Genomic DNA, 264,284 nt, shown 5'->3' on the forward strand with positions numbered 1-264,284 from the left:
CGCTATGAAACGGAGACGAAGACTCTATGCGGCGGAGCATCCGCCATGTAACAACTGAGAGGGAGGAAAAGCAACAAACACGATGCCGTATCGTCAACTTTGGCCCAAAAAGATTTTAAAATTGAACATTTACCCTTATATTTTGCTTAGCCTCCGCCATGTGAGGGAAAAAATGATGCCGTTTCTCAACTTTAGGCTTTAGCCCATAATATATTCCTTTCCTTTCCTTTCCTTTCCTTTCCTTTCCATATAACATCCCCCGAACTAAACATTTTTGATTGAAGCCCAAAGAAGCCCAAATATGTTAGTTAAATGAAGGCCCATAACGATTTAGCTACCTTCCTTGTTAAATTAAAAGCGTCTCGCTTTCAAGCTTTAGTCGGTTCTAGGGTTTTAGTTGTTTCTCTTCTCGGCAACAAAAAAAAAAAAAAGTTCCAGAGCGCGTGAAGAAGAAGAAGACATGTCGGCAGTTTCTAGGGTTTTCGGAGGATGCAGGACACTGATGGCAAAGGCGACGACTAATGCGGCGGCTGCAGCAAGCGGTGGAGCTGCTAAAGAAGGAAAAGGGATTCTCAAGACAGTTCCGGTCTCACAGACGCTGGCTAACTTCGCCGGAGAAAGCGAGCTCTCTCGTGCCACCGCCGTGAAGAAAGTGTGGGAGCATATCAAGGGTAACAACCTCCAGGTACCGTTTTCAGGGGTTTCTTGGTCTTTTTTTTTTTACCTTTCACTTGTTTATGTGCTTAGAAAGATCTCTCTCTCTCTCTCAGACTCTAGAATGGTTAGAGAACACAACTTATTGCCGCGTTGACAAGTCAATTGATTATTTTTTGTTTGTGGAATGTGTTTATCACAGTCTTTTGAGTTCCTCTGTGTAATAGAACAATCTATTTGGGTTGAAATGTCTAATTCTAAGCAGATTATGTTGTGTAGTAACTGAAAACATCATGTTTTGTTTGTGTAACTTGGTTTGTTCTGTCTGAAAATTATACAGAATTAGTATCTTTTTCAGTTGGCATCTGTTATTAGCTCTCTGTTTCTTTGTTTAGAGATGATGGTATGTTAAGAAAGCATATGTCTTAAGTACAGAGATTTTTTTTTCCCAGAGACTGTAGAATAGTTAGAAAACAAATTGTTGCGTGTAAGCAAAGTCGTTTGAGCAGTTTTTTGAAATTTCTTGTGGAAATGATTTGATTCTTGTGTTGATCAGTATCTTGAGACTCTGTCTTTTGAGTTCTGTTCTGTTGTGTAATAGAACAATGTATTTAAGTGTCTGATTCTAAGCAGCTACAGTATGTAGTAACTGTTTTGTTTGTCAAATTTGGTTTGTTCTGCTTGAAATGTTTTCATACCTAGTATCTTTCTTAGGTGGCTTTGGACTTGGATGTTGTTGTTTAGAGATGATGGTATCTTAAGAATGCATTGTTTTATTATTGTAGAATCCGGAGAATAGGAAGCAGATCATATGCGATGATAAATTGAAGACTATCTTCGGTGACAAAGACACAGTTGGATTCACAGAGATCGCAAAGCTCTTGTCCCCGCATTTTCCTAAGTCTGTCTGATTTGGTGATCTCATTATCATATTAGTTTGCTGTCTTTTGGTTCGTTTTTGATGTATATGAAAAAGAAGCAAAACTCTGCTTGATCTGTCGGTTATTGGAATATTTATGTATTCTGACAAACAAACAAAAAATTATCATGATCTTGTTTGGTTTTGGATCTTTTTGATATTTGGTCGTCTTTCAGTCTTCATTTGGTCAATGATTCTCTGGTAGTTCTAGCAAATGTATATGTGGATGGATGTATATCGTGAAGGAACGTAACACTCACTAACACATATGTGAACGCGTCTCGTTATTAACGCAAGAGTATGAAATGCGTTGTTAAAACTAGCATATAGGCTTAGTAGCATACACCTACGCGGCCCTTTAGCTTCAAAACAGTAGCCAAGAGCCCTTTAGCGAATGTAATATGATATTCCAGGTGATAATCCGCGAACGGCGCGGAATGTAATTATTAGTTTTATTATTTTTAATAAAAAGACATTAAATTTGCTTAATCTGGATATTTGTTCGGTTTTAAGATTTTTTTTTTTGGTTTTTAATCTTCTAAAATATAATTATTATTTTAAATTAATATTCATTTTAGTCTATTCAGTTAAAATGTTTGATTTTTTTTGTTTTTCCGGTAAAAACCAAAAGTTAATATTATTATTTTTTCAGTAGTTTCATATTATAGTTTCTAAACAGATAATAGTTTAAAAAAAATTATTAAAATAAATCATTTCACTACAATTTGGTCGGTAGTGAAAGAAGCATTAAGAAAAAATATTTCAACTTTAAAAAAAAATTAGATATTTTAGTTGTGGTGAATACTTAGTTACAAAGTGCTCACATGAAGGTGCACATGTATGTGTATGTAAAAAGTATATAAAAATAGTTGACAAATATATAAAGATATTGTTCATTAATATTAAATGACATTTTTTTGTTCAAAATAATACATGAAAGATAAAATTAAAATTAATTTAAAATAAAAAGGCATTGACAGTAGTAATTTTTTTCATATAAAGAAAACAAAATTGTATCCATAAATAGAGGTGGACACAGATCAAATATCTGAGTATTTGGAAGCATTCGTGTCAATTCGATCATTAGTCACCTAGATATTCAGTGACTTGGATATCCGAAATGTTTTAGAATTTTATTGAATATCCGATTTGATCTGTAAATACATAAAATTTTTAAAATAATTGAAAATTTAATAATAACATTTTTATTACAAAAATAAAACATTATTTAACTTTTTAAATTCTAGTAACTAATATAATAAATTTAATTCATAAAAATATTGTAAAACTGATATAAAGTATAATATATAACGTATATATATATAGTTTTTTACATATATGTATTTGTGATTTGCTTCTTTTTGGATATTGTATTTTAGTATTTGATTTGTTTCGTAGAGTTACGGATATCCAGATTTTTTTGAATAACGAATCGAATCAAAATTTATGAATACTTTCCTCAACTTTATCCGTAAACAATAAACATAATATATATATAGTTTGACTTTTGATTTGTTATCTATTTATTAGAACCGAAAAATCCAGAGTTTTATTGGAACCATGTGGATGAGTTTTATATTAAATAATTGCAAAGTACATAGTGTGAACACATTTATGAATATAATGTAAACGCATTAACATACTTATTATCAACTTATTGTGAGGCTGCCATATATCTATTATAGTGTGAATGCATTTATTACAATGCTTCTCTTTTAATATATATTGGATGATATTGTTTACCAAATCGTCTATTATCGTTATATCAATCTTCTAAATCTCTTTCATTATAAGCTCTTACTATATCTCTCTTCCTCAATATCTTTAGTCACATCTCTTGAATTATATTATCAAGTTTATGAATTCTGATTTGCTTTTGAAATTATAGGTGATCACTGAAAAGTAAGTATAGTCTTTACTTTTTAGAGTCACAAATGCATTGCCAAATTTAATTTTTAATTTTAAAAAATATTAAGATTGAATTACCACTAAATATTTGGGTGAACAAGTTACCTAATATGGATTAATATGAAGATATTTTGCTTGAAACAATCGTATAATTGAAATTATTATAATAATAATTGTTTATCCAAAATTATACCCAAGTACTTTCTGCAAACTATACTAATGTTTCAATCTGAATAAAATTGTAAGAATTAGTATATATTTGAGAAACCGAATACATTCCAAAAAATTTATATCTCAATACCACATCGGCTTTAAAATTAACAATTGAAGACCAGTAAATGTCATGATTGATTTCAAAAAGGTAAATCAATATTTATCGACATTCTTATTTTTTATTTAATTATAATGTTAAATTAATAATAATTGTTGATGTTTTATATTAAATTTCTAGAAAATTCAAGACAATATTCTCAAGAACCAGAAGTAAATAAATATATAAAATAAATGATATTGTTTTGGCCAACATAAAATATTAATTGTCTAAAAGGACAACAGTAGTAATTCTAATATTGCTTTTTAATGGGAAAAACATTAACTGTAATTAAAAATGATAATTGAAATTTGTTGAAGAAGTGGTTGGCACTACATATTATATAATCAAAACATTAAGTTCTAATAATACTAGAGAATTTTTCCGCGGGATTGTGTCATATAAATTTATTTTATTTATAATATTATTTGTCGGTTTTTTTCTTTTACATTAACTTCTTGTTTTTCCAATATTAGTTTTTCTTAATTTAAATTTATATGTTTATAATTTTTCATTTTTCTTGTTGTAGATGAGAATTATATTTTTTATTGATGGTTTTTTGTATGTGATAAACTTCTTAAAATTTTAAAATAATGTTATATATAGTACGATTAACACATTAAAGAAGAGAAACATATTCAGGCACATTTTACACAGGTTTTATATGCATAATTTTAAACATTATATATGTATATATTATAAGTTTGAAACATGTAAATGCTTTCTAAAGCTAAATACTTGTTTTGAGTTTACATAACTTATCAAAAGTTGTATCTCTTTTTAAATTCAAATCACAGAAAAAATATCAAAAAGTTAGTATAGATGAGTTTTTTTGGCTTTTAAATCAACACTGAAAAATTACATGAATCAGATGACAACAATTTTATAAACAACTGGATAAAATTTGACCGAGCTAAAGATTTTCACACAATATGTTATTTCTTCTTCAAATTGCGAAGAGCCTATAGGCACAAGAAAAAAAAATCATAATTTTTGTTTTCACTTATATAACATTTTTTCTCCTTTGCACACGGAGTTTATTACACTGCTATAAGCAATGGAGAACTCTATTCATATAAGATTCACATCTCTGCATTTTGACAAAGAAGAATTTTAGCCATCTTTAGTTTCGGAATGGACCAACTTCAGTCATATACACTATATTTTCTCTATGATTCAAATCTTACAATTTTAATATATGTACAGATTTCCATGTGAAAAAGCACGCACGCCATCTATCATTCAACCTATTACTTTTTCCAAAGTAAACACTATAATCTTCGTTTGGTTAGCTCCACAAATTAATCTCTTTGGATCAGTTTACTAAAAAATATGGATACTAATGTCAGAAAAGAATATAAACACTATCAACAACAAATATTGGCACAAGACTATTTGGTTCAAGGAACATATTCCACGTAATGTGTTTATATCATGGCTGGCTTTGCAGAGAATACTGCCAACCAAGGATCGCTTGAGGCATTGGGGGTTAAATGTCTCAGGAACGTGCGTCATTTGTAATCTGGAAATAGAGACTCACCATCATCTCTTCTTTGAGTGCTCTTTCTCTCGCTTGATATGGAAGCTTTTTGCTGCTGAAGTTTGGATTTTTCCTCCGCCTGATCTACACTCTGTTGCAGCCTGGATCAATCAACCTCGCGTCAACGCAGATGCGCATGCTACTCCAGTCATCAAGATCTACTTTCAGTCAGCCATCTACCTGCTGTGGAAAGAGCGTAATGCTCGTGTGTTCACAGCTGTCTCCTCACCTTCATCAGTCTTCCTTGCCTCTTTCGACTGTATGATGCGTGACCGTCTCCTCTCTTCCTCGGCAAGTTCTTCTTTCTCCTCTTCTCTACTTCTTTTTATCTTTCTTGTATAAAACCTTTTTAAGGCTTTTTTTTTTACCTTGAGTTGTTGTTGGTTGTTTTTGTTTCCTTACTGTGATAAGTTGTTTAAAAACAACAGTGTAACCTTTCAGAAAATGATAATCTTAACATCTTACAAAAAAAACAACAAATATTGACTTATTTATGTGAATATATATTTTATTTTAAATCATTATAGTGGACGAAGAAAGCACCATAATTTGTACAACAAATTTTTTTAGATTCACCTCATCATACTCACAATTTTACCATTTTAATTACATAATTTTACATGAGATTCTTCACCCTCCACGGTTATTTTCTCTTTATTTATAACTGCAATATAAAGTTATAAACTATATATATTATAAATTAATAATTTATTTTCCCTTGAAGTCTAATGATTAAAAATAGAACATAATTCAATATAGATATATGATTCTATTAATAAATTAGCAGTTACAAATTTGAAATTTCTAGAAATATCAAAAGTCGTATGTTAGTTAATTATCTTTTAAATGATGTCTATTTCTAATTTTTTTGGATGAGAATATTTTGGCTGAGATGGATAGTCCCAAAAGCCTTGAATTTAGTCTCTTTTATATAGTAGGATATATATAATTTAATTATTAATATAATTTCTTTATTTATTAGGTATCGAGTACAGTTGATTGTTGATAATGGTTCATATACAGTGTCCTTTTATTATTTAAAAAAATATATTTCAAAGAGTCTAAATAAATCACCAACCGAATTAGTTGAGCATATTTTAAGTTATTCTAAAGAAAATATTTCAGACAATTTTGAGTGAAAATCTTGTTGGTCAAGAATTTATTTTTACAGTAAGAATAAATTCATACAACTTTAGGTCTAGTTCAGCTGATATAACAATAACTGAAACAAATAAAAGATTTGTTACTAATAAAGTATTTAACATGAAGCGTTTGTTGGATACGAGTCTTGATCTTTTGTAGAGAATCACCTTTGTGCAATAAAAAGAGAAATAGATCGCCAAAATCTTTCAGAACCTACACAAGAATACAAATTGTTACTTATCTATACATGTTCATAATTATATTTAGATATTTACCACTTCACCACTAATGTTTTTAAACATATAGATACTTACCGCGTCACCACCATTATTGGTAGATGATTCAAAGTGACAATGATGAAACTATGATATCATTTGAATTGATATTCCACTCTTTTTCATGGTACTATGATTTTCAAAGAAACTTGTCAACAATTTTAATTTATGGATAAAGCAAGAAAATATTCAATATAATTAACAAAACATTACCTCCTCATCTCATAAATTAGTCGTAGTCACATCATACATGGCTTTTGAGTTTGGGATAATCTGCAAATATTGAGATAGTTAACAACTTCACAAGTGTAACAAGAAAATTTTAAACTTAATTTTTTGATTATATAATGTTGGATAAGCTTCAGGTTTACTTGTTCGACAAGCTATTGAAGATAAGGATGAATAGTTTAATGTGTTTAGGATAAAGATAAGAATTCCTAGATATACTTGTAATAGGAGAAGTCAAGAAAGTCCTATATATATAGAGGTCTAATGTAAGATGATCTCTACAACAATTGAAAGAAAGTTAAGAAAGAAATAAAACAGAAGAACTTGTTTTATAATTCCTGTGTCTTTGATCACTTTATTTGGTATCAGAGCCTGAGGTTCAAATCAATCGAAGAACTTAGATACAGAGAATTATGGAGGATTCAAAAGCTTTGGTGAAAGTAAAAGATGGTGTGCCTACCACCGTGGTTTGTCCGATGTTAACAACATCAAACTATACGGTATGGGCGATGAAGATGAGGGTTTTAATGCGCGTTCATAAGGCATGGGAAGCGATCGAACCTGGAGTTGAGGATGAAGAAAAGAACGACATAGCTACGTCGCTCTTGTTTCAATCAATATCTGAAGGATTAGTCTTGCAAGTTGGTGACCTAGGTTACCCTAAACTTATTTGGGAAGCTATACGATCAAGGAACTTAGGTGCAGAACGAGTTAAATCAGCTCGACTATTAACTCTAATGAATGAGTTTGATCGATTGAAGATGGATGACACAGACTCTATTGACACATTCTCAGGGAAGATATCTGAACTCGCCTCTAAAGCAAGTTCGTTAGGTCAGAGCATTGAGGGACCAAAGATTGTGAAGAAGTTTCTTAATAGCTTGCCACCTAAGTTTATTCATATGACGGCCTCGTTGGAACAGCTATTGGATTTGGAAACTACAAGCTTTGAAGACATAATTGGAAGACTTAAAGCTTATGAAGAGCGAATCAAAGGCTTTGAATCGTATGAACAACAAGGAGCTCTTCTGTATTCGAATTCAGAGAAGTCATATGACAATGGAGGAAGAGGCAGAGGACAGAACAGAGGACGTGGTCGCGGTACCAGAGGAAGAGGACGTGGTAGAGTTAACGATGGCGAGAGGAGTAAAGAGAAAAGAGACTACTCTCAGATCATATGCTACAATTGTAAGAAGAAGGGTCACTTTGCTTCGGTCTGTACCGAGAAGAAAGATAACGAGGAGCTAAACAAAACCGAAACAGAGGTAGCAGAAGCAGTCTTATATATGCACGAAGTAGTATTCCTCAACGAAGAGAAAGTTATACCCAAGAAGCTGGAATTTCACGAGAAAGAAGAAGGTGTGTGGTATCTTGACAATAGCGCCTCAAATCACATGACAGGAGAGAGGACCTACTTCTCCGAACTAAACGAAAACGTCAAAGGAAAGGTAAAGTTTGGGGATGGATCATTCGTCGAGATAAATGGTAAAGGGTCTATCTTGTTTGAAGCTAAGACAGGGGAGCAGAAGCTGTTACAAGACATCTACTATATCCCGGAGCTAAAGAGTAACATCTTGAGTCTGGGACAAGCAACTGAGCAAGGTTGTGATGTTCGAATGAAAAACAACTTCTTGACGTTAAGAGACCCTGAAGGGAGGTTACTAGTAAAGGTATTAAGAACTGCAAATAGACTGTACAAGTTGAAATTGAAAGTAGGAAAAGCGACTTGTTTGCACGCAAGACTCGAGGAAGATTCATGGAGATGGCACGCCAGACTTGGTCATGTAAGCTTCAAGACTGTAAAAGCCATGGTAACTCACAATATGGTGATTGGATTGCCAGAGATAAGAGAAGAAAAACAACTCTGCGATTCATGCTTGGTGGGCAAGCAAGCGAGACAGTCTTTTCCCAAAGCAACGGCGTTTAGATCATCTCAACCACTTGAGCTATTGCACGCAGATCTTTGCGGTCCTATCTCACCAGCGACACTGTCTCTAAACCGCTACATCTTTGTCATAATTGACGACAGCACAAGATTCATGTGGTCGATCTTATTGAAAGAAAAGAGTGATGCGTTCGACAGGTTTAAAGCATTTAAGAAACTTGTCGAGAAAGATTTAAAGAAGGAGATCATGACGCTACGCACAGACAGAGGAGGTGAGTTTACCTCTCATGAGTTCAATACGTTCTGCAATGACAACGGCATAAGGAGGCATCTAACTGCACCTTACACCCCGCAACAGAATGGCGTGGTGGAGCGTAGAAACCGGACCCTCATGGAGATGACTCGCAGCATACTCAAGGCAATGGGTGTGCCTAATTACTTATGGGGAGAGGCAGTGCGTCACGCAACGTACCTGATTAACAGAGTGCCTACAAGAGCACTGTCTAATCAAACTCCCTATGAGTGCTTAAAGGGAAGAAAGCCGAGTGTATCACACATTCGGGTATTTGGCTGCACAGCGTATGCTAAAAAGGATGGAGGACAGTTAAAGAAACTCGACGATAGATCAGAAGCTGCAGTTCATCTTGGCATTGAGCCAGGATCGAAAGCATACAGACTCTACAATCCCACTTCAAAGAAAATTATAGTAAGTAGGGATGTAGTTTTTGATGAGAAGGCTCGTTGGAATTGGAAGGGAGATGCTAAGCAAGTCCAAAGCGAGCCTGGTATGTTCCATATGGCATGGGGAGCTATAGAAGACAATGGAAGTGGTCCGTTTGTAGTTGGAGTTACAACAGAAGCAACTGCTACGAATGATGCAGAAGAAGTAGTCGACTCTGAAGCAGAAACAGAGATGATACACTCACCTGAGACTGCAGAGGATCAAAGCCCCGTTCAAGAGTTAAGGCGTTCAACAAGACAAGTAAGCAAACCTGAGTATCTTAAAGATTATGTTCTGTTAGCTGACGTCGAGTGCGAAGTACTACTATTGGCACTGAATGACGAGCCAATGACGATACAAGAAGCACTTAAGGACAAGAGATGGAGAGTTGCATGTAAAGATGAGATTAACTCTATTGATAAGAATGAGACGTGGGTGCTTGTAGAGAAACCACAAGGAGTGAAGCTGATAGGACTCAAGTGGGTCTTCAAGATCAAGCGTAATGCAGACGGTAGCATTAATAAGTTTAAATCAAGGTTGGTCGCAAAAGGATACGTGCAAGAACAAGGTATAGACTTCGATGAAATCTTTGCTCCCGTGGCTCGTCTTGAAACAATAAGACTCCTGATAGCTCTTGCCGCAGCAGAAAAGTGGGAAATACATCACATGGATGTAAAGACAGCTTTCTTGCATGGCGAGTTGATTGAAGAAGTTTATGTAACGCAGCCGGAGGGATTTGTGAAGAAAAACGAGGAACACAAAGTCTATAAACTAAAGAAAGCCTTGTACGGTCTGCGACAAGCTCCTAGAGCGTGGAACACGAAGCTGAATCAGATACTGAAGGAGTTAAAATTCGTGAAATGCACTAAGGAGAGCTCAGTCTATCGCAAAGAAGAAAGAAGCGATCTTCTCATCGTGGCTATCTATGTAGATTATCTATTAATCACGGGAAACTCAATGAAAGCAATTAAGAAGTTCAAAGCATCGATGTCTGAGAAATTCGAGATGTCAGATTTAGGTTTGTTAACTTATTATCTCGGCATAGAGGTGAAACAGAGCAAGGAAGGCATTGTGATCAAGCAAGAAGCATATGCTCGACGCATATTAGAGGAAGCAAATATGAGTGACTGCAACTCGGTATGCATACCAATGGAGTTTGGTGTGCAGCTCTCAAAAGCATTGAATGAACCTGAGATTGACGCAAGCGACTATAGAAGAAAGATAGGTTGCTTGAGATACTTGATGCATACAAGACCTGACATGGCGTTTAGTGTTGGGATATTAAGCAGGTTTATTCATTCACCGAGAGAGTCACATGGAAAGGCGTTGAAGCAAGTTCTGAGATACTTAAAGGGTTCTTGCGGTTACGGTTTAAGGTACAAGCATGGAGGATCACAAGATCTTGTGGGATACAGCGACAGCAGTCACAACACCAATCCAGATGACGGACGAAGCACGACTGGGTATCTATTTTGTCTCAACGATACACCAATATCATGGTGCTCGCAGAAACAAGATGTGGTCGTGTTATCTTCTTGTGAGGCCGAATACATGGCCGCAACTGAAGCTACTAAGCAAGCAATATGGCTTCAAGAGTTATTAAGCGAGATCGTAGGAGGAGAAGTCAAAAGAACCTTGATTCGTGTTGATAACAAGTCAGCCATTGCACTTGCCAAGAACCCAGTATTTCATCGACGCAGCAAACACATCCACAAGCGTTTTCACTTCATCAGAGAATGCGTGGAGAAGGAGTTAGTCGACGTGGATCACATTGCAGGAACAGAGCAACGCGCAGACGTATTAACGAAAGCACTAGCAAGAATCAAGTTCAAAGAGATGGTGGAACTGATCAAAGTACAAGACCTAAGTGAGAGTGGACTGAAGCTTAGAAGGGAGAATGTTGGATAAGCTTCAGGTTTACTTGTTCGACAAGCTATTGAAGATAAGGATGAATAGCTTAATGTGTTTAGGATAAAGATAAGAATTCCTAGATATATTTGTAATAGGAGAAGTCAAGAAAGTCCTATATATATAGAGGTCTAATGTAAGATGATCTCTACAACAATTGAAAGAGAGTTAAGAAAGAAATAAAACAGAAGAACTTGTTTTATAATTCCTGTGTCTTTGATCACTTTATATAATATGTTTTAATAATATATATATAATTAAAAAAAAAGCACTGAACACAACCTAAAATCAACATTCTTGCGTGTGAGGATCGCCTAAAATACAAGTACATATCCTTCACAATTATAAACATTTCACTTATATATATATATAAACCTTGGTAAATTCTTCATTTCCAACGTGAAGCTCTTGTTGGATACATATCTTGATCTCTTGAAGAGTATCACCTTTGTGCAACACAAAGAGGAAGAGATCACCAAAAGCCTTCCAACCCTGCGAAAGAAGACAATTCAAAACATTTAGCTAATTGTTACCTCATCACCAAAGTTCCAGACGTATAATACTTACCAATGCATCACCAAGTTCAGCGGTAGATGATTCAATGTGACAAACTGGAACAACGATATCAGTTGAACTCTCAACTTCATGGACCTCTTCAGCTTGTAAGTTTGTCATACTCACATCTTTTATATACTCTGAGTTTGGGATAATCTAACAAAAAAGGAGATGAGATAGTAAACAAGTGCAATGATGGTATTTTGCAGGAAACAATAATTACACTTTCTACCGAGCAACATCATAGGTTAAAATTTTACCTCGACAATCTTATGGTCAAGAATATTGCACAGCCTCAAATGAGAATCATAAAAAATGGTATTTCTTAGCATAGAAAAAAACTATTATATATCATTGTTAGCGTTATTGAAATTGATATGTCTACCTCAGCTATAATAAGTCCCCTCTCTATTATAGCAGTTTTATAAATGATATCGTCTTTAAACAATACTAGACCCTGATATGCGCGCCAGCACATGTATAAATTTTCGGTTTTTGGTTATTTATTTAATTAAATGATAAATTTGTAATATTTGATGTATTATATTCACCAACTAAATTTATTGTTTCCTCTTCTGCAACCAAATCAATTACCAAAGTAATAGATCAATTGGTTGGAATCAAATCTATTCTTATAGTTAGTGTAATTATGGTTACAGTTTCTGTATTTAATAGGTACATTAAAGATACGACATTGAAGATATTATGTTTTGATTAATAAAAGATATTGGTATTTTTTGAAGATAGTGTAATTATAGGTACATTGAAGATACGGCATTTACTCTCGAAAGACAGCTAGGATTTTTGGTATTTTTTGACATTAGATTTTTTGCAAGGTTTTGAAAACCGGACCGGACCGGCCGGTCGAACCGGTCTGACCGTGACTCGTTAAAGAAGCCGAGTCCGGTTTGGTTTAAAATCCGGATTTGAGAAAAACCGGTGAAACCGGCTAAAAACCAGTAAAACCGGTGACCCGGTTCAACTTTGAAACTCGGTTCAATAGAAATCAACATATAATTAATGTAATTTCAGTTGTTATTAAAATATAATATTTCATAATTAATGTTTAGTTTTTACTATTTAATTAGTTTTCTAATTGATTCTTTTTTTTAAGATATGTTTTTAAAAAATCTATTTTGACTCTCATATTTTATTCTCATTTTTCTATATTCATTAAAATTTAAGATTTTTAGTTGTAAAAAATAAATAAATATGTAATTTAAATGGTCATTCATTTTTTTAATCAATTTTAGTTGATATAGTATTCACTTGTATATATAACTAAACTTATGATTATTATTTATTATCTAATTAATAAAAGAGAACATAGAACATATTATATGTAAAACTACATTTTAGGTCTATATAGTGTAAATATATGATTATTTAGATTTATTTATTTTTAAATAGAAAATCCGGTTGAACCGGTCCGACCACTTGCCAGTAGCTTTACCGAGTCGGTATCCGGTCCGGTTTTAAAAACATTGATTTTTTGTGAGTTGGCTATTTTCGTATTTTCTTCGGTTTCTAGCCCATTTGAGAAAGATATTGAACTTTATTTTTCTTTATTATGTCATTTATTTATTTTCTGCATCTTTGTTGTAGTAATAACTAAAAAAATGAACTAAGTAAGAAAACCTTTTAAGAAAAATTTGGCTAAAGATTTTCAATTTAAAAGCACGAAAATGAAAAGAAAAAATACAAGTCTTGTCAGATCTTAGTGTTTGTCTAATCGGAGCACATAATTTCAGAAATCCACATAATAGAGTCTAACCCATTAAAATAAACCAAAAACTGTAAAATAGAGATTCGGGCCAATAGAATAAGCCCAGTTGATAAAACTGGGAGACCAAAGTGTAGCTTGAATCAGAGAACCAGTCAGAAGACATGTAAGAGGAGTGATCTACGGAAGAAGGCGAGAGATCTAGTCGGTGATGAAGATGATTACGGAGCCGCTAGAGACGGTAATGAAAATAGCTAGAATTTCATCTTGCGGGAGGAACGGGTGGGGTTTGAGTCTCGAGTAGCTTGAATCTGGTTACGGATAGTTCTGTCGATGGAGGAAACAATCGTTGCTGCAGATTTGAATGATTGCATGTGTCAACACAGTGTTTATGTTCAATAGCATCATAGGCAAAAGATAGATCCTGGAAATATTGTACGCTCTCAATAAAATTCCAAGGATTTGAATATCTTGTAACTGTTAACTGTGTTGTAGCATGTACATTATCATTAGTATGTTTACATTGATTTTGATTCTAATATTTTTTGAACCTTAATTATCACAATAGTAACTGATTTACTACATATACAACCTTTAACTTGACATTCTCGTTTCTTTTAGCAAAAAAAAAAAAACATTTTCGTTTCCAGTGCTCCTAACAAATTTGTCTTTGTACCGTGAAACAGATTTAAAAGATATATGCAGTTTGCCGAATATTTATGTTTCATTTGTGGTTTGGAAATTCTAATAGAAAATTCCCAATCAATAACAACATGTCAATGCAAAGAACTATGATCAAACCGTGAAATTAATTATATTTAAATTAGCAGGCTAACAGGGATGTCCATATACATTTTCCAAACTAAAATATAATAGTTTCTGTAATTATTATTGTTTTTTTCTGTAACCTTCTTTTGGAATTATTATTATGGTTTGGCTATAGACAAATGGGACCGACCCACTTATTTGTTGGATAGTCTTTCTTTTACTCCACTCAGCGCATACCTCTTATCACACACAGCTCAATCATCCCACGTCTTCTAATTAATTTTCCTATATACCCTTGAAGATTGAGTTTGACCACTGCATACACGAGGGCTTATGAGGAATATATACATAATGAGATGCTTATCTTAGAATTAAATTAATAAACAAGGGTGGTGGGAAGGGTTTTTCAACAAGGGTTTAGGTGTGGGATAATCAAAATCAAAGAGCAAATAATAAGATTGGATGCAATGCCAATAAAGATGTTATGTCTTTTCTATAATCACTTTATTTATATTTTAATTTATGGATTGATTCCTTGCCAAGTCCAAAAGCACGTTTTGAAACATAAAATTATTCGTGTGGAAATGCTTTTTATTTTCATAACTGCTTATATGATTCTTGTTGAACAATGTTGTAATTCTGTTTTTTTTTTTTGGTATGTTTGTAAAAAGTTAAAGTTTATCATCAATTCATATATTTAAGAAGACAATTTTTAGTAAATATATACGAATAGTGATGTGTTTGTATAAAACAAAGATTTGTGAATAAACAAAATATAACAGGTGTACTTTGACTACTTGCACCAAAATACTATAGATGTTTGTAGCCAAACTCAAAAATGGAGGTTGGAAATAATAGTTTGCTTTCTTGTCCCTTTGTGCTATCGTAATGATTGTCTGGTTATTTCAAAGCTGTTCACATATATAAGAAGAAGGTTGCATAATTGCTGAAAATACTTGCCCCACACTCCCTGAAAGTTATTCTGAACTAAATTACGATTAGAAACCAAATCGTTGTAGCTTAGTGATTTTGTTACGCGGAATGTTGGTGTACTTATAAATTATGAATCAGTATTTACAGATACACATTTTTACTTCTCAAAATGTAAATGGATTTATGTTGTCTACTGACTCTAGGTTCATCTTAAAAACTCTGTTTACGAAAAAAGTAACTGGAGTAATATGTTAAATTAACTGATATCAATTTATGGATGTATATTTATCATAAAAATATTTTAGAAGTAATATAATTTTGTTTGAATTTATGTATATTAATAATATGATATTTTCTTTATAAAAACATTCTTTTGTAAATAAATGATAAAAACATAAATACACAATATATAAATACTATAATATAATTTATTAGCTTCTGTGTGTTTTATAGTGTGTGGCTTATAAATTGATTCCATATTAGTCATTTCACAACAAATTCAATATTCTGTATTGTTGGAGTTTGGTAATGAAAATAGTTCAACAATCATCCAAAGATGCAAACCATCAACACGAATATTTGTGTTTTATTTACCAACCAACATTACTTAAGATAAATAAAAACACTTTCCTTTTCCTTCAAATTATTTGTGAGGTAGTCTATTAAAATTAATATCTAGTAAACCCCAAGCTTTTTTATGTTTAAAAAACAAATGTTAATAGTGGAGCACTAAAAGACGGTGTCAAGTAACGGCGTTAGCACCGACGGGAAAGGAAGTGGTATAAAATGCACACCAACAACATAAATTGCATAGTATTCATCATTCTCAGAAGTCACAAACAAACACACACAAGAGAGATAAAAGAGCAGTTACAAGATTCTCTCGCCTGTCACGAGAACAATGGGTGAGCAATACAATCTTTTACTTCGATTTCATCTATGTCTTCCTTATTTGTTGATTGAGATTGATGATCATAGTTTCATAGAGGTCACTTCCTCATCTGAGATATATTTTTTTGATTCTTGACATTTTCAAGATTTTTTTTTGGAAAAATCGCTCTGAAATGAAGGCAACTTGAGGTTCTTAGCTGCATGTTCATTTTTATTTAAATGCAGGAATCATCGGCTTGTTTAACAACTAATATTTGACTTTCTTATTGTTATATTTGGTTTTCATGTTTAATGTTTTGCTTAATTAAAACTTAGTTTGAAAATATTGACAATGAAAGTCCCAAAGTTTATGTTTGGTCCAAGCCATGATGAACAAAGCATCTTCTCTTCGTTGATCTTTTCTTGACTATGAAAAGGAGTTTGGCCGTGCCCGTGTGTACAGTTCAATTTATCTTTTAGAGAAATTGAAAGTTGATTGATTATTATTATTATATTTGTATGCTTGATTATGCTTTAGAATACTATATTGTTTTCCTTCAAAACAAAAGCTGTATTCGTCTTTGAGGTCCCACGTTTGGTTAGCCTAATGCTTTTTAAGAGAATAATTTAGATGGTTAGTTGAATTCTTGGTCATCATTTGTAGCTAAGCATACTTTAGTTATTATACTATATAACCAAAATTGAGTTGTATTTTGTCTGTGATTTTAAGGAGCTATATTTGAACCATATTATATACTTTTATCTTTTTGGTCTTGTGACAGATATCTGTATGGACAAGGAGCCAGATGGTGTGGTGGTCTATGCTAATGGTGATTCTTGTAACCCAATCCAAGAAAATGTTTCTGTACTGCCTCCCTTAGATTCAGTACCAAGCGATGAAGCCAATGGAAATACAGAGCTTCTATCTACAGAAGAGAGCATAGAAGTAAAAGAATACGATGTTAAGGAGTGTACTAATGAGATTCCAGTTGCTAAGCCTTTGGAAGATGGCAATATGGAGATAGCTACCTTGAGAAAAGACGCTAAGTCGGTAAACAAGTCTGTTTTGCATGCAAAACATGTTTCTAAACCAGGTCGTGGGAGTAATAAAATAAGGAACACTGTTCCACAGCCATTTGCTTTAGCTACTGCAAAGCGTGCTTCATCTGCTACCCGTGAGTCTCATGAAGTAGCAGATATGTACAGTAAAATACAAAAGCAGGTTATAAAGGTCAGGATTTTATGTTATTATAAGCCTATATATACTCTCTTGAATTCACAGTTTCTTTTCTAGCTTAGCCATAATGACTATGGACTTATTGCGACTGTAGGTACCAAGGAAACCATTGCAGCCAAAGAACAAGAAGCTCTCTGATGAGGAAGAAGATTCTTGCTCTGTTGCTTCTTAGTATGTTTCTTTTTCTCATCAAGATTAGTTTCTTTTTAACTTACTATTGCCTAAAACGTTTCTATACTGAAACATGTGATTATTGTTGAAAGTGCCACGTCAGCTGCAAAGTCTGCTAAATCAAGAACCATTGCCACTGCAGCTCCTTCGTTTCGATCCACCGAGCGTGCAGAGAAGAGGAAGGAGGTAGACATAATATTCCATTTTTCTGTTTTCTTATAATACATTTTGCATTGGCTTTAAAAGTTGATTGGTGTTCTTTAGTTCTATACAAAACTAGAAGAGAAACACCAAGCCATGGAGGCAGAGAAAACGCAGAGCGAAGCAAGGAACAAGGAAGAGAACGATGCAGCATTGAGGCAATTAAGAAAGAGTTTGATGTTCAAAGCAAACCCAATGCCTAACTTCTACCATGAAGGGCCTCCTCCAAAGGTTGAACTTAAGAAGGTAACACACAAGGTTGTCTACAACATTCAGAAAAAAATAGACGTTACCATTAAACTTTTAAAACCCTTTTCGAGTTGTTAACTAATAATACTCATTATGATTGTTACAGCCTCCTCCAACTCGAGCAAAGTCGCCAAAACTAGGGCGTAGAAACACAAAAGAAGGGAACAGATCCAAAGGAGTTTCGAGGCGCCATGAAACTCGAAAGACTTTAATAGTGATCGCTAAAGAAGACAATGATGATGCAACCACACAGAAATCTGACCAGATAAACCAGTTTGCTGCAGAGGAAGTGAACCGAAATTTGAAACCGGAACCGGAGACTGCTTTTGCTTGCTAAACAGTCTTTTGGTAACACGGAACTGTGAGTGGTGTTGTTTCTGTTGTGAGAATGTGTGGGATGGTTTGTGCTTTTTAAATTATTTTAACTTATGATTTGAAATGTACATGTGTGTAACTTATTGTTATTTATGTTGTGTTTAATTATGAATGTGTGTACACATAAAAGCATGAATCTTTCCTGTTGAGCTTGTAGACGCTTCCTGTTAAGTTAACTTATCGAAAACCCATAGTATTTCAATAATTTTATTATATATAAGGTAAGTTGTTTGATCAAAGCTCTCATTATTGGTGGGAAGTTGGTGGATGAAATGAACTGGTTATTCCTTATTAATCATTGTTTTGTTGTTTAAGTATCTTATCAACATGTTGCAACTTGCAACTTTATATATCAGGTTATTTAAAATTCATTCAAAAAAACAGCTTGTGAAATAATCCCTTATATATTAAAGGAGAAGTATTATAATAAATGCATTCACACTATAATAGACACGTGGCAGCCTCATAATGATTTGATAATAAATATGCTAACGTGTTCACACTATATTTATAAATGTGTTCACACTATATACTTTGTATTTTTTAATAAAAAATTCATATGCATGGTTCCAATAAAACTTTAGAACCAAAAGCTAAATTATATATATATTATTTTTATTGTTTACGGATAAAGTTGGGCAAAATATTTATAATTTTTGATTCAATTCGTTATCCGTTTTGAATTGAAACAAAAAATATGGATATTTGTAACTCTACAAAACAAATCAATTACTAAAATACAATTAAAAAAAATAAATCACAAATACCAATATTTTTAGGAGCAATTATCAAATTTGATATATTATATGAATATATATACATATATGTACAGAATTATATATATATGTTATATATATTATAGTTTATATAAGTTTTACAATATTTTTATGAATTAAATTTATTATATTAGGTATTAAAATTTTAAAAGTAAATAATATTTTATTTTTGTAATAAACGTTATTATTAAATTTTCAGTTATTTTTTAAATTTTATTTACGGATCAAATCAGATATTCTTTAAAATTCTAAATCATTTCGGATATCATAGTCACCGATTATCCAAGTGGCTAAAGATTTAATCGACATGAATGCCTCCAAATACTCGGATATTCGATTTGTGCCCACCTCTATTTACGGATACAGTTGATTTTTTATATGAAAAAAATTCACTAATGTCAAGGCCTTTTTAATTTTTAATTAATTTTAATTTTATCTGTTATGTATTATTTAAAACAAAAATATCATTAATATTAATTAACAATATCTTTATATATTTGTCATTTATTTTTATATACTTTTACATACACATATATGTGCACCTTGATGTGAGCACTTTATAAGTATTTACCACTACTGTAGTATCTTTTTTTTTTTTAGAATTTGAAATATTTTTTTTCTTAATGCTTCTTTCACTACCGACCAAATTGTAGTGAAATGATTAGTCTTAATAATTTTTTTTTCTTTTTCTTGAACTATTATCCGTTTACAAACTATAATATGAAACCATTGATTCGACATGACAATTATCTAAAATTTATAACATAAAAATAAACAAATAATAATACTTTTTTGTTTTACCGAAAAAACTAAAAAATCAAACATTCTAACAGAATCAACCAAAAAATAATTTAAAACTGAACCAATATCTAGATTAAACAGATTTAATGTGTTTTTATTAAAAATAATGAAACTAATAATCACATCCCGCGCAAGGCGCGGATTATTACCTAGTTTAGAATGTAAAAGAATAGTTTGTGTTATTGATTCCTTTAGCAATCGCCTATATTTATACAAAGCAAAAGGTCCTAACGAGATAAGAATGAGGACAAGTTACATCATTATCTTAGTCTAAATAGGAATTAGTAGGAGTTATCCTAATCCATATCTCATTAGCTTGCAACTCTGGAAAATAAGATTAAAAGACATTGAAATTTGAAAGTGCAAAAACAGATTTGAGTGCATGGCCAAATAAAGAGAAGTGCTCTTTTGTCTTTCAGAGGATTGACCCGAGTTGTAATGAGGGGTAGTTGGGTCGTAACTTTTTCTTGCACAATCGAGGTTTCATAATGGACTAGGTCTGATTAATGGGCCTAAGTAAAAGAGATTCGTGAATGATATGTGGCGCAGCAGATGGTGGCAGGCTGAGTGAGGCACTGACGAATCTATAAGATCTAACACTGACAAAAACATGTTGCAGCAAATCGGTAACAGTCATTGTCCAAATTATATCTCCACGTGTTGCGATTCTGAATAACCTCATGTTCACGTGATCCTCACTTTCTCATCTTCTAATTTCTCACCCTCTCATTTACTGTTGTTTCAACTTCAAAATATTCCCGTCAAACTTTTTGCGAGGTAAAACTGTTTTTGTTTTTTGAAAAAGAAACATTTGTTTACTCATTTTTCTTCTTCGCTACGGGAAACTTATCCACTATTTAAGGTATCATATACTAGAAAACAAATCTTATATATATATATATGTACCACATATTAATAGATGTGATAAATAATACTTTTGCTCAAACATACTTGAAATGGCAACCTGTTTGTTACTTTAAAAAAAAAAAGTGTGAACCACACAACCTTTTTAAGAGTTAGTTATCCACTGTGGATTAAACCAAAAGTTATCCTTATCCAAAGGGGAGAACACGCGCCTATATTGACGCGTGAGAGACATTGTTGTATATTTCAGAAACGAAACGAGAAAGCCACGTCAACGCCAGTGTGCTGTTCCTATCACTACTACTTACATACAAATCTCTATCACCCGCCAACGTCTTCTCGACACATTTATTAATTTCTCTTTCTGTAATCAGCCTAAAATTAAATTAATTTAAAAATAAAAAGGCGGAACAATTAAAATTATCTTGGTAGAATCTCTTTGCTCATTGCTTTCCCGTCAATTGGTTCTTCGATGGACGACGAATCATCTAGCTCTGTTACAGAGACATTGGTGGACATCTTGCTATGCTCAGTTCCTCCTATCATGGTCGGGCTTTTGATTGGCTGGTCTTGGCGTCCGAGGTGGACCGGTTTGGTTTATCTAGGTCTCCGTTCTAAGCTCCGTTTTCTATGCACTGTTCCGCCCGGTTTCGGAGCTCGCCGTGTTTGGCTTGCTTTCACCGCTCTCTCACTGTGTCGCACTTTATGGTCAAGGCTCGGTTCGAGTGACAAGAAACCAGAAGATAGTGGTGAAACACAAGCTATCTCAAGGTTACTCTCTATCAAGAAATGAATATGTTCTTTTGAGTTTTTTTTTTTTTGTTCACTATATATGTTCTTTGAGTTTATGTAAGCTTTTGATATTTTTCTTGAGATTTGAATATAGAATTAATTGTAGATGGTCATGGCTTTTCAGATAATTGATTTGTTTTTTTTGTTGTGGTTATGGATTTGCAGGGTTAGTGATAAAGAAGATAGAGAGAAAGAGCAGGAGATTGTGAGAGAGAAGGATCTAGAGCATTTGCTGCATCTGCTTGAAGCTGAAAATGCTAATATGGAGTGGCAATCTATGATGGACAAGTCTACTCCCAATATGAACTACCAGGCGTGGCGCCATGAGCCTAAGGTTATCTCTGTTTCTTGGGGTTGCAACTGAAGGAACGAGTCAATTTATTATTCTTCAGTTGGTTCCATAGAGTTAAGATCTTTTCTGCTTTAAGATTTACCGGTTCCCTAGAAAGGCTTGTGTAGTTTGATAGGAAGGATATGGATTAGGTTCCTGTTGGGTATGCTTTGGGGAAAGCTTCTGTATCTACTTCTCTGATGCATTAAGCTTATAAGTATTACATTGTACCTGAAACTTGTTTTTGAAGCAGTTCATGGGAAAAGGGTTCTGTGACAAAATATGTTTTTAGTTCCCTGAAAGGCTATATTATTATTTTTCAGACAGGGCCTGTTGTTTATCGTAGTCGGACTGTTTTTGAGGACGCAACTCCAGACATTGTTAGGGATTTCTTCTGGGACGACGAGTTTCGACCTAAATGGGATCCTATGCTTGCTTACTTCAAAACATTGGAGGAAGATCCTCAGACAGGAACAACTATTGTTCACTGGATTAAAAAGGTATTTCTGTGCTTTGCTATTGTTAATATATCTGCCCAGTTGCTAATGTCTTTCCTCTGCCAGTTTCCGTTTTTCTGTAGTGACCGGGAATACATCATTGGCCGGAGAATATGGGAATCTGGAAACAAGTATTATGCTGTGACTAAGGTAATTTAATCATGGATCAAAATATATATATATATCTCCCTTAGTTTGGAACATCAGAACGCTCATCTGATACTGATGCATTTGTAGGGAGTACCGTATCCAGCTCTACCAAAGCGTGATAAACCGAGGCGAGTTGAGATTTATTTCTCGAGTTGGATCATCAAAGCGGGTAAGCTGGTTTTACAAACTTCAAGTTTCCCTTTCGTCGCGTTTGAGTCTAAGCGGAATGCTTTTAAAATGCAGTTGAATCTCGAAAAGGGGATGGACAAATGTCAGCCTGTGAAGTCTCTCTTGTCCACTGCGAAGACATGGGAATCCCAAAAGACGTAGCAAAGTTGGGAGTCCGTCATGGCATGTGGGGAGCCGTCAAAAAGCTAAACTCCGGGTTAAGGTCTTACCAAACCGCTAGAAAAGCAGGGGCGGCTCTGTCAAGGAGCGCGCAAATTGCGAGAATCACTACGAAACTGAACATGGATGTGGCTGAAACATCGAGGGTAGATGAAGAAGAGAGAGGGAGAGACATGGAGAACGCAAGGAGACCAAAGGATCAGTTCAGTGTAGATTGGAAGTTGATCGTTGTAGGAGGAGTTGCACTGGCGTGTGGGCTTCATTCAAGTGCTATTGGCAAGGCCTTAATGTTTGGAGCTGGGCAGAGACTTGCTCGTAGGTGAAATCATTGTCGTCATTCATATTATGATGTGTTTCCATGGAGAATTCTTTAGCACAGCACAGAAAAAAAAAACAAAACAATTTAGTTATATGCATTCATGCATGGGTTGCAAAGAAAAATAATTTAGTTATATGCATTCATTTATGGCTAATGTTTTTTTCTTGCAACTACTTGAGAAGAGCATATCTATCGTTGCAGGCATAGTAAAGAGTAATCTGAACAAACCGGCTGAAACTTGGTCAAAAGCATATCATGGAACTTATTGGACATAGCCCCCAACCTTGTAATCAAACCCGAGACAACCTTTTACACATCTGTGGACAACTATTTAGCAGTTAGCTCTCAATTTTATTTCCCTTATGTTTTTCAGCGCTGATATTCAATGTTTTGACGCTGCAGACGAACTTTCTTGCCTCTGTACATCTTCTGATTTGGTTTGAAGATCCTCTGCGTATGGTACAAAATCATCACCAAATCTTGTTTCCGATTCATCTGAATCCCAATCCTCATCGTCTATTTCAGAAACTTCTCCTTCTGCCAGAATATCAGCTTCTTCCCCTTCTCCATATGTCTCTGAATATGAATCCTCTTCTTCTTCTTCCTACAAGCCAGAATAGCACCAAGCCGTGTGAGACCTTAATATACACAATCTTATGATGAAGAAAACCAGAATACGTACGTCTGTTTCTTCTGTCTCCTCATCGCTAGAAGCATAAGCCACATCAAGCTTATTATATAACTCTTCATCTCCGTTGTCTGCTATCTTCTCCATTTGTTCCTGATAAATTGGTTGCAAAGACTTGTGTTAGTCTACCATTACATAACAAATTGCATTCTTTTGTTTAATCAATGAATGATAAAAGGGTAGAGCCATTACAAGTTCCGCTCTCAGCTGTTCTGCTCTTGCATGCATTGCCGAAATGTGTTTTATAAGTCCCTGTTGACATGCAAACAGAACAAAGATTAGCTGAAGTTCCAAATAAGAAGGCAAATAATGTATCTTCTGTCAAGGAACCTCGCGCCTTTGGAGTTCAATGGAACGTGCTAAAGCCTTCCTCTTTGTCAAAAGGTTCTTCGGCCTCAACATGGGCGGACGCTTATAGTCTTTTCCTCTATACACGATGATGGCATATCCTTTAGAGACCTTGTCTACTGAAACCAAGATACCGCCACTCTCGGCTTCAAGTGCTAATGCCACTTTCTTTACACCCTCAAAAGTTTTAGCCTTCACGATTATTTTGACCAGCTCTCGGTATTTCCAGTGCAGGTGCATGTTCTCCACGGTGCCATCAAACACTCCTCGCCTACCTGAAGCAGCAGTTTCAAGTAAGTGTCCTCGAATGTATGCAACATCTGTTATTGATAGTTTTACCTAGAAGTAAGAAAGCTTTCATCTTCAAACCGAGCTTGCGGAACATAAACCTCTCTTCATCAGTTATGCTTTCTAGGTCTGCTCTCTGCTCTGCTGGATGTAGACACTCTTCCACCTTAGCCAAACCACGTTCAGCTTTCAAGAGCTTTCTCTCCGCCTAAAACCGAAAGAAAACAATCTAATTAGTTCAAGGAACCACTCTTCAACACATGCTAAGTTTAGAGAACTCACAAAAGCAAGTTTCTTTTCCAGCTTCCTGACAAGACTCTCATGCCTCAGTTTCTCAACCTCGTGTTTCACTTCTTCTGCATGATGACCATCATCCAGATTCTTTCCCCACTTGCCAGTCGCGTCAAGAGTTTCACCAAGGGTACCAGCAGAAACAAGTTTATTACTAGGTTCTGTACTTGGCACAATCAGCGCCGACGATGATCCTCTTAAACGTGCCTCTTCTTCTTCGTCTTGTAAACTCCTTACAAACTTCTCTTGCTCCACCAATGCCTCAGCTACTTCTCGTGACAAAAAGTTCTTCCCTCTGTAGAAAACCAAGTAGTCTTTGTTCCTAGAGAGCAGTATCCCTCCTGTCAATTTCTGCAGTTACTTACCAACAACATGATATCAAATATTCAGCTTCAACTGTATATACAAGACAAGAAGAAATATCATAGAATAGACATTCTATATCATGACCGAATCAATTCAAACTTTTTCTTAATTCTCTTCTCAGTTTCCAGAAAACTCTTCTCGAAAAGGATTACATGCCATAACATTACTTGTACAAGTCTAAATACACAAAGTATTTTTCCATAATAACGAGTTAATCAGCAGAGATGGTTGTCATTACCTTGAGCTCTTCAGCCATTCTCTCACTAGTGGTCAGTTGTACACCACGTTTGATGGCAATCTTTGCAAGCATACTCTTTTCCCATAACGTAACCATTGCTGTCGCCAAGCCTTGGAGCTGCCTACTTCGACCTAGAAATCAAAAGGAAACTCCTACTCTTGAAAAGATTCTATCAGACTCCTCAAAATATAGAAACTTACCTAAAGCAAAGTGTGGAGGGAGAAATCTAGCAAGTCTTCTCAAAGCTGTTGCCTCCTTAGGTCCAAGAGATGATCTAACTCCATAAGGAAGTATCCTAAAAGGAGGTTCGTAACCAGGAACGGCGCCTGGAAGCAAATCAGCATCTATAGGTAATGGATGATCTCCAGTCCAGTCCTTGAACCTAGGACCAAGACCATCTAACAGTTCTTCAATTTCATCTTCGTATTCTACTTCTGGTTCCTGGTCTTTCTTTTCCACACTAGTTGTTTCCTCGTCTCGCTGAGGAAGAAGCACTTCTTCATCTCTACTTTCCACCACACTAGTAGTTGCAGGTAAGGAAGAAGGTGTCTTCTCCTCTCTTTTCTGCTTATTCCATTTTCCTGCTGGAAGCTCATAACTAACACCTCTGTACAACGAGATGGAAGTCCCTGACCTCCAAATCACCAAACCACCAGTCTTTCTCTACAACAGAGAGAGAGAACAAAAGAACATTTAAACAAAGATTCACAGCCTACTTTTCTTAAGTAGCATATAAGAGCCAAACCTCTAATGTCTCATGCATCTTCCTCATGTTAAGCGCGCTTGCTCCTTCAATCTTCAACCTCACAATCTCTGCGCTCTTCCACTTCTCCTTAACCGCATCCACCACCACCTGAGTCACACCCGCTCCCCGGATCTTCATCTTGCTCGCCGTCCTAAACGTCAGATTCCTCAACCTCCTCAGCTCCGGTTCCGGAAGAGTCATTTCCGCAAGAGAGTATCTACTCTCCTTCTTGGCAGTCCACTCAGACTCCAACTCTTTCCTCTTCTCAGCACTTATCTTCTCCCAAGGAAACCCAACTTCTCCAAGCACTGACTCCTCACTGAACCCACCTCTCGTGTCCGGTAACATCCCTTCCTCAACGTAGAATATATCCTCCACTGACCCTTTCTCAATCCTTCTCTCTTGCTCAATCTCCTTACTATCATCACCTTCCATGTATCCGTACTTTCTCAACTTCTCCACAATCTTCTCCATTGTAACGCCATCACCATCTCTACTAACGGAATCACCACTCGTGAGTCTACCTTCTTTTCTGTAATTCACAACTATCTTCGGAGGCTTAGGTTGATTCCGTTTCTGACTTCTGTTCCAATTCTCTAACCACTCAGCGTTACTAGTCTTTACCTTGCTTACAGGAGAAAGGCTAAACCTTTTCGATTGAGTTTGATCACTAGAGGCTATACTCGCGTTACGGGTCGGTGTTAGTATCGAAAAACCGTTGTACCTTAAGAAACGGAAGCAGAAGGAGCTTTGAAACGAGTGTACAAGCTTCGTCTTCGCGAGAATGGTTGGGCAAAACTGGCGACTGGGTTTCATCGCCATCGCTGAGCTTAAATGTACGCGAGAGTGATGGTTTCAATCACAGAGAAAGGTTTAAGCTTTAGCGGATTCATTGCCGCCGCTAAGCTATGGCTATGTGATTATCCATGGCGGGCAAAAGGATGGGAGATGGGAGATACTCTAATCTTAAAGGGTTGTTTGGATACAAGTCTTTCGTTAAACCTAACCCAGTCAGAGGAGATGGGCTTATCTTAAAAGAAAGTCTGGCTAAAATGAGCCTCAGTTCGGAAACGGCGCCGGTTCGGTCATCACGACCAAAGCAGAAAATTTCCTAAATTTATTGGGAAAATGGCTTTTTGTTTCATTTTCTTAACAACAAGAAGAAATATAAATAGAAATAGAAAGCATATAGTATGGCATATGAAATGGCGTTCTTTGTATCTAGAAAATAAACAAAGCTAAACTACGCCTTACATAATATGGGCCCATGTGTTTTGGTTAGGCTTTTGGGTCTGTTAATGTATCAGGCTTTCAAATTCTATGGCTCATTCTGTCATTTCGAAAGTTTGAATTTAGTTTAAAGAAAAACAGAATTCTTGACCAAAAAAAAAAAAAAAAAAAACAGAATTCAGACGGGGATAATTTTTTTTTTTTAAACATCCCTTTAACTATGCTATTACAACTACGAAAAATATCAAATACACGATTTTACAGCTGACAATTCTATTACTTTATTTTACAGCTGACAATTCGATCTATTACTTTATGAGAATTCATGTTTGACTACACTATTTCAAACCGTCATATGCGATTCATGTTTGATACACCTTGTACTATGTTGAAGATCTCATGTAACATTTTGTTTCACAATCAGCATAATTTGCATTTTTGTGGGTTTGAATCTCAGATTTCATAGCGTAGAAGCATTAATAGAGGTCAAAAGAGTTCATTTCTAGCCATTAAAAAATCATTGGACTAAGGAGACTTCCAAACGTAACACGTGACGTGGATAAATTCATGGAGGTTAAAAGAGTTTGTTTCTAGCCATTTAAAATCAGAATTTGAAAATTCACTTCTTTGACTATCTTTAAAATGAAACAATATTTTTGTTAAATTCAAATGAACACTTCAGATTTTTTCCGAATGATTTTTTTAATACTACTAAACACGGAATACCTATAAGCATTTTCATATTTATTGTTTGTGTAGTTTGGTTCTTTTATTATGTTTATACATTTTACGGTTAGTATTGTATCAGAAATTAATCAGTAAAACATATGGCATTGTATTAGTTTTTTTTCTCTTCTTTTTCACAAAAAATGAAAGGGTGAATTTGCGAACTAACCAAATTCTCATAAAATTAAGAATATAACATTGATTTTGACATAATTAAATCCATAACAATGTTGACAATTTTTATCCGGTATTACCCATTTTATTTTCAAGTTTCCGGTGAGAGAGAGAAAGAAAATAATATCTTCGACGATTAAGAAGATCTATGGATCGAACAAGATAAAAATTACAATATTGAAAGTTAAATGATGCATATAAAATAACGATATTTAACTAATTACCACATACAGAAGTTCTATTTCTTAAACAGAAGATGGAAGAACAACGATGCAGACGACAAACAATGATGAAGACAAAATAAAAAGTTTACTTTTCATGTAGAATACATAGTATAGATTCTCTACAAATAGATGTTCTATTCCATTTATATACGTAAGTAATAAAGTTAAACATCATATAAAATAGTATGTAAAGTTAATTAATAGAAACTCCATAAATATTATAATCATAAACTTTACTTCAAATTCTAATCAAATCCAACCTTCTAAATACTAAATCCTATTAACATAAAAATAAAAGAACAAAAAAGAAAAGAAAGAAGAAATATAACTAATAGAGAAGAAAGAGAAAAAAATATAATATACAAAAATATTATTTTGACTTTTTGGTTAGTTTGTGAATTTTTTTTTTTTAGCAACAAACTAGTCTGTGAATTATAACAAAGTTTTTGGTGGCTACCGGATCTAATTTACCAAAATGAGAAATGTACTTTCAGAATAGAAAAGAAAAACCAATAAGATATAGACTTCAAATGCTAACCAGTTTCCCGTCTCGCCCCTCAACTACAGTAACAAAATTTTTTATATATACCTTATATCTATACATTTTTATAACTGTTAGAACCGCACCGCAATTAAACCGCTTGTCCCGCACCACTCAACCCGCGATCACCATTCGGACCATAGTTCTTAGATTCATGAGAGTTGACCTAGAATGCAAATGCGTCTATTAACTTTTAGTATTTTTTATCGATTGGCTTATATATTTAAAATGAAAGTTGCATCGTTGCGTCGGATCCGATAAAGTGTCGGGTTCGTTTTCCATGACACTCTTTTTTTTTTTGCTTAAAGGTTTAACACTCAGTTTCTTTCTTTTCTGTAACTTAGGCTATCACTCATTTTCTTTATAAACAAAAATATAATAAATAGATTTTGAGGTCCATTTCACTTCACCTATGAAGTATAGTATATAATATTGTGAAACAATCACTACAAGAAAACACAAGTTTAGCGAGGAAATTTAGCGAAAAAAGTAATCCTCGTAAATTTACGTCCACTTTACGAAAAACTTACGAGGAAATATAAAATCAGCGTTATTTCGTCGTAAAATAACGACGAAATCATTTCATCGTAAAGTCGATGTAACTTCACGTGGCTTTTACAAGGAAATACGCTTTCTTCGTAAACTCAACGTAAATGTAGCGTGTACTTTACGAGGAAATATTTTACGTCTACTTAGCGAGGAAATTTTGAATCCACCAACTTTGTAGTTCTAACACGTTTTTTCGGCCACTTAACTAAATTTTGTCGTAAATTCCTAGAAAAATTACAACTACCAGACTCAAAAATTTCTTATAAATATGGACGTTTGAACATCATTTTGAACACACCAACAAGAAAAAAAACGTGAAAGAAAAAAAAATGTCGGACTCCGGGAATATTTTCGAGTTGCGGAGATGGATGTATATGCATAGAGATGGTAACAGGAGAGTGACGAAAGAATACCTTACGGGACTGGAGACATACATCAAGCAGATTCCACACCGCTCACCTAAAAAAGTTGTAAAATGTTCTGTCCTTGTCGGAAATGCAACAATTGGAAATTGGCAAATCGTGAAAATGTTTGGAAGCATTTAATAAATAGAGGTTTCACGCCAAATTACTATCTGGTTCAACATGGAGAAGGTTATAATTATGATCAGAATGAAGCTAGTAGTAGTAATAGCAATTTTCAGGAAGAACCGGTTGATCATCATTTGCATAATGAACATAGTTACCATCAGGAGGAGCAGATGGTAGATTATGATAGGGTTCATGATATGATGGCTGATGCATTCGTAGTTCATGATGAAGATAAAGAACCTAATATAGATGCTAAAACATTTTATGAAATGTTAAATGCGGCGAATCAGCTACTTTACAGTGATTGTAGAGAAGGTCTCTCTAAATTGTCGTTAGCTGCTACAATGATGAATATTAAAACTAATCACAATCTACCTGAAAGTTGCATGAATGAATGGGCAGACTTGTTTAAAGAGTATTTGCCGGAAGATAATGTGTCTGCAGATTCTTATTATGAGATTCAGAAACTGGTTTATAGTCTTTGGTTGCCTTCTGTGATGATAGATGTTTGCATCGAAAACTGCATGATCTACTGGGGAGATGATGAGAAGTTAGAAGAACGTCGATTCTGAAAGAAGTCACGATTCAAGCCGCAAGGACGGGAACGTAATAGGGTACCGTACCAAAGGATGTGGTACCTACCAATTACAGACATATTGAAAAGATTGTACTAATTAGAGCAGACTGCTGGAAAGATGAGATCGAATGCCGAGCATAGTCAGACGGATGGTGAGATGACTCATCCATCAGATGCAAGAGTCTGGAAATATTTTAACAAAGTACATCCGGATTTCGCTAGCAATAGCCGGAATGTGTATCTCGGATTATGCACAGATGGATTTAATCCACTCGAAATGTTGGGGAGACAATATTCATTGTGGCCAGTCTTTCTTACGCCATACAACCTGCCACCGGAGATGTGCATGCAACGGAAGTTGCTATTCTTGACCATATTAATACGTGGTTTGAACCATCCAAAAAGGTCTTTGGATGTTTTCCTACAACCACTGATAAAAGAGTTGAAGGATTTGTGGTCAAAAGGGGTGATGACGTATGACTGCTCAACGAAGATGAATTTTACAATGCGAGCGATGCTTTTGTGGACCATAAGTGACTTTCCTTCCTATAGGATGTTGTTTGGATGGACTACACATGGGAGATTAGCTTGTCCATATTGTAATGGAACGACATATGCGTTTCAACTAAAGAATGGTAGGAAGACAAGTTGGTTCGATTGTCACCGTCAATTTCTTCCCATTGGCCATCCGTACCAAAGAAACAAGAATTTTTGTAGGCATAAAAGGGTTGTGAGAGACACTCCTCCTCCATATCTAATTGGAGAACAAATTGAAGCGCAAATCGACTACTACGGAGCTAACGAAACAGTTCGTTGTGGTGGTAATTAGCATGTCCCTCGTAATATGCATGATTCTTATGGTGATCATCACAACTGGCACAAGAAAAGTATATTTTGGGAGTTGTCATATTGGAAGGATCTTCTTCTGCGCCACAACCTTGATGTGATGCATATAGAGAAGAATTTCTTTGAGAATATCATGAATACAATATTGAATGTTCCAGGAAAGACAAAAGACAACATAAAATCGAGGTTGGACTTGCCGGATATTTGCTCAAGAAGTGAGTTATATATAAAAAGCAATGGACAAGTTCCCGTTCTGATATTCAGATTGTCTTCAGAAAAAAAAGTCTGGTGTTGTTCAACTGGGTGGCATCAGAAGTGAAGTTCCCGATGGGTATGTTTCAAATTTTTCTAGATGTGTTGAAAAGGGTCAAAAGTTCTCCGGGATGAAGAGTCATGATTGTCATGTCTTTATGCAACGACTACTTCTCTTTGGATTTGCGGAGCTACTTCCAACAAACGTACATGAAGCACTTGCATGTAGTATATTATAACGCAGTAATTTTATAATGGTTTAGTTTGCAATAATATATAACTAATAATGTGTTTAATTATTTTTGGAATATACAAGACATTGGAGCATTTTTCAGAGATCTGAGCACACACACTCTTAAAGAAGAGGTCGTGGAAAAGCTTCAGGAGAATATTCGCATCTTATTGTGCAACTTGGAGAAGATATTTCCTCTGAGATTTTTTGACGTCATGGAGCATCTTTCTGTCCACCTCCCATATGAGGTATTGCTTCGTGGACCTGTACATTTCGGATGGATGTATCAGTATGAGCGAGCCATAAAATATTTGAAGGAAAAAGCAAAGAACCTTGCAAAAGTTGAAGGTTCTATAATTTCTGGAAGTTTGAAGGAAGAAACTACTCACTTCACATCGTACTACTTTGCGTCAAAAGTACGTACCTAGAAAAGAGCTCCAAGAAGATATGATGACGGTGGTGTCGCGCCAACACATGCAGTGGCTGGTAGGGGTGGGCGTTCGGATACCCGTTCGGGTTCGGATCGGATATTTCGGATTTTCAGGTATTTTGGTATAGGGATACAGAACCCATTCGGGTATTTCTGTACTTCGAATCGGGATCGGGTATTTTTAGTTCGGGTTCAGTTATTTTGGATCGGGTTTCGGATATTTAGATTTAAAAAAAAAAATTCATTTTTAAGTTTCTTGTATTTAAAAATATAAATTTCACTTAACTGATTTGTTTTTATTTTTATAGATTAAATGATTAATAGATTTGGAGATAATATCTCAAAAACAAATAGATATTAATTTGGCTATTGTTTTTAAACTTTGGATGTACCTTTTGTTAATATATAAAACAAAAATTTTGATATACATTTTAAATGAATATCAAATTATTTTCTCCATAATTATAGATATACTATATGATCTTAAAGTATGTGTAACATTAATATAAATAGTTTAAATAAAATGAGAGATGTAAACTAGAAATATAAGGGTTAGTATACATATGTTTGGTTATCTTCGAATATCCATTCGGGTTCGGATATTAGCCGTTCGGATTCGGATATTCAATCTCTCCTACCTTAATACTCGTTTGGGTATTTTGCTACCTCGGTTCAGGTTTTTTAGATCGGGTTCGGATGCGGCTTTGGGTATCGGGTAAAGTGCCCACCCCTAGTTATGGTGTTTCAGACATCTTTAGCCATATTGGGCGACTCGGTGGGAAATCAAAAGAGGTTTGGTGGTCGAGTGAAGAAGACGCTCATAGTGCATACACTTATATTCTACTCAATTGCGAGGATCTATTTATGCGTTATTTTGAAGGTAACATATATTGACACTTCTAAAAACATATAAGTATAAATTATACAATTACCAAAGATTAATTAATATAAAATATGATTTTATAACCTATTTGTTTCTCAAGTCGAAGAAACATTTCCAGGTATATCCACAAGTGACGTAGATAAAAGGAAAGATCAACACTTTATTAAGTGGTTGAAGAATCAGGTATTAACTCAAACTGTTAATTTTTTCAGGTCGATCACTCTTTTTTCATACATGATATGTATTTCAACGTTCTCTTTATTTTTGCAGGTTGATTATGACGACGATGCAGATTATCCTAAGTGGTTACACGAAATAATTCAATCTCCACTTGTAAAGGTCACCACATCACATATGTATTTCACACGAAACTTTACTTTCACACATATGAGTATGGTAGACAGATGGCGACCAGTAACTATGGAATAAGTGTGAAAGGGGAAACAGATTTCTACGGGATCTTGACGGAGATTTTTGAAGTCGAATTCCCAGGGATATTGATGCTGAAATGCATCCTCTTCAAATGTGAATGGTTCGACCCTGTCGTCAACAGAGGTGTTCGGTTTAACAAATTTGGTGTAGTTGTTGTCAATGGTGGACGAAGGTACAATATATTCTTTTTTTGCCATACATGAGCAAAATAAATTAATTTCTACGTTTTCATTTTTGCAGGTACAACAAATTCGAACCTTTCATCTTAGCTTCACAAACAGACCAAGTTAGCTTCCTTTCATACCCTCGAATGAGAGAATCGGAAATAAATTGGTTAGCCGTGATCAAAGTTACACCTCGATGACGAATCATCAGTGGAGAAGAACCACCATTGCAAGAAGAACAGATAAATGAAGTCGAGGAACCTAAACAAGAAATTGATGACATCCTTCTCATTGATCCGCATAATCATGACTACGAACATCTTACCGACAATGCCACAGACGAAGCTGTTGAAAACGAGTTTAATGAAAATGATGATGTTTCTAGTGATGACGAGAATGTCGATGTATCTGATTGATGTATTTGTTTTTGTGTAAGGTAATGGGAGTTTGTATTAGAAATAAGAGATTAAGATTATAATTAAGTTAAGGAATTGTGGTTTTAGAATTTGGAGTTTGGAATGGAAAGAATAGATTGAGGTTAAAGGGAAGATGGGTTTGGGGTTTGGAATATATGAAGTAGAAGATAAGGAAGATGGGGTTTGGGGATTGAGGTTTCGGATTTTAGGGATTTAAACATAATCCTCGTAAGATAACGAGGAACTAACGACGAAATTAAAAAATAAAGAACGCGGGACTCGTTAATTCCACGTAAGCAAAAATTATCGTAAAAATTTGTAACATAACGAGGAAATAACGACGAAATTAAAAAAAAAAAAGAACGCGGGACTCGTTAATTCCACGTAAGCAGAAATCATCGTAAACACCTCGTAACCGAAAAACGCGGACCTTGCTATTTCCTCGTAAAATAAAAACATGGGCTTTGCAATTTCCTCTCTAATTTGATTAGTTTAAAAAAAAAAAAGAGAAGAAAGATACTGGAATAACATGTGGGAAGAAACAAGGCGAGACCTATATAAGTCTAGCAAGACCTACGTAAGTCTAGCCTTGTCTCCGCCCACATGTGTTCCAGTAATTTCTTCTCCTTCTTTTTTTTCAAATCTTTCTAGTTTGAGAAGCAAACTGGTGAGTAATTATCTCTGATTTGAGAAGCAAATTGGTGAGTTTATCTTTGATTTGAGAAGCAAACTGGTGAGTATTTATAGGAAATTTTGAAAGGTTTTACGACCAATTAGCTTCGTCTCATTCCTCGTAAGTAGAAAATCGGGCCTCACTAATTCCTCGTAAATGAAGAACGCAAGACTCGTTAATTTCACGTAAGCAGAAATCATCGTAAAGACCTCGTAACCGGAAAATGCGGGCCTCGCTATTTCCTCGTAAAATAAAACGTGGGCTTTTGTAATTCTTCGTAAATTTACGAGGAAATTACGCGGATATGTAATCTCTTATATATACTCCCGAGCGCTCACACTTTATTTCGTCTGAAATTCCTCTCTACTTCCTCTCTATTTCGTAGCAATGGTAAGTCTCTCTAGTTCCTCTCTAATTTGATTAGTTTAGGATAGATTAAGTGGTTAGTGTAGGGAATTTAGATAAGTTAAGGGATTTTATGGTAATTAGTGTTGATTAGGTGGTTAATGTACGGAATTTAGCTAGATTTATAGAATTTGTTATTTATTGAATTTGTTATTTATTGTTGATGTTAATTTTAAAAATTAATTTTTTTTCCAGACGGTTCAAAAGAACAGACTTACTCCCCATTACATAGAGATGTTCGGTGAGCCTGGTAGTCGTTTAGACCCGTCTTCTTCAGCTCCCGGTTCTTCGGGTCCGGAGATTGTCCCCGAGACTCAGTCTTCTCAGAGAGTCTCTCGGTCGCCTTCTTCTAGTGCACCATCGGTTCCTCATGTGCCTCCTCCGATGGCTCCTCCGACGATGCCTCCTCCTGTGCCTCCTCCAATGCCCGCCGAGATGCATCCTGATTTGATGGTGCCTCCGAGTGCTCCTTACTCCAGTATACTGTCGAGGACCTTCTCGGTCAGCCAGGCAAAGAAGGTTTATCAGTCATAGACCCCGACTGACCGGACGAAACTTTGTGATATGTTACATTAACTTTTTTAAAATTCTTTTATAACATTAATAAATAATTTATACTTTAAATATGTCTTTTTCAGGTTTGGGGTTGACGGATGTCTTGCATCGGACGTAACCGACACGATCAAAGGTTACTTCTCCAGGCCACATCCGAACTGGAAAAAGACGCCTATCTACGTCAAAGAGACGTAGTTCAAAATTTACGCTGTAAGTTACTATTAATTAATTATATATACATTATTTTTTTCATGATTTATATATATTTTAAACACTAATTATTAATTTAATTTTTGTTTACAGCAATAATATCATTGGTCCAAGGGGGTCAATGAGAGGGTGAGGAAAGCGTTTTATGGTAAGGCGAAAGTTCGCTTGTTGGACGCGGTCTCCAACTGGAAGGGCAACTGGATCGTGAAAGGGTATGAGAGTGGCAAACCCGCTGAGCTCACCACAGATGTGTGGGATGGCCTCATCCGTTATTGGCGGGATCCTGAGTCCATTAGAATCACCCAGTCTTGCTCTACCTCCCGTAACACGGTAAATGAGCACGGCCACAGTACGATGCTTCACTCTACGGGCCAAAAACTCCACACCGGTGTCTGTTTAGAAATGGTAATTAAATATTTTATTTAATTAATTTTTAATATATATATATATATATATATATATATATATATTTATTTATTTATTTATATATATTTTAACTTTCTTAAATATTTTTTAGGCCAAAGAGATGGGACAACTCCCGTCTCTTTTGCAACTTTATGAGAGGATCCACAAGAACAACGCGGGCCAATTTCTAGATGGCAAGTCCGAGCAAATCTTCAACGACTTGGTTGCTCAGGTTGACGAGCGCTAGACCCAGCTAACCCAGCAGTCCACCGACGGATTACCTGTCACCTTATCCACACTTGAAGTAGATAAGATTTACGAGGAGGTAATTTTTTAAAAATTTTAATTTTTTTATTATTCATTAATTTAACTTTAAATTTTTACTAACAATATTTATTTTTTGTTTTTAAGGTTGTCTCTAAGAAAAAGGGACGTACGTTGGGGATTGGTTCCGTCAACGATGTTCTGCGAGCGACATCGTCTTATGGTCAGACACGGGAAGATGAAGTCACTCAGCTGCGTAGAGAGTCCACTTAGCTGTGTAACGAGTTGGACTCGACACGATCTGTGTTCACAGCTCGTGTGGGTGGAGTCGAGGGCTTCTTGGACGTTATAGCGGCCACAAATCCGGAATGGGAAACCTTGTTGAGGAACATGCGACGACAAAATCCCATTCCAGGCGAGTCATCATCCGACACATATGCCGAGGCGGATGTAAAGAGGAGTGGTGAATTTTACCGGACGATGAACGATTCTTAGTTCTTTTTTTTCGGTTGTTGTATTATAAATTCAGAACTTATTTATATATAAAATATTTTCGTATTGATTTTTTTAAAAAAATTAATTTTATTAATAAATTAAATAATTTTAATTATTTTTAATTATATTTTTAAATTCTGTAAAATAATAAAACGAAGTAAATTCGTAGCTAATTTACGACCTACCGTGGGAAATTTACGAGGAAATGACGAGGAAGGTTAAACGAGTATTTTACAAGGAAATACTTTCGAGGTATTTACGTGTACTTTACGAGGAACTCCTTTCGAAGTATTTACGAGAAAATATAGCGATGTTTTTACATGGAATAATTACGTGGTCTTTACTACAAAATATTGTACTTCGTCTTTATGACGACATATTTTCCTCGCTAAGTTACGACGAATTGGTGAGAATATATGCGTTACGACGAACGAGTAACGACAAAACGTAGTTTCTCGCTAATTCTTTGTAAAGCCTCTTTTACGATGAATTTACGAGGAATACCGCTGTCGTTAAGCTTATTTTTTCTTGTAGTGAATGTTCTTTCCTACCGGCATTTGTCAAATTTTTAATGGGAGCTGGCCTAGTTTGTAAAGTTTATGGGATTTTGTTGATTAGGTATTTAATATTTTCTTGTCAATTCTATTGCACCCAAGTTTGTCTTCCAGTTCCCCCTGCCAGTTCCGCTTTAAGCTTAGAATTCAAAATGATACTGGTAAGAAATATATAGTATAGTTACCATACACAGAAAGAACAAAATTGTCAAATATTGCTGGTGTATAATTACTTCATTAGGACCTTGCTTTAGTTAATTTTTTCTGTTCGCATTAATATAGTTCTCTGTTCAAGTCATTTTCATATTGCACGCTTAACCTAGTATAAAATATTCATATGAGTTAGAATATGACACAAACACTGAGACAAATTATAAAATATGATAAATTTCTCATCTCGTGATCGGCAAAATAGGGTACAAGTTACAATATCATAATGGCCATGTGAATTAAAAGACCCATGAACATGCACATGCTCTTGTTCCCTGCCCCTCTCGTGGACCCCAAATTTAATAAACTTCTCATTAGATAGAAAAGATCAAACTACATGATTAATTGATCCTATAATAGGAACTTCCGCTGAAGTGCCCGCCATCACGAGTTCGAGTCCTGACCATAACGAATTTAACATAGTTTCCGTTTGGCCTCCAGGATCTTTCTCGCCAGTTCCGGTTGGACGCGGTGGGATAGTCGGACTAAGTGAAAGGTCTGGATACCTGGTTTATCAAAAAAAAAAAAATTGATCTTATAAAAGTAGTAATTCATAATCTGAATAATAATAATTATAATGCTCAATCAAAAGGGTTTTAAAAACCATGGCATGTGGTTTTTGTTTTACTAAACATACATGGGGTTTTTGTCACTTGGGATTATTACATTTTTTCTTTGTAACTTGGAATTATTACATGTTAATAAATCAATTTTACTAGCTTTGATTCTTTTGTTTCATGATGATCAATAATTTTTTTTTCGAAAAAAGCACATGGCATCAGTGATAATATATAATAATAAGAACCATCAACAAGTGTATAAGAGTACGTATTATGTGTACACAATACTAAAATGTTGTCTTAAATGTATATCCACTCTTGCGAATGTATAATAACTAACTTATAAACTTTTTTCTTCTTGAAAATATGAAAATTATAGATTTAAAATTAGGAAAAACATATATTTTGAGAGAGATGACTTAAACTAAAGCCGCCACAAATATAATCATCAGTTAGTTTAAACATGACAGATTACGGACCACATGTCCAAGAAAATTCGGATACCAATTTATGATGAAATGACAGCAGACCACAGGTAACGTTTGCAACGGATTGTTCTCAATTGGTGAAGATGGTTTCGGAACCAGAAGAATGGCCAGCATTCGAAAGCTATTTGGAAGACATACAGTTTCTCAAAGGAAGTTTCCTCAACTCAGATATCGTTCATGTACCTCGGACAGCGAATCTTCGGGCGGATAGTCTAGCACGCAGTGCTAGGAAACAATCGTCCTTTGTCGTTCACATGGATGCGGAGTTACCGATTTGGTTTACAGAGTCAACATGAGTCTGTAAATTCTTTGCTGTCAAAAAAAAAAAAAAAAAAAAAAAAAAAAAAAAAAAAAGACAGCAGACCAACTTTAATTTCTTGTTTTTGATTGCGTAAGATACTAGGTTCAGAATAAATATTATATATAAAAATTATTTCATATATTATATGTTTCTAACATACTACTCCCTCCGTTTTTTAATATAAATCGTTTTTAAGCTATGCACATAGATTAAGAAAATCATTAGTTTCTTATATTTTCAAAACAAAAACATCATTAATTATTTACCTAACCACAATTCAACCAATAGAAAAATAGAAGATATATTATCATTGGTCAGACAACATTAATTATTAATAAATGTTACATAGAAAACCGAAAACGACATATAATTTGGAACAAAAAAGTTTCTCTAAAGCGACTTATATTGAAAAACGGAGGGAGTATAAAATAATAAATATATATTGAATAATTAAAAAATTAATAACTATTACTTATATAACTAAATTAGTCCGAACATATAAATAAATTTTATTAATCCAAAAAATATTTTTTCTATTTGATATGATATATAATTAAATTTAAATGACAGTAACATATATATAGTATATTTTATTATTAATATTTATGAAATGATGTTTTTTGCTCATATGTTTTCCATATCATTTGTATATGTTATAGCAAAAAATTAAAATTACTGATAACAAAATTTTCACTGTATGATTAATAAGTTAAGTAATTTATAATATTTTTAAAAATTAAGTCATCAATATATTTTCAAATTTTTTATCAAAAAAAAATATCAAAGTAAATTTCAAAATTAAGATATTTATGTTTTTTTATATGTCATATAATTTAATTTAAAATGATATATATATATAAATATATATATATATATATATATATATATTTATATTTATATCTTTTATTTTTAATACTTATTAAATGAGACTTCAACTTATATGATTTTTTAATTATTTGTATCATGTCATAACAAAATTTTTAAACCATGGATCACAAATATAACATATAAAGAATTTTTTAATGTTTAGTATATGGTTTTTTTTTTTTGACGTCAAAAGACTATTCTATTAATCAAACTTGAGGTGGTCTGGGTAACCAGACCGGAATAGAACAACCAACAAAGTGTAACTCTCTACGGAAAGATCTAGCAGTCTTAGCTAAAAAATCTGCAGTCTGATTATGCGCCCGTGGAACGTAAGTGATGTTGAAGTCCGGGAAGCAGATTTGTAGCGTCTCTATTCTCTCCAATTCCGTCGCAAAGCTTGGCCACGCCTGGGGATCCTTAACCATAGCAATCAGTTCCTTACAGTCTGTCCCAAAGCTCTGGCAGGTCGAGTGCTGCAGCATATTCTCCATCGCCGACCGCAGTGCTTCTACCTCCGAATGCAAGGCCGATTCCCGTCGAGGGAAGTTTTTTGTCCCCATAAGCTGAATATTCTCAGAGCTATCTATCCATGTCCATCCACATCCACTGAAGTTAGCTGAAAGAGTCCAAGATCCATCTAATAGACAAATATTTCCCAAACATACGGCTTGGGGTTCCTCATTCATAGTGTCCTGTGTCACAGCTTGTACCACTTCATTAGCCTCAAACCGTGCATGGCATTCACTCTCAGCATGTTTAGTATATGGTTACTATGGTTGTTTAATTTATTTTTATAGTTTAAAATTAAACAAATATAATATAAGATACACTTATTTTTATCAAATCTTTATTATTCAAAATCATTAATTATCATATATACTTTAGCCATATTAGGAAATTCCGTAATTTTATTTAAGGAAATAATGAAGCACATTAATAGTGTATTTATGGTTAGTTTAATAAAAAACTTATTATATATTTAGATGGACCAACCTATTTCTCTAAGAATTCTAAGAATCATTCTAGTGATGACATGTGGCTACAAAAAATGTTAGAATGCTTCTCAAATAATATATAAAGGATGTTCAACCAAATTTTAGCTAACAAAAAAAATGTTCATTGCTAAAATTTCGAGTAAAAGTTAATACATAATCAGAACACCATTAACCCTACCATCCCTAATGAAGTGCTTAATCACTTTTTTTAATAATAAATAGATGTTAGCACTTAATTTAAGAAATCTATAAATTATTGTCTTCCAATGCAAGTTGCTTATTTTGAGGTTCTTAAAAAACAATTTATGAAACATTATGATGAGAAGGAAGCTAACTTATGAAACTCAATCAATCATATGAATGTTATCGAATAACCTCAGGACTTTCTATTCACATGCATGTTTCAAAACACAATCATCAAACGACTAAATAATCTAACTTCTTGGACCTTTTTTTTTGTCAACATCCTCTTGGACCTTATTCTATTAGAATGGAAGGATTATCCAAACTCAAAACAAACTAAAGAAAGAATCCAAACTCAAAACAAACCAAAGGAAGAAACTGACCTAACCTTGGTCGAATAATGTCAGTCCCAAAGATGATGCCCTTCCATGGTATGCAATGGGAAGACGAAACCTGAAAATAACATGGTAATTCCCAAGATCCAAATGAACAAGTTTAATCTTTTTTTGCTGACCCTACAACAATCCAAAACAAAACAAAACACCCAAAATCTTACTGAGCTTTCAGGTTAATTTGTCTGATCAACTTGAGCTGCATTGATTGTAGTAGTGATGTACTGAGCTTTACCAAGAAAGAGTTCGAATTCGTGAAAGCCATTTGCCTGGGAGTGAGTTTGGAGAGGAACCTCCTCATCGTTGTTAGCACTGCAGAGAAACGATTGAGTGAGAATCCTGAACATAATGTCTCCACTATGATCATAAACCGCCATTTGATGTCTTCCCAGAAACAACACAATCTACATAAAAAGCAAGACTTTTTATCAGAACACGATTTCAATCGTGTACCAGTAAGAGAAAAACACTATAATCACCAACTAAAGCTACACACAGAGTATCAAGAAACCCTAAAGCTACAAAACAGAGTATGAAGAACCCTAGAATCACCAATTAACCACAAAGACTAGCCTTTTACGACATCAAATTAGGGGAAATCAATGAAATCGATCAAATATTTGGTGAGTATCCAGAAATCAACTTACCTATTGGGGATGAGAACTCAAAATCAAATCTGTTCTTTTGCGGAGATGAATCGAATCGATTTTTTGATCCGTTCAGTGTGTTTGTGCGAATATTTGTCTTCTTTTCGCGTCTTATGTGATATCTATTTGTCTCTCGTTTTGGTTCAGAACAGAAATCAAAAATATCTAACGACGAGAAGGATCAATGCGTATTTATTGCTTTGTTGCTTTGATCTTCGTCTTGATGAAGGTTTCATCAGAAGAGAAGAAGAGAGAGAGACCGAATGATTTTGTCAAGAAAGAGAGAGATGTATCTCCAAAACACAACACGTGTCTCACAAGTAGCGGTGCTTCTAAAGTCTTATTAAGCATCGTTTCCTCTCATTAATCCTATTTTTCTTTTCTTTTTTAATCTTTATTAGGCTTAGCACCAGTATTAAGCGCTCCCGTTAAAGATGGTCTCAGATTTTTAAAACCAACGAAAACTTCTAGTCTTAACAAGAAAATTCGATCCGCATTTTTTACCAAAAAAATAAAACGATCAGCACTAGTAATACGTACGAGTGTGTGACATGCCATGTTAATGCAAATGTTATTAGGCTTCAAATATCCATTTGGATATCCAAAATATCTCCCATTTCTTTGATAAAAAATAACTCCCATTACATTAACGATGCAAATTTAACTTATTAGACGAGTGATTTATATCACCCACGAAACCATTTCCTTAAACTGGTGTAGCCATGCATCAAATTTGTGATAATTGAAGTAAATTAGAGTAAACATCAATAATGTCAAGACTCGAGAGGAGATGGTATCTGGAATTTATTGCGATGATGATTGGAATACTTGGAACTAAGTGGCAAGTAAAGACTCGGATAATGGAGACCTCCCATACCTCCCATATTATAAAACGAGCTTGTGTCAGTAAGTATCCATAGTAACTAAATATTGCTAACCAAAACAATATTTCTATTTTTCTTCACATTTAATTTTTGACTGATATTTTTATTCACAGTTTTTTTACTAAACTTTCTCCTTCACAGTTTTTATTTTGAATTAAAAAAAACTATCTTTTTTTTTTTTTTGACTGATAAAGAAAACAATGTTGGTTTAGGAAAACATATCTTATACTGTAAATCATTTTTCTTATATGACAACAAACTATAGTTACTAGACGTTGTGTCGCTCCTGTACGTATGTTTTATGTATATTGTTTTCTAGAATACTACATAAAGGTAACTAAATACTAAAATAACTTATCAGCATATTAAAAAGTAAATTTATTTGTCGATGTTTATTTTATTTTGCAATTTTGTTATTTTATAATAATAAAAATATGTTTTATAATAGGGAAAACTGTTTTTTTAGAGCAAAAAAATGGTAACTATGTCCCTTTAGACTAATCTATATTTTGTGTCATATTTTCCTATAACACCCTTTAATATTTTTGAAAATAAATTTAATAAATAATTTTACAAACAAAAAAATTTTGGAAAAATAGTAACTTTTGATAAACTACCTATATGAACTTAGTGATATTTTTTCCAGTTATAAAAAAGTTAAAATTATAAATTTCATATTATGTTCTAAATAAAGTAGAAATGACATTCTACGAAGTAGAAAACGAAATCCACTTTTTCCATTGAATCTACAATGTTTAGAATACGTGATCTACGTAAATAGGAGTATTCTAAAAATATTTAGAATACACATTCCGCGCTTAACCTATCATTCTAAAATCTTTAGAAATCAAAATCTACACATTAATATAAATCTAAAACACGTAGAAACTGACTTCTACAGATTTACTATAAATCTAAAACATGTAGAAATCAAAATCTAAACATTACTATAATTCTAAAAAACTGTAGAAACCGATTTCTACATATTAGTTGTATTCTACGGATAAAAAATCAGTTCCTAAAAATATGGAAACAAAATATTTGGGAATATTCACTTTTATATTTTGAAAAAAAAAATCGATTTTTAAAAAAAAAATAAAAAAACAAAAAAGGAACAAAAAAATAAAAAAATAAACGAAAAAAAATAAAAAAATTACAATTTTAAGGGCATTACTGCCATTTTGAAAAAATTTAGTCTAATAGGACATAAATTAGTATAGATTAGTATAAAAGGACATAGTTACCATTTTTTTGCTCTAAAAAAACAATTTTCCCTTTATAATAATGCACTGCTGCTACATGATGCTTGCCGCAACCGACTCCTTTCACACTATCACCGGAAACTACCATTAACGATCCTTTTTAATCCACTAGTTATCATTGCATCATGACTATAAACGATTGATTTTGTCAAAATTTAGTCAGTATAATTTAAATAGTGGCTATCCAATTATAAAATACATGCAATGCATTGGCATATAAAATCCATACGTTTTGTCACAATATTTTGATTTTTTTTGTCACAATATTATGATGAATCACAAAATATATAGTTTCAAGAAAACTATACCTTTAAATTGATATCATCCTTCAAGTGCTAAATAGATTCAGTAATTAGATTTTCTTGGTAATCTGGTTCTTGTAGTGAGTGAATGAAATTACGGTGAGTATCGAGTAAGAAATGGAGTAAAAGTGAATATAGAGTAAAAAATGCTCCAACTCAACTCTATATATCACTTTATAATGAAATTTACTACATAAATAGAGTAATTTATTTTTTGTTTGTTCATGGAGTGAAAAATGGACTAGGGTTAGAACAATTTTATACTATTTTTACTTTTACTTTATTTTGGAAGAAAAAATAGAGTTTTACATTAGAGATACTCTTAACTACCCAATTAAAATATATGCAATGTATTGGCATGTAAAATCCATGCGATTTGTCGATTTTTTTTGTCACAATATTACGATGAATCACAAAATATATAGTTTCAATGAAAACTGTACCTTTAACTTGATTTCATCCTTCGAGTGCTAAATAGATTCAGTAATTAGATTTTATTGGTAATCTGGTTCTTATAGTGAGTGAATGGAATTACGGTGATCTAACTACCCAATTAAAATATATGCAATGCATTGGCATGTAAAATCCATGCGATTTGTCACAATATTTTGATTTTTTTGTCACAATATTATGATGAATCACAAAATATATAGTTTCATGAAAACTGGAAAAACGTATTTTCCTGCCAAAACTGGAAAATGTCAAAACTGAAAAAAACTTATTTTTTTCCGCCAAAACTGGAAAATACACATTTTCCCGCCAAAACTGGAAAAACGTATTTTTCCGTCAAAACTGCAAAAAACATTTTCCGCCAAAAACGCAAAAATTCACTTTTCCCGTCAAAAACACAAAAATACACATTTTCCGCCAAAACCGCAAAATGCATTTTCCACCAAAATTTGGAAAAAATTTCCCGCCAAGCCCGCAAAACACACTTTTTCGTCAAAAACACATTGTCTGCCAAAACTACAAAACATACTTTTTCCGCCAAAACCGTAAAAAAAACGTATTTTTCCGCCAATCCCATAAAAACGAATTTTCCGCCAAAACCACAAAAATACATTTTTTCGTCAAAACACAGTTTTCCTCAAAAATCACAAAAATATTTTTCGCCAAAACTGTAAAAATGCTATTTTCAGCCGAAACATAAAAAATATATTTTTTAATTATTTTATTAACAAGTCCACCTGGATGCAAATGCAAGTTAAAAAATGAAAACCAAATGAACATAGATGCATGAACGGAATGAAAAAACGAACAACACCCAGATGAAACATCTGGATAAAACATCTAGATAGACCATTTGGATGCATTTTCCAGATGTACAAACTAACAGGGTTTAAATAGATTCAGTAATTAGATTTTCTTGGTAATCTAGTTCTTGTAGTGAGTGAATGGAATTACGGTGATCTAAAATCAAGCGTTTAGTCATTTTAGAAGCAATTTTCCAAGCACTTTTTAATCAAAAAAAGAAGCACTTTATTTTCATCATTTCTACAAGTGCATTACAAAACTAGGGATTTCTTCACACATAAAACAACAACAAATTATTGAATTTGGAGAAACAAATTCTTACACATAAGAAACGACAAGAAGCATAGTATAGATCAAACCCTTTAACAAAAAAAAAAGAAGCATAGTAGGGATCAAAACAACATAACATTGGGAAATTGCACCCTATAGATATAAAAACCACAAACCTACTATCTAACCAAAAACATTATCTTTCTCTCTTTATCTCTCTTCCTATCTCTCTTTAACTTCTTACTAAAATCTAATTGCTCTTTTTTTTTGGTTATTTGGCAAATAAGCTCCAAAACATTCGTGACAAAAAAAGTAGGGATCAAAACACATGTACATACATATATTTTATATATATATATATATATATATATATATATATATATATATATATCTTATATGCATATATCTAGTGGTGACTGATCATCGACCCGACAGACACATGTTGGGTAATAAATATGACACAAACACAGAGATTTTTAAGTTTCCTCTCTTTTGGTCACATTACAAATTTGTCCACATCTTACTGGTAAAACAATACTATTGCCCTATATACCGATCAAATATTTTATATTACAACACGTATATATAGGAGACAGCCACATAAAATCATAAAATTACATATAAAATCAAGAACCTTTTTCCTTATTATGAAGTTCAGGATCTGTTCTTGCAGTACTTCTCCATTGCTCTCGGAGCTATAACAGAAACAAGAAAAACAAATTAATTTTTATTCGAAAAATAGAAAAGTGGAAAGACACACAAAATGAGTTAGATATACCAAGTCCAATTGCTTCAGATCCCTTCATAATGCGCAAACGTTTGCATGAGTCGACAAACATTCTGAAATGGATATTCAAGTTTACGGTTAGAACATTGGTATGTGAGTCCTTAACATTTATTGTTTATTCTAAGGTTTTAGGCAATAATGTGGTGAGAAGAAGTTGATTGTGCCAGCTACGAATGAGCTTATTAGACTTATTGATGTATATATATAGTATATACAATTGCATAATTGGAAGATCCTCTTGTCTCTTGCCAACCAATGCATGGTTGTACGTATTTATAACACATAGAGTTTGAATACTTTGGCTTATTCTCTACCAATTTCGGAAACGTGTAATGAGTCGAGTTATTAGTTAAAAATCTGACACATTAGAGATTAAACTTGACTTACTCCCATGGGACATCCCCGACGAGCATCCAATCGCCATCTTTGTCCTCGTAGCTTGGAACGTATTCAGAACTATTAAGCAGATCCATTAGCTTGCTCTCGTTCATGAAATCTATCATTCCTTGTGCTCCATAGTTTCCTTGAAATTATTCAAAACATTAACAAATCATATAAATTTATGCGTTTATATGTATACGATATAGTAACTCGCATAGTTATTATAATCTAATCCTTAATATATGTATGTAGAAGCAAATTTACGATTTTTGATTATTGTACACACATACATACGGCTTTGAGTGTTAAAATAGATACGTGAGTTTCCAAAATTCTTTAAATACTAATTTATATGTGTCCCACTTTTTCGATATTACATTCTAACACGTACCCATAGTAAAGGAGCTGAACATTTTAGCCAAAGCATCAGAGAGATCCTTGTAGCTTTTGTACATCTTAAGGTCCACTTTCCTTAGGTAAGGAGCTCCGTCCATGGATACCTTAACCAATGCAGCTCTGGAAGCTCCTCCGCCGCTATTTCCAGCCTTCTCGCTGCTGGCCTCCTCCTTGCCACTTGTCTTCTGCTGTGTGATGATGTTTTTCCTGTAGTTCCTCACAGGTGGCCATCCCACCACTTGGGCTCTACGTACAACGACATTTATTATTTATGTAAGCATATCAATGTTATTACTTGATCTTTAATTTACTGTTATGGCTTGACTATAGATAAATGCTTTAATGTTTGCTTTTGCGATGAATAAATTGCTGTTTAAGCATCAACCACGCTAAGTTGTTTCTTTTTTCTGTAGTGGTTTATATATAATATTGCTAACATAAGTAACTTCAAAGTTATGGATTAATATATATATATATATTAAAAAGTTTATGTATATATTAAAAGGTTATATTTTTTTTTGTAACACATTAAAATGTTATGTATATGGTAATATATATATGTATGTAATTTTCAACGTAACCAGTTTCAAAAAGAAAAATTGGTTGGTGGTATGTTTACTCAAATCAGTCACAAAATAGTAAGCTTGGAGGATAACTATTATATTTATTATAATATATTAGTGCTGAAGAGTGCGAATACGTCGTCCAAGAACTTACATAGAGATGGAGATTTGTTATTTTTTAACCATGTATTTATATATGTATGTATGTATAGCTTACTTAGCAGGAGGCTTAGCAGGGTCTTTGAGGAGAGTTTTGTCTTTGGAAGCTGAGGCGACGTTGTTAAGATCGACGGCTCCTTCTTTGTTGGATTGAAGATTGAGCATGAGATCAACGGTCTCTGAGAAGCCTCTCTTGTTTCCCACCGCCGGTTTTGCCAGATTCTCGTTGGCCTCAGCGTCGCCGGGGAGGCCGAGACAGAGCTCCGTAGCCTTGAGAATAATAAGCTGTCCGATCATGTTACCTGTAATAGATTATAGATGTTATTTCTCTCTCTCTCTGATTTGGTAAGAGGGGAAGAAGGGAGAGGAAGGGCGCAATAATAATATAAGGAGATAGGATGGTGGTGGGGTGTATGAAGTGCATGTGCATGTCCTTTGCACTTTTTTTTCTTCATGTGTGGGGTTTTTGCCACTTGGGATTATTAGATGTTTTTTTTTCTTCTTTGTTTATCAAAAAAAACTTATGATTATTAGATGTTAATAAATCACTTTTACTAGCTTTGGTTCTTTGTTTCATGATGATCAATAATTTTCTAGTTAAAACTTTTGATTGGTGATTGACAATGAATGATTTTGTCTAGCTATAAAGTAAAGGGACGGAATTGTAAATTAGTATGATTTAGGGTTTAATGATTATTATTTAGAGGTTAGTATTTAAGGGGTGAGGTTAGGTTTATAATCTTTTATAAATAAATCTTAAACATTTATCAATGATTTAGGATGGTTAATTATGTTTTTATACTAAACATAAAAGTATTTATAAAAGTATATCGTTTAAAGGTAAAATTTGGAAAGTAGTATCAAATTTTACGTAGAGTAGAAATTTCGCCAGTAATTAGGAGAATATATTTTTAGGCAGTTCTGTCTATTGATATGATAATGAACAATCTAATATGGAAATATTTGCATGAATCTGTTTTTGAATTTATTTCTAACAAAATAACATATTAGTTACAACTCATATTTATTTATATATTAGATAAAATTAATCTTAATTTTTGAAATGAAATTTATATTGGTTTAAAAAATATTTCTTTCAAACCAAAGAATATAAAAATCTTTGACCTTCTACCGTCTGTAAAACCCAAAAACATCTTGTAGACTTGTACCATTGCATTCAAATACAAACTAGCTAATCTTATTGGAACTCCTACAAATACTTTTGACGCAAGTCAATTGTATATACTTTGTAAAGTCACCATGAGGGCAATCCTCCCACAAGAGAGCATATATGATCGTTGATTTGAATATGCCATATACTACCCTTCATATCAAGTCGAGAACCATCGAGCCTAAAATGATTTTGGCAATCTTACAAATTATCATCTTTGCTCTAATATCGTTTTTAGTTTTTTTAAAGAACTAAGCTCATGTCCAACTATATCTATTAGTGTAAAATAATTATCATATTTTATAGAATATTGAAAAGTTTTGTGCGTAACTTTAGTTTAAAAAAAATGATTGTTTACATGGTGGATCGTAACAGATGATCGGTTCACTCTCTAACATTAATCGGACGGTATTCCAAACTTGGGGCAGGTAATATGATAGCCAATCCACTCTTTAGCACTAAGTGCATTCCTCCCGAGGTCGACCGGATCAGCCGACAGAGTTTATGAAAAAATGATTTGTTAGGATATTAATACAAATTTACATTAAAATTTAGACTATTTTTTTTAAATAAAATACAATTCATTATCTTCCAAAAGAAATCAATTCCGATAAGAGCTACAAATTCTGGGTAACCGGATAAACAATGACTTTAGGTTACATAAATCAACAACAAGAATCCATTTTTTGCTGTAAAGTATATAAGCAGATTAAGCTATGGATAGAATGGAAGCAATAGAAGCCCATGATTTTGGCCTCCAAAATAATAACTTTATTTTTGGCCAATTTCTTAAAAAACATCTGTTAGCTTTACATTAACAACGTAAAATTTGGTAGCTAACCAAAAAATATAATTTCATATATTAATTGATAAACCTAGATATAGGCTTTGAAACATCTACATTTTGACAAAAAAAAAGAAACACCTACCATTATTCAATAGGGTCAATTGGTGAAGTAACTATATTGGAAACAAAATTAACAAAATAGATATACATTGGAAGTGTGAAATTTTAACACACACTTGGATCTTTCTCTTCCGCATGCGCGTGGGCATATGCTATTCTATTTTCGTGTATAACATAGAACAAACCAAACACAGTAAGAGAGAAAAAGATAGAAGGAGAGGGAGAGATAGAGAGTAAGAGAAATATTGTAACTTATATTAGAATGTTAAGGACATAATAAAAAAGAGTGAAGAGTTAGGAGTGAGATGGAGAAGAAGTAGAAAGAAAAAGAACAATGAGATGGAAGAAAAAAGCTAAAGAAAAATAAGGAAGAAAAAAATGAGTAATCAGTGAAAAAAATTTAAAGGAAGAGCAGAGGAGAGAAGGGTAACAAAAAAGATGAAGAGGAAGAAGATGAAAAAAATGTGAAGAAGAACAAAAAAGAAGAGGAGGATGATATAATTGTAACATACTATATTGTGCCACTAAAATAGAATAGTATAATATTTAAAATATAATATTACCAATTAATCTATCGATTGTATGAAAAAAATATGGGAGAAGATCAAGAATTTAGTAGAGTTATAATAGTGAACAATTCAATTTAGATCAATTTTTTTAAAATATACATGTTTAAGTATGATGTCTCATTTGAATTAGATATTAAATTATTCTATGTTTTTCAAATAGAATAGAGTGTGTGTGAGCGAGTGAGAGAGGGAGATAGAAATATAATTTTTAAATATGATGTTATTTTTTACAAATAATATGGAATAGAACAGGATATTCGTGTTACTAACAATTTATATATTTTGAAAGAAATTTATATCTCTTTGAGAAAATTTAAAATACAATATGTATAAAAAGATATGAATGATTTATTCTGATATTCATAAATACAATATAACACAAATAAAATGAAAGGGGAAAAAAAAGAAAAAAATCAAAGGTTGAGATTGCTTAGGGGTAAATATAGTAATATTTATCAAAAGTGTATGACATATTCTAACTTTATTGTTCATATGGTTATTTTTGAATTTGTTTTCCATGGTTACTCATGCTAATTTCTCTATTTAATACACTCCTTCAATGGTCAACTGTTCATTGCAGGTACATCATGTAGAATTTTTTTTTTTTTTTGAAAAATCATCATCGAATAGAATTGGGCAGTGAATTTCTGTTAATCGAATTGGTCAACACTCTAATTAGTTTGTGTCCAGCGTTATCATTTACCACTATTATTACGTTAACTAAGTGTTTAGTATAGACCGCACTTAATCGTTAGGTCTTACAAAACAGTGGCGATTAACGTCTAACCAATTATAAAATTATAATAACAAGTAATATATAATTTAGTATTCATAAACTATAATATTTAATATATTATAATATATTTTGATAAAGTATAAATTTGTAATATTAAATAATAATATATAAATCATGAGAGACACTCTAATGTAGATTTCTCTACATGAATATCTAAATATACATATATATATATATATATATATGTACTTTTGGATACTCATGTAGAGAAATCCTCATTAGGATTACTCTTAGATATATTTAATATATTATTATAATATATAAACGTTTCATCTAATTAATAATTTAAACGTCTGCTTGATCGTTCTAAAAGTTAGGCGTCGGATTACCGCACCCGTTTAACAGCTAATATTAAAATTCTTTCTATTTTATTTTATTTTGACATAAAAAACTATTACATGGATATGGTTTCGTTCCTTTATTTTAGTGATCTTATTAAAATAACGTGTTTTAAATGTTAAGGGTAATCTATACTATACTAAAAGGGGGATATAAGACATGGAGAGGATGTCCACATAGGATAGAAAAATCAACCAATCAGAAAACCCGAAATTGCCATGTCATCTCATTTATTTTTCGTAAAAAATAGAAAAACAATGCGAAGGTGAGAATCGAACCCAGGTTAGTATGATATATATATAGGACAGTTACCACTAAGCCATTGAAACTTTCTTGGACACATATACAAGAACCACTAAGTATATAATCACAAACTCTTATGTACATTTACAATAATATGAATTCAACTTTCAAGATTCCGATACTTTGTTTTGTAAAAAAAAAATAAGTAAGTGACTAAGCTAATATATTCTTAGAAAATGTGAGAACGTTGACAAATATGAAAAAGCATAGATTTTTGTTTTCGTGACAAAGTTAAGAATTTTGTAAAAGTAAGTTTAACATATAAATTTTCGTGACAAATATGAAAAAGCATAGATTTTTGTAAAATTTTGTCAAAACAACTCATAACATACTTCTCTAATGTCTTAATAAAATATTATTTAAGGGTGCAATAATTAAATATATTAATTCAATAAATTTTGTAATTTATATAATTTATAGACAAAACAATAACACAACAAATTTTGAAACATTTGTTAAACCTATCGATTTTTTTTCATGAGAATCCAACTAAACAAGATAAAAAAAAAATTAGATTTACAAATATTTAATTACCATTTTATTCAATTTTGATTAATTTCAAATTGTCATAATGTATCTTTTTGAAGTTACAAATATGAAAAAGCATAGATTTTTGTACAATTTGACAAAACAACTCAAAACATATTTTTCTAATGTCTTAATAAAATATTATTTAAGGATGCAATAATTAAATATATTAATTCAATAAATTTTATAATTTATAGACAAAACAATACCACAACAAATTTTGAAACATTTGTTTAACCAATCGATTTTGTTTTTCATGAGAATCCAACTAAACAATTAGATTTACAAATATTTAGTTACCATTTTATTCCATTTTGATTCATTTTAAATTGTAATAATGTATCTTTTTGAAGTTACAAAAAATAATGTTCTTTCTTTATTACACTAGCATTATATATAGATTCTATATACACAAAATAAATATAATATAACAGCATAAACTTGCTTTCCCCGATTCATATGAAAACTTTTTAAGTTATCCACCAAAGCAAATTAATTAAATCAATGAAATTGTTAAAATACAACAAATTAATATATAATTTTATATTAAATTAAATTATTTAAAAAGTGTATTTTCGTTAAAACAAAATAATAAATAAGTAAAACTGATTTGATGGTAATATATATATATATCAATTCTGTGAAAGAAATAAAGCTTAATATGGAAAAAAATCTTAAATACAAAAACCTCTAAAAATTAACAAAAAAATTAATAAATTAAACTATGATATCACTTAAAAGCTTCTTAGACCATATTAATAAAATATTTAAGCGATAATTAGACAAATTTGATTTTTTTCCAACAAAAAGTTTATTATTAATTAGCATCAGTTATTTCAAGATGTTTAGGAAATGGTGGACAAATAAATATGATGGACATTAATGATATATGAACTATGAATAGTACTTTGTGAAGCAGATTTAGATAACATATCTGCACATCCATTTTCAGTCTTTTTTGATGCCTAAAATCAATTTCTTCAGAGTAGTTATTCCACAAATAGATCGTATGAGATATTGTATTGATATGTAGATTTGTTTTTTCAATGTTAGGAAGATAGATAACTGTAAAAATGTCTCCTTCGTATATGATATGTCTATAACCGAGTCTCCAACATGAGACAAGTTTGTTTAAAAAGTAAATAATTTTATTTTTCTTATATTATATAATCAATATATATTATTTCCTGATAATAAAAATATAGTTATTCATCTATCACAAATATATATGCAAATATGTGAATCAAGTACAACAATCAAACAACATAATGATTTCCACAAAGAAAATTTAAAAAATATATTTATGTTATGTAGTCATATTTTATAATTTTTAAATAATGTAATATAATATTATACATTATTTTTTTAGAATTGAGAAATACATATATCAGTTAGACAAATTAAGCGATAATTAGACAAATTTGATTTTTATTTTGTGAGCAAAAAGTTTATTATTAATTAGCATTACTTATTTCAAGATGTTTAAGAAATGATGGACAAAAAAATAGGATGGACATAAATGATATATGAACTATAAATAGTTTTTTGTAAAACTGACTTAGATAACACATATGCACATCCATTTCCAGTCCTTTTTGATGCATAAATTCAATTTCTTCAGAGCAGTTATTTCACAAAGAGATCATATGAGATATTGTTTTGATATTCAGATTTGTTTCTTGATTGTTAAGAAGATTGATAGATGTAAAAATGTTTCATTTGAATATGATATGTCTATAACCGAGTCCCCAACATGAGACAAGTTTGTTAAAAAGTAAATAATTCCATTTTTTTTATATTATATAATAAATATATATTATTCACTGATAATAATAATATAGTTATTCATCTATCACAAATATCTATGCGAAGATGTGAATTAAGTACAACAATCAAACAACATAATGATTTTCACAAAGAAAATATAAAAAATATATGTATGTTATGTAGTCTTATTTTTTATTCTTTAAATAATATAATACAATATTATACATTATTTTTTAGAATTGAGAAATACATATAATATCTTATCCGCGCGTAGCGCGGTTAAAAAATCTAGTACATAATAGAACTACTAATCATTTAAATAGAACCGTAGACATTGTGGTATTAAAAGGAGAAACTAATTAGTGGTCTAGGTTCATGCCCTTTAGTGGTGGTACACTTAGTAAACACTGACGTCAATACTCAACTTCCTTAACAATTCACACATGAATATATTGATTTTTAATGTGAAGATCCAACTTGTAGTGGTTTTGAATTGTTTATGTAATTTCACTTGTTAAAATTACCTATAGACTAGGTTAAGATCCGCGTTTTGTGCGGAATAAATATTACATATATAAATTATTTTATCGATTATATATTTTTACATATTATAAAATTATAAAAATATATTGAATAATTACAAAACAGTAACTATTACATATATAATTGAATTGATGCGAATATATAAATAAATTTTATTAATCCAAATAATATTTTTTTTTCTATTTGATAGTATATATATAAATTTAAATTATATTAGCATATATAGTATATTTTTAATATTAATTTCTATTAAATGATGATTTCTACTCATATGATGTTTTTGATCATTTATATCTTTTAAAGTAAGAACTTTAAATTACTGATAATAAAATTTTAATTGTGAGATGAATAGTTTTAGTAATTTATAATTTTATTAAAAATTAAGTTGTCAATGTTTGTTATATGCTTTTATCAAAAAACACTGTTCAACGTAAATTTCATAATTAAAATATAAATGTATTTTATATATTATATGGTTTAATTAAAGGGAGATTTACCAAATATGACTCAAAACTTGATTTTGATTGCAAAAGTATACACAAACTTGAATCATATGCAAAAGTAACCCAAAACCCTTGTGAAATTACAGCCAGCTTTGTGACCAAACAAAAAAAACTGAACTCATTTTTACAAATATATCCCCGCTAAGTCTTCTAAGTCTTCTGAGTCTTCTGAGTCTTCTGTTAAGTCTTCTGGACGACGTCCACAGAAGTCGTCTGGTATAGTTGATCTTAAAAATAATTTATAAATTTTTAAAAAAAATATTTTGATAAGCGAGAAATTAAAATCATGTAACTATAAATAGTTTTAAGTGATATAAATTAAGATATAATAAAATTGAATTGTTTTCAACATAGATGAGTGAAAGTAGTGAATCATTATATTCTTTCGTCTAGGGTTTGACAACATATGTTGTAGCATTTTATGTATTCTTAGGGATAGATTTTGAAAAGTTTAAATGTTTTTTTGAAAAATTAAATTTTTATCTACATGTGATTATTTCTGCGTATAGTAAACAATTTGATTTTATTTTATGAAGTGTTTAGTTAGTTAATTTAGTTTAGGAGTTATGTTTAGGGTCTAGACGACTAACATGTAAGTCGTCTGGGAAGTTTTCTTATTCCCGCTAAAAATAGCTTAGTTTCTCGCTAAAAATATTTTAGTTTCCCGCTAAAAATATTGAAGTCTTCTGGGCGACTTACAAGTAAGTCGTCTAGTACGTCTTCTGATCGAAAATATTTAACCTTAGTGGAATTTTTGTCTCCATATATCTAGAAAACTTACACATTCTCTCTCCACCTCTCAAATAGCTGCAACAAAAATAATATGTTCCTCATTCTAAAACTCTCCAACCTCTCTCTAACCTCATTGAACTTATTAACACCAAACTTTATATCAATTTATTGTTTTTGTCTCATGTCTTTCTCACTAGTTTGTCTTGTTTTGGAGGTTTTTCATCACATAGTTTTCATTTTCCACTCATTTAAAGGTAAATTTATTAATTTTAGATATGTATTTTTGTATGTTTTATAAAGGTAGATCTATCTATCATTCCACTCATTTTCTCTGTTTAAGTCATTTGAACGTTTTTAGAGATGCAGGTTTTTCAGATCTGGATTTGGATATGCATGTTCAGATCTGGAAGACTTCAGGGCTAGAAGACTTCCAGACGACTTCCAGACGACTTCCAGACGACTTCCATAATAGATCTGAGCGTTCTGGTAAGTTCTTATGTCTGATGGAGTCTTCTCCCAGGTCTCCCTTTCATAATAGATCTGAGCGTTCTGATAAGTTCTTACGTCTGATTTTTCTTCATTTGGCAACCTCCTGTTGCATAAAATTCATACATTTTTTCCTAACTAAAAATCTCCAAACCCACTCTAATCTCTTTGACTTGAAAACACTAAACTTTATATAAATTTTTCATTTTTGTCTCATGTCTTTCTCACTAATCTATTTTTTTGTTGCAGGTTTTAATCAGATGGTTCTCATCTTCCACTTGGATATGTACTTTGTGTGTTTTATAAATGTATGTCTATTTAATTTTCCACTAATTTCCCTGTTTATAAGCCACTTGAATGTTTTTTAATATGATATGCAAGATTTTCAGATTTGCGTTTGATATACATGTTTCTCAGATCTGGATCAGACTTTGGAAGACCTATGGGAAGTTTTCTCGGAAGTCTTCTAAAATATAATGCACTAGAAGACTTCTTCTAGACGACTTCCAGAAAGTCTTCTGACGGGTCTTCTTCCATATCAAGTGGAGTCTAAGCTTGTCTTTGTAGAGCCATCTTGTTAAATCAACAGATCCACCATAACTTTTTTTCACGGTTAAAATTGATACTTCATCTTTTTTTTGAATGAATGTAAATAATATTCAAACAAAAAAGTTTATCTTTTTCAAACATCATTCAGGCTAATCTCAACCGTGATCCGCAAAACCCTATTACGGCGTCAAAATGGTGAATATTCACCAAATTCTCATCAACAAACTATCTGACTTGGAGTGTGCAAATCACATCTCTTCTCAGAGGTTATGATCTTGTCAAGTTCATGGACAAAACTATCATTCCTCCTCCTGGGACAATCAATGTCAACGATGTTCTCACTCCAAATCGTGCTCTCATGGCCTGATAGCGACAGAACAATCTTCTATTCAACGGTCTCATGGGTGCTATTGAGACTCCGATTCAAACACTTATCGCTACATCCAGGTCAACTCTTGAGGCTTAGAACACTCTATCTGCTACGTATGGCAAACCAACACGGGGGCGAAGAAGTATGGAGGTTTTTGTGAGGAGAGACTGTTTCATGAAACTGAACATGGAGAGAGATGAAGATTTTGGTGGAGGAAGGATCAAGACAGAGGTAGGCACTCTGAGTTTGGGAGTAAACTAAGAAGATGCAGGGAGTGGAGCGAGGTTCAAGTTTTTGTTGATGTCATTGTCGTCACAGGAAACAACTCTGCAGCGGTCGAGAAATTCACACAACGCCTAAGCATCCGATTCTCTCTTAAGGACTTAGGCTCTCTCAGTTATTTTCTGAGAATTGAAGCACATCGCACTGCTGAGGGGATCCTTCTCACGCAACAAAAAATACATCACAGACTTGTTAACTCATACTTAAATCCAGCCTTAACTCCGATGGCCTCCAATTGTCACTTGCAACTTACTTCTGGTACACCTCTCACTGAAGCTTGCATTATCTTCATTTTACAAGATCAGATGTGGCTTTTTCTGTGAACAAGTTGTCACAATTTGTGCATCGTCTGTCGGATAAACAGTGGCAGGCAGCAAAACGTGTTCTCCGCTATCTCTCTGAAACTCGCGATCAAGGCATCTTTCTTCGCAGCAACAACACTCTCAACCTTCATGCCTTCGCGGACTCCGACTGGTCGGGAAATTGGGATGATTATACTTCAACAAGAGCGTACATTGTTTATCTTGGCTCTCATCATGTGGTCTGGTCCTCAAAGTAACAAAAGACTGTTGCTCGTTCTTTAGCTGAAGCTGAGTACAGGTCTATAGCTGACACTGCCGCTGAAGTGTTCTGGATGTCGTATCTTCTGTCTGAACTGGGAGTCTCTACTGCATCTCAACCTGTCAATTTTTTTTTGACAATGTGGGTGCTATATATCTTGTCGCAGACCATGTTTTTCACTCTCGCATGAAGCACGTGGCGCTTGAGTATCATTTTGTTCCTCAAATGGTTCAGTCACAGTTTCTCAGAGTCACTAATGTATCTTCTAAAGATCAGCTAGCCGATGCACTTACTAAACCGCTACCTCGTCTGCGTTTACGACAACTCAATTCCAAGATTGGGCTCTCATCCGGTCGCTCATCTTGCGGAGGCGTATAGGGGATAAATACGGGAGTATTCTAGTTCCTTTTATATAGAAGTATCTTGTATATTGATAGAGTATATGCTCTGTATATAAGCTCTAGAGATCCTACGTGAGCTCTCTCGTATATATATATTGTATTCCTCTCTATTATCAATACAACACATTACCCATATCTCTCTACGTCTTTTTGAGAACAGATCAGTAACACCTGCGCCGGAAAGAGTCCTTAAGGCAGTTCTTGGAGCCCTCGTATGGCAGTCTCCTCAAGCTGAGGTACGACAGAACAGGCCTCCTCTTCACATCTCAGCTCCACTTCTCCTTGCAATACCACCCGAAACAGTATGGTATTTTTTATATTATTAGTGATAGAGTTATTACTCGTGAATTAGATATATAAGCAGGGCCGACCCTGGGGTAAAGCCCCTAAAGCTTGGACTTTAGGTGCCAAAAGGTGTACATAGTTTAGGGGCGCCAAAAAAAGACAATATATGCTTGTATGTATAGTGGTTTGAGTTATGTTTTCGTTCGCTGGATGAATGCAAGTTCGAGTCTTGTGCCTGCTTTTTCATTTTAATTGGTAATAAGTATAATAATCCGACATATTTAGACTCCTTTATTGGATATCTTAGTTTCCGTTTTTATATATTTTATCAAATGCTGTAACCCCTATAAGACAAAAACAAATCAACTAAAAAACTAATTTATTTTTCTAAATAGCAGCCATTTACTAAATGCAATTCATCTTTCCTCATCTTTCATTTTTTTACTTTTTGTTAATTAGAGTTTCAACAATTTCTGGATTTCCTTCTTTCATGGTTGAGTCGATCTTCACCGTTTTGTTATCTTACTCATGTATGTGTTTCTTCTCCTTCTACTAACTATCTTCTGTTTCACCCAAATATCTTAAAAACAAAGAACAAATATGAAATATTTCTTGTTGGATTTAAATACTCTTTTGGACTCTCTCATGCTTTGACAATTGAAAAATTCAGTAAAATTTACAAACTAAACATATTTCACTTAGATCGTTTTCTTGTGTTGTTGTATTTACCAATTATTTATTGTTTTTTTTCACTTTAAGTAAATGTGAACTTATTTTAATTTTCATGCACTTGTAGAAAATGTTGCTGGAAACATAGTAAGAACTCAGCTAAGTAGACAAATTCATGTAACCCGAAACTCACAGTATTCTCAAGTAACAAGAATGTTTTTTTTTTGTTTTAGAATGGTTTCATTTAATTTTTTTTTGTTACAGGGCATCAATTAATTGATGCGCTTTAGGCGCCATAGGAACCCGGACCGGCACTGTATATAAGAACTATTGATTTCATTTTCGATGATAGACTAATGTTGCATTGTATACTTTTGGTTTAGACAATCGAATTTTGGTCGGTTTTTGTATTTTGGTATAGATACTTTTTCATTGATTGACAATTTTTTTAATAAAGTGGTAAACTTATCTCTTTCAGTGTAAAAGTTATTTAAACTTTTGAGTATTTTACTCAAATATTGGTAAATTTATGGTTTACTATGGTATAACTGATTTATAATAGTAGATTTGTACTATTTATCAAAATGATAGTAAATTTGTATGCATACAATTATGTGAATTTCTATAGTAGACATATATTTGCATTCAGGCACTGGCACTGCATACTTGTATGATTGTATTCAATTGTAAAAAAAATATTTACGATTTATTTAGAAATATTGTTTGAAATACCATAATTTGTTAAGCACTTTTCAAAATGATGACAAAAAAAAGTTGACCACCTTTCAAAAGAAATTCAGTCAGAAATATTTTAACATTTGGGTTTAAGGCTTAGTGATTATTGTTTATAGTTTAATATTTAGAAGGTGATATTAAATTTATACACTTCTATAAATATTTTATAAATTATTTTAAAATATTTATAAATAATTTACAGAGTTAGTTTAATATTTTTCACCAGAAACTTAAGATATTTATGAAAATCGTTATTCTTTAAAGATATATTGAAAAAGCCGTAAAATTGAAATTTACCCTTTATTTATCGATACAAATGCAAACTTCCTTCATAAACACCAAGATACAAGTTTATCACCATCTAGAAAATAAATCTACATAAAATTTTACCATTATTAAAAATATATACTTTGTCAAAAAAATGTTTGTTAAATACCTAAAACAAATTTAGCACTAATTTGTAAAATAAATGTCCACAGTTGACAAAGTGTATATTTGAAAAGTGTTTTCTTTGCAGGAAAAATGTAGAATCATTTCATGATAAACTTTGACTAAATGTATAAAACAAATTATCAAAAAAAAAACTTGACTAAACATATCTTTGCTATTACCTGAACTATACGTACATCTAGTTGAAATATTCGGAACTCACGACTGGATAAGTATATACACACTTGGACTTGGAGAGTCCTTTACTATCTAAGGAAATGCCAGAGAATGGTGCAGAATGAGAGACAAATCACATCCAAAGAAACACACCAAACCCCATCAAATCAGGCTCTTTTATTTTGCCTTGTCAACATCATCATCACCCATCAACCATTTATTTCCTTTATCCCACCCCATATTAATATCCCCCATTTTTCCACAATTTTATTTTTAATTCAAGTAGAAATGTTAGTTGATCTTTCCTAACACTTCTTAAGTTTAATTTTTCGTCATCTAAAATATGCTGAGTATGATTGCTTGGATATATTTCTCCAACATGAGCTAATTAGAATTAGATATAAACAAGAAATTTGTTAGATTTTTAAGAGCATGCATATATTTGTTTCTGTGTACTCTTTAAAAAGATAACACATTGTACGATGCAAAATTGCAAATCGTCTCTATCGTCCTGTTATACTTACAATGAACAGTTTGATATTATGTGTACGATTGTTAAACATATCAGCGTAAAACTATTTACGCTAGGCCCACCGTATATAGAGTAAAAAATATATTTTGTTATCATGTGATTTAGTTTTATTCTAGCGCAACTCTTTTCTCGAATAATAAGAGGTAAAAAATAAATCGCGCCCATTAAATGGATAAAAAATTACAACTAAAAACACATTTCAACATATTAATTACACTTAAAGACACAATGAATACTAGATACACTTTTTAGTTGCAAAAAGACTTCACTATCCTTATACTACACCATTTATTATCTTTGCACTACACCATCTCTAGTTTCTTCTACACCAAAGTAAAAAAAAAAAAAAAAGTAAATAGAAAAGTATAACAATTTATCTTCTTTTTTGTTTCTCGATTTCAGATTCCAGATTGAGTAAATGTTTTAAAAAATCAAATTAGATAAGAAATCCACCCATCTTTTGTCTTTCACCAAGACTCAGGCTCCTCCTCCATCATAGGACACGTCTCTCACCGAAAATAATTATCGTGGTTTCGTGTCTGTAGAATTACGCAGAGTACATGAGAAGCAACGACAGCATGTGTGACAGCCATGGAGGATGAGCTTAACCAGATCGGAAGGGAAAATAGAAAAAAGAGTGTAATCCATGTACTTGTAGAGGTCAGGGTAGTTATGTCAAGCATAAGCTATGAGGATAACTTAGAGTAGATGAGGAGATCTTTCGACGCGGAGGAGAAGACGATGGAAGGCTGGAAGCAGTTGAAGTGGATTTTTTTTGCTGGTGGTTTGTGAGGTGGCTGATGGCTGTGTGGATTGTGTGGAGCTGACAGAGGAGGTGGTCATGGACAGAAGGGACAAAGGTCGGTGAGGATTTAGAATGGAAGAAATTGGTGGCGGAAGAGATGATGTTTGTAGCTACCATGACTATTACTAGAAGCAGATTCAAGCTTTATGGGCTTGAGCGGAGGAGATTTGGAAAGTTTAGTGAAGTCACAGAGGAGAGCGAATTCCAAAATCCAGCTCCGGTGAACAAGGCAATTAATCCATCAAGAAGGTTCGAATTGAGACTGAAGTTGAGAGCAGTGAGATTTTGAAGCTTGAGCGGAGATATGGGATTGTGGTGGAGTCGCTGAGGAGATCTGAGTTCCGACGAGACTAATTATGGCGACTTAGGAAGGTGGTTATAGATATGAAGATGGTGGATACTAAGGTGGTTGCTCGAGACGAGGATATGGTGGTGGATACGGTGGAGGCGGAAGACAGGAGAGTGGAGATGGTGGTTGATACCGGAGTGGAAGTTATGATGGTTATGGATACAAAGGCTGTGGATACGAAAGTGGAGACAGAGGTGGAGACTATGGTGACGATATATACCGTAAATGAGGTTGTATGGTTATGGATATGAAGTTCATGGTTACGGACTTGGAAACATCACACCTGTCCATACATCCTCTTCCCAAACATTAGTATTAGCTATTCATGTAGACATCCAAGACCTTGTCCACAAAAACATTTTCACAAACAATCACAGTTACACAATCATAACCACATGAACTCGTCCATAAGAAGACATCCACCAAAAAATTGTATATGAGAGCATATTCACGAGTCTTGTCCATTAACTATATAACCACGAGAAAATTTGTCCAGAGCGTAGTTAATTTTTTTTTAAAAAAATATAAAACATATATATATATATATATATATATACAAATGGATATCAAAATGAAAAAGAAAATATTTTATTTTTATATATATAAACTTTATACATTCATATATTGAAATAGTAAATAATGATAAATGAAAGATGATGGGGGTACAAAATGTTAGATTTAATTAAAATCAAATACATTTTTGTTATTAGAAAATGTAAAGGAGAATAATTCGTCCGGGAGCTACAGCAGAAAAAAAACAAAACATGGGTATTTTAGTCTCAAAAAAGCTAGCCGTGCACATAAAATTTTCCAAATGCATAATGTGTCTTTAGGTGAAAAGGAAACACATAATGTGTCCTTTAGTGTAACGTTCTCATAAGTGGAGTCCATATAACTTTATATTTAATTTTTGCTTTCACCATTTTATTTCACTTTAATATTTTACTAATTAGAATCTATGTCATAATTCTAATAGTTAATTGCCTTTTACCTTTTCACTTAAAAGGCATCAGGTTTACTTCAGGAGTTTTGTCACCAAGTACAAAAATATAATTTACTTACTTCAGATCCATGTTCTAAAACGCACCGCCTAGGACTGTGAAATCGCCGGAAACTCGTGATTCGGCCACCAAGCGTGGCGAATTGGAGTGATTCGGTGAAAAAAAATCGAAATCTCAAAAAAGCTTAAGTTTTTATCCGTTTTTAGCTTATAAATCTGTTGATATACATAAGTTTATTGCAAACAGCAGAAAAAATGACGAAAAATGATGTGAAACCCGTCATATTCGCAAAGCCGTCGTGATTAACTGCAGAAAATCCTAAAAGTGAAAAGAGGAAGACGACTGTGTAATGACAAAATTACCCTTCATTAAACTTAAAACGCTAAAATAATACGAAAACGCGTTCGCTTGAGTTCAAACTCAGGTTGTTCTCAACTTAAAGGAAGGGTGAACCGCTGGAGATCTTACTTGTAGTAGATAACAAATGTATTGTATATAATCAAAATAAATCGGCGATTAATCCCCGCAAAGTCTCCAATTTTTTCATTCAGCGCTAGGTGCAAGCCAAGCGTACGAGGAACGACTAGCGAGTTTCCGAACAGGGAAGGGCTTCAGATTATGATCTTTATGTACATACATTATCTATGTGAAATGCCAACTTGTACGTAGAGATGTTGTGAATTTTCAACAAATTTTAAAATACTGCAATGTCCTACGTTAATTTAACCGCTATTATGTTTATAGACGGATAAAAGATATATATAATTACTTAAGTAATGTTGAAAAGATAATTAATTACTTTTGACCGAAAAAGGATAAATAATTACTTAAACAATGTTTGTAAACAAATTATTAGACAAAAGAATTTAAAAAGTTTTTATTTAAATAAATATTAAAATTATATAATAGAAATAATACTAACCAGTAAATATATTTGTTAAACCTGTTAGTGCAAGATGATACGACAATAGTACTGAATAAAGTAAACTGAAAGACAAAACAATACAAGCAAACACTATGTTTTATTAGAATCTCATTTAAATAATCTATTACCAAATTTGCTTAGTTCAGCTTTTACACGTCTAGTGTTAACCCTAACACACGCTACTGAAAAATTCTTAAGCTACCCGCTTATGTCTCTCTTTCGTCAAGTATTTCAGCCACAGCTTCAGCACGAGCCAAGAACACTTCCAAGAGTTTATCTCTCTCAATAAGATCAGTTTATGTGTCTATATCTCTCTACACCTATAGCTATCTTATATTATTTACGACGTTCTCGAAACTTAGTCTCCAAGGCAACATGAATATGGACATCTTCCATAACATTAAATGCAATTTCTTTATCATGAAATGCATTTATTCTTCTTCCCTTAAGTCATAAACTAGCTCTTTAAGTCAACAAACTCCAGCTCAGCATCTTGACTCCACATGGTCTTCACCACTTAACATAACGTCTGCTTCAGCAACTAAGTCAGCGATTACGTCATGGACTACTTCAGGGCATACATCTTACATCTTCAATCTCCCCCTTTTAGCTTTGTGTGTCGATCAAGCACATAAATCTTCTGGTTCAACAACCACGTTCCTCACTTGGAACCTTCCATACCAATTGTGATTTTCTCCCTCACGAGATGTGCACCACACCATGCTTTTCTCCCTTATTAGATATGCATTCTTGATATTACGTGTATACGCACACCAAATAACCAAATGTGCACACTACCACAATCGAATGGTATGTCGATGTAGCACTTTAGGATCGAATCCACAGAGACCAACAGTTACACTTTATCTTTATGGGATCAATACTTAGCTAAAACAATATGGAGGTTTTAAGATTTGAGGGTTTCGTGAGAAATAAGTAACAAGATTAATTAAAGTATTCAGATAACTAAAATGCTAGCCTAGGGTGGTTTGATCGGGTGTTAAACAAGTGTGAGCCAAACAATTATTCAAGTTCGATTAAAGACCAGTCTAGAACTCGGATCACTCAAGTAGAACAGCCCACTGTCGTGGAACTGCCCCCTATGCTGATCGATCTTGATACCTAAACTCTCGTTTGGATCAAGATGTGACAGCAAGCAATAGAGATCAAGTCCGATATGTTCACAAAACACCCTAATATCTACTTTCGCTGATTAGGGATGCAATGCTCATTCAAGTTATGTCTAGCAACCTATAACACTTTTGATGAATAGATTAAACCTAGAATCAGGCACTAAGTGGTTAACTTGATGCAAGCCTTAAGAACAACAGTGAATGAAGACAATCGATTTATAACTTATTTATGTCAAGCTCACGGATCTAACACCCTAACACTCTAGACTAAGCAAGCTGACTACTCAGCCATGGAGCAAGAAAACACAGAGACAGAGACTGAATAAAACATGTGTAGATAAAATAGAATAAGGGTTCAGGGGGTTCTTCTCTATGGTGAGAGAGATGGATCCTTCTCCCTTTACAAAGTATCAAATCACAAGTCTCCAACTCTAAGGTCTGGTTTCTTCTCCCAAAAACAGCGTCGAATAAATAGGAAAAACAGAAAAAGAAGATATATCAAACCACAGGCGGCTGGGAGAGAAAATAGAGAGATTAGGGCAAATCCCGAAATAGGTTGTTGTTTCCTTAAAAATCTCTGCCGCTGGAACACTCCTTCGGAACAGTCACTCGGGTTGCTCCGCTATCCGGAACAGTCATCAAGACTGTTCTGCGTGAAAATCACCAAATTGCACTGTTTTCTGCCTCTTTTGTTCCAGCTGGTTCATCTCCCATCCAATGCAACTCCAGACCTGTAATGACTCGAAAAGGACTAGGAAGACTCGATAAAGACTTGAAAACCAATTTAAAAGCATATATACAAGATGTATAAAACACCATATATCAATTCCCCCAGACTTAGATCCTTGTTTGTCCTCAAACAATATCAACTATCAAGAACAGGGAGAAAGGTTTGAAAGTGTGGGAACTCTCCTATTCTCAGCAACCATACTTTAACCACGAATCTCTGAACCATACAAGCAGTAAAACTAGGACAACACACCCTTACCGGAACCCCACTGACTGCTGTTCAAAAATCGGCTCCATACTCTTCATCTCAAACCTGAAAAAGCAACACTATCGAGACAGAACTCCCTACATTCATTTAAGAGTAGCGTGAGCTTCTCATCACAGGCATCATTCAGGGTAGACGGTCTAGGTGTGGAACAGGCTATTTAATGGTGGAGTTAAGAGTGTTTAGGGGCTACCATTTCATTGAAGAGGATGCAGGATATCACACAAAATGGCAAGAGAGGATAGATCCATTGATGTCCACAGCCTCTACTCGTTTTTGCTCTATCTGGTGCGACTGTTCTGATGACGGAACAGGCAACTGATTGTTCTGCTTTCTACTTTCCTCTACACACTCTTCAATACTTGGTACCAACTTCTTGCTCGACCTTTCCAGTGGCTCCATGTTTCTTTTCTTTCTTCCCCTTCTCCATCACATTAATCTCGTTTTTTTTTTTTTTTTTTTTTTTTTTTTGAAGACTGATATGGTGATGTGACGAAGAAGGAGGTAATACATGATCGTTCTGAGTGCCACTGGTGGTTCTGATTTTGCAACCATTCTGGTTCTCCACCCCTGCTCTTGCGCAGTTCATTGGTTATGGAGCAGTTGCTCCCTTAATCTGCTTGTTCTCCTTTCTTACTGAATTTCTGTAGCAGTAACGAGTAGCAGGCTGCGTTGATCCTTTCCTCTCCGACCTTTTTGCACATATCTGCACATATGACACTGAAAAACAAATGCATGAAGGTGGAATAAAGGCTAAGGTGCAGGGTGGGAACTAGCTAAAGATGAGCTAGCCACTCAGGATCAGCAAGATGGATAAAAAGGTAAGAAGTCCTGAGTGTGTTCTCGTTTCCCTGATCTAATGCCCATAACAAGAAGAATTTCAGTCAAGATTAGGTTCAAGTAAGGTGGAGTTAAGTCTACCCAGTGTAACCTGATCGGCTGAGAACTTCTGGAGAATCAAGTGAGATATGTCAGGGTGTTCCAGGTCCACATGTGTGTCTTTCGCCACTGCTAAGGTCACTGAATAAGATAACTAAAGCACGAGGTGGTCAGTGATCAACACAGAATAAGGTCCTAATTCCCACAAAGTTTTGACTGACTCAATAAAAACTGACTCAAATTGACCCAAAAGAAAAACAAAAGAAAGAAACGAGTTAGTAAACGACGAAAACCCTCCCCCAGACTTACTTCACAACGTCCCTGGTGTGAAAATAAATCAGAGAGAAGGAGAAAACAAGAATTTTTTTTTTTTTTTTTGGTCGAGATACTTACCTGAGTGGAGCAGGCGCTCCATGAAAATTCTGGGTGTTCTATCGTCAGATGATCGCCTGGAACAACCGCTCTTTTAGGGGGTAGGTTGTTCCGTTTCTGCAACCCAGAATTTTTGAAGTATCTCGAATTTTTTTTTTTTTGCTTTTTGACCTGAAACTCAATAAACTAAAACGAAAAATGAGTAAACAAAAACAAAACCAAGTTATATTTACACTTACCAGTGGGTTGCCTCCCACCAAGCGCTTGGTTTAAGTCTCTAGCTTGACTTGGTGACTGGGATCAGTCGGGTTGAGCAGGAGGGCCTGTTCCAAAACAAGCTCCACAATCAGACATGTTCAGCTTCAAAACCCTGCTCAACAACCCTTTCACAGCAGCTTCCCCTTTCTCTTTCAGCTCATGTGTGAGAATAGCTCTGACTTTAGAGAACGGTTTAGAGGTACCCTTGCACTTTACCTCATACTCAATGGAGTTCTCATCACACTTGAGAGGTATCAAAGTCACTGTAGGATCTCCCTTGACCCTTTTCTTCTGGACTTTCTGTTTCACCCTTGAATTCCCTCTGAATTTAGTAGGATCAGTGCTAGGATCTTCATCAAAGAACAGTCTGCTCTCACCCTTATCACCATGCTCCTTCTCTGGAACAACCTTCAGCTTTTCTACATCAAACACTGAGATGCGAGAGGCGTGTGATGAGGAAGATCTGGTGGGTACAGCCTTGTAGAAAACTTTCTTGTTGATGTTGGAGAAGCAGACTCTCTTGTTGGGCATATCGATGGTTGCTCCAACAGTAGCCATGAATGTCCTTCCAAATATCAAAGGCATCTCATGATCTTTGTTCATCTCAACAACCTGAAACTCAGCAGGAACAATGCATTCCCCTACTTGAACATGAAGGCTGCGGATGGTTCCATATGGGACTGCTCTGGAAGAGTTTGCAAAGGTCAGGGTCAACTGAGAACGCTCAACATCAGCAATACCCAAATCGTCTACAATAGCCTTTGAGATGAGATTCACACAAGAACCAGAGTCACAAAGAGCGTCCTTGAAGGTTGTTCCTGCGATGGAACATGGGAAAACAAACTTTCCAGGATCATCAACCTTAGGCAATACCTTCAGTGCTGGCGTAGACAGTGCTCTGGTATAGAGGACCTTGATCTCCTCTTGAGTCTCTCTACAGTGTTTAAAGAACTGGAGCAATGGACGAATCTGCAGAGCATCTTCGAATGCAAGTTCTTTAGGAAGCCTTCTCACCATCTTGTTAAAACCTATCAGCTGCTCTTCACTAATGGGATCCATCAGATGTCTAGGTGGAATTGGATAGGGAACCTTGGGAACATAGACTCGAGATGGTGGAGTCTCAGCAGGTTCGCTAGGAGCAGTCACTCCAGAGCTAGCAGACTGCTCTGCTCTCTCTTCTGCGCCTGGAGCAGTCTCAGCGAACGGCTGCTCTATTGCATTACAGTGCTCAGTCCTAGGATTTTTATCAGTTCTTCCAGGGAGCGTCTCTTGTTGCCTCTTGACACTCTCAGCTGTTTGAGCAAGCTGAACATCGATCTTTCTCATATGGATCGCAAGATTGTCATACTTGTTATTCAGCTCAGTGAACATGTTGCCCATCCTGGTGTCAATTTCTGTGGTTACCTGATTCAACACCTTGGCCTGAACCTGCTGACCCTGCAACAGCTGTTGCATCATCATACCCAGACCTTGCAGCTCATCTGGTTGACTGTTCCCGGTAGCTGGAACAGCATGCGGATTGCTCTGCGGTTGTCGCTGGTTCTGGTTCTGAATATGCCCGGCCGTAGGTTGTTCCATGCTGAAAACGTGCCCTTGGTTGTTTTTCAGTAGCTGGTCAACCTTGGCAGTCAGCTCATCTATTTTCTGGGCGTCAGAACTGTTTCCTTTCTTGGAGCAATCACTCTCCTCTTTCTTATTAGCTGAGCTAGCAGCCATATTCTCAATCAGCTTAAACGCTCCAGCAGTGGTTTGAGTCATGAAGTCTCCATTGCTCGCAGAGTTTAGAGCACCTTGGTATTTCCAGTCCACTCCATCATAGAAAATGTCCAGGATATAATCATCATCAAATCCATGGTGAGGACATTCTCTGCGATAGTCATTGAAGCGCTCCCATGCGTCGCAGAAAAGCTCATCAGTGAGCTGTCTGAAGGAGGTGATCTTGTTCCTCAATGCAGCTGTTCTCGCCTTAGAGTAGAAATGGCTGAGGAACGCTGATCGGACCTGTTCCCATGAAGTGAGAGAGCCGGTAGGGAGAGAGTTCAACCACCGTGCAGCTTTTCCATCAAGAGAGAATGGGAATAACATGCACGTGATGTAGTCTGGTGGAACACCATTCACGCGAGTGAAACTGCAGACTTTTTCGAAGCTCTCAATATGCTCCATTGGAATTTCTGTAGAGAGACCAGAGAACACCTTTCTCTGTACTAGACCGATCAAAGCAGGCTTGATCTCGAAGTCCTGCCTGGTGCAGAGTGGAGGAACAATGGCAGAGCGCGTAGTAGGGATGTTACGCGGAAGGTTTCTCTGCCCGATTGGAACAGTCTGCGCCTGTTGTTCCTGCTGCGCGAGAGCTGCCTGTTCAGCAGCATCCTGCTGAGCTTGGATGGTCTGCTGCATTTGTTGCATCTGCTGCTGCATGAGTGCCATAGCCGCAGCGAGATCATCCTGATTGGCATGATCACCCATAGTGGTGTCAGTTTGCCTTGGCTGTTGACGATTTGTTCTTTCTAACCTTGCTAGCTCCTGGTTCGTAAATGTAACTAACTCTCCTTGTGCGTTTCTCCGAGTATGTCTACTGGTCATGCACCTGGAACATTAGCTGCAACAAAAAGGATAAAGCAAGTTAGAGGTCTTAGACTAAATAAATAACCGAAAAATAAAGGTAAAAAGATGGTCCCCGGCAACGGCGCCAATTTGATATTACGTGTATACGCACACCAAATAACCTAATGTGCATACTACCACAATCGAATGGTATGTCGATGTAGCACTTTAGGATCGAATCCACAGAGACCAACAGTTACACTTTATCTTTATGGGATCAATACTTAGCTAAAACAATATGGAGGTTTTAAGATTTGAGGGTTTCGTGAGAAATAAGTAACAAGATTAATTAAAGTATTCAGATAACTAAAATGCTAGCCTAGGGTGGTTTGATCGGGTGTTAAACAAGTGTGAGCCAAACAATTATTCAAGTTCGATTAAAGACCAGTCTAGAACTCGGATCACTCAAGTAGAACAGCCCACTGTCGTGGAACTGCCCCCTATGCTGATCGATCTTGATACCTAAACTCTCGTTTGGATCAAGATGCGACAGCAAGCAATAGAGATCAAGTCCGATATGTTCACAAAACACCCTAATATCTACTTTCGCTGATTAGGGATGCAATGCTCATTCAAGTTATGTCTAGCAACCTATAACACTTTTGATGAATAGATTAAACCTAGAATCAGGCACTAAGTGGTTAACTTGATGCAAGCCTTAAGAACAACAGTGAATGAAGACAATCGATTTATAACTTATTTATGTCAAGCTCACGGATCTAACACCCTAACACCCTAGACTAAGCAAGCTGACTACTCAGCCATGGAGCAAGAAAACACAGAGACAGAGACTGAATAAAACATGTGTAGATAAAATAGAATAAGGGTTCAGGGGGTTCTTCTCTATGGTGAGAGAGATGGATCCTTCTCCCTTTACAAAGTATCAAATCACAAGTCTCCAACTCTAAGGTCTGGTTTCTTCTCCCAAAAACAGCGTCGAATAAATAGGAAAAACAGAAAAAGAAGATATATCAAAACCACAGGCGGCTGGGAGAGAAAATAGAGAGATTAGGGCAAATCCCGAAATAGGTTGTTGTTTCCTTAAAAATCTCTGCCGCTGGAACACTCCCTCGGAACAGTCACTCGGGTTGCTCCGCTATCCGGAACAGTCATCAAGACTGTTCTGCGTGAAAATCACCAAATTGCACTGTTTTCTGCCTCTTTTGTTTCAGCTGGTTCATCTCCCATCCAATGCAACTCCAGACCTGTAATGACTCGAAAAAGACTAGGAAGACTCGATAAAGACTTGAAAACCAATTTAAAAGCATATATACAAGATGTATAAAACACCATATATCAATTCTCTAGACTAGAAAGTCATTATTCTCCCCCTCTTTGATTGCACAATAAGCTAAAACACTAATGCTTAGATTTCAAGCCTTACAGACATACCAGTTTGTTTCTCCATGCGTAACCATGATACAGCCCCTGCTGTAGCGTAATAGATTACTGCATCACGATCTGACACACATGTCGAACTACCTTTTGACCAGTTTCTTCTGAGGAACTGGCTTCTTTCATGTGTTGTCTTCTTGACCATGAGCCCTTCTCCATCCACACTAAGTTCATTTTGCACTCGTTCCTATTGTCTTGGAGTGATTTCACTATCACCCTCCTGAAAATCATCTCGCATCACTTCCTGACGCACTTCAATCTCCTTCCCCTTTGTGCCACAAACAGCTATGTGTCCTGTTTCCAAATTTAATGATTCTTGATCTTCCTCAAGATCCCTCCTAACAGAGCTGCATCCATCTTCTGATGTCTCATTTTTGATCTCATCAAGTAAGCCACTCTTGGTTAAGGACACCTCTTCAACCCTCTTGGGTTTAATGAAAGTCATGTTCACCGTTTTGGCCATGTTTCTGTTTTTCTCACGAGCAAAACACTCCACTTTCTTGTGTCCAACCTTTCCACAGAACGAACAACACATCTGATGTTGCTTCTTGTTTAACCTGACACAGTTGCTGATGCACCGATCAGTCTCCTTCCTTGTATCAGATGCACAACCATGCTTCAGAACCTCATGTATGTATGACCTTCATGTTGTAGCACTGATGTACTACCTTCGACTTGTTGCTCAGAGGTACGCGATGTAGAACTTTCTGTTGTACTTCTTGTCGTACGTCCCGACGCACTCCTTGACAAGATTCTTTGGCTCCACTTTTTGACGTGCTCCCCTGCATGAAATGTGACAGCCCTTTCTCTTGTACCCCCTCAATACTCTCAGCTCCTCGATATCCCAGTCCCCAGTTTACCTTGGCTGGTTGTCCCATCAAGAATATCTTATCCAAATTCTTGGATCCACTGTTGAGAATCCTGATCCGCTTGTGATTCTCAACCAAATCACGTTCTAGCATCCTTGCTCTCTCTCGTTCACCAATAGCAACTTCTCTCAGCTTGCTAACTTCCGGTTCAAGAGACTCATTCTTCTCTTTTACAGCCGCAAGTTCTTCAAGCACTTCTTCAAGCAAGTCGGTTTGCTTCTGAGACACATTCTCCCATCTCAGATTCTGATCCTTGAGCTGCAACCATTTGTTGAGCATCACGTGATAATCCTTAGAGTATGTATCAACATCTGAATCCGAAGATTCACTGGATTCCTCCGTGTGTGCACCAAATGCAACAATATCTTCTTCACACTTTGAATCATCAGATGACTGCAATGGAACAATTTTTTCGTTCTTTGAGTTTGGACATTGACGTCGTGTGTGTCCAACACCTCTGCACTCAGAACACTTAAGTTCTCTTCGTTGTGTTATAGGACAGTCATGCCTTATATGAGCTACTCCTTCACACTCGTAGAACTTGAGACCTTCTCTTCTTCTGCCATTACCACAATCGCCTCCCTGGGGAACATACTGATTCATCCCACTAGAGGGATTCATCATTTTACCAATATTCCTAGTAAACAGACCCATGACATCTTCAAGATTCAGAGATCTATCATCATTATTGTCAGTCACAAGTGCTATACTCCTTGATGCACAACCTGACGTAGAGACCGAGCTACTGTCTACCTTCATCTCTTCTACCTTCAGCTTACCCACAAGTTTGTCAAACTTGAGCTCATCCATGTTTTTGGTCATATTCAAGACCGCTTTGTAAGCTCCAAATTTTGTTGGAAGACAGCGTACTAACTTCTTTACCAGCTTATTCTCCTTGTATTTTTTTCCCAAGTACACATGCTTCATGCGTCATAACATTGAGTTTGGCACTAAAACTTGTCACATAATCATTATCAGACCACCTGAGATTCTCAAACTGCGACCCAAGATGATCCAGACGTGTCCTCTTGACACACTCAACTCCTTCAAACGAAATCGGCAGAATCTCTCACGCCTCTTTAGCTGAAGTACTCCCACGGATCAGCTGGAACTGTTATGCTTCAACGGCTCCAAAGGATTGAGTAATGGAGATGGCAAGAGAAACTATTCGATGATGACTCGGGTATCAATTTTCTGAAAACCAAATTTGCATGGCTCTCCTGGAGAAATCTGTGTTTGTCTCTCTGAAAGATGAGATTATGTTCTTGACTAATTGATAAATCTCTGCAAGGATCGAAGCTGAGCTCCTAAATGTGCTGCAGTGGAGACGGGTGATTACGCTCTCTCCAAATAAAATAGATCGGCGACTGCCACACTAGTAAACAGAGAAACTTCAGGTGCTTGTCTGTTGACAAACAAAGCAAGGTTTGCAGAGAGTCTGTCCAAGAAGATGATGGCAAAGATAAGCGAAGCTTCAAGGCGATAGTATTCGAAAGGGAGTATTGAGAGATGAAGCTTAAAGGAGTACCAACCACTGGTACGTGAGAGAATTTCAGATCCGGCGACGGGGAAGATCAAGCAAAGGAAAAAGATGGATTTCCTGTATGTCAGTATGTAGAGAACACGTTAACCCTATTCAATGAACCTCAACTTCGCCAAAGAATACATCACATACTCACCACGAAGCCTCTGAAACTCTTCCCCACCGTATATTCCATAATCCACCATGTTTATTTGATCTCAGACACGGCCAAAAAACATGCCAACAAAGGTATATCAAATCTCTAGATCTCCTAAAATATATAATTTTTTCTAGTATAAAGAATCTTACAATTTGCCTTTAAATCCATTTTCTTATGGTTTATACTGATCGTTGTTCTGATATTCAATGGTGATTTGTTTGTAAGGGTAATTATGATGAATTGGGTGAAGCAGTGAACTTTGACTACATCTCTATCACTTATTTATAGTCTCAAAAACTAGGGAGTTTAAGAGCTGCAGAGAAGGAGTCACTAAATTGAACATAGAAAGCAAATGAAAACTCTTAATGAGAGGTTTGAATGAGGATTACAAACGTTCAGAAGCGTGTTGCAAAATCTGCCATGCAAAAGACGTACGGTCTTGAAGAAGACGAAGTCATTCAAATAAATGGTGGGCTGTAAATGGACTTTGTTTATGTTATGGAAGGTCATCAATATTAGATTCAACTTGTTATAGAGCCCTTTTAGGCCTATTCGTTGGAACTATTTTTCATCAAAAGTTGAGAACTCTGTAGACAGGCTGACGTGTAGAAATTTGCCCTACTCTTTGCGGTGACATGGCATAAGGAAAATAGAGAAAAGTCTCATTTATTGTTATAGATAGATAAGACCATAATTTAGAAAGAAAATTAAATATATAGTGAGTAAATGATGTTGATGGGATACACAATATATACATGTCTACGTGTAGACAGCGCCAGTCTAACTGTAGTGGACGCCCTACGATGTAGAGTATAAATGTGGTGGAGCTTTTCGTTTATTCATGTGTAATGTTTAGCATGTACGACAAGTTAGGTTATATTATGCAGTGCCGGCCTTGGGGTAGTGCCCCCAAAGTACAAAAGCACAGGGTCCCCACCCTTTCACCAAAATTTCTTATTACTTTAAGGTCCAAAATTTTGAAGTTTTCTAAAATTAAGGACCCAATTTTTAAAATCAACCATTAACTTTGGAGAATTTTTTTTATGGCACAAGGTACACTAATGTTTTGAGCGGGCCTGCTATTATGAGTGACTAACATACCATTGATGAAATTTTAAATATCTAAATAAAATCAGTGGCATAATACGTAATATATCACATAAGATCAAAATTAACTTCTTTTTTTTTGCGTCAATATGTTTTTAATATTAAAAGAGACGGACCAAGCCCGGAACAAATTACATGAAAGGCCCAAAAACCAACCGGGCTAAAACTCGTTTTCCAATTGGGCCAAAAACCTACGGCCCAACTTGAGAAAACCCTAATCTCATCACGGACTTGAGAGAAGCCGCCTCGCATATTGGAATTTTTGATGCAAGGACACGTGTTGCCATCCTCGACGACGAGGGGACACATGTCGCGAGGGCGTCTCATCACCACCGCTTCTCATCATCGCCGGAGATCCAGACTTCGGATCTCCCGACCAAACCGGAACTCCAAAGCTCCGCCAATCTTCACCGCAAACATCTTTGGGCCTCTAATACCGGAGAGAATCGATCGCCTTGGCGAGACCACCGTTCACCGCAAACACCCAAAGAAAACATCGCATGCAACATCACCCTTTTCACCGGAAAGCTTCACTTTCCTCCGACGAGAACACAAACAACCGAACCAAGACTAAAGCGCAGAAATAAAATGAAACTAAAAAAGACTAAACCCTAAAAGACTAGGGGACAAAACCCAGCGACGCAAAGCTGTGGTAGCCTTCACCCCCCGGAGACTAGAGCCGACGACGGCGGAACTAAGGAAGCTTCCCCGCCATGGAGACAAAAGACCGGCGGCGACGGATCTGTGAGAGCCTCCGTCTCCCGGAAATAGAACTCGAACTACTTAACCGCCCATCCTTCCCGCGACCGCGTCGTGGCTCCAGTACCAGAACCACGCCGGTTGATGGTTGACCAGAGCTCCGACAGGCGGAAGCCAGATAAGAGGAGGAGGAGACAAGGCCTGTTGATTTTATCTGAAGGAAAAAGGGTTCCGGTGACGGCACGGATGCTCACGCGCCAACCGACCGCCGGATTCCCAAAGTTTCTCTCTAACTTTCTGTCTCTTTTCTATTGTTGCGAGTAAATCAAATCAAAATTAACTTGAAAACAGGTTTTATTTTATTTTAATAGTATAGTTGTAGAGACATCATTTATGTTGTATTTATCTGTTACAAAATTAGGTTATTTATATAGATATATGGAATGATGTGATCTTGTTCCTGGAGAGCTTTATCTATCAGAAGAATAAAACGCTCATGTGCGATAATGGACCGTTGCCTATTATGGTCCGTCCAAACCGTCCAAATAATGTAAACTGTCATTTACAAAGATAACCAAATTACAGTGTAAGGTCATGATTAACCCCAGTCTCTTAATTGGGGGTTTTAGCTTCGACTAAGAGACGGTTTTTAACTTTTAACTAAGAAAAGTTATGAACGGTCTTTTAAATAAAAGATATAAGAGACGTATGTTAGCCTAAAAGTGTAAAAAAAATGGTATCAAATCATGAGTTAAGAACTCCAAATAAAAGACCGGGGTTAATCATGCTCTAAGTATCTGTCACGGACCCACGGTGGCTAGAGCTAGAAACCAGTATCTCATACCAATACTTGTAACTGCAGCTCCTAGCTAGATTTCCAAACACAATGCATGTAAGAACATGTAAAGGAAATGGGGGAGATTCTCTCAAAGAACACAACGTTAGCGTCTATCTAATGAAGCGATATGATTCAAGTATATCTACGACAGAGGCGGGTGCGGATTCTAAAGCAAGGTGATGAGCTGCGGTTGTGAACTTCAAGCAATGTGATGAACTCCAAGAGGTTGGTAAAATGTTATAGATATTAGAATATGTCTTCCATTCTATTTTAGTTTGGTATCTTGTGTTCTAGCTTTTTTTCATATTGCATATATATACAATCCTATCGACGACTATTGACATCTCAGGACCGCCTAATGCATATGTAAGCCCAAGTTCACTAATACATACCGAAGAATAAAGACAACTAACTTAGGCCCAATTTCAAATATGCACAAAGGTCCACCTAAATAGTTGAGGGTAAGTGTAATTGCTTCTGATTTTTTTTTATTGTGGCAGTGCTGGTATTACTGTGGTTTCCTATTATTAATACTAGGGTTTGGCCCGGGCTACGCCCGGGGTTCTTGTTTAATTTTTAATCTTGATTATATATATTTTGTATGTATATTTTAGCACATAAATATTTGAAACTATTATTAAACTATAAATTGCTAGAAAACTTTAAAATTACTGATAAGCTATTATTAGAATATAAGTTGCTAGACAATTTTAAAATTATTATTCATTTCTTTTTGTTAACTTTAAATATTTTTGGTATTGAAAATTATGTATAAGATGATGAGCCAAATGAACAGCAAATTAGTTAAATTGGTTCGATTGTAGAAATGTTTCAGTTCACTTATAATTTTTTGAAACTTTTTTTCGAATAAGTTTTTAAGTAATTTAACAAACTCCTCTCTCCATTAAATCAACAGTCCTATTTTTTATGTTTATGTTTTATTAATTTCGTTAAACTAATGGTTTAAAAGTTATAATATGTTTTTACAGCTAAAAAGTTATAACTTTATCAATAAAAGCTATAAACTAAATTCTTGCAATAATATTTATGCTGTATAACCCAACTAATCGGACCCATGATCTAAATTTTCTTTTATTATTTATAGAAGTTTTATGTAAAATATTGTTAAATCTACAACCAATGAATTCATAATTTTCACGGGTGTTAGAAAATTTGTCTTTTGATTTTTTTTTTATTCCACTTTGTCCTACATCTGTCTTGATGTATTTGCACCATATATATAAAATCAATTTTAAACAATGATCATAATCGTATAATTTTCTCAAAGTTGGTTTGTTGATCAAAACAGTTATCTGTGATCCTTTAGCATGATAGTTTACTCGGGAAATTCTTTACAGATTCCAAACTGAAAACTGAAAGTGTTTAGACTCCAGCTTCTTTACAGATTCCAAATTTTGCGCCACAACAGATTTCATATAATTATTTCTATATATAGATGATAGTTTACTCGGGAAATTCTGAAAGGAATACATTTCCTAATTATAAGCATCTTTTAATGTTTTTATAACTTTATTTAGCATTATATCTTTATTAAATATTTTATACCATTTAGATGTAATTGTAGATTATCTTAAGCTATGTTAAAGTTGAATGTGTGAAATTTAGATATTTATTTATATGTTGTATTTCAACTTCAATCTTTGGTCAGACAAAACTCGAGATAGTCGTATATGTAACTCAGGTTACATATATTATGGATGACATCTCAGTTATTATCGTTAAAGATCTAGTTTTTTGTAATGCTGACATGAAAGAATGAGACACAAACATAATATTTCACTAACATGTGGCCAAAGATGATAATGAATTCCAAAAATGGTTTGTCTTTATAGTTCGTTGAAGATAGTTAACACCATACGAAGTAAATAAAAGCATAATAGAAAATATTTTAGCAAAAAAAAAAAAAGTAAATAAAAGCAACAACTATACATAAGCATTATTTTAGGAGCCGACGCCTTGGTTTCAGACTGTATCATCTTCAACTTATTCAAGGCGTACTTTCTTAGTTGCTTTTGAACATGTTGGATCTGTGGCCGAAGTAAGGATTTTCTTATGCTATTATTTTATTAGTTGATTGTATCTGAGTATTTAACTTTTGCTTGTAGCACATACAATAAGAGCACTTGCATATGTTACCGAAATTAATTTTAAACTTGGAGAATAATAACAAAAATCAGAGAAAGAGGCAACATGTCACGTGCGTGCACAGCTGTGTCCACTCTTCGCTTCGCCAATGAGTGAACAGCTGAGAGCTCTTATCCCTTCACCATTCACAACTTCTTCAAGGCTTCTGTTTCTGTCTTATGACTCTCTTTCTCTCTCACTTTTTTTACATCTCTCTAATAACTTCCACTTCTTCTCTAATGGTACAATGATAACTCTAGATTCATCCATTCATGTTTTCTGATCCAACACCTCTCGGTCAAACCGTGAAACTGAAAAGCTTTCTGTGGTTATCTCTCTTTGTAACAACTCTTTCCTTCTTATCCGTCTTTTCTCATTCTCTTCAAGCGTCACCATCTCAATCGTTGCACAGAAAAATACATTAGCTTATTTGTCTCCCAGCAAGAACCTGTATACCTTCGATGGCAAGTTTTCTTTGATTGATCTCTGCTCCTGTCCTAGCCTCTCAACATCAAATTAGTGACGTGGTTTCGTCTCTCATCGGATTGGTGTCTCTGTTTCTCTGAAACTCCTACATCGATGGCTCCATTTCTGGTTCTAAGCGCTATTTCTCTCACCACCGTGGATCTATCGATGAACTTTGTTTCGGGTCGGATATCCACTTTATCGATCCTTGGTTCTTGCATCAGACTGAAATTTCAGGTGGGTTGGATCTAAATGTTTTGGTAGTTTAGGATCTGGCGCATAACAACATCATGACTGAACAACAGCAAAATGACAACAACTACCACACTCGGATCAGATTTCAAATCAGAAAAGGAAAGCTCAGAGTTACCATTGTTCTTTGCTGAATGAGCGTGGTGCAGATTATGTTAGCTACACACTTGATGTCCATGGGATCCTAGTTTAACCCGCTAAAGCACCGTTGTGGAGAGAGCAATTAATAAGACTATAAGAGCAAGAGTATGATTCGTGAGAGATTGTGATTCTTCGTGAGGGCCTTTAGACCATATATATGCAGACGCTTTGGTTGATGGAGAGGTGAAAATTCTGAATTGGTGAGGAGAAAGTGGGGTGAATTGATTGCACGAAATTAATACTAAATCGAGGGAAGATGATCTGATGGTTGCGACGTTACGGTTACGACGAAAACGAAGACGTTTTGGAAATAGTGAAGATGTTTATTACTCCATGTTCTTTTTTGCAAAAGAAAATTACTTTTCTTTTAATAAGAGGGTAAATAATTAACGTGAGTTGTACGGAAGAGTGATGATTTCGGTCAGAGAACCTCATGATGGACGGACACAGGCCTCCTTCCATAATATTCAACGGCCAGATCTTTTGCTTCCCTTCCATTCCCATTTTCACCGCCTGTTATTATTATTTTTTTATCTGGCCCAACAGCAAAGTGACGGAGACAGCAATTTTGTAAGCGAAAACGGTTAATGGGCTAGGTTGCAATTACGATTTGTTGGTTTGGATTGCCAGTGACGTGGCAGAATGAATGGCTGAGAATATTTTGCCTATGTGGCATCCTTTATAACATCTAAAATTAGTCTCTTTTATATAGTGGGACTACTACCTAAAACGCATGTTATTATCGTTAACTCTATTACTACTATTATTAACTCTCTTATCACCTTTACTTTGATGTGTTACCATTCATTGTATTTGCTATACAAGCCGAGCTTTTTGTGGTCGCTTTCCTTGCTAAGGCCAAGCAGGTAATAATAATAACAATGCCAGACCTGTGATTACAAACCATGTGTGTGGTCGTCCTACCATTTAACAGTCTATGCTGTACAGTTTAGACTTTATATACGTGTACTATTTCTGCCTAAATAAACGCGTTTTCAAACTTTTAAAATAAGAAAATAAAGATGGCAACAACAAATTGAGAACAAATACAATTTGAAAAACCTAAATAACTCGTCATTCTGATGGTCTAAAAACTTATAACCAAATAAATAAATAAAAATTGATATTTTACTATTTTGAGAAAACTACCAAGTTTCTTTTCACCAATGATGTTCTAATTTTTTATATAAAATTTCTAAAATACATTCTTTGAGAAAATACATATTTCCTTACATAGAAATTTAAGCAGAGCCATAAGCTCAAACGACCAAACTGGATTTCAGCCAGCGATCTATTAAAAGACAATACGCAAAAGGCCTCTTTTCTTTTTAGCTTTTGATCTTCTAAAACTTAGAATCGACAATGCAGTATGCATATAGGTGATTCATAAACAAACCGATAGCGTATATGGATTTTCACAAGGTTTACCGTCGCGAGGATACGTGTGTTTTTTAAATGTCATTAAATATTTTTGGATGTTTATTTCAAAAAGGTTAAAGTGTCACACGTGCATGTATTTAAGGTACGGTATGGGTTACATGAATTAGTCATTTCGTTTTCTCATCTGCGTTGGCTTTCGGCCTTACTGGCTACGTCGATTAGATGTTTGGGCCCTATGCATTCGCAACATTCCAAGATTTGTCGGGACTCACACGAGTGTGTACTTGATACATATAATATGCATTCACCTATAGCACAGCTGTAAACTAGGTTAGCTCACATCCATTAGCACATATCTATTTATCTATTAGAAACCATGTCCATTAAAGATCAGACCCACTAAAATTCATGTTTACATGGACTGCTATAGAGTCCATAATAAACCTTATAAGAATTTTTTTTAATTTTAATCTATAAGCCTACAAATTTTACAGTTTTGGCAGGAAATTCGATTTTGCGTTTTCGGTAGAAAAATCGATTTTACGGATTTGGCAGGAAAACTCGATTTTCTAATCTTGCAAGGAAACCTGATTTTGCGGTTTTTGCGGGAAAAACTCAAATTTACGGTTTTGGCGAGAAAACTCGATTTTGCGGTTTTGGCGGGAAAACTCGATTTCACGTTTTTGTCGGAAAAACTGGATTTAGGTTTATTTTGCGGTTTTGGCGAAAAAACTGGATTTTACAGTTTTGGCGGGAAAACTCGATTTTACGGTTTTGGCGGAAAAACTCAATATTGTGATTTGGCAAGAAAACTTGATTTTGCGGTTTTGTCGGAAAAACTTGATTTTCCGGTTTTGGCGGGAAAACCCGATTTTGCGGTTTTGGCAAGAAAACTTGGAAACTCGATTTTGCGGTTTTGACGGAAAAACTTAATTTTTCAGTTTTGGCGGAAAAAGTCGATTTTCCGAATTTGGCGGAGATTGACCGGAGAGACGAACAAAGAGACTTTCTCCGATGGAACTCAGTTTCAATCGCCAAAGGAATCGCATAAACTCTCTTTCACGAAAAAATGAAATTTCCCAATTTTCTCCTAAATTTTGGAAATCTTATAATTTTTTTTTAAATTGGACCGCCCATGTCCATATTAACCAAATCCACAAACACCCATAAATTAATTAGTTTCACAATTTTGACCATTTAAAGTCTATCTAGAAATATGAATATAACTAATGAAAGCCTAAATATATTTGGACATGGACGCCCATTAGACAGTCCATCCATTTTACAACTCTAACCTATAAAGTGTAGGTGTATGGACATGTAAAAAAAACAAATAGTCTCTAGTTTCCTCTCTTTTCCACATAAAAGGCAGCCTTGCACTAGCCTCCACACTCGCATTTTACTCTGTAGAAAGCATGTTCTTTACAGCCAACCAAGTGATAAAAGCATATCTAGGCACACCTTGTGCAAACCAGATGAGCTTATGCCAAAGAACTGTTTCACGCCTAATTCATAACTCTTTGTTTTGACTATGATTTTATCAATTTACAGTTTAATTACATTTTTTCATACTCATAAATATTTTGCAGATAATTATTGCCAAAACATACAAATATAAATATTACGAGTTATGGTTTGATTATTTTCTTGTTTTAAAAAATATGTTCATATATATAACCTGTGTAAAAAAGTTTAAAAATAATTCAAGCAATCACAAATAAAAATAAAAATTAATTTCAAAATAAGAACTGAAAACAATATTTGAATTATAAAAATATTTCCCCTAAAATATCACTTAATATGATATAAACAGGGTAATTATTACTGGATTTATTTTTTTGAAAAAGTTATTACTGAATTTAGATCATATCTAATCACAGTATTAAGGACTTTCACTTTTATATTTTTTTCCCCAGTCTAAACATTTTAAATAGCAAGAACACCATGCTTTCTACACGTGCCAAAGACTAGCTAGTATATAACTTCTATTTGAAATCGTGGATTAGTAAGAGAACATTTTTAAACTGAGAAAATGATTTTATTATAAAAAATTGATTGATGCACCGAGATATTTGGTTTATTTATTTTTGTTATCTCTAATCTAAATTATATGATTTTATGGATGTTAGGATGTTGAACATTATTACCAATAGTCTTTCCATGTTTAGAATTATATTCAGCTTATAAGATCTTGATAAACGAAGAAATTAAGAATATTCTCAAATTTTTGTTTTGACTAAGCCAAGTTTTGACATTCAAAACGTAACTCAACGGAAGTGAGAAGAATTCTTCATTTGTCTATTCCGAAGTACCAAGGGACAGTAATCAGTTTCCTTCCGCTTCGAGCCCATCAAAAATTCACAACAATATGAGCCATAAAGCAACGAAGAGAGATAAACATTACAGTAAGGAGAAGCGAGCGTGTGCGTTTTCAAGATCATTAATGATACAGACACTTACATGTTTCTTGTTTGCCCAACTACTTCCAAGTACATTCAATTTCAATGCTCTTCGGTTTCATACTACACAAAAATTCATATCAAAATTCGTTGAATAGTATTTTTAGATCTATTGGAATATCACCGTTTAATTAACAAGTTAAGACTTTGCAGGTTAGCCAAAAAACTATACATTTTATAGATATCATGACAGTTGAATCCAAGAAGATCTGCTAGGGAACCATTAGATTTTATCTTCTTTAAGAATTGTCCTCTTCAGCAGCAACATCATTTATATGTTCTGTGTACAGAGATATTAACAAGATCCCCATAATCTTAAATCATATTAAAAAGAGTAAAAAAGACAAAACGACCTATACTATTGATGCCACCATATTATAATTGTTTACAGAACCAAACCAGTCAGAAACATAGTGTCTCTGTCATGATATATTAAATAATGCACATTCGTTAAGAAACTAAAAACCAAATAAATATATATCAAAATTTCTCACTTTCCTACGTGTCGCAATAGTTAATTAAAAAAAACCCTTAATGAATTACAATGTTATATGTAATTTCCATTATTTAAAATATTTAATAATTTATGCCAATTAAATTTTTTGTTTTAGTTTTCTTTTTAAATTTTTCTAAATAAGATATATAATAAAAGGAAATATTCATATAATACAAAACGAAAATTATATTTACAAAAGGAAAGAAAACATAGTTTATCAAAAAAAAAATTATATATAATGTTATTTCATAAAAGGAAAAGTTCAAAAAACCATTTTAATCTTAAAAATAATCATCTCTTTAAAAAATAATATTGAAAACATAACATATATTTTAAAATTAATAAAATGATTTTTTTAAAATCATTCTAATTTCTCAGATTATTAAAAAATTAATTTAAGGTCTTACTATATTTATTTTAAAAAATTTATATACTTATACAACATAATATACACTTAATAAAAATACATAAACCAATACAAAATTTTATGGTTAATATTATTTAGAATACTTTTAATTTATCTTGTGACATCTAAATTATAAAGTAATTTACACCAAAAATAGTTTATTTTGTAAATATTTATAAATCTTCATTTATAAAACCTAGTACTAATCATCATTTTAGTTTTCTACTATTTTTTACAAATCCATAAATATCAAATTATAAAAAAGAATTTACGAAAGTATATATGCATATTTAAGATGAAGAATTGAGCTAATGCAATAAATAAAATCACCCAAATTTAGTTTAACTAAAATCAAAAGTGATTGTGCTTCAGTTTGAAAATATATGTGTAACTTAATATAATCCACAAAATGAGTTACTTGAACAATCTAAATTTTTATGCCCAAACTAAAAATTCTAAATGCAAGAAAATAAAAATGAAATTTTAATCTACTTCAGCAGAAAACATAATTGTGGTTAAATATGGGAAAAAAATATATCCAAGTAAAAACCAAATAGACTAGATATTATATATCCAAATTACATGTCTAATTAAAATAATATGATATTAATTAAAATAAATCATACATAGAAATAACAAAATAATTAAACTAAAATTAGAATATTAATAATTTTATAATATATTTATTTTGTAAATATTTTTATCTGTGCATAAGCATGGAAAAATCACCTAGTATTTAATTGACTGAGAAGATAACTAACACAAAATCATGATCGGCTATATTTCGTGCCACGGTCACTGGTACGCTGTCCACAAGTTTCCTGTTTGTTGAAAACTGAATTATTTATCGACAATACTTCGAAGTTGGTTCAATGTTGCTGTCCGAATGTATTGCCCCGTCCCTACTTTGCCTTTTGAACAGCTTATGTTATTAATGCTTCAACGAAAAGACAGTAAGACATATCCAGCTAATTAAGGTTGCTCTTGTTTGAATCATTTAATCCCCACGAATATGTAATTAAGGCACAAAAAATAAAGCCAGATCCTCGTGTGGAGATCCCGAGTAATTGTGAATCCAAAACGAGTCATGTCAAGATTTCAAATCATAGCGTTTTTTTTTTTGAAACACTAAATCATAGGAGTAGCGTTTATGTTCGAATTTTGGACCATAAAAGGGATTATTGGATTCACTAGATATTTTATGGGTTATCAGTTCTGTTTGCGATAATTGAGAGTTGTTTTGAAAACCTGATGATTGAAACAAGGCAAAAGAAACTAGAAAGTAAGATGTACATTAATAGTTAACAGGAATTACATAAAAATAGAAGAGATATGGTGGAGATAAGACTGGGATAGTGATGAGTCTAAAAGGGAACAAAAACTTTAATAATTTAAAGACTCAGCTTTTTTGAGATGGACACGAATGCGATTTGCAAAGGACACGCCTCTTTGGAGTCTAGCTTGCGTTTGCATCACAAGACAAGTTGTTTGTTTCAGCTTTCACGCTATCCATTTAACTTACTGTTTTTCTACCAAATGTAGCAATTTTAGTGTAATACAATATGTATATTTTTACAAAACATTCTTTAAACATGCTTTCCGTTTCCTATATATTTCGACCTTTAGCAAATATTTTGATGTTTCGTACCGAACTACAGCAATATTAAACATACGAAAATTAAATTGAAAATGGCTCTCTTTTTTTTTGAACTTTAATGGCTCATATTTTTCTGTTATCGAATTAAGCAAAATCAGGTAACTGATATATAAGTACTTCCTTCAACATATATATGTTAAAAAAACATATGTATGTTACACTTTTGTTGATACATACGATGAGTTATTCTAATCTTAACATAAAGGAAAAGAAAATCTCTTACCACTATTGTTGATACATACGATGAGTTATTATTCTAAATAAAAAACTGTAGTCTAATCTTAGTCCTTACATAAAGGAGAAGAAAATCTCTTACCACTATTTGATTAAGAAAGTAAAACAAAAACATAAACATAACATTAACCAAAACAATCAAATGACATAATTTTTGCCTTTGTGATACTGATGACCAATATATACATCTTCTAATGTAATTCAATCACTACTTTACAGTTTCTACTCTCGTGGTTTCTCAAGTCCGTTTAGTAAAAAATGGTGGGTTTAAGCAACAACTAGCTTTAGAAATCATCTACATAAGTGTCAAAGATATCTAGTAGATATATTCAACGGGTACTCTCAGTAACCTAATGGAGCTCATCCTATTTTTAGACGCTCTTTCAAAGTTTTGATCAAGACTATAAAAACGCATGAACAATACAAACATATAAAATAACTATTCTCAAGAATTCAGTTTCCCACAATGTGAAGAGATTTTAGAAATATTTGGTTAACTAAAATATTCATTAGTGCAATTAACCAAAATTGGTATACGCTGGTGCATGCTTCTCTTAATTAGTTAGCAGATACATTTCAGGAGTTAGTTATGACTGAAATAAATACATGAAACTCTAACAACATAAACTTCTAAAATATATTTCCTCCATTTCTTAAATAAGATGTTCTGGATTCTTGTTCCATAAAGATAAATTTTCTATATATTTTTAAGGTATTTTTATTTACTTTTGAAACACATTAATTATGAATATTTGAAATGATTAAATTTCACTGATAGATAGTTATTGAAAAGTGAATAGAAAAATAAATAGTAAATTAACATGGTAAACATTTATTATATTTTTAATATGCGTGAATATTGTAGAAAATTTTATTTTCGGGAAAGTACAAAAGAAGAGAAGCTATATATCTTGCATCTCTTTACTTATATTGGAGAAGGCAAGAACATAGAAGGGATCTATATCTCAAAAGTAGGAAAAGATATATATCTAAAACTGCTAAATCCATTGAATAAATCCCAACCTAAACATCAAAACGCATGCGGATTAGAAGCTAAATGTACATAGTTAAGCGCAATCTATGGGGAGAATTAAAATTACAGTGGTTCATACTTTTAGATTTTATGATTCAAAGTAGATATAGCACGTGGAGACTCTCCCCCACAATCCATTTTAGGAAAATAATTTTATGATTAAAAGACAAATATATAAGAAAGCACATGGCGTTACCATTCATCTATCAGTTACCAACACATTTGACCTTATCCACATGGGTATCCCTCTCTTATTCTCCATTAATCTACCCAAAAAAAGAATTATTAACATTTTCCAACTCATAATATACAAATGCGGTGTAAATTATGATGGAGGATTCCCCAAGATACATAAACTTAAAATAAACTACAGTTGCTACCATTTATATATCTAAAGAAAAACGTATTTATACGCACAAATGATAAATGTGAATTACTTGGTCGTTAACATTTGAATGTAACTTCCATAAATTCCTGAGCTAGAAGAGCGCTTGGAAACTCTCTGAATATTTCCATCATGGAATTATATGATGTTTTCAACGGAATTTGATTTTTTTCCTTTGAATGTCGTTTTAGTATAATTGTATATAATACATTTTCACATATACCAAAATGAAAAAAAAAATATCTATATATATTACTGTTACGAAACAACTCATACAATTAAATTCTTAGGCACACTTTTATATATGACATTGTGAAAATTAATTCCAAACAAAACTAGTAATAACATTCTAAACGGGCACTATTTCAGAAACATTTATATCTTAAAACAATAGTTTTTTTGGTTAAAAAAATATGTTTCTGTGTTTTCTTTAAAAATATTCAAGTTACTATTAAACAAGGAGAGTCATAATTATCAACATATATATATTTTATACCAAGATATAAAGAAAAATGCTATATACACTTTCAAAAGATGCAAAACAAAGAAACTTTAAGAAAACGTACATAAAATCCCTTTCTTATTAAAAGAGAAACACTCTTAAAAATAAACCTTTAACCCATGTGTGATTTACAAGAGTGCCATTTCCTATGTGGCATTCTCTCATGCACTCTCACAAACTTTATAAAAAAACCCATTCTTTACTAGATTAATTACCAACATATGCCATTCCTAATATGCATTATAATATATGTTTACAACCCGAATTGATACATATGAAACTGGAAATTAAAGCACGCAGTAAATTGATTGTTTTGTAAAAGGCAACAAACTTATGAGGCGACTAATATTAAGGTAACGTAATTATGACCAATTTTGTTCACGTATGTTATCATTATATGAAATTAAACCTATTGTCTGCATGCACTTATATTGCAACGTTTGAAGAACAATTCCTATCACCCAAGTCAACATTTCTTGATCATTTATATGCAATATTTTATGAACAGCCTTTTACGCATTCAAATCGTATGAAGCTTAGGGAAGAATTTTATGAACATTTTTTGATCATTCCTTATGAAAAGCCTTTTAAAAATAAAAGAATTTTATGAACATTTTCTTTATAAAGTAACGCATTCAAAAAAAAGGAAACAACATTCATAAGAAAGGAAACAAACTGATCACACGATTCCAAATTATTATACACGATAATTTGGTCAAATATTAAGTAAACACAATAATATTGTGTACATATAAAAGGAAACAACAATCAAATATATTAACTTAATTACCATAACCGATCGACGAATATTGTTGATTGATTTTGGCGTGACCTTCACGGAACTATTAGTGAACATAACATATAAACGCATCACGAAATAACCATATAAGGTAAGTCGTATATACGGGCTTAAAGAGTAGCATTAATGTTCGTATCGTGTATGCAACATTGCGTGATGAGTAAAAACCTATGCTCTGTTTTGATATAAATATTAGAGCAATTCGTATCCATCTCCTCACCATTACCTCTTTCTCTAAAGTCCTTAAGCACCCGATACAAGCAAACACAAAATACACAAATGGCAGGTTTTAACTCTGTTGCCGACTTGAAACCCTTTAAGACCATGTGGAGAGTGAAAGTGAGCATTGTGAGGCTGTGGAAGCAATACTCTGCTGCTGGAGGACTGACCATTGAAATGGTTATCATTGATTCCAATGTAAGTTTGAAACGATCTTATTAAGATCAAATAATTATATTTAGTTATTCTTTCACTAATATGAAATTATGTCTCACATGCATCGTTTATTTATTTGTATAGGGAGATAAGATCCATGCGACTGTGAAGAAAGAATTGGTTAACCAGTTCGATCACCAGCTTGAGCAGGGGAAAACTCTGACCCTCACTAATTTCTCTCTGAATCATTCGGTTGGCTCATACCGGACGACAAACCATCTATACAAGATCAGTTTGTTGGCCACAACGCGTGTGAGAAGTTGCGAGGCTTTGCCTGTAGGTTTAAATGGTTTTACACCCGTGAACTTCCAGGAAGTTCTCGATGGTAGTCTTAACCCCGACTTTCTAATTGGTGAGTCCAGTTCAATTATAATACGAGTTTGTCAACATATATTATGCTGAAACCTTGGAATGGTGAGGAGAATCATTAATATACGTGTTCATAATTTGATTTCAAAATCATATATGATGACAGATGTAATCGGACATGTTGTGGAAGTTAGCCATGTTGAGATGATTCACGTGAACGGAAAGGAAACCCAGAAGATTTCACTTGAGCTACGTGATCTTGCGTAAGGCACCCTTACTTTTATAAAGTGATGTTCATTTTTACATATATTTACATGTTATGTAAGTCAATAAATATTATATAACATCAAAGATTCAACTGTCTTGAATCGTAGGGATGTCCGTCTTCCTATGGTCTTGTGGGGAAACTTTGCTGATCAAGTCACGAACGCTATACAGTTGCGTGGTGAGGGTCGTCTGATCTTGGTGTTGAGATTCGGCAAGATTAAGGTTTGGAAAGGTAAAAATGAAGACGTGTCTACGGTTTCGTTAATATTATAATTTTAATATGCAAAATGATTTTTTGTTTGTTATCGATTATTTATTAAGCTTATTTGAATCGTCCCTTTGTAGAGGATCGTTCCGTTTCAAACGCTTACAATGTCTCTGACGTTCAGCTCAATCCAAACATGGCGGAGGTCGAAGCTTTTAGGGCAATGTAAGTTTCGTCGATCGTGGTTGTAATAGGGATGATACAATATTAGAAACAGAGCAGATTAAGGTTACGAATTGCACATATTTGATGTAACTTATAATTCTAGGTTACCAGCTGATGAACTTCAATTGGCTATTGTTGAACCAAAGCCATTAACTCTGGCTTCTGGTGTCTCTGTGAAAGATGATTTTTTCATTCACACTCCAAGAAAAACCATCGCTGAGATGATTGAATGTCGTCAGGTACTATTAATGTTAAATACGATTTTGATTTTAGTAGCACATGTTATAATTTTTCAAGAATTAAAAATTATACGATCCAATTTCTGTAGGTGGAGAAGTGTATTGTTATGTGCACCATTTCGGCCATTGAAACGGACATGGGGTGGTACTACTTAAGTTGTAAACCCTGTGACAAAAAAGTTATGTACATGCCCCCTCTTGTGGCTGGTGATCACGAAGATGATGACCTCCAAAAGTTTAAACTCTACTGCCCTAAGTGCAAGAGTTACGAACCTAAGCTCCTTCCAAGGTAATAAAAATAAGTCCCTTTATAACAGGCGATTAACGGTTTGGTTATTAGTTTTAAACTAATCGAACAATGTATTCTGTTCTTTTACAACAGGTACAAGTTGCATTTGGTTGTTCTTGACCATACTGGTAATTCCAAGTTCCTCCTATTTGACCATCTTGCTCTGCAATTGGTTAATCAACCTTGCATTGAGCTAACCGGTCCGATTACTGATGAGGTTATAGTTCTGTCCTCACTAAAAAATTTAATATAGTATTATTGTAAAAAGAAAACAATATGACATGTTCGCTTACATATTGTAAATTGCTTTATATGATGGTTTAGGTACAGGACCCGGATGTTCTACCTCTGGCTTTGCAAAACCTGATTGGTAAGACCTATTTGTTCAAGGTGGAAATTATGCGAGAAAACTTTGTGTACAAGCATGACACCTTCAAAGTGAACAAGATAATCACCAATCTCGCTATTATCAATGAGTTTGACACACCCAAGGCCCCAAAGGTGATTCAAAAACGATGGAATCTTGACAAGGCTGCACTCGATACTGAGAAGGGATGGTACTATTTGAGTTGCAACGTCTGCGGAGTTGAAGTGCATAATGTGTCTAACGACTGGTCTTCTAGGGGAGCTGCACATTGTAATAGACTGAAAAATTACTACTGTGAAAAGTGTAAAACTCATATTCAAAAGCCCGATGCAAGGTTTGTTACAAACAATTCTTTAAATGCTTCTAAATTCTAATATGTATATAGTCGATCCAAAAATATCTAATATTTATGTATTAATGTGTAACAGGTACGCCCTAAATTTGGTTGTCCTTGACAGTACTGGCGACACAAATTTCCTTCTATTCGAAAATGTGGCAGAACAACTAATTGGACAACCTTGCAGTGCGTTAATCGGTGGAAACATTGATGAGGTCTATGAATTGATTTACTATTACGTTTTCTATAACCTATAAATATGTGTTTTATTATAATTATTTCTTACATAAATAACATACATCTCCAATCTTGCAGATCCAGGGACGTGCTCTCCCTGCAGTTCTGACAGAGAGAGTTGGTAAGACAACCATCTTCAAGATTACTACCCAGTATAAAAGGTCTAGGTGCAACCATGCAACTTTCAAAGTTCTGAAGCTTATAACAAGTACGGACTGCATCAATGAGCTTGCTATTAACCATTATCCGATGGTATGTGAATTACACTGTCTGTCTACTATGATTACTTATTGTTAACAACTTTGAAAAATATTAGTTGTTAATGTTTTTATTAACCACAGCGTATTCGAAGCTCAAGTTGCCAAGCAATTCCAGGGAAGTGGTCGACTGAACAGGTTATAGGACTGTTTCAACAAGAAGCTTACAACACATTTATAAAAGTAATCGTTAAAAAAATAATCTTTTTTTTTCTCGCTTTAAGGGATCTACATCTAAGCTATGTGGTTCATACAATCATCTAATGTCAAGCTATCTTTCACAAGCTAAAAGGCGTGTATCCCATCTTTGTTTTGACGAAACCGAGAGTCTGGAGATGAATGTTTGGACAAAGGGATCATGTTCGGTGCGGAAAAAGAAGGAGAAGACCGATAGAAGTGGCTAAAGAAGGAGTGTGCCGACGAATGAAGGGGCCTATTGTTTTACACATTTGTTCCTTACGAAATTTTCTGGTTGTTTTTTTAATCTAGCTTTTCGTTTGTTTCGCTGCATTTCTTAAACACTCTTTTACACTTTTACATCAATAGAACCCCCTCTCCTACTTTCTATCTATACTCTGTGTTTTATATTGGTTATACCTCGCCAGTACTATATTTTAACTCTGTGTTTGTGATCTCTAACTTTCTAAAGACCCCAAGTTTTCAAAGTTGTCGCTACCTAATCTGAATGAGAAGCATTCTATATTAGATTAAATATAAGGTAATCAGCGAAGATTTAGTTTGTCAACAGTTTGTCTTTTCTTATTGCAATTAACAGTCAAACTGGTATTCATTATATCATTTCATCGCCAGGAATGAGATTTTGTAAAATTAATATCTAGGACGCAATTCTATAGGGACGCCGATGTTTGGGCAGGGCCTTAACATCAGTCTAAACCTCATTCCGCGTTTATCTCAAAACTATATATTTATAGAATTGCTTAACAGAGATCACACGAAGTCAAAATATATTACGGCGTTTTCTTAAAATAAGTCAGCAACTAATTCATAAGTTTAATATTCTATTATTGAACTTATATTAGTAAAATGAGTATATTACTAAAGACTTGCCATTTAATCACCAGCACTGATTATTCCCTTATGGTACAAAGTAAGGTAAGGAAATATATGATTACGGTAAATCATAGATGGTGATGACCCGCGATCCACAATCCAATTTATCACTACGGTAAGACAAAGTCGTCTTCGTGAAATCTCTGCTGGGAACTCTGAGTTCAATCATGAACCGCGATAAACATAACTCGAGAAAAGAAAATCCAGACGACCACCGCCCACCAAAAAGACTTAAACAAGGTATTGGTATTTCAATAGATGTTCAGTTATGAGTTCAAATATATATTTAATAATCTCAAACATTTTCTCATATGGCTGTTGTCAGATTCACAAATAGATTTGCCAAATAAGCGACTCACACCAGCTTCAGTGGTTACTGTCCAGACACAGCAACCAGTCCACAACACCAATCTTCTGGCTGACGTTACTAATACCAATGACCTACTTCAAAGAAATGCTAGAACGCAAAGGCTTAGCGTTTTACGGCAGAAAAGAAAAGTTTCTGCTATAGACAATATTCGAACCACTCCTACCAAACGTACAACACAGAAATCTTCAAATACAGTTCTTACAGATGGACAACTGATCAGCGCGAATAATGAGACTCAGAGTATGTACCCTAATAATGTGTAGTTGCATGTTTTCCTTTTGCTAACATTCACTCAAAAAATAATCCATCTCTCTTTTGATATTCAAAGATAGCGACATTTCCACAGTACAACTAACTGGAAATCACACGGAGATCAGGATAAATGCCACTCAAGAAACAACTCAGACGACAATGAAATGCTCACGGTCTCAACGGGGTTCTGTGAAAAATCCAGTGGGTAGGCCGCGTCTCCCTTTGATCAAACCGTATCTAGCCGGCTCTGGCGGCAACTCAGTTCTTCAAGAGGGTAGTGGTTCTAAATCATTACCCACATTGAAACGGAGTTCTAAAGATCCTCCCATTGTTCATATCAGTCAGAAAGTTGCCGTTGGAAAACTTGATGCATCAGGTTAGCTATATGTCCTATATAAAATTAATGAGGTTGATCAACACTATCCACTTTCAGATATGTGAATAACCTCAAAATTCTAAAGTGTTTGGACACTATTATTACTTTTTTCTAGGTTCCAAACATGGACTACCTTCGGATGTACAAAATAAGGAATTTATGACTCCTTATAGCTCATTCCAAAACTCAACTATTTGCTCCTCGGGTGTTACTCAGTGTAGTCTTGCTAAGACAGTACACAGATATAACCATTCTCCGGTAGACACCACTAACATATTTTGTACTCAAAACCGTTCTACCGGCAAATCTATAATTTCGTCACTTGACTCTGATTCATCAGGTTTGAAGAATCTCCTTTTAACATCAGTTTTCTCCTATAAAAAAAAATTGTCTACGATTGTAATGATTAGATTTATTTCAAAGGTTTAAAAGGCTTTCTACGTTATTTGATCGTGCAAGTATTTATGTGGAATGTTACTATGTATTTTCAGATTACGAAGATTGTTGGGATTGCTCAAGCAACGAAGATAATGCTGATTGGGGAATCTCAGATACCGACTCCGAAGATGAATATGTGCTTGAAATTAAACGTCATGCATACACCAAAAAAGTTGCGAGTTGTTTTGCACAATTATTTGGTGATCTACCTGAGGTTTTACATTCCTCTTTTACATCTCCTGTTGAATCGGCACCAATAGAAGAGGGTACATAATTAATCACAGTTATTTATTTTTATTTTTTTTAGTTTCTTATAACTTTAGTGGAATGAAAGACTAACTATCATTTTTTCTGGATCAGAATACAATGATGATGGAGAACTTGAAAATGAATGTCCTAGATGTGGTGCATTGTTCTGGTATAACGAGCGTATTGGTCGAAGCAGGAAAACAAAAACACCAATTTTCACTATGTGCTGTCTTAGAGGGAAAATAAAACTTCCTGTTCTAAAAGAACCTCCGGCTTATCTACATGGTCTTCTAACGAATGACGATGGCCTTAGTAGGCATTTTCGGGATAATATTCGCGCTATCAACATGATGTTCTCTTTTACATCACTTGGGGGAAAGATTGATAATTCAATTAACACAGGTCAAGGTCCTAAAATATTTAAACTACATGGTGAGAATTATCATCTTATAGGAAGTGTGAAGCCCAATCCTAATGAAGCGGCTAAGTTTTCACAGTTGTATATTCATGATACCCAAAACGAAGTTCAAAACAGGATATCAGCATTGAGGTATAATTCCTTTATCTTCATTACATAAAATTAAGAAATAAATTGTCTATAACCTTTTTAATTATCTGAATTCGAGCTTAACGTTTATTTTTTCCGGTTTGATAGTGGGAGTGCGGATAAAAGTAAACTCCGAGCTGATTTGGTGGAGTCAATAATGCAGATGTTGAGGGATTCAAATGTTCATGTGCAGACTTTCCGAAATGCAATGGATAGATTTAACGATGAATCCGAGTGCGAAGACGTCAAGCTGGTTTTGATTCACAACCGACAAAAAGATGGACGAGTTTACAATCTCCCTACTTCATCTGAGGTTGCAGCTTTGGTGCCCGGTGATTTCCAACTACATATGGACAAAAGGGATATTATTTTGGAGAAGTATTCTGGTAAGCTAAAACGGATCAACGAGTTGCATCCGTGTTATCTACCACTACAATATCCACTTATCTTCCCTTACGGAGAGGATGGGTTTCGTCTTGGCATCCAGAACGGTTTCACAGGATTCAACAAAAACAAGAAGCCAAATATTAGCATGAGAGAGTTCTTTGCTTACCGCATTCAAGTCCGTAGTGTGGGTTCTCAAGTTCTTCTCTTTTCAAGGAGGTTACTACAACAGTTTTTGGTGGATGCTTATACGATGATTGAGTCGCACCGACTTCGGTATATACGGAAGAACCAGGGTAATCTGAGATCTTTGAATTATAGTAAGTTTGTGGCTGCTGCAAGTGATGGGTTTTCTTCCTTGCCCATTGAAGGAAACCGTATTATTATACCATCTTCTTTCACTGGTGGACCAAGGTACATGCATCAAATGTATTTGGATGCAATGACTATTTGCAAATACTATAGATTTCCCGATCTGTTTATTACATTTACATGTAATCCTAAGTGGCCTGAGTTGACAAGATATTTTCAGAAATATAATCTCAGAGCAGAGGATAGACCAGATTTGTGTTGTAGACTATTTAAAGTTAAACTTGATACTTTGATGGATGATTTAACCAAGAAACATTTGCTTGGGAGAACCGTGTCTGGTAAGGAAATATTTTGACGTTTTACAATACCTTTTTAACGATTACATATATATTTATATATTGGTAGATCTAAACGAATTCTTTATTGGTTTATTGTAGCAGTTTATACTATAGAGTTTCAGAAAAGAGGACTTCCACATGCCCATATTCTGTTGTTCATGGACTCTAGAGACAAATTTCCAACAGCAGAAGATATTGATCGCATTATTTCAGCTGAGATTCCTGATAAGGAAATGGAGCCTCGATTGCATGATATTGTCAAAGACACAATGATTCATGGTCCATGTGGAGTGGTTAATAAAAGTTCTCCTTGCATGAATGATGGGAAGTGTACTAAATTTTTCCCCAGAAAGAATGTGGAGAAAACAACGGTTGACTCTCAAGGTTATCCCATTTACCGGAGAAGGGAAGATGGTCGTTTTGTAGAGAAGAAAGGAATTCAGCTGGATAACGGATATGTGGTTCCTTATAACAAGAATCTCATGCTTCGTTACAATGCTCATATCAATGTTGAGTGGTGTAATCAGTCTCGATCGATTAAATACTTATTTAAGTATATCAACAAAGGATCTGATTGTGTGACAGCAGCAGTTACTCAGAAGGCTAGCAAGAATTCAACTGGAGCTGAAGCTTATGATAATACTGTCAATCGCGAGGAAGGTACAAACGGTGCTGGACTAGGAGTGGGAATGGACAATGCTGGAGAAGGAGTTCGTATGGACACTGCTGGAGAAGAAACAGAACCACTGGTAGATGAAATTAAAAAGTATTTCGATGCTAGGTATGTCTGATAATATTTTATTTTAAAACATGTGTTCTATTGGACATATTAACTAATATATTATCATAAATTTATCTACTTTTTTAGATACATTTCTGCTTGTGAGTCAACTTGGAGAATTTTAGCTTTTCCGACGCATTATCGAGCTACACCTGTTGAGAAGCTAACATTCCATTTAGAAGGTGATCAACCCGTAGTCTACAAGGAAGGTGATACTGTGGAATCAGTTATGGCTCGTGTGAATGTACAGAAGACAATGTTCCTAGCTTGGTTCGACTGTTGTGAAAAATACCCTGAAGCTAGGTTACTGACTTATGCAGAAATGCCCACTAGGTTCATATATGATTCCAAGGCAAAAGTCTGGAATAGACGGAAAAAAGGTTTTGCAATTGGGAGGTTGCAACATGTATCTCCAAGTTCTGGACAACTTTATTATTTGAGAGTATTGCTAAATAAGATAAAAGGTCCACGATCCTATGAAGAGATAAAGACAGTAGATGGAGTTGTTCAAGCGAGTTTTGAGGATGCATGTTATAAGCTAGGTTTGTTAGATGACGACAAGGAGTACATTGAAGGTCTTAAAGAATGTGCTTTTTGGGCCTCAGGTCAGTATGTACGCAATCTGTTTGCACAAATGTTGGTAAACGAAAGCTTATCCTCTCCAAAATTGGTATGGGAAGCAACCAAAGACTTACTTTCCGAAGACATTCTCTACCTTGAGCGACGAAGGCGTCGAAATCCAAGTGAGTTTTTTACTATGATTCTATTAAAATGATGATCTCTATCTTCCTAACTTTATTGCGCAATCAGAAAACTTACTATATAAATACACGAAATCTTTGTAGGTTTGGTGCTGACTGAAGAACAAATCCTCAATTGTACACTACTTTTGATTGATAAGGTTTTGCGCAGTAAGAATAGTCGTTTGGCTAACTGGGAGACGATGCCAAAGCCTATAGATAACGAGGTATCAAATACAGAGAATCAGCTATTGCAGGATGAGCTTAACTATCCTCTTGATGAATTGCGTGTACAACACCAAAACTGGTTCGCACAATTGACAGATGAGCAGAGGGGTGTCTACAACGAGATTATGGAGTCTGTCAATTCATCATCAGGCGGTGTGTTTTTCGTCTATGGCTTTGGTGGCACAGGGAAAACTTTTTTGTGGAATATTCTATCTGCTGCTGTACGCTCGAGAGGTGATGTGGTTCTTAATGTTGCTTCAAGTGGAATAGCTGCATTGTTGCTGCCTGGTGGAAGAACTGCACATTCAAGGTTCAGCATCCCTATTAATCCGGACCAATTTTCAACTTGCAAGATACAACCGGGTAGTCACCAGGCAGAATTGATATCTAAGGCATCTCTTATTATATGGGACGAAGCACCGATGATGAGCAAGCATTGCTTTGAGTCTCTTGATCGTAGTCTTAACGACATTATGAAGACTACAGACGACAGGCCTTTTGGTGGGAAAGTTGTCGTTTTCGGAGGTGATTTTAGACAGATCCTACCCGTAATTCCCAAGGGAAATCGTGCTGATATAGTTATGGCTTCTCTTAATTCATCTTATTTGTGGAAGCATTGCAAAGTCTTGCAGCTAACCAAAAATATGCGGCTTTTTTCTGAGCCTGATTGCCGTGAAGCTGAGGAAATTAAGGAGTTTTCAAAATGGATATTGGATTTAGGAGATGGAAAGATTAATGAGCCGAACAGTGGAGAAACTATGATCGACATTCCTAAGGATCTGCTGATTGATCAGTGCACTGATCCTATCCAGTCTATAGTTTCAGAGGTTTATGAATCTACTTTCAAAGATTCGAATGACCCCATTTTTTTCCAGGAGAGAGCTATTTTATGTCCAACCAATGAAGACGTTGATGTCGTAAACAACTACATGCTTGACCATTTAAAAGGTATTACTCATGTCTTTTATTTAGCTGCTGGTATTAGTGAAATAAAAGTTACCGATTGTGTCAAGACTTTGTCATAAATCAGATATCTGTTTATAAAGTTATCGTTACTTATGAATGATTTAAAATTTTTTAAATCATGTGCAGGGGAGGAAAGAATATATTTGAGCTCTGATAGTATTGACCCAGCTGATTCAAACTCAAGAGATGACTCTGTTTTCACTCCTGAATTTCTGAATAGTATAAAAACGTCAGGCTTGCCTAATCATGCTCTCAGGCTAAGGATTGGTACACCCGTGATGTTGCTTAGGAATATGGATACTACAGAAGGTTTGTGCAATGGGACCAGGTTGCAGATAATGCAATTGGGTAATCACATTATTCAAGCTAAGGTAATCACCGGGACTAGAGTTGGTGAGAAGGTCTGGTTACATCGTCTCCTGATATCACCGTCTGATTCTAAGCTGCCTTTCAAGATGAGGCGTAGGCAATTTCCATTGAAAGTTGCATTTGCAATGACAATAAATAAAAGCCAAGGTCAAACATTAGCGAAGGTTGGTTTGTTTCTACCTAGACCAGTATTTTCTCATGGACAATTGTATGTTGCTGTGTCTCGGGTGAAGTCAAGAAAGGGATTAAAGATTCTTATCACTGATAAGGATGGGAAACCTCAATATTCGACTATGAATGTCGTGTACAAGGAGGTTTTTCAGAATATAAATCAAGTCTCTGAATTTTAGGTATCTAATTCTTCAACCTCATATGCGTCGTCTCAGATTTTTTTCCACTGTATAATTGATATTATAGATTTAATATTAAAGGTTTATATTTACAGTTGAGCTGCTGCGATATATCATGAAGCATATGGTAGTCAAAGGTAAGTATAATCTCATATCATGAAGAGTTTAACGAATTATATTATAATATTCGAATTCAGAAATGTTTCGAAAAAGGGATAAAGCTAATCTCTTAAAGAATTCAGAAAGATTGGATCGACTGGAAGGGCATTAACAATCTTCAATCATTTTCTTCGCAGGGTATAGCATGAAGATCTCGATCCATACAATCTCCAAGCAGCAGATAAGAGAGCTGATGAGAACGAATTTACTAAATTTAAACATCTTTACCTATTCTGTAAAGAACATTTTTCTACAAATGAAACAATGTCTACAGAAAGAGTGCTAGAGATGCAAAACATTAATTTTAAATTTCTGAAAGCAAAGACACGATTATCTGGAAATTCCTATTTATTTTTTCAACAGTTCTACCATTTTATTTGTAATCGACTTTGAACATTTTTTAAAACCAGTCACAATTATATCTACCTTTAAAACCGGTATATCTTAATTATATTGATTGTCAACCAGAGAAAATGTATTAAAGTACTACTTGATTTAGTTATAAGATTTATTAAAAACCTTTTCTATCGAGTGTAAAACTATAGCCAGTCTATTAGGAAGAAAATGAATGCCCATGATATGTCACCCAAGACGATAAATGGTTAATTTGATTTCGTTTCATATCATATCGTTGATTCGTATAATGTATTTTAATGCTATTTCCTATTACCACTTTTGGTGCGAAGTTTTGAATATATCGATTGATTGCCCTTATCTGTTAAGGAAAATTTCTTTCATATGTGTATAAATAAGTTTTCTATATTTACAAAATATATTAACCATATATTATCGATCATTTACTTTATGATTTAAACAATCACGATATACAATTTAAGGAAATAAATTGTATCAATCCCGCGTGATGCACGTCCCAATTAATACCTACACCTATTCATTGTATTTCCTTATTGTATAGTAATTCTTAACAATATATATACTAAACTTTCTTCGTCATGATATCGTTCGTGTTAAACATTTTCTAATTTTCTTATATTTCTATTGCCATGGGTACTCATCGATTAGTTTCAGAGCTGAGTCTAGACAAACCTTTGCATCCAGTTCGTGTTAAGGTCATCTGCAAGGGGCCGACGGTTGTCGGGTCAGGGTTCCAAAAAACCGTTCTGATTTTTGGAGATGAGAAGGTAAGCTCTGTTCATTTTCAAGTCATTACATTATATTATACGTTTCGGTTAGAAAGATACTAATACATTCGATTACATGTTTGACATAGGGAAATACAATTCAAGCCACTTTGGTTAGAGATTTGGAGGCTTCAGCTGATATGCCATTGGAGGAAGGTCACTCTTATGAAATTAAAGATTTCGAGCTATCCCATGTCATACCAGAGCGTGTTCGATTGACAAGGAACCGATACAATATTAACATCACTAAATCCTCTGTGGTTTTGAAGATCGATCCTATAAAACATTTCAGCTTTTATTGTTTTCCAAACTGGGATGATCTCTACCGCGGCTTACATCATCCTAAGTTTCCTATTGGTATGTTTTATCTTCTATATAATTAAATGTAATTGGAAGCAGCAAAATAATCATTAGGCAATATCTAAATATCGAATCTGTTCATATTGATGATAGGCAATATCTAAATATGTGTAAATTTTTTTGCCTATCCATTAGATATTTATGGTCAAGTGATAGGAGTTGGATTTCTTGAAGAATATATCATGGAGCCTGTAAACGGAAATAATGGTATCATCGACCACAAAATCCGTTTTTTTGTACTACACATCCCGTAAGTATTCATTGTATTCTGTAAAAAGATAGATACACATCTGTTTAGTATACATGGTTTTAACCCTTCTTTTCTTGATTTACAGTAACGTTGTCATTAAGTGTGTCGCTTATGGTGCACTTGCTCATGTTTTCAATGATTTATGGAATTCTATAGATGCAGACATAGTATTATGTGTTTTACAGTGTTGGCAAATTAATTGGGGACAAGGTAATCTATTGTAGTTATTGTATATACAATAGGTTAATAGGAGCTGATATTATATGTCATATGAATCCTAATAATTTTTTGGATTTCATATAAAGGCCGACTTAAGAGGGTTACTAACATTGATGGGATTTCCAAAATTGTTTTCGACCCCATTGGTGTCCCAGAAATTGATGATTTACGATTGAGGTAATATATGCATTCACAGATGTTGTTAAATAATATTTTTGAATTCTCTACATGATCTTTTTTTTATTGTTCATAATAGGATTGCAAACGAAGACTTCTGAAGGTTGCAGTTTGGCAGCAGTTACTTTGTCTGAATTTTCAATTTTCTTTTGTTTTTTTATACTTTGAAGGTTTTAATATTTTATTAGCCTCTTGCTTATGTTTCATTTAATATTATATTTATAATTTATCCGCATGCAAACAAATATACAATTAAATTCTCATGCCCATCACATGTAAATTTATATTCACATACTCAAATTCTTAGCTATAATCCGTTCTTTCCTATATATGAATTTCTTACTATGCCTATAACTTTAATTATGTCAACATTTTATAATATCTAATACATTAATAATCTCCTCGCCCCGCGCAGGGCGCGGGTTATCACCTAGTGTTTTAGTATTATGTACAAATATATTTTAGTATTACACTATATTTTTCTATATACACATATATTTTAGTATTACACTATATTTTTCTAATGTTTGCTTTATTTCCGTGTCGGCAGAATTCCAAGTTTTAACTCATCATTTCTTCTTTCATTTTTTCTCTATTTCCTTTGGTCCTTCATAATAATTATAGAGATCTCATAATTATATCCTTTGAAAAGGGAAAAAGGAAAGACATATCAACGGCTAAGATGTAGCGTAAGCAAAGTTAACGGAGGCAAATAAGGAGCGTGGAATAAAGAAAGAGACGAGTCCACATGGGCGGCCATAGCGTTTGTGTCCTACCTTTGTCCCCTTGCCTCATTCTTGCCTTTGATGCTCCCGACAACTTCTATCTCTCTTCTTTTAAACCTAACTTCTATGCATCTTCTCCCACCTTTATATATCTCTCTCCTATTTCCTCTAAGTCCATCATCAACCAAACTCACCAACAAGAACAATACCAAGAACAATACCAAGAACAAGAGAAGGATTCTGCGTTGGATATTACACAAAAGCATATAGAGAGAAAGAAATCTTGATTGTGAAAAAAAAATGGCGTACGAGAAAGTCAACGAGCTTAACCTTAAGGACACAGAGCTTCGTCTTGGATTACCTGGAACAGGGCAAGTAAAGGAAGAAAAAGAAGTTTCTTGTGTTAGAAGCAACAAGCGTCAACACCAAAGCGATAACGAGGAAGAATCTACGCCTCCTACGAAGTAAGTAAATATCTGAGTTCCGATCTATGCTTTCAAATTATCTGATGAATTATTGTACTAATGATGATGATTCTTTGATAATTTACAGAACTCAAATCGTTGGTTGGCCTCCGGTGAGATCTTACCGCAAGAACAACAACAGTGTTGTGAGCTATGTGAAAGTGAGTATGGACGGAGCTCCTTACCTACGTAAAATCGATCTCAAAACATACAAAAACTATTCAGAGCTTCTCAAGGAGTTAGAGAACATGTTCAAGTTCACAATAGGTGAATACAGCGAACGAGAAGGATACAGAGGATCTGGAGTTGTACCAACGTACGAGGATAAAGATGGAGACTGGATGTTGGTTGGTGATGTTCCATGGGATATGTTCTCTTCTTCTTGTAAGAGACTCAGAATCATGAAAGGATCCGATGCTCTTGCTTTAGACTCTGCCTTATGATGATGAAGAAGAACACTTTTTGATTTGATTCGGCGTTTGAGTAGTTGACCACACCAAAAAACAAAACATTTAAGGGTTTTGTTCAATGAGATAAACCCATCTCCAAGTGATTTTCTTTTTCCTTTTTGTTTGATTTGTTGTTAGATTTGAAGGAGTTTGATGTAAAGATACATGAAATTTTATGTATAATACGGACATATACACAATATAGATGCATATGTAGCAATATTCGTGACGAACACTCCTTTTTTTTTTTTGAACTATTTCTAACAGTCTTTAAATTTCATAATCGTACAAAATCATTTACAAAAATATATGAAAGTAGATGATTGCTTCCATATTCTTACACACCATCCTCACATTACAATTTTTCTAGATATGTTAGGAAGTAAGACAATATATACATTCTGGTCATATATAAACAAAATCGCTCGAAAGGATAAAAACTGACACCGTATGGGAAACTAAAGTATAAAATCTCTTCAATGAACCTAAAGTATTGTGACTGGCTTATAATAGTGGCGCCAATAAAATTACATTTTGTGATTCGCAACACATTTCTCCGATACTTTCTGCAATAGAAACAATGAAGTGTTAAAGATCTCAAGGATTACGAGATCATCTTTAATATATTTATTTGTAGATATTAGAAAGTTAATTGTTGTGTATAGAGTACATGAAGTAATTTAGTAATCTTGTATTAGGTGTGATCTTTGAAGATTCACTGATGCACATCTGAGGAAGTTATCAAGAGAAGTTTAGATCATCAGAGTGCTGTAATCAGCAGAAACAGTCTCACTAAGACTTATATTCGCGGTTGTTTGATTGGTTAGTGGCTGCTTCAACGAGGCTTTTTGTCATGACAACCAGATGTGATTTTCAAGATTTGAATCTCAGTTGATATCTCTAGCTGTTTGCAGGTTGGTAGAAAAGATTAACGTCTCAATTTGACAAGATGCGAATTCTAGATTCGAGCACTCAAAAATCAAATAGGTAGGCAATGTCCGCACTAAAAGCATTTTGTGTGTTTCCTATGTTAATAACACAACTTTTGCAGCTTCGAACACTTCTTTACTAATTTCACAAACAAGAAGTTGCAACAACATGTCAACAAGAAGTTACTAATTTCAGGTAACGCCCACTGTGGTGTTCGAACCAACGAACACAAAGATCAAGAGCAAGGCTTTCTATTACTGGGTTAGAAATAAAAATTACTAGCAAGTCTTATTCAAAATAACATGAAGAAATAGCATGAAATGTCGACTATGCAAGAAAACAATTAAGTATCTCTTTCATTCTTTTTGTGTGGTTGGTTAACTTGCACTAAACTTGGAAGATAAGAAGAGAACACATGTGGAGGATAAAACATACCCACACCAAATCCACACACTAGCTTCCTCCTCCAGTCTTTACGAGATTCTCCAAGTCTCACAGATTTGAACCATTTTTCTCCAATGATGTATGCTGTTTTTAGGTATTGGTTGAGCCGCGAAATGCTCTTCCCTAACACAGGACATAGTCATAGTCACGGAATATCCATAAGTGTAAGAATGAAACGAAAGAGGCAGCAACTGTCCAAATCTCTTTCTTGTAAAATCAAAACAAATTAAAAACCAAGCTACTTCACTATGTCGTATTCTTACATCCTTCACAACAAAGTAAGCATTTCCCTTCAAAAACACGCCGCATTGGTGATGTGGAATACTCCAGTCACGAGTTATACTAATAACCCTCCATGAATCGGAGCTAAAATCGTGGATCTCAAAAACAGCTTGCTGACAGTAAAAAATTTCAACATCTTATGGTTACCTTTGCTGTCGTATCCAAGTGCATACTTGTCAGTGGTTTTGAAGTTTCGTATAGGTTCGATCCACCTTGTTTATCCAAAATACGGATTCCACGCCATGACCTTCTCATTCTCATGGTATTTAGTGACGCATAACACTAAACCGTCGCAGTGAAACACCACAGATATCTCGTTGTGATTAAGTCTTTATATTTCCTTTACAGATATATCGACCATGCCGTTAGGGATTCCTTGGAGATCGAACCTCACTGAGCAAAGCTTATAATCCATTGTCATGAATCCTAGAAAAGGCTTTCTTGCTACTGCTTTACCAAAAATCAAGTATATGAATAACTTATCCCATGATTTACAATCACAAAACTCACTTCCCCCCAGCTTACCCATTTAAATGAATTAAGTCAAATTGTGAATCTTCTAAAGCCACAAAAGCGTAAACTTGCAGGAACATAACATGTTGTTACGTTGGTGTTAAAGAATCAGTTATATTGGAAGCTTGAATCACGTCGAGGTTGACAATTGGATTATATGGCATTTTGGGTTTAATGGCCGGTTAAATATTACTCAATGGTTTACGGTTATTGAAAACCAGTTATCAGTTGTAACTATCATTGCCTAATATAAAAGCAAGGCGCGTGAGTTGTATTAGATATAAGAGAAAGATAGATTATACAAGGGTTACAAACTTTAGGTCACGGCCGTTGTGATCTTGGAAGAGTTTAGTAATTTGCCTTATTAGGCCCCAGAGACGTAGTCACATCGGTGAATTCTAATATAAAAGCAAGGCGCATGAGTTGTATTAGATATAAGAGAAAGATAGATTGTACAAGGGTTACAAACTTTAGGTCACGGCCGTTGTGATCTTGGAAGAGTTTAGTAATTTGCCTTATTAGGCCCCAGAGACGTAGTCACATCGGTGAATTCTGGGTAATCAATTAATCTTTGTATGTGCTCCTATTCTCATTTTGTTTCTCTTTCATTCCTTGCGTATTTGTGTTCATGAGTGTTTTTCCGCGAGAGATTCATGTCAAGAATTGTGCCACGTCGGTTTTGAGGTTGAACAGTTTTTGTGGTTCATAGCGAACATAAAAACGAACTTAAAACCTAACAAGTAATATCAGAGCTCAAGGTTGTTGAATCAAGGTTGCTAAAGTTAGGGGCTGTTGAATCAATGGCGAACACACAGATCGAGGTAGAGAGGTTCGATGGCAAAGGATATTTCTCCTTGTGGAAGAAGCGTATGCTTGCTCATCTTTCAGTCTTGGGGTTGAAGGATGTGTTGTTGGAGCAGACATCAATTCCGAAGTCTGTGATTAAGACAGATAAGGGTGAAGATGTGTTTAAGGAGAGGCTGCAGAGGGAAGAGTCAGAGAGGTTGCAGAGATATGAGAAAGCGATGAATCTTATCATCTTTAACGTTGGCGATCACGTACTGCAAAAGATCGAGGCGTTTACTGACGCTACATCGACTTGGTCAACGTTGGAAAGGTTTTATCTCTCTAAATCTTTACCGAACATGATACACATGCAGCATAAAATATTCTATACGCTTAAGATGAAGGAATCTCAGTCGATAGATGAAAACATTGACGAATTCTTGAAGATAGTTTCAAATCTTTCAAGTGTGAATGTGCATGTATCTGAGGAAGTTCAGGCAATTCTCCTGATGAATCACTTCCAAGTCAGTATAGTTACTTGAAGAAAAACTCAAGTATGGAAGGGAAACATTGTCCCTTGAGGAAGTCACGAGTGCTGCTAGGTCGAAGGAGCTAGAAATTAAGGAGTCGAAAGACTACAACTCTGATTCGTTGCAGCGGAACGGTGAAGGTTACTTTGCTTGTGGCAGATCTGATAAGAGAGACAAGCCGAGTAGAAGTGGTAGGAAGGACAAAGGAAGATCGAGATCTGGCTCAGGTTGTAGAATTAAGTGCTGGTTCTGCAATAAAGAGGGGCATATGAGGAAGGATTTTTATGCTCGTAGAAGAAGTATGATGATGATGAACGTGGAGAAGCTGATGTTGTAGTGGATCAAAAGGATGATGCATTGTCCGTATCTGACAATAGGCATGGGGATGAATGAATTCTCGATTCTGGTTGCTCCTATCACATGACATCAAGAAGAGATTGGTTTGATCAGTTTCAGGAGCTCAATACAGGACAAGTGTTGTTGGGATAAACAACGTTGTAGCAGTTCAGAGAATATGAACGATAAATGTGAAGGCCTATGGAGGAATTGTTAAGGTCCTCACTAGTTTTTTAAGTTTTTTTTACTTTTGATGTCAAAAAAAAAATGTAAATGCATCAATTTTACCTATTGATACAGTGTTTTAATTTCATTTTTAGATGTCCTGAGATAAATACTAAATTTAAACAAATAAAATGGTGGTGCATTTTGCAAGCTAATAAGATGAAACAATTCTCTATTCGTTTTGCATTCTGTTCTCTTTAGAGTCTGCCATGGTTAGAGCTTTTCTTCAGGTTTTCAAGACTCTATCGCAAAATTTTATTACAACTGTTTAAAAGCTGAAGTATTATAATACCAATTATTTTTGGTTTCTATGTTTTTTTTTAATCTTTTTTTGCTGTGTTACCTATTTTATATAAGTCTAACAATTTATTTAATTACATATCGTACACCTCGACTTTTTATTTTTCAAATGATATATAATGGTGGTGCATTTGGCAGATGAGAGTTGCTTGACCAAGGAGTATTTAGACACGAAAATAGATTGGATACCATCGATGAGGAATCTACGACAAAAAGACATTCCTGCTGTCATTCATACGACTAATCCTGATGATATCAACTTCATGCTCCATGAAACCGACCGAGCTAAACGAGCTTATGCTATCATTCTCAACACATTTGATGATCACGAAAATGACGTCATCTAATCCATGCAATGTAATTTACCTACTGTTTACTCTATTGGACCGCTTCATCTACTAGTGGAAAAAGAGATTGATCAGGATAGTGAGATAGGACGGATTGGATTAAATTTGTGGAGAGAGGAGACAGTGTGTTTGGACTGGCTCACTACCAAATCTCGGGGCAGTGTAGTTTATGTCAACTTTGGGAGCATAACTGTGATGAGCGCGGAACAGCTTGTGGAGTTCGCTTGGGGTTTGGCGGCAATGGAGAAAGATTTTTTTGGGTCATCCGGCCGGATCTAGTAGCCGGGGATGTGGCAATGGTTCCACCTGAGTTTTTGGCCAAGACAGCGGACCGGAGGATGTTGGTTAGTTGGTGTCCTCAAGAGAAATTCATGTCTCATCCAGCGATCGGAGGGTTTCTAACACATTGTGGATGGAACTTAATACTGGAAAGTATTTGCGCCGGAGTTCATATGGCGTGTTGGCCATTTTTTACGGAACATCAATTGAATTGTAAGTTTTATTGTGACGAGTGGGAGATTGGAATTGAGATCAGCGCAGATGTAAAGAGAAAGGAGGTTCAAGCGGTGATTAGAGAGTTAATGGATGGAGAAAAAGGAAAGAAAATGAAAAGCAAGGTGAAAGAGTGGCAGCACTTGGCGAAGGAAGCAATGGAAGATAAACATGGTTCGTCTAAATTGAATTTTGAATTGGTTGTTAACAAGCTTCTTGTACGGGAGGAGGAGATTATGTTGGGAAAGTAATTTATGGAGTACAAATTTGTTACATTATGAAAAATAAATTGTGTTGTATGTTCTTGTCTTTTTGATGTTTCGTTTTACTATGTTCTTGTCTGAGTTAATTATGTAAAAATCCAAATATACTTAATCCAAAAAATCAGAAAATAAAAATAATATAAAAATCTACATAAAAATAGTTTAATTTAAATATTTAGATGGAGAAAAAATATATTCAGTATTTTGAACATATTTTGTTATTTTAGATATTTTCATATTAATGAATATCTAATAGATATAAAGTTTAAAATAACTAATATATTTAAGTATATAATTATGTTTTAGATATTTTTGGTTTCTAAAATATTTCAGTTTGGATCGGATTCGGTTCTGGTTATCCGTATACTAAATTTTAGATCTATTTGAGTACAGTTAGTTTGTGTTTAGTATTACTTTTAAATCAAGTTTGGTTTGGTTTTTCGGATCCAAATATTTTACCCACACTTACTTCCTTCTACAAATATAAAGAAAAATAAATAAATGTAAAACTAATATGTTAGGCTTATTTTACATACATAATTATTGGACCATACTTTAAGAATACCAATAAAAATGGTTGGGTGCCGTGTCAATATTGTTGGACATGTTATAAAGTTTACGTAAATTATAACCAATAATGCGTACTTTTTTATAATTTGTTTTGGCAAATATGATAAAATTACGATACAATCGAGTGAAATAGGCTAGAGTTGCGTCAAAAATAATGTGATTTTTTCACTCGATATATGAGTTCTGTTTTTCAATCGATTTCGCGAATTTTCTTTTATTTTAAAGCTTTTATGATTTCAATTGTTTTCTAACAATCTGATTATGTTTTCAATTAATGGTTTGATATAAAAACTCTGTAAAAAACAATACTTAGCTAAACTAAAGATTCAACTTTGTGTGTGGTGTTTTTCAATTTAGTTTCCTTAATTTATAATCAATCACAATTATTTGTTGCTTTTGTATGCATAAACCTCAACCATGGCCAAGTTCGGCAAGATATGAAACTATCAATTTTTAAAAACATTCTCATTCCGGCATTTTAGTTGATGTGAATCTTAATGATTTTGTAATTTATTTATTTCAGCAATGATTTTATTCAATACTTGTCCGGAGAGAATTAAAAATGAGCTGATTAAAAAAATAGTGTGTGAACACATTAAAATTGTATGCGATGGAGTTAAGAAAATTAGTGTGTAAACACATTAATTGTGAAATGACTAACTTTGAGACTAACACATAAGCATTCTAAAGTTGAAATGATTGTGAGGCTAACACATGTCAATGTGTGTGTGAACACATTTATTGTACATGTTTCTTTTTTTAATATATAAGAGATGTAATTTCTATTTGCATTTATATTTGGGCAAATCTCTCAAATAGCATTTTTAAGTTTTTGTCACAAAAATAGCCCTAAAAAGAATAGAAAAATGACCAAAATAGCCTTTTTTATTTTGAAAATTTTAATATTTATTTTTATTTTATTAAATTTGAGATCCGATCTCCAAAACTCCACCCCTTAATTCTAAACCCTAAGTCTAACTTATTTAACCCTAGGGTAAAAATGTAATAAAACTTATTTTGGTGACTATTTTGTGACAAAAACTTAAAAAAAATGATATCCTAAGGAATTTATCTTTATATTTTTAGATTAATTTTAAAAATTTTGAATAACTATTTCTTTTTAAACATTTAAAATGAATTCTAGAGACTTATAAATTGTGTATCATCTATTCTATTAAAACAGCAGTGTGACCAATTGATAAAAGTAGGGTCCAACTAATTTTTTAAAAATTGATTATTTTATAACTGTATTACTTTAATTAAATGAAGAACCACGTTCTGTTTCTCGCAAAGTTGATCGGTTACATTTCACTCTACATAAAGCAGTTGTATTTATGGAGCTTGTGATCGATCTTATTTCATAGGAGTAATAATACCTTCGGCCCTCCATGTCGGATGAAGTGTTCGATGGTGAATATGATTTGAGATGTGTTTAGAGATGAAAGAAGGAGGCAAACCTATGAGATGATGGCTGAACTGATCTGTTAAGGGATTTCTAAAGTAGTTTGTTGAGGATTTTGGCGATTTTGATGGATTAGCCTAAAAAACCTTTTGGATTACAGTGAAATCGTCACTGGTGGTGCTGCGCTGAAACCAGAACCAGACGGCATATGTTCATCGGCTTATCTTCTTTACTTCCACGTGTAAGTGTAACACACGTGTTTTAAAAAACTTCTGTTTATCTTTTTGTTGTGCAAATTAGAGATAGGTTAATGGGTTTGCTTTGCTGTAAAACTTAAAGACATGGGCTTCAAAAACAAAGCTTTTGTAGACTTTTACTAATTTGGACTTTAATGCAATGACCGACCAAATTACTATTATTAATACATATATATAAATTTCGATAATATGAGAATTGAGAACGACCATGTTACTAACATTAGAAATAAATTCAGACAATATTACTAAAGTTTTTATAAATATAGAAATATACCAAAAAATTTTAAAATATGATAATTAAATTTATAATTAAAAATAAAAATAAAAATGCAAACTTATAATAAGTTGTTAAAAATGAAAATAGACTAATAATACTTTCTTATTAATAAAAAAATTTGAAAATAGTTTTCATTTTAAAATAATATAATTATTTTTTTAAAATCTGTAACGTCACAAATTTACTCAATTTTATGTAAATTTTAGTTTAATAAAATAGACGTAATATTAAAAATATAGAAAAACTTAATCAATTTTTTAAAGAAATACTATCAAATTTTCGGGATTTTATCGGATCAATCGGCATCCAACTACGGGTTAACATGGGAATTTTGAATTTCTACAAAATTTTATCAGATTTTTAATAAACAAATTTTTCAAAAATATGAACTAGATTATATACGGATCACCGGATTTACCAGTTCAATCATAGGTCTAGGTCTATTAAATTAGGATCATGACCGATTTTTAGTTTTAATTTTATTTTGAGAAATTGAATTTTTATATTTGTCTTTTTATAATCTATTAAAACAAAATCATAACTTATAGATAAATGTTATGTCCAACTATGTATTTTCTTTATTTTAGGGACTTTATTATTCTCTTTGATTTTATTGAACATTAACATGTTTAATATAATTACAAATAAAAACACAATTATAAAAATTAAATTTTTAAAAATAAATTTTTAAACAAAAAATGTGTATGCGTCTGAAAGGGCAGGTAAGAATCTATGGCACAAATTTATAGTTTAACAATTTAATAAATTTCTTACAATTATCAAAATACTTTACTAATCATTTTTAAAAAACATTACGCAAATATGATCACAGATAAAAACACAAATATGATTACAAAAAAATACGTATATGATACAAGGAAAGACACAAATACATACTTATGAAACTTGATTTATATAATATACTTACAAAAATTATATATTCTATTAAATTCATATCATACAAAAATATGATTATATAAACACACAAACATATAAATTATATTAGGCAATAATTTTTAAAAGCAAAAAAATATACCCGTCCTCTCAAGGACGGGTCAATATCTAGTTTTTCATTAAGATTACTGATTGTGGATTTTCATTTAGTTTGATTCTTATATAAATTGGCATGCATTAATCAAATGCTTGGGTTTATTGCTGACTTATTAGTGGAACACTTCTTTATATGCCCGAGGCATGGGTCATACTTATAGAATAGCAGTATCACATAGCTTTATGAGGTTCTTTAGGTTACAATAATGAAATGTCAGCAGTATATAGTAAATAAAACAAATTAAGGACCTCCTTTGTAAACATAGAAAACTTCAGCGGAGCACAGTTAATCTCCTTCCCAATAAGAGCATCTACAATGGTGATACCCATTGTGGACTCCTTAGGATTAGATTAGTATTATTATTATTTTATTTTTTTTGAATAGTTAAGGACTCTTGTGAAAAATGTGTATACAATGGTGATCCCAAAATTAGAATCCTTAGAAATAAAAAATGTATTTTTTTTTTGTTTAGTGAAATATAATTTTTATATATTGGATGATTAAATAGAATAACTTAACATAAAATACAATAAATAAACATAAAAAACAATAATTAAACATAAAAATACAACAATTAAAGATAAAAACCATAATTTTACATAAAGATAGAAAAATTCCTAAATAAAAACATGATTAAATATGAAGATTACACATAAGAGTTTATAAGATGATTAAATATTAAAATACAACATGATTATGAATCACCACCTAACGAAGACTCACTACTCTTTCTGCTCAAGTATTTGCTCAGTATTTCAGAGCACTCTTTTCTTTCCGGACATACACACATCAATGGAGTAGTTTTCCCATCTCCAACCACATTGAACACAAATAAGTCTCCTATCTCACATCTGTTATCGAGACAGAACTTTCTCCAGCCTCTTGTGATGTAATACTTGCCGCCAGATTCGCTAAATCGCAAACTCACATTCCATGAATTTCCTTCTTTGTTCACCAGTATCGTCTCTTGGCATTGTTTGTGCAAAGGAGTAGAACTCGTAGCTCCCACAGGAAGATGCTGCAAACAAATAACGTAAAAACACATAATAGATTAAACCATTTATTTTACTAACTAAATTGACTCACAAGTTTGTATTCATTTAGATTTGAAGCAGTGACCTCAGCCAAAAAACAGTAGTCAAATGAGAAAAAAGACATTGCCCCGGTTCGTCCTGAAATATAAGAAACAATTTTCCACAAAAACATCTCACAAAATTAATCCTTAAGAATATTATAGTATTTTTTTTATAAATTGAAATTGAAATTTTATTAATTGCATGATACAAAAAAAGATACAATGATAAATATAAAGAAATCAAGAAACACTAATTATTAATCTCCACCACTTGTTTGCGCTTCTCCTTCCCACCATCTTTAACCATATAGGTGGTGCACCATTTCTGGTCATGCCTCAGCTCCCTCCACGCATGTTCGAGGCTGAACTTGTGCTCATAAATGTTGAAGAATGAGTCGAGGGCAGCTTTCATCACATCGTCTTCATTCTGACCACTTCTCTGCCCCCTCAACGCCGCCTCATAGCATCCAACGAACTTACAGACCTGCTCGTTAATCCTATCCCACCGCTGCTTCGCTGGACCAAGCTCTCTAGGTACTGTCCCAACCAGTTGAGGGTTTGCGTTGTAGTAGTCAACAATTCTCTTTCAAAAACGTTCAGCTTTCTGGTCACAGCTGACAACGGGGTCTTTGCTGGTATTAAGCCAAGCACCAATGAGGATTTTATCCTCATTGGGAGACCATTTCCTCCTCTCTTTGTTAGCAGACTCGACAGTAGGCTGGACAGCAGACTGGACACCAGGTTGGAAAGAAGACTCGACACCAGGGTGGAAAATAAACTCATCAGGACCTTGGGACCCGAACCAAGCTGGTTCGGGTGACTCAAGATCAACTGAAGATTGACTATACATTAGATTAACAAAGCCAGTTGTGGTATTCATGTTTAGATTATAGGTTTCTGTTACTCTATTAGCAACCCAAACCCTTAAGTAACCGATAGAAAGTAAGTTCGCATTTAGTTTCGGAGTTGTTAGGCAGATAGAAAGCAAACAAGCATTTACCACCACTCTAATCATACTAATAAGTTCTACACTAGCTACACTTAAACCTAACAAGTACGATTCTGTCAAATCTAGCATTAAAAACAATTAAAGCATGAAGAGATAAGTTTTTTTTTATTACTGAAACTAGTAAGTAAGCGTGAAACAAGTTACCTGCCAACCCCATCTCGAGTTCTGACACTGATGTTTAAATCCTCCGAAGCTCTTCCTTGAATGACATAAGATAAAACAGTTAAAATTTCAAATTTTAAATCAAAAAATTATCTAACTAAGGTATGAAACTTACCAGCCCATAACGATGACCAGTATTACCAACACCAGTAGACTAACTCCCTTTGCCAAACCATAGTTAACAACTGATTTCTTCTTAGTTAACACACCCACGATCTTCTCAAGCTTAGCCACCTTCTGGTCACTCTCAAAGAATTGATCCTTGACCATCCTAAGTTGTGTCTGCGTTTCACGAAGCTCTTCTTGAATCGCCACATCCCACCATTTCCAGATGTGGGATTCTCCATCGTCAACGTTGTTGCAGGAGAAGTACCTCCTTCCTGGATCTTTACGAGTGTATGAGGTTTCAACAACAAGCACACTACCGCAATAGCATGTCCTCGGGATTCCTTCATCAGCCTCAGGTTCTGGTGGGTACTGATCCGCCTCTGCAATTTTGTAGCTACTATGAGCTTCATCCCCGTAGAGAGCAGCTTCTGCTTCAAGTAAAGAGTTGATGTCGAACTCCTCTGATGAAGGCTGAGTGTAGCTATAGTCTTGTCCCATGTTCGTTGGCCTGCACAAAAAACCAGAAACTATGTTAAGAACACATTCACTAGGGAGTTTAAGAACACATTAACTTAGATATATGATCAACTAAACAGTTTACTAGCTACACATTAAGCTAACAGAAAACCATACAGATACGTTTTGAAACCAGGAAAATATAAGCCACAGGAAACCATACATATACGTTTTGAAACCAAAAATGAATTGAAACCCTAACTACATCGATTGAAACCGAAAACGAAAACGAAAACGAATTGAAACCGAAAACAAGTGATGAGTTTTCCAGCTAACTAAATCGATTGAAACCCTAACTACAAACCAAAAGATCCCCAATTGAAAACGATTTGAAAACGATTTGAAAACAAATTGAAAACCCCAAATTTTTTGAAATCATAAATGGAAGAAATCCCCAAATCGATTCAAAGGAAATACGAAGCATAGAGGGAGACGAGAACAACATAGAAGCTAACCTATTCTTAAATCTACCACAGAATTAGCTTATTTATCTTTGAAGATCGACGATGGAGAGAAATCGAAGATGGAGAGAAATCGCCTTTCGTCGAGAGCTCTGATTTTTTTTTCTCACCTTTGGTCGCGAATGATTTTTTTTTCGACATAACCCAACACAACATCTCGCCGGGCCAACCATCAGACGCCACGTGCAGTAAGGACTTGAACCTTCGAAGCCTTATTTACGGATTGATCCGTATTGATCTGTCTAAAGCTGAGCCTAATTCACAATTTTTTAATTGTAAAAAAGCTAAGGATTTGGGCTACGGACCCGTGACGGACCGCCGTTGTGGTTGGTCTAAGGCAATAAGGGCTTAAAACATTACGAAATTACTAAACTAAACCCAAAGTGTCCTTCTCTCTGTCTCTTTTCAATCGGACAAACGCAACGAGTGCGCGCGAAACTATTATCGGAATTCTACAGAGAAATCACATTCGCCGCAGAAGTAATCACCGTCACGGGTGCAAAAACTGTGGGTGATATAACTAAATGCTCGTTACAGCTGAAAAATGTTGTTGAATCTTCGTCTCGATGGAAGTAGCTTACACGTTATCTGTTCGACCAAAACCTTTCCCATCTCCCCTCTCGATAAAGTCCCATCCTTCAAGAAAGTGAAGCAGAATTACATACCAGGAACCCACGACGGTGGTGACAAGGGACCACCGCAGAGAAGCAACAGACACTGCGGCCGTGGTGGAGGCGTCGGTACTATTTCCCGTGAAGTTATCGCCGGAAAAAACTTACTTATCGTAAACCCAAGTGAGAATCGCGTCGGAAAGTCAAGGATTAATGATGGGTTTGTCGCTAAGAAGGCTAAAGATGCCGGATTTAATGGAAACGGTATGGTTAATAAAGTGCATACCAAGTGTTCGACGAAAGGTCTGAGTTACGGAGGATGCATTCCCGCTATTCTGGAGGCTCTCGATCGTATTGAGAACGTTGGAGATGCGTTGGGTCCGTGGGAGGAGAGGCTTAGCAACAAGGAGAGGACGATTATCTTGAAAGAGCAAGCACGGTGGGAGAGAGCGGTGGAGATTTTCGAGTGGTTTAAGAGCAAAGAATGCTATGAACTGAACGTGATTCATTACAATATCATGCTCAGGATTCTTGGGAAAGCTCGTAAATGGAGGTATGTGCAGAGTCTATGGGAAGAAATGATTACAAAAGGCATCAAACCCATTAACTCAACGTATGGGACTCTCATTGATGTCTATAGCAAAGGCGGGCTTAAAGTACACGCCCTATGTTGGTTAGGGAAGATGAGTAAGATTGGGATGCAGCCTGATGAAGTCACAACGGGTATCGTTCTTCAAATGTATAAAAAGGCAAGAGAGTTTCAGAAAGCAGAGGACTTTTTCAAGAAATGGTCGTGCGGCAAAGACAACAACAAGATGGAACCACACGTTTGCGTGAGCTCTTATACTTACAACACGATGATCGATACGTATGGTAAGTCGGGACAGATCAAAGAGGCTTCAGAGACGTTCAAGAGGATGCTAGAAGAAGGGATTGTGCCAACCACAGTGACTTTCAACACCATGATTCATATGTATGGCAATAACGGCCAGCTTGGAGAAGTGACTTCCTTGATGAAAACGATGAAGCTTCAGTGCTTACCTGATACAAGAACATACAACATTCTCATTTCCCTCCACACGAAGAACAACGATATCGAACGAGCAGGAGCCTACTTCAAGGAAATGAAACACGCTGGTCTTAAACCGGACCCTGTAAGTTACCGAACCCTCCTTTACGCGTTGTCGATAAGACATATGGTTGAGGAAGCTGAGGAGCTTATAGCGGAGATGGATCATAATGATGTCGAGATCGATGAGTACACGCAATCTGCTCTCACTAGAATGTACATAGAAGCGGAGATGATCGAGAAATCATGGTTTTGGTTCCAAAGGTTTCATCTCGCGGGTAGAATGAGCTCTGAAGGCTATTCAGCCAACATTGATGCGTACGGCGAGCGTGGATATCTAAAAGAAGCCGAGAGAGTGTTTATCTGCTGCCAAGAAGTGAACAAGAGAACGGTTATCGAGTACAATGTGATGATCAAAGCGTATGGAATCGGTAAAAGCTGTGAAAAGGCTTGTGAAGTATTCGAGAGCATGATGAGTTATGGCGTCGCACCAGATAAGTGTACATACAACACTCTCGTCCAGATCCTTGCTAGCTCCGACATGCCTCATAAAGCCAGATCGTACCTGGAGAAAATGAGAGAGACGGGCTACGTAAGCGATTGCATACCGTACTGCGCTGTGATATCGAGCTTTGTAAAACTTGGTCAGCTCAATATGGCAGAGGAGGTGTACAAAGAGATGGTTGACTTCAATATAGAGCCTGATGTTGTTGTCTACGGAGTCTTGATCAATGCTTTTGCGGATACTGGAAACGTTCAAGAAGCTATGAGTTATGTAGAAGCGATGGGAAGAGCTGGAATCACAGGAAACTCTGTTATACAGAGTTCTCTGATTAAGCTCTACACTAAAGTCGGGTACTTGAACGAAGCTGAAGCTGTCTACAGAGAGCTTCTTGAATCGTGTAACACAGGGCAGTATCCAGACGTATACACATCGAACTGTATGATCAACCTCTACAGCGAAAGATCGATGGTGAGGAAAGCAGAAGCGATATTCGAGAGCATGAAACAGAGAGGAGAAGCAAACGAGTTCACATTCGCAATGATGCTATGCATGTACAAGAAGAACGCTAGGTTTGAAGAAGCCACTCAGGTAGCGAAACAGATGAGAGAGATGAAGATTCTCAGTGATCCTTTGAGTTACAACAGCGTTCTTGGGTTATACGCTTTGGACGGGAGGTTTAAAGAAGCTGTTGAGACTTTCAAAGAGATGGTTTCGTCGGGAGTTAGACCAGATGACTCGACGTTTAAGTCGCTTGGGACCATTCTGATCAAACTCGGCTTGTCGAAGAAAGCTGTCCTTAGGATTGAAGATGTGAGGAAACAAGAGATGAAGAGAGGTTTGGAGTTATGGATCTCGACTCTCTCTTCTCTTGTTGGGATTCAGAGCAATACTGAAGATTGTGATGATGAGCTTTAGAGTTTAGTTTTGGTAGATTGTTGTGCCTATGTATATCTGTTTACATGTCAACCTGCAACTACAACTAATCACAAGTTATAGTTTGTTGTTCGCGCCACTCATAAAAACACCAACTTAAACAAATAGTCGCAACAAGTGATAGCTGACATCGCTGCTGATAGGTGTATTAATCGCAGGATGCTGAGACATGTGAACAAAGAAGCCCACAATACAATTTTGATGCATAACTATACAAGATTGAACAAAAAATAAAAGAGCTAACACGTCATAAAGTATTTACATGACGTCATTGTGCCATGAGAGAACTATATCTCCAAGCTCTGTTATCAAATCGGACCACTGTGAGTCTTCTTCTTCTCCTTGAACAACTTTCACTTCAACCACCACAACATCCACCGCTAACTCCACCGCCTCCACAACTATTTCCATTCTTCCTCTTCCTAATCCAACTACCTTGGCTTCACCTCCTTTCTTCGTCTTCTTCACTACATAACCTAACGTCTCCCCAATCGCCTTCGCTTTTTCCTCCACTTCCACGGCGGAGACCTTCGCCGTGAATCTCCTCTCTCTCTTTCTCTTAACCTCAAACAATCCGGAGAGATCTAGCCCCGACGAAAGCGAGATAAGATCAAAGGCCGTGATCGAACTCGATTTCTCAAGAACCGGTTCCGGTTCGAGGACGTTACAATCCAATTCAGAACCGGTTAACGATTTCTTGAACCAGGTTGTATTCATAACCGCCTCTATGCTCATCCTCGTCTCAGGATTCGGATCGAGCATCTGATGTATAATCGATCGCGCTGGCTTCGAGATCCAGCTCGGGAAACGATACTCTCTCCGCTGAATCTTCCGATACATTGAAGCAATGTTGGAGTCGTCGAAAGGAACGTATCCGACGAGAAGAACGTACAGTATCACTCCACAAGACCACGCGTCAGCCTTCGCTCCGTCGTATCCTCGCCGCGATATAATCTCCGGAGCCGTGTACGCCGGCGTACCGCACGCCGTGTGGAGCAATCCGTCTCGAAGATGCTCCGGCAAAGCGGATAAGCCGAAGTCCGAGACCTTGAGGTTCCCTTCCCTGTCTAAGAGGAGATTCTGCGGCTTCACGTCGCGGTGAGCGACGCCGTGGAGGTGGGAGAACTGAAGCGCGGAGGCGAGCTGCTGGAAGTAGCGACGCGCGGCGGATTCGGGAAGCCGGCCGCGGCGGAGGAGTTTGGAGAAAAGCTCGCCGCCGACGGCGAGTTCCATGACGATGTAGATTTTGGATTTGGTTGCCATGACTTCGTGGATCTTGAGGATGTTGGGATGGTCACGGAGACGACGCATCGCGTCTATCTCACGGATGATCCTTGGCTCCATGTTGGATTCGATGGTTCTCTTCTTGTCGATGATTTTGATGGCGACAAGCTCGTGGGTTTCGATGGAACGAGCTAAATGGACTTTCGCGAAGCTTCCGCTGCCGAGACGGCGGCCGAGCTCGTATTTTCCGAGAAGGATTTTCGCCGGAGATGACTGGTTTTGCGGTTGAGGAAGGGAGTCCATGGATGGAGAGGTAGTGGTACCTGAGTTCTTGGGTGGTTTTCACTTTTCAGGGACGAGTTGTTTGGTGACCTGATGTTCGGTTTTATAGTGAGAAGAGATTATTGTTATACCGAAAATACCCTTAGAAAGTAGTAATGATTTAATTTGAAATTTTGTTTTCCTGATATCCGGAATTGCTATAACTTATACACATTATTAACTTCGACGAGTTCATTCCTGGAAAATAAACCTAGTAACATTTATTCATCAATAATAATAGGTGCACATTCTCAATAATATCACAAGATTATTAAATTTATATAACAAAACTTGATCATTTATGAGTTTTAACATATATGTTTTCAAAATCATTAACAATTTAAATCAATTAGTCAGCATTTTGTGTTTTCATATATACAAATGGTCAAATAAACCTTCTTGAAACAAGCAGATATTTACATTTACATTTATTTAAGTATCTAAGTACACAATGTCAGTCCATTGTTATTTTAATACAGATGTGGATTCTTGATAGTTTATGTATGTTAACTTGTTAAGTCAATCAACTAAAGGAAAATTTATATTTCAGTTCTGATGGAAAGTTTATTTTCAACTAAGAAAAATATAAGGTGAGATATTCAAATTTAACATTAACTAAAGATTGACCTACGCGGATATTGGTTTTTATATTTTTATACATTGATGTTTTTTTTTCATAATTAGTGTTATATATTTTAGATGGGTCGCAATATAATTAATTGTATTCAAAAAAACTTAACCGAATCGGGGTAATATGGTTATTTTTGGTACAAATATCCGAACCCGTTTCAGACACATTTGTTATTTAGATATTATTAAGCTCATATACATTATAACTGAACTCATCCATACCTAGAAGGACCCAACTCAAAACCCCACACATAAATTTATAATATTCAAGCCGAGCCTAATTTCAAAAAAAAAAGATACCCGAAAAGAACAAACATGTACCTAAATGGATGACTAGTGTTCATGCCTAACTGATTTTATAAGCTAATAAAAAGGACTTTTTATATGTTTGGTTAAATTAAGTGAAATAGAAAGAGATTTTTTTATTTAGTAAAGTAATTATATTGAGTGAAAAAAATTAAGTGACAATTAATGTAATACATTTTTATTATTTTGATTTAAGTTACTATTTTATTCACAAAATTTGTATTTGAATAATGTTTTTAGCAATGCAATTTTCCACCGATTGAAACTAAAAAAAAAAATTTATTAAAACAAACTAAACCGAACGTTAACCCATATGCAAAATCCAGTTATTTTACATTTTTGATTCTATAATTGGCACAAAGTTAATGTTGATTAACTAATAAATTAAAATTTGCACTATTATTATTATGGTAATATAATTAATGATGTGATGTATTGTTAAGGTAATATAATTAATGAAATTGTTAAACTAAGTGAAATATGAGAAAACAATTAATTTAATTATAATATATAAATTACTAAAAGGACACTATACGTTTTTATGTTGTTATCCATCTTTCCAAACAATTATTATTTATACTGCTATCCATGTTTCCAAACAGTACCAAAAAGTAATTCAGTTTTAATAATATAGATATGCAAAATCCTGTTATTTTACATTTTGATTTTATAATTGGCACAGAGTTAACGTTGATTAACTAATAAATTCAAATTTGCACTATTATTATTATGGTAATATAACTAATGATGTGATGTATTGTTAAGGTAATATAATTAATGAAATTGTTAAAATGAGTAAAATATGAGAAAAATTAATTTAATTATATTATTGAAAATACTAATAAGACACTATATTTTTTTTATATTGTTATCCACGTTTCCAAACAATTCTTATTTATAGTGTTATCCATGTTTTCAAACAGTGCTACTTTAATTTTAATAATATAGATTAGATTTTTTGATCTGCGCGCGTGTGCGCGGATGTATTTTTTTTAAAAAAAATATGATGCTATTTGTTTTTTATGTCACTATTTAGGGTTGGGCAAAAACTCAAATTCGAAGAACTGAACCGATCCCAATCTGAATAAGTAGTACCAAATCCGAGCCGAAATTGATTAAATATCCGAATTATTCAAAATTTTGGTATTTGAAGAACTGAAACCTAATCCGATATGAACCGAAGTATTTTGGGTATTCAAAATAGATTTATATAATTATATATTAATTATTTTAGATTAAATATATATATATAAATATCGAAAATAGATATGATACTCTTAAGTTCATTTAAGTACTTGAAAATATATACAAATAATCAAACGTAAATATCTAAAATAGTTAAAATATAATCAAAATTCAAAAAATAATTAAATAATTATTAATTCTCTATCCAAATATTTAAATCAAACCAATTTATATGTTAAGTTAGGTACTCTGACATATGTTATTCAAATTTATATGTAATATATTCTATTGTTTATAGATTTTTTAAAAAATTAAAGAAGATAATAAATTTTAAATTTTTTAAAATAATTTAAACTGGTTAACCAAATCCGAACCGAATCATCAAAGATCTGAACCGGACACAAAATCCCAAACAGACCCGAAAACGAACCCGAACGCCCACCCCTCACTATTATATATCCTATATGTGTCATCATAGGTTACCAAAATATGTGTTATCATATAATTAATCGTATTTGATATGTAACATCAAATAAGTAATCTTATAATTAATAATACTTTATAAGTACAATCATATAAATAATCACATATATTATATTTTTAAATTTCAATGTGAAATATAAAAACCATAATTTAACTTGGTGTTTGAAATTGGGCTTTGTATTGTATTTTTATTATTGAAAACATTTTTATAATGGTTATTGGAAAATCTGTTAGTTAAAATCAATTTTTAAATATATGTATATTTTTGAATGAATTTTTGATATAAATCAATTTTAAATTATTATTTTAATTTGAATATGTATATAAGTAACCTAAGCTATTACTTTTTAATATAGTGTAATGGACTTCCAATTTTTTAATAGCATAAACTCATTATTATTTTTCCTAACTTACTGTTATCTATGTTTCCAAACAACACTATATTTTTTTTAATTGCTATATATGTTGTCAAACAAAAGCTTAACGTATTTCTAATTTAATAAGATAGATTTGTAAATGTTGAGCTTAACTTTTATTGCTAGTAAAGAGAGACTCACAAGGTCAGTAGATATTATTGGGGTGATCTCCTCTTTGTAAAATGAACAAATCATTGCATGACACGCTAATTACAGAAACATATAAAGAAAAGCTAATGGCTATATTTAAAGAGAGCATTGATGATGCTGTGAAAAAACAAAGTGATAACGCATAATCCATCCGTTCATTAAAGTTACATATTCCAGAGAAAAAAATTGTTTAAAAAAGATCTATTTTTTACTTTTCAATGCATGTTTTATTAACTAATTGCAAACTTCAAAAAACTTAATTACACTAATTGATTTTTTATTGGCTTAAAGTTATTGGAAAAAAATAAACACAAAAAATTATGCAAATTTAATGTCAGTAGATATTATTGGGGTGATCTCCTCTTTGTAAAATGAACAAATCATTGCATGACACGCTAATTACAGAAACATATAAAGAAAAGCTAATGGCTATATTTAAAGAGAGCATTGATGATGCTGTGAAAAAACAAAGTGATAACGCATAATCCATCCGTTCATTAAAGTTACATATTCCAGAGAAAAAAATTGTTTTAAAAAGATCTATTTTTTACTTTTCAATGCATGTTTTATTAACTAATTGCAAACTTCAAAAAACTTAATTGCACTAATTGATTTTTTATTGGCTTAAAGTTATTAGAAAAAAATAAACACAAAAAATTATGCAAATTTAATGTATTTTATTAAAATGTGTGAAAAATATAAAATATGGATCTTTTAAGAATAAAGAGAGTATTTGGCTTTGCGTCAACGATTGGAGAATAATGTTATATCCATGGTTGATACGTGCCCTAGAAATCTTGCACATAACATGTTAGGAGTACAGACAAGCAAAAAAAAAACGAATCTTATTTAGCTTTCCACAAAAAGATCAACTTGAACGACTCTCAATTGTATCTTACTGGTCTATGTTGAGAACTTGTCACCTAAAGTTAGCTAAGCGATGAAGGTAAGATGTATGATTGATTGACTTGAGAGAACCGAAATGATTTGTGCCATGTGTAACAAAATTTTCGTTTGCAAAGTTTTTGTCGCGCATTTTTAAAGAGGATTCTAACCCACTCTTAAAGGCCATGTATATTTTTTGTTTTACATTTTTTAAAAGAATTAATTTTTATATTTGTATTTTTAGTCATATTTTTTTTCTTTGTGTATATTTTTTAGTCATATTTTTTTCTTTTTATAATATTTCTCTTAAATTAATTTTTATATTTGTATGTTTTAGTAATATAGGTATCCTCCACATTCCACATATCTACTCATAATTGAAATTTTTTTGAACATTTTTGAAATGTTGTTTAAATTGGCTATTCTGAAAAAGATACAATTAGTATTAAAATTAATTTTCAAATACTACATATATAATTGATTACGAATATTTTGATGAGTAATAAATAAATTATGAAAATTGGTACGCGCAATATTGATAAATTAAAAAATGGAATCAATTTTTTTAAAACATGATACCAAAAGAGATAGTATATAAGCATATATTTTACAAACAAATTTTTCAAAGGTTATAAATAATAATAATTTGTTTAGTCGAAAATAAAAGGTTATAACAAATTCTTCAATCATAATTTCATATTTTATTTTAGTTTTACATATTATGCACGTGGAGATTTTCTGTAACACGTTATATATTCCAAGTTCAACAACCCTTCTGATCAATTATTCAATCGAATTATATAGTTTCCTTTGCAGATCAATAGAGTTGGAAAAGTATTCGTTATTATATATAATGCTCCAAAGTTGTATTTTTGCAGTTACCTCTCTACATCTAGCTAATAGAACCACATGTCTTGATTTTTATTATAAACATATATGAACCACATCGTGTATGTGTTGAACCAAAGATGTCTTAGGGAGAGTATTTGTTTAGTATTTCGTTTTAATTACATTCAACTTTATGGGAGAAAATATTTACTTAGGAGAAGTAGAATATCAATTCTTTTAGAAAAATATCTGAGGTCGATATCACAATAAATATTCCACTAGTGAGTGCTTTAATGCTAATCATGACAAAGTAGGAGTAATCACTATCGCAAATAGAGAATAAATTTTGGTGTTCAGCATTGCCGTTGTATCTGTTGGACACTTTGTATTGGAGTAAATATTTATTTGTTCAGATAATTTGTCTTCCTACTTTCAACGGTCCATCTTTTTTTTTTTTGCTAGATTCTCTTCTTTTCTTTTTTCTCTGTTTTTCAAACTGGACCGATCTGATGGTTGAACCAGATTCGATCATGAACCTGTTATATTTTGTCGAACCAGTTATATAGTCGGATTTTTTTATTTAATTGTTTCGTCCATAAACCGATCACGTTGCCGAATTGAATCTTAGAGTTATTAAATTAATAAAAATCATTAAAACTACCAAAAACTATATACCATCCATATAAACATAAAACTAATTTATATTTATAATGTTTTATATTTTAAATTTATTTATATTTTAATTATGTATCATATTTACTAACATTACTTTTAAATTTATGAAATAAAATTACATTAAACCAAGTTATCGAATCGGATTTAATCCAATTAAACCATATTAAACTGTGACCTAAAAATTATTTGGTTTCTGAACCGGTTTTAAAAACACTGTTTTTTCTACCTAAAAGTTTAATTAAACTAACATTTAAATAAAAGTAATTAAATTGAACAATGGACTAAGGATAAATAGGTCATTTACGTAGCGCGCAAACTGATCATCCGTGGCCCTTGGCTTGAGCCAACTAACAAACCGTCAAGATTCCTTCGTCGTTGTCGACTAACAGGTGGATGGTTCTGCTTCGTCCATGTCAGCAAAGACCTTGGGCCTGTTATGGTCCCACAAGATAGTGAAGCAAAATTGATGTTCATAAAATAAAATTTTGATTGTTCATAAAAGCTTTTTTTTTTTTTTGAAAAGTTTATAAAAACTTATTGCCAAACTAACACAGTTAAGAATCAAGATTCATAAGAAACATACATCGTACGTGTTTCAAAAAAAAAGAAACATACATCAACGCTCAATTTGGCTTATTTTATTCGTCCTTGATTTGGACTTTGCCAGTCCACGATGTCATATTCGTCCCACACTATAACTTGCTAATATCAGTACATAATAAAATATTATATTAACATGGAAAATTTCACTCATATGCATACAAGGATTTTATCATATTAGTTAGACCATTTTTGATTCGTATCTTTAAAAAAAACATTTGTATATCTTTGGTATATTGAATGTAGTGGAATATATATGAATATGTTGCATCAAAATATCTTAGTTAGTAATATAATATTACTGAGTGTTCAGACCATGTTATAAAAACATATACCACAATTTTGTGAATTTGAAGAGAGCTAAACTTGGTGACAAAAAAAAAGAAGAGAGCTAAACTAATTAAGTATGAATTTCATTATCTTTTGTATCTAATTATGTTTCTCGAGATTCAAATATTTGGGTGTATTTTTTTCACTATGTGTCTAGCTTTAGTACGTACTTGGAGAACAACAAAAATTACCAAACTTATTAAAAGTAGTATATGAAAGTAAATAAATAGATAAATCATATATGCATGCGTAACTTTTTTTTGTAACATGAAAGGGTTAAATCCAATTCTATTAAAGATATATACATAACCTGCGGGTGGAGGTATGCATAACTTACCCATGTGCTTCTCATGGATTGATCGTAATAAATCCGATCTAAACAAATACTGTACATGTGTAATTTGTTTGCTAAAACATCTTTTAATCATATATGCATGAATAACTTGTGGGATAAGGTGTATGGGAGATTTCATGGAAACTGTGTTAGCGATTTTAAGTATTCACGTAATTATTTTCGTGATTTTTTTAAAGATGTCTTATTGGAAATGAGAGTCGTCGGGGTCTCGGGATACTACACCATTAACTTTTTTTAAAAAAAGACGTGGTGACACAATTAGTTCCCATGCAATAATATGTCGAATTACGTGACACATATCGATAACTTGCAATTTCAAAATAAAATATTATCATTTTCTCCGGTTATAAAATTTTGGTTATGTGTTATGTAATAGTATGTGGTTATGAGGTGTTCTTTCTGCGATCAGATAGGTGGAGAAGGTGAAACGTAACGCCCGAATGAATTGGTACAATTGATATAAGCAATGAAATATAAAATACTAATTTAAATTATTTTATATCATAGGACAAGTTAGGCAAGATTGTTCTGGGTGAAATTCGGACAGGAAAAAGACTATTACAGTACTTGTTTCCAGTTAATTGGGAAATAATCAATAACACATATTCGACATTTTAGTATGGGTTCGTACATATTTTATATCTTTTATTATTACAATCTTAGCTAACTCTTCTATACGTTGTATGATATTAATACTAAATAATATAAACAATTCTACGTTAAGTATACTGTAACTGATTTGTCAACAGAGACGATATAGTTCAACAACCAGGCAGAATAATAAGTAGTAACCATATAATAACGAGAAGATTAGAGTACAAATAACAAAGAAATGAAATTTATACTAAGCAAAATGAGCTGAAACCTGGTTTGGATGAATTTATACCTGCGACTTAAAACATTTTGAGATGCCTTTTGTTCTGCTTTGCAAATAAAAAATGTTTTACCAGATTAATGAAATGAAAGTCTTTCAACAAATTAAATATGTAGTAAACAGATATATAAATAAAATAATTTATTCATCAAAAGAAACTGCCAAGATCCATCATCGAGTAGAAGACGACATGATTTTGAGCCAAAAATGAAAATGATACTATTAAATCTTTAAAAATATTCGGAAATAAATTAGGGGATGCATTCAATTTAATATTTGAGAATATCTAGAATTATTTGATATTTAATGAAGTTTTAGATAATTTGTGTGAATTTAATAAACCTTAATACTGAAACATTATACAATCAAAAAAATATAAGATTTATATTTTTAAATTTCCAACTAAAAACTCCATTAAAATACCTTAAAATAAAAAAATAAACAAATCTCATTAAACTCACTACTTCAAATTTTTCAATAACACTAGATCTTACAATACAATTTGAAATTAAAAATACAACAATACTTTTTTACAGAAAATAATATCATAATTTAATAATAAACAATTTTTATTTAATACAAATTACTCCATTCTCATATTGAATAAACCATTATAGAAATGGGGTCACGTGACTTGAGTAACCGAGTGAAATCAAAGCATATGCATGGACTAATTTTGATTAAATTTATCTCACTAAGGTCAGTTTGATATGTCAAAATTCTATAATTCAGTGTTCTATAACTCTTGTGTTTCTAAGTTACAAAAAAAAAATCAGTGTTTTATTCTCAGTATACCCATATAATGGAGGTAACGTGTGAGGCCGAAACACACACATAAATATAATTCATACATCTATAGTGATGTTTAATAACTTTCATAACTTGGAGAAGCAATTAGATAAGAAATTTGCAGATGAAGTGGTATATATATAATAGTAATATAATCATAAACTAACGTTAGAGCATGAGAATAAACATAATTGAGGAGAATATATTTAACCATTTCGCTCAAGACTATATTGGATTCTAACTTTTACTTCATACATTAACACTTTTGAATGGTAACTTGTTCATTTAAGAAATGAATAACTAGTTACAAAAAAAAAAGAAAACAACAAAAAATTGTAGTACAGAACGTGATATGCTTCCAGTGATATTCTGGTTCTCATACATTAGCATAAAACCTTAGACTTAATATTCTTTTTTATTTTTTATAGGAGTCACAAACGTTGTTGTTCCTCTGAAAAAAAAACATATTTGAAATCGATGTATCAAATTCTCATACCCCGGGTATGCATGCCCCACACCAATAAGGACCAATCAACCCGTTACTTTCCACTCAATTAACGTTAATCCAATAACCAATTATAAGACATTTTACACCCAAAAAGAAAAATTATAAGACATAGATCGAAACATGACACGTGTATATTACAATTCCGACTTATCGAGTGAGATTGGCTTCAAAACTCTGTTTGGTTACATACCAAAAAAAAACTCTGTTTGGTTACACAACCGCAGAAATCAAAATCTTGAGGTCCACTTTTGTGTGGTCGGATACATGCGAGCCGAAGGAAAGAGAGCATCAGTGGACTGTGGACCACACAATGGCCTCAGCAACGATGTCTTTATACCCGCATATTATACATTTTAGAGTTTAGTATATGCATTTAGAGTATAGTATTATTAGTATATATTATTATAATTGAAACTATGCAATTATTTTATAGAAACGTTACATCAGAAGAGGTTCCACACTTGGACCAATGAAGAGGCGCATTTCGATTAGCAAAACTGGGACCTCTTCAAGTAGCACTATAATTTGAGAATTAGATTTTGTTTCTTCCCCAACCACTCAATTAAGGTTTTTAATCAAGAGGGAAAAAATCTCTCTCAAAGAGAACTTCGACCGCACGCATTCTATAATGGATCCATATATGTTTTATGCAACAAGCAAAAATAAAATGATTATTTACTGAAAATAATCAATCCTGCGCTCGGGACAAAATGAATTATTAATGCAGTAACATAAAGAATTTGGGAGTACGAGCTAAATATATTTCTTCTTTATTCCTTTATATATATTTCTTTCACAAGAAAACTAGAACATAGTAATATAAACGTGTATAATGAGAACTAAAGGTCTGACTGGTTCTCTGCTACCACCTACAAACACAACTTTTGTGGTTGGTAGCAGTTATTGGCGTTTTGCAATAATTATTCAAACCGTTTTAAATTCATTCAAACTGCTTTAAACCTCTTAAATTCAAAAATTGATTCCAGTTTGTGGTTGCGAATGGTTGCGGAAGAGTAATTTTTTTTCTTTAAAAGAAAAATATCAATACAAAAGTAAAAATAAAAATAAAATTAAAATTAAAAAAATTAAATTGAAATAATAGATATACTAAAATATATCTTTTAATTTAGATGATAAAATTTTAAAATAAATATATTTTCTATAATTTAAAAAAATTTAAAACTATAATTTTGTACATATAATTTTTATATTTATTACAATATTATGATGTTTAATATTTTTATAATTATAAAAAATATAAATATTATTAATTTATTATTTAACTGCTGGTGTATTGCGTAGTTAATCAGTCATAAGTATTCCGCAAATGCACTAATTTCTAACTGCAATACCAGTCGTACAAATCGTTTAAAACTACTTAAAACTGCAACCACACGCATCTATAAATTTATGCGATCGCAATCGCTGCAGGTACACCAATCAGGCCCTAAGTAACCAATTGTGAATACCGTAATAAAATTAACCGTAAAATATTTGATTCTGGATTTCATCGCTGTTCATGATCATTGCTTGTACGTATAATTAACTCTGGAATAGGTTATCACTATGCGTACGTGTTTTGAAAAGTCAACGGTTTGTATTCATTTCAACTCCATAATACAGCAAAAGGTAAAGTTGTCGAAAATAACACTCGGATACATGCGTTTAAGTTCGGTAGGAATACACTAGTTTGCGTTGTAGTTGTTGTTGGTCACAATTATGGGTAATTAGGTGTTGTGCGCTCTAGTTGCACAAAAAAAAAGGTGTTGCGCTCGTTTTAATATCAAACATTTTATAATTCAATAAGCATATGCTAACCGAATCCAAATAAAAATATATAAAAAGAGAAAACGTCCTCTCGTTTACAAGAAAAGACGTTAACTGATTTCAAAGAAAGATTATTACCAAAAATGTAAAGGACGAAGAGATTTTGACCCCATCTCCAATATGGCAAATCAATATGTCACACTGTATATGTGGGCTTGATCCTTGTTATTTTATTATATACCCGTAAGTTGGTGAACAATCTACGTTGTACGAAAGCTTCATCGGACGTCTGATTCTAGTGCTGGGTTTGCGGATCAACCCGCCCGACCCGCCCCGCCCCGCTGCGGATTGAATCATTTTTTTGATTCAAAAAATCGACCCGCATAACTCACAAACAAAAAAATTTCTACCTGCACCCGCTCCGCAAAAACCCGCGGGTAACCCGCTTAACCCGCGGGTAATATTAATTATATTAAAAATAATTATTTTAATTAAAAATAATTATTATATAGTTAAAAATATTATTTTTAAAAATTATATTAAAATAATATATTAATAATTAAAATTATATAAATATTTACGAGATTTAATATATTTTTTATAAAAAAAAAACATTTTTTTTTTAAAAAAAAATCTTTTTTCTTAAATTTGCGGGTTAACGAGTACCCACGACTCAAATTCGACTGATCCGCACCCGCCCCGCTTAAAATAATTTTGACCCGCACCCGCACCCGCCATTGCAAATTTTCAAATTCTTCGACCCGCACCCGCCCCGCAGCGGGTCAAATGGGGCGGGGCCCGCGGGCATTAATTAAAATTCCCAGCTCTATCTGATTCCCACTTCGAAACCAGAATCAGAATTTTGTGGAAGTTTATGGAATATCATTTCCAAAACGCTTCTAAAATTTCTCTTTAAAAATACGTTGGAAACTTATGACTCCATTTTGGAATCACGTTTCCGTTCTCTTTAAAAAAAATTATAATGTCTTATATCAAAAAAAAATATAAAATTATAATTTTTAATTTGTATAAAATCCAAATTTTAATAGTATTAAATAGAGAGAATAGAAATAATAAAATATTAAAATTAATACTATAAATTATCTTTATGCATTGAGGTTTTAATTAAAGATAAATCATACATTCAAATATATTATGTCAATTAATTATAAAGTATTAAAAGAATTAATATAATAATTTATTTTAAATTTAATTTATGTGTATTTTCACAGTTTTAGTATGAAATCATTTCAAAATTATTATAAATGAATAAATGCTTTACTTAAATTTAAGCAATATAATTTTTAGTTTTATATTTTTAAAAAAATTGTTACATATGTATATATATATATATATGGATACGTTTCTAACACGTACCACTTCTTAATTTTTTTTTAAATCTCGGTTATGCGTTTCCATACGCTTCCGCTTCCACGTACCCGCTTTCGTTTCCATGTAACACAGTGAAAAATACACTCTCAACTATTTTAACGTGAAAACGTGACCATTTCAATTATATATGAATATCATATAATAAGCAGACAAAATATCTCAATTTGATTATAGTTTTCGTGGGGTTGGACGATCGACACGAACCATTAAATGTTGGTTTTTGTTTTTTTAACTGTTGAAAGAAAACAGAAATCTGAATCTTTTTTATTTAACAATTCTTTTCAGCTGCAAAAGTATTTACGGTACTCATGTTCTAATCAAAATACCGAACATGGATTGAGAAATGCTGAGAAGTTCTAAAGATTTAATGAAATATCGTCTCGGATTAGTAAAGATCTTTACTTGATCAAATGATGCAGTTACGGGGTAGAAATCTCAGGCCAAAGACTCAAATGGTGCGAGTAGGTGAACAATTTTTAACGTGAGTACATTTTGGAAAAAATAAGAATATACCACTCTCTTATCCATCTCACAAGTTTGTTCAGAGTACAATTAATCAGAGTACTGTGTTGAGTACAATGAATCATGTGCATAGAAACAACAGTACTAATCAAGATGAGGGTTGAGAATGGAAGATCGGCCCGCTTTTGGCTAGATAACTGGGCACCCACAAGCTCCATAACCATGTCGCAGGTCTTCCCAGGTGGCCGTCTAGGCATTCCGCTGAATGCAACCATCGCTTCACTGAATCGAGAGGGGAATTGGAGATTACCATCGGCTAGGTCAGAAGCAATGCTTGAACTCTATGCCTACATGACAACAATTGAGCTTACCAGTCAACAAGATTACTACGAATGGGAGATACAAGGAACAACAACCACAAAATTTAGCACGGGAGCAATCTACACTTACTTGCGAGGTACAATTTCAGAACCATCTTGGACTAAAGCAATTTGGTTTCCTCGAGCTATCCCGAGACACTCTTTCCACTTGTGGTTGGTGACTCTTGATCGGTGTCCAACTAGAGATAGAATGATCCAATGGGGAATTCAAGTAGATCCTACCTGCCTCCTCTGCAATTTGGCTCCCGAATCAAGAGATCACCTATACTTTGACTGCTCCTACGGCTTCGCACTCTGGACAATGGTAACAACGCGATGTCGAATCACCCCCAGGAGATCTTGGAGTCGAACGATCGCCCAAATGGAGACGTTACCTCTGCGGAAAGCTGAGCGTCTTCTTACACTCCTCTCATGGCAAGCAACTGTGTATTGGTTATGGAAGGAGCGCAATGACCGTCACCATAACAACACCTTCAGGTCGGTTGATTCCATCTTCTCTCTGCTTGACCGTCAGATTAGAAACAAGATCCAAAGCTTTAGGGAATCAAATCCTACCCTCTCCTCACAGATGATGCAGCGTTGGTTCGAAACAACTCCAACTCGATCAACTCCTTCGTAAGCATCGACGCAACTTTCTCCAACTTCCTAAACTGTCTACCGATTCACTTTCTTGGGCTGGTGGGCCTTGCAAACATGAAAGTTCTTTATTTGAGTCTCGTGGGTTTTTAATTGTGTTATGTGGAACTAGGCATTTGCCTGAAAACACTAGCCTTGGGCTTGTAATATTTTCTTTTCTTAGTACAAATGAAAGCCAGTTTACAAAAACAAAAAAGACTATATAGTTGGAACATAATTTTCTGGTTACTAAAAAGCCCATTAGTCCACAAGATGTTTACTACAGGTATGCAGTAATGCAGATAGCCATATGAACAACATTAAACATGTATGTTCTTCTAGGGTGACAATCTGAAGTGAGGTATGATCATAGACATGTGTTTCTCATGTTTTAGATCTGCACGCTCAAGATCTTTGCAGATTCTATTTTGGATGTATGCAAGTGCAACAATGAGAAGAAACCACCATCTCCTTTGTTCAACAATACGGTGCTTTAACAGTACATATCAAATAATGAAGTCTACTACTAATAATAATACATTACAGCATAGTTAATCAAAACCACTAATCTTCTGAGAAGGACACTGACTGACCAACCCCACACATTACATTCCCCAGATTCCCCTAGCCGAAGCCACTCTGCTATTTGATCTGGCAGTTAGTTCATACAAAATCCTCGCAAACGAATCAGAATACTTACCATCTTGAAAAAGCAGCTCAGCAAAAGCATTCTCATACGCCAATAGCAACCCTCTGTTCTGTGGCTCAGAGACAAGGTTCTCTAGAATCATTGCAGCTTTCCTGCAGACTTCTGGAACTGGATGTGGCGTCTTTATCACTTTCAACAACCTATCAATCGCCCTGAAAACAATTATTACAGAAACATAACAATGTGTCATTGGTGTAATATAAAAACGTGTTCATCGTATTTAGTTAAGGATGCATAGTTTTTGGATTACCATCTCTCACTTGCAAGCTTCAATCTACAATCCATGTTTACTTCCACAAGATTGTAGAGTGCCCCAACAGCTGCAGCTTGTGCATCGACGGCTGGTATGCTCAAGAGATCGACTAGTCTCTTGTGTATCTGCATGAGGTTGGTTCAATTAAGGAACCACAAACCACCACATAATTACATTATAAAAGAAGTGTATCAAACCTGCGGAATCAAGGGACTAATGAAAGGTTCATTGTCTGGATTGATTATCAAACGCCCCAGCAGTTCAGCAGCAGCACAGTTCCAAGCTTTGACAGAAGAATTGAGAATCCCTAAGACAGCTTGAACTGCTTGCTTTTCACTATTTGCAGAAGAGTGATGAATGTGAGTCACGTTAAGTTAGAGATTGAGAAACAAGTTCAGATGCATTCTGGTAGAAGAATCCAAGTATATACAAACTCTCACTTAATCTTGATGTATGACTGTTTAGAGGAGCTGAAAATACGAAGATCCATCAAATGCGCTAGGTTCACAATGGTCTCAAGCGAGTTTGTGACCAGCTCTTCATCCTCTGCGAATTAAAAGATTCTCTTAAGTCCATACTTCCAATCATATATTGAAGCCAAGAAAAAGGAATCTATCAGAGGCGAATGTGAGGTAATAACACACACAGTACTTGTCCTTACCGGCCATATGATCGTTTATGCATTGGTAAACAGTTTCTAAGCAATGGCGATGCTGAGCCATTATAGTTTCATTATCAGGCATGAAGGAGAAGTTGCGGATGACGTTAGATGCAGCAATGGCGCAAAGCTGTTTCTCTGCTCTGCCTTCATCGTCTAGATTGAACAAACCATCCTCTTCATTCCACCACTGAGATGACTGATGTTTGCTCTTTTTCCCTAACGTCTCACCAGGTGAAGAGCCAACGCCGGATCTGCTACGCCAATAGGTTAAGCAAAGAGAACTTGAAAAGGAGGAAACTTGAAAGATCATACTCACCCAGGTGGTTGAACAGAGGCAAGAGCATCGAACTCGCTCCCGAATCCTGAAACAGAAGAATTCACACCTAAAGACCTGACCCTAGTTCCACTTGTGAAGTCCTTAGGGAGAGCTATGTCACGCCAGTCATCAATCTGCCAATTTATGATTGGTTCAAGAAGAGAGAATCAATCTCCACAGTAAGTAAGTAAGTAAGTAAGTAAAACAAAACTCACGATTAAGAGAAGGGCGTCAAGCAAGCCAGGGATCTTAGCAAGAGGAGTGAAATCTCTACGAATATCATCTCTTTCTTTGAAGGAGAGCAGTGTAAGTGTGTTCAACGCCCATGTCACCTCGCTCTTCAGACCACTCTGTAACGCCAGCACTATTCTCTTGTTGTTCTGCTCTACTAAAAAATTCAAAATCCGCGTAAAGGAATCAATCATCTTTAGCTCCCTCACACACACATTCCAAAACTAGATCTTCACTCAATATAAAGATTGGGTGATTTGGGAGCTTACCGACGAAGGAATTGTGAACTAGAAGAGAAGGACCGAGTAGAGCTGACGGAGACATCGCTTCCGCCGCCGCCGCCGCAGCTGCTGCAGCTGCAGAGTTTGCACTCGTACTACCGAAGGGACGGCCTCTCTTCGCTGGCGGAGCCGAAGATCCACCCGACTGACCGCCGGATTTCGCAAACTCTCGTTTCTGCATCTCTCTCGATGTTTTGGCTAAAGTTAGGGCAAGTGAATCCGGTTTAAGAGTTTTAGGCAATAAATAAAATAAAATATATTATAAAATGTTAATGTTAATTAAACCGAACTCTCTAAGTCAGCCAGAGGATTCCGGTTTAGTAAAACTTGGTTCGACATTCCGAATATAATTATAGGTTGACGCGGTGGTGTGGGATATTGTAAAGACGAAACTTGGAGAGGAAATCCCCAAACCCTGCGCCGCCGTTACTTTTTGGCTCAGCCGAGGAAGCAAGGCCGTTTCTCATCTTCTTCGCTCTTCGTCAACGTCCTGTTTCCAAAGAGAGAGAGATAAGCTTTATAAGAAGAGAAAACTCATCGGAAATAAGTGTTTCTGCTTCTGGAGAAATTGCCTGAACTCGGATAAGCTTTACAAGGTAATCGCTCAAGGATTTAGGTAATTTCGGATATATCAGTTATTCAGCTCGATGAACTTTCTTTGAATGTTTCAAAAGCGCATCTCTGTAGTTTAGATCTCTCTTTCTGTTCGATCCAAGATCTTCTCTGTTGATTTCGTGATTTTCTTAAGGAACTTGATTTGAGAATGACATAGTTTGATTTGATGATTCGATGGATTCTCTTGTTCGTTTCTTATGTGGCTTAGTTTGAATCGGAATCGTCTCTGCCAAATTAAGATCATAGAAGATATAAACCTTTTCATTGATTTGAAGCTAAGTATTTTTTATCAACATTGAATCTGCAGGTAGGCATTGTTTGTATAAAAACGGAAGAGATGGATGAGTGTGATGGTAGGAAGATTAGGAACATTTGCATCTTAGCACACGTAGACCACGGTAAAACAACTCTCGCTGACCACCTCATTGCTTCCTCCGGTGACGGTGAGCTGCTTAAACCGAGGCTAGCTGGTAAGGTTAGGTACATGGACTATCTCGATGAAGAGCAGCGCCGTGCTATCACCATGAAAAGCTCCTCGATTTCTCTTCGCTACAAGGACTATTCTCTCAATCTGATTGACTCCCCTGGACACATGGACTTCTGTAGTGAAGTCTCTACAGCTGCTCGGCTTAGTGATGGTGCTTTGGTTCTGGTTGATGCTGTTGAAGGTGTACACATTCAGACCCATGCTGTGTTGCGGCAAGCTTGGATTGAGAAGCTCACTCCTTGCTTGGTGCTTAACAAGATTGATAGGCTGATTTGTGAGTTGAGGTTGAGTCCCATGGAAGCCTATACTCGTTTGATTAGGATTGTTCATGAGGTTAATGGGATTGTGAGTGCGTATAAGTCTGAGAAGTATTTGTCTGATGTTGACTCTATACTTGCGAGTCCTTCAGGTGAGATTACTGATGAGAGTCTTGAGTTGTTGGAGGATGATGAAGAGGTTACGTTTCAGCCTCAGAAGGGTAATGTCGTCTTTGTGTGTGCTTTGGATGGATGGGGTTTTGGGGTCTCTGAGTTTGCTAATTTCTATGCTTCCAAGCTTGGAGCTAAAGCGGAGACGTTGCAGAAATCATTATGGGGTCCTCGTTATTATTTTCCTAAGACAAAGATGATTGTAGGGAAGAAGTCTTTAAGTGCGGGAAGCAAGATAAAACCAATGTTTGTGCAGTTCGTGCTTGAGCCTTTGTGGGAGGTTTACGAGGCTGCACTAGATCCCGGCAGTGATAGAGCTGTTCTCGCGAAAGTTATCAAATCTTTTAACTTGAATATTCCACAACGCGAGCTTCAGAACAAGGATCCTAAAAACTTGCTTCAATCAGTGATGAGCCGTTGGCTTCCTTTGTCTGATGCAGTCTTGTCTATGGCTGTGAAACATCTGCCAGACCCCATTTCAGCACAGGCATATAGAATCCCACGCTTGGTCCCAGAAAGAAAAGTTATAGGTGGTAACGATGCTGATTCAAGTGTCCTTGCAGAAGCAGAGCATGTTAGAAGATCAATTGAGGCTTGTGACTCTAGCCGTGACTCCCCCTGTGTTGTGTTTGTATCTAAAATGTTCGCTATGCCCATGAAAATGATACCTCTGGGAGGAGACCACAGGGAGAGGATGAACGGTTTAAATGATGACGACAGTAAAAGCGAGTCGGATGAGTGTTTCCTTGCATTTGCCAGGATCTTTAGCGGTGTTCTTCGCGCCGGACAAAGGGTCTTTGTGATTTCCGCTCTATATGATCCTCTCAAAGGCGAATCGTCTCAGAAGTACATTCAAGAAGCAGAACTCCACTCAATCTATCTTATGATGGGACAAGGTTTAAAACCAGTAAACGAGGTGAAAGCTGGGAATGTAGTGGCCATAAGAGGGCTTGGACCATATATATCAAAAAGCGCCACACTTTCATCTACTAGAAACTGCTGGCCCTTAGCCAGCATGGAGTTTCAGGTCTCTCCCACTCTTAGAGTGGCGATTGAGCCATCGGATCCTTCAGATATGAGTGCTCTGATGAAAGGTCTAAGACTTTTGAACCGAGCAGATCCTTTTGTGGAGATCACGGTGTCTGCTCGAGGAGAACATGTGCTTGCTGCTGCTGGAGAAGTTCATCTAGAAAGATGTATCAAGGATTTGATAGACAGATTTGCAAGAGTGAACATTGAAGTCTCTTCGCCTCTCGTTTCCTACAGGGAGACAATTGAAGGTGATGGCTCTAATCTTTTGGAAAGTTTGAGATCTCTGAGCTTGAATGCGTCGGATTACGTTGAGAAGAGAACTCCAAACGGCAGATGCGTTATCAGAGTACACGTCATGAAACTACCACACTCCCTAACCAAGCTGCTTGATGAGAGCACTGACTTGCTTGGTGACATTATTGGAGGCAAAGGCAGTCATAGTATTAAGATACTAGAATCTCAAAGCCCTAGCCTCGAAGAGAATGTGGATCCCATTGAAGCATTAAAGAGCCAGTTAGTTGAAGCTGGCGTTTCTTCAAGCTCTGAAACCGAGAATGATCGTGAGAAGTGCAAAGCTGAGTGGGCGAAGTTGCTCAAGAGGATATGGGCGCTTGGTCCAAGAGAGAAAGGTCCAAACATACTATTTGCTCCAGATGGTAGAAGAATCTGCGAGGATGGATCCATTCTCGTGAGAGGCTCTCCTCATGTCTCTCAGAGACTTGGCTTCACAGAAGATTCTACTGAGACACCACCTGACTCAGCATTGTACAGTGAAGCTCTTACTCTCGAAAGCAGCATAGTCTCGGGGTTTCAGCTAGCTACAGCATCAGGACCTCTATGTGATGAACCAATGTGGGGATTAGCTTTCACCATTGAGTCTCATCTCGCACAAGATTCAGAAACAGAGAAACAACCTGAAAACTTTGGAATATTCACAGGACAAGTCATGACAGCTGTCAAAGACGCATGTAGAGCCGCCGTGCTTCAGACAAATCCACGGATCGTGGAAGCTATGTACTTCTGCGAGCTAAACACAGCACCGGAGTATCTTGGTCCCATGTACGCCGTTCTGAGCAGAAGACGAGCTAGAGTTCTCAAGGAAGAAATGCAAGAAGGGTCGTCTCTGTTTACAGTCCATGCCTACGTGCCCGTTTCTGAAAGTTTCGGTTTTGCAGACGAGCTGAGAAAAGGAACGTCAGGTGGTGCGAGTGCGCTGATGGTTCTGAGCCATTGGGAAATGCTTGAGGAAGATCCCTTCTTTGTTCCCAAAACTGAAGAAGAGATTGAAGAGTTTGGTGATGGAGCAAGCGTCCTTCCCAACACGGCGAGGAAGCTCATCAACGCCGTGAGACGCAGGAAAGGGTTACACGTTGAGGAGAAAGTGGTTCAACACGCCACTAAACAGAGAACCTTGGCTCGGAAAGTTTGAGTTTTTTAACTGTTTTTGTTTGTTTGAAATGGGCTTCGGTCTTGTCTTTTTGGTACTTGTGCTCCCTTCGGTGCATGTTGGAGAAATTATAAGTGACGAAACATGATATAATACTTTTTATAATTGTTGTGAGAAAAAGATTATGAACTTGAGTGCACGTATGACTAGGGATATCAATCATACTGGTTTGGTTCGTCCATTCTAAAATCTGCATAATCCATAAACATTTCAGTCTGATCCGGTTTGGATCTATATTCAAATGTCTAATCTGGTCTAGGGTTACTAGATTTTGATCCGTTTTTAAAGCGCAAAATTATTATTTTACTAACTTTATGTAGTGTACATATTTTATGTTATTTTGTTTATTATTATATAACATATTTGATATAAATCTTTTATTTTAATTGTTATCATTTTTGTTATTTAATTATATGAGAATCAAAATAGAGTAACCATTTTAATTAACCCGTTAATAGTTAGTTATCATTAGATATCTCGTACATATTTTAAATAACAAATTGCATTAAAATATTAACAAAAAGCTCAGTTATGGTATTTTCTAGATAAAATATATTTCATGTACACTGTTATTAACATTGAAAAGTATTAAACAAAAAGAAAATATAAAGATATTTTCTCAAATTTGTTAAATATTTTTAAATTTGGCCAGTGTTTTCAAAGCGGAAAATGATATTTCAGTTGACAGAAAATTATATAAGAAAAACTATAGTTTTTGTTTATATAATACTGTACTTTAAGTTTCATACATAATTTATATTTAAAGTTGATGTAGTAATATAAACTTAAGATGCTTTTTAGTTGGATAAACATTTGAATCTTAAGGAGAATTCTGGCATGCATTAGGGCATTTTCTTTATTTGTGTATTTAAAATTTAGAGAAATAACTGATTAAGGATATCCACCTTTGAGTTCTATTGTATTTGCAGATACTAATTTTTTTCTATTTTAAGTTATGAAAAGAAACTTAAGTTTAATTGTGACATGGAAAATACATTTACATTTGAGCATGATAATATTTTCAAATAAAAATTACAAAATAAATTATAATTTTTTTTATGTAGTTGTCAATTTATGCTGAATCAGTACTATGTTGATTTTCAAATAGTTTAATTGATTTATTTCAAAAATTGTTATTATTTTTTAAATTGTAATATTTAATGAATACAATTTTAGAATAAATACATTTCACCATTTTTTTAAAATATTTTTACATTCACTTTAGTTAACAATTATAACATCAATAGAATATCTTGACAATATACAAGTTAAAGAATTTATTACTAATTAGATACATGTTAACAGTTGTTTAATTATTAGTATTGTTATGTTTTCAATGTTTTATTGAAACACTATAGTATAATAAATTAGAGTATTCTTTGGGGGTGATTGGTTAGGCTGTAGGAAGTGACTTTATGTTTAATTTTCATCTACAACCTTAAATACTACCAATCATACTTTATCTTGGTTTTTAAAGGTACAACAAAAAAACTAAAGCTACAGCAAAAACACACAAAAAATTATTATAAAAATTTTATTTTGTAAAGCCTTATCTTTTTAGCTGTAAGAAATTTTAAAGCTACATCCCTTAAAGTTAAATCAAAAATCCTACAGACTCAATTCTAAAGTAAATTTTCTATGGTTACAGCCCAACCAATCACTCTCTTTATTTTTTAAAGGATAAATATGAATACACCCAATAGTGATACATATGTCCAACATGGTATTTTAAGGGGTCTATTCAACCAAGATTATTAGGTGATTTCTAGTAAAATGACATATCCACTCTTATTCAAACATAAATTTTAAAAATACATTTAAAATCTATTGTTGTTGAATTTGACATTTCACAAAGTACTCTGAAATCCACTATTATTGAAATTATTTTAAGTGGTGAAGCTTTAAAGTTTCAAGTAATTTTAGAGTGTTTAGGTGGAGTTTCTTTTTCTCCCTCCGCTACTTGTAGCGACAGCTTCTTGAAGATCCACTTCGGATTTTCGGTCACACCACCATCCTCTCTCTTAGTCATCTTGAGCTGGAATTGTTGTGGTCTTGGAGACCCCATGACAGTTCTGCGGGTCAAAGAACTAATCAAACAATGCGTCCCTGACATCCTCTTTCTCTCTGAAACCAAAAATCAGGATGATTTTGTCTTCGAAGAATTAACACCGCTAAGTTTTGATAGGAACTTCCTCTTCAGTCCTCTATCACCAGCCTGGGGGTTTAGGTTTATTCTGGAAGTCAGACACTTACTTGCAAATTCTCTCAGCGAATCAAAATCTTATAGACACACACATCTTCTTCAAGGGATCATCTTTCAACAACACATTCATCTATGGAGCACCTGAAATCCCATCTATGGAGCACCTGAAATCCCAAAACGCTAAGAAGTCACCTGAAATCCCATCTATGGAGCACCTGAAATCCCAAAACGCCAAGAAGTCTGGAATCAGTTAATTAATATGTCCCTATTTAGGGATACTCTTTGTTTTTTTTAACGGGAGACTTCAATGAAATTTTTGGCAACTCAGAGAAATCAGGAGGTAAAGAGAGACCTGAAAGTTCCTTCGCAGCCTTTAGGGCTTTTCTGTCGTTTTGCAATCTCTTCTACATAAAGCATACATGCAATTTCATCTCTTGGAGAGGCCAGAAACACTCCCATTTAGTCCACTGCCGCTTCGACAGAACCATAGCCAACAATGCCTGGTCAGATTTCCTTCCAAGAGCCTGCTCCCACTGCCTTATATTTGAAGCATCTGACCATCGCCCTATCATTTCCACCCTGGATTCAAAGAAAAAGAAGTCAGTACGCCTGTTCCAATACGATAGGAGACTATTTGACAATCCTGAGATCACACAGCTAGTTAAAGAGATTTGGAATACCTCTTCCGCCTGCTCAGTTGCCGATAAAATCACACGTTGTAGACAAGCAATATCTATATTGAGCAAGAAATTCTATGTCAATAGCAGGAAACTTATTGTCCAACTAAAGGACTCTTTGGATGCAGTCCTATCAGCACGTTTACCTGATGACGAGTCATCTCTTGGTTAAATCAACAATCTCTCACTGTCTATAAGGCAGATGAAGAATACTGGAAGCAACGCAACAGGCTCCTCTGGCTCACCCTAGATGATAAGAACACTAGCCTCTTCCACACCTCATCCAAAAGTAGACAGGCCAGAAACAGAATCTCAGTGCTGGAAGATGCCCCCTGTATTTGAAGAGAAACAATTAACAAAGGTTCATCTCCAATTACTTCAAAGAAATCTTTACCTCTTCGGGCTCTTCAGCCACCGACATTGTCAATTCGGATCTGACCCCTTGCATCTCTGACGAGACTAATGCACAACTGACCTCGATCCCATCACCTTTGGAGATCAAGGAAGCACTGTTTGCGATACACCCAAAGAAGACTCTTGAACCGGATGGCTTCTCTGCAAAGTTTTTCCAATCTAACTGGGAGGTTGTAGGACCTGCAATCATCAAGGATATCCAGTTATTTTTCACCTCAGGAACCCTACCCTACACAATAAACTCAACTCATATTCGACTAATCTCAAAGATTCAGAGCCTAAAAATAGTTGCAGACTACCGCCCTATTGCCCTTTGTAACGAACGTCTACTATAAGACCATCTCAAAAATTCTGTCACTAAAGCTCAAACATGTTCTCCAAAGCATAGTTTCCGAGAATCAATCAGCCTTCACTCCTAGTAGAGTCATCTCCGATAATGTACTGATAATTCATGAAATGCTCCATTTCCTCAAGATCTCAGGGGCTGTCAAAAAGGCTCCATGGCGGTCAAAATTGACATGAGCAAGGCATACAACAGGTTAGAGTGGAATTTCATCTGGAATGTACTTGAAAGATTGGGTTTTTGTCAGACCTGAATTCACTGGATGATGCAGTGCATTTCTACAGTCTCATACTCTTTTCTCCTCAATGATGAAGTAGTAAGTCAGGTCTCTCCTGAGAGAGGCATCCGACATGGCGATCCCCTGTCTCCATACATTTTCATCATCTGCGGAGAAGTCCTCTCCGGTTTCGGAAAGAAAGAACAGATCTATGGCTCTCGCTAAGGAGCCAAGGAGACTCTTGATCTGTTCCACTGCATGTTCACCTCTGAAGTTTGGAAGCTAGGACCATGGTCTCCTCCCATCACTGTCAACAATGACACAACCTTTGATGCTGCTCTTGAAGCGTCGTTTCTCCAAATCTCCCCCCCCCCTATGGTATTGTGGGAATTTTTTCCCTTTGGATTTCCTGAAACTTGAGACTGCTCGTAACAAACTCATTTTTGAGAAACGGTCCCTTTCTGCACATGAAGTTATGGTTCAATCAATCACTGCAATGAAGGAATGGGAATTAGCTCAACCTCGACGCCCCACAGCTGCCCCGAAACCGATGCATGCACCCCGATCTATGAATCTTTCGCCATCCACAGTATTTTGTAACTCCGAAGCATCATGGAAAAAGGGATCGGCGGGTTTGGCTTTGATCTTCACCGATCAGGTGACAATTACCGAATTTCAGAGTGTGAAATGAATTTTTTTATCTTTGATTTTTTCTAAATCGACCAATTTTTTTTTCAAATCGAATATTATCATTCTTTCGTGTCTGAATCTGTGGTGGTGGAACTTCTCTTCCCACTTTAGTTGGTGCGCTAAAATCACATTCATCCTCATATCATGTTGTATAGAATTATACATGTAGTCTATATGCATTGGTCACCAATAGATTTTTATATATTTTAGTTACATACATGCATCAAAAATATTTAGTTTGTGACTTGAATTCAGTGCAAGATCCAGATGTTTGTGAATATTTTCAAGAGGAACGAACATGAATTTTCAAAAAAAAAAGACATGGTCAACAACATGAACAAGAAGCTACTCCTTCATTTACCTCATTTGGACAATATTTTAACAATCTTGCTCGATCTGGAGGCAATTTATCAAAAAATTAAGTCATTATTATCTATGGTTTTAATTTTCTTTTGAGTTACTTATTTTTAATTTTAGTATTTGCTTTTTGTTGCTAATCTTAAAAAAAAATTAAATTTTAGTGCTTGTTTTTTTTGGCTAATAATAATAAAGTTTAAATGTTTATATATATATATATATATATATATATATATATATGTGTGTTAAACATAATTATGTGTTGTTTGCATAATTAAATTAAACAAATAGTTACAAAACAAAAAGATTGGAGAATAAAAGGACTAAATTACAAATAAAAAAGTTTCATTCTATAATAGAGTAAGAAATAGAGTTACTCCAAATATAGAGTAAAAAATAGAGTTGCACTATTTTAGAGTGGGATATAGAGTGGGGTTGGAGAAGATTTTACTTTATAATAGAGTTTAGTGTAGAAAATAGAGTGGGGTTGGAGATGCTCTTAGACCATCTCCAATGGTACACAAAATTTTATTTTATATTTTACTCTATAATAATGGAGTGAAAAAGCAACATTACTCTATATTTCACTCTATTATAGAGTAACTCTATTATAGAGCGAACCATTGGAGCAAATTCAACTCTATAATAGAGTTACTCTATTTTAGTGTGAAATATAGAGTAAATTTTTGTGTCCCATTGGAGATGCCCTTAGAGTTGGTTAACTAATCTAGAATTAGGGTTTAGAGTTAAGCGGTGAGGTAGGATTTTTGGAATGTAAAATTTAGGATTCTAATAAATATATAAATAAATACTTAAAAATAGTTTCAAAAATAATTTTTGATTTTAAAAAAGAAAATTTGAAAGAAAAATTCAAAAAAAAATTCAAAAAAAATTCAATAGAAAATTCAAAAAGAAGTTTGAATTTGAAAAAGTATTATTCAAAAACATAAAAAAAAATTATTTAAATAATTATTATATATATATATGTATATAAAATAAGGGTATAAGAGTCCTTGCCACTCAATGAAGAAGATATTTTTGAAAATATTTCTTTAATGGTGGTGAAAATGAATAATAGTACCATGAAAGTGAAAGTGGTAAACATAAAATTCCTCCTTGAAAATATGTGTTTGCAATGGAATATTACCATTGGAAATATATGTTTGCAATGGAATATTATTATCAACTATAGTAGAGTGGGCTTCAAATTGGACCTTGGTTCTAAGGCCTACAATGTTGATAAAAGAAAGTTAGATGATAAATTAAAACCTACTTTACAGGTGAGCAAATTAAAACTTCATAAACTTTTTTTCTCTTGCTCAATTTCAACTTTCATTAACCAATTGAGTGAATACAAAATTTTAACCTCGAAAGATTTTAACCCACCAACGAGATCTAGTACCACCTAGGAACACTTAGAAAAATCCTATGCTATCCAATCAAAAACGTTGATGTATTTTTCACCACAACGAAATGAATTCATCTCACGACCCGAGATGAACCATTCCTTACACCAACTAATTCTACCACTAACAGTCAAGATTACAAAGCTATCATGAGCAATCCTATTTCTCCGAGAGATCCTAGCAAAGAGCACTATATGAAGACCAGATCAGCTGGTATCGAAAGATCGGATTGGAGTGCAAGACCAATCGCTACAACACCAAAACTGGTGCATTTGCTCAAAGAGGATGATCAGATTCACAGGTGGCTCAAACTTTGAATCTTGCAAAAAGATCTGAAGCTCATTACCACTGGTTTCGAGAGATGGGATTTAACCCGAAGACAAGCATCCAATCGAGACTATCATTTAACTCTTAGCTCTTGGGCACCAAAAATTTTGATTTGAGAACACGGCTCAAGCAGCAACAACACCAAGGTGCATCATCTTGAAGGAAACCGCCTCAAAAGTTACTCGCCATCTCTGAACCTGAGGCCCGAAAGGAGAACAAACGGATCCAAAACCGGACTTTGGTGACTGTTGTGTCAACAACTCAATCGGGTCCCCATTAAACTAGAGTGTAGAGCACAACCACCAGTTAGCTCTAAAGCCAACACCAGCACCGGGATATTGAGACTCTACCATATGGTTTCCAAAACTCCACTCCTCTGGCTGACAACTTCCTGAGATGTGAAAACCTTCCATATGTTGTCATTCGAGAACCGACAGAAACAAAACTCTTGCTATCTCCAACACCCAAGAGTGAATCCAAGCTTGAAACACGTTGATACAAAAAGAGCCCTTTCATGTTGGTTTGCTACGCCTAGTTTTACGACAAAGAGTGAAATGGAAGACACCGTGAACTGGAGGAGCTAGAGAGAGCGAGACAAACTCCTGACAGAATCAAGCCATAGACGACTCAGACACTAAATTCAGCCGATTGTAACTGCACGCGCCGTCTTCAGGGGATCTTCACCGACACGCGCCGACCAAGAGCTCTTGCACGCGTCTCCTTAGGCAGGACCACCGAAGACCTTCCTGAACAAGATCAAGAGAGTGTTCACCTACCAATCTACAGATCGGAGCAACCACCACTGACCGAGATTCCACTCCTTCGAGAAACGCCTCACCGCGTTTGGATCTGGAGGGTTTGAGAAGGAGGAAGCTCTTGAGAAATTCACACGTCGCCGCCATGAGAGCACCGCCGTAAATCTGAAGGGTAAAATAGATCCGACGAGCTATCAGCCCTAAAAGCCGACTCTCTGAACATCTACCACTCCTTTCACCTCGCCGCTTCTCCATAATCGTCAGTAACTTTTGTCCATTGATCCTCACGAGCAGATCTCCGGCGCTTGGTTTCCCGGCGAAAACAGAGTAGAAAGCATATCAGATGGGGATGTGGAGGTGTTGATGAGAGCAAAAGGAAAAGCAAGAGAAAGTGAGGGGGGACGGAGCCTCCGGCACCGGTAAGGAGCGCCGAGCCGGAGCGGAAAGTGGAGGCGGCTAAGGTTTTTTCAAGTCAAGTAGAGAGAAAAAGTTCCGTCCAAATATGAATTGCTTCTCTATGAAACCTTTTTTTCCAGGTGAGAAAAAATAAATAAAATATAGTTCTATAATTTTGCTACAAATAAATACGAACCAATTAAAACTACACGTAGAGCTACAAGATATGTTTCCTTTTCCTAGTAGAGAATCCTGAATTCATTTTTGTAGTTTTTATTATTCTTTATACCATTTCTTTAACAATTAATAAGTGTACTAAATAGTATTATATGATCATTTCAATTTCTGTAAATAGGTCCTAATGAATAACATGTGAGTCCCATTAAAAGTGTCATCCCTCTCTCCCTAGCTGTCAGTGCTTTTCTTTCTACAACAGTTAAGACAGTTTCATAGTTTAGAGAAATTAATGAAGTCTCTCTTTTGAAATCTATCTTCAATTTTACTTTCTCATTTATTTGTTTGCTCAAGTTTGCAAGCTGTCTGATATTTTGGATCTGATAGTAAAGTGTGGTTTAAAGATCTAGAGTCTAGACAATAAGAAAATCAAGTCAGAAGTCTGAGAATTAAGATTTAGTGTTTATTTTATTTACAATCTATGTTGGCTTCACAAGCAACAGTACATTGTTTATATGTTAAAATTTTTGGTTTTGGATTTATGTAAATCATTATGATCTTAACAGATAATAATTCAGAATATTATATAAATATATTCATAAGTTGTCTATAGTTATCCATACACCCGACAAGAAGGTGAAGAAGTTCTTTTACTTAGTTTGTACCCAACCCACTTGATATTTTCTTCAAAATAATGATCAGATTCTTAAACTTATTTTTCGTTTATAACTATATAAATTTCAGTTTCAGCTTCAAAAACTGATTTTTAAAGTTCTAGTTTATAAACAAACCAAGAAAAGGAAGATAGATAAAGATTATTGTGCGAGTGAGACCAGTTCAGAATTATGAACTTGAGCAATTCTCTTATCTTAATATATATGAAAAATGAATTCAAGGCAAAAAAGGGAGAGTGTGAGGAGAGGAATCACATGTTGTCACCTGATATTCTAAGTCTTATGTCAAAGTGGATAAGTCTCTCTACACATCTTCTCCGTGTCTCGTTTCTTTTCACTTATACATAAATTCAAATATGAACGAAATTATGAATTCACATAAACTAAATATTTATATAGATTTGTCTTCATTAACGCTATGCAACTAACATTATGCATTGAATTTACACCCACAACATCTTCACTTTCACTCCTCCTTTTGCCATCTCCGACCTATTTCTATTTTCATTTCTATATTCTTTTTAAAAATAAAAAATCTATTATAGCGGTGGATTTAATTACTCTATGTCTCTACAATAGAATTCTTTTATTTATAAAGAAAAATATAGAAAAATTGTTATTTCCATCTCTAAATACAGAAGCAAGAAATAAGATTCTTTTATAATAAAAATCTCTATTTTAAAGACAATTATTAAGATGTACACTGGAAATGTTCTAATATACAAATTTCATGCTAAATAACATATGACCAAACATGCTCAAAGGGATGGGCGAAAAATAGACAGGAGAGTATGTATAAACTTGTTGTTTCATCATTGAAAAAGGCACTTTCAAAAATGTGTAATGATCAATGTTGGGTAACCAACTTGGTTTACAAAAAGATGCTTTCTTTATCTTGCTCTCTCAATCTCTCAATCTCTCTCGCTCTACACATACACATAACCGTATAGAATAAACAAATCATTGTAACGTTCATGTGGGGGTTTCAAAAACAATCATAATAATAATTGCAAACGCTAGAACAGGTTGGTTGTACAATTTCTAAAATGAATAACCCATTTCTATTATTCTATCTCTTAGGGCAGAAACCTTGATTGTTTCATTAACGTAAACTCATGCGATAAAGTAATTAACAAAGTAAGATAATCTCCAAATTATTTAAATGAGTGGGTGGAGACTCGTTTTCAAATTTCTATAGACCTTTCAAAATCTATCCCATGGTTTATTACTTTCTCTTCTTTATTTGTAACAATCAGAACGCAACTAAATATATTATTGATAAATAATAGTATAGGGTATAATTTTATTAATGTTTAGGAAATAAAATTGTTATATATTTTCTACCCGTGCAAATAACGTCAAATCCAGAAAAGAGTGGATGGTAATGAGAAAAGGGAATCAGACCCCACGGCTTGCGAAATTGTTGTAACCGACCCTACCCTATTGTCAAATAATTCGAACTAGGTGTCTTGCCCGCATATGCGGGCTTAATCGTTTAACAAATATTTATTAGTTTATTTTTTATTAATTCAAAAATCATCATAATAACTTATTTTTTATGTTTTCAAAAAAATTAAATCAAACATATATATATATATATATGACAAAAATCTAATTAGATATATATGTTTAATTAAAAATTATTAAAGATAACATTGACTTTAACCACTGAATTTATTATAATTGTTTTATAGTTTATTTTTAAATTTTATAATTGAAAAATATGTTTTAAGATAACAACACAATATATAAGACTTATCTTATTTTTAAAAAAGTTAATATTATTAATAAAAATTCGTTTTTGGTTATATAATTAATTATATATAAAATTCATTAAGGGTATTATAGATATTAACCGCTTTAACTTTTAACGTGAGAGCTCGATTCCAAAAATTTACTTCGCAAATAATAGTATAGATATACAATACGTTTGAGAAATGACATCTAAAATAATAATTACAATAATAATAAATACTATAGTTGTGGATAAATTGACTAGTGCCCCCACATCAATGATTGTGATGCATTACATATATGTCTATATGTCTATGTATGTGTTTAAAAAGAAGAACATATTCAATCACATACTTGTATGTATTTGGAACACAGACTTGTATCATTTATGTTCAAAGTTGGTCCAGGCTTCGACGAAAACGGAGGAAAAAGCTTCTTCTTTTTTCTTTGCGTTAACAACTTCCAAAAACCTCAACTCTAAGAACAACTTTAACAACGAGTTCAAGTAGAATTCTTAAAAATAAAAGAAAATGAAAAAAATAAAACATAAGAAACCCAATATGACAGATGTCACTTAACTGTTTTTCAATTGATTTAAAAAAAATAAATCTCAATTATGTAATTATAATAGTGATATTTTTTCTTTTAGAACTCAGCAGAGATTCTTATTGATAAAAATGCTCTAAAATGGTAATTTTGGAATAAATGGGAGGGAAATTAAAAAGTGAAAAAGGTAAAAAAGTTAAAATAGGAGAAAGAGGAAAGTGGAGTAAACATGAAAAAAAGAACAGTAAAATAAATTTTACTCATGTCTAGTGTAACATTTTCTTCCATTTTAACAGTAATCAAAGGAAATAAAGAAAAGAATGTTTTCACCTGATTGATAATGAATGAAAGTAAATATGAGAAAATAAGTTTTCTGCTCAAATATTTATTCTAAAAGTACTTTTCAATCAAAGCCTAAGTTAAATTTTAAAGGTCTGACATGACATGAAAATTAAATAGATTTAACTTAATAAACAAATTTTATGTATGTGTAAATTTTTAGTTAGGATCATATTTCCTCGGGATCCATTAAACATAAGTAAACAAAATTTAAAATGTATTTTTCATAAATATTAAATTTACAAAGATTCGTACATGATCGGCTGAGATCGTTGTTTTACGCATTAAGCCATATTTCTGGAAAATTTAGAAGACAAAACTTAGTTCAGTGTAACTGGATATTGATCTACCAAATTAGTTAAATGACTTTAGGTTAATCTCTAAGGGCTAGATATGATGAGTGGTTGGTTAAAGTTAAATTACTTATTTGTGAACTTCTGGACTGGAAGAAAGCTGATAAATGTATAAATTCTGTTCAACAGTGAAAATATTAAAATACTTTTAATTTGAAAATTCTGTGTTGTTTTTAATTTAATATGCAACAAATAACCAGCCATAAAGTTTTTAAAAAAAATTATTTTAACCAAAAACTGTTATTGTTGTATGTTTTTGTAGTTTTGATTTTTTAAAATGAAAGGGTCAAAATAAGAAGATGAATTTTTAATAAACTTGATAATTTCGCAATGGTATCATTCTAAACATATTTCATCCTACCAAAAAAAAAACATATTTCATATATATTAAAGGGAAATTGGATCCTATCACCATAAAAAAATATAATTCACTAAGTAATCATATTAAAACTATGACTACGATACACTACATATTAATAGAAAAGTAGACGAAAATATCTTTTTTGGTGATCAAAACTCCAAATCGTAAAATTTCTCATGTGAATATATCGATGTCTGTTGATGCAAGTAACTGAATTTGTGTGAAGCTTCGAAAGAAGAAAAGAAAAATGAAATGGTACACTGTGATGAGAACGAACAAATAATTGATATGAGAAAAGGAAAGTAGAAACATGGTGAAATTTGCCAGGCGGTGTTGTAAAGAAGATCGGCGGCAAAATCGATGTCAATGTTAATAGATCTAGATCATAAAGTGAATCACGTGTGCATACCGGTGGTTAATGATTTGATGATTCAATAAACAACAATGAAGATGACATTTAGATTTTGAGAAAATGAACACCGTTAATATATTATACTATTCTATTTAATGATCATAGTAGCTTCTCCAGAAATCAAACTTCATCCGCCTCATGATTCTTATCATTCACTTCTGAAGAAGAACAATTCACATTAAAATGAACTATTTTATTATTTTCTATTCAATTTGAAAATCATAAAGCAGAAATGCAATTTTATTATCATTCACTTCTGGGCTGACCATGACCCACACCATACGGCGAGTTGGGGCGTCCAAGATCCGCTCGCCATATGGCGAGCTGGGCCGTCCACAACCCACTAGCCATATGGCAAGCCAGGACTGCACCTTATAAACATCATGCACTCTCATATCGTCTTCGTTGCTTCCTCCTTCGAGCCTCGGCTACATTGTCTCTTGTTTTGTCTCCATTGGAATTATCATTGAAACTTTACGATAAAAACTGCAAAGACTTATTTTCTCGAATCAATCGTATAAAAAATAACAGTTAACACCACAGTTGTCTTGACTATACGATTTGTTTCCACTATTTCGTAAAACCAACATCGTACAGAAGGCGATTTCTCCGAAAGAAATCGTAAAAATGTTTTAGTCGATAAACGGCCCAAAGGGTTTAAAACGCGGCATAAGCTCACTTACTATTTTTTATGAAAATCGGCCCAACGTCACCATGACGGTTTATCAAATATTCGCGAAAAAAGATAAATGTCAAGTTCAAGGATAAATGTCAAGTTTCAAGGGATAATCATGAAGATGGAGAAAAATGGAATATTTCCGCGAGAAGATAAACTCGACCCAGGTGCGGAAAAGGAAAACCAAAACCGACCTAGGAGGAGTATATAAAGGATGCCAAGGCGAGAGGCGTAAAAGCGATTCTTTTAAACTCTTAGAACTCTATGCACTTAGAAACTTTAGGCATTATTTTCGACATGTCATGTTTCTATGACTGACACTCAATTACTAGATGAACTCGCACATGCAGTTCGATCGTTTGTTCAAACTCTATAACTGAACTACGTTCGACTTGATCCTCGAAAGGGGTACGTATGCAGCCTTTCATTAGGTCCAGTCCGAAATCTTTTAAACTTTTTTCTTCTTTTTCGTCTATTGTTAAGCGTGTTGCGGCCACATAGGTTTTTCTCCACATGGGTGGTAATGCTAGCAAACTTAGTCTCGTTTTACTGTTTGTTTTATACTATTTCCTATGTAATCCCATTTACAGACAAGCTTCATGTATGCTTTTGTCTCTGTAATGCTCATACACAAATTCGAAATAAAGATCTATTGTTTTCTAAGTTCATTTTGTTATCTTTCCATATTTTCCGCATTTATTTGGTCACTTGTCGTCGGCTCTCGCAAAGAATCCGGACCTTAAGGAAAGTAGGGTTTTTTTTGCTTTTCTCCGTTAACGAAAATCGACGGTGTGAATTTCAGTTCCCACATTTACATTAGTTCAAGCATATAACAGTTTCACCAGATGTCTTCTGAAAGGGATGTGTTAAAGCAGAAAATTAAAATATAAGCGAAAAATTTAAAGCGGGAAATTAAAATATAAGCGGGAAATTTAAGCGGAAAACTCAAATTTTAAATGAAAACTGAAATTTAAAATTTCATGAAAGTTAAAAAGTATATTTTATTATCTAAGAAGACACATTAAACCATATGACTTGATATTCTTGAAGTTATTTAACTCTTTTGAAAGGAAAGAAAACATATCTTAAAGTTACTTAACAAGTTTACAAAAACCGCCTAGAAGACTTGCACGAAAGTCTTTACGAATCAGCTAAAAACATTAATAAACATAAATGTTGGTAACCCCATAATTAAAACCGATTAAGTTATGAATTTCATTCAGAAGCTCCAATATCGACTAATATACATGAATTAACAAAAAAATGTTAAAACGTCTTTATAGTTTTAGAGAAAATAAAAAATTTATTAAATAGAAGACTTCTAGTCTTCCAGTCTTCCAGAAGACTTCTAGTCTTCCAGTCTTCTATTTATGTCATTTTTGCAATTGAAAATTTACAAAGCAAGACTTCAAGGGAAGTTACAACAGACTTCTTTGGAAGTTTTCCTTTGTAAATATTGGCTTACTTTTGTTTTTGAGAAAATCTCGAAAGTACGACAGAAGACTTCTCGGTAAGTCTTCTAGGATAAACAAGTTAGTTTTGCATTGACCGAATTGTATCAGAAATTTGATTTTTTTCTAGAAAACTTACAGAGAAGTCTTCCATGAGAAAAATAAAACTTCATATTTTATTTTCTAGAAGATTTCCATGTCAGTCGTTGTCTTAAGTTGCTTTTGCAATTAAAAAGTAAAACTTAAATATTTAATGTTAACTAGAAGACTTCCATATAAGTCTTCCGAATAAACAAAGGTTAACTAGAATCTCAGAATAAAATTCTGGAAAACTTCCGTGTAAGTCTTCTCTCCAAAAACTTACATAGAAGTCTTCTAAATAAAATTAAATATTTAAGTTTTATTTCTCAATTGCAAAAGTAACCTAAGATGACTTACACCTATAGTGAGAAAACTTTCACCAACAATTGGAAGTATTTTGGTGGAAGATTTCCATGTAAGTCTTCTAGAAAGAGTCAAATTTTTGACACAATTCGGTCAATTTTAAAACTAAGATGCTTATCCGGGAAGACTTACAGCTAAGTCTTCTCTGGTATTTTTGAGATGTTTTTTGCTAATAAAGAAAAGTTGGAAGACTTCTAGAGAAGTTTTCCCTAAAAACAAACATAAAGTCAATTGTAAAACTAACTTCTACATTGACCAGAAGACTTCTCCTTATAAGTCTTCTATGATCATAATACTTATACGAAAGTCTTCTGGCGAACAGATCTGGAAAAAAGTTTTGATTTCATACATTTACCAAGTGAGATAACTTGCTTAACTTCTCTAAGCACACATAAGTTCAACACGAAAGCGACCCACTTGTTAATGACCAAAAATATTGAGCTTGAATGGCTCTATAAACCTTAAAAAGTTTAGAATCAAAATCTTAGATTTTGTGGATGAATAAAGAGAAAAAAAATGAAAGAGATATTGTTTTAGTGCATAAGAAATAAGATAGGAAGAGTGAAAATCGATTTTTAGGTGACTATGAATTTCAAATTGGTTGTTCACGGTAGTTGGTGTATTGATGGCAATAACAATATTGTAAATATTTATGTAAGATGATGATGGTAGAATAAAATATTCATTTTTTGAAAGAATCATTTTTCGAAAGAAAAAAATATCATTTTCGTGAATAACCCAAACTTTTGGAATGAATAATGCAAATGATAGTTCCAAAAAATCGTGGATTAGTTCTATATTTGACTTTGAGTTTTGAGTTATTTTTGCAACAAGCCTAAAAATATCATAGGCATACCAATGGTTATTGAGTGTACAAAATATCAAGCATGTGTTACAACTACGAGTCACTGAATTTTTTTTTTCTATTCTGAGTTTGAAATGCATCATAAGAAAAATTCTCTGAAAATTTACTGTTCTCTTAGAAACAAAATATCAATCCAATTAACATCCGAGTTACATAATTGTATACGATGCCTCACATTCGTGCGCATAAATATACACATATAGTGCATCAATTTACATTAACTATTTTGTATTTATTTGAGCACACATCTATTTATATTATTAAAACTGAAGTACAAATTAAATTAAATTTGTTTGGAAACATAAATTGCAGTTAAAAAAAATGTTTGTTTGGAAATATGGATAACAGTATTAAATGAAAATTGTTTGGAAACTTGGATAGCAGTACATGTATTTTCTTTTATTTATACACTAGGTGACCGGTCCGTACCCTTTGCGGGCATAAGAACATGACCGGCCCGTACCCTTTGTTCCCTCTCGGTCCGCACTTCACGAGAGAGAACACAATAACGTCAGTATGAAGATGCAAATATTGTGTGTATGTATAATTGCAACGTCACAAAATATTTTGTGTGTTTACGAAGATACTTTCATTCAAAAATAGAATAAATAGTGTATAGTTTTAGAAGTAACAGATTTTATATTATCATTAATTAGAATTGTATTGTATATGTATCGTAATTCTTTATTTTAGGTGAATAATATTATTTTTCCATAAATAATAAACAAACATTTATGTAGACATATTAAAAGAAAATATAATAAAAATCAAAATATTATCCAAAAATAATATAAATTATGAAGTACATTTCTCGATAAAGAAAGTAAATTCAATTAGAAACCTGCAAAAAATTAAATAAATTTTGTAAGCAATTTGACGGGTTAACATTATTTGATAGATTTATAAATTTTTAAATTTTATTGAACATGAAATAATATTAAATTGACATACCGTCATCGGTCTCCTTACTCATCACAACCCATCTAGCAAATACAAAAAATAAATAATTGTAACAGTTTATATATTTTAAAATTTGTATTTGAAAAAATAAGTAGATTAAATTACGTACCGTGACTACAGAATATTCTGAAAAATTTGTTTGTAGACAACATTCAATATTTTTGTCTGCGGCTTCCCTTCTTTACCAATTATTACGATTTTTAATCCAGATCTCGACTTAACTCTTGAAAGTGCAACTTTACTTTGCATTTTGTAAGCATTTTATAAATTATTTTAAAATTATGATAAATTTATTCTTTAAACAACGATAAATAATTTAAAAATAATATTAATAAATATTTTTGGATTTTGTAATATTTAAAATAGTTATTATATAATTATATTCGAACACAATTCATCAAGTAGAGTATAAAACTATTATAATTATCTTATGACAATATAATTCAATTATCTTATGCTTTTAATTGGTTTTTAGTTGGGTATTACAAATGGGCTGAGATTATATTACTACCAATAAAAGCCTAATAAGTGGGATCGGTTTGATAATAATTCTAAGATTAATAAATTTTTGGTTACATTTTTTTGTTATTCAGTATTTCAAATGGGCAAAGAAAAGGTTGTCTGGGCTAGATTGGAACTTGATAAATTTTTAATCCAATTAAAAGCAAAAAACAAAGGTACTCGGACCAAATCTTAAACAAAACCAATGTAACCAAAGGTACCTTAGACAAATTTTTTAAAAATGATGAAAAAACAAAGCCATAACAATATAAAGGACATCATTTGAAAAAAAAGACAGCTCACTCGCCCTTGAATTTCTTTTGAGAGAGTTTCTTGTTAACAGAGTGTTGATCCTCAAGGCAACTGTCGTCATCTTGTCTGCTTTTTCTTTTGGACAAAGGAGTTACTGCTTCTGGTAAGAAGTCTTCATCTTCATTCTATAATTACATAGAGATAGGTTAAACAAACAAATTTATTGTGTTAATTGATGTACAATTATATTGCATAAAAGTACCTCGTCATAGAGTTCAGCAGCAGAATGACGCACAATTTGTTGAGCATTAGCATCAAACAAAAGAAAATTAGCCTCACCGCTATCGTCCTTGACATGGGCAATTAATTTGAACTTGTACAAAAAAATTAGTAAACATCACAGACTATTTCAATGACGATTTACCTAACTCATCTATTTGTATATCTAATCCGCTCAATACCTGGAAATGACATCACTGTGATCTTTGTCACACGTATTGCAGAAGAACAAGGGCCGGCCATCAGCATCAACATTGGTTGTAGGCATCACTTTTGTGTTGTGGTATTTGCAACTTAAATATTGCCAGCCACGTTCAGTTTCAATTGTTTCAATAGTCCCCAGAGTGATAAAAGAGCCAACCTATTCGTCAATGAAAATATGTTAAAAGCGTTGATAACACATGGAGTATACGCATGTGTAAAAAATTTGAGATCGAAGAGTGTAGTCTATATACCAGAGTACTGTCAATGATCTCTCTGATGGTTAGCCTCTCATTAAGAACAAAAAAACTGGCACGAATAGAAGTAGCAGTACCAACAGACAATTAGCTACTATCGTTGTTTGTAAGAGCAAGTGAATCATCAGGGAGACTGCCATCACAAATAATCACACAATTTAAAAACACGGTACGTGAAAATGACGTTCACAAATTTAAATAAACATCTATATGTATTGAACTCCTCCATAGGTCTGGAGCGTAAGACGCAGAACACGTACCTTGATTTGAACTCTTCAATAAAATCAAGTGTTGGGTTGAGCAGAATATGGGTTGAATTATACCCGCTAGATATGGAGTAAGCACCTATAAAGTATATTGATCTTATTAATATGTTATGCTCGCAATCATTTTACACAAATTGAAACAATATTATATACCTTTCCACTCTTTAACAGAACAGAATCTGATAACACAAATAATCATGGTGGACATGTTACTCCTACTATAATCGTATACTTGTTTAGCATAACAACCCCACAGAGTACACATAATGTTCACATTACTGTATAATATAAACTTAAGTTAAATACAGTTAATAGAGGTTTAGCTAGCAAAGTATAACTAAGATTAAAAACCGGGTCTTACTTTGGGTCACGCAACTCAACCAAGAGCCTCATGTTGTCTTTTCCTTTTATTATTTTGTTTTCCAGAGACCCGAAGTTAACTATTTGGCCAACCACTTCTACATAACAAAATAAGTGTCAAATCAGAAACAAGTAACTACAAAGTGAAAGACTCTTTAACTGCGTAAGAAACTAACTCACCAACCAAACAGCTATGACCCAGATTTCCACCAAGAATATCAGAGAAGTCTGCGAAATACTTTTCGGGAACTACACTTGGAAAATCATCAGCTTTTCCAACAAAAGTTGTTGGAAAGAAGCCAATTTTGTAAGGATGTGGCGTTGTACGGTATTCACCAGTTGCATCGTACACTTTGAACAACTGGAGGACAATCGCATCTCCCTCGCGTAGCTTGTCATCGAATTTTTTGATGAGTTGTTCACCAACTGAAGCATGAATTCTTGTCCCCTGGTCACAAAAATTATAAGAGTCTTATAAACGCAGAATAAGTATATAAACGATACTTCCAAAAAAATCCATGTTGTGTGATGTATACTTGCTTCTTTATCAACAACCACTATTTCAATGGTGTTTCCTGATTCTTTATTATAGTTTCTCCACAAGCGAACAATCCTAACTTCAATACGCGACGTATCTTTACGGGGTTTTAATTCTCTCACATAAGAAACAATATTTTTTTTGGCTCGCACCATTGCCATTGTTCTTGTTAGGGCTGAATGTTAGTATTTTAAGCATTCGGGTTTCTCATATATATATATTAAGCCGATTTATTTATCATATTAATGACCCCTAATAAAGATTGAAATCGTTTAAAGAAAGATATTAATTGTGTTTTCCCTATTAAATTGATTTGCATATGATATGATAATAACTTGCACAAGTAATGTAATAAATACGAAAACAACTTGCGCAAGTAATTGATTCGAATAATAAGGAAAGTTATTAATATGCAAATTAGTTTACAATCTTGCGCAAGTTATTATCTAATTATATGTGATTAACATCTATCGATAATATATTAGGCATTTTCTAAATAGGCTATTCACATTTTTTCTCATAATTAAACTAAAAGCAAACTTGAAAATCCGAAAACCAACAGACCGGAAACCGCAAGGAATGAAACCGACTGACTAAATTAGTAATGTGAACCCCTAAATCGAATAGCAATTAGCAATGCAACAGACTATCGGAATTAGTAATGTGAAGCTCTAAATCGTGCTAATGAAACAAAAAACCAAACTTGAAAATCTCTAGAGAGGACTGTCTAAATGCTTGTTGAGTTATTAAGGAGAAGATAATCTTACAGTCCTGAGTCAGAGACTGAAGTCGAATGCAAGTTTCTTGTAAATGTCAGTTGTCTCTTCTTGTTCCATCAGTAGACAGTCCGCGTAACACATCTCTGGTCGTGGCAATTGTCTTGTTTAAGAGAATCAAGACCTCAACAGCAAGAAGGTTAATCAGTCAATTAGATACAAAGATTCAAAATGTTAATAAGCAGATCGTAGTTTATAGCTTAACATATGTCGAATCCAATCAGTGAAATCCAACAATCTTTGTATCATAGCTTAAAAGTCGAATCCAATCAGAGAAACCAAAAAAATCTTCGCCAATTAGCTTAAAAGTCGATTCCAATCAGAGAAACCAAAAAAAAAACGTAAATTTCGAGAGTATCGACAAACTACACCTCGTCTGGTTATCGTCGATGTTCGCGATGGATATGATTGAAGTAGCAGAGTATGGAGAAGCAAATTCATCTGGTCGGACTGTCTTCATCGGATCGAAACCATATAGAGCTTCAATTGATACGCGATTGAAAAAAAAAAAATTCAGGACATACGACGGCGTTTTAGTAAACGCGGAGGGGAGTGAAAAAAATAAATGAAAAAGAAAAATTCAAAAAAACCAGCCAATAGAATTATAACGATTTTCCTGAGAAGCTCTATATGAGTGCCACCTCAGCTTAAATCACTAAAGTGACTTCTCTTTTAATGTATACGGGGATTTAGTCATTGCATTTATAATAAATTATGTATTTATTTTTGTATTTCTTTTTTATTTACAGATTCTACCACTACATTTAAAATTAATTTAAATTAATTAATTACAATTCTAAAACTTATCTAAACAAATTGATATTCATATATTGATCATTATTAATATTGTACAAATATTACTAAATAAAAAATTTATATTTCATTTAATTTAGCCACACATTAAAATAAATTTTTTATTTGTTTACGGAATCAGTTAGACATAGACATTCGGGTACCCATTTAAGTACGGATTGTTTCTTTCGGGTTTTGAAATTTCTTTTTAGGTACTTCCTTTTCGTATTTCTTTTTATTTACGGATTTTACCACTGCATTTAAAATCAATTTAAATTAATTAATTATAGTTCCAAAATTTATCTAAACAAATTGATATTCATATATTGATCATTATTAATATTATAAAAATATTACTAAATAAATTTTTTTCTATTTCTCTTAATTTAGCCAAACACATATATATATATATATATATATATATATATATATATATATATATATATATATATATATTTATTTATTTGTTTATAGAATGTGTTAGGCATAGACATTCAGGTATCCATTTAGGTACGTGTCATTTTTTCGGGTATAGATTTTTTGGATTTTGAAATTAGGCCATGTTTGGATATAAATTTATGTATGGTTTCAAGTTGGATCTCTCGGATCTGTATGAATTTGGTTCTGATGTACTGAAAACTAAAAATATTCAAATAACGAATGTATTTGAAAATAATTTGGATATTTGAACCAAAAATAATCATACTATCTGGTTCGATCCGGTTCTTTTGAATACAATTAGTTATATGGAGACATATCTAAAATATATAGCACTAATCATGAAAAATAAATATCAATGTATAAATATGTAAAAATTAATACATGTGCGGACGTGCGGATCAAGTTCTAGTTATTGTTTAAGCACACATATGTTGCTCAAAAATGAGATTAACGAAACAAATTAGTTGATTAAAACAATTACCTAACAAAATAAGGTGAAAAAAAGAGAGAATATGAGAGACGTTGTTCAAGAACAACTCTGGCACTCCACGGCTATCGAGAACCCACGAGCTTCTCTCTTCTCTCTTCTCTCTTCTCTCTTCTCTCTTCTCCCAAAGCTGTCGCCATTATAAAAATAAATCGATCAGTTTAGTTAACAAATTTCGTAACGCTTAATTTATAAAAATGCAAGGTTTTATGAAAAGATGAGAAGTTAAACAAAAGATCGTGTCAATACTCTTATGCTCCCTTGTGTGCTTACATATTTTAAACGCCATCTCCTTAAGATACTATCCACAACACTGCACAGTTTCTTAGGTGTTTTTTCGGTAGTCCTAAATTCTAGATTATGGGGAAAAATATTTTTTATTTATTTTTCACCTTGGACTGTAGTAAATACCCGGGTAAATACAAAGTGGTATTGACAAAAAAAAATACAAAGTGGTAAAGAAAAAAAAAAGAGAACAAAAACAACTACAAAAATTAAAAAGAAGGGAAATATTTGGTAATGTTATATAGTTTTGGGAAAATTGCCAAAAGAGAACAAGAAATCAACATAGTTGTCCCTATAGTATAAATCCAACCTAAAGTAGTCCCTATAGTATAATGTTTTCCATAATACCAAAAGTAACCTTTAATTAATCTTATTAAACATAATTAATTTGGTTTTTTATAAAAAAATAAAGATGATTCGGTTTAATAAAATTACCGGGTTAGAAAAAAAATCAGAAGAAAAGGGGTCAAAAGCTTGATTTCCCTAACCCTAACATCGTTGGTCTCTCCGCCTCTCTCTTTCACGCCGATAAAGATGGCGATTTTGTCTTCTCCGTTGTGCTCCCTCCGGTGAAATCAACGACGGAACCCACCGAAGCTTCTCTCTCCACCTCTACGTCTCTCTGCTACTCTCCGCCTCTCTCCACCTCTCTCCGCCTCTCGCCGCCTCTCCGCTTCTCGCCACCTCTCTGCTTCTCTCCGCCTCTCTCGGCGTCTTTCCTCCTCTCGCCGCCTTGTCGGTTCTCTCCACCTCTCGCCGCCTCTCCGCTTATCGCCACCTCTCCGCTTCTCTCCGCCTCTCCGCCTCTCTGCCTCAATTTGCGAACGGTTTGTTTCTTTGATTTGTCTTAGTCTTTGTTTCATTATTAATTTTGTGACTTTGACTTGGATCAATATTTGTTTGCTTGTGTGGATTGACTTTTTGATTATGTGAACCGATTTTATTGAACAATGTTAGTGTTTGTGTTTGTCTTTGTGAGTGTTACGATACTGATTTCGTTGAACAATGTTATTGTTTGTGTTCGTGACTGTTACGATACTGATTTCGCTGAACAAAGTTTGTGTGTAGTTGACTCTTAATTGTCTTAGTTTGCTGATTTGTTTGCGAGATGGAGATTGACTTGTTTTAATTTGATTAATCGATCTACTGTGTTTCTAAATTTAAATTTGATTAGACAATGGTGTTTGGTTTTGATTATTATCTTGTGTTTGGCTCAGTTTCACTCTTACGCTTGTTTCGGACGTTTGCGTGTTTATGCTTTCATGTGATGTCTTTTGGTGTTAACAACCATGTGTTTTATTATCTTTTGTAGATATGGAGCTTGAGCTACCCAAACGATTGTATGCAGAGGGTTCAGAACCTCGGGTTAAGAAGATCAACAACAGTTGCCGCATGGAACTTATCAGAGATCTGAAGAAAGCTATGTGTGCCGAGTATGATGATGTGAAGAGAGATCCAGTTTTCACACATATCATGGCTATTGCCGAAAATGATCTCAAGTTCTCTGGGAAACTAGTGGATAGCTTCATATGTAGGCAGCTGATTACCTCAAAGCTGCATGAGAAGTGGTTTGTTTTTGCGAGGACGCCTCTCCGGTTTTCGCTTCAGGAGTACCATGCCGTGACAGGCCTCAAGATTACACGGGAAACTAACAGTGACGTAGTGAAATGGAAAAACGACGGGGGTTTTTGGAGTAACCTACTGCACACAGGTGGTAAGATCACCTTGCAGTCGATCAGAAAGGTTCATCTACAAGAAGTTCACACCTGGACTCGGCTTGATAGGATGAGGTTGATCTACTTGTGTGTAATAGTGGGTGTGGTGATGGGGAGAGATGAGAAGGTGTCCATCCCTCATATGTACATCAAGTTGGTGATGGATTTTGACAAGGTTCGGAAGTTCCATTGGGGTCTTCACTCGTATGATTTCCTGTTGAGTTCGATTGAGAAGGCTAGGAAGAAGTTGGGTAAGAAGGAGAGCTACATTTTCGAGGGTTTCTCCTATGCTCTCCAGATTTGGATTATGGAGGCAATTCTAGATTTTGGAGAAATTTTAGGCAGAAGAGTCTCAGACAGCTTCAAAGGTCCAAGGTGTGGCAATTGGAAAGGAGTTGCAAAAGTTTCTTATGAAGACATCATTGAGCTCGAGGACTCCTTAACTAACAAGGTAACATTCTCTCTATTTTTTTCTTTTATATGGTTGTTGTATATATTTTGTGTGGATTTTCATATTTTAACTGTTTGCAGGATAACTTCTTCTCGGTCATATCAGTGACTGGTAATGGTGATGTGTTTCTAGATGCTCAGTACACAAGGGAGGGTGAGATGGAAGATGAACGAGTGGACCTTGTTTTGGAGAGGATCAGGAACAAGTATGATTGGAGCAGCACAGACTGGCCAGTTTTAGACCCTGAAGAGTCTAAAATGGAGGAACCCGACAGCCATGATAGAGGGTCAGAAGCTGATAAGAGCGTGGATCATACGGATGTTGTAGCAGACGAGGAGACCTCTTCGGTTCAGGTTGCAGGAAAAGGCAAGAGAAAGTTTCTTGATGAAGGAGCAGAGACAAGAAAGAAGAAGGTGCTGTGTAAGCGATCAGCAGAAAAGTTTCTGACTTTTGGTCCTGAAACTAAGAGTTTCATTGAGGGTCTTATCCGCACATCTGTCACTTCATTGGGAGATGTGCTCAGTATGCAAATGGCGAATATGGAGAGAGTGTTTACAGAGAGGATGGGGAAGATGGAGATTGAGGTTTCACAGCTCAAGGACGCAATCAGTTTGACTGGTGAAGGAAGCTATCCTAGTAAGAAAGAAACTGAAGAAGCTCCACTAAACAGCAAAGCCAAGCAAGCTCCACCTAAGAGCAAAGGCGCTCAAGCTCCACCTAAGAGCAAAGGCGCTGAAGCTCCACCTAAGCGCAAAGGCGATCAACCTACTCCAACAAAAAAGGTACTACCTAAGAGAAAGTGTAGAACTTGATGAACCTGGAACTAGGATGCTTGAGTTAGGGTGCTGGAGCTAGACGTATGGAACTTCATATTGACTGTGTAATATTATGTAATATGGAATGTGAAACTTTGTGTAATAGGTTTCTAAAGTGTAATATGTTCGACTGTTTGTGTATTAAACTCTATGAATGTAATGCTTTGTTTGTGTTATGAATAAATGGCTTCTTCTTATATGCAATGTTTTAAATTTTAATGAATAGGACGGGAAAAAGATTGCTACAGAAACTAATGATTTTGATTTTGGATTGAGTACACAAGACTTGCGGGACCTGTCCCAAGCTACATTTGTTGACGGTTTTGATCTGTCTCAAGTGAAAGCTGAGACGTCAAGTAAATCGAAACCGTTTAACATGGCTCCACTGCAGTGGAATGATGAGGAAATGGATCGAACCAAAGAAGACTCGCCAGATGCCGCGTTGGTGTTTTTCCGTGAAGAGGATTGGGAAAAAGTTAGAACTTGGTCAACTTCCTCTACGTAAGTACTCTATTCTCATTCATATGTCATGTATTAATACATTTAAAATAAACGTTTCAATGTTTTACAATTCTAGTGTTTAATTATGATTTTTAGGATTGACTCTTGTAATCAAATGTACATCTTGTGGTTTTGTTATTAAGAGTTTTTAGCTGAAGAATGCTAGAATTTAACACTGTTTTAAATTAGAACCTTAAGCTAAACCCTAAACATACCCTAAACGAAACACAAAACCCAGAACAAGACCACAGTCAAACCTAACCTAAACTCCTAAACATACCCTAAACGAAACAAAAACCCGGAACAAGACCACAGTCAAACCTAACCTAAACCCTAAACATACCCTAAACGAAACAAAAACCCGGAACAAGACCACAAGAACATTTAGAATAACTGTTTTACTAGATCATCCCGTAGGAGTAATGGAATCGTATCAAATGTAATACACTTAACTTGGCTTCTTGCAAACCAGACTTTTGATCCAACCCAACAATCAAACCCGACCACAACTAGATCCACAATAAACCTAAAACCCGACATATATAACACCAACTCAGCAACCAAACCCGAATTTTCCCATTTTTTTCAGATCTTCTTTTCTGTCAATCTCCTTTTTCTCTCTGAATCAGTTTCTCACACACATGAATACTTCAAGGCGACATTCATACGGGGTGCCATCTAGGTGCTGGTGCGGGAAAGGGGTTGTGATATTCTCCTCGAGAACTGATGACAATCCTTACCGACGGTTCTATAGATGTGAAATAGGGGCACAGGTTCATAGTCTTGATTTGTTTTTCGATTCAATTACCGATTTGTTATGTTCCTTTTTTGTCTGATTCGATTTTCGATTTTGTAGGATAAACAGCATGTTTTTTCATTCCATTTTACTTCTCCTAATATGATTTTCGTTTCTATGTAGCGAAAGAAGGAAAATCATTTATTTAAGTGGGTTGATGACGCCTTGCTTGATGAGATTCGAAGGGTAGAGGCTGAGCAAGGGAGAATTGTGGAAGAGATTGAAGATCTGAAAAGTAGTATCACACAGAGAATAGAAGAAGAAGTTAGGAAGCAGAAAAATTCACTCGAATTAGGTTGCTTAGGAAGCATTCTATGGCTTTTTGGAAGATTAAGAAGCCAGAATGAGTGAAATCAGTCTACTGGTTCTAAGTATCTTCTTGTTAGTGTGTTTTTTTTCGTTTTTACCAGTCATTTGGTTCTTAGTATTGGCTTCAATAAGTGTTTTGTTGCTACAATATTTGTGTCGACTTTACCAGTCAAGTGGTTCTTATATTTTGTGCTCAGTGATCTGTTCTTACAATCCACCTTTTTTGTTGAAAAATCAGACATCAGCTATTGTCAAACAAACTTAAACTCGAACTCAAAAGCATAGCTGAACATAACTAAACAAACAGAGAGATAGAGAAGTGAAGTGAAAATAATACCAATGTATAACAATGAAACTGATAAAATAACCATATGAGAATTATCCAAATAGCCAAAGTTAAACAAAGTTGATTGTTTTTAGAAGAAAAAACCATACGAGACAAGGCAACACTGCACTTTCAAACACCACAACTTGCATACTTGAACATACCAACCTGTAACAGAAACATCAATACATGAAACACAATTAAATCGAGATTGAAAAACATATAAACGAACTGGCTATATAAGCTGACCCTTACCATATGTGACTGACTATATTGGTATTTTACAAGTTGCTCTGTTGTGCCCACTAATACCACATCTACTACACTTGCGAGGCTGCCTCTTTTGTGATGTTTGCGATGACCGAAGTTTATCTTCAACAGTTTCATATCTGCGTTTTCTATTCCTTCCAACTGATTTTCTTGACTCTGGTGGTAGCACATTGTCCACGACAACATCTTCTGGCATGGACCAAGCATCCTCAGGAACAGCAATAGGATTGATGCTTTCATGATAAGCTTCTCGCCAAGCTTCTGTAGTGTAAAATAAATCAGTTAATGTGTGTGGCTGTCTTCCAACATGAAACCCAGCTTTAATTGCGTGCCGACAAGGTATCTTCATCAGGTTGTACTTCCCACATGAGCAAGTACGTCTATCCAAATTAACTAAGCAGTCGATTTTATCACCTCTAACAAGCAAGCGACCATCGCTGACAGGGTAAACTGCAAATCTTTTGCCTTTCTCGGTTCTCCTTTCAATCTTTTTCTCCACATCTTCGGTAAGAGGATGATTATGCTTTGAAATCTTTTTCTTACGATTATAAAACCACCGAGTCAGCATTTCTCTGATACTGTCCAACAAGGGAATGATTGGATACTCTCTCGGCGAACGCAAAGCAGAGTTGATGGATTCGGCTGGGTTTGTTGTCCTTATGTCATATCTATATCCAGAGAATTGACATCTTGCCCACTTTTGGACTTCAGCATCCCTTAGGTATTTTCCAATTGCCGGACTGATATTACACACATTAGCAAATATCTTTTCAAACTCAGCAACTCTATAAACCTTGGACGCCTTTGCAACCAACCCAACAAGTCCTTTCCCATGGTAATATGTTACCACATTATTCAACAAATGATGAATGCAAATACCATGTTTAGCTGTTGGATACACAGTCTCAAGCGCCTTAGCAATGGCCGCATGTCTGTCCGAAATGAAAGCCAAATGATGATCATCAGCAATGACACTATTTAGTTGTCTCATAAACCATTCCCAAGAATTTTCATTCTCTGAGTCGACTACTCCGAATGCAAGAGGATACAAATTAGAATTTCCGTCTACAGCAGTTGCAACCAATAGAACTCCTTTGTATTTGTTCTTCAGAAAAGTGCCATCAACCACAATAACCCTCCTTATGACTCTGTTAAATCCTCGTAGCGATTGCCCAAATGCAATAAACAGGTACCGAAATCTCCCATTGCTGTCAATCTCATACGATGAATGTGTTCCCGGATTAGCCTCTCTGAGCATGTGCAAGTATTTCGGTATTTTTCCATAACTACTCTCTGGTATACCTCTAACAGCATTAACCGCATATTCACGAGCATCCCATGCTAAAGATTTCGTGATCTCACAGCCATGATCCATAAGCATAATCTGTATTATATCATTGCATTTTGGCCCTTCCTTAACCCCTTCATACCTATGCATAATCAGACTGCCTATAGTTTTGGCCGAAGCAGTCCTACCCGGTTTGGTTTTGTTTGAAGGTGCGCATGTATGTTCACCGACATACTTTTTGATAATGAAATATTCAGAATCCTTCAAACACTCTGCTCGAACACACCAATTGCATGCATTATCCTCACATCTAACGTACCAAAGTTGTCTATCCGTTTTGATAACCTCGTAGTGAAAGTTATGCTTCATTGCACATATCTCGAAAGTCGCCTTCAGCAAAGTTTTGTTCTCAAACAATTGTCCCTTCTTAACAACATTGAGCACAGAAAACTTTGACATCTTATGTATGTCCTCTTTGGCCGAGATCATGGTATCGGCATGATAGGCATCCTCATCAACTTCGACTCTTCTAATCTTTTCTTTCTTTTTCTCGCACTGCCTCTCAACAAACACAGGAGCCGGTTCGTTCCCCTATCAACCGAGTTTCCCTCCTCTTGAGCAGAACTTGAATCAGCTGGCGACTTGTTAAGATCAAAGTCTGGTTCATTCAGATTCTCAACTTTGGCTTTAGACGTTACACACAATCGAGTAGAAACACACTTTTGAACAAAACCAACAAAATTCTGAAGCTGTCGATCATTCGCAATGATCACAGGTGGACAAGTTGATGTATTGATCAACTCATTAGGTAGATAACTCAACTCCAAATCGGGTAAGCTATCTTCTTCCATATCAAAATCTTCCAAAACCATTCTTTTAAAAACCTCTAAGGTAGAACTTGATTCCAATAACAGTAGCCTAGCCCCTTTCTCATCAGCCGAAAAAACCCATCCCGTGGTTGCTCCAAACTCCCAAACACCACATGTTGTATAGATATGCATCATAGAACAAGTTTTTGTGAAAATCACAAGACAAACTATAGAAAAATCATGGGGAAATCATAGATTGGTGAAGAAGAACATTCAAAATCGTTTTTTTTTTAATTTTTCACGAAGCAAATCAATGAAAACACGTTTTAGGAAGTTAGAATATTTTTAGAATATTTTTAAAACTGCAACTTCCTTAATTTTCGAAAATTCAGTTTTTTTATCCGTAGAAGGCACCTTCTACACTGTGTAGAACATAACAAAATTCCAGAATGTAATTTCTACACTATGTGGACGTTCGTGTATGTTTTAGATTTTGCATTCCTGATAACTTAGAATACTCGATAAAAGTAGAAACATGTTTCTGAATAAAAGTAGCGATCATTACAAATAGTAGAATTCGTATTCCCCATATTTAGAATTATAGTAAAAAGTAGTTTTTACGTTCTAAAACAAGTAGATGGATGTGTTCATTCTAGAATGCATTTTCTACTCACCCGTTTTGTGTAGAAACAGAATTCTACTTTTAGTAGAACGTAATTTAAAAACATTATTTATTATGTTTTTCAAACCTAAAAAAATATGTGTTTGTGTAAATGGGTGTTTTATTAGTTTTTTATATTTTTAATAATTTTTTTGATTCTTATAACTATTTTTTACATTAATTTTAACATATGGAAAGGGTAAAAAGGAGAGAAAATGGAAAAAAATGGATTTATACCATAGGGACAACTATGCTGATTTCTTGTTCTCTTTTGGCAATTTTCCCTATAGTTTTTTACTTTTTTACCTTGGGGAACTAAGTGAAAGTTAGAAAAAGGTTTAAAAAAACTCCAAAACTTTTTTTAATTAAGGCCTTTCCTTGAACAAAGAAGCTAAGCCGGTGACCTTCACTTCTCTCTCCACCGCCACATCATCATCACCGCCGTAAACAGACGGAAAAGGAGAGGAGGAAGAATTAATAACTCCCGGAGATAAAGATTTCTCCTCGAAAACCAGCTCAAGCTCTGCACAATCATCAAGCTCCGGCTCAGCCGCGGCCACCGTAGCAGGCGGCTCTTCAGCGTTTCCAGAAGCAACGACGGAGGCTCTGGTGTAAGAGGACATCCACTTAGATCGCATGTACTCCGCTTTCCTCCACGGAGGCAAATGCATCCCTCTCTTCTTCAAGCTTTGTTTCGCCGCCTCGGAGATCAACGAGACGATCTGAGTTAATCGATCGGATTTGCCGACGAAGATGAAGGGTAGAGATTGAAGCAACGCCTTGTAACCACTCGTCTGCCTCGCGATATCGAACTCTGATCGGAAATCAACGTCGATTAACAACCGTTCTTCTCCAACAATCACATCTATGTACTCGTATTCACCTGAAAATTAGCGAATAATCAGTCTCAGAGAGAGAGAGAGAGAGAGAGAGAGAGAGTCACCAGCTGGGAATGATGGAGATTTCTCCCATTTGGATTTGCAGAGTGAAGAATCGTAGTGAAGAGATAAGAGTCCTTCGTTGAGGAGCTTCCTCAGATCCTCTTTTCGTTTGACTGATCTGTTCTTATCAACGATCTTCGCCGCGTCGGCTAAGAGGTTCCTCTCCGCGAGGCTCACGCATGTGACCAAACTCTGTGAATAGATCGAGATTACAATCCGGTTAACACTAATCAAGAAAGAGAGAGATAGAAGAACCGGTTTAGTGTATACCTTGATATGATCAGAGGCGTCGCCGATGAAAGACTCAGTTGAACCACCGAAGAGATCAAAATCATCGTCGGAGGAGCTATCGTCGTTGTTTCCGTTGAAGCAGTTGCATCGGTTGCGTCCACATTTGGCTTGCTTCTCGTTCGTTTCCTCTATGAAGTTCTGAACCATCTTCGCTAAGCAAACGGAGCTCGGCTCGAACTCCGTCACCGCCGCTCCTCCTCCGCATTGAACTTCGCCACCGTGTGATGGTTTCTCGGAGGTTGCGTTTCTCAGCACGTTTGTGAACGGCCGGTCAAACAAACGCTTGAGGCGAGATTTGAGCACCGGTCGAGCTGCCGTCTCTCTTACGGCGGGTGAATCGATATCAATCGGCTGGATCTTCATCATAAACGGCATCGTTTTACCCTAAGACGAAGATCTAACCTCTCTACGGTCCAAGTCAATTCTCGTTCAAACTAGCTATAGAAGAAACATACGCTGAAAATTCAAATCTCTCTCAAGGACTTTCACAAACCCACAAAATTTTCGGAAACTGGTGGTATGTCCAAGAAGGAATAAGAAGAAGAATCTATCAAAACCTCTCAGCTAACACCAGAAGAAAACCTAGAGCGTCTTCTTCGATTTAGCGGATCTTCTTTTTCACAAAACAAAGCAAAGAATAATACTACTATCAATAGAAAATGTCTAGGAGACGGATCAGTGACGCTTTTCACGGAAAACGTAACGGCGATGGTCGGAGACAGCGTTACTACAGACGGACATGATTACCGAAATATTCACTTTCCCGGCGAGATTCATCGCCGGTGAATTCAAAGATAAGCGACAAATCTAAAGAGAGAGAGAGAGAAAGAAGAAGAAAACGTAATTTGTGATAATATATATTTTCTGGTGAGGGTGAGATGAGTGTGGGTAAAGAGACGTTGGCTTAATCTTTTATAATGGTTCAGAAAGATGAAAGCTGACTAGGCACTGTTTATGCCATGTCAGATGTTATGTGGTTTGGATTTTTACCGTTTAACCTTCTTTTATTTATAGGGTATGACCGATTGATTTCTCCGTTACCACCCGCAAACGCAGCTTTTGCGGTTGATAGCGGTGGTTGGCGTTTCGCAACAATCACTCAAATCGCTTCGAACGGCTCTAAACCGCTTCAAACCGCTCTAAACCTCATAAATTTATAAGCTGGTTTCAACTAGCATTTGCGGTAGTATAATCTTTTTTATACAAAATAAATACAAAACTAAAAATACAAATTTAAATTGGAATTATGAAAATACTAAAATATATCTATTATATTTTAATTAATATAATAAAATTTTAAATAAAAATGTTTTTTTTTGTAATTTAAAAAAAATTCAAACTATAGCTTTCTAAATATAATTTTTATATTTATTATAATATTATAATTTTTAATATTTTTATAATTATATAAAATGTAAATATTGATAATTTATTATTTAACCAGTATTGTATTTGATAATTAACCAGTCATAAGTATTTTGCAAACGCACAAATTTCTAACCGTAGCACTAGTCATATAATCTCTTAAAACCGTTAGAAACCGCAACCATCAGCATCTTCAAACTCATGCAACCGCTGCGTTTGAACCAGCCACGTTTTTAGTGGGACGATGGTGGAATGACTTTTTGTCATTTCATGGTGGTAAATCTTTTTTACCGGGACGTGTCAGTAAATGGTAATTACAAAATACGTTTTTCTCCTTAACTACCGTCGAATATCCGGGCACTATCCGAAAAGGGATTGTGCCCTTTAATTTTTTATTTATGGTGGAACTGACTATCAACCAATAGTTAAATAACACGTCTTTTAAGTAATTTTTTTTTTGGGTATAAATGCCCTTAAGTAAATCTTAGAGCATCAACAACGCATGTTACTAAAGGGGTTTTCAACCCTTGGGCTCCACAGAAAACATAAAAACCGATCATAAAAAGTTTGAGATAAGGATCGTTTGTTGTTGGTTTTTTGCACTATTCGCGGATCCCACCGATACGTAGCGGTCCGTGGTTTGTGCACTTTACAAAAAAAATTAATTAGACAGAAAAAATAATTTTTTTCTTAAGAAACCACAATATGGATTTCAGAGATAATACTGCTCTTATACTCCTCGTTCTTTCTGGTATTTTGTACTCTTTAAAAAAGTAAAATACAATTGTGGTATATTAAAATTAATTCAATTGTTTTTTTTTTTGTAAGAGTACATCTTTGTATGATCCGCTTATCCTGACTACTAAAGGACAAAATAAGGCTGATAATTATTTTACTTAAAAGGAAAAGTATACTATGACAGTAATTATCTGAATGTGAAATGATAAGAAAAACAAATAAGTTATTTAAAGATTAAAACTTTATCCCCATGCTGTAATCATGGACTTTTAGCTTTACTTTATTAACCGCATTTAAATCACAAACCTTTAGTTAAATTACTAAAAAATCATGCATATGACGGGGCCCAAGTATTTGACCGTTTGGTTAAAGAAAAGTTAAAAGTTAAATTTGATTAAAAAAAGGAGGATTTAAAACGAAGGTTCTTCTAAATCAGGTCTGAATTTAGATTATCGGAGTGATTATCGGAGAAGACAGAATTATAAGAATTAAAAGAGAAAAAACTTACAAAAACTCTGCAGCATGGCGCAAAAAGTACTGTTAAGCGTGGATTCCATAGGGCGGTTCAAGTGATACTGTTAGGCATGAATCTTCATACGATACGTAGAATTGTCGGCTGTAAAATCACCTGTAATATTTTTCATAGCTGTAATATCATAATTATCCAGCATTAAAAAAAACGAGTGTACAGTTAAAAGACGAATATAAGAAGATGACTCTGTCGACAAAACAAAAAAGACTATTCCTTAGTACGCATGTATGCAATTATCCTGTTGTAAAAAAAAAGAGATTTTTAATGTTAAAACTCCTTAACTAAATTTGTTTTGGGTAAAAACTCTCGAACTAAGTATTTAACGAAAAAACCTCAAACAAACTTTATTTAATGAATTAAACCCTAACATGTCATAATTACACTATTACTGTTAAATCTTTAGTCTATGAGTTTTTATATTATGTAAACATCGTTGAGTGGTTATACCATTAATAAATAAATAAAAATAAAATTTTATAATTTTTTTTTAAAAATTAGAAACTTAAATTTTCAAAATTATCACTTTAATTTTTTTTTGTAAATATATGAGTTTGATGTGTTTTTAACATCAACATCACATATGTATAAATTAAAATATAAAAACCCAGAAAATATAATAAAAATTATCTAAAAATTTATTATTACATTTTTATTAGATAAGATATAATTTTTATTATATTTTCTTGTTTTTTACATTTTAACCTTTTAGTAATTTTATTACAGATAAATATTTAGATATTTTTTATTATATTTTCTGAGTTTTTTACATTTTTAATTTATATGTATATACTGTTGATGTTATAAACACATCATACTCATATATTTACAACAAAATAATGCTAATTTTAAAAATTTAAGTTACTAATTTTTAGATAATATTATAAAATTTTGAATTTTTTTATATTTTTAATGGTAAAACCCCTCAACTATGTTTACTTAATGTAAAAACTCTTAAACTAAAAATTTACCGGTAGTAATGATAGTTATGACCTAGTAGAGTTTAATTCATTAAATAAAATTCGTTTGAGGGTTTTTTTCGTTAAATATGTAGTTTGGTAGTTTTTACCCAAAACAAACTTAGTTGAGGATTTTAACTTTAAAAATCCAAAAAAAAAAAGATAGTATGCAATTATCCTAGGCGCTGGTAAATCTGAGGACAACCAAATACATGAGTTTTGTAATAGCGACGGCACGACTCGTTCGAATGTAAATAATGTCTCGAATTTCATTTTTTTTTTCAAATTGTATCACACATCTAAATAGCCACTTATAGACTATATACTGTTTGTACTGAACTCTTTACACTTGTGTTTATGCATTTTGTACTGCAAACATTTGAAACTTATGAAGTGTGCCGTGTACGAACAATTTGCTAGTCTATATATTATTAATGGGTCCGGTTGAGATTGCGACTGTAAATCCGGTTTAATAGAAAGTAGAAACATGAGTCCGAATGGTAACATGAAAAACAATTGCATAGCTATTCTAATAATATATATATATATATATTTCTATATTTAAAAAAAATCTTTTATATATTAATTGATAAACATTATAACATTGTTTTGTAGACACGTGTCATCATGAGAATGAAATTCAGAATTTTTAGAAAAATAGGTTGGTCAATATTAACTTATATTATACTTTTTATTAAACTAAATATTAAATTGATAAATAGTATACAAAATAATATTCTCGTATTTTTTTCAAATAAAAGCTATGAAATTGTCTAATATGATTAACGTATATATAACAATCAATGATTATGAATAATAAATATTTGATAATAAGTTTTGTATATTAGTATTTTTTGTTTAATTTTATATTATTAATAGATATTAAACAACCACATTAATCATATAATAAAATACTAAATTTTTTCTTATATGTTATATTTTGATTTTTTTAAACAACTATATATTACTACAAACGTTAAATGTCTAACACTAAAATTGTGTGATCAATAGTTATAACTTTTTTGGTAATAACAAGATACAAATGATCATAAATCATATGAATATGAGTCTCATTTACTAGACATTCATATTATATATTAATATAGTTTAAAATTAAACTATATAACATAGAAAAATAGTTAAATATAATAATTTGCAAATTTGTATTGAAAAAGTATTGAAACCTTAATATTTTAATTTTAAAATTTGCATTAAAAAATTTGCACATTAGAATTTTTTGTTTATCATATGAGTATGAATTCTCAATAATAAATATTTATATTAAAATATATTATATCTCTATGTCCATGTCACTAAAATTTAGTTATATACCATATAAAATAAATAAAATGATTATTTTATTTATTTTCCCAAAAATATCGTAAATAAACAAGATGTATTGTTTTGATTTATTTCTTTATTCTAATTTAATTATATACATAATACGTAAATGAATACAAGTAAATAATAATAGATAAAAGTTAGTTTTATATATAACATTCATCCCGCAATTCGCGTAACTGCACGGGTCTTAAGCTACTTGTTATTATTAATGGCTTTGTGGTTGATCATCATTGGAGACCATAGTTACATACGCTAAAGATAAAAGCTATAGTAGAACCTTTATAAAATAATATTCGATAAATTATTAATCTTTATAAATTAATAAATTTCGCTATCCCAATTTGAACCAGTTCAAAATTTGACACAAATCGATAAAATAATAAGATAAAAAAATTTGTAGAAAATTCAATGTAAATATATGTTCCCATAAAAATTACAATTAATAATTTATATATATACATATTTTATATAAGTAAAAACCTATTATTATATTATTTGTTTTATATTCACAATAGAATTATTTTTATATTTTCTTAACACTTAATATATTTTAGATAAGATTTAGTAATATTATATCTAAAACCATATTTAAGTTCTATGCAATATATATTATATAGTAAAATTAATATAAATATCAAATTTAAAAGAAATAACAACTAATGTCTATACACTAAAATCAAATATTTGTTTATCGTAGAAGAAATATGTTTTAAGATAATAAATCTAAATAATTTTTTTTTTGTAAATTAATATCTCTATAAATAATAAAATATTAAACTTCCAACATTATTAATTTATATAATTTCTATTGTATATTGATATTCTAATCTCATGTGTTTTGTGATTGGTGATAATCACCACAACAAAATAATTACAATCGTTGTTGCAATAAGACTATAAAAGCACCTCCAAAAAGATTCTTTATTTTAGAGATTTTAAAATTCTAAATTTGAATTTTCGAGGTCTTTTCTCCAAAAGCAAAACTTCAAACTTAACTTCAAAATTATTTGTAATTTACACTACAGTCTTTATATTTATCATAATTAATATAGATCCATAAAAAATTTGTAAATAACTAGCAAATATATAAAATATTACAGTAATATTAATTAATAAAATCTTACACTAAAAAATAAAATTCTAAATACATAATTAAATATTAAACTACAAGGAAAATACCAGATTATTTCTTAAGATTATTTCCGTAATGCTCCATCTTCGGTTACACAAAAATTTTTTGGACAATATTTTAGAGGTTCCGGAGCAAATTTACTAGATTATTAGTATTATCTTAATATTTTAATTTGTGTAATAATTATGTGTTCGTGTATCTTTTTTAAATTTGTTTTATTAAGTTTATGTTGTAATATTCTTGTTGTCTAATTCTAGTTTTAAAACATTAAAATCTCATTTTTTAATTATATGTGTAAAATTTGAGTTTATAAAAAAATTTGAAATATTTGTGACATACAAAAATTTTAAATATTAAAATGATAAATTAGAAAATACTTAAAAATCATAAATGTGATGTATAATTAGTTATAAAGACCAAAATACAAATAAAAATATGAAACTTCAAATTTGGAGTTTTGAGTAGTGAAACTTCAAATATGAGTTTCACTCTTTAAAACTATAAATTGAAGTTTTGAAGTTCTTTTTTGGAGAGCAAAAACTCAATATTTGAATTTATAGAGTTTTTTTTTGACGTCGAACGGTCAAGCTTGAAGTGGTCTGGGTAACCAGACCGGAATAGAACAACCAATGAAAAGTAACTCCCTATGAAAGGTCCTAGCCGTCTTAGCTAAAAAATCAGAAAACTGATTGCGCACTCGTGGCACATGGGTGATTTTGAAGTCCGGGAAACAAATCTGCAGCGTCTCTATCTTCTCCAATTCTGTCGCGAAGCTTGGCCACACCTGGGTTCCTTTATCATTGCAATCAGCTCCTTGCAGTCTGTTCCAAAGCTCTGGCGTGGCGAGTGTTGAAGCATATTCTCCATCGCCCATCGCAGTGCTTCTACCTCCGAATGTAATGCTGATTCACATCGAGTGAAGTTCTGTGTTCCCATGAGTTGTATGTTCTCCCCACTATCTATCCAGACCCATCCACATCCACTAAAGCGATCAGAAGCTGTCTAAGATCCATCTAATAGAAAAATATTACCCAAGCTTAAGACTTGGTTTTCCTCACTATTGATGGTCTGTACTACTGGTGGTATCGTCTCATTTTCATTAAACGAGGCTTGACATTCACTTTCTGCGTATCGAACTAGTTCCAAAGGGTCTCTGTCTATTCTCCTGAAAAGTTTATCATTGCGAACCTAAATATACCATATTATCCAAAGATAAGGATTCCTGTCTTGGTCTGGTTCTAAGATATTATTCTTCCTCCAGAATATATAGTCCATGTTTGTGTAGACGCTTGACACTGGAAATGTACTTGGGCTTGTAGTAGTTGCCGATAAGGACCATACTTGCAGAGCTGAAGGGCATTCAAATATTGCATGCGTTACAGATTCCTCTATTTCTCCCACACCTTGGGAAATAATTATCGCACCTCATATTCTGCCTTACTAGATTCCTCGTTACTGCCACTTGATCTGTTATCAATTGCCATATAAGATAGCACATCTTCCCTGGCGCTTTCAACTTCCAAGCAAAGGCTTGAAATTTAATGAGACTTGGTTCCAGTATTTTATTTTCCTCTTCTGGCTTCAAGAGATTTTGAGCAATTCAGTATCCAGATTTAACTTTGTATTGACCATTCCTCGTGTAGTTCCAGCAGAAAGTATCACGGCGATGAGTATAGCTTATGGCCATACTGCGTACGAGTGGTATGTCATCAGGATGGACATAATCTTCTAGTAGTCCTACGTCCCATTCCTTCGATTCCTGATTAATGAAGTCACTAACTCTCATATTCGGGTGCATCACATGCGCTACAGGTGTAGCTGGTCCAGCATGTGTCGTTGGAATCCACGGATCCTCCCACACCTTGACTTCATAACCATAATGAATTTTCTATCTGATCCCCAGAAGTAAAAGCTTCCTTGCGGCGAAGATGCTTGGCCACACATATGATGGACTACTTACAGAGGTTGCTATTAGTGGCAAGGTCATCCTATAATATATGCCCCTCAAGACTCGGACAACCAGTAAATCGGGGTACTAAACCAGTCTCCATATATAATTGTTTTGCCAGTAGTGCTAGATTGAACTCATGATCTAAACGAAAGCCAATCCCGCCCTCTTCTTTTGGTAGACAAACATTTTCCCATTTCGTCCAGTGTATTCCTCTTTTTGGTGGATTTGAACTCCATCAAAATTGTGCAATGGTACTAGCGAGGTTTTCACAAATCTCCAATGGGAGCAGAAACGTCGACATAACGTATGTCGGAAGAGCGAGTAAAATAGATTTGATCATTACCTCCTTCTCCCCTTTTGAGAGCCATCTACCATTCTATCAATTTACTCTATGCATCAGGTTATCCTTTAGAAATGAAAAAAGTTTGCATTTGGAGCCACTAATATCCTCTGGGATTCCCAAGTACTTTCCCATCCCACCATCATTATGTATTCCAAGTGCATCTTTAATCTCTTGCCTAGTAGTTTCATTAATCCTCTTACCAAAGAGTAAGGAAGATTTGTCAAAGTTAATACATTTGCCAGATGCTTTACCTTATGTCATGACTACTTTCATTACTTCTTCACATTCACGGGGCTACACCTTATAGAAGAAAAGGCTATCATCATCAAAGAGAAGGTGGGATACCGAAGGACATGCACGTGTGACGCGCATCCCCGTTATCTTCCCTTGGTTCTCTGCATGATTGAGAAGGCTAACAAGCGCTTCCGTGCACAAAATAAAAATGAAAAGAGACAAAAGATCTACTTGACGCAGGCCTCTACCTGGAACAATATTTCCTCTTGCCTGCCCATTCATAAGAACTTTATATTTTACCGATGTAATGCACCTCATAATTCAGGTGATCCATGTTTCAGAAAATCCCATCTTTCGCATCACAGCTTCAATAAACGACCATTCCATCCTGTCATATGCTTTACTCATATCTGTCTTGATGGTCATCCTTTTATTACGTCCACTCGGTTTAGTTCGCAGGGCATGAAACATTTCTTGAACAATCATGATATTATCTGAAATCTGTCTTCCAGTAACAAAGGCTGACTGGGTTTCTAATATCAATCCTGGTAAGACTTTCTTTAGTCTCTGGCATAAGACCTTAGAGATGATCTTGTAGCTGACATTGCACAAACTTATGTGTCTGAATTTAACCATATCATTAGGCTTAGTTGTCTTTGGGATAAGACATATATTTGTATCATTCAGACTATTTGCTATATTCTCTTCAAAAAAGAATTTATTAACCATAAGAGTTAAATCCTCCTTGACTATATTCCAAAACTTTTGGTAAAAAAGTGCAGTCATTCCATCTGGTTCCGGCGCCTTATCTGGATGCATGGCAAAGAGAACTAATTTGACTTCCCATTCGAAAACAGGAGCTGTGAAGCTCTCATTCATTGATCCTGTAATCATCGTAGGAACTTCAGATAGCTCTTTTAAAGATGTTCTAAGAGGTTTTCAATTAAACAAATAGTATAGCGTAAACATTTAATATGACTCCATTGTTAGGACTGATAGGATATGTATTCGGTATCTTAGATATACTTTATTACTGTTATACTCTCTCTTTTCATATTAAATGTCATTTTAACATTTTTTTTGTTGTTACATAAAAAGTGTCATTCTACAATTCTAATATAATTTACTCTTATTTTTAGCTTAATATTAATTGTAAAATGCATTGATCTTATAAATAAATGTATTTATCTAAAATGCTATTGATTAAATGTTATTAATGAAAACATAAATGCATTTCAATCAGTTTTTAATATGTGTAAAAATGTTTAAGTTACACTTTTTGTGAATTGGAAGGAGTATTGTGTATCTTAAGGAGTACTATATATTTTACACATGCTATAAATTAAAGTTTCCCAACTCTACACATGTATATACTGATTAATATTACTTCTTTCGTTCCCGAAAATAAGATTTTCTAGAGTTTTTTACGTTTATTAAGAATATAATAAATATTTATAATTTAATTTACAATTTATTTTTCAATACACTTTCCAATAACTATCCACCAATAAAATTTAATCAATTCAAATATTCACAATTAATGTTTCTCAAAATTATATAAAAGTATCTTAAAAATAGGGGAATTGCCACTAATACCACTTTCCTAATACCACTTTTCAACTTTACACTAACCACTTTTACCCTCATCTTTAATGAAGGGTAAAAGACATTTATAACCTTATTTAATGAAACATAAACATATTCTCCAACAAGAATTTTCAAAATTCCCAAATTGATCGACGACTCTAGTTAGAGATTCGACGAGACGATTCCGGCGAGAAAATGAGAGAGATCCTCCACATCCACGGCGACCAATGTGGAAACCAGATCGGAGCCAAGTTCTGGGAAGTGATCTGCGACGAGCACGACGTTGACCACACCGGCCAATACGTCGGCGACTCTCCCCTCCAGCTCGAACGTATCGATGTCTACTTCAACGAATTCTCGATGTTGTGAGGAAGGAAGCTGAGAACAAAGATTGCCTACAAGGTGAGAGGATAACTGATTTTGTTTTTGAATCTCGATATGTTTTATCGTCGTGCGTGATTTGATTTGAGATCTCTGTGATGTATTTGATTTAGGTTTCGTTGATGCTGTTATCATTGTGATACATTTGGTTTTGATTTCTGTGTAGGTTTCCAGTTTTGTCATTCGTTGGGAGGAGGAACTAGATCTGGGATGGGAACGCTTTTGATCTCTAAGATTAGGGAGGAGTATCCAGAATGTGGTTTGTACGATCAAAGAATTAAATATTTATAACTCTTTATAAAAGTTGCAGAGTTGGCTTCTTTATACCCTTATAAAATATTTACATACTCTTGTAAACCCTTATATATTATTATACAAACCATTATAAATTATTTTATAAGGCTTTCATAAAGTTTTTATAAACCCTTATTAATAGTATACATACCTCTTATAAATTATTTATAAACTTTCATAACTTTCTTATAAACATTTATAAATGTTTTATAGATCTTATAACTTGTTTTATATGTCTTTATTAATGGTTTATATACTCTTACAAATAATTTTACATACCCTTATAAGGCTTTGTAAAGAGATGATGATACGTGACAGATTCTAAGGCACATGTGGACAGCAAGCACGGCTCCACCGCTTCAGAAATTTTACATATCCTTATAAATTGTTTTATTACAATCCTTTATAATGGTGTATAAGCTTTATAAATTATTTTTATAAACCCGTATACATTATTATACAAACCATTATAAATTATTTTATAAGGCTTTCTAAATGGTTATAGACTCTTTTAGTTGATTTATAAACCTATACAACTCTTATAATACCCCTTATAAATTGAATATAATGTTTCATAAAGTTTTTATAAACTCTTATTAATAGTATACATACCCCTTATAAATTATTTATAAACTTTCATAACTTTCTTATAAACATTTATAAATGGTTTATAGATTTTATAACTTGTTTTATATGCATTTATTAATGGTTTATAAACTCTTACAAATAATTTTACATATCCTTATAAGGATTTGTAAGGAGATGATGATACGTGGCAGATTCTGAGGTACATGTGGACAGCAATCAAGACTCCACCGCTTCAGAAATTTTAAATTCCCTTATAAATCATTTTATAATATTTTATAATGGTGTATAAACTTAATAAATTATTTTATAAACCCGTATACATTATTTACATACCCTTATAAACCCTTATAAATTATTATACAAACCATTATAAATTATTTTATAAGGCTTTCTAAATGGTTTTAGACTCTTTTAGTTGATTTATAAACCTATACAACTCTTATAATACCTCTTATAAATTGAATATAATCTTTTATACAGTTTTTATAAACTCTTATTAATAGTATACATACCCCTTATAAATTATTTATAAACTTTCATAACTTTCTTATAAACATTTATAAATGGTTTATAGATTTGACGGTTCCGACGACGTTGACGTCCGACGAGATTTGGCGAAGACTACAGCTCAAACGAACATAACAATCTCTCTTCACGAACGCGTAACAAAGGTCAGAGGATAATAGATAGTGATTTTCGTCTCTTTTTGTAATTTTTGCTTGGTTTCTCAAGATCGATCGGTTTCTGGAAAGGAGACGAAGTTTTTCTCATGAAATTTTCAAATCTCAGATTTATAAAACCTTATAAATTTTTATCGATGAGGAACATAGTGTTATGTATTTTTTTTATATATCTTGTTGATCATTCCTTCTCTAATCTCCATGTTCTTATAATCAGGTTATGAAGATCAAATTGTGTTCTATACGTGGAGACTGGAAACTAATAAATGGAATTCATTGGGATTTCATAGTCGATGATGAAAGGGGATCTTGTCTTAGTATGATTCTTGAAGATATCAGCTACAATGATTTGATTGAGGTTGTTTTAGAAAATTTTGGATTCGATGTCTCACCTTCCAAGTTAAACAGTATAAATCTTAGCTATGTCTCACCTTCAAAGTTAAACTTTAGTTCAAAAGAGCTCCCTCCGGTATTTATTAGGAATGATCGTCAAGTAGCATCATATATGAACAAACTTCAAGAGAATGGATGCCTTCATCTATGTATAACCATTAAGGTAACTACATGGAACTCCTTGTTAAGGTTTTCGTTTATGATAGTTATCAGTTAGTTATTTTACAAGATAGTATGTAATACTCAAGATTTGCTTATTGCCGGAAGTATGTCATAGCAATATTTATTACAACTTTTACATTTATAAGACCTTATAAATATAATGATGTCATTTGGAGATTTACTATTAGCTTTATGTTTTTTGTTAACGTTTCACAGAAGAACTCATTTATCATCAAGGATTGTGTCAAATACGATTCAGACACGGGATGAAGTTTTAATTACTCATAATTTGCATATTGCTGGAAACAGTAACCCCCCTTGAGGTATTTATTACAATTTTTATATTTATAAGACCTTATAAAAGAAACCTTAAAACAATATATATATTTAGCCTTATGTTTTTATGTTTTCAGAGGGAAACACAATGTTCAAGAAGATAAGAGTTGCAGAAAGAGAGAGAAGACACATGTTTTTATATGTAATATATATGTTCTTGACACATATAAGAGAAACAAGACACATGTCTTTCTGTAATATATATGTGTAGCACGTGTTCTTATAAGTGATTGTAAGCTGTAAATCATTTGCACTTTACATTTACTCTAGTTTATTTTTTAAGAAAATTAGTAACGAGCATCTTCATGTATTTATATCACCGATTTTATTTTTTAAACTTTTTATCATTAATTTTCATAATGCTTTCTAAAATATTATTATAAGATATATAAAGGGTTATAAGTTATTTATCAGCCTTTACATATCATTTTTTGTGTTTAAATTTCATCTATGAGTTTATATATTACCTTATAAACTAGTATATCTGAGTTTTACGAAGGTTTATAAGTGATGTTTAATAAATTTTAATACATTATTATTTATGAATCCATAGATAATGCTTATAAATGGTTTAATCATCTCTTGCGAATACTTATTTATAGGCGATGTAATCTGTAAACAAATTATTTAGAAACTATAATTTTAAGCTTTATACATTAAAATTTACAAGGCCTTATAAAATATATTAAATTTTATACCCTTATATCAAAGTTTGGAGTAGTGAATGTTGGAGTAGATGACGTCATCTACAAAAGATAAGATTAGTTAAGCTTAATATAAAAAATTTTATAAACCTTTATATTCTATTTTTTAGAATTGTAACTGTGACTTTTGTTCCATGCATCTTTTTTTTTCACTTTTTTCAGTGTCTTCGTCTGGAGTGATTTTCTCTGTATTCTCATTTTCCCTAAGAATATTCACTTCCGTTAGTTGCTGTGTATCAGAAATTTCTTCTTCATCATTTTCATCATCTGTTGCATTTCTTTTACCACCAGAATTTTCTTCTTCTTCATTTTCATCATTTGGTGCACCTTTTGTATCATCATAGTTGCATGGACTCTCATAACCGTCTGCCTTCAAAAAATAATGTCATAATAGGTAAAGAAAATAACATGTGAAAATATTTATAAGTGCTTGGTAAAGTTATTTGCTTACCACTTGACATTCTCGATTACTTCTACTCGTTTATTCAAATCATAAAGCATTTGGATTAACTTATCGAGTTTGGAACCATCTTCATCTTGAAATTTCTCCTTAGCTTTCTCATACGCTTCATCTTTTCTTTTCTCTTTATTCTTCTTATGCTCTTGTTCCTAAACAGTATTATGATGGCTATATAAACATATTCATCATTCAATTTTGAGAACACGATCAGAAAATAACATTTATAAACCATTATAAAGAGAGTTATTTACCTTATTTCCTCTTCTTCATTTCTGCCTTTCAGCTTGCACGGACTCCTCAACTTCTGTATCAGCTTCCATTTGTTCTTCTTATTCTTCCTCAACCCTATTTCCAAGAGAGAAAAAAAACAATAACAAATTTAGGATGGCTTATAATTTTTTTTAAATGATAGTCCAAATTTATAAGGGTTTATATATTAGCTTACTTCATTGATTTTTGATGTTTCTCTTTCTTTATCACTGTCACCGAATTCAGCATCAGCTTCCACTTGTTGTTCTTCTTGATATTGTGTTTGCTCCTATTTCAAACAAAAATAAGAGATTTATAAATGCTTATAATATTAACATAACTTAACAATTTCAAATTTGATAAAAGTCTTATAAAACATCAAAAACACAATGACCTTAGAGGTTTTGCTGTACATCTTTGTCTTCTGTCCTGCTTTGTCGACCAATGTCTTCTGTTGTAAGAAAACATCCACAAATCCTTGTTCCCAATCGATTTTCTACACATTGTATCCTTGTTGAACTAGTTGTATAACACTTTCAAAGTCCTTATCATGAGGATGTGTTGGGTTCACCAAATGTTTGAATTCCTCAGAGAATCCATACACTGTAGTAACCACACCCTGTAACAAAGATAAAACAACGTTTTATAAGTCTCTGTAAATCTCTTATTTATAAACCATTATGAAACAATATAGTTAACTTAGTAATCTCATGTAAATGGCAGGAGCTAATGAGGGCATGACATAAGCAAGGTGTTAAGACAAGTGAAACATGCGAGTTAACACACAAAACACAAGCCAAGAAGAAACAGAGCAACCATTCTCAATAATCTAATGTGAATGTTAAGGGCTAGTGTGTGAATGATGCAAGCAACGTGTTACAGAAAAAGTACAAAATAAAAAATATTCTAAAATGTCTAAACGCTTCACATTTTTTACCAAGGCGTCTGCTTGTAACCCTTTTTCAAGGAGTATGTTTATAAACATCTTTCTAAACAATACAGTACAAATATATTTATAAACTTTAGTAAAAACTCACATTATTTTTCTTCTCCACCTCCAACACTTCAGTAATTGTCGAAGCCCTTGTTGAGTCCCTATGTAGACATAACAGATCTGCAGAAGAGGTTTCCTGGTAGAAACCCAGATTTATAAAGGGTTATAATTCCTTATAAATCATTGAGTTGTATTTATCAACAATCTCATGAAACCCAGATTTATAAGGGGTTATAATTCCTTAATATTCAGTTTTTACTATCGGAAATTATCTCTTCCTTAATATGCAGTTTTTACTATCGGAAAATCTCTTTTCTTAGCCGGAACCATTCAGATCAATCTTAATATGATTTCAAAACCAGATTTAAGTTTTCAAATACTCAATGTTTTCACTCTCAACGTTTCACTATCAAATCTGTTTCTCTTAGATCGACCTCTTTAAATGAGATATCTAAGAGAACCTTGTTTGATTTTTCGATAAGAGAAAGCACAAAATCGAATCAAACAAAAATACAGAAATTAGAAACATAAGTTGTGAATCACGTATATGAGTTGACATCTTGGAGATTTTGAATCGATTTCGTCACCGGAAGTCGACGGTGAGAGAGAGATCGACGGTGAGAGAGAGATCGACGGTGAGAGAGACACCAGAACTAGGCGGTGAGAGAGGCGCCGGAAATTGACGGTGAGAGAGAGAGACGACGGTGAGAGAGAGATGACGGTGACTCGAGGACAGGGAGAGAAACCAATAGTGGAGAAGAAGATAAGGTAAGGGTGTTCTTGTCTTTTGCTCATTAATGAAAGTGTGTATTTCTGAAAATGTCATTAGACTGATGGTAAAGTTGAAAAGTGGTATCCAACAAAGTGTAAAAGTAAAATGTCCTTAAAAATATAAAAAAACTATTTTTGTGCAACAAAAATAAACTTTAAAAAATCTTACTTTTAGAAACAAAGGGAGTACTGTACACATTGATGTGAACACTGTTCAATATTGTTGTTTTGGTGAATAAAAAAATGCCACGACAATGCTACCAGTCTACCAGTATATATGTAAAACTGAATTGGTAAACACGAAAAAGTGGTGGGGGGTGGAGGATCGATTACCTCAACCAAAAGATGATTATACTTTCCCTCTACAGCAATCAAGTTATCAAAACACTTTTTATACAACTCTATTTCTCCCATTTTCCCCTTTCCGTGACATATAAATATGCTAAGTAGACTATGTCGCTATTCCAAAATTAACAAAATAGAAAAAAAAACAATTATCAGTGAAAGAGTATTGACTATATTGTTATGTGCATTTTTGCTTCTTCTTTTTTTGAGAAAGAGCTTACTTTTTTGCTTCCGGTTAACCAAAATCTGTACAATTTATGTTGGCAACACAATGTGGATGTTTTGGTCTCTTTGTTAGATGACTATATTTATACAATCGTTCAAAATTGGTCTTTTTAATCTTTATTTTTTACAGTTAAATCAATACATTGGATTCTTAACCTATATATATACATACTGAAATAAGACTAATATAATACAACAAATTGAACCGGTGTTTATAAATAGTTATAAAGTACACACTTTTTGAACTTAAGATTTTAAATTTAAATTAATAATTTAATAACCCAAACGCGCGGGGTTTGTTTTCTAGTTGTTCCTAATTGCAAGTCTTTTGCGCTAAGGTTAGAGTTGTTACTTGTGTATCGTAAGCTAGTAAACATTTTTCTCTTGGATTAGGTGATTCTATTGTATAACATCTTAACTGAAATAAACAGATACATGAAAGTTTTTTCACTTTGAAAAAGGAATTGTTGATCCAATGGATACCATTTTTCTCTTGGATTGGGTGATTCTATTGTATAACATCTTAACTGAAATAAACAGATAGATGAAAATTTGTTCACTTTGAAAAAGGATTTGTTGATGCAATTAATGGGTAACAAAATCTCAGCATTTAAGTGAATTTAAAGCACACCCCCTAGTTTTTTGTTTCTTCTCTTTATTGTTACCTAGATTCCCAAATAAATTTAATTGAAGGGAAAACAGGAAAGAAACACCTCTGGGACCTGACAACACTAATTATTTCTACTCCCGTTTTACCTTTTCTATCCTCTTCCTTTTGGCTTTTTCTTTGTGATTTAGTTAGTTCCTTAATCATGATTGTCAGCACAAATAATTATTTAACCAAACATTTATTTTTTGAATCAACTATTTTGTCATGCCTTAACCTACCTAACCATTTGTATTTTTTATAGACTGTCTGAATTCAATTGTCAAATATACTTAAATAGTGAAGCAAGATTTTGTTTTTTTAATATCTTCAAGTGAATACATTAAATCATGGATTAACCGTTCCTGTCTTTACGTCCGGTTGATTTGTTTTTTTTTTTTGTTGAAACATGATTGTAGATGTATAATACGTGATCAATTTAAGAACTTTTCAATTTTGTTATAATTTTCACTTACGATTCCCTGTTGTAGTAGTTTTTCATCCAATTGTATTTCCTATTTCAAAATGGTGTAAAATGTGAGTTTAGTCCAAAAATAGAGGAGTAATATTTAGGGCTGGACATTTTATCCGTTAAATTTGATTTTTATCCGTTAAATTTGATTTGATTCGTTATTCGCTTCGATTCGATCCAAAAATTCTGGATATCCGTAAACTTTCGAAGAAAAGCATATACTAAAAATCAATATCCGTTAAAATCAAAGCAAATCACAAATATTAAAATTTTGGAAGCGGATATCCGATCCGATCCGGCAATATATAAATACATGTATATCTTGATTATATTTAAAGTTTTTAATGTATGAAATTATATAATTATTATTCTAACATATGATTTGATAAATTCTATTCACATTATTACTCATATAAAAGTATTACATAAAAGGAAGAGAACTCATTTATCACAATTATAATTTTTTGTCTTAAGTTTTGTGTTATTATAATTGTTAACTAAGTTCAAAAAAATTACAAAATATGTAGATTCACTATTTCTTTTAATTTTTATCATATTTATCATGCAAAAAATATTTTGCAAAACAAATTTGTATCAAAATTTTAAAATTATTTGTACTAATCAAAACATATGAGATATCCGTAAGTATTTGTAAATTTCTGCAAATATCTATTTATTTACCAGATATCCGTTTTTCCGAATATCCATATTTTTTCGAAACAAAGCAAATCAAAAAAATTAGATATCCGTGACATAAAAAAAAAATCACAAATACCTTCAAAAATATGGATATCTGATCCGTGCCCATACCTAGTAATATTCATTACTTTTGACTTATCATTCTATTTTCCTATCAAAATAAAGTGTTATTTAAAGAGAGTGGTAATATTCATCACTTAAAAAGAGTAGGGTATAAGTAAATGATTAATTTTTATTCTTTTAAATGGAATTATACATTAGAAATGCTCTGAACTCTCTATTGTTGAAATGTCTTTTCTTTTCATGATAATCTGACTGTGTGATGCAAAATTATTATTTTCTAAACTTACAATATGATTTCATGATCCCGTGGATTTTCTAAACTCAACTTACAATTTATTAATCATACATCTTTTTTTTGTGAAAATTAATCATACATCTTTTTTTTTTGAAAACTAATCATACATCTTTTTGTGAAAATTAATCATACATATATCTTCTCATTATCATTGGCGGAGACACATGTATTTGTGCTAATATAAAGATTAACTATTTCCAAGACTCGTGAATCATCATAATTAACACTTTTGATTTTTAATGAATTTAGGGAAAGTCTCATCCTCTGTTTTTTTTTTCTTGAGAGGCTCTGGGAATTACAAAACTATGTCCTACCTACCTTTGATAAATCACATGATTTTTCATACAATTTATTTGCAAAACTTAGTACAAACAAAAAGTTTAATTTAACTACTGCTTTTTATTAACCGACCAATTGAATTTTTTTTAATCTAGTCTTTCCGTTTCACTATAACATCTTCAAAAAAAATTCGATAACTTCAAATATATAATTTTTCATTCTCTGAAAAAAAAAAATTAAAATTTTGAGGAGTGATACTCTATTTTGAAGTTTCACTTCTCAAAACTTTATTTGCATTTTGGTACTTACACTACACATCATATTTATGATTCTTAAATATTTTTCGTTTACCGTTTTAATCCTTAAATTTTATATCTTATAATTATTTCAATTTTTTTTTATAAATTCAAGTTTTGCACATAAAATTAAATAAAAACTATAAAATAAGATTTAAAATATTTTTAAACTAGATTCAAACAACAAAAATATTAAAAAGAAATTTAAGAAAATAAGTTTTTAAAAAGGTACATGAAGACATTATTGATCATATAGCAGAAAATGAGAATACCTGACTTCAACAATTTTCCCTCGTAATATACAAATTAAAAAATAAATAAAATCATTTCTTATTTTGAAATGCACTAATTGATCACATATGGGAGCATTATGAAAATAATTTTATAAAATAATGTGATATTTTACTCGTAATTTAATATTTAATAATGTATTTCTATTTATAATTTTATATATTAGTGTAAACTTTTATTCGCTAATATTGATGTAATATTTTTTTATATATGCGCTAGTCATTTATAAAAGTTTATAAGTTTAAATTGATTATAAAAAATATAAAGACCATAGTATAAAATACAAATACTTTTGAAGTTAGGTTTGATGTTGGAGAAGAACATATTTAAACTTCAAATATAGAGTTTTGAAAACTTTAAAATATACTCCCTCTATTTCATATTATATAGTTTTAGGGAAAAAATCTTGTTTCAAAATATAAGCTGTTTTCACATTTCAATGCACTTTTTGTATTATTGAATATTGTGTAACCAATAAAATAATACATGTTTTTTTATGATTGGTTGAACTTATGCATTAAATGATATATTTTTCAAAGTAATGCATTTCTTAATACTGATGCTTTTATCTCAGTTGTGTTTAAGATTTATTTAAAAAGAGAGGGAGTAGAATTTTTTGAAGATTCTCTAAGTCGTGTTTAAGATTTTTGCACACAAATTAAGAAAATAATTAAATTTTCTGTTTTACCCTTATCTAATTCATTATTTTGTTTGATTTTGTTAATTAATGAACTAAAATTAAAAGGTAACAATTGGGAAATACATTTAATATTTATCTTGAAAATATAAAATGTAAGATGTTTTCACATTTCAATGCACTTTTTATATAATTGAATATTGTGTAGCCAATAAAATAATACATGTTTTTTATGATTGGTTGAACTTATGCATTAAATGATATATTTTTCAAAGTAATGCATTTCTTAATACTGATGCTTTTATCTCAGTTGTGTTTAAGATTTATTTAAAAAGAGAGGGAGTATAATTTTTTGAAGATGCTCTAAGTCGTGTTTAAGATTTTTGCACACAAATTAAGAAAATAATTAAATTTTCTATTTTACCCTTATCTAATTCATTATTTTGTTTGATTTTGTTAATTAATGAACTAAAATTAAAAGGTAACAATTAGGAAATACATTTAATATTTATCTTGAAAATATAAAATGATACTTATAATGAAAAAAAAATTAAAATCTAAACCGACACTTAATACGAAACAGAGGGTGTAACAATTAGTTATTAGCAATAATTTTCAAATATATCTGGATGTGTATTTTAAATACATAATAATTTATTTACAATTTATTCGTATGATTTAAAAACATTATTTTAAATGATTTCAGGAACATTTTAAGACATATTTTCAAAGCTTTTTTTCTAGACATGTTGATCAGATACTGCACCCTATTTTTCTCATTGAACAGATATGATAATAATAACGACACTTTTCTCTCAACATTACACAACATAGTTAACAGGATTTGGAGTAAGCATTATAGAGACATAGCGGTGTCAAAGATGGAAGGGTTTGTGTTTCTGTTTCGAATTCCGAATACAGCAACAAGAAGTAGAGTTATTAACCAAAGACTATGGCAAATAGAAGGTCGGACTATGATCATGGACAAATGGGAACCGGGCGTGGTTCCAGCTAAACCCGAGCTCACCTCTGCCCCAATTTGGCTCGAGCTTAGGAATGTTCCATTCTAATTTTTTCAATGAGGACAGCCTGGAGCGGATTGCCGGTCTAGTGGATCACCCCGAGTATCTGCATCCGAAGACTGCGAATAAAAAGAACTTGGAGGTTGCCAAAGTCTTAACAATTATTGATCCGAGACAACCTCTACCTGAAGCGGGAAATGTGCAATATGATTCCGGAGAAATTAGTAGAGTTCTCGTCTCTAGCCTTGGATGCCGCCGGTATGTGGTATCTGTTAGGAGATTGGTCACTTCTCTAAGTGATGCCCGTCAGTTCCAAAGGAGTGCAGTTTTTGTAAATCCTCTTCTCATGCTTCAGCAAACTGCTCTAAGAAGCACGGACAGGAGCCTAGGGGTAAGAACACTAGAAGGGGAAGATCTAAGGATAAGAAACAGTGGATTACAGTAGACCCAGCTCAAAATGACAAGGAAGCTCAAAAATCCCTTTCCCCATCCCCTATACCTCCTGTTCCTATCAAAGTGGTGACTATCCACTCAGTGACCCCGGATCAATCTAAGTTGGGTACTGCAAAAGATCAGGCGAGGGATGAAACGAGTGCCACCCCTTACTATCTTTGCTGTGTGCTATCTAGAAGTGACTCGGCTATTTCTAGATCCTCTCAGTCTGATGTTCAACCGGATTCTTCTGATGTGGAGTCGTCTGAGTCTGAGTTAGAGGATGGAAAATTTAGTAAGCATGAACCAGATTTTGAGTTGGTCCAAAATAAAAATAAAATTTCAGGTCTGCAAGGAAGTCGGGGCAAGGGCTCTAAAACCTACTAGTTTTTATGTCGACATATTTTTTTTGCTGGAATGTACGAAATCTAAATAAACTCAGTCACTGCAGCGGATTACATAAATGGTTTAGGAAAAACTCACCTCTTTTTGGCGGCATTCTTGAGACGCATGTTAAGCAACTCAAGAAGAATATATTTGTATAACAACTTTTTCCGGGTTGGTCTGCTGAAAACAACTATGCTTTTTCTCTTATTGGTAAAATCTGGATTATTTGTAACCCTTCTCTCTTAGTAAATATCATCTCTAAATCTCGTCAGATTATCACGGCCGAGGTTTCTTGGCCCTCAGGTTTCTTGGCCCTCCTCGCAGTCCAAGTTATACAACTCTACACTCTACGCTTCAAATGCTGTTGAAGAACGGATCACCCTTTGGTCTAAAATCACTTCGCTAGCCGCTTCAAACGGGTTGGACACAAAACCTTGGCTGGTCATAGGGGATTTTAATCAAATTAGAATTCATGCTGAACATTCATTGCCTCCTTCCCTGAACATGAATAAAAGGATGAGATATTTCAATCAGTGTCTGGTGGAAGCAAATTTGGAGGACCTGAACTATATGGACCCTACTTTCACTTGGTGGAACAAGCATAAACTCGTCCTTGTAGCTAAGAAGCTTGACATAAGCCTAGTTAATGATGAATGGTACATCGCGTTTTCATCCTCTGTCACTTTCTTTGGTAGCCCCGGCTTCTCCGATCATGCAGTTATGTCAATCACCCTAGAAACCGAGAGGATAAAAATCAAGAAGCAGTTTAGATTTTATAATTTCCTCACACACAACCCTAAGTTCTTGGCTGTTATTTGTGAGAGCTGGTTTTCTTTCAACATCACAAGCTCCACAATGTTCAAGGTTTCCAGAATGCTTAAGATGTTGAAGAAAGTTATCAGAGAATTTAGCTTTAAGAATTATTCGGGTATTGAGAGGAAGACAGAGCTTGCTCATGAGAGACTATTGCAGGCTCATGCCTCACTGTTATCTGACCCTTCAATGCATAATGCCTCTGCTGAACTTCAGGCGATGCATGAATGGGAAGTATTTTCAACAGCTTAAAACTGAATTCTTTGTCCAGAGGTCGCACATTAGTTGGCTTTCTTTCGGAGATGGTAATTCTAGGCTGTTTAACAGATGCACAGCCTCCAGACATGCCATAAATCACATTCATTTTCTTACTTCGGAGGATGGAGTGCGTATTGAATCTCAATCCGGTATCCAAGAGCTGTGTGTGAATTATTTCTCTAGCATTTTAGGAAGCCCGGTATCCCAGCCAATGTTCATCCAAAGCGACCTTGATCTTCTCTTCAACTTCAGATGTTCGGTGCATCTGGCAGATAATTTTCAGAAGCCGTTCTCAGCTAAGGACATTAAGGGCGTTTCTCTGCCTAAAAATAAAATAGGTGGACCTGATGGTTACTCGGTGGAGTTTTTCACTTCGTCGTGGGCAGTCATCGGTCCTGAGATCACAAAAGCAATCATGGAATTCTCCAAGTCTGACAGTCTTCTGAAGCAATGGAACACATCCAATTTTGTCCTTATACCAAAGAAGCCTAATACTTCCCTCACCACGGATTTCAGGCCCATCTCTTGACTTAACACGGTGTAGAAAGTGATATCAAAGCTTCTAGCTTCTAGGCTCAAGGAGATTCTGCTTCTTATGTTTTATTAAATCTCAGTCTGCTTTTTTACCGAGGTGCCTCCTTGCAAAGAATGTGCTGCTAACTACTGACCTTGTGAATGGCTATACTACTCAGGTCTATCCCCTCGTGGTATGTTGAAAGTGGACTTGAGGAAAGCGTTTGTTTGCGTGAGATGGGAATCTCTTCCCCAAGACAAGATATCAAAGACTGGGCCGACGTGGTCTGGTTCAGAGGAGCAATACCAAAGCATTCATTCACAATGTGAATCGAAAAATTATGACAGACTACCAACAATGGCACATCTTGCAGGATGGGGCATGCTGGTCTCTTCCGACTGCTGATTCTGTTCCAGAGCTGAAGAATCTAGAGACCACTTACTACTGTCCTACGAGTACAGTCAGGCGGTTTGGCATGAGGTGCTTATTCGATGCCAGCCTCCCCCTTCCGCGTTTATAAATTGGGCAGAGCTTCTATCTTGGATCAAAGCTCCAACATCAAGGAGACTAACTCTCCTCAGAAAATTAGCGGCTCAAACGGTGGTCTTCCACATCTGGAAGCAAATAAACATTTTGCTTCATAATCAATCTTCTATCCCTGTTGCGTTGGTATTTCACGGCATAGATAAGGAGTTAAGAAATATTATTAATACCAACGCATAGACAAGGAGTTAAGAAATATTATTTCAAGCAAGAAGAAATAGGAAACATTTTGATTCGCTAATGGCGATGTGACTGAGATAAGTTTGTTTTGGAAGTTAATTGTAATGATCCATCTTATTTTTATTTCTTTTTGCCAAGATGGCTCAAGTTTAGGTTCTTGCTTTTGTAAAATCTTTTCTTCACTAATATGATATTTAAAGTTTAGCAAAAAAAAAAAAATCTTTAGAAATCGTGTTTCCATAAAAAAAATCAACTCTTCAGAAGTCTTCGTAAGCTTAGAATGTTACACATTTTCTCTGTTTTTATATGATATTTTAGCATTAACACACATATTAAGAAAAAAGTACATATATCATAAGTTTTCGTTTACAATAAAAAATTACGAGGAAAACTAATCATTGCTATTTAGAACAAATAAAAACAAAAATAAATATTGATTTTAATATTTTAATCAATTATTTCAATAATTTTAGATAAAAAATTAAATATTGTACAAATTGAAACAGAAAGACATTTACATCATAAAAAAAAGAAGGGAGTATTTTTTTTCTGGTGGCGCCGTGGCGGTAAATAAATGCTAAAATTATAAATAGGGAAATTGCATTCACTATACACAACAAAAACCAAAATTCATTAACTAACTAAAAACACCCCATCTCTCCTACTTTCTCTTCCTATCTCTCTCTACTCTCTCTCTAAAAATCTAATTTCCCTTATTTTTTTGGTTATTTAGCAAATAAACCTTTATAAATATAACCAAAGGAAAAAGCCAAACAGAGAAGAAAATGGGAAACGTCATCCTCGTAAAATATGACCTCATTAGTTGGCCTACCTCTCTCATTTCAGTTTTCCATAATTTTATATCTAACCTTTTCTTTTGCACCAAAAAAAATAATATCTAACCTTATGTTAGTTTCCATCTACCCTCTACAATATTATATCCATTTACAAACGTTGGATACTCTTACAGTTTTATATTCATTTGCAAACGTAAGCTTATGTATTCTTATTTCGATTTGATATGGTGTATTTATATGTATTGTCGCGTTTCATATTATAAGACTTTCATGTATAGGTAGGTACTTTTTTCGAACGTGTACTCAACTAGATCACTAGATCTATGCGTAGGCATGTATAAGCTTGTTGCATAATCATCTCGAAGATACTTTAAAATTTAAGGAATTTATACACATATATATTATGATCAAAGACTTTATTACAATGGTTGAGTCCGTTCGATCACCATATATTAGTTCTGAATCCGGAAAAATGCAGGCCGAATTAATAAACAGAAAAGTATCTGTTTGGTTTTGCACACATGGATAAGATAAACTTAAGTTTAGGGTTAGAGTGATCAGATCTGGATATTAAATTTAGCAAATCAGAAAAGGACTGAACAAGACATAAAGGCGTTTGATAATGAAGGTCTTGTCCATACTTTCATATATATGTGAATGTGTAGCATATGGAAAGGTATGATATATCGATATGATGGTAATACATACACATATATACTTGCTTTACACCCTACCTGTTTTTTTGCTTCTTTTGGTTTTTGGAATTTTATTGATGTTTCTTCTGGGCATATTCCATTTTTTCTGGTAATTCAGATTTGTGCAGACAAACAAAAACACGTATATAATATATGCTAAGTATTTGCTAAAGATTCGAATTTTTAGTAGCTGTATCAGAATGTTGACAAAAAAAATTAGCTGTATGAGGATTACCTACTAATAGTTGAACCAAAGGCAGACTTTTCTCATGTAATGTATCAGTTTACATATTTTCTGTAGTAATAAACCAGGGTCGGCCCTGAGCAATGCTACGTGAAACATTTACAACATGCTCCAAAATTTTTAAAAAAGATTATATAGGCATAAGCTTCAAAAAATAAATTTTAGGCCCCTAAACTGGTAAAAAAAAATTTTTACATTGTTACAGGCTCCCAAAATCTCAAAGCCGGCAACTAATAACTATATCATAAAAGCGGGCATATGTTCCTGAACTTATATATCTATCTTTTTACTGTAATTCAACAACTATATACATCGTATATATTACACATTATAGTTGCTATTGCTGGTGTTGTTGTTGTCTCTGTTATTACATTGTTTATTTGTTATCTAGCTTTATAATATGGACCCATAAAGAACTAGCTAATTAATTAAGGTCCCCATTCTGACTATGTATATGTAATAATTGAATTATTGACTGTTTCATGATTAATCCAAAAATCTTTGAGACTTTACCTTTTAAGTTTTGACGAGTCTTACTATTCTTATAATCCAAAAATAGTATTGAATCTATTAATATTTAACGAAATAAAATTTAATACTACACATGGTATATTTATTTTTATTATAACATTAATATATTTTTTAGAACAAAAATAAATATAGTATAATATCGCTATTTGAAAAAAAATATTTATATAATAAGATTTATAATTTTATTTGTGATTGCATTTTTATAAATAAAATCATATTTGTACATAAAAGTGGGATGATTTATTTATTTAATCTCACATCAAATTAAGATATTACATGTTTTAAGACAGACCATCCCATAATGGTAATGCATCACTCTAATATGCTTCATTAATATTTTTTTTTTTTTTTTTTTTTTTTTTGATAACTCTGGTATCTGGGCAGCCACATTCCCAACTATCCCCCCGAAAGAGGTCCAGCGCCCCAACGGAAGGGATGTTAAATCCGTTGTGGCCAAGATTCGAACCCGGGTGGCGGGCAGTACAGCTGTACCTCCTTTACCACTAAGCTACGAGCTCTTGGTTCTTTCATTAATATTCTTTATCACCAAACCACGTGAATTTTCTTGTTATCACTTACATAAACTCCATTTATATATAAGTATATTTTTAAAATGAAAACTAAAAATTATGCTCCGATTAATCTCCGATTTTTTCATTTTCCGCTAGGTCCGATCCGAGCATACAAAGAATGGATAGTGAGTTTCCGAACAAATTAGATATATAAATAAGAAAGACATATGATATATCTTTTTTTTCATGAATGCAAAACTTTATTTCGCATACAAAAATGAAAGACAATATTTTTTGTCGCCAACGTAATACATAACATAGAAAAATATATCAGAAGTCTTTAAAAACAAATTTCGTGATTTATGTCAAGAAACCGATTGTAGATTAGAAGTAGTAGCAGAAAGGCTATTTCAGTGCCAAGAAATCGTTGTTTGTATCAACAACAAGGGCCCAATAGTTTAATACATAAGATGGACTCTGTGGCAAGTAAAGTTCGTAAACCGATTTATCTTTTTGTGCAATTGTAAACTTGATATCTTTAGGTCTTTCTCTCCATGACCATGAAGAAGTGTGATATTTAATCTGACCAAAGAAAACTAATAGCCCTCAACGTCTTATAACAAAATAAAGCTATACATTGATCTTAGACTAAAGCCACTCACAGTTTTGAAATGTTATACATGAGACCTGGGAGACTCTACTAAAACATAAACAAGATGCATACCTAATATAAAAAACTCTCATTCACTACTTATTACTTAACTTCACCCTCCGACTCGTTGGCACTTATCGCTTTAACTGTTTTCGCCCTTGTCATCTCTTCTAGCGTAATCTGCATTATCGGTAACATATATGTTACCGCAAGCTTCGGATGTGTCTTATATTTTTGTGGCACCTCCTTACCTCCGCAAAACCAGTCCAAGACTCTGTCAAATCCTAATGGAGGCTTCTCGAAGAGTTTGGGGTCTTTACCAAACCTAATAACCGCATCTAGGTCACCCATGAGCATGTCCTCCTTCATAAGTTTGTCCTCGAGGTTATTCCTTTTCTTATTGAGGCAACGCTGGTGCTCGTTTTGCGATGCGACCTCGGGATCATACGGACTGACCAAATAGTATTTCTCGTTAAAAACCCCATTAGAGGAAGATCGCACTTCAGCTTCGGGTCTAATCTGATACGATGGCGTGTCGTCCACGCTTTCTTCACGTTTGCGTTTGAGTAAACGGGAATCAACTAAGAACGTTTCAAAATCCTCTTTTAGAGGCGTGTGGTCGCGTAGAATCTCGTCGAGTTGTTCAACCAGAACCTCTATATCACCGGAAAACGCTACCGCATTTATAAACGCTTTGTACACACTCTCCCCTAGGGCTTCGATTTTCTTCAAGAACCCTACCGTACGCTCCATGTCTGATTCTGCGTTCTCTTTCTTCTTCTCGTTGTTTCTTATTACAGGAGAAGCAAAACCTGACTTAAGCTGATGGAACTCGTCGAGTAAACCTTTGTGATCACGGAGAATCCAAAGGAGACGGTTTTTGAGACTGATGTAGTTTATACAACCATATCGATAAGAGTCAATCCCACAGCAGAATCGATTGAAGATGCATGTTTCATCATCGGCCTGTTTCAGTTTCTTCATGAACTGTAAGATTCCTTGAGTCTCTTCATCTGAATAATCAGTCAGAGTTTGATAAAACAAGTCTCTTGACGGTCTTCCCTGACTCCTCGTAGGTCGTCGTGGTCTCTTCTTGCAGTTTCTCATGATTACTGTTTTGTTGCTTTCTGGTCTCTAGCGGCTTTGAGTTTATGATGAGTGAACGAATGAAGAGGGGGTGGTAACTAGATATTTATACTAAGTGTAGACCTCTTTGCTTATTTCCTTTTTTCGTTTCTGGATTTATCCTAATACTTACGTTTATTATATAGTTCCTAATCCTGTTTGCGTTTATATAATTCCTTTTCTTCTCGTTGGATTTTTTCATATAGTTGAATAATTCCTGGATTTGTGGGACCATCTAATTTGGACTAACTATGGTAAGATTAACTGATTAAGGAAACTATAAAAAGAAAAATAGGAAATTATGTAGGTTTTTTTTTGGATTTCAGAAAATATGTACATAGCTTTACAAGGTTTAATCCATTTCTCCTTATCAATGAGATATCGTTATTAATTAAATATGATATTTTATACACTTCTAATTTATGAAGAGAAAAATATTTTCATAAGAATATGTAATTCTAAAGGTTTAATATTACTGATCTATGTATCAATAAACCATGACTGGCAAATTCAAGAAAATGATGCGGTTACTGGAGAAGGATTTTGTATATTTGTATGATAGTTTGGTGGATTGCTCAGCAAGTTACCGGTAAAGCTACAAATTTAAAAGAAGAGAAAGACAGAGTACTCTTCTTTGTTTCTTACTCTAAATCTTTAGCTAGATTTCATCTTCTTCACCGTGAAAGATGGATGAAGTTGATGTTATAATTGAGAGCATTTCCAATCCAAGACCTTATTTTAAAGGGATCAAAACTTTAAAATAAGGATTTGAGAGTTGTTTGCTCCAAATATGAATCCTCAAAAACAATCTTTAAAAGTTTATTTATTTATATTATAATCCTTGACATTAACAAAAGTTACTAATATTGATAAAACTTCACAAAAATATAAAACATACATCTAATACATTATATAACACATATTATTATAATATTATATAATGTATTTTTATTCTGTGTGAGCTTTATTTGATGTATTTTTATTTTGTACGAGCTTTATTTTAATGTTATGTAGTATTTATTCTGTTTTATTTTATTTTTGTGTACTTAAGTTAATATAAATTAAGTTTAATATATGTATTTGTGAAAAGTAATAACTATAATGATCCAAAAAAATAAAAGATTTAAGGTTTCACTATTCAGAACCTCAAAATTTGAAAATTTGAAGTTCAGCTGGAATGACACAAAACCTCAAAATTTGAGGTTTTGAGGTTGAGTTGGAGATACTCTTATAACCGAAATCGAAACCGAAACCAAAATCTTTTGTAGAAACCCTTATAACTTAACCGGTATCTGTATCTGGCTATCTGCAGTCTTCTCTGTTGTTGTTTGTTGTTACTCAGAAGTGCTTAATTTATGTATGAAGAGTATAGAGAGAGCTCACATACCAATGAACTTGTGGGAGATGATTAAGCTGCCTAGAAACTGAGTTGAAACAGAGTTGTTAGAACGCTTGAAGAACGGCATTTACCCTGACATACGTTACACAGAACTAGAATTCTTGGTTCCTGATGATGAAAAGAACCTTAAAGAAGAGGTGCTCTTTTTTTTTTTGTCGAAGCAGTCCATCAAACATATAAGCAGCTTCATTGTACTGATAATTATTCACTAAACTAAATCTCAGGAAACTGAGATGGAATATGTTGAAGGCTATGGTGAACTCGTGGAAGAAGAAGAATATATAGAAGATTTTTATGGCTTCCCATCTAAGGAATCTCACCTTGACAGTGATGATCTTGATGTAGCTTCATGTGATGATAAATGTAATTTTCAATCATGATGATGATTGATGCTAAGATGCTAGTTGTGATTCATAAAAAAGGAAGATTTTTCTTGAAGTGTGATGGTAATGGAAATGCTAAGAAGAAATCAAGAGTAGTTGTTGAGGTGAGATTCCACAAGTTGGCTTTAGCCAGATGTTTTGAATACTTTGTGTCTGCAAATTTCAGTAATTTTCTTATATATTGGTTTGTCTTTCATGTCGAGCAAGAATATGAAGATAGGCAAAGCCTGAAACTTTGATAAGAATACATTTTGATACTTTTTGATTAGAGAAAGTAAAATTTTTATTCAAAAGTTGAGTAAAACTAAAATGTTGTTACATTTGAATTAAAACCATTTTTTTTTGTTTTAGGCTCTTGATAAATGCCCTATATATTAATTGAAGAACAATTGAAAAGATGTAACCTCAATTTTGTAATAATTAAAAAAGACCCCTTGCTTATGTGTCAATCAATTATATAGTTAATTAGTCATATGTGTCAGCCTCACATTGAAATTGAAAAACATGTTGGTCCAATTCGATTTGTATATCTCACTATAAACATTTAATACCAACTATATGATATCATATGATATTAACTAGATCAAGGTGACTATTTATTATATATTATTTCCTTAAATAAAACCTACGGAATTACCAAATGTGATTATGATATATATAGTAATTAATGATTTTAAATAATGAAGATTTGCTAATAATTTGTATGCTTTATATCATTTTGTTTAATTCTTTACTATTAAAATAAATTACACAATTACATTAATCATATATTAAAAATTTTAGACGATAATAAAACTGTTAAAAGTCTCACATAAACTTTTGCGATCAATGTTTCAATTTTTTTCTATAATAAGATACAATGATAATAAAATCATACATATAAATAATTTTATTTTAACAAATGTTTATGTTAATATATATATACTTCATATCGTTTTAATTTATTATATATCATATACGATAGATAAGATTGATTATTTTGATTTATTTATTCTAAAATTATTGCGAATAAACAAGAGCGGTCATTTTATTTATATGTGCAAACCAATTTATTACATAATAGTAACTGATTTCTTAGTTATTTAATATATAATTATTATTTTATTATTTCATAATATGCAGAAAATATAAAATAAATATTTTTTTCTGCACAAGGCGCAAATCTTAATCTAAGTATGTATATCTTTAATAATTTTGAATCTTAAACATTTTCTATATCTCATGCCAAAATAAAAGAAAAAAAACGAGAATAAATATTTGCCACAGATTTGTCAGCTGTATTCTGAGGACATTGAGCGCTCTGACCAAACAGCTGAGGAAAGCCACGACCTTGAGTTGTGTAGGAGCCACGACCACGGTATCCTCCTATGTATCGTCCTCTTCCACGACCAGAATAACAACCATGATTTGTGTAAAACGCTTGGTGAGGAGTAACATCAACAGGAGGCTGATAGGACTGCAGCTTGTCTTCAAATCCAGTTAACTTGTACACAATATCTTCGAAGCAGGGTGCTGGATAGTTATCCCTAGCATGTTCTATCACAGCACACACTAATTCATACTCTTTTCCCAAACCGTTGAGTACACCATAGATCTTCTCGTGTTCAGTGATGGGAGCTCTAATAGAGTCCAGTTGATCACAAAGAGATTTGATCTCCGAGAGGTAAGCATACATGGTTAATTTTTGTTCCCTTGACAGTTGTTTGAACCCTTCTCTGCAGATCTAGTCTTCTTGTGGCTGAGACTTTGTTTTATTTTTTAGCTAGAGCGAGCCAAACCTCTTGAGAAGAATGAAGTCCATAGAATGACTTGAGTGCATCTTCTGTTAGCGTACTATAGATCCAGGCGATAATCAACTGATCTTTTTGTAACCACTTCGTAAACTCAGGGTTTGCTGCTTCTGTTACTTCATCAACATTACGCACGGTGTTGTCTCAGGCGGTCTCGGTTGCACCGGTGACGTAGCCCAGAAGCATATGACTTGACAGGAACTGCTCGAACTGAAGCTTCCATAGGGGGTAGTTGCCTTCTTTGAACTTCAAGGTCACAACTTGAGTAATCGTAAGAGCTGTGACAGGAACGTGATTTTGAATTCCATCAATGACAAAACCTTGATTTCCATCCATGACTAAGCCGCAGGTTCTACTCCCTGAGCTCGTGATACCATGAAGGCAAAAACTTTAGTATTTTCTCTGAATTATGCTTTCATATCTTGAAGGTTACAATGTATATCTTCTCTTATTTATACAGAGATAAGAATAGTCTTATATCCTTTGCTCTGATTCATCAAGCTGCCAGCTCAGTCGGTCTGATCCTCTAGCGCCCCAAACCTATTGCTGAGCTGCAGGTAAGGTGTCTTGACCGTACTCTTGTCTCCAACGTATATTATGCTTTTGCCGTTGTCCATATTCTTTACCGTTGTGGCTTCTTTAATGGTTTGTCGTTTTTGTATTGCAGGCTTGGGCTCCATATGTCTTGAGATCATATGGGCTTGAATCTTATGTGAGTTACTAGGCTTCTTCATGTCAATAAAATTATGCATAAAACTTATATTTTTCTAATATATGCAATTTTTAAACGCTAAAATAGAGTTGTAAAAATGTTTCACAATCAGTTCATTGTGGTTAACTTAAAAATATCCCACCTGACTCATTCGTAAGGAAATAAAATCTTGAATCATGGACTGGAATTCAAATTCCAAATAAATTATTAGAAATTTAAGTAAAGACAAAAAAAAGTGGAAAAGTGAATGAGTCCAAAGCAGGAAAGTCTAAAACAAAGACTTGTACAAATAGGAAACCAGAAGTGCTGAACGAGAGTTGAAGCACTTTGAAGCATTAGTTTTGCTCTTCTCTCTCTGCCCCATTCTCACTCTTAAAAGAACAGTTTTATAATGGGTGAGACAAAACAACAGCTGGAACTGACGCAAGAACAGATAATGGAGTTTAAAGAGGCCTTTTGTCTGTTCGACAAAGATGGAGATGGTTGCATCACTGCTGATGAACTTGCTACTGTGATCCGCTCGTTGGATCAGAATCCAACCGAACAAGAGCTTCAAGACATGATCAATGAGATCGACTCCGATGGTAACGGCACCATCGAATTCTCTGAGTTCCTCAACCTCATGGGCAGCAAAATCCAGGTTTACATTAATTATATGAAACTAGATCAGTAATCTTTTTTTTTTGCTAAACCAAGATAATAATCATATTGAGGTTTTGGTATTTGTTTATTGACTTTCTTTTGACATTTTGGTAGGAAACTGATGCAGATGAGGAGCTGAAAGAAGCATTCAAAGTGTTTGACAAAGACCAAAATGGTTACATCTCTGCTAGTGAGGTTAGCATATTACAACTTATCACGCTTTGCTCTATTAATCGAATTAATGTTTCCTATTTTTGTTAAGCATATCTATCGATCCCTATATATTTTGGAAAAAAGTTTCCTAGCTACACGAAGTTTACACTAATATGGTGGAAACCATCCAGTGTATGAGAATGTGTCAACAACTACACGAAGTTTATGTTAATACATGTCACATGTACGAACTAAATAATAATATGGTGGCAACATCACAATCGGTTTTAATTGATTTTAAACTAAGTTAATGGGGTCAATCCGTAATTTACTAAACTTAATAAATTTAATATTTTTTTTTAATTTTAATAAACTTAATTGATTTTGTTAATAAACTTAATAATTAATTAAACTTACTTAATAAACTTAATAAATTTACTAAACTTATAAAAATTAATAAATTTATTAAACTTATAAAAATTAATAAATTTATTAAACTTAATAAAATTAATCATTTATTAATAAACTTAATCATTTATTAATAAATTTAATAAAATTAATCATTTATTAATAAACTTAATCATTTAATAAACTTAATAAACCTAATAAATTTGTTAAATTTATCAAGTTTAATAAGTTTATTAAGTTTAATAAATTTATTTTTATTAAGTTTAAGTTTATTAAGTTTATTAAATTATTAAGTTTATTAAGTTTAATGAATTTATTAAGTATATAAATTATTAAGTTTATTAAGTTGAATTTTATTAAATTAAAAAGTTTATTAATAAAATCAATTAAGTTTATTAAACTTAATAAACCATTAAGTTTATTAAGTTTATTAAATTATAAAGTTTATTAAGTTTAATAAATTTATTAAGTATAATAAATTATTAAGTTTTTTAAGTTAAAGTTTATTAAATTACTAAGTTTATTAATAAAATCAATTTAAGTTTATTAAACTTAATAAATCATTAAGTTTATTAAGTTTAGTAAATTACAGATTGACCCCATTAACTTAGCTTATAATCAATTAAACCCGATTGTGATGTTGCCACCATATTATTATTTACTTCGTACATGTAACATGTATTAACATAAACTTCGTGTAGTTGTTGACACATTTTCATATATTGGATAGTTTCCACCATATTAGTGTAAACTTCGTGTAGCTATGAAACTTTTTTCCTATATTTAATCGTAGTTAGATTTTCGTTGATCAAGTATTATAGAGTAAAGATCAATTCGATGTACTCCGTGCGTGCGGTCTCGTTATGCACAAGACTCTGTACGTGCGGTCTCGTTATGTTTTATTAAATTCAATGATTGAAGACATCGATGATCCATATACAATTACGACTGATTGTTTTGGTATCTAATAATTTAATGTCTAAAGTAGGTTTTACTCCTATATAGGAGAAATCCAGCTATAAATCATGGTTAGGAACATAGGATCTTTTAAATTAATGACAATACAAACAAGGCTTAGATGATATTTCGAGTTGTACAAGATCCTTTAGGTGTCTTATTCGACTTTTTGTTTTGTTCACCTAGTGTCTTATTCGACTATTTTCCTCTTTTCTCTAAAATTATGGAGTATTTGAAATCTAGACAAGTAAATAACAACAAGATATGTCTGTCTTGTGTCGTAGAAAGGTAAATTGTTTGAGGGTTCGAGCTAGCTGGCTCTGTGACTTTTCTGGAGGATAACGAGGCCAAAAGAAACATATAAAAATTCTAACAAACAATTAGTAAATGAACCTATGATTCTATTGGTTTATTGGGCAGACCACATGTCTCTCGCCTTGTGCAAATAATATTTTTACATATTCTTTTCAGTTTTCACACCCATCAAAATATTTTCTTGAATAACCATTAAATGTTACTTTCTCCAGAAAAATATTTTGGCTGCAACACGAATATAACTTATATTATATAAGTCGACAAAGAAACTCATGAAGTTTAACGTTTTAAAAATGAAATGTGTGTATTGTTTTACTCAAAACATCATTTAATATCATGGTTGTTGATATATAATTGCAGTTGAGGCACGTGATGATCAATCTTGGGGAGAAGCTCACGGATGAGGAGGTTGATCAAATGATTAAGGAGGCAGATTTGGATGGTGATAGTCAAGTCAATTATGATGAATTTGTGAGGATGATGATGACCAGCGGTTAAATGATAATCAATTTTATACCAAATAATGTATTATCGTTTATAAATCTTTTGATCCTTTTCTCTTCTTCAGAATATCATAGTGTACTTTCCAATTATATTAGCTTTTGCATATTCATTGGAAGTAATACTCATTTTTATTTATTTGGATTCCTAATATATATATGGTGTATAGTATATTTATTTAGCTTCTGAAAAGGTCAGTAAGATTGAGTATACATGTCTGGCAATATCATTATTGATTTATAACATATGAAAAAGTGATAGGCACAAATCACACATCTAACTCTTAATCAGTTAATCTATAGTTAAGGTGTTATTTGTTTCCTAATGTTACTTTTTATGATCGTTTTATAGTTTATAAATTACTAGGCTAATGTCAATTAGTAACATGATTCATTAATCATACGTCTATCTGAGTGTCTGATCTATTAACTGGAAATCTAACCACCAAAATTGAGATAGTTAGAATCAGTTAACACCTTAAAGACTAATGGACTAGCGTCTCACGTTTGAGAATGGAAAATAAATCTTGTTCCATTTCATTTTCAATTTGAAGTATTAAAACACTCGGACGCATCATATTAAAAATTTATCAACTTCAGAAATTAGACTCGTCTTGTGTAGAATGCCTCGTTGTGATGTTAGCTTGATGTGAAGTTTGTCCACACATTTAAGGTTCAAGCGCAATTTCTGTTGGGGATGACACGAAAAACTAAAGCATATAAGTTATCAACTCCTATCAAGTGAAAAGAAATATTTTCAAAATGAATCTGTTTGGTGATATTTTGGCAGAATATTTAACAAAAAAAACTTACAAAATCAGGAAAAAAAATGCACACAAATGTTCGAACGTTTTGCTTCGTAACAACATTTATAAGTCACTTGATATCGCCATTAAGCTCATTTACAAATTACAAATGAATTTGGTTAACTTATAAACTAATGGGCCGACAAGTATGGTATCCCTTCAAAACCACCACTATACTAAGCCCAATCAGTTTTAGTTCAAATTCATATTTCCTTTCAATATACTCTTTTCTTATTTTGTTCTAAAGAAAAAAAAACTTTTGCGTTATAAACACCATATACAATGTACAGTAGAAATTAGATAAATTATTACTTAATAATAATAATAATAATAAATTTCATTAATGATAAGTTAGATTAGTTCTATTATATAATTTAATAAAATAATAAGATAATATATATTTTTAAATATATAGTTTCATTTAATTCATAAATTTATAATAATTATATAATAAGTATATATAAAAATAAATATAATCTTTTAATTGAAAATATAATAATCTTAATTTTTAGTGCCACACTATCATATTAAATCTAAACAGACATTTACATTATATGATATATATATATATATATATTATATATACCAAATAATCTAATAAAAAGTTAAATTAATAAAATTTAATCAATAAATAAACCATGATAACAACCATTATTTTTATTTTAAATAAAAAATATATGAAGATGAATTTTTTTTTGTAAATTAATAATTCTACTAATTAATAAAATACTATTATATTTTTACTATATATAATATAAGTTACAGTATTATTAAATTAGAATACATACATTATTAAACACTCCTATTTTACTCTAAACTAAAGTGAGAAATAAAGTAATGAACAAAAAAAATATAAAACATTGCTCTATTTAATAATAATGTTTTTTCCATTACTCCATTTAAAATTAAAATATAAAATATGGTTGGAGATGTTCTTAAGAATAATAAAATTAATGTTTTAGATTAATAAAAATGATGAAAAACTAATCTTTCTTTTTCTGTAACACTCAAAACTAATCTCTAACTTCTAAGAACTAAGCATTGAACTCAAGTAAAATCATGAATCCAAAAATTAAATCATAAAACTGAATTTAAACTGTAACTCAAAATTTACAATATTTTTGAAAGATTTGCCTATTTCTTCAATTGTCATTTACTTAAATGATGTTTAATTTTTCATTGCCATCACCACAAGTCTTTTACCTCATTTTTGACTAGTGATATCTACACTTATGCGTTAATTTTGGGAATATAATCAAATTTGTTTACTAGATTTATTTATAGTGTATCCTAATTGATTTTCCGGTAGATTACGGCCAAGGCGTCTATGCCGGAAACTGTTGTTGCCTCCCCCCCCCCCCGGTAGGATAGTCTTCGTCAAGTGTGGTTGGAAGTGCTTCTCTCTTCTTGTGGTGGATCGGGTGGAGCTCTGACGCGGAGGCTCCTGAGGAAAGTTTGATGCTCTAGTGACTCATCAACTTACAGCTCGTGCTCTCTGTTAGAGGATGACATTGATGTGGCAAGAACTTGAAAGCTAGTCATCGGGGCGGAGACTCGTCCCGATTCTCGAAGCACGTGCTTGTGTCGACGGTTCTACCCTTCTGGATGGCGGTTTCTATAGGTATGCTTCTCACCGGTCCGGTGTCGTCTTGTCGCCATCTTGAGTGTGTTGATGCATGTGGTATCTCAGACTTTTGTGGCTGTTTGTTTCTTAAGTATCTCTCGTGGTTAGGTTAGGGTTCGGAGCTGGTGTGCGTTTATCGTCACTGGCGTTTGAGGCTGCGGGACATTCTCTGTGGTGGCTATTATCAGACGGAAACTGGCGACGGAATAACAGCTGGTCTTGAACACGCCGGCGCCTTTCTGGCGACGTGCTTCTGTGTTCAACGGAGGAGCTCGCTCCTTGCTCCCAGTCTTCTTCCCCCAACCGTTCGTCTTTATTCTTGTTTTGTCCGCTTGCAGGTTTAGATCTAAGCAAATGTAACCTAGAAACCACCGTTTTCCGGTCATTGGACTCCGTAACGATTCTCAATGAAATATTTTTAATTAAAAAAAAAAGATTTTCTGGTAGATAAATTACCTATTTTAAAATTGTTTAAATTCAGTATGTTATTCTAAGTTTTTTTTGGACAAGTGATTGAAAAGTGTCAAATCATATAAATTGCTAACTTTTAAAAAAAAATTTGAAAAAGCATTTTAGTTAGCATTCTCCAAACTCTATACAAAAATAGTGATGTTGCACCGGAGAAAATTTCTATGGGTCCAAAAGACGCGAACACTTTTAGTTAGCTTTTCTCTAGTTTATGTATTTTTGCCAGTAGTTAGTTTTGTCTTCGCTAACACGTTATCCTTTGGTTCACCCAGAAACATAAGAATACAATTTATTTCTAGACAGACCAGTACAGGCAATAAGTATCCAATGCGGAGGAATTTTTGGTCATTTGTTATTGACTAAGAGCACCTTTAACGCAAAGATATATAGGAGTTCTTAAGAATTAAAATTAAATGAAAATTAATAAATCATCAAAGAGAAACAGCCAAAAGGTTCCTATTTAGTAAGTTTTGGAACCGGTTCCACATATTTTGAGACAGTTGTCGTTCCTGCAACGTTTCAAAACACTAAAATAATTAAATATTAATATAATTTTTTTTTTAGAAACCTTTAAAGAGTTTCAGCGTTAATGATGCCCTTACAAGTCAATATTCGAATTCTTAAAAATGAATAGTCTTTGGTCATTTGTTACTGACTAAAAATATCAACTATCGTCTTTATTTATTCGACTTGTGTCACTTGCATCGTTGAAAGTTGAGGTCCTATCATCTGAAATAAAAGAAAAATTATAATAAAGGTATTCACTGAGTTGCTGGTAAACCATTCCAACACAGTAAGAAAAATAGTACTGGGTTTTGTGATTGGAAAAATGTAATGATGTATTGTTTGCCAAGCAAGTACTATAGCCTTTATTTGATAATCCAAAGTTGTACAAGGCAAGATACCTCAGAGATAATAATCTTTCATGACGAAGCGCAGAATATTGTTTTTATTATTGCTAAGATCATCATCTTTTAGATAATGTAATTATGTTGTCGTTTTTATTTGTTAAAATCATTATTTAGTTTTTTTAGTGTGTTATGTAGTAGTAGGTGATAGGTTAATATATTTTGTGTTTGTTTTTTCGAACAATGTATTGTTGTGTGTATAGTACTCGTTAGTAGTGAAGTGAGCCTCTAACGTAAAATAATATTGAATTCTAATATTAACTGTTTCAACAACAAAATTTTGTATTATATTTTTTCATATTTTTGAAAATTTTAACTTTTAAAATGTTTTTTTGCCTTTTCCCCATATTTTGACCTTGAGCCATCACCGTCTATGTATTGCGTTACCTTTCTGGTATGCGGTGCTTCTCACCATCACAGGAAAAAGATTCACCCTTTCTCTTGTTCTTACTTGCCTTCTTCACCTATGAGATTATATGGTATTTGTTGTAGATCCGGTTTATGAGTTTTCAGTTTTTCGGTTTATTCTCACGGCATTGTAGGCTGTTCCAGTCAATATTGACTGCTCTTCTTCTTCTTTAGATTTTAGCTAATGTTTGGAACTGAATCTCCTTGGTTGGGCCAGAGTTTAGTCGTCATTGATGTTGTATTCTTCGTCGTTGGCTTACCGTCAATAGTCTCTGCTCGTCTTGGTTTTCAAGATCTAGTTTTTGGTGTTCTGACTTCTATGCTCTCTTTAATAGCTCGAGGACGGCTCCATAGTTTCTTGATTTCGTTTTGTCTCCCTTTCCCTCTCTATTCTCGCATCTCTTTGCAGCTTTCATCGCATCTTTGGTGGCTCTCCTTTTCACCATGTTTGCCACTCGAGGTTTCGATAATGTTTTCGTTCATGTATGCTATGTGGGCTTGGAAGGTTATTTCTGGTTTCAAGTTTAGTCTTTGATTTCTCGGTGGTTGTCTTCCGTTCTTCCTCCCTCAAGTTTTTTTCTTTTCTTTCCATGTTTCCCTTGGTATCGTTGTGCGGAATTAGTCTCTTGGAGCTTTGGTCTCTTCTATCCAGAGCTTTGTGATTTTTCACTTGCATGGCCGTCTTGTATATTCTTGTTTAGTTTGTGAGGTGTTTCTTACCTTTTAGCTACTGATTGTGATTCCGGTGCTTTAGGCATATATGTTCATGCTTCTTGGTGGCTTTGGCCTTTCGATTATTATTCTCCTTCTGGCCCGCTTTGGTTATTTGCGTTGGTGCTCTAGTTTCTTATTCTTAGTTTGATTATCTTATGATATTAATAGTGAAATAAATATATAATTTGTAAATAAAATAATAAAAAAATAGTAAAAATAATAAAATGGTAAAAATTTATGCTATTTTTAATTGTGAATAAATTATATATTAATATATTAATATTATTTTATTTATTTCTTGAATTTTAGGGACCAATAAGTGTGAGAAGGATTATATAGTACACGATTAGAAATTGATGTAGTAAATTGCAATAATCTAAAAGAATAAGGATTTAAAATACAAAAAAAAAAATGAGGATACATGTCAACAAACCCCCCTTCCACATGTCGTAAGAAAGGAAAAAGCCAACTTTATATATATAGATAGATAGATAGATGATTAAGAAACTGATCTTTTTAGGAAACTTGCCAAAAATATCACATTCACACTATAACCTTTCATGTTTACGCTAACTACATTTATCTTCACTTTTAAATAAAGAAAAAGATATTTATAACCCTAAGGTTAACTAATCTAGATTGACGGTTTAGAATTAAAGGTTGGATAGGGTTTTTGGAATGTGAAATTTAGGATTCTAATAAATATATAAATAAATACTTTAAAAATTTTAAAAAATAATTTCAAAAATAATTTTCGATTTTCAAAAAGAAATTTTGAAAAAAGAATTCGAAAGAAATACAATTCAAAAAATTATAGAAAATTTTGAATTTGAAAAAGTATAATTCGAAAACATAAATTTATTTTTGTTATTTATTTATTTTTTAAATAATTATTTATTATAGAGAAAAAGACTAGGATAGCACCAAACCAAGTTTATGTTCCCAAAGTAGCACTCAAGGCTCAAAGTCACAAAAATAGGTTTCATTAAAGAGGTAAATATACACTTATACCTCTTGGGTTAATTAATCCAAACCTTAGGGTTTAGAGTTAAGGGGTGGGGTTTTGGAATTAGGGTTTAAAATTTTATAAAAAAAAATACTAAAAAAATAATAAAAATTTTAAAACAGTTTCAAAAAGTATTTTTAAATTATAAAAAGAAAATTTGAAAAAGAAAATAAAAAAAAAAATTTCGAAAAAAAAAAATTATAAAAATTTCGAATCTGAAAACATATAATCTGAAACTATATAAAAAAAAAGTTCTTTTTTTTATTTTTATTTATTTTTGTTTGTTTATTTAATTTTAAACCAAGGGTATTGGGGATATTTTACCCTTTAATGAATGTCATTTTTGTGACTTTCTCCTTCTAGTGCTATTTTTGAGACATAAACTTCAAATGTGCTATTATTGACAATTGCCCTTTATTATATATATATAAAACAAGGACATACGAGTCTTTTGCCTTTTAATGAAAAATGTATTTTTGAAAATATCTCTTTAGTGGTTGTAAATATGAATAATAGTACCAAGAAAATGGTAACATGAAAATTTCCCATCATTTTACATCATTGGTAATGGACAAACTAGAAACTTTTAAGATAACTGGTTACCGACTCTTTCTCCACAACATTGCAGAACAAAAAGGAGTATAATAAGAATAATCTTGTAAATAAATTGATTCAGCTCAACAAGGCTTACTACAAGAGGGTTTAATATAAATGATACTTGTCAAAGATATTACAATATTCGGGAAACCAATATAAATGTTGTTCACTTGTCCAGTTTTGGTTTTAATTTGGAGATTTCAAAACTTCTGCTTCCATTCTCCAATAGAAAATCTAAAATAAGCATTCATACATATAATTAATGTACACGGACTTCAAATGGTTAAAACTTAAATTCATCAAAAAACTACTTTCGTTTTGGGCCATGTGATGAATATAGAAATCAATGAATAATTTACTTGGGGGTAAAATGTTTATAAAAAGAGTAATTACGGTGCAAATACAAGGAAAACTTGCATATTTGCGGTGATGGAATTCAGACTTTTTAAGTGACGTGTTTTTTTTTAATGTCCATAGCACCCCTATCATCTAATACTTCAACCTAATGTGTAATACATTTTCGAATCCTTTTTTTTTTTTTTTTTTTTTTTTTTTTTTTTAATTAAAATTTACTATTATTCCAACCCGAAACCGGGAATCACAGCGTCCGTTACAAGCTTAAATCGACCAAAATGTTCTAAATCAGACCTAGCTAGACTAACTTCGCTCGCCCACTAAACCGACGCCATCCGCTAGCTTCGTTCGGAAATCCTTAGAATATCAAGCACCGTTCTCTGCCGTTGATGTTAACCACTTGAACGTGGGGTTTACCTCTCGGATGCCGGTATTCTCGTGACATCAACGTAGTAGCTGGATTTTGAGGATCTCCTCAAGCTTGTAACTTTAACCGTCAATGAAGCTCGACAAGGCGGAATGAGGTGAAAGATAGCGAACCTTATGAAGTGCCATCAAGTCCTCGAGACCGCTAACAACGAAGGGAGTGAGACGCCATAGCCGAGGGACAACACGACTTGAACAGACGACACCGAACCTCCTGACAAACGGGCTGCAATGAAGGCGACACTAGAAACAATCACTTCATTACCCTGCAAAAAAAGATAGAGTTTAGTCTACGCAGAAGACCAAACAGCCTCCTCCGCACTCGGAAGACCAAACTCTGCCCAGGCCTCCTCGCCATTTGCTACCCGAAGACTCAAACGAGCAAGCAAAATGACGACCTGGTTCAACTTAGAGAACCTAAGTTGATCTTCTTTGAAACTGCTAGGCCATTCCATGCTGGAGATACGCAGGACGACCGACAGAAGGGCTGAAGATAACAAGACCATTCGCGAGATGGTCTGAACATTGCGCCAGACATGAGAACAGATCTACAAAGAAAGAACAACCGCAGGAGAAGACGAGAACACTGCCATAGACGACAGTTCCTCAGCACGACTCCGGAATTGCAGACGCCAACCACGGGGACACAGCTGCCACACGACTGCCGTAAACCCGTGCACGAACCGACGGAGAACCGCCGCCTCTCCTGATCGAAAACAGACAAACCTCCGAAGTAGGACACCCAGCTCCGTCGAGATAGAAAGCTTCGCGAACCACTCCACATCGAGAGACCTCGAGATAAGACCAACCTAGAGAAACAGGGAGAGAGAGATCCCGATACATCACGCGCCATCATCGCCAAGGAAACCAGACAGATCTACAAATACAAAATGAAATCGCCGGATTCCAAAACCCTAAAAGCCGACTCCGATCAACTCACAGCCTCCACCGCCTCGTCTCACCTCCAGAGGCAGTCATAACCACTGGATCTGTCTCCTCCCGGGAGGATCTAGGATTCCAATTTCATGACCTTTCCAGAGCTCTGACATATCAACGGCAAGGGACAGCAAGGGACTGAAGCAAAGATAAAAAAGAGAGAAAAGGGAAGGAGAAGGCGCCTCCGACGGTGGAGCTAACGTACACCGGCGAGCCGCCGATGTCTCCACGCGCCGGAGCAAGATGGTTCTTCGTAAGTCGTAGAGAGTGGAGAGAGAATTGGGAACAGTGGAGAGAGAGAAGATCGTTAAATACCCACATTTTCGAATCCTATCTATATTATTAAAAGAGAAGTACAAAATAGAAATACCCCTTAGTTTTACCACTTATTTACACTAAAATGCCATTGAGATATTTATTGAACCTATATTTAAGCATGCTTGTCTTTTCCTAATTTAAATAATAGATTTAAGCATTTAATGTCTTTCCAAAATTTAAATAATAGATTTCTTTTATCAAATCATAACCAAAATAAATTTTCTAATGTATTTCGTATTAACATATTCAATATTTTTAATATTTATAAGTAATAAATAAAAAAATAAAAAAATAAAAAAATCACACATCATAATCAATTTATATAACATATAAATAAAATATAAAATAGTTTATTCATATATTAGTATAATGCTTTCACAATATAAGTCCAATTAGTTATAAATATTGGATTTGTTTATATTATACATTGTGATATAATAAATGATTAAAATCACAAAATATAATTATTCAAAGTAATAAATGAAATTGTTATGTTTAAAAATGTTATATTAACAAATGTGTAGTAAATATTCATACGGTCACGGGTCAAGCTCTAGAAATAAATAACAACAACAAGATTATTTTTCTTTATCAAATTTATTTTAATAGAAATTATAGTTCCAAATATGTTTATATATTTTATGTACTTATAAATTTATTTTCTTTGTCTTTAAGGAAACTTAGATTTTGAAATTGGAAAAAATATGACCACATCTATATTATTTTAATTAAGAAATTTAAAATTTATATCAAAATATTTTATTAAAATTTTAATTTTAATTTTTATTATAACTGCAAAGAATAATTTTCAATATAAATTTATGTTTCAATATTACAAATACATCATTTAATATAAACAAAAAAAAATTAAAAACATAAAATAAATACCCGCCCGGTCGGGCGGGTCAAGATCTAGTATCTCATTATTATGCGTGAAGAGAGAAAACATGTTCATCGCTTCACTCGATACACTATTATTTCAAAAATATCTATCTAATATTTCTAAATCCCTTTGGTTTCTCCGTACATATGATCCGCTTTTCTCTCACAATCTCTCTGTTTTATCCATCAGAACCCTTGCTAAGAAATTATCTCCAATCCATCTCAATCCGTTTAATTTCTCCGACGGAACCCTTGTTCCGAAACAGTCTCCCGTCCATCGAATACGAGACCAACTCTTTGTTGAAATCCTTTCTCCAAAATGATATCACATCTGCCGGATCATGTTCTTCATTCACACCATTCTTGATTGTATCCGTACGATTGTAAGTCACTCTTTGTTTTTCCTTTTCTGAATTTTTTTCAGTATTAGGGCTAACACACGCCTCTTATACTGTTCAAGCTCAGGTCTTGATTTCATCTAATCTCCCGTTGGCAAATATGGAGACCATTGAGTTACCATCTCAGATTTTTGCTGCTGGAGAGGAACCAGTATAAAGAGACGATATATCGTTGTCTCAAAGCACCATAGCTCTGTCCGGATACGTCCAGTCCCTCCATACCCCCCCACCCCCCCCCCCCCCCCCCCCCCCCCCCCAGGGAATGGTATCAAGCTAGCACACGCAAGGACGTTGGATACTGCTAAAAATGTAAGCATTTTTCACACTTCTTGTTTATCATTTCCTGGTTTTTGACCATTCATGTTTATCCAACTACTGATGACATTGTAACGAAATTCTAAAAGATAGCCGGCTAAGCTAACTGAAGCGTGTTATTTATTTGTCTTGTTTTAGCTATAACAACCGGATAATAACTTAGTTAGACATACTCGTACAATATAGCTGTACGAATAGATTTCTGTAATGTTTTACCGGTGCGTCTCGCCTATCATCCGGCCAATCATCAATTAAAACATGTATTTATCTAATTATCCGGCTAATCAAAATGTCCTATTTTCAGTTGTATAGATACGTTTCTATCATTCCGCATGAGGGTGACTTTGAGGTCGACGAAGCGCAGCTGTGTTTCTCTGAATAATTGTTTGAAAGCACCCGAACAAGATACCTCTGGGCATTTATCTTTATTCCATCAGACATTTATATACTTAGCCGTCAAATGTATAATTTATCCTACAATCAGATATGTTATGATGTCGTCAACATGGTGTAAAATAATCGGATTCATCATCAGTTATCCGTTATCGGTCACGTTAGCCGTCTATTCTAAATAAAAACGAACCAACACGAGCGACTGGATTTTGTTTTTAAGAGTAATCTAACTAGGATCTACGTATATTCACTAATTATCGCACAACGAACCATAAGCTGCTAAATAACTTTCGATTTGAACTTCTTCATGTATTAACTTCTTCTGAAACAGAAAGGCTGGAAAGATTTGTAGAGAGCCATTAAAGACGATTCAGTTTTGGAAAGTGATAACTAAGTGTGTATTTCGTATTGTACAATGTAGTCATTTTTAATGTATAATGATTTATATGTATATTTGTTTTATATAAAAATAAATAAACGTCCGTATAATCTTTTTGTTTTTCTTGTTTATGTCGGACCCGTTCGACCACTCGGATTATTTGTCGTCAAATTATAGAAACTTTTTAATAGACTTTTAAAACGCGGGAATATCTTTTAACAAAATAGAATTTATTTTTTTTAAACATTTTCTGTTTAGTGTATTTGAATATTTATACATATATACAATTATATTATTTTGTATTTATTAAATACAAAATTATTTAAGGTATTATTTAACATAATTTTTAGATATTTCAACTCTTTTAGATAGGAATTTTTAGTGAAATTTTTGTAATTTATTATATCAATTTTATGATGTATTTCTATAAAATGTTTATTATAAAATTTATTTGATGTCACTTTATTGCATTTTATTTATATTCAGTATTTAATTTAATATGAAACTTTATTTCAATTTAAATGAATGTAATTTTTTATTTATGAAAATATAAATAAAATAATCTCTTAATTTAATTGATTTGATACAGTTCGAAATTATTTTGTAGTATCTACACCTACAAAAATAAGTTATACTTATTACTTTCAGTTGGTGAAAATGGTTTCAAAACTAAAAAAAAACCATCATATGCAATACCTTGAAGATATTGATCACCTCAATGAAAGCTTTTCTACTTTTCATCTAACATATGTACCTCAGATTCAAAATACAAAAGCAGATAATCTTGCTCGTGGTGCACGAAATCAGTTGTCCTATTTTGTCCCTATGGACACATATTCATTTGTTTGGTTAGCAGAGTCTTAATCGAATTTGTTTATGTTGATGACAAAAAAGGGTTATACATATTTTTGATTTTTTATAACTTAGTTGAATGTTTTAGTCAATTATAATGTTTTCTATTGTTTAGACACAATATTAATTATTTTTTGTTTGGAAACATAGATAGTAATATAATTTTGTTTTCCTAGCTACTTCATAATAGAGAGTTGTTTTAATTTAAAATCCTACAAAAAGTTAGATTTAAGAGAGCATTTCTGTTTTAATTAGAGAAATTAAAATATCATTATTTTAAATCTTTTAGAAATTCACCAAGTTTTTCCCCTGATAATCTTACTTGTTACTTAACTTAGTTTGTTTGAGTAATTTGATTTATTATTTTTATTTTGTTTGTTTGAATCAAGTACTCATATATCAGGTATCAGAAACAAAAATAATACTTACAAATTATTTGACTCGGTTTGTTATTTGCTAAATTAATACTTGTCAATAAAATATCTAATTATTTGTAAATAATTGAAACTAAAATAAATTTAACAAATAACAAATACCTTTTAATGAGTAATAAATTGTTTTTAGCGGGTAATACATATTGTATAATGAGTAATTAGTATTTTCTATAACAAGTAACGAGCAATAACAAAATAAGTAACAACCCAAGTATTAGAAAATATGAAGAGACTTGATACTTAACTATCTAATTATTTGATATGACGAGACTTAATACTTGTCAATAAAATATCTAATTATTTGTAAATAATTGAAACTAAAATAAATTTAACAAATAACAAATACCTTTTAATGAGTAATAAATTGTTTTTTTAGCGGGTAATACATATTTTGTAATGAGTAATTAGTATTTTCTATAACAAGTAACAAGCAATAACAAAATAAGTAACAACCCAAGTATTAGCAAATACGACGAGACTTGATACTTAACTCAGACTTGCAAGTAATAATATTATTGAATTTTTTCTTAAATAACGAACATAAGTCGAGTATCAAGTAATCATGCCCAGGTTCCTCTAAAGTCTCATGAGCTCTACCGAATGATGGATGTGTTAAATACAATTATGATGCAGGTTTCTATTGTAAATCCACCAAGTTACAGTATGTATGTGATCAGCAAGCCATTTCTAAGTATTGCGGGTCTGCATTCTTAGAGCGATCAGTCTTAATAAAGAAACCAATATGCCTTTATCGGCGATAAAACGCGTTTGGAGGAGAAGCTACATCAGTTTTTTTGAAAAAAATAATCTAGTTTTAGTGCAAATATATGAGGAGGTTTACAAGACATCTTGATTCTACACTTGATTGATGATATCGAAGATTAGTTGTTCAAATTCAAACAATCTTGCGTATTACATATTTAAACGTCAAGCCAATGTTAAAAAAAACGTCAAGCTAATAAAGTGTAATATAGATACTATGTTTTCAATGAAAAGGTAACTTTTCATTAGAATGAAGAGCATAGCAAAAAGAATCTTTAAACAAAAAACATACAGATATTCAGTTTTAAGCTGCAGGTAGTTGATTATCATATCTAATAGAGTTAGAGATTATATGATGATCTGTTAAAAAAAGTGTGAAAAAAATTAATTTCCTCAAAAATAAATGTTTTCGTTAGTGAATACGAATCGGCAAAAGGTATTTTTCTCTCTCTTTCTCTCTCTCTTCTCTATGTTCCTTCACTACATCTTTCACAGAGAAAGAGGAGAGAAGAAACTTTTTTGTCGCCAGTTATTTTGCCCACGGTTTGGGCTTCTTCTCCAGCTTCAGTATCATCCGACCGGTTTTGTCTCCAGCGTCGCACCTATTCTATCAGTGGTCGGCCAACTTTGCCTCTAGGAAATGGTGGCTCTTTTAGCATCGTATTTGTCGGCTTTTTTTTTCTGGAAGGGGTGGATTCTTAAGCTTCGATCTTGCCGTCTCTCTCTCTCTCTCTCTCTCTCTCTCTCTCTCTCTCTCTCTCTCTCTCTCTCTCTCTCTCTCTCTCTCTCTCTCTCTCTCTCTCTCTCTCTCTCTCTCTCTCTCTCTTTCTCTCTCTCGATTTACGATTCAGGGCTTCAACTAATTTCATGCCTCTTAATCTAAATCTCCAACGGTTTCTTCTCTCCCACTCGGTTGCGTTGTTGCATCTTCAAGCTTACAACTATCTATAAAGATGTATGTGGCACATGCACGTAATTTGGATGAATAAGATTGATTGTAGGGGTTAAAAATCTTCGTCGATTCCGTAGATCCGCCAGTTTTTGACTTCTCGGCTTGAGCGTTTGGTAGGCTGTTCTGGTTGCACGATTTGTTTCGGGTTTGTTTTCGCCGTCGACGGTGATCCGTTGTGTCTCCTTGCTGGCTCTGGAGGAAGATGGTTGGCTCTCGTGAGGACGCGTGTCCATTTGATCGCTGGCGTACAAGTGATGGACTGACTCGGGTTTCGTCTGCAACATATTTTCCCTTTGTATTTAAGGCCTAACGTAGAGAAAATCTAATTAGGAAACATAAGCTAATAATTCTATATATTAATCAATACTATTAAAACAGAAGCAATTTTTATCTACTTACAAATAGTCTAGGTTGGACTATTATATTTAATTATATTTCATATTATTTCTACTCATATCTAAATATACATCATACCTAAAATTAAGGAACTAACTAACTAATCTATTATTTTTTAAACTAATGAATTTAATTTATATTCATTCGAAATTCAAATAACTAATCAATTATATTTTAGTTATTAATGTAATAAATAATTATATATATATATATCTATTCATTCATATATATACAACTATATATTAATCCTAATGCAAAAAAAAAATGTTCAAAACCCTCACCAAATACATAAAAATATAATTCTTATAGTTAGAGTATTAAAATATATATAAATATATATTATAAAATAAATGTTAATAGTAATTATATGATGAAACATGTTACTATTGATAGTTTAATGAATATATTTTTTATAGGTTACTCAAACAGACATGTATATATATATATATATATATATCAAATATAAACCTATTGAACAAATATATTAACACAAATGTATCATAAAACATTACATCAACATAAATCGAAGCCAGAGAGTAAGAGTCAATATTTTAATTTTAAAAAAAATATAATTATATATATAAATTATAAAAATTAAGAACTAAATATAATAAAAATATATATCAAAATTAAAATAATAAATATTTACATTTCCAATGCGAATAATGAAATTAACTTTTAAATTTAAAATAAGCTATAGACAAAACATCAAAAAGTATCTAATAATATGTGAATAACAAAAGTAAACTAACTAAATAAACAATTATATTTTTTTGTAAACGTAAATCATTAATTTGTAATAAACGTATACACATTATTGATGCTCAAATCTATTTTATTTTTAGTATGCATCCACTCAAATATTAATCCATTAACAAGATGGAATTTTAGTTGGACTAAAATTGTATTAAAATTAGAATATCAATTTCATAATATATTCACTATTCATCTGAACGTTCATGAATATATATTACAATACTCTAAATATAATAATAAATAAAACCGGATTACATATTGGATCATCTATCAGTTCAACCGATAACCAGATCTCGGGTTTTAGCGGTTGTTACGGGTTTTATAGAATTTTTAAATAACATTTTTTTTTTTTGAAAAATAAAATGGATTACATATGAACCGCCGAATTTGGTAATTTAACTGCGGGTCGGGTCGGGTTTCAAAACATTGAATATAATGTTTCATTTGTAATATCTAAGTGTAGATACAATTAAAATACAAATTTATATCAAATAAATTTGGAATGTTTCAAAAATAATTCCGCGCTTTGAAAGCGGGGGTCAAAATCTAGTAAAATATTAAAATCTCAACATTACTAATTTATAGAGTTTTTACTGTATATGCTAAGGACTAAACGATTTTTTTTTATATTACTGGTTGGGTTTTTTCAGAAAATCCTATGCAAATATATAGACCCATTAAAATTATAAATTAAATATTTATATATATATACATTTTATGTAAGTACAAACCAACTGTAATATTATTTGTTTTACATTTACAATGGAATTATCATTATATTTTCTTAAACATTTAATATATTTTGATGAGATTTAGTAAAATTATATCTCAAAAACACATTTAAATTCTATGAAATATATTTTATATACATCAAATAGTATAATAAAATTAATATAAATGCCAAATCAAAATGTTATTTAATTTATATACACTAAAATCCTTTGCCAAAAAAAGTATATTCACTACAATCAGATGTTTTTATTATATTATTAAAAATATATCTTAAAATTAAAAAAAAAACTAATAAGGAAACATTTTGGAAATTATAACTCTATAAATAATAAAATATTTAAAGTTTTTACTGTTCATGGAATCCTATTCTGCCATACTCCATCAATAGCAATTGAGTACCACATATTTCCACATTGATCGCTGGTGTACAAGTGATGGACTGACTCGGTTTCTTCTGCAACATATTTTCCCTTTTTATTTAAGGCCTAAAGTAGAGAAAATCTAATTAGGAAACATAAGCTAATAATTCTATAAATTAATAAAATATTAAAATCTTAACATTAATAATTTACAGAATTTTTACTGTATAACCTAAGGACTAAACTATTTTTTTTTTATTACTGGTTGGGTTTTTTCAAGAAATCCTATGCAAATATATAGATCCATTAAAATTATAAATTAAATATTTATATGTATATACATTTTATGTAAATACAAACCAACTATAATATTATTTGTTTGACATTCAAAATGGAATTATCATTATATTTTCTTGAACATTTAATATATTTTGATGAGATTTAGTAAAATTATATCTAAAACACATTTAAATTCTATGAAATATATTTTATATACACCAAATAGTATAATAAAATTAATATAAATGAAATCAAAATGTTATGTAATTTATATACACTAAAATCCTTTGCCAAAAAAGTATATACACTACAATCAGATGTTTTTATTATATTAGGAAAAATATATATTAAAATATAAAAAAATAATAAAGAAACATTTTGGAAATTATAACTCTATAAATAATAAAATATTTAAAGTATTTACTGTTCATGGAATCCTATTCTGCCATACTCTACCAATGGCAATTGAGTACCACATATTTCCACATTCTGACGAATCTTCATCGCTGACGTTTTCCCATGATGTCATACTTGGACCCTCTTAGAAAAAAAAGCGATCTTGGCGGTGGGGTTCGTTTCCATGATGAAAAGTATTATATTGTACACGAGAAAAATTTACGAGAGCAATCTTGGCGGTAGAGTTCTCAAAAAATGACTTTTTCAGTCACAAAATACTCTTATTTATTATGATTTATTAATTACTTAAATTTTATTTACTTTTAGAAGGTAAAATCAATTATAATGCAAAAAGTACGCAAATAATATTCTAAAGGTATGAGAATTTCTCCCGGTTCAAATACGCGTAGGCCGCCTAGCCGTCTATGCGTTGTTCAGAAGTTGACTGCGGCGAATATACCCAAATCGGTGTAGGTAGACACTGGTCCACCTAATTCCTGCGTTGATCGCCTAATTCCCGCTTAGTTTCCGTTTAGACCGTCTAAGTTTTTTTTTTTTTTTTCTCGTCCGTGTAGAGTTGAAACACAGTTGATTATTTTTTACTCATTATTAACAAATTTTGTGTAATTATTCATTACTAAATAATTACAGTTAGTTATCAAACCCAAAACAAACACATAATTACTTCATTTTAGAATTTTTTTGTACCAAACACACCATAATCTAGATGTTTGACGAATCAAAAAGAGGTTGTTTAGAATATATATATATATAAATTATATAATTATGTCTAATAACATGTGTCATCATGTTTAAAATTAGCTAAATATATTATAAATATATTAAATTGTATTTAAAACTAGGCTCCGCGTAATTCCCGAGTACTCTCCGATTTTTTAGTAACTCGCTAGGTCCGAAGTTGCTGCCCAACTAGCGCCTAGCGTAGTTCCGAACATGGAAATTTCTTTCACTATCTCTCTCACTTTTTATTTATTTTTAGTCTAGTAAACTATTACCCTTGTTCAAAAAAACTATTACCCTTGTTCTAAAGTAGATGATGTTTTGAAGAGGTTTTGATGTTTAAAAATATATGATATGTTGATTTAATTTTAGTTTTATTGGAAACTCTATTACCAATAATGTTTTTATATTTTTATGATAGGCTGATTAGTTTTAATTTTTATATTAATACTATTTTTAAGAAGAAAATGTATGTTTTAAATTTTTTTGTTTCTTCAACTAAAATATCAACTATTTGGAACATATGGAATATATGATAACTCCCTCATGGAATTGCTCTGATATTTGCTAGCTAAGTAGTTCTTTCGACATTTTATCCGAGATCTGAAAAACAGAACTGAATCAAACTGAAAAAAGTAAAACTAAAATCAGATTATAGTTAACAAATAAGTTCTTGTGTTTATATTTGAAATACTAAAATCAAACCAAAATCAGCCCCAAATAGATATTCAAATATCTGAAATACAAACATATATATATATATATATATATATATATATATATATATATATATATATTTCTAAAAATATTAATCGTATGTAATTCAAAAATAACTATATATCCAAAAGTAAAATTTATAAAACAAAAGTTTAATATAAAATATTGAATCATCCACAAAAAATAAATTATCTAACTATTTTATCAGAATTATATGAAAGTATTTGAGTTACCCAATATTTTAATATGAATAATGGTGGATGAGACTAAAGACTTAAGACATTACTTCCCGTGGAAATCAGTGGATGCATCTCCCTAAGTTAGTCTTTTAACTAAAATAGGCAAAACATTGTTCTTGTTTGCCTATCATGTGAAATTTCTCTACGCTTGGACGATGAACTTCGTCAGGAAGTAACTACTGCGTCCGACTTTACAACAATTCTACGTCAAGAAAAATACAAAAATCTAAACCGTACAATTTTGGTTAATAATATCTATTATCTGGGGGTATGGGTCTAGGAAATAAGATATAGTTTCATGAGGAAAAATGTGAAACACACATTTCAAAAAATGTTTACGATAGAATACAGGCTCGAACAGCTAAAACCTTATTACGTCCCAAGAACAAGCCACTACAACATATTTTTGTCTACTTAAAGCATGACTGGTATAACTTCAGCAGTTGCGGGAGCTTGCAAATGAGAGTGATTGTGGTTTTAAGCGGCTTTAAGAGATTTGTACGATTGGTACTGCGGTTAGAAATTGGTGCGTTTGCGTAATACTTATGACTGATTAACCATCAAATACAACATCGTTTAAATAATAAATTAACAATATTTATATTTATATAATTATAAAATATTAAATATCATAATATTATAATAAATATAAAAATTATATGTTTAAATTTTTACAAATTATAGAAAATATTTTTATTTAAAATTGATAATAAAATTAATATATAATATATATATATTAATAATTCTATTATTTCAATTTAAAATTTAAAATTTTTATTTTTAATTTTGTATTTATATTATTTTTAAATAAAGAAAAAAATTTACCCTCCCGTAACCGCAAACGTTAGCTGGAACCAGCTTTTGAATTTAAGAGGATTAGAGCAGTTTGAAGCAGTTTAGAGCGGTTTAAGTGATTGTTGCAAAACGTCAATAACCGCTAACAACTGCAAAAATGTGCGTTTGCGGATGGTAACGGGGAAACATGCTCTTAGTTCTTTTGATATACATGTGACACCTAGCTAGAGTAGTTATGTGGAAGCCACTATAGACATCATTTGAACATATACGTGGTTCTTAATATTATTATGTGATCAACATATGAATGCAATGATAAGTTGATATATGGTGTTTTATACATCTTGTATATATGCTTTTAAATTGGTTTTCAAGTCTTTATCGAGTCTTCCTAGTCCTTTTCGAGTCATTACAGGTCTGGAGTTGCATTGGATGGGAGATGAACCAGCTGGAACAAAAGAGGCAGAAAACAGTGCAATTTGGTGATTTTCACGCAGAACAGTCTTGATGACTGTTCTGGATAGCGGAGCAACCCGAGTGACTGTTCCGAGGGATGTTCCAGCGGCAGAGATTTTGAAGGAAACAACAACCTATTTCGGGATTTGCCCTAATCTCTCTATTTTCTCTCCCAGCCGCCTGTGGTTTGGATATATCTTCTTTTTCTATTTTTCCTTATCATACTACGCTAGTTTACGGAGAGGAACCAGACCCAAAAACTCCATTGTTGGATTTGCTTATTGTAAAGGGAGAAGGATCTCTACACTCTTGAGAAGAATCCTGAACCCTATCTCTTTTATTTTATTGATTCAGCATGTTTTCTTCATCTGTTATCTCTGTGTTTTCTCTGTTCATGGCTGAGTAGTCAACTTGCTTAGTCTAGGGTGTTAGGATGTTAGATCTGTGAGCTTGACATAAATAAGTTATAAATCGATTGTCTTCATTCACTGTTGTTCTTAAGGCTTGCATCAAGTTAACCACTTAGTGCCTGATTCTAGGTTTAATCTATTCATCAAAAGTGTTATAGGTTGCTAGACATAACTTGAATGAGCATTGCATCCCTAATCAGCGAAAGTAGATATTAGGGTGTTTTGTGAACATATCGGACTGATCTCTATTGCTTGCTGTCGCATCTTGATCCAAACGAGAGTTTAGGTATCAAGATCGATCAGCATAGGGGCAGTTCCACGACAGTGGGCTGTTCTACTTGAGTGATCCGAGTTCTAGACTGGTCTTTAATCGAACTTGAATAATTGTTTGGCTCACACTTGTTTAACACCCGATCAAACCACCCTAGGCTAGCATTTTAGTTATCTGAATACTTTAATTAATCTTGTTACTTGTTTCTCACGAAACCCTCAAATCTTAAAACCCCCATATTGTTTTAGCTAAGTATTGATCCCATAAAGATAAAGTGTAACCGTTGGTCTCTGTGGATTCGATCCTAAAGTGCTACATCGACATACCATTCGATTGTGGTAGTGTGCACATTAGGTTATTTGGTGTGCGTATACACGTAATATCAAATTGGCGCCGTTGCCGGGGACCATCTTTTTACCTTTATTTTTCGGTTATTTATTTAGTCTAAGACCTCTAACTTGCCTTATCCTTTTTGTTGCAGCTAATCTTCCAGGTGCATGACCAGTAGACATACTCGGAGAAACGCACAAGGAGAGTTAGTTACATTTACCAACCAGGAGCTAGCAAGGTTAGAAAGAACAAATCGTCAACAGCCAAGGCAAACTGACACCACTATGGGTGATCACGCCAATCAGGATGATCTCGCTGCGGCTATGGCACTCATGCAGCAGCAGATGCAACAAATGCAGCAGACCATCCAAGCTCAGCAGGATGCTGCTGAGCAGGCTGCTCTCGCGCAGCAAGAACAACAGGCCCAGACTGTTCCAATCGGGCAGAGAAACCTTCCGCGTAACATCCCTACTACGCGCTCTGCCATTGTTCCTCCACTCTGCACCAGGCAGGACTTCGAGATCAAGCCTGCTTTGATGGTCTAGTACAGAGAAAGGTGTTCTCTGGTCTCTCTACAGAAATTCCAATGGAGCATATTGAGAGCTTCGAAAAAGTCTGCAGTTTCACTCGCGTGAATGGTGTTCCACCAGACTACATCACGTGCATGTTATTCCCATTCTCTCTTGATGGAAAAGCTGCACGGTGGTTGAACTCTCTCCCTACCGGCTCTCTCACTTCATGGGAACAGGTCCGATCAGCGTTCCTCAGCCATTTCTACTCTAAGGCGAGAACAGCTGCATTGAGGAACAAGATCACCTCCTTCAAACAGCTCACTGATGAGCCTTTCTGCGACGCATGGGAGCGCTTCAATGACTATCGCAGAGAATGTCCTCACCATGGATTTGATGATGATTATCTCCTGGACATTTTCTATGATGGAGTGGACAGGAAATACCAAGGTGCTCTAAACTCTGCGAGTAATGGAGATTTCATGACTCAAACCACTGCTGGAGCGTTTAAGCTGATTGAGAACATGGCTGCTAGTTCAGCTAATAAGAAAGAGGAGAGTGATTTCTCCATGAAAGGGAACAGTTCTGACGCCCAGAAAATAGATGAGCTGACTGCCAAGGTTGATCAGCTACTGAAAAATAACCAAGGGTACGTCTTCAACATGGAGCAAGCTACGGCCGGGCATATTCAGAACCAGAACCAGCGACAACCGCAGAGCAATCCGCATGTTGTTCCAGCTAACGGGAACAGTCAACCAGATGAGCTGAAGGGTCTGGGTATGATGATGCAACAGCTGTTGCAGGGTCAGCAGGTTCAGGCCAAGGCGTTGAATCAGGTAACCAAGGAAATAGACACCAGGATGGGCAACATGTTCACTGAGCTGAATAACAAGTATGACAATCTTGCGATCCATATAAGAAAGATCGATGTTCAGCTTGCTCAAACAGTTGAGAGTGTCAAGAGGCAACAAGAGACGCTTCCTGGAAGAACTGATAAAAATCCTAGGACTGAGCACTGTAATGCAATAGAGCAGCCGTTTGCTGAGACTGCTTCAGGCGCAGAAGAGAGAGCAGAGCAGTCTGCTAGCTCTGGAGTGACTGCTCCTAGCGAACCTGCTGAGACTCCACCATCTCGAGTCTATGTTCCCAAGGTTCCCTATCCAATTCCACCTAGACATCTGATGGATCCCATTAGTGAAGAGCAGCTGATAGGTTTTAACAAGATGGTGAGAAGGCTTCCTAAAGAACTTGCATTCGAAGATGCTCTGCAGATTCGTCCATTGCTCCAGTTCTTTAAACACTGTAGAGAGACTCAAGAGGAGATCAAGGTCCTCTATATCAAAGCACTGTCTACACCAGCATTGAAGGTATTGCCTAAGGTTGATGATCCTGGAAAGTTTGTTTTCCCATGTTCCATCGCAGGAACAACCTTCAAGGATGCTCTTTGTGACTCTGGTTCTTGTGTGAATCTCGTCTCAAAGGCTATTGTAGACGATTTGGGTATTGCTGATGTTGAGCGTTCTCAGCTGACCCTGACCTTTGCAAACTCTTCCAGAGCAGTCCCATATGGAACCATCCGCAGCCTTCATGTTCAAGTAGGGGAATGCATTGTTCCTGCTGAGTTTCAAGTTGTTGAGATGAACAAGGATCATGAGATGCCTTTGATATTTGGAAGGACATTCATGGCTACTGTTGGAGCAACCATCGATATGCCCAACAAGAGAGTCTGCTTCTCCAACATCAACAAGAAAGTTTTCTACAAGGCTGTACCCACCAGATCTTCCTCATCACACGCCTCTCGCATCTCAGTGTTTGATGTAGAAAAGCTGAAAGTTGTTCCAGAAAGGAGCATGGTGATAAGGGTGAGAGCAGGCTGTTCTCTGATGAAGATCCTAGCACTGATCCTACTAAATTCAGAGGGAATTCAAGGGTGAAACAGAAAGTCCAGAAGAAAAGGATCAAGGGAGATCCTACAATGACTTTGATACCTCTCAAGTGTGATGAGAACTCCATTGAGTATGAGGTAAAGTGCAAAGGTACCTCTAAACCGTTCTCTAAAGTCAGAGCTATTCTCACACATGAGCTGAAGGAGAAAGGGGAAGCTGCTGTGAAAGGGTTGTTGAGCAGAGTTTTGAAGCTGAACATGTCTGATTGTGGAGCTTGTTTTGGAACAAGCCCTCCTGCTCAACCCGACTGATCCCAGTCACCAAGTCAAGCTAGAGACTTAAACCAAGCGCTTGGTGGGAGGCAACCCACTGGTAAGTGTCATTAACATTAGGAATTTCTTTTTACTTATTTTTGTTTTTAGTTTGTTGAGTCCCAGGACATAAATCAGAAAATCCGAGACCCTTGACTGGAGCAAGCAGCTGGCTGCTCTTATTCCAGAGCATCCTTTACCGGAGCAACCGCGTCTTGCTCTGTCAGGCTGCTCCGCGCCAGGTAAGTATCTCGACCCAAAAAAAAAAAAAAAAAAAAAAAAAATCTTGTTTTCTCCTTCTCTCTGATTTATTTTCACACCAGGGACGTTGTGAAGTAAGTCTGGGGGAGGGTTTTCGTCGTTTACTAACTCGTTTCTTTCTTTTGTTTTTATTTTGGGTCAATTTGAGTCAGTTTTTATTGAGTCAGTCAAAACTTTGTGGGAATTAGGACCTTATTTTGTGTTGATCACTAACCACCTAGTGCTTTAGTTATCTTATTCAGTGACCTTAGCAGTGGCGAAAGACACACATGTGGACCTGGAACACCCTGACATATCTCACTTGATTCTCCAGAAGTTCTCAGCCGATCAGGTTACACTGGGTAGACTTAACTCCACCTTACTTGAACCTAATCTTGACTGAAATTCTTCTTGTTATGGGCATTAGATCAGGGAAACGAGAACACACTCAGGACTTCTTATCCTTTTTATCCATCTTGCTGATCCTGAGTGGCTAGCTCATCTTTAGCTAGTTCCCACCCTGCACCTTAGCCTTTATTTCACCTTCATGCATTTGTTTTTCAGTGTCATATGTGCAGATATGTGCAAAAAGGTTGGAGAGGAAAAGATCAACGCAGCCTCCTACTCGTTACTGCTGCAGAAATTATGTCAGAACGGAGAACAAGCAGATTATGGGAGCAACCGCTCTATAACCAATGAACTGCGCAAGAGCAGGGGTGGAGAACCAGAATGGTCGCGAAATCAGAACCACCAGTGGCACTCAGAACGATCATGTATTACCTCCTTCTTCGTCACATCACCATATCAGTCATCAAAAAAAAAAAAAAAAAAAAAAAAAAAAAAAAAAAAAAAAAAAACGAGATTAATGTGATGGAGAAGGGGAAGAAAGAAAAGAAACATGGAGCCACTGGAAAGGTCGAGCAAGAAGTTGGTACCAAGTATTGAAGAGTGTGTAGAGGAAAGTGGAAAGCAGAACAATCAGTTGCATGTTCCGTCATCAGAACAGTCGCACCAGATAGAGCAAAAACGAGTAGAGGCTGTGGACATCAATAGATCTATCCTCTCTTGCCATTTTGTGTGATATCCTGCATCCTCTTCAATGAAATGGTAGCCCCTAAACACTTTTAACTCCACCATTAAATAGCCTGTTCCACACCTAGACCGTCTACCCTGAATGATGCCTGTGATGAGAAGCTCACGCTACTCTTAAATGAATGTAGGGAGTTCTGTCTCGATAGTGTTGCTTTTTCAGGTTTGAGATGAAGAGTATGGAGCCGATTTTTGAACAGCAGTCAGTGGGGTTCCGGTAAGGGTGTGTTGTCCTAGTTTTACTGCTTGTATGGTTCAGAGATTCGTGGTTAAAGTATGGTTGCTGAGAATAGGAGAGTTCCCACACTTTCAAACCTTTCTCCCTGTTCTTGATACTTGACATTGTTTGAGGACAAACAAGGATCTAAGTCTGGGGGAATTGATATATGGTGTTTTATACATCTTGTATATATGCTTTTAAATTGGTTTTCAAGTCTTTATCGAGTCTTCCTAGTCCTTTTCGAGTCATTACAGGTCTGGAGTTGCATTGGATGGGAGATGAACCAGCTGGAACAAAAGAGGCAGAAAACAGTGCAATTTGGTGATTTTCACGCAGAACAGTCTTGATGACTGTTCTGGATAGCGGAGCAACCCGAGTGACTGTTCCGAGGGAGTGTTCCAGCGGCAGAGATTTTTAAGGAAACAACAACCTATTTCGGGATTTGCCCTAATCTCTCTATTTTCTCTCCCAGCCGCCTGTGGTTTGGATATATCTTCTTTTTCTATTTTTCCTTATCATACTACGCTAGTTTACAGAGAGGAACCAGACCCAAAAACTCCATTGTTGGATTTGCTTATTGTAAAGGGAGAAGGATCTCTACACTCTTGAGAAGAATCCTGAACCCTATCTCTTTTATTTTATTGATTCAACATGTTTTCTTCATCTGTTATCTCTGTGTTTTCTCTGTTCATGGCTGAGTAGTCAACTTGCTTAGTCTAGGGTGTTAGGATGTTAGATCTGTGAGCTTGACATAAATAAGTTATAAATCGATTGTCTTCATTCACTGTTGTTCTTAAGGCTTGCATCAAGTTAACCACTTAGTGCCTGATTCTAGGTTTAATCTATTCATCAAAAGTGTTATAGGTTGCTAGACATAACTTGAATGAGCATTGCATCCCTAATCAGCGAAAGTAGATATTAGGGTGTTTTGTGAACATATCGGACTGATCTCTATTGCTTGCTGTCGCATCTTGATCCAAACGAGAGTTTAGGTATCAAGATCGATCAGCATAGGGGGCAGTTCCACGACAGTGGGCTGTTCTACTTGAGTGATCCGAGTTCTAGACTGGTCTTTAATCGAACTTGAATAATTGTTTGGCTCACACTTGTTTAACACCCGATCAAACCACCCTAGGCTAGCATTTTAGTTATCTGAATACTTTAATTAATCTTGTTACTTGTTTCTCACGAAACCCTCAAATCTTAAAACCCCCATATTGTTTTAGCTAAGTATTGATCCCATAAAGATAAAGTGTAACCGTTGGTCTCTGTGGATTCGATCCTAAAGTGTTACATCGACATACCATTCGATTGTGGTAGTGTGCACATTAGGTTATTTGGTGTGCATATACACGTAATATCATAAGTCGACAATCAGAGCTCAAACTAGGATCGCAGTCAATACAGTTTGGGATGAATTCGAAGTTCACACGGTTCAAACACTCCAACAGGATGGGAAGATAATTAATTTATATTATTATCAATTCCTTAATCACTAATCAAAGAATGTGAATGGGTACATGTACGGTACAAGTAGGCATGTCGATATACCAATACGCCGACTTGCCCACAATTCTTTTCTACTGAAACTAATGTTAGATACTAAACCTAAACAAAGACCATACGCAGTTACGCAATATTGAACTGCATATCCTATATTGTGAAACCATGCATATTGAGTACTAAATCAAAATGTTGTCAAGTTGGTACGGCTAAATAAAACATGTCAGGTCCATACTAGTCATGAAAATGGATCCTTTATAAAGCCTCGTTTGTAGTAGATACACGTGTTGTTCCTGAAAAAACTCGAAACGGTTAATGTGGACATGCTTCTCAGTAGGCATGGACATTCGGGATCCCAATCGGATTTTGGTTTTGTCCAATCGGATCTCAATTTTTCGGGTTTATCAAAACAAGGTTCATTCGGATTATATGAAAGTTCGGTTCGGAATCTCTTCGGATTCTATCGGGTTCGGATCAGGATTAGTAAATCTTTAAAGAACCGATACAACCCAATATATTTTTGGGCTCGGGTCCCAATCGGTTCTTCGATTTAAAAATACATTATTTGTATCTATTTTTTAAACCAAAATATAAGTTTTTTTTTTGGACATCAACCAAAATATAAGTAAAATCGAGTTTTCGGCTTTAAAACACCTGATTTGTACATATTTTGTAACCAAAACATAAGTAAAATTGATTCAAAAAATAAGAAAAAAACATCAAACGTGATTATTCAAAATCAAACGAAAGGTAAACATAGTTAATGATAAAAGAAAAATCAATAAATGAAATCATAAAAAGAAAACCAAGTTCTCATGAAATGAGAAACATTATTCATTGAAAACAAAACCAAAATCTAAAAACTTCAAGCTTTAACCGCCACCTTCAACTATCAACCTTCATGTACTAGATAATTATTTTAGATGTTCAATAATATCTTTGCGTATTTTGGATACATATTAGGAATTGAAATCATGTTTGGTACAAGTTATTTTTTTGGATTTTGAATGTTTCAGGGTTTATTGGGTATCCATTTAGGTTTGGGTTCAGTTCGGATAATACCCATAACCTGAAATACCATAAAACAAGATCCATTCGGTATTTATGTCAGATTCGAATCAGTTCGGATTTATTTTTATCGGATTAGATTCGGTTTATTTGCCCACCCTATTTCTCAGAAACTTCATGATGTACACTTGGATCAAATCATATTTGTTCTATTAGTAAATAATTTAATTTTATATGGTTTGGTTTACTGCTTCATAATGTTGACCATTAATTTAAATTAATTTAATTTAAATTAATTTAATTTAAATTTTATCTTATTTATTTTGTTTTAATTTATATACTATAATAATGATTTGAATTCACTTTTACTGTTCCACTAGGTTAAGATCCGCGCCTTGCGCGGAATAAATATTTTATATGCAAACTATATTTATATATCATTATTTATTTTATGTATTCTACATATTATGAAATAATAAAATAATAAATATATATTGAAATATTGAGAAATCGGTAATATTACGTATATAATTAAATTGGCTTGCGCATATAAATCAAACCATCACTCTTGTTTATTAACGATCATTTTATGGTAAATAAATAAAAAAAAAATCAATTTTATCCATTCTATTTTATATAATAAAATTTAAATGATATTAACATAGATATAAAATATTTTTTTAGCAAAGCTGTTTATTAAATGAAGTTTTTAATCATATGGATTTATGATTATTGTCATCTTATAACAAAAAATTAAACCATTAATAAAAAATTAATTTGAGATGTCTAATAGTTTTAGTAATTTATAATCATTTTTAATTGAATGCAAAATTTTAAAATTAAAATATTAGTTAAGTTCATATATTTTTTCAATGCAAATATCAATATATAGTTTGTATTTTATATGATATGTAGCTTAATTAAATGATATATATATATATATTAATACAAACACTTTTTAATTTGAGATGTCTAATAGTTTTAGTAATTTATAATCATTTTTAAATTGAGTGCAAATTTAATATTAGTTAAGTTCACAATAGTTTTTTCAATGCTAATATCAATATTTTTTTTTGTCGTCTGCAAATATCAATATATAGTTTGTATTTTATATGATATGTAGTTTAATTAAATGATATATATATATATAATACATATATATATATATATTAATATTAATATAAGCACTTATTAAATATAACTTCTTACTCATGTGGTTTATAACTATTTATATCTTATTATAACAAAAAATTTAAACCATTGGTAACAAAATTTTGTTTGAGAATTTTAACAGTTTAGTAATTTATACTCGTTTTGAAAATTTCAAAATACAACATATACGAAAAAATCTATTTTTTTATTATAAGGTTAATGCAATTGTGTAATTTATTTTAATAACAAATATTTAAACAAAAATGATTGAGTGTATACAAATTGTTAGCAAATCTTTGTTATTGGAAATCATTAATTGTTATATATATATTTTAATAACATTAGGTAATTCTGTAGTTTTTATTTAAGGAAAGAATGAAGAATAACTTTTCATACTAATAAATGATTTTATGATCAGTTTAATGAAAACTATAGTTTATATTTAGATAGACCAACTTACTTTTCTAAGGATTTTCAAAAATCATTCTCGTGATGATACGTGTCATGCTTTCTAATATTGTAATGGTTCTGTTTTAATATATAAGGGATTTAATGTACAGTTTTTGACTTAAGGAAACAGTTTTTGTGAAGGTGATTTTCGTTGGTATTACTAGGAAACTTCGTGGATGATGAAAAACCGACTCTTTAACTCTTTATAAATGCAATGCAGATTGCATTGACATCGTTACATCAGCTTTCATTTTGCCTTGATATTCAATCAATCGCTGCCACCGAGAAATTTATAGCCTCTGGTTATTTTTCTTGTTTTCGGTTTAGCAACTCCAGTTTTAACAATATCAGAGTCAATGGCAACACAAGTTTCTGACCATGCAAAGAAGGGCAATAGTGTGGGAGTCAAGTTTCTCCTGGAACTCCCCAAAACCCTAAGCACATCAAGCAAGAAATGGCATCAAGCATTCATCAAGATTTACAGCTTAAGAACTATCCTCAACTGCGCCAAACACACCATCCGAAAACCAGGTTTGTTTCCACGCTCCATTTCCTACACCGCCATTGATCTTGACCATTATCAAGGGGACTTCACGATCGATCAAGAAACCTTAAACAATCTAGTGAAGAACAAGAACCAAGAGAAACTCGAGTCTCTTGGTGGACCTAATGGCTTAGTCTCAGCTCTCCAGACTAACACGCGTCTAGGGATCAACGAAGAAGCCGATGAGATTCAACTTAGGCGTTCAACGTTCGGGTTCAACACTTACACCAGACCACCATCGAAGAGTCTCCTTCATTTTGTGGTGGAAGCTTTCAACGACGTCACGATTCTCATCCTTCTCGGCTGCGCAACGCTCTCACTCGGGTTTGGGATCAAAGAGCACGGACTGAAAGAAGGATGGTACGATGGAGGAAGCATATACGTAGCGGTTTTCTTGGTGGTAGCTGTCTCTGCGGTCAGCAACTTCAGACAGAACAGACAGTTCGATAAACTCTCCAAAGTAAGTAGCAACATCAAGATAGATGTCGTTAGAAACGGACGTCGTCAAGAAGTATCCATCTTTGACATTGTCGTTGGAGATATCGTTTGTTTAAACATCGGAGACCAAGTTCCAGCGGATGGAGTGTTCGTTGAAGGACATTCGCTGCATGTAGACGAATCAAGCATGACCGGAGAGAGCGACCACGTCGAGGTAAACCTAAACGGAAACATATTCTTGTTCTCCGGTACTAAAATCGCTGATGGGTTTGGTAAAATGGTGGTTACTTCCGTTGGGATGAACACAGCTTGGGGACAAATGATGAGTCACATCTCCCGCGACACAAACGAGCAAACCCCATTGCAAACTCGTCTCAACAAGCTCACTTCGTCTATAGGTAAGGTCGGTTTACTCGTAGCGTTCTTGGTTCTTCTTGTTCTGTTAGTCCGTTATTTCACGGGAAGCACGAAAGACGACAGCGGCAACCGCGAGTATAATGGTAAGAAGACGAAAAGCGATGAAATCGTGAACGCGGTTGTTGAAATGGTTGCGGCTGCGGTTACGATCATAGTTGTTGCGATACCGGAAGGGTTACCATTAGCTGTGACATTAACATTAGCGTACTCGATGAAGAGAATGATGAAAGATCAAGCTATGGTGAGGAAGCTCTCTGCTTGTGAGACAATGGGGTCTGCTACCACTATCTGTACCGATAAAACCGGTACTTTGACGCTTAACCAAATGAAGGTAACCGAGTTCTGGTCCGGTTTAGAATCAAGAAACGCTTCTTCTTCTCTGTCTCGTACAGTTCTTGAATTGTTTCACCAAGGAGTTGCAATGAACACTACAGGAAGTGTGTTTAAGGGTGATTCTATTTCATCGGAGTACGAATTCTCCGGTTCTCCGACGGAGAAAGCGATCTTAAGCTGGGCGGTTGAGGAGCTGAAGATGGATATGGAGGAAGTGATGAGAGAACACGATGTCCTACACGTTGAAGCTTTTAACTCAGAGAAGAAGAGAAGTGGTGTACTGATCAAGAAGAGAGGAGAGATCACAGTTCACTGGAAAGGAGCTGCTGAGAAGATTCTAGCTATGTGTTCTACGTTCTACGATGGCTATGGAGTCGCGAAAGAGATTCAAGAAGACGATAAGGTTAAGTTCGAGAAGATCATTCAATCAATGGCAGCTAAGTCCCTCCGCTGCATCGCCTTTGCGTATTCAGAACGTAACGATAACAACGGGACGAATAAGCTAAAAGAAGAGAATCTCACCTTACTTGGAATCATCGGAATCAAAGATCCGTGTCGACCAGGAGTCAAAAAAGCCGTCGAGGATTGTAAACTCGCCGGAGTAAGCATCAAAATGATCACCGGAGACAATATTTTCACGGCGAGAGCAATCGCTGTAGAGTGCGGGATCTTAACACCCGAAGACGAAACGAACGAAGACGCCGTGTTAGAAGGAGAAGCGTTTCGTACCTACACGCAACAACAACGATTAGAGAAAGTCGAAAGGATCAAAGTGATGGCGAGATCTTCGCCGTTCGATAAGCTCTTGATGGTGAAATGCCTCAAAGAGCTAGGTCACGTCGTGGCGGTTACAGGCGACGGAACAAACGACGCACCGGCGTTGAAAGAAGCGGACATCGGACTCTCGATGGGGATACAAGGCACGGAGGTGGCGAAGGAGAGCTCCGATATCGTGATCCTCGACGATAACTTCGCCTCCGTCGCGACGGTTTTGAAATGGGGGAGGTGCGTTTACAACAACATCCAGAAGTTCATCCAGTTTCAGCTCACCGTCAACGTGGCTGCTCTCGTGATCAATTTCGTCGCGGCGGTATCCGCCGGTGAAGTTCCGTTGACGGCGGTTCAGTTGCTTTGGGTGAATCTGATCATGGACACGCTCGGCGCGTTGGCTTTAGCTACAGAGAAACCGAGTAACGATCTTATGAAGAATAAACCGGTCGGTCGAACCGGTCCGTTGATTACAAACGTTATGTGGAGGAATCTATTGGCTCAAGCGGTTTACCAGATCGCTGTGTTGTTGGTGTTTCAGTTTCGAGGGAGGGAGGTTTTTGATGTGACGGAGAGAGTGAAGAATACTTTGATATTCAATACGTTTGTGTTGTGTCAAGTGTTTAATGAGTTTAACGCGAGGAGTCTTGAGAAGAAGAATGTGTTTGAAGGGTTGCATAAGAACAGGCTCTTCGTTGGGATTATTGTGGTGACTGTGGCTTTGCAAGTTGTGATGGTTGAGTTCCTGAAGAGATTTGCTGATACTGAGAGGTTGAATTGGGGTCAGTGGGGAGTTTGCGTGGCGATAGGGGCTGCGTCGTGGCCAATTGGATGGTTGGTGAAGTGTGTTCCGGTACCGGAGAAGCACTTCTTTAGCTACTTGAAATGGAAGAAGAGATCATGAGAAGCTCTTTTATGTAGAAATGGATTTGATTTGTGCATGGGATTTGAAGTAACTATTTGTTTCTTTTCTCCTAGTATTATTTGAATAACATTGAATTCTTTACATATTGTCATATGTAGAGTGATAAATTTAGATTACAATCTTTCTAGAAGGGGTTAACATTTGAATCTGTGGCATGTTCTGATACATGAACATGGACTCTCTTCTGGAATGTAGTTAACCGGGCATATTCAAGTTGGATAGGTAAAAGTTTGCACAAGAAGACACAGACTTTTGCATCACACCATGAACCATCTTACCTTTGAAGATCTTGAAGGTGAAAAGTGAAAACAATGGGGAAGACATTTTTTTTCGCCAGTGTTTTCCTTGATTCTGCACTCACCGATTTCCTCTAGACTTTTGAGTGTCACAAACCTTGGTAAAGGCATCTACTAGGCGGATGAGAATAGCCTTATGGATCATCATGAGCCCGTTTGGATTCACCTCATCAGCTGGAATCAAGATTTGACTTTGATGAATATTTTTCAGCTTCTAACTGGGAAAGATTCAGTTACAAATCACGAGAGTTGTTGCACTACTCTTCTCAGATGACTAGGAAGGGAAAAAAAAGAGATCATTGGGAAAATAAAAGGGCAAATTAGCATCTCAAAGGTGGTTTATTTCTAAGAGAATCTGAGTCAGATGTCGTAATCACATTTTGATTCAAGATTGTGCATTCTACAGTAGCAAGTTACCAATTGTACCTCTTTACATAAAATATTTACCAAAATGATCAACTTCAGGTTTTCTTTCAGACATTTCAGCAAAGAGTTTGCATTCATGTAAACATGCAAGTGCTAGTCCACAACTTTGAAAAGTTGCATAGAAATAGCAAAACTGCTTGTTGTTGTTTCATATAAACACAATCGTTTCATATGGTACAAGTTTTCACCAGACGGTGGTTTGATCAAATATTACAGCTTTCCTAAAGGAAAAACAGTCTTTTATGTAATTTATTTTGAAAAAAAAGGTCCGGGCAGATTGTTTATATATAGGCTTCTCCTATACAAAAACTACTGTTGCCTCAAGGTCCACAACACAAAGCAGATACAGTTTGAAACGAATCATAGACAGTTTCTTTGTCTCTGTCTTTGTCTTAGGCCGGAACCGGTAGTTTACCTGCTGGAGTCAAGCTGTCATAGTAATCAACAAGAACTTGCCATCCACCTGGGCACATGAATCCATCCGGAGGGTTTTCTTTGTTCTTGGCCAATGTGCGCATCTGAGAGAATGATTTTATCAGTAAACCATGAAAAATGTAACAATGTAAGGTTGGTGTTGGGAAGTAGTGAAATTACCTTAGTGCCGGAGATGAACAAGAAATCTTGAGGCCTCGAGGGATCAAAGAAAGCCATTTTGCCTTGTGTCTTGTCATATGCAGCAACCTGACATAGAAACCAATAAATCAGATCTCCAACACTCCCAGAAAAAACCAAAAAAGTGTGATGAAACTTTTGAATTGGGTTTTCATATACCCTGAAAGGAAGGATATTGAGTCTTTCAAGTCCAGGGGCCATGCTTAGTACTTTCTTTCCATGATCGGCATCGTAGAGATCACGTTTTTCAACTGGGTGACCCATCCCGGCTGGATCACGACCCACAATGTAAAAGTTTGCACCGGCATTGATTCTCGCCTTTGCGTGCCACTGCACTTCGGTTGGACCAGCATAATGCATAGGAGACGGGAATATCGAAACTACTGTAGTCTCTGGATCAAGAACACCGTCCTCTAGCACCTGTATTTAGAATTATAACACATTTAGCATCTCAACAAAACAGCAAATGTTGTTTCTCTCACTCAAAGACACAATCAATAATACCTTCTCGTGCTGCTTCATCCTCCAACTTAGAGGAACATCATCAGCCTTTGTGTACCCTCCTAACGGATGAAGCAAAAGAATAGGGTTTTTGTATCCCATCTCAAGAAGTCTCCTCCGAGTATCAGTCATAAGAAGTGCATGACCGTTGTGAACCGGGTTCCTAAGCTGGAAAGCAAAGACAGCATCCGCGCCACGCTTCTCCAGCTCCTTGCGAAGCTCAGCAGGGGAAAGCCTAAAACGATCAAGCCCATCATTGTACTTGACTGGCTCAAGAACCTCGAGATCACCCCCAATCAGCCAGTTTCCAGCGTTGGTAATGGCTTCTTCTACGTAAGGCAAGCCTGGAGCCGTCGTACCCCAAGTTCTTGCTATTCTCTCTTCCTTGGGATGTTTGTAAATCTCAATGCTGATCAAACAAACAAAAAAAGCAAGATTCAGGAACGAATAATATAACTTCAATCATTAAATCTATAAAATCGACAAAACTAAGTACAACAAAAATAGGATTTGAAGAGACATGAGATCCAAAATGTATGTACTGACAAAAGAACAGTATAACCTAAGGTTAATCAATCATATGAGCTTACAGTAGTGTCTGTATCAAATGAGTGACAGCTAAAGGGACGTATCAGATCTATATAGCATATAGTTCAATCATGAATCTGTAAAGCCTACATCAACTCAGTAGAGACATAAGATCCAAAACGTATCTACTGACAAAAGAACAGTATAACCTAAGTTTGATTCGTCAAACCTATGCAGAGGTATATTGTTTGGAACTTTACTTTACTAAACAACTTGCTTGATAGATAAGTTATGAATGAGGAGGCTTACTCGCTGAGGATAGCGACGGGGTTACCGTCGGAACCAACAAGCGCGACGCGTTTGGACTCGCCGATACTAGCCTTCTGCTCGTCGTCAATAGCGAGGACGATAGGCACGGACATGTTGACGACGGATCCGTCGTCAAGACGAAGCGAGTTGAAATGAAGAGTTTGGAGGAACTCGGATTCTCTCATGAAGCCTCCGAGCGGACTTGCCCAGCCTTCGCTCAGCACGTGCATCCACTGCACGTCGATCGCCGTGAGCTCCACGCGTGGCAGCTCCCCCGCCTCGTGCTTCTTCTCCCGCCGTCGCGGCTCCGCCACTACGAGCTCCACGAGCTTCCCGCCGTCGGGGGAGATGAGTCCGGCGCGGATTACTCCGCCGCGACGGTGCGATTTCGAGGGGAAAGAGACGGTTGCGGCGGAGAAGGGGAGATCGGAGGATGGAGATTTGGAGAGAGGCTGAGAGAGGAAAGGGGATTTGCTGAGGACGGCAGACATGGAAGCCATCGAAGGTTCTCTCTCTCTCAGGCTTCCGAGTTGAGATTTGAGAGAAAATGTTTGTTACCAAATTCAATTGGAAATGAAATTTGCTTCTTGTGGAGCTTTTTATAGACTTGAGAGTAAACAAGGACCGTTTATGTACACCTGGACTGTAATTATATTAATTAGTATTATAATCAATATTAAATGAGATATACTACTTTAGATACCCCAATTATTTTTTTTTCTCATAAATATGGCCAAAAATGTTTTATTAAATAAGTAAATATACATTTATATCCTGAAAGTTAATTAATTAACTTTAGGGTTTAGAGTTAAAAGTTGAGGTTTGGGGTGGAGTTTAAAATTTTAAATATTAAATTTTAAAAAGTAGTTTCAAAAAATATTTTCCAAAGTAGTTTCAAAAAGCATTTTCCAATTTCTAAAAATTTTTTGAAAAAAATAAAAACAAATTTGACAAAAAAATTCAAAATGTTTTTTAATAAAAAATTAGAATTTGAAAACATATAATTTCAAAATTATATTTTTTATTACTATTTATATATATAAAGCAAGAGATAGAAAAATCTTTTGGCTCTTTAATGAAATTTATTTTAGTGATTTTTTTAATTTTCTTTTTGTAAGATTTTTTTTAAAAAATATATATACTTGGAAGAATTGCCAATATTAAAATTCAAAATATTAGATAAACGCCCTATACAGTTTTTTTTAAAATCTACTTGGAAAAATTGCCAATATCTTGCAAGACTCCAAAATTTTTGGTTTTGCTCATTAATTGATTGTCACAATAAAAACTTAAAATTTTTATTACATATTCATTAATGTGTTCTATATCAAAAATTGTGATTCAGATTTCGAACATATAACTTCGTTATATAAAAATTTATACATATTAACAGAAAATATTACAAAAAAATATTTGATATAATGTAGATACTAAATAGAACCACTGACACCAAATTTCATACATGTTAAGTATAAGTACATCTGAAGTCAGCAACCGTGAATCCATAAAATCTCTAAATAATAAGTTTTATAATTGAAAAAATAGTAAATCAATACTAAAAAATAATTATCTTTTTTTTTTGTAGAAAGGGTTTTCAAATTTTTTTTTATCAGTATTCATTTTTAGTAAACCAAACATAACATGAGGAAAGAAAAACACATTTGTTCCGTAATTTCCAAGTGTGTCCACATGGTAGATAATGCGATTCATTCATATTCCTATTCCAAGGGAAAGTCCAAAAAAACATCCACATAACTGAAACAGTAGTGGTATTTTAAGGCTAATTACAGTATTAATACTTTTTGTTGTTTATGAAATAAATAAAATTTAATTAAAGGTTAGGAAAGGTGAGGTCAGTGTGTGGACCGATGCTACTGTTGAATATATCCAAGAATACGGTCAGGTTCGACCATCAATTTGCTTATGATAAAAACCACTTGCTAATAGAATATTTACACCACTCGGACTGCCACCTCACATCACGAATATTTGTTTCCCTTTGTAAAACTTTTTTCATTTTTAAAAATCGAATGAATGGAAATCATGAAATAAAATATATCGACCGCAGAATTAAACTATGCATGGTCCATTTGTTCACGTTGATGAATTTTATTTCTTGAGGTTTGATTGTTCATGAATGATTGACGATTTATGGAATATGGAACCTTATATATGTAGTTTATAAACTCACAATCATGTCATCACTTTCACTGTATTGATTATGAAACTACATACTTCAAGAACTTTTATAATCTATTCGACATTAAAACAGTTCTTCAGTTTCAGAATTGTGTTTCTATCCGTAAACCACATTATGTACAGTGATGATGACATGTTTGTAAGTTACAACATGCAATGAATGAGAAAATCACTACAGTACAGCTTTCTTCAAAAACCTGTGTTTCTCCATCGCTTCATCCTTGTGTACATTGACAACAAAATAAAACGTGTTCCACTAAACTGATTTTCATACTACTACATCACTGTAAACGTTTATTTTATTTTTTTGTTTCCTTAATTTCAAAAAGTTTAATGACACTGCGGGTAAATTTGGTTTAGTGACTAAAACTCTAACATTATCAATAAGGATTCAAAATTTACAAGTGCAAATCCTGTTGAGAAGGATTTATTTCAATAAGAAAATAATTTAACATATTTTGAACCTCATCCTAAGAAATATAGGACCACAGAATAAAGTCTAGTCGTTAGAAAAATTGTGTAGGCAACAGATTGGATCAATATTGAATAACTGGGTCACAGGGAATATAATAGGCGGAGTACATGTTCATCGCGTTCATCTTATAAAAAAGATTTAAAATTTGGCCGACTGATTGATTACTGATTATAAAGCTCATCAGTTTTGACCAGACTAATCTTTGAATCGAAGCTGCCACGAAATTGTCTAATTTTCTTCATATGTCAACTTTCTTATAGACAATGAGGCGCACGTGGATGCATTTGACTAATTGATTTATTTGTAAAACTAAAGGTAGCTAAAGAGTTGGATAATGTAACGGTTGATCAGTTTCTTGGTGGCTGGGATCCCCACATTCAACATGTGTTAAATAAAACATTCATGATCGACCTACCTGTTTTTCTCTCACAATTATCAACCCCTGATTAAATACTCATTCTCTTTCTGTTTCACGAAAAATATTTTGTTTTGACGCATTTTTCTCATCACACAAATATATGATCATTTTAAATATCAATACAACTTATATTTATTTTCGACTTAATATTAACTATAAAATGTATGAATCTTATAAATAATTTTATTTATCTTAAATATTATTAATTAAATATGTGTAATATATGGCTGAGCAAATAAACCGAATCTGAAACTCCGAACCGAATCCAATCTGATAAAAATGAAATTGAACCGAACCAGACATAAATACTGAATAGATCTTGTTTTATGGTATTTTTGATTATGAATATTAATCGAACCGGACCTAAATGGATATCCGAGAGAATCTGAAACATTCAAAATCCTAAAAAAGAACTTGTAACAAACATGATCTCAATTCCTAATATGTAACCAAAATACATATATTATTGAATATTTAAAATAATTATCTATTACACAAAGGTTGATGGTTCTATTACATGAAGTTTGATGGTTGAAAGTGGCGGTTGAAGCTTAAATTTTTTAACTTTTGTTTGTTTTCATTGAATAATGTTTCTCATTTCATAAGAACTTTGTTTTCATTTTACCTTGTTTAATTTTGAATGAACACGTTTGATTGTGAATGAACATGTTTGATGTTCCTATCTTATTTTTTAATTGATTTTAGTTATGTTTTGGTTACACAATAGATACAAATCAGGTTCTATAAAACTGAAGAACCGATTTTACTTATGTTTGTACAAATCAAGTACTTTTAAACCGAAGAACTGACTGAGACCTACCCGAAGGTACATTCGGTTGTACCCGGTTTTTTGCAGATTTACTGACTCCGACCGGAATCCGATAGAACCCGAACCGGTTTCGAACCAAACTTTCATGTAACCCGAATGGAACTGATTTTGATAAACCCGAGAAACAAAAACCCGACTAGACCAAAGCAAAACCCGATTGGGGCCCTGGGCATGGATGCCCATGCCTAGTGTAATCAATACATTTCTTAATTACTATTTTTTCATTAAAAATAGTAATATAGTAATAAAAAGAGCAAATTGCATGAAAATTAGTCAATAACTATGAAGTTTGCATATATGGAAATGATGAAAAGTCATGTTGAGGCCCAAATCGTAAAGGAGTAAAAAGACACACTTAACTCTATTGCTATTTGCACAAAAAAAACCTTAAATTTATTTATTTATATCTTTTATCTTTCTTTCTCAGATGATTATGTTCATCAGAACTACAGAAATCGCCGTCACCAGCGATAAAAAAAAATTTTCATTTTTGCTCTGCATGTACTCATTCTTTATTTTCCCAAGTCATTTCATTATTTTTTTATCTGGTTAACTTTCTTTCGTTTTTATGTGATTTAAAACTGAAACCATATTTGATTCGATGAAAACGAGAAACAAGGAAGTAAAGAGATAGAGGAGCTGGAAAACCAAAAAGTTTGATGATAGTAATTGTTGATAAGCTTGAAGTAGCTTAAGGATCATGCTATCTATTTGGGAAATAGGAAAGTCCTTTAATAATTAGGAGTATCTAATTATCTTATGTTAAGTGTGGTTAGAGTTATCTAATTATCTTAGGACTTTATGATTCCTATATATATCAATGTCGATGATAGACATTATGTGTGAATTGTGTGTGATTTGATAGCTTAAGTTTTGTGGAGTTTCTTAAGCATTAATAAGAGAGTATTCTTATTTGAAGTTTGATCTTTGGTTTTTGAAGTTGTGATTCTAATTTGGTATCAGCGCAAACAAGAATCCTTGGCAAAGAGATAGCATACGATCGTTACCATGGGAGAAGTCAAAGAGGTAATCGAGTTGAGTAATAAAGATGCCGGTTCTACCACCATCAAGTTTCCCGTGTTGAACTCTACAAATTATACAGTCTGGGAAATGAGGATGAAGATAGCAATTAAAGTCAACAAATTTTGGGAGGCAATCGACCCCGTGAGCGAAGCAGAAGACAAGAACAATATGGCTATTGCCCTCTTGTTCCAATCAATACCTGAGGCGTTAACCTTGCAAGTTGGAGACTTAGACACAACAAAATCGGTTTGGGATGCCATAAAGGCACGTCATGTTGGAGCTGAGAGAGTGCATGAGGCTAGACTACAAACTTTGATGGCAGAGTTCGACAGGCTCAAGATGAAAGATGGAGATACTATTGATATGTTTGTCGGCAAATTATCCGAAATATCTTCAAAATTCGCCTCGTAAGGAGAAATAATTGAAGAGCCAAAGCTTGTCAAGAAATTCTTGAAGAGCTTGCCAAAAAGAAGTATATTCACTTAGTGATATTACTCAAATTACCTAAAGAGTGATTTTACTCTCTCAAATAAGATGTTCAATTACAACGGCACTTAGGGATCGAATCCACAAGGAGCTAGGGAACCTAATAAATCTAATGGGATTTGTTAAGTTGGATGGTTTAATGATTAAAATGTAAATTTGCAGTTTTGTTGAGCAAGTAATTGCTCGATTGATTGGTTGAGGCTTTGGTGCTTCAAAGGAAATAACTAGATTTAGGGTTTTTATTCAGGAAACTTGGAATTATAATCATAGAGATGCCTAATGAGTTGCATGCATGATAATGTAGAGCTCAACTACTAAACAACAAGTCAATCAGCTCTCGCGTTTCTGGACTTGTCTATTAACTAGATTTAATGACCCAAACAAATGTGTTCGATCAATAGCAAGTTTCGATCGATTATCCTATAAAGATATCGATCGATACACCTTTTACTCCGTCGATCGATTATCCAGTATAGATATCGATCGACACACTTCTAGTTAAGCTTTATGCGTGGTATGAATGATGCTCACTAAGCTCACTAGATCTCGCCTTACTCTTAGCAAGAAACTTAGCTCAATTAGAATGGTTTCAGGATGAGAATGAAGCTATCGCTTTTATCTAACAATCCTAGGGCAAGTTCTAGGTAGCTAATCTAGAATCATGCATTAATGACAATCCTAATGATTATTATCACAATTCAACAATCTATAGTTGAGGCTAATCTCTGATAACCTATTTAAACCCTAAAATCTAACAATGGAACTACTCAGACATGGCCAAATAATTCATAACATCAATTAGGTAAGAAAACTTCATTAGAATAGTAAATAGATATCAATGGAGTTCCAATCACAAATATAACTTTGGATCTTTTCTCCAATTTATCAAAATCCTAAAAACCTTTTGCTGATAATAATAAAACAAGAAACACAAGAAAGCACATTTTGCCTCTTACATGGTGGCAAAGCTTATATAATTAGGTTAAAACCCGTCAGGGGTAATCTTGTAAATTGATAAAGACTTGGGCTTCAAGTCGGCTGTGACCAAACGGGCTTCTGCGCGCTTCGTTGTCGATCGATGTTCTGATGTGAACATCGATCGATATTAGTTTCTTAATATCGACCGATGGCCGAGCTCGATGGTCATCTCAGGTGCTTGCTCCAAATATCTCCAAAATGCTCCAAAATCATCACTTATCTCCAAATCACTCCTGATCTTATAAATATAGTAAATAGACTTTATAAATTAGTAGTAAAAATACAAAAGTGGGTCAAATCCATGGTCTATCACATAGTTGCTCCTCTTAAACAAGTTCTCGACCTTAATATAACAAGCTTTGAAGATATTGTAGGTCGACTTAAAGCGTATGAAGAAAGAATCACTGAAGAAGAAGAAGATACACATGATGATTCTGGAAAGTTGATGTATACAGACTCTTCGAACCAAGAAAACTATGGTAACAACTATAGCAATCGAGGTCGAGGACGTGGATGGTCTAACTGGAGAGAAATAGGCCGCAGGCGCTACTGTGTATTTTCAACAGCAAAGGGAAGCTTATGGACAAGGAAGAGGAGGAGACGCTTCACACATCACGTGTTTAAGGTGTGACAAACTTGGACATTACGTTCAAGACTGCCCAGACCTAAAGCTAAAGCTTCAAGAGACCATTTAAAAAAAGGATGAAGATACTCAAGAAGCAGACACATTAATGATGAAGAAGTAGTCTTCCTAAATGAAAGAAAAGTAAACCCTAGCACCTTTGAAACCGAAGGTGATACGAAGGATGTGTGGTATCTCGACAATGGTGCCAGCAACCACATGAGTGGTAATCGTCGATTATTTTATGAGCTTGATGAAACTATTACCGGGAAAGTGAGGTTTGGAGATGATTCACGAGTTGACATAGTAGGCAAAGGTTCAGTTCGTTTCATAATAAAAGGAGGAGACAAGAAAGTTTTAAACAATGTCTATTACATACCGGCGTTGCGAAGCAACATCGAGTTTGGGACAAGCCACCGAGGTGGGATGCGAAGTGAACATGAAGGGCAACACATTGACGTTACTAGATCGGACAGGGCCGCTGATGGTCAAGACAACAAGAGCAAATAACCGCTTATACAAGGTCACCCTCCATGTCGATGCCGTTCAATGTTTACAAATAAATTCCTCAACGAACTCGTCGATGTGGCACACACGTTTGGGCCATATTAATAGAGATACAATAAGACTGATGGTTAACAAAGACTTTGTGATCGGAGTTCCTGATATTGATCACAGATGTGTGCCTCACGCTTAAGAGGAAAACAGACCCGGAAGCCCTTTCCACAAGCAACGCCATACAGAGCATCTAAACCTCTCGAGCTTGTTCATGCTGACCTTTGCGGTCCTATAACTCCAGCAACACCAGCACGCAAGAGATATGTTTTCCTGCTTATTGATGATCACTCATGATATATGTGGACAGTACTGGTGAAAGAAAAGAGTGAAGCATTTGAAAAGTTCAGAAGTTTTAAGCAACTTGCTGAACAAGAAACACAAGCCGAGATAAAAACGCTCTGAACCGATAGAGGATGTGAGTTTGTTCTAATGAATTCCAGACCTACTGCGATAAGAACGGCATAAAGCGACATCTAATCGCACTTTATTCGCCGCAGCAGAACGGAGTGGTAGAACGACACAATCAGACGTTGCTAGAGATGAAAAGGAGCATCTTAAAGCACATGAATATGCCGAATCGACTTTGGGGCGAAGCAATAAGGCACCCAACCTACTTGATAAACAGAGTGGCAACAAGATCATTGGAGGGAAGCACTCCGTATGAAGCACTAAGAAAGAGAAAACCAAATCTTTCTCACCTGAAAGTGTTCAGATGTGTTTGCTACGCTGCGATTAATACGGCTAGAAGAAAGAAACTAGATGATAGATTGCGTGTCCTGGTTAGGCCTGGGCATTCGGGGTCCCAATCGGATTTCGGTTTTATCCAATCGGGTTTCGGTTTTTCGGGTTTATCAAAATCAGCCCCATTCGGATTATATGAAAGTTCGGTTCGGGACCGGTTCGGGTTCTATCGGGTTCGGGTCGGGGTTAATAAATCTTCAAAGAACCGGTACAACCCAATATACTTTCGGGTTCGGGTCCCAATCGGGTTTTCGGTTTAAAAGTACCTGATTTTTACCTATTTTATAACCAAACATGAGTAAAATCGGTTCTTCAGTTTTAAAATACCTGATTTGTACCTATTTTGTAACCAAAACTTAAGTAAAATCGATTCAAAAATAAGGAACATCAACTGTGATCATTCAAAATCAAACGAAAAGTAAACATATTTACTGATAAAAAAAAACCAAATAAATAAAAGCATAAAACGAAAACCAAGTTCTCATGAAATGAAAAACATTGTTTAACGAAAACAAAATCAAAATCTAAATACTTTAAGATTCAATGGCCATCTTTGACCATCAACCTTCATGTAATAGAACCACCAACCTTCATGTAATAGATAAGTATTTTAGATGTTCAATATTTTTTAGTGTATTTTGGATACATATTAGGAATTGAGATCATGTTTGGTACAAGATCTTTTCGAGGTTTTGAATGTTTCGGGTTCTATCGGATATCCATTTAGATTCGGGTTCGGTTCGGATAATACCCATAATCCAAAATACCACAAAACAACACCCATTCGGTATTTACGTCGGGTTCGGATCGGTTCGGATTCATTTTTATCGGATTTGGTTCGGATTTTCGGGTTCGGTTTATTTGTCCAGCCCTAGTCCTGGTGCATCTTGGAGTTGAGCCGGGATCAAAGGCATATCGCCTTTATGATCCAAAGAGTAGACAAATAGTAGTGAGCCATGATGTTTTGTTTTTCAAAGAGAAGAAATGGATTTGGAACTCCGAAGAACACGTGAGCGACAATGATCATGGAGAATTTGAGATAAGTACAAAACGTTTAACCGACGTAGAAGAAGAAGATCCAGCTATAGAAAGTGAGGACGAGAGTATACTTGAGGTCGATAAAGAACTTGAGGACCAAGTCGAAGATGAAGAAGACAACTCGCAGCCAAGACCTAGAAGATCAACGAGGACATCAAACCAACCTTCTTATCTCAATGATTACGTTCTTCTTGCCGAAGTGGAGAGCGAGCGATTGTTAATGGTAATTAACGACGAACCATGGGATTTTAATGAGGCTAAGGAGTTAGAGGGCTGGATAGAAGCATGCAAAGATGAGATCCTCTCAATAGAGAAGGACAACACGTGGGATCTTGTAGAACTCCCTGCAGGCGTGAAACCTATAGAAGTAAAGTGGGTTTTCAAGATCAAACGTACTGCTGATGGAACTATTAGTAAATACAAAGCTCGGTTGGTAGCCAAAGGGTATGTTCAGCGTCATGGAGTAGACTACGATGAAGTATTCGCTCCAGTAGCTTGTATTGAGACCATTAGGTTAATCATCGCATTGGAAGGATCTCACGGCTGGGAGATACATCATCTTGACGTTAAAACCGCGTTCCTTCACGGAGAGCTAAAGGAAGAAGTATTCGTTAAGCAACCAGAGGGGTTCATTGTTCCAGGAGAAAAGCATAAGGTGTACAAGCTCAAAAAGGCTCTTTATGGTTTACGTCAAGCACCTAGGGCCTGGAACATAAAGCTTAATCAGATTCTGCGTGGACTAGGCTTTAAGAGATGCTCAAAGGAGCCATCTCTTTATCGAAAGGAAGCAAAGCAGGAGCTCCTCATTGTGGTGGTATATGTGGACGACTTGCTTGTTACATGATCCTCTCTTAACGCTATTTTTGAGTTCAAACAAGAGATGGCCACAAAATTTGAGATGATTGACCTTGCAAGCTAACATATTACTTGGGAATAGAAGTTGTGCAATACAATTGCGGTATTATACTCAAGCAAGACAGGTATGCACGAAAAAATCTTAAGAGGAAGCCGGAATGTAACTTAGTTCATGTGCCGATGGAGCTAAACGCACAGTTCTCAAAATCTCAAGACGAAGGTAGGACTGATGAAACAGAGTACCGTCGACGTATTGGTTGTCTCCGATACTTACTCCACACCCGTCCTGACCTATCCTTTAGGGTTGGAGTTCTTAGTAGATATATGCAGGAACCTAAAGAGTCTCATGGTGCAACTTTAAAGACGGTCCTTAGGTATCTTCGTGGAACTTGCTCTCTTGGTTTGTGCTACCCTCGGGGAAACGATGTGAAGTTAACAGGATACAGTGATAGTTCTCATAATGTGGATTTAGACGATGGTAAAAGTACTTCGGGACATATATTTTATCTTGGTCTGAGTCCTATCACTTGGAGTTCAACGAAACAAGAGATCGTCGCATTGTCATCCTGTGAAGCTGAGTTTACGGCAGCTACTGAGGCAGCAAAACAGCCTATTGGCTTCAAGAACTCTTAAGTGAAGCAGTTGGAGAAGAAAGCAAACGTGTGGTTATTAAAGTTGACAACAAGTCTGCAATTTCATTTACAAAGAACCATGTGTTTCATGGCCTTAGTAAACACATACATCGAAGGTTTCACTTCGTAAGAGAATGCGTTGAAAATGAGCAAGTTGAAGTTGCACATGTTCCAGGTAACGAACAGAAGGCGGATATTCTTACTAAGTTACTTGGAAGAATTAAGTTCAAAGAGATGAGAGATCTTATTGGAGTCCAAAATGTGTGTGAAGATGAGATCAAACTTAAGGGGGAGAATGTTGATAAGCTTGGAGTAGCTTAAGGATCAAGCTATCTATTTTGGAAATAGGAAAGTCCTTTAATAATTAGGAGTATCTAATTATCTTATGTTAAGTGTGGTTAGGACTTTATGATTCCTATATATATCAGTGTCAATGATAGACATTATGTGTGAGTTGTGTGTGATTTGATAGCTTAAGTTTTGTGGAGTTTCGGAAGCATTAATAAGAGAGTATTCTTATTTGAAGTTTAATCTTTGGTTCTTGAAGTTGTGATTCTATAGTAATGGTATGATAAATTGTTTTATTGTGTTGGTTAAGTGAGTTGGTGTTTAGTAAACTCATGATGAGTTGACTCAATTTGTTAGAATTTTTAAAGTTTGTATATTTTAGGTTGTTATATTTCATAAAACAATTAACCATCTATTTGTAACCGGTTAAAATTATATTTTATTGGCTAAACATAATATTAGTTTTCCAATAATTCACAACAACAAACCTCCAACTACACATAGTAAAACAAAATAATCATCAACTGATCAAAAAGTCAGTAAATATAAAATAAAAACATTTAACATATTAGTTATCCGGATAGTTATATATATTAGGCGAATAAGAATATTTTAAAAATAAATGTATGTAATGTATACGAATTATTCCGTTATCTTTAATGGTTGTTAGTTATTTAAGTTATTGGTCGGATGACTTAAATAATTATCCTTACATTATTGTTGTTAGCTGATTTTTTCGATCAGTAGTCGGTTATCACTATAATACTCAAATCTTAAGATTATTCACAAATTTAATAAATTAAGTAGTGTAAACCAATTATCTGGATATGATTATTGTTATCTGGATTTTTCATCAGTAGTCGGTTATCACTTAATCCTTCGTATATCTATATGTGAAAGTACTTTTGACGCGCTCGCTGCCACCGACGGGATCAGATGCGAGTTATGGAGCTTGAAGATCCCAGAGCATACGGAGGAAAGCTATGTCTCCACCTTGGATCTGTAATTTTAAATGAGTGTGTTCTTCGTTCTTCTTCCTTTATTTTTCTGGTCAATCACTATCCCCTAGGCGCGACTGTAGAGATCCGATCAAGCTTTTGTAGGAAACTGAGAGCTACTCCACGCTGAGCTCATCCGCCGGAGTAGCGCCTGTCACGAGCTGCTCCATTAACTAGACCATCTCCTCCGCTCCGCCTGCATGGCGAGCTTCGCCATGTACACATACTGCACTACAAGAAAACAGCGGTATTCTGACGGACGTTCCGACGGAAAATGAATTCCTCGGAATATACCGAGGCATTTCCGAGGCAATTCCGAGGAAACACAAAATTTTGCTTCCTCGGAATTCCGTCGGAATATTCCGACGGAATTCCGAAGAAAATTCATTTCGTCGGAATATTCCGACGGAATACCGAGGAAACTAGTATTCCTCGGAAAAAACCGATGAATTCCGAGGAAATATTATAGACGTTAGAGAGCCGTTGGAGAGCCGTTGGGGGATTTTAAAAATTCCGAGGAAATTCCGACGAACTAGCCGTTTGCATCGGAATTCCGTCGGAATTTCCTCGGACCGTCGGCAGGATTTCAACTATAAATACAAGCACCCCTCTTCCTCTTCATTCACACCATATCTTCATCCTCCCTCTCACTTTCTTTACACACGAATTTGATTCATAAAAAACATGTCTTCTTCAAATTATTTTCGTTCTTGGATCGATCGACCTCATTTGGATCCGAACACGAGATTGCTTACGGAAGAATACCAACAAGGTATAACCGAATTCATGGGGTTAGTTCACCGACAACCGGAAGCAAAAACAGGTATGTTAAGATGTCCTTGCTCTAATTGTAAAAATAAAAAAGTTATTAAAGAATGGGATGTTTGGACTCATTTATATTTGAGTGGGTTTACACGAAGTTACAAAATTTGGTATCATCATGGAGAAACTGATTATGAACTTGGTAGTACTAGCGAACCTCAGCCAGCGGTTAGATTAGAAGATCCAATTAGAACGGATGTAGATTACGGTGTAGGTACTGAGCAGATGGTAAATGATCATTTTAGAGGGGAAGATTTACCCAATGCCGAAGCTAAGAGATTTTATGATATGTTGGATGCTGGAAAGCAACCATTGTACGAAGGTTGCAGAGATGGTCATTCAGCTTTATCATCTGCTACAAGATTGATGGGCATTAAGACGGATTATAATTTGGCTGAAGACTGTGTGGATGCGATTGCTGATTATGTAAAAGGTATTCTACCCGAAGATAATGTAGCTCCTGGCTCATACTACGAGGTTCAGAAACTCGTAGCTGGTCTTGGTTTATCGTATCAGGTAATAGATGTATGCAGAGACAACTGCATGATTTATTGGAGGGCGGATGAACAGCGGGTTTCATGCAAATTTTGTGGGAAGCCTCGTTATAAAGATACGAGTGGAAGAGTTCCAGTACCATATAAAAGGATGTGGTATTTGCCTTTGACGGAAAGGTTGCAGAGGCTGTATCTGTCTGAACGCACAGCGCAACCAATGAGATGGCATGCGGAGCACTCAACAGATGGTGAGATCAGACATCCTTCAGATGCAAAAGCGTGGAAGCATTTCCAATCAAAGTATCCCGACTTTGCGTATGAGAGAAGAAATGTCTACCTTGGATTATGTACTGATGGTTTCAGCCCGTTTGGCAAGAGTGGAAGACAGTATTCTCTATGGCCAGTCATTCTTACACCATACAACCTACCCCCAAACTTGTGCTTGCGACGAGAGTTTTTGTTTCTCTCGATTCTCGTTCCCGGACCAGAGCATCCTAAGAGATCACTTGATGTGTTTCTTCAGCCACTAATATATGAGTTGCAACAACTATGGACTCAAGGTGCTGAAACATACGATGTTTCGTATAAAGAAAACTTTCAAATGCGGGCAGTACTAATGTGGACAATAAGTGATTTTCCAGCATATGGTATGTTATCTGGATGGACAACGCATGGAAGGCTATCATGTCCATATTGTCAAGATAACACTGATGCTTTCCAACTAAAACACGGAAGGAAAACGTGTTGGTTTGACTGTCACATGAGATTTCTACCACCAGATCATCCATATCGTAGAAGTAGGAATTTGTTTACGAAGAACAAGAGGGTGTTTGACAGTCCACCTCCAGAAATTCGTGGGAAAGATTTGAAGACACAACTTAGAGATTTTGGTGCAGAAAGGACGCCAGACGTCGGTGGACATGAGCATTTTCCGGTAGATGGTGTTGGAAACCTACATAACTGGCACAAAAAAAGTATTTTTTGGGATCTGCCATACTGGGAGGATCATCTACTAAGGCATAATTTAGATGTCATGCATATCGAGAAGAACTTTTTTGACAATCTCATGAACACGATCCTTAATGTTCAAGGTAAAACAAAGGATAATTTGAAGTCAAGACTGGATTTAGTCGATATATGTGCTCGTTCAGAACTTCATGTTGATGAGAGTGGTAGGGCTCCTTTTCCCATATACCGACTTGATGCAGCGGGAAAGGATGCGTTCTTTGATTGGATTTCAAACGATGTGGAATTTCCAGACGGTTACGCATCTAATTTGCGTAACTGTATCGACAGAAAGGAAGGAAAGTTTACTGGCTTGAAAAGCCATGATTGCCATGTAATGATGCAGCGTCTCCTTCCGTTTGCCTTCAAGGAACTATTACCACGAAATGTTCATGAAGCAATTGCAGGGATAAGTGGTTTCTTCCGCGATTTATGCACAAGATCAGTGACTCTTGAAGGTATTGAAAATTTGAAGACTAACATAGCTGTGATTCAGTGCAACCTTGAGAAGATATTTCCTCCCTCATTTTTTGATGTTATGGAGCATCTTGTTATTCACCTGGTAAGAGAATTGGAACTTGGTGGTCCTGTGCAGTATAGATGGATGTATCTGTATGAGCGGTATATGTTCCATTTGAAGAAGATGGTGAAAAATTTAAGTAGGGTGGAAGGGTCTATAGTCGCACAGATGATCAATGAAGAAACTTCAAACTTTGCCGAGTACTACTTTCCAGCAGAAGTTCAGACCAAAAACAGAAGACCTGCTCGGCATGATGATAGAGGCGAACGGGCAACATATCATTGGAAGGTTCCAGACATTTTCACAGACGTTGGACGACTTAGCGGAAAACCAAAGGACCGTCGACTTACGGATCAGGAGCGCAGTCATTTGCAAACATATTTACTCACCAACTGCGAAGATGTTCTTCAATATGAAAGGATTTTCATGGCAGAAAAGCGGTTAGAATATAGATACGCCACAGAGGACGAACTAGAAGAAATGAAGCAGAGAGAATTTGGTGGATGGATGTTTACTTATGTGAGTGATGGTTTGGCCAGAGGCGAAACATTTGACGATTGGATACGCGAGATGGTCGTTGGACCAAACTTTGTTGTGAAGTCATATCCGAGATTTTGTACTCGAGGATATGCATTCACAACTCAGAAGAGGAGACGTTCGAGTACGACTTACGATGCTGGTGTTTGTTCTGCATCAGGAGATGATGTATACTACGGACACATAAATGAGATTTTAGAAATCAAGTATTTGGGCATGGTTGGATTGCGCTGTACTGTTTTCTATTGTGACTGGCACGACAACACTCCAGATCGAGGTGTGAGAACAGATGCATTTGGTGTTACATCAGTAAATTCAAGACGGAAGCTGCAATATTATGATCCTTTCATTCTTGCTTCTCAGGCCGATCAGGTTTGTTATATCAAGTACCCCCGGGTAAGGAACAGAGATGATCCATGGGTTACTGTTACAAGACTCAACCCGAGAGGCCGAGTTCAGGGAAGTTCTGAGCTGGAAGACCCACTACAACCAAGCACATCCGGCAACTTAAGTGCAGCAGAAGATTTAGGTGGAGTTGGCCTTGTAGTCGATTTAACTGACTTCGGAGAAGAAGCCGCCGTTCACGTAGATGATGAACCAGTGATTGGAGAGTTTCACCAAGATCCAGATTCAGATTCATCTGGTGATGACGACTCGGAAACAGACTAGCGTCGACCTTTTTTTTTTTTTTTTTAAGGAAAATTCCGAGGAAATTCCGAGGACAGATAGGTTTTCCTCGGAATTTCCTCGGAATAGATCTTCTCGATTGAAAACCCCAAGTTCCTCGGAATTCCCTCGGAAAATTCCGAGGAAATTCCGAGGAACTCTTTATGTTCGTCGGCATTTCCTCGGAAAATTCCGAGGAAATTCCGAGGAGATGGGGATTTGATTATAGATTCTTTTTCCTCGGAATGTCCTCGGTATATTCCGAGGAAATGCTGACGAACATTATGAAAACTATTTTTGTAATTATTTAACATTTTAAACATTTTTAAAACTATTTTTTGTAATTATTATGTTTTTGGGATTTATTTAAACTATTTTTAAAATTTTTAAACTATTTTTTATTTATTAAAACTTTTTTTATTTAAACTGTTTTTTTTAATTAAAATTATTAGAACTAATTTTTAAATATGTTTTTTTTTAATTTACAGGTCTAATGATGATCAGATCCGGCCTCGCCAGCGTCGTAGCCGGGGTGGTATGGGGAGCCAGTCTCGGGGTTCTTCCAGCCATGTTCAGGATTCCGTTTCGCCCCACAGCTCATACCATACATCTCCCTCTCCATTACTCGCTCATGCTGCTCCCGCTCCCGCTGCTGCACCCGCTCCTGGTCCCGCTGCTGCACCCGGTCCTCTGGGAGTGATGAGGGTTGCGGAGTTGGTTCGACAGCCCGGTCGTGACCATCTTCCCTATCTCACTGAGTATCCACATGGACATGGTCAAACATGGTAATTTAAACTTTTATTTTTTAAACTATTTTTTATTTAAACTATTTTTTTATTAATAATTTTTTTTTATTAGGTTCAACCGATCCGGGAATGGGATCAGCGCATGGATCAACCGTATGATGTACTCGGCCCTCGACAGCGGACATCCGACTTTCACTCACTTCCCTGTCGAGAAGCAGCATCTGTGGTTTCAGCAGTTTGCGGTAAGTATTCTAATTTTTAAATTATATTTTTTATATTATTAAAACTATTTTTTGTAATTATTAAACTATTTTCTATATTTATTAGACATTTTAAATATTATTAAAACTTATTTTTGTAATTATTAAACTAATTTCTATATTTATTAGACATTTTAAATATTATTAAAACTTATTTTGGTAATTATTAAATTATTTTTTTAATTATTAAACTATTTTTTATTTATTAAAACGACGATTTTTGTAATTATTAAACTATTATATTTTTGTGCTTAAAAACTATTTTTAAACTATTTCAGCAAGAATTCAACTGGAATGCCGATGATACGCTCTCTATCTATCACCATTTTGTCCATAAAGTTATGGACAACTATGGGAAGCAGATGTACGAGTGGAAGAAGAAGTGGGAAGTAAACAAGGTAGTTTTTAATTTATTAATAATTTTTAATTTATTACACTATTTTTAAAATTATTAAACTTTTTTTTTTAAATTAAAAGGTCCCAAAGTCGATGAACGACACGGTCTGGAAGGAGTTGTGTGCGCATTGGGATAAAGAAGAGACGAAAGAAACTTCTTCCACCAACTCCAACAACCGCAGGAGCGACCGTAAAGGAAAGGGCATCTACAAGCATAACTTGGGTGCTCAATCTATTGCCACTCTGGCGGATCGCATGGTAAGCTCAACCGCTTTTTCTTCAATTATTTAAGTTTCAGAATTTTATTTTTTTGCATTTTCAAATTTCTAATGTTTGTCTAATTTATTTTTTTTCAAGGCGGAAGAAAATGAAGGCCACCCAGTTGATGATCTCGCCCTTATGAAAAGGGCGTATACCAACAAGAAGACCGGCCAGATTGATGATGGTCTTGTGAGGGACGTGGTCGACCTGGTCCAAACTCAGGTGTATGACGAAGTGTCTCAGCTTCAAACCGATGATGACGATTCGACGGCCTCGACCAACTTGTCTCGGGTTCGAATCAACGAAATCGTTGAATCGGTAAGTTTTTTTTTTTTTAAAGTTCAATTTAATTATTTCTTGATTTTTATTTTATCATCAATTTAAATTATCTAAACTTGGTTATTTATATTTCAGTCGGTTCGA

At 34.1% G+C, this 264,284-nt stretch overlaps 24 protein-coding genes, 10 long non-coding RNA genes, 2 other non-coding genes and 1 pseudogene across 53 annotated transcripts; 21 read left to right on the forward strand and 16 right to left on the reverse strand.

Moving 5' to 3' along the window:
* The first annotated feature begins 364 nt into the window (after positions 1–364).
* Positions 365–1,733, forward strand: LOC103868936 (upstream activation factor subunit UAF30). The gene is made up of 2 exons (XM_009146985.3): positions 365–685; positions 1,440–1,733. Exons 1-2 carry the CDS (start codon positions 461–463, stop codon positions 1,563–1,565), a joined length of 351 nt encoding a protein of 116 aa, XP_009145233.1. The 5' UTR covers positions 365–460; the 3' UTR covers positions 1,566–1,733.
* A 9,991-nt stretch (positions 1,734–11,724) lies between these two features.
* LOC103868937 (ubiquitin carboxyl-terminal hydrolase 13) lies at positions 11,725–30,386 on the reverse strand. Its single transcript, XM_033291414.1, has 4 exons — positions 28,488–30,386; positions 12,307–12,356; positions 12,059–12,202; positions 11,725–11,983 (listed from the first exon to the last, which is right to left on the reverse strand). Exons 1-4 carry the CDS (start codon positions 28,549–28,551, stop codon positions 11,849–11,851), a joined length of 393 nt encoding a protein of 130 aa, XP_033147305.1. The 5' UTR covers positions 28,552–30,386; the 3' UTR covers positions 11,725–11,848.
* LOC103868938 (protein WVD2-like 3) lies at positions 16,205–18,775 on the forward strand. Of its 2 annotated transcripts, none has more exons than XM_009146987.3 (6): positions 16,205–16,375; positions 17,123–17,571; positions 17,672–17,748; positions 17,841–17,934; positions 18,013–18,207; positions 18,305–18,775. In XM_009146987.3, exons 1-6 carry the CDS (start codon positions 16,372–16,374, stop codon positions 18,533–18,535), a joined length of 1,050 nt encoding a protein of 349 aa, XP_009145235.1. In that variant the 5' UTR covers positions 16,205–16,371; the 3' UTR covers positions 18,536–18,775. The 2 variants fall into 2 exon arrangements, with proteins under 2 accessions (XP_009145235.1, XP_009145236.1); XM_009146988.3 differs by having other exon boundaries at positions 16,234–16,375; positions 18,013–18,195.
* On the forward strand, positions 21,433–23,655 carry LOC103868940. Of its 2 annotated transcripts, XM_009146990.3 has the most exons (7): positions 21,434–21,785; positions 21,972–22,140; positions 22,461–22,637; positions 22,701–22,784; positions 22,872–22,953; positions 23,028–23,465; positions 23,531–23,655. In XM_009146990.3, the coding sequence occupies exons 1-6, from the start codon at positions 21,487–21,489 to the stop codon at positions 23,453–23,455; spliced, it is 1,239 nt and encodes a 412-aa protein (XP_009145238.1). In that variant the 5' UTR covers positions 21,434–21,486; the 3' UTR covers positions 23,456–23,465; positions 23,531–23,655. The 2 variants fall into 2 exon arrangements, with proteins under 2 accessions (XP_033147282.1, XP_009145238.1); XM_033291391.1 differs by having other exon boundaries at positions 21,433–21,785; positions 23,028–23,584.
* Positions 23,626–27,331, reverse strand: LOC103868939 (CRM-domain containing factor CFM3A, chloroplastic/mitochondrial). The gene is given in 10 exon segments (XM_018659256.2): positions 23,626–23,868; positions 23,870–24,055; positions 24,134–24,232; positions 24,332–24,391; positions 24,470–24,762; positions 24,827–24,983; positions 25,058–25,417; positions 25,671–25,801; positions 25,871–26,333; positions 26,416–27,331. Coding segments are annotated over 10 exon segments (2,619 nt in total). The 5' UTR covers positions 27,238–27,331; the 3' UTR covers positions 23,626–23,820.
* Positions 30,387–33,469: 3,083 nt separating the features above from the next.
* LOC117134013 lies at positions 33,470–39,794 on the forward strand. Its single transcript, XR_004458113.1, has 2 exons — positions 33,470–34,213; positions 34,282–39,794. It is a non-coding gene; the product is annotated as an uncharacterized LOC117134013 (long non-coding RNA).
* Positions 37,851–44,150, reverse strand: LOC108871835. Its single transcript, XR_001958488.2, has 4 exons — positions 42,826–44,150; positions 42,343–42,582; positions 42,170–42,239; positions 37,851–38,898 (listed from the first exon to the last, which is right to left on the reverse strand). It is a non-coding gene; the product is annotated as an uncharacterized LOC108871835 (long non-coding RNA).
* Positions 44,151–47,266: 3,116 nt separating this feature from the next.
* LOC103868941 (auxin-responsive protein IAA7) lies at positions 47,267–49,430 on the reverse strand (the record flags this gene model as incomplete). Its single annotated transcript, NM_001301894.1, is given in 5 exon segments — positions 47,267–47,492; positions 47,576–47,637; positions 47,972–48,107; positions 48,357–48,607; positions 49,142–49,430. Coding segments are annotated over 5 exon segments (729 nt in total). The 3' UTR covers positions 47,267–47,451.
* A 7,951-nt stretch (positions 49,431–57,381) lies between these two features.
* On the forward strand, positions 57,382–64,629 carry LOC117134020. Its single transcript, XR_004458126.1, has 2 exons — positions 57,382–60,192; positions 63,263–64,629. It is a non-coding gene; the product is annotated as an uncharacterized LOC117134020 (long non-coding RNA).
* On the reverse strand, positions 61,178–63,263 carry LOC117134025. The gene is made up of 2 exons (XR_004458131.1): positions 62,667–63,263; positions 61,178–62,633 (listed from the first exon to the last, which is right to left on the reverse strand). It is a non-coding gene; the product is annotated as an uncharacterized LOC117134025 (long non-coding RNA).
* A 6,650-nt stretch (positions 64,630–71,279) lies between the features above and the next one.
* On the forward strand, positions 71,280–71,386 carry LOC117134461. The gene has a single exon (XR_004458646.1). It is a non-coding gene; the product is annotated as a small nucleolar RNA R71 (small nucleolar RNA).
* A 4,590-nt stretch (positions 71,387–75,976) lies between these two features.
* LOC117134016 lies at positions 75,977–77,162 on the forward strand. The gene is made up of 2 exons (XR_004458120.1): positions 75,977–76,072; positions 76,209–77,162. It is a non-coding gene; the product is annotated as an uncharacterized LOC117134016 (long non-coding RNA).
* Positions 77,163–80,684: 3,522 nt separating this feature from the next.
* LOC103868946 lies at positions 80,685–86,217 on the reverse strand. Its single transcript, XR_004458115.1, has 2 exons — positions 84,306–86,217; positions 80,685–83,318 (listed from the first exon to the last, which is right to left on the reverse strand). It is a non-coding gene; the product is annotated as an uncharacterized LOC103868946 (long non-coding RNA).
* A 141-nt stretch (positions 86,218–86,358) lies between these two features.
* On the forward strand, positions 86,359–94,717 carry LOC103868994 (replication protein A 70 kDa DNA-binding subunit C-like). The gene is made up of 9 exons (XM_033291388.1): positions 86,359–91,398; positions 91,501–91,768; positions 91,892–91,988; positions 92,100–92,224; positions 92,338–92,422; positions 92,526–92,661; positions 92,751–92,950; positions 93,044–93,167; positions 93,275–94,717. Exons 1-9 carry the CDS (start codon positions 91,261–91,263, stop codon positions 93,689–93,691), a joined length of 1,590 nt encoding a protein of 529 aa, XP_033147279.1. The 5' UTR covers positions 86,359–91,260; the 3' UTR covers positions 93,692–94,717.
* A 1,283-nt stretch (positions 94,718–96,000) lies between these two features.
* Positions 96,001–104,704, forward strand: LOC103868995. Its single transcript, XM_033292668.1, has 10 exons — positions 96,001–96,217; positions 96,709–96,921; positions 97,016–97,312; positions 97,358–97,454; positions 97,515–98,494; positions 98,588–99,266; positions 99,354–99,871; positions 99,918–100,009; positions 100,105–101,182; positions 101,327–104,704. Exons 1-10 carry the CDS (start codon positions 96,001–96,003, stop codon positions 101,917–101,919), a joined length of 4,764 nt encoding a protein of 1,587 aa, XP_033148559.1. The 3' UTR covers positions 101,920–104,704.
* Positions 98,499–100,182, forward strand: LOC117134012. Its single transcript, XM_033291404.1, has one exon. The coding sequence runs from the start codon at positions 98,644–98,646 to the stop codon at positions 99,274–99,276; it is 633 nt and encodes a 210-aa protein (XP_033147295.1). The 5' UTR covers positions 98,499–98,643; the 3' UTR covers positions 99,277–100,182.
* On the forward strand, positions 103,083–104,327 carry LOC117134372. Its single transcript, XM_033292669.1, has 6 exons — positions 103,083–103,220; positions 103,310–103,577; positions 103,716–103,830; positions 103,916–104,040; positions 104,136–104,226; positions 104,306–104,327. Exons 1-6 carry the CDS (start codon positions 103,083–103,085, stop codon positions 104,325–104,327), a joined length of 759 nt encoding a protein of 252 aa, XP_033148560.1.
* A 255-nt stretch (positions 104,705–104,959) lies between the features above and the next one.
* LOC103868947 (auxin-responsive protein IAA2) lies at positions 104,960–106,099 on the forward strand. 2 transcript variants are annotated; one of them, XM_033291407.1, is made up of 3 exons: positions 104,960–105,195; positions 105,230–105,415; positions 105,504–106,086. In XM_033291407.1, the coding sequence occupies exons 1-3, from the start codon at positions 104,975–104,977 to the stop codon at positions 105,856–105,858; spliced, it is 762 nt and encodes a 253-aa protein (XP_033147298.1). In that variant the 5' UTR covers positions 104,960–104,974; the 3' UTR covers positions 105,859–106,086. The 2 variants fall into 2 exon arrangements, with proteins under 2 accessions (XP_033147298.1, XP_009145242.1); XM_009146994.3 differs by having other exon boundaries at positions 105,100–105,415; positions 105,504–106,099.
* Positions 106,100–106,337: 238 nt separating this feature from the next.
* Positions 106,338–111,964, forward strand: LOC117134010 (annotated as a pseudogene).
* A 3,261-nt stretch (positions 111,965–115,225) lies between these two features.
* LOC103868997 (uncharacterized protein At4g04775-like) lies at positions 115,226–118,310 on the reverse strand. The gene is made up of 3 exons (XM_033291406.1): positions 118,195–118,310; positions 117,231–117,731; positions 115,226–117,152 (listed from the first exon to the last, which is right to left on the reverse strand). Exons 2-3 carry the CDS (start codon positions 117,719–117,721, stop codon positions 117,071–117,073), a joined length of 573 nt encoding a protein of 190 aa, XP_033147297.1. The 5' UTR covers positions 117,722–117,731; positions 118,195–118,310; the 3' UTR covers positions 115,226–117,070.
* A 372-nt stretch (positions 118,311–118,682) lies between these two features.
* Positions 118,683–121,388, forward strand: LOC103868948 (pentatricopeptide repeat-containing protein At3g23020). The gene has a single exon (XM_009146995.3). The coding sequence runs from the start codon at positions 118,745–118,747 to the stop codon at positions 121,298–121,300; it is 2,556 nt and encodes an 851-aa protein (XP_009145243.1). The 5' UTR covers positions 118,683–118,744; the 3' UTR covers positions 121,301–121,388.
* A 35-nt stretch (positions 121,389–121,423) lies between these two features.
* On the reverse strand, positions 121,424–124,412 carry LOC103868949 (CBL-interacting serine/threonine-protein kinase 7). Its single transcript, XM_009146996.3, has one exon. It carries the CDS (start codon positions 122,843–122,845, stop codon positions 121,577–121,579), a length of 1,269 nt encoding a protein of 422 aa, XP_009145244.1. The 5' UTR covers positions 122,846–124,412; the 3' UTR covers positions 121,424–121,576.
* Positions 124,413–135,651: 11,239 nt separating this feature from the next.
* Positions 135,652–136,497, forward strand: LOC103868998. The gene has a single exon (XM_009147042.1). It carries the CDS (start codon positions 135,652–135,654, stop codon positions 136,495–136,497), a length of 846 nt encoding a protein of 281 aa, XP_009145290.1.
* A 445-nt stretch (positions 136,498–136,942) lies between these two features.
* Positions 136,943–139,183, reverse strand: LOC103868950 (armadillo repeat-containing protein LFR). 2 transcript variants are annotated; one of them, XM_009146997.3, is made up of 8 exons: positions 138,933–139,183; positions 138,648–138,820; positions 138,433–138,566; positions 138,117–138,367; positions 137,896–138,001; positions 137,653–137,791; positions 137,453–137,580; positions 136,943–137,354 (listed from the first exon to the last, which is right to left on the reverse strand). In XM_009146997.3, exons 1-8 carry the CDS (start codon positions 139,123–139,125, stop codon positions 137,099–137,101), a joined length of 1,380 nt encoding a protein of 459 aa, XP_009145245.1. In that variant the 5' UTR covers positions 139,126–139,183; the 3' UTR covers positions 136,943–137,098. The 2 variants fall into 2 exon arrangements, with proteins under 2 accessions (XP_009145245.1, XP_009145246.1); XM_009146998.3 differs by having other exon boundaries at positions 137,099–137,354; positions 138,648–138,817; positions 138,933–139,181.
* A 108-nt stretch (positions 139,184–139,291) lies between these two features.
* LOC103868951 (elongation factor-like GTPase 1) lies at positions 139,292–143,082 on the forward strand. 2 transcript variants are annotated; one of them, XM_009146999.3, is made up of 2 exons: positions 139,292–139,540; positions 139,867–143,082. In XM_009146999.3, exon 2 carries the CDS (start codon positions 139,897–139,899, stop codon positions 142,933–142,935), a length of 3,039 nt encoding a protein of 1,012 aa, XP_009145247.2. In that variant the 5' UTR covers positions 139,292–139,540; positions 139,867–139,896; the 3' UTR covers positions 142,936–143,082. The 2 variants fall into 2 exon arrangements, with proteins under 2 accessions (XP_009145247.2, XP_033147265.1); XM_033291374.1 differs by having other exon boundaries at positions 139,333–139,553.
* Positions 143,083–144,098: 1,016 nt separating this feature from the next.
* LOC117134019 lies at positions 144,099–146,187 on the reverse strand. The gene is made up of 2 exons (XR_004458125.1): positions 145,372–146,187; positions 144,099–145,297 (listed from the first exon to the last, which is right to left on the reverse strand). It is a non-coding gene; the product is annotated as an uncharacterized LOC117134019 (long non-coding RNA).
* Positions 146,188–159,969: 13,782 nt separating this feature from the next.
* Positions 159,970–163,843, reverse strand: LOC108871891. Its single transcript, XR_004458121.1, has 3 exons — positions 162,024–163,843; positions 161,637–161,941; positions 159,970–161,562 (listed from the first exon to the last, which is right to left on the reverse strand). It is a non-coding gene; the product is annotated as an uncharacterized LOC108871891 (long non-coding RNA).
* Positions 163,844–165,413: 1,570 nt separating this feature from the next.
* On the forward strand, positions 165,414–169,781 carry LOC103868999. The gene is made up of 4 exons (XM_033291378.1): positions 165,414–165,989; positions 166,475–167,328; positions 167,409–168,110; positions 168,370–169,781. Exons 2-4 carry the CDS (start codon positions 166,477–166,479, stop codon positions 168,646–168,648), a joined length of 1,833 nt encoding a protein of 610 aa, XP_033147269.1. The 5' UTR covers positions 165,414–165,989; positions 166,475–166,476; the 3' UTR covers positions 168,649–169,781.
* Positions 169,521–172,218, reverse strand: LOC103849525. Its single transcript, XM_033291382.1, has 2 exons — positions 170,330–172,218; positions 169,521–170,242 (listed from the first exon to the last, which is right to left on the reverse strand). Exon 1 carries the CDS (start codon positions 172,119–172,121, stop codon positions 170,343–170,345), a length of 1,779 nt encoding a protein of 592 aa, XP_033147273.1. The 5' UTR covers positions 172,122–172,218; the 3' UTR covers positions 169,521–170,242; positions 170,330–170,342.
* A 1,173-nt stretch (positions 172,219–173,391) lies between these two features.
* On the reverse strand, positions 173,392–175,249 carry LOC103868952. Its single transcript, XM_009147000.3, has 3 exons — positions 174,314–175,249; positions 174,046–174,235; positions 173,392–173,985 (listed from the first exon to the last, which is right to left on the reverse strand). The coding sequence occupies exons 1-3, from the start codon at positions 174,707–174,709 to the stop codon at positions 173,468–173,470; spliced, it is 1,104 nt and encodes a 367-aa protein (XP_009145248.1). The 5' UTR covers positions 174,710–175,249; the 3' UTR covers positions 173,392–173,467.
* A 5,569-nt stretch (positions 175,250–180,818) lies between these two features.
* On the forward strand, positions 180,819–185,221 carry LOC117134018. The gene is made up of 2 exons (XR_004458124.1): positions 180,819–184,918; positions 185,064–185,221. It is a non-coding gene; the product is annotated as an uncharacterized LOC117134018 (long non-coding RNA).
* Positions 185,222–188,115: 2,894 nt separating this feature from the next.
* Positions 188,116–206,196, reverse strand: LOC117134009. Of its 5 annotated transcripts, none has more exons than XM_033291400.1 (5): positions 189,158–206,196; positions 188,960–189,052; positions 188,766–188,859; positions 188,506–188,663; positions 188,116–188,420 (listed from the first exon to the last, which is right to left on the reverse strand). In XM_033291400.1, exon 1 carries the CDS (start codon positions 203,461–203,463, stop codon positions 202,459–202,461), a length of 1,005 nt encoding a protein of 334 aa, XP_033147291.1. In that variant the 5' UTR covers positions 203,464–206,196; the 3' UTR covers positions 188,116–188,420; positions 188,506–188,663; positions 188,766–188,859; positions 188,960–189,052; positions 189,158–202,458. The 5 variants fall into 5 exon arrangements, with proteins under 5 accessions (XP_033147291.1, XP_033147292.1, XP_033147290.1 ...); XM_033291401.1 differs by having other exon boundaries at positions 188,506–188,682; XM_033291399.1 differs by having other exon boundaries at positions 188,116–188,859.
* A 13-nt stretch (positions 206,197–206,209) lies between these two features.
* Positions 206,210–210,953, forward strand: LOC103868956 (calmodulin-like protein 11). 8 transcript variants are annotated; one of them, XM_018658826.2, is made up of 7 exons: positions 206,210–206,926; positions 207,026–207,402; positions 207,514–207,610; positions 207,721–207,765; positions 208,150–208,405; positions 208,522–208,602; positions 210,601–210,953. In XM_018658826.2, the coding sequence occupies exons 4-7, from the start codon at positions 207,749–207,751 to the stop codon at positions 210,736–210,738; spliced, it is 492 nt and encodes a 163-aa protein (XP_018514342.1). In that variant the 5' UTR covers positions 206,210–206,926; positions 207,026–207,402; positions 207,514–207,610; positions 207,721–207,748; the 3' UTR covers positions 210,739–210,953. The 8 variants fall into 8 exon arrangements, with proteins under 8 accessions (XP_018514342.1, XP_033147299.1, XP_033147300.1 ...); XM_033291413.1 differs by having other exon boundaries at positions 206,211–206,926; positions 208,059–208,405; XM_033291408.1 differs by having other exon boundaries at positions 207,026–207,610.
* Positions 210,954–220,827: 9,874 nt separating this feature from the next.
* Positions 220,828–223,490, forward strand: LOC103868957. The gene is made up of 2 exons (XR_633089.3): positions 220,828–220,894; positions 221,205–223,490. It is a non-coding gene; the product is annotated as an uncharacterized LOC103868957 (long non-coding RNA).
* An 8,855-nt stretch (positions 223,491–232,345) lies between these two features.
* On the reverse strand, positions 232,346–232,452 carry LOC117134457. The gene has a single exon (XR_004458643.1). It is a non-coding gene; the product is annotated as a small nucleolar RNA R71 (small nucleolar RNA).
* A 5,648-nt stretch (positions 232,453–238,100) lies between these two features.
* LOC103868959 (putative calcium-transporting ATPase 13, plasma membrane-type) lies at positions 238,101–244,329 on the forward strand. The gene has a single exon (XM_009147004.3). The coding sequence runs from the start codon at positions 240,274–240,276 to the stop codon at positions 243,319–243,321; it is 3,048 nt and encodes a 1,015-aa protein (XP_009145252.2). The 5' UTR covers positions 238,101–240,273; the 3' UTR covers positions 243,322–244,329.
* Positions 244,142–246,593, reverse strand: LOC103868958 (ATP sulfurylase 1, chloroplastic). 2 transcript variants are annotated; one of them, XM_009147003.3, is made up of 5 exons: positions 246,015–246,592; positions 245,181–245,586; positions 244,836–245,096; positions 244,659–244,745; positions 244,142–244,582 (listed from the first exon to the last, which is right to left on the reverse strand). In XM_009147003.3, exons 1-5 carry the CDS (start codon positions 246,512–246,514, stop codon positions 244,457–244,459), a joined length of 1,380 nt encoding a protein of 459 aa, XP_009145251.1. In that variant the 5' UTR covers positions 246,515–246,592; the 3' UTR covers positions 244,142–244,456. The 2 variants fall into 2 exon arrangements, with proteins under 2 accessions (XP_009145251.1, XP_033147281.1); XM_033291390.1 differs by having other exon boundaries at positions 244,188–244,745; positions 246,015–246,593.
* Positions 246,594–264,284: the final 17,691 nt, after the last annotated feature.

The sequence above is a fragment of the Brassica rapa genome, chromosome A05 (assembly GCF_000309985.2).
Source record: "Brassica rapa cultivar Chiifu-401-42 chromosome A05, CAAS_Brap_v3.01, whole genome shotgun sequence".
Taxonomy (NCBI): Eukaryota; Viridiplantae; Streptophyta; class Magnoliopsida; order Brassicales; family Brassicaceae; genus Brassica; species Brassica rapa.

What these genes read in the sequence shown, in the direction of transcription:
- LOC117134012 (XM_033291404.1), top strand. Translation starts at nt 98,644, where the DNA reads ATGGACTCTAGAGACAAATTTCCAACAGCAGAAGATATTGATCGCATT.
- LOC117134372 (XM_033292669.1), top strand. Translation starts at nt 103,083, where the DNA reads ATGGGTACTCATCGATTAGTTTCAGAGCTGAGTCTAGACAAACCTTTG. An exon ending in TTTTTTGTACTACACATCCC is followed by an intron (nt 103,831 to 103,915) that starts GTAAGTATTCAT and finishes CTTGATTTACAG; the next exon opens with TAACGTTGTCATTAAGTGTG. An exon ending in GCAAATTAATTGGGGACAAG is followed by an intron (nt 104,041 to 104,135) that starts GTAATCTATTGT and finishes TTTCATATAAAG; the next exon opens with GCCGACTTAAGAGGGTTACT.
- LOC103868937 (XM_033291414.1), bottom strand. Translation starts at nt 28,551, where the DNA reads ATGAGAATTTGGTTAGTTCGCAAATTCACCCTTTCATTTTTTGTGAAA. An exon ending in GAAAAAGAAGAGAAAAAAAA is followed by an intron (nt 12,357 to 28,487) that starts CTAATACAATGC and finishes ATACCATTTTTT; the next exon opens with ATGATTCTCATTTGAGGCTG. An exon ending in CTGAACTTGGTGATGCATTG is followed by an intron (nt 11,984 to 12,058) that starts GTAAGTATTATA and finishes CTTCTTTCGCAG; the next exon opens with GGTTGGAAGGCTTTTGGTGA.
- LOC103868940 (XM_033291391.1), top strand. Translation starts at nt 21,487, where the DNA reads ATGGACGACGAATCATCTAGCTCTGTTACAGAGACATTGGTGGACATC. An exon ending in AGTATTATGCTGTGACTAAG is followed by an intron (nt 22,785 to 22,871) that starts GTAATTTAATCA and finishes ATGCATTTGTAG; the next exon opens with GGAGTACCGTATCCAGCTCT. An exon ending in GAGTTGGATCATCAAAGCGG is followed by an intron (nt 22,954 to 23,027) that starts GTAAGCTGGTTT and finishes TTTAAAATGCAG; the next exon opens with TTGAATCTCGAAAAGGGGAT.
- LOC103868936 (XM_009146985.3), top strand. Translation starts at nt 461, where the DNA reads ATGTCGGCAGTTTCTAGGGTTTTCGGAGGATGCAGGACACTGATGGCA. An exon ending in TCAAGGGTAACAACCTCCAG is followed by an intron (nt 686 to 1,439) that starts GTACCGTTTTCA and finishes TTATTATTGTAG; the next exon opens with AATCCGGAGAATAGGAAGCA.
- LOC103868950 (XM_009146997.3), bottom strand. Translation starts at nt 139,125, where the DNA reads ATGCAGAAACGAGAGTTTGCGAAATCCGGCGGTCAGTCGGGTGGATCT. An exon ending in CAGTCATACATCAAGATTAA is followed by an intron (nt 137,792 to 137,895) that starts GTGAGAGTTTGT and finishes TTCTGCAAATAG; the next exon opens with TGAAAAGCAAGCAGTTCAAG. An exon ending in AAGCTTGCAAGTGAGAGATG is followed by an intron (nt 137,355 to 137,452) that starts GTAATCCAAAAA and finishes AATTGTTTTCAG; the next exon opens with GGCGATTGATAGGTTGTTGA.
- LOC103868947 (XM_033291407.1), top strand. Translation starts at nt 104,975, where the DNA reads ATGGGCGGCCATAGCGTTTGTGTCCTACCTTTGTCCCCTTGCCTCATT. An exon ending in GAACAAGAGAAGGATTCTGC is followed by an intron (nt 105,196 to 105,229) that starts GTTGGATATTAC and finishes ATAGAGAGAAAG; the next exon opens with AAATCTTGATTGTGAAAAAA. An exon ending in GAATCTACGCCTCCTACGAA is followed by an intron (nt 105,416 to 105,503) that starts GTAAGTAAATAT and finishes GATAATTTACAG; the next exon opens with AACTCAAATCGTTGGTTGGC.
- LOC103868956 (XM_033291408.1), top strand. An exon ending in TCATGGGCAGCAAAATCCAG is followed by an intron (nt 208,406 to 208,521) that starts GTTTACATTAAT and finishes ACATTTTGGTAG; the next exon opens with GAAACTGATGCAGATGAGGA. An exon ending in GTTACATCTCTGCTAGTGAG is followed by an intron (nt 208,603 to 210,600) that starts GTTAGCATATTA and finishes ATATAATTGCAG; the next exon opens with TTGAGGCACGTGATGATCAA.
- LOC103868938 (XM_009146987.3), top strand. An exon ending in GTGCAGAGAAGAGGAAGGAG is followed by an intron (nt 17,935 to 18,012) that starts GTAGACATAATA and finishes GGTGTTCTTTAG; the next exon opens with TTCTATACAAAACTAGAAGA. An exon ending in TTAAGAAGGTAACACACAAG is followed by an intron (nt 18,208 to 18,304) that starts GTTGTCTACAAC and finishes TGATTGTTACAG; the next exon opens with CCTCCTCCAACTCGAGCAAA.
- LOC103868997 (XM_033291406.1), bottom strand. Translation starts at nt 117,721, where the DNA reads ATGGGACAAGACTATAGCTACACTCAGCCTTCATCAGAGGAGTTCGAC. An exon ending in CTGGTCATCGTTATGGGCTG is followed by an intron (nt 117,153 to 117,230) that starts GTAAGTTTCATA and finishes ATGTCATTCAAG; the next exon opens with GAAGAGCTTCGGAGGATTTA.
- LOC103868952 (XM_009147000.3), bottom strand. Translation starts at nt 174,709, where the DNA reads ATGCCGTTTATGATGAAGATCCAGCCGATTGATATCGATTCACCCGCC. An exon ending in ACGCCTCTGATCATATCAAG is followed by an intron (nt 174,236 to 174,313) that starts GTATACACTAAA and finishes ATCTATTCACAG; the next exon opens with AGTTTGGTCACATGCGTGAG. An exon ending in ATCTCCATCATTCCCAGCTG is followed by an intron (nt 173,986 to 174,045) that starts GTGACTCTCTCT and finishes GCTAATTTTCAG; the next exon opens with GTGAATACGAGTACATAGAT.
- LOC103868959 (XM_009147004.3), top strand. Translation starts at nt 240,274, where the DNA reads ATGGCAACACAAGTTTCTGACCATGCAAAGAAGGGCAATAGTGTGGGA.
- LOC117134009 (XM_033291400.1), bottom strand. Translation starts at nt 203,463, where the DNA reads ATGAGAAACTGCAAGAAGAGACCACGACGACCTACGAGGAGTCAGGGA.
- LOC103849525 (XM_033291382.1), bottom strand. Translation starts at nt 172,121, where the DNA reads ATGATCTCGGCCAAAGAGGACATACATAAGATGTCAAAGTTTTCTGTG.
- LOC103868995 (XM_033292668.1), top strand. Translation starts at nt 96,001, where the DNA reads ATGAAATGCTCACGGTCTCAACGGGGTTCTGTGAAAAATCCAGTGGGT. An exon ending in TTCAATTAACACAGGTCAAG is followed by an intron (nt 97,313 to 97,357) that starts GTCCTAAAATAT and finishes ATCATCTTATAG; the next exon opens with GAAGTGTGAAGCCCAATCCT. An exon ending in ATGTGCTTTTTGGGCCTCAG is followed by an intron (nt 99,872 to 99,917) that starts GTCAGTATGTAC and finishes GGTAAACGAAAG; the next exon opens with CTTATCCTCTCCAAAATTGG.
- LOC103868994 (XM_033291388.1), top strand. Translation starts at nt 91,261, where the DNA reads ATGGCAGGTTTTAACTCTGTTGCCGACTTGAAACCCTTTAAGACCATG. An exon ending in TGGTTATCATTGATTCCAAT is followed by an intron (nt 91,399 to 91,500) that starts GTAAGTTTGAAA and finishes TTATTTGTATAG; the next exon opens with GGAGATAAGATCCATGCGAC. An exon ending in GTCGAAGCTTTTAGGGCAAT is followed by an intron (nt 92,423 to 92,525) that starts GTAAGTTTCGTC and finishes TTATAATTCTAG; the next exon opens with GTTACCAGCTGATGAACTTC.
- LOC103868948 (XM_009146995.3), top strand. Translation starts at nt 118,745, where the DNA reads ATGTTGTTGAATCTTCGTCTCGATGGAAGTAGCTTACACGTTATCTGT.
- LOC103868951 (XM_009146999.3), top strand. Translation starts at nt 139,897, where the DNA reads ATGGATGAGTGTGATGGTAGGAAGATTAGGAACATTTGCATCTTAGCA.
- LOC103868958 (XM_033291390.1), bottom strand. Translation starts at nt 246,514, where the DNA reads ATGGCTTCCATGTCTGCCGTCCTCAGCAAATCCCCTTTCCTCTCTCAG. An exon ending in GGATGAAGCAGCACGAGAAG is followed by an intron (nt 245,097 to 245,180) that starts GTATTATTGATT and finishes TTCTAAATACAG; the next exon opens with GTGCTAGAGGACGGTGTTCT. An exon ending in TCAATATCCTTCCTTTCAGG is followed by an intron (nt 244,746 to 244,835) that starts GTATATGAAAAC and finishes TTTCTATGTCAG; the next exon opens with GTTGCTGCATATGACAAGAC.
- LOC103868999 (XM_033291378.1), top strand. Translation starts at nt 166,477, where the DNA reads ATGGAGCTTGAGCTACCCAAACGATTGTATGCAGAGGGTTCAGAACCT. An exon ending in AGGACTCCTTAACTAACAAG is followed by an intron (nt 167,329 to 167,408) that starts GTAACATTCTCT and finishes AACTGTTTGCAG; the next exon opens with GATAACTTCTTCTCGGTCAT. An exon ending in AACCTACTCCAACAAAAAAG is followed by an intron (nt 168,111 to 168,369) that starts GTACTACCTAAG and finishes TTTAATGAATAG; the next exon opens with GACGGGAAAAAGATTGCTAC.
- LOC103868998 (XM_009147042.1), top strand. Translation starts at nt 135,652, where the DNA reads ATGAGGGTTGAGAATGGAAGATCGGCCCGCTTTTGGCTAGATAACTGG.
- LOC103868949 (XM_009146996.3), bottom strand. Translation starts at nt 122,845, where the DNA reads ATGGACTCCCTTCCTCAACCGCAAAACCAGTCATCTCCGGCGAAAATC.